This window comes from Pecten maximus, chromosome 5 (assembly GCF_902652985.1).
Source record: "Pecten maximus chromosome 5, xPecMax1.1, whole genome shotgun sequence".
Classification (NCBI taxonomy): Eukaryota; Metazoa; Mollusca; class Bivalvia; order Pectinida; family Pectinidae; genus Pecten; species Pecten maximus.
Window position 1 is genome coordinate 28,819,297 of NC_047019.1, and position 278,726 is coordinate 29,098,022.

General features: G+C 36.6%; 9 protein-coding genes and 1 long non-coding RNA gene across 10 annotated transcripts; 4 read left to right on the plus strand and 6 right to left on the minus strand.

Annotated features, from left to right (window-relative positions):
* Positions 1-18,923: 18,923 nt before the first annotated feature.
* On the minus strand, positions 18,924-19,934 carry LOC117328390 (uncharacterized protein DDB_G0271670-like). The gene has a single exon (XM_033885917.1). The coding sequence runs from the start codon at positions 19,932-19,934 to the stop codon at positions 18,924-18,926; it is 1,011 nt and encodes a 336-aa protein (XP_033741808.1).
* Positions 19,935-20,518: 584 nt separating this feature from the next.
* LOC117328391 (uncharacterized serine-rich protein C215.13-like) lies at positions 20,519-21,451 on the minus strand. Its single transcript, XM_033885918.1, has one exon. The coding sequence runs from the start codon at positions 21,449-21,451 to the stop codon at positions 20,519-20,521; it is 933 nt and encodes a 310-aa protein (XP_033741809.1).
* A 270-nt stretch (positions 21,452-21,721) lies between these two features.
* On the minus strand, positions 21,722-22,576 carry LOC117328392 (uncharacterized serine-rich protein C11G7.01-like). Its single transcript, XM_033885919.1, has one exon. It carries the CDS (start codon positions 22,574-22,576, stop codon positions 21,722-21,724), a length of 855 nt encoding a protein of 284 aa, XP_033741810.1.
* Positions 22,577-51,086: 28,510 nt separating this feature from the next.
* On the plus strand, positions 51,087-77,498 carry LOC117328393. Its single transcript, XM_033885922.1, has 4 exons — positions 51,087-51,380; positions 54,432-54,507; positions 71,520-71,576; positions 77,308-77,498. The coding sequence occupies exons 1-4, from the start codon at positions 51,087-51,089 to the stop codon at positions 77,496-77,498; spliced, it is 618 nt and encodes a 205-aa protein (XP_033741813.1).
* An 888-nt stretch (positions 77,499-78,386) lies between these two features.
* On the plus strand, positions 78,387-152,240 carry LOC117328394 (neuropilin-1-like). Its single transcript, XM_033885923.1, has 5 exons — positions 78,387-78,618; positions 83,594-83,816; positions 104,798-105,033; positions 107,739-107,790; positions 151,835-152,240. Exons 1-5 carry the CDS (start codon positions 78,387-78,389, stop codon positions 152,238-152,240), a joined length of 1,149 nt encoding a protein of 382 aa, XP_033741814.1.
* An 828-nt stretch (positions 152,241-153,068) lies between these two features.
* On the minus strand, positions 153,069-153,836 carry LOC117328395 (zinc finger protein 695-like). The gene has a single exon (XM_033885924.1). The coding sequence runs from the start codon at positions 153,834-153,836 to the stop codon at positions 153,069-153,071; it is 768 nt and encodes a 255-aa protein (XP_033741815.1).
* An 804-nt stretch (positions 153,837-154,640) lies between these two features.
* Positions 154,641-155,468, minus strand: LOC117328396 (DNA-directed RNA polymerase II subunit 1-like). The gene has a single exon (XM_033885925.1). It carries the CDS (start codon positions 155,466-155,468, stop codon positions 154,641-154,643), a length of 828 nt encoding a protein of 275 aa, XP_033741816.1.
* Positions 155,469-195,455: 39,987 nt separating this feature from the next.
* On the minus strand, positions 195,456-197,636 carry LOC117327736. The gene is made up of 3 exons (XR_004532718.1): positions 196,923-197,636; positions 196,732-196,802; positions 195,456-196,163 (listed from the first exon to the last, which is right to left on the minus strand). It is a non-coding gene; the product is annotated as an uncharacterized LOC117327736 (long non-coding RNA).
* Positions 197,637-224,632: 26,996 nt separating this feature from the next.
* LOC117328397 (suppressor of lurcher protein 1-like) lies at positions 224,633-242,421 on the plus strand. Its single transcript, XM_033885926.1, has 7 exons — positions 224,633-224,738; positions 228,038-228,233; positions 235,369-235,565; positions 238,413-238,451; positions 239,004-239,175; positions 239,452-239,657; positions 239,941-242,421. Exons 1-7 carry the CDS (start codon positions 224,633-224,635, stop codon positions 240,072-240,074), a joined length of 1,050 nt encoding a protein of 349 aa, XP_033741817.1. The 3' UTR covers positions 240,075-242,421.
* Positions 242,422-262,453: 20,032 nt separating this feature from the next.
* LOC117327737 (probable U3 small nucleolar RNA-associated protein 11) lies at positions 262,454-270,485 on the plus strand. The gene is given in 9 exon segments (XM_033884860.1): positions 262,454-262,600; positions 262,602-262,622; positions 263,000-263,061; positions 264,169-264,271; positions 265,163-265,279; positions 265,683-265,776; positions 266,740-266,870; positions 268,461-268,571; positions 269,246-270,485. Coding segments are annotated over 9 exon segments (765 nt in total). The 5' UTR covers positions 262,454-262,561; the 3' UTR covers positions 269,333-270,485.
* Positions 270,486-278,726: the final 8,241 nt, after the last annotated feature.

Genomic DNA, 278,726 nt, shown 5'->3' on the forward strand with positions numbered 1-278,726 from the left:
CCAGATGTCCCTACCCTAATTCCAGATGTCCCTACCCTAATTCCAGATCTCCATACACTAATTACAGATGTCCCTACCCTAATTCCAGATCTCCCTACCCTAATTCCAGATGTCCCTACCCTAATTCCAGATCTCCCTACACTAATTACAGATGTCCCTACCTTAATTCCAGATGTCCCTACCCTAATTCCAGATCTCCCTACACTAATTACAGATGTCCCTACCCTAATTCCAGATCTCCCTACCTTAATTCTCAACCCTCATCCTGACCTATGACTGTTTGTAGCTGTAGTAATTTTTTTTTTGTATTGGCCATATCAGAACATCAATCATCAGATCACAAAAAATACCTCTTAATTCCTTTTTAGGTCACCTGACACGAAGTTTCAAATAACCTATTTTAATCACTTTTTTTTTTTAGATCATGCTGCTCTATCCATCACACATTCTTAAACAATTTGTATTTTCGACTTAATTCTTTCTGATAATCAAGAGACCCAGGATCAGGATATTGGGCCAGTATGTAGCATGTTGGGATCAAGGGCTCAAAAGAATGAGTTTGAGCAACTATTAAAGTCACAAATGTCAGATGTGTTAAAATCTTTAAACAATTTCTCAATAACCAAGAAGCCCAGGGATATTGGGACAGTGGCATCATACTGGAATGAATGGCTACCTAGTTTGTTCAAATGAATGACCTTTGGCAAAAGGGTTCAGATATGTTACAATCTTTATACACCTTCTTCTCAATAACAAAGAGGCCAAGGGTAATTATATTGCGCAGAAGGCTTGATTGGAAAAACTGTTACTTAAGTTTGTTTCAATGAATGTCCTTGACCTACTTTCAAGGTCAAACGAGTTCTGATATGCCAACATATTCAAATGCCTTCTTCTCAATAAGCTAGACACCTATATATCTAGAGTCATGACATTTCTTCTAAAGAACAATGCTTCCTACAATGATATTCAGCCTCTAGCTTGTAAATAATGTTGAAGATTTATCTAAATTGTTTGTCTTGACCCAAGTCAGAGGTCACAGGTCATATGTGACCTATAGCTCAGAGTGACAGTGGCATCACGAAAGCAATATACATTGCTTGTTATCTATAGCTAGCCTGTTTGTTAGTTTACTGGCGTGTGCTCTTTGTGTGTCCAAACCCAGACGATTTGAAGAGTTATATTGCATGCCATACAACTATTGGGTTATGGTACATTTAATGTTACACAAGCTTCTGATATACCTGGATCTTCACGCTAAACACTTACTGCTAACATTCCACCATAACTTTCACTAGATATCCAATGATTTCTCACACGAAATGATTCCTGCATGATACAAATTGATTTTTTTAATGCAATTTAGTATTTTCCTGAATTTTGTTTCATTTTGGAAACAACGATAATTGATTTTGCATGCTACAAATTATCTTTATACTGTGACTATAGAAAGTTATCTTACTAGGAGCACTTTAGAATAAAGCTGTTACAGTTTTAAAGTTTGCGTGTTCTCGCTTCAGCTTTTACCAAGTTTTTATGTCTGTGGACCAATGAACATACAAGCGAAGTAACAACCGAGTTAAAATCTAATTTGAATTTACTGTAACAGTTGGAGTAATCACTCCATCAGTCTTAGCTTGGTGATTGGGATTTGGTTTATGCAGGAAATGTAAAAAATCAATTAAGCAATTTTTTTTCTTTTTTAAGTTGATAATATATGTACACTGTAGTGTCATACTGTTAATCTTAGCTTGCGAAACAATACCTAGTAATGATCACCTGATATGTTGGGTGCCTTTAGGCCTTTCTATTAGGGTTGAGGAGGCACGGTCATATAAAGCTCCGAATTATTATTATTGTAATTTTAACCTGTATCAGTGACCACCTGCGATCTAAGATCACCATTGTATATAATCCAGGAGGAGCTGTCGTACAGATCCATATCATATCACTTACCTTATTGTTTTGTTTGATGAGAAAACTTCTTAAATATCAGAAAATACTCTCTGTTACAGTCACGTTAGTGTTGATTCACTTCAATTTTTTAGTGGAAGGAGATAAGTAAAACATATGTTGGCCGATGCATCTCAAAGAAATTTTGTCAAAATAAAGGTACCCAATCCAGTTAATTAACCCATACCAATGTGTTTTTATGTCAAAAATGGTATCTTAATACAACATATTTTTACTTTAAATCTATATCATTTACTAAATGGAAAAGCTTTTTAAAAAAAGATTTGGAGATTTCTGATTTTCTAAGAGATAATTCTGATATATTTCATATGCATAACAACAATATGAGTGACATCATAATCAATTTACTCTGTTTGATATAGAAGAGGATGGGTAAAAGTATTGTCCCTTGTGTATAACTGTTTGATATAGACGAGGATCGGTAAAAGTATTGTCCCTTGTGTATACAAGTTTGATATAGAAGAGGATCGGTAAAAGTATTGTCCCTTGTGTATACAAGTTTGATCACATTGCTTCAAAATATGATTACTTAATAGCTCCTAGAACACATTTCAAACAAATTTCCCTCATACCGCCATGTATTCCAATAAGATCACAGCTTAGATCCAATCGTCCATACTCAGGGCATTGAATTGCATTTTATAAGCATGATTGCCTCTTATCATTTATCCGTTATTTATTTTTAAACCATATAGAGTTTTCATTATTCTGTCCTTGATAAACTCTTGACTAGTAGTAATGTAGCATATTATTCAAGAAGCGACGTACACATCTGTTTTTCTGCCTGTCTGTGGTCACATCAACAAGTATAGTCACATGGTCTGTTTACGTAAAGTCATATGACGTACACATCTGTTTTTCTGCCTGTCTGTGGTCACATCAACAAGTATAGTCACATGGTCTGTTTACGTAAAGTCATGTCTTCTATGATCCAAGCACTCAGCTTCAGTTGTATCATGTTTTAACAATGCTTTGGTAAGAATGACCCACATTGATGTCCACATGCTTTAAATAACAAAATATCAAGGTCATAGTGACCTAATATGTTTCTCATACAAAGTCTTGCCATTAAGAATTTTTGACATTTTGGAGGATCACTCTTGCAAGGTGCAGATCCACAATGCTTTTTGAACTGAAGGTCAAGGGTCAAGGCTCATTGACTTTGGCCTTAAAGGTCAAAGGTTAAGGCATCTGGGACTAAGGTGATATTGATTGAGGTTGTAAAGGTCAAGATAGGAAATATTTAGACATGCAGTTCCCTTGTCGATGTTTCTGAATGTACAATTATTCTTTAATATTATTTATTTTACATCAGTTGTGAAACAAGTTACATCAACTTATCTTGTTTGTCTGAATGGAAGCAAGTGAGGGGTCTAACAGTGGGAGGAAACTGGAGTACCAAGAGGATTACTGTTGTTTGTCCGAATGGAAGCATGTGAGGGTCTAACAGGGGGAGGAAACCGGAGTACCAAGAGGAAACTCATGTGGTCAGGCGGGTACCCCATACCTCTTATGTGCGATTGCGATCGAGGAATAGAACCCTGGCTGACTAGATAAAAGGGGAGTGTGAGAGTTGGCCATGGTTTATATCTAACACACAAGGACAATTCTTTAAATTAAGTGTTTTTTCCAGCATTAACAATGTAATTTGATGTACTCAATGGGCATTTTCATGAAACAGGTATGAATTAAAGTGTACCCATATCCTCGCGAGCCCCAGAGTGATATCAGTTTGTATTGTCTTCATTGTATGTTCTTGCACATAGGAGTGAGCAATGTTACCAGCTTATAAATTACCAAGGCCAGTTTCTTATGTTGACTTTTAAAATGTACTGTAGTCTTGATTAAGTTGTTATACTTTGGAATTTGATACTGAAGTGTGATTCTGATTAGGTCAATTACATTTGGGTTACAATTGCATCATGGACTATTAAAAACCAATGACTACCTCTGATAAGAATTATTTGTAACTCTCCTAAATACCAATAAATGATAATCAATGTGAAAAAAAGCATTGTACCCCACAGCTAGTGGAAAGTGTGAACTTCTTATTACACGTTGGGAGAATTTTGTACTTTGTGTGCATAGTTTGAGTTTGATATATAAATAAGGTATACTGGTACATATATATAGAATCTAAATATACTGCTAGCATGTACTTTATTGTCTCAAGATAGATATTGTCTAGAGTGCCTCTTTATATGTGTTTCTATTGGATACCAGCAAACGCTTAAGGTGCGAGACCCTTATTGATAAACCCACGTCACAACTATAAAACAGCTGCTTGGAGGCTTCAATTAAGATAAGTGAGATGTGCATGATTTGTGAAAATAGAGAAATTCAGTACGTTTTATATATCTTTAATTATGACAACAAAATATAGTTCATTATCATTTGCACTTAAAGGGCCTGTTTCCAGTAATGTTAATTCTCCATAGGAGCCTGCCCCCGTATAATTTCTTATCTAGCTCAACTACAGTTTTTTTCTTTTCTGTAGAATAATTTTACACCTTTCCCTTTGATGAAGAGGTCTAGAGACTATATATCTAATAAGCCTGGACATAGATACTTATTTCAGGAACAGGTCCAGAGATTCTCTAATGAGCATGGACATACACACTATATTTTGATGAAGAACCAGAAATTATCTAATAAGCATGGACATACACACTATATTTTGATGAAGAGATCCAGAAATTATCTAATAAGCATGGACATTATATACACACTATAATTTGATGAAGCGATCCAGAGGATGTTGTGTACATATATCTATGTACTAGAAATGTATCACATTGTTTAAGACCTGGCTACACCATGCACTAAATGTATTTCTTTTATGTAATGTGATATTTTCAAATGCCATTGACATTCTATGTCAAGAACAAACGAAATATTTGAATTGTGTGAACTAATTGATCTTACAAATTGCATGGGCATTGATTCTGTCATTTGTCCAAACCATGCAGATATGTACATTAAAATTGCTACTTCCTGTTCCCTGCCATGATTGAATTTCATGCTACCAATCTGTTGGCCAGGACAGTTCAGTTTGATAAAGCTTTAAAATTCTTGAGTAGTCCCTAAAACCCCAAACAAATGTCAGGAAAGTTTAATCAAATAATTCCTAGATAAGGATTTTATACTTTGATAAAAAAAATTGTTAGACAAGTGTTAGAGCAAGAATTTATCACGGGCTCAGTTGTAGTTGCTCTTGTATTTATATTTTGAACTTTACACATTCCCAAAATTACCCTTGAAATGAAATATAATGGATTGTCAGTTGATTAAGGGATCTTTTTCCAGTTTTATTATAAATAAGTTATACCTCCTATAAAAACTGTAAATCAACATGACACAGATTTATACGCATGATCAAATCCTGAACTTTTCATTCACACCACCATTCATATAGATTTTTAATTACCAGGCTGTTATATAGGAAGTTATTCCGTGTACCACACATAACATTTAAAACATTGTCACTCCACAGTCAATCAATAAAGAAACGTGCCGATTTTACATCATCCCTAATATTTGTTAGTGTTCAATTTTACTCTTTCAGACAGTTTTTTACGTTGTTCATAGCATAATTCTCACGATATTGAAACATATACTGAAGTTTGAATCCAATGTGCCTTCCTGTGAACATTTTAGTACTTCAACAGACTGATCACAGTGGCTGGCAACCATTGGGGATGGATGAATGCAACTTAAATTTGTTTGACACTACCTCATAGAGTTATTGTTGATACAATGATTATTTTACAACTCGCTGTAGATTCTGGTTCAAGAGAGAACTTTAAATCTGCTATCCTCCATTTGATTTAATTGTATAATTACATGTGTTGTGATGTACCTTACAGACTGACTAATTTACCAGAGCTGATTCTATATATATAAGTATAAGGACAGATTTGGACGGGCTACATCCTGTACAGGCTGTATTGTTATTCCATACATAACTTAATAATGACATATTTTGGTGTTATCCCCAATAAAAGCTTGTCAGTAAGCGCTGTATAGAGCCTCTTTAATGACGTAGAACCTACTGGAGCTTTTAGCAGCACCAGGGATTTCTGGTTTATATTCAGGGGTAAGTCTATCATAAGTCAATTCTGGATAATTGCATATTATATTCTGTACATGATCATGACTTATTTGGGTGCAGCACTAATGTGCCTCCATATAGACTGTACTGTGATTATCCTAATAAGCATGCCAATAGTTTTTATTAATATCTGATACTTGGCTATATAAATTCTGACCTGTCTGTACATTTTTAGCTCTTCTCTTTGAAGAAGAGGGAGAGCTAATGTTGTCGCATTGGCATTGGTGTTGGTGCTGGTGTTGTTTCCTAATATTAACTTTTGGTGGAAGTGTTGAAAGGCATTAACACATCACTTTGTAATTGTACTAGGGTACTGATATTTGACATTATGGTCCCTGTGGGGTTACACTATCACATGTTGGAGTTGAACAGAAAGGCTTTTTAGAAAAAAATAACCTACTTTTTGTGCATCAATGTTTTAGACTTTGGCATTCTATTAAGACAAAAACTTTGAAGTTTTTGACTTCAGCATTCTATGTGGACAAAAACTTCAAACTTTGAAGTTTTTGGTGCCAGTGTTGAAAGACATTATTTTTTATATTTGACATTAGGGTCCCTTTAAGGGATTCAAGTTTTCTAACTCAATTAGTGACACAGGATGGTAAGGTTAAAAATGGGGGGGTGCTCTAACTCAATTTGTGAAGGATGGTAAGATTAAAAAAGGGGGGGGGGGGGGGGGGGGGGGAGGGCTCTAACTCAATTTGTAAAGGATGCTAGGTAAGGTTAAAAAGGGGAGGGGGCGGGGGAAGGGCTCTAACTCAATTTGTGAAGGATGCTAGCTGGTAAGGTTAAAAAGGGAAGGAGGGGGGGGGGGGGGGGGGGGGGCTCTAACTCAATTTGTGAAACAGGATGGTGGGGTTAAAAGAGGAGGAAAGGGGGGGGGGGGGGGGGGCTCAATTAGTGACACTATGGTAAGGTTACCAAAAGGGAAACATTATAGCCCATGACAATCGTATATCATTTATCATGTGGACCAGGATAAATGTTAAGGCCCAGGGGCTGCTGGCTTTTCCAAAAGTTTGTGTGTATTGATAGGACAACAGTACATTTATTGGGAAATATACAATACTTAAGTGTGTATTTGTGCGTGAATATCTGCTGCTCCTTCGAGAGGATAAATTGTCAGATAATCTCTGTGTTTTCATTGTCTCTGGACGCTAATAAATGTATGTGTTTCATCTGCGTGATATGAAACACCAACAGTTATTATGGCCTCCGTGAAAATATACTCCGTTGGAAAGACGTGACATTTTACATTCAGAGCTATCAGTTGATTTTAGTGGGAAACTAATTGGTACCAGTATGTGGAAAAATGCTACTTAAAAATTTGAACACAGGAAATCGTTTTGCGATAATATGTTGTGGAAATGATTGACTTGTATGGCGATGACATCTAGATAGCATGGGTGTTTGATGATAACAGTTGAGATTTATGGTCCACTGCACATGACCGAACAATTTGATACAATAACGGATGAGAAGTAAAGTGTTTGCTGCAGACCTGCCATCATGCATGATTCAGTGGTGCGTGAGATTATATTATTACCAAGCACTACGGTTCAATGACTTGCATTGAAAGTAGTGAAGATAGGTAGTGCAATAGAGTCGTAAAAAGCACAGTTTTGACAATTAGGCAAAAATTTACATTTTTCCAATTTTTCTTAGCAATAATTTGTTATTCTACCAAATCAATTCTTTAATTGATAACTCCTCAAATGATATTTGAATATAATGAAAATAAACAGTTCATTTAAGTTTTCAAGCATTAAAAGCCATTTATTTTCTGAATACATGCATTTATTTCTGTTTTGTGTGAATGTGACAGGGACGAAAAAACACTAGTAATTATTGAATATATGATTACAAATTTTGAGATATTGCAACTTGATATCAACCTTTTGTGTTTATTGTTAGTATTGCTATAGTCTGTTTTAATGTTTACAGTTATTGTTAGTGTTAATATAGTCTGTTTTAATGTTTACAGTTATTGTTAGTATAACTATAGTCTGTTTTAATGTTTACAGTTATTGTTAGTGTTACTATAGTCTGTTTTAATGTTTACAGTTATTGTTAATGTTACTATTGTCTGTTTTAATGTTTACAGTTATTGTTAGTGTTACTATAGTCTGTTTTAATGTTTACAGTTATTGTTAGTGTTACTATAGTCTGTTTTAATGTTTACAGTTATTGTTAGTATAACTATAGTCTGTTTTAATGTTTACAGTTAATGTTAGTATAACTATAGTCTGTTTTAATGTTTACAGTTATTGTTAGTGTCACTATAGTCTGTTTTAATGTTTACAGTTATTGTTAGTGTTACTATAGTCTGTTTTAGTGTTTACAGTTATTGTTAGTGTTACTATAGTTTGTTTCAGTATTTCAGTTTTTGTTAGGGTTACTATAGTCTGTTTCAGTGTTTGCAGTTATTGTTAATGTTACTAGTCTGTTTCAGTGTTAAGTTATTTTTAGTGTTACTATAGTCTGTTTTAATGTTTACAGTTATTGTTAGTATAACTATAGTCTGTTTTAGTGTTTACAGTTATTGTTAGTGTTACTATAGTCTGTTTTAATGTTTACATTTATTGTTAATGTTACTATAGTCTGTTTTAATGTTAACAGTTATTGTTAGTATAACTATAGTCTGTTTTAGTGTTTACAGTTATTGTTAGTGTTACTATAGTCTGTTTTAATGTTTACAGTTATTGTTAGTGTTACTATAGTCTGTTTCAGTATTTACAGTTTTTGTTAGTGTTACTATAGTCTGTTTCAGTGTTTACAGTTATTGTTAATGTTACTAGTCTGTTTCAGTTTTAACAGTTATTTTTAGTGTTACTAGTCTGTTTCAGTGTTAACATTTACCTGTACAGTTGAGAAACTGTATGATTGGCTTGTTTTATCCCAGCAGTCAAGGCTGCTCATCAATTAATGAAAGTAAACTAAGGAATTGAAAGCTAATTTCTCAGGTTACTCCATTTAAACTTCCACCTGAATTTAATTAAAGTTTGCCACTTGATTACATAGAACTTAAATCATACATTTGATTAGTCATTGTAATAGAACTGATCATTCAGTTAGGTGTTGTGTAATCGTGGAGTTTAATTCAAATCCTGGCTGCTTCTTTTGCCCTATGGAGATGAGTATGTCAGTGGTCTTAAAGGCATGGTTTTCAGAAAATAAAAAAGAGGGTATAGCTCAGATGATATGGTATATGTCTTTCATAGAGATTGCTTGAGAGTTAAATTGTCAGGAAGGTTCACAACTGGATCAGACGAGGCCTGCACACAATGCAGACATATTCATTCAAGTCTCTTTATTTTATATACAGAACGTAAAGTTTACATACAGATGTAAAGTAATGTTTTTACTTAATAAGCTCTATGTGTACTTCACAAAGGGGAAAAAATAGAAAAAAAAGTATAGTTACAAATTATTGAAAAACAATCAAACAAATGTTTCTTGAAGTTATCATTGATCTTGAAGGAAAGGGTACATACATTGTTACCCTTTTTAACACTAGGTCAGTATATGTTTAGTAGACAAAGGTGAAACCTCCACATGCTGTAAAACCTTATAGCTGACAAGCTGTTTGTGATAGTCTTATCCTCGTGTATCCTATTGCTCCTTTGGAGTGTTGGGAGGAAGAACGATGTCCCCCGTTTATTGGGGCCGTTTTGAAGTCTTTCCACCAATTTGGAAAAGTGTGGCAGTGCAGGAAAAGCGTGGACGGCAGAGTATATGGTAATCGGTGGGACTTATTGATTTCACTGTTACAGTGCACTTGTGTTGTGTAAGCCATCTAGGATTGATGTCTTTCTATCTAGGTATAGTTCAAATACTGAAAGTTATTGGATGTTTTTATGTCTGAAATATGTTTGAAGGGTTATTGAGGTTTTTATGATGGGGGAAATCTATGTCTAAACTTGTGACATTTTTATGTTTGAAATATCTGACAATGTCTGGTTGTATCCTGGTAAAACACTGTTTTGTTAAGTGTTTCTCTTAAGCTGTATTTTCCCATATTTTTATTAACATGCTACAAACTACATTTTAAGAGGCATTTAATTGTGTACTTTTATAACAATTAAACAGTTATCTGTGTACCGTTTATTACTCAAATATTAAAGTCAATGAGACATGTTGGAAGTAATGAGATATGTTTTATCTTGAAAGTAATGAGATGATATTGTTTTATGTTGGAAGTATAATCATAAATTTTGTTCTCAAACTTTTTGCAAGTTATGAATTTTGCTATTATGAAGAATCGATCTAGATCATTTCATATATATCCAGAGACCCCAGGACAGGAAATCTAACCTATGTTACTGTGATTTCCCCTTCTCTGAACATTCTTGTCCACAAAGTCTTTTCCATGTTTTAAATTCTATATTATGACTAACATAATGATGAACCTTTGTCAGCTGAGGAATATGTCACATACTACAGTGTATAGCAATTAGTAATGACAGTGACCTTGACCTTTAGAGTAAGTAAGTACAATTTTAAAAGTAAAATTGTATTAGCAAATAAGATTATAATATATTTAGAATTGAAAACTTGATAAGCATCAGAAGATGTGAGGTTATGGAATTTGTTGTTGAAACTTCACAACATTGTAATACAGGGATGATGAACGTTAAGCCTGCAGACTACCCATAATTCCCCTAGCTTCATAGGGACACTCCAATCAGGCTACCCAACATTCCCCTGCTTCATCGGACAGTCAAACAAAGCTAATAATAATTTACTCATTTCTTGGTGATTGATGCCCAAACCAGGCTACCCATAATTCTCTAGCTTGGTAGGGACCCTCAAACCAGGCTACCCATAATTCTCTAGCCTGGTAGGGACCCTCAAACCAGGCTACCCATAATTCCCTAGCTTGGTGGGGACCCTCAAACCAGGCTACCCATAATTCCCTAGTTTGGTGGGGACCCTCAAACCAGGCTACCCATAATTCCCTAGTTTGGTGGGGACCCTCAAACCAGGCCATAACCCATAATTCTCTAGCTTGGTGGGGATATTCAAACCAGGCTACCCATAATTCTCTAGCTTGGAAGGGACCCTCAAACCAGGCTACCCATAATTCTCTAGCTTGGTGGGGACCCTCAAACCAGGCTACCCATAATTCTCTAGCTTGGTGGGGATATTCAAACCAGGCTACCCATAATTCCCTAGCTTGGTGGGGACACTCAAACCAGGCTACCCATAATTCTCTAGCTTGGTAGGACCCTCAAACCAGGCCATAACCCATAATTCTCTAGCTTGGTAGGACCCTCAAACCAGGCTACCCATAATTCCCTAGCTTGGTGGGGATATTCAAACCAGGCTACCCATAATTCCCTAGCTTGGTGGGGACACTCAAACCAGGCTACCCATAATTCCCTAGCTTGGTGGGGACACTCAAACCAGGCTACCCATAATTCCCTAGCTTGGTGGGGACACTCAAACCAGGCTACCCATAATTATCTTGCTTGGTAGGACCCTCAAACCAGGCTACCCATAATTCCCTAGCTTGGTGGGTACACTCAAACCAGGCTACCCATAATTCTCTAGCTTGGTGGGGACACTCAAACCAGGCTACCCATAATTCCCTAGCTTGGTGGGGACCCTCAAACCAGGCTACCCATAATTCCCTAGCTGGTGGGGGACTCTCAAACCAGGCTACCCATAATTCCCTAGCTTGGTGGGGACCCTCAAACCAGGCTACCCATAATTCCCTAGCTTGGTGGGGACCCTCAAACCAGGCTATAACCCATAATTCTCTAGCTTGGTAGGGACCCTCAAACCAGGCTACCCATAATTCCCTAGCTTGGTGGGGATATTCAAACCAGGCTACCCATAATTCCCTTGCATTGGTGGGGATATTCAAACCAGGCTACCCATAATTCCCTAGCTTGGTAGGGACCCTCAAACCAGGCTACCCATAATTCCCTCGCTTGGTGGGGATACTCAAACCAGACTACCTGTAATTACCTAGCTTGCTGGGGATATTGCCAAATTTGTTGGATAATATGAGCTTATATGAATGTATACAATAAAAAATTTAGAGCTCAATATTGCTCTAGAATTTATGTCTTTCTGGTTTTATTAAATTTTAAAACACATCTAGTAGATAGATGGGTACAGTATTACTGCTATTGTCTGTATTGATTCCTGTTACAATCAACATGTTGTGGTCGGATGCAACACCATCATAACTGGCACATTTGGAGAGCATTTCATGCCGGGATCTGTTCACATTTTCAAATTGAATAACTGTTACTGATGTCTTTGTTTTTTAACCAGCCATGGCAGAAGAATACGGGACATATGTCATCAGCCCGATCACTGTACATTTGTGGATACTGAAGGGCACCAGAGAACCAGACAGAGCCATATTGATCAGGATTCAGGTCAACTGTTTGAGTGTTGATTACACTACAATGTCAAACATCATAGTACTTAACATTTTATATAATAATGAGAAAAAAGACAAATTCCAAAAAAATAAATGGCAATTTGTTTCCCGACATATCACAGCGTGATGTTGATTTGATTACAGTTTGAGGAAGAAACTATAGTATTATGCCCCTATATAATGATATAACTGCTACCAGTATCACCTGATATAAATAGTACACCAATGGGAAAAAATTGATTAAAATAACTTAACACATTGTCATGATTATTAAGAGAATTAATGTATTTGTGTATTGAGTACTTATAGTGTTGGGAGTCTTGTTATCCTCATCAGCTTCATTACACGCTCTGTCTCAGATTTATACTCTTATTAATTCTGAATTCATCTTTCTAGTGTCATTTGTATTATGACTTCAACTTTTACTTTTATTTGTAATATGAGTATTAACTTTTTTCTTTTTATTTGAATTATGATTTATGACTTTTTGTTTTTATTTGCATTATGAGTTCCAAATTTTAGTTTTTTGTTCTTAAATTTTTTTGGGGAAGATATTTTGCTTTGCTTTTCCACCTGGAGTTGGTATTTTTTGGGTATAGCCTGGTTATAAGTGACCCCACCAAGCTAGGGAATTATTGCCTGGTTTGAGGGTCCCCACCAAGCTAAGGAATTATGGGTATAGCCTTGTTTGAGGGTCCCCACCAAGCTAAGGAATTATGGGTATAGCCTGGTTATAAGTGACCCCATCAAGCTAGGGAATTATTGCCTGGTTTGAGGGTCCCCACCAAGCTAGGGAGTTGGTATTCAGGCTCATTTTGAAGAAAGCTAGCAAGTATGTCAAATTATCAAAAGTAGGTTACTGTGACCTATGTTTCTACCTCTGAACTATTTATTTCACTGTTACATGTTGCATATGAAGTCATTTCCCATTTAACAGCTCTAATTATAAATGTCTGATTTGAGAGACAAGACGGATTGGAACAGACTTTATTAAATAAATGTTGACAATTGCCAAGGGAGGGGAAGGACTGTAATATTGTCCATTACTAATTGAGGGATAGGACGGACTGTAATATTGTCCATTACTGATTAAGGGATTGGACGGACTGTAATGTTGTCCATTACTAATTGAGGGATAGGACGGACTGTAATGTTGTCCATTACTGATTAAGGGATAGGACGGACTGTAATGTTGTCCATTACTAATTGAGGGATAGGACGGACTGTAATGTTGTCCATTACTAATTAAGGGATAGGACGGACTGTAATGTTGTCCATTACTAATTGAGGGATAGGACAAACTGTAATGTTGTCCATTACTGATTGAAGGATAGGACGGACTGTAATGTTGTCCATTACTGATTGAGGGATAGGACGGACTGTAATGTTGTCCATTACTGATAAAGGGATAGGACGGACTGTAATGTTGTCCATTACTGATTGAGGGATAGGACGGACTGTAATGTTGTCCATTACTAATTGAGGGATAGGACGGACTGTAATGTTGTCCGTTACTAATTGAGGGATAGGACGGACTGTAATGTTGTCCATTACTGATTAAGGGATAGGACGGACTGTAATGTTGTCCATTACTGATTGAGGGATTGGACGGACTGTAATGTTGTCCATTACTAATTGAGGGATAGGACGGACTGTAATGTTGTCCATTACTGATTGAGGTATAGGACGGACTGTAATGTTGTCCATTACTGATTGAGGGATAGGACGGACTGTAATGTTGTCCATTACTGATTGAGGGATAGGACGGACTGTAATGTTGTCCATTACTGATTAAGGGATAGGATGGACTGTAATGTTGTCCATTACTGATTAAGGGATAGGACGGACTGTAATGTTGTCCATTACTAATTGAGGGATAGGACGGACTGTAATGTTGTCCATTACTGATTGAGGGATAGGACGGACTGTAATGTTATCCATTATTAATTGAGGAAAAGGACGGATTGTAATATTGTCCATTACTGAACAAGGAGGGGACAGACTCTATAACAGGATATACTGTATTCTTGTCCTTTACCAAGTGAATAAGGGACGTGACGAGACACACTGTAATGTTGTCCATGACAGATTGCTCAAGTATTTTCTTTCAAGTGAAAAGTGACACATGTCACTTCTCAACTGGAGAACAGTGCAGTTGTTGAATTCCTTGAATTAATGAAATGCGTTTAACTTGTGTACATTGGCAAAATAATATTGGGATTCAAAATTAATTTCATCTATGTGCATAAATAAGATCCCAACTAATTTGGAAAAGAAAAGAATACAAAACTGTTTACATTTCCAAAACAGAATTGGACTGGCTGGTTATGTGGTATAAGTGATTTGATCAGATAATCCCTGCTTAGATTATTCTGATGTCTATCATACAAGTGGTGTAATGATATATTTACATTAACAGGACATTGAACGGAGAAAATCATAAACATTTGTAAGTTACACTCTGAAGCATAAAATGTTTTTCTCTCTTATACATTTCCTTCTCTAAGAAGTATGCTTTCAGCATTGGGAAAATCAAATTAGGATCTGTATAAAAACTTGTTGAGTTGAAAATAACTCATTTTCTTTCATGTAGTCCTGAAATAACTTGGAGACATCAAAGTCTCCTGTGTAGACAAATATAGACTGAAGTAAAGTGTTCTCAAATGTTTTTCATTTTGAATGAAGGAATCTTCTAAAAAAATGTTCCTGATGAAGTTTTTGTAGCAGGTTTAAAGTTCACGAAACCTAGATTAGATTGTGGAATCCTTAGGGATTTGCTATTTCTATGTGACAGCCGAGAAAGCAGACTGAGAAAGGAAATTAGATTAGGAAATCCAATCAACTAAGATCTCCAGCATTAGATGCTTTTTTTGAGGATGAAAAGTACATTAAAATAGACTGTGCTTAGGTTCTTGTTGATGGAACAGTTACTCTGTAATTACTTCGCTCAATGATACACTAAAATTTGTCCCGTCTTTAGCGTTTATAGAAGGTACGATACACTCTAGCTATAATTACTACTGTTCTCTATATATACAATTGTTATATAATTACTGCCTTTCCTGATAACTAAAATGTGTTTATAGAAGGTACGATACACTCTAGCTATAATTACTACTGTTCTCTATATATACAATTGTTATATGATTACTTCCTTTCCTGATAACTAAAATGTGTTTATAGAAGGTACGATACACTTTAGCTATAATTACTACTGTCCTCAATATACAATTGTGGTATAATTTCTTCCTTTCCTGATAACTAAAATGTGTCCTGGCTTTGGTGTTTATAGAAGGTATGATACATCTAGCTATAATTTCTACTGTTCTCCATGTATACAATTGTTACATAATTACTTCCTTTCCTGGAAACTAAAATGTGTTTATAGAAGGTACGATACACTCTAGCTATAATTACTACTGTCCTCTATATACAATTGTTATATAATTACTTCTTTTCCTGGAAACTAAAATGTGTTTATAGAAGGTACGATACACTCTAGCTATAATAAAGGCCTCACCACAAAAATGTGGGTGCCCTTTAGTAACTCACTGTCCATCCGTCTGTCAGTATGTCTGTCAGCACTTTTATTTCCATGCAATAACTGGAATTTCTTTTGAACTGATCGAACTCAGACTTTGTACAGTGTTTTTAGGTCACCTGAGACAAAGTCTCAGTTGACCTATTGCAATCGCCTTTTGTCCGGCGTCGTCCATCGTGCGTCGTAAACAATTTACATTTTCAACTTCTTCTTAAAAACTGCTGAACCAAATTCAATGAAATTTTACAGGAAGCTTCCATGGCTGAGGGTGAACCAAAATTGTGAATTATATGGTCCCCACTCCCCCAGGGGCCTGAGGGGCGGGGCCAAAAAGGGTCAAATTGACTAAAACTTCAAAAATATTCTTCTCTACTCTCAGATAAGGTGGAATCAAACACTCTTCATAGATGAAAGGGTCTTAAGGTGCTTTACCAAAATTGTGAATTTCATGACCCTGGGGTCTCACGTTTGCCCCTGGGGAGGGGGTAAACTTTGCTATAGTTTATATAGGGAAATCACATTTTTGACTATTATTTGTTGGATTTGTATTGGAATTCATTCTAACTTGTATCAAATTATCAGCATGGGAAGACACTTTGATGGTATGTACATGTTGGCCCTAGTTGACCCCCCAGGGGCTGGTGGGCGGGGCCAAAAAGGGTCAAATTGACAAAAAATTCAAAAATCTTCTTCTCAACTCTCAGATATGGTAGAATCAAATACTCTACATAGATGGAAGGGTCTTAAGGTGCTTTACCAAAATTGTGAATTTCATGACCCTGGGGTCTCACGTTTGCCCCTGGGGAGGGGGTAAACTTTACTATAGTTTATATAGGGAAATCACATTTTTGACTATTATTTGTTGGATTTTTATTGGAATTCATTCTAACTTGGTTCAAATTATCAGCATGAGATGACAGTTTGATGGTATGTACATGTTGGCCCTAGTTGACCCCCAGGGGCTGGTGGGCGGGGCCAAAAAGGGTCAAATTGACTAAAATTTCAAAAATCTTCTTCTCTACTCTCAGATATGGTAGAATCAAATACTCTTCATAGATGGAAGGGTCTTAAGGTGCTTTACCAAAATTGTGAATTTCATGACCCTGGGGTCTCACGTTTGCCCCTGGGGAGGGGGTAAACTTTACTATAGTTTATATAGGGAAATCCCATTTTTGACTATTATTTGTTGGATTTGTATTGGAATTCATTCTAACTTGGTTCAAATTATCAGCATGAGATGACAGTTTGATGGTATGTACATGTTGGCCCTAGTTGACCCCAAGGGGCTGGTGGGCGGGGCCAAAAAGGGTAAAATTTACAAAAATTTCAAAAATCTTCTTCTCTACTCTCAGATATGTTAGAATCAAATACTCTTCATAGATGGAAGGATCTTAAGGTGCTTTACCAAAATTGTGAATTTCATGACCCTGGGGTCTCATGTTTGCCCCTGGGGAGGGGGTAAACTTTACTATAGTTTATATAGGGAAATCACATTTTTGACTATTATTTGTTGAATTTTTATTGGAATTCATTCTAACTTCGTTAACATTATCAGCTTGGGATGACAGTTTGATGGTATGTACATGTTGGCCCTGACTGACCCCCAGGGGCTGATGGGAGGGGCCAAAAAGGGTCAAATTAACAGAAATTTTTAAAAATCTTCTTCTTACAGCCCATTTAAGGTAGAATTAAATACTCTTCACAGATTGAAGGGTCTTAAGGTGCTTTACCATAATTGTGAATTTCCTAGCCCTGGGGTCTCGCGTTTGCCCCATGGGAGGGGATAAACTTTACTATAGTTATAGGGAAATCACATTTTTGACTATCATTTGTTTTATTTGTTTTTAAATTCATTCTTTCATTCAAATTTACTGAAATATTTCAAAAATCAGGTGACCGTTAAGGCCCATGGGTCTCTTGTTTTTTTATTGAAACTACTTGCTTGGTATTGCTTTTTTGTGTCAATGGCCAGTGTCACTGTTGCTTAAGATATAGCAAATCAGTTTCTATGCAATAGCTTGAGTTTACTTTTGACAATCAAAGTGATACTTGATACAATGCTTCTTCCTTAAAGTGCTTGCTTGCCATTGCTTTTCAGCTTTGAAGGTTGAAGGTCAAGGTCACACTTACTTTAGATAGAAATCAAGTGTTCGTGGTTATTAGCTCTGTATTCTACCATTGAAAATGTATTAGTTTTATTTTTCTATTTTTTTTTTGGGGGGAGGGGGGGGGGGGGGGGGGGGCTTTTATGGCAGAGTGTGCATAAGGATTGCCAGTTTCACATGATACTAGGAAATGCTGATGTACATTATGGTTTAAAAAACCTCCTTAAAGTCAAGATCAAGGTGGAACACAGTGATGTCATTGTCTTGTGGGTGTAGGTACTACTGGAACACCATGTCATTGTCTTGTTGGTGTAGGTACTACTGGAACACCATGTCATTGTCTTGTTGGTGTAGGTACTACTGGAACACCATGTCATTGTCTTGTTGGTGGAGGTACTACTGGAACACCATGTCATTGTCTTGTTGGTGGATGTTCTACTGGAACACCATGTCATTGTCTTGTTGGTGTAGGTACTACTGGAACACCATGTCATTGTCTTGTTGTTGTATGTACTACTGGAACACCATTTCATTGTCTTGTTGGTGTAGGTACTACTGGAACATGTCATTGTCTTGTTGGTGTAGGTACTACTGGAACACATGTCATTGTCTTGTATGTGTAGGTACTACTGGAACACCATGTCATTGTCTTGTGGGTGTAGGTACTACTGGAACACCATGTCATTGTGTTGTTGGTGTAGGTACTACTGGAACACCATGTCATTGTCTTGTTGGTGTAGGTACTACTGGAACACCATGTCATTGTCTTGTTGGTGGAGGTACTACTGGAACACCATGTCATTGTCTTGTGGGTGTAGGTACTACTGAACACCATGTCATTGTCTTGTGGGTGTAGGTACTACTGGAACACCATGTCATTGTCTTGTGGGTGTAGGTACTACTGGAACACCATGTCATTGTCTTGTGGGTGGAGGTACTACTGGAACACCATGTCATTGTCTTGTTGGTGTAGGTACTACTGGAACACCATGTCATTGTCTTGTTGGTGTAGGTACTACTGGAACACCATGTCATTGTCTTGTTGGTGGAGGTACTACTGGAACACCATGTCATTGTCTTGTGGGTGTAGGTACTACTGGAACACCATGTTATTGTCTTGTGGGTGGAGGTACTACTGGAACACCATGTCATTGTCTTGTGGGTGGAGGTACTACTGGAATACCATGTCATTGTCTTGTTGGTGTAGATACTACTGGAACACCATGTCATTGTCTTGTGGGTGTAGGTACTACTGGAACACCATGTCATTGTCTTGTTGGTGTAGGTACTACTGGAACACCATGTCATTGTCTTGTTGGTAGAGGTACTACTGCAACACCATGTCATTGTCTTGTGGGTGTAGGTACTACTGAAACACCATGCCATTGTCTTGTCGGTGTAGGTACTACTAGAACACCATGCCATTGTCTTGTTGGTGTAGGTACTACTGGAACACCATGTCATTGTCTTGTTGGTGTAGGTACTATTGGAACACAGTGATGTCATTGTCTTGTTGGTGTAGTTACTACTGGAACACCGTGTCATTGTCTTGTTGGTGTAGGTACTACTGGAACACCATGTCATTGTCTTGTTGGTGAATGTTCTACTGGAACACCATGTCATTGTCTTGTTGGTGTAGGTACTACTGGAACACCATGTCATTGTCTTGTTGGTGGAGGTACTACTGGAACACATTGTCATTGTCTTGTTGGTGTAGGTACTACTGGAACACCATGTCATTGTCTTGTTGGTGTAGGTACTACTGGAACATGTCATTGTCTTGTTGGTGTAGGTACTACTGGAACACATGTCATTGTCTTGTATGTGTAGGTACTACTGGAACACCATGTAATTGTCTTGTGGGTGTAGGTACTACTGGAACACCATGTCATTGTCTTGTTGACATAGGTACTACTGGAACACCATGTCATTGTCTTGTTGGTGTAGGTACTACTGGAACACCATGTCATTGTCTTGTTGGTGGAGGTACTACTGGAACACCATGTCATTGTCTTGTGGGTGTAGGTACTTTTGGAACACCATGTCATTGTCTGTTGGTGGAGGTACTACTGGAACACCATGTCATTGTCTTGTGGGTGGAGGTACTACTGGAACACCATGTCATTGTCTTGTGGGTGTAGGTACTACTGGAACACCATGTCATTGTCTGTTGGTGGAGGTACTACTGGAACACCATGTCATTGTCTTGTTGGTGGAGGTTCTACTGGAACACCATGTCATTGTCTTGTGGGTGTAGGTACTACTGGAACACCATGTCATTGTCTTGTTGGTGTAGGTACTACTGGAACACCATGTCATTGTCTTGTTGGTGTAGGTACTACTGGAACACCATGTCATTGTCTTGTTGGTGGAGGTACTACTGGAACACCATGTCATTGTCTTGTGGGTGTAGGTACTACTGAACACCATGTCATTGTCTTGTGGGTGTAGGTACTACTGGAACACCATGTCATTGTCTTGTGGGTGTAGGTACTACTGGAACACCATGTCATTGTCTTGTGGGTGTAGGTACTACTGGAACACCATGTCATTGTCTTGTTGGTGGAGGTACTACTGGAACACCATGTCATTGTCTTGTTGGTGGAGGTACTACTGGAACACCATGTCATTGTCTTGGTGGAGGTACTACTGGAATACCATGTCATTGTCTTGTTGGTGTAGGTACTACTGGAACATGTCATTGTCTTGTGGGTGTAGGGACTACTGGAACACCATGTCATTGTCTTGTTGGTGTAGGTACTACTTGAACACCATGTCATTGTCTTGTTGGTGTAGATACTACTGGAACACCATGCCATTGTCTTGTGGGTAGAGGTACTACTGGAACACCATGTCATTGTCTTGTTGGTGTAGGTACTGCTGGAACACCATGTCATTGTCTTGTTGGTGGAGGTACTACTGGAACACCATGTCATTGTCTTGTGGGTGTAGGTACTACTGAAACACCATGCCATTGTCTTGTGGGTGTAGGTACTACTAGAACACCATGCCATTGTCTTGTTGGTGTAGGTACTACTGGAACACCATGTCATTGTCTTGTTGGTGTAGTTACTACTGGAACACCATGTCATTGTCTTGTTGGTGTAGGTACTACTGGAACACCATGTCATTGTCTTGTTGGTGGATGTTCTACTGGAACACCATGTCATTGTCTTGTTGGTGTAGGTACTACTGGAACACCATGTCATTGTCTTGTTGTTGTATGTACTACTGGAACACCATGTCATTGTCTTGTTGGTGTAGGTACTACTGGAACACCATGTCATTGTCGTGTTGGTGTAGGTACTACTGGAACACCATGTCATTGTCTTGTGGGTGTAGGTCCTACTGGAACAGTCATGTCATTGTCTTGTTGGTGTAGGTACTACTGGAACACCATGTCATTGTCTTGTTGGTGGAGGTACTACTGGAACACCATGTTATTGTCTTGTTGGTGTAGGTACTACTGGAACACCATGTCATTGTCCTGTTGGTGTATGTACTACTGGAATACCATGTCATTGTCTTGTTGGTGTAGGTACTACTGGAACACCATGTCATTGTCTTGTTGGTGTAGGTACTACTGGAACACCATGTCATTGTGTTGTGGGCGAGGTACTACTGGAACACCATGTCATTGTCTTGTTGGTGTAAGTACTACTGGAACACCATGTCATTGTCTTGTTGGTGTAGGTACTACTGGAGCACCATGTCATTGTCTTGTTGGTGTAGGTACTACTGGAACACCATGTCATTGTCTTGTTGGTGGAGGTACTACTGGAACACCATGTCATTGTCTTGTTGGTGTAGGTACTACTGGAGCACCATGTCATTGTCTTGTTGGTGTAGGTACTACTGGAACACCATGTCATTGTCTTGTGGGTGTAGGTACTACTGGAACACCATGTCATTGTCGTGTTGGTGTAGGTACTACTGGAACACCATGTCATTGTCTTGTGGATGTAGGTACTACTGGAACACCATGTCATTGTCCTGTTGGTGTAGGTACTACTGGAACACCATGTCATTGTCCTGTTGGTGTATGTACTACTGGAACACCATGTCATTGTCTTGTTGGTGTAGGTACTACTGGAACACCATGTCATTGTCTTGTTGGTGGAGGTACTACTGGAACACCATGTCATTGTCTTGTTGGTGTAGGTACTACTGGAACACCATGTCATTGTCTTGTGGGTGTAAGTACTACTGGAACACCATGTCATTGACTTAGTGTAGGTACTACTGGAACACCATGTAATTGTCTTGTGGGTGTAGGTACTACTGGAACACCATGTCATTGTGTTGTTGGTGTAGGTACTACTGGAACACCATGTCATTGTCTTGTGGGTGGAGGTACTACTGGAACACCATGTCATTGACTTAGTGTAGGTACTACTGGAACACCATGTAATTGTCTTGTGGGTGTAGGTACTACTGGAACACCATGTCATTGTGTTGTTGGTGTAGGTACTACTGGAACACCATATCATTGTCTTGTGAACATTGTTATAAGGATACATGCCACTGTATTAAACTTAACAGAAAATTGCTGAAATCTTAAAAAAAACAATTGGCAGTAAAGAATATTTAATGTACAGCCTTCAAATTTACTTTATGATTGTTTGAAGACAATAAAATACATCATCTCTTTAATGAAAAACAGATAAATTAGCCAAAGAAGTTTGAGGACAGATGTAACAGAGTTAATTTAGAACTTCAACAAACTTAACTATGCTTAGGATTTTATGCAGTCAAGGATATTGTTGATTCATTTATATCATTAATTAATGCGTGTGTAAGACATAAAACCTGAACCTGACAATGAGTTATGATGGCGTATTTGATATATAGAGGATCTGTCATGAGTTTCCCTTCATATTAGATTTATGATACGAGTTTTGAATTTTTTATTTTTGCGAGCCTCTGGCGAGCAAAAATAAAAAAATCTAAACGAGTATCATAAATCTAATATGAAGGGAAACGAATGACAGATTCTTTTTATCATATTACGTTTTCTTTCATCGTTCCCCATCAAAAACTGATTTTCTCTTTTGCCTTGAATCGTCACATCTCAACCAAATCACCCGAACCTTCGAAGTAGGTCAATTATACCGACGAGAGAAGAAATAGTTCTAACACAACTGACTCTTGAAAAGGATTCATTTTATTAAATACACGTCTCAAAACAAAATTTCAGCATTTTTTCATTTAATCTATAATAGATAAATTGTCCTTGGTGTTTGAAACAATGAGGAAAATATTTTAGTTTGAAAGTTCATGAGCGACTGTTTTTGATGTGACGAAGCCGTGACGTCACTTGGCGCGATAATGGAGGCTTCGTTGTACAAATGTCTATTCGCTGTCGCTGTCGTACAGAACCATTGTACGGCGCCTTTTCACTGCTTTGTGTTTATCCTCGTCCTCGCGGGAGTTTATGGAGATGTGAAATGTTCCACCGTGAATATTCCCACTGAACATTGTGTTCAGACTGCCGTGAAAAGCGACTTTGGATGCCGATTTGATGGCAGTGTTGTTTGTTTTGACATTACACGTGTTTGTCGACGACAGTGTCAGCATGTTATTCTGAGTAACCGTTGAAGGCAAGTTGTAACAAACTACATTGCCGTTTTTCATGAGGATTTTATTAAATAATGTTATTATTTGTTTATTTGAAAAGAAGCTAGACTAGATATGTCTCATCGGACAACGCAACCGCAATTTTCTATCTGAGTTGAAATATGTTACTAGGGGTCATAAAATAGATGTTTGCCAGGCCTAATTTAACATCTTATAGTATAAATATAATTAAAAAACTTAGGATGTTTACATCTTGGATTTTATCTTTGATTGTACAATATGTTATGTTAATAGACCAATTTGTCGTTCAGTGGATTTTTTTTCAAAGTTTACAAGCACTAGTCGCCATTTTTACGAGTCGTAGTAAAAAGAAGTAGGTCGTTCCCACGCGTATGAATACAGTTCTCACGGAACCAGCCAATCAGCGTAGCGAAAGGTGTTATTACACTAGTGTCATAAAGAAAATTTATGTGATGGGTTTATGACACCGTATATAACGGTAGTCATATGATAAAAGCCAATATTGCAATCTGTGTATTCAGTAAATGGAGTCTGTTTTCTCACTATCAACAACTGGATATCACATTTACATAGTAAAAATTAATATATGACACAGATGCCATAGTAAAAATTAATATATGACACAGATACATTTTTCATACTTCTTTTATCTATCATTCATTTTGTACTCTGGTTTCTATCTAATGTCTTTCCTTGGGGTCACAATTCTGGCAGTATTACTTACTCGTATAACTTCTACATGAGGTCTTTAGATTGCTTTTCCTTAAGCTTCAACATGATTGAATAAGCAAAAAATATCAGTATATGCTATAAATGGCTTGGGTTTCTCCAGCAAAGGAGAGTGAGAATATGTTCTGCAGTAGTTCATAGCTCAGATACGCTGAGGGAAAGTTTATTACCACCGTCACTGGGGTCTACTTAAAAAAGGGATAAAGATCAGATTTAAATGTGTCAATGATGCCACACAACATACATTTGTATGTTACAGAGGTTGGATCTGACCCATTTACTTTTATCTGGTCAACACATTTTTGACTTTGTTCAAATGCTGTAGTTAAAGAGGATGCTATAAGTCAAAATAGACAAGTGCTAGTGCTAGGGATTCATTATCTGTGCATTCTTGGCATATAATTGCTCATTTCATGGGAAACTGTATTTTACCAAAATATCTTAAAGCTGAAGAAAGTGCAAGTTAAAAAGCTGCCAATTGAGATATTTAAAAGAATTTTATAAAGTTCAGTATTCGGAAATCACTTCTGAGATTCCCCACATAATTCTGGTCATCTAAAGAAGTTCAGATATTTTAGTAATAAAACTCTTTCAATGTATAATGCTCAGAGCAACACAATTTTAATTCTTGCACTTATGTATTATCTTAATCTCGAAGTGGATGCTTCTACCACTAGTGTCAGGGTTAAGTTTGTTTTCATTTTGTTGTCGACCATAAGGAACAATTACAGATTACATTCAACTATTTACTGGCTGTGTTGATCTTAAATTTGAGAAATATGCTTAGTTTTAGTATATTCTAATGTTAATTAACTTACTGTGAGAATGTCGTGTCTGAATTTAGGATGGGTTCATTTTATGTGTAGTTACACAGTCGGGTAATATGTATTAATAGTCCTACAATTCCTCAAATCTTTTAAAAGGACTCATTATCAACACTCAACTAGAATTTAATCTATCAATAATGGTCTATAAGACATCAGAAGGACCCTCATCAAAGCCAAGGCCATTCTCACACAACAATCATAAACCTATCCATTTTTATGAAGATCATGCAGGATGCTTGATAACTTGATGAGAAGCTCAATGTCTGAACGATCTTCTCATTTTTTATGACATATTAATGGGCTTGGCAGTAATCTCTGCAGAAAACCACAAATACAATTTGAGAATTTGTCTTGTAATATCATGACAGCCAGTCTCTGTCTTCTAAAGACATAAACGGAAATACAGACTCAGAAACGATAGGAGGGAAGCTTTTCTGTAATCCGTCTCAAAGCTGAATATCCGCTTATAACAATGGGTTATTTTTTCAGTGATGTAGCCTTGAGTATATTGTAAGTCTTCCTACGGTACAGCTGGGGGGGGGGGGGGGGGGGGGGGTCATTATAATTCATGATTTCATGTTGGCTTATCTGTTGGTCACCACTCTTTTGTCTGATTGAAACGTGCAAGCTGCTGAAGGGAATTACTTTAAAACTGTCCATGAATTTTAGGACAGACAAAAGTTGATTTGGAAGTTTAAGTTAGCCTGGTGTGTCAGGCTGAAATAAAATGTGATTTTGTTTATAACCTTATTTTTCTCAAACAATTTTTCAACCACAAATCAGGTGCTCAGAGTTGTGATACGACCATGAAACAACACAAGTTTGCACCAAAATATAGTAATAAGGGACCTCCCCTTATTATGTAATATCAATATCAAAAAAAAAAAAAACAATCAGCCTCTAGAATGTCGGTGCGAATGACATCTGTTGACAAGATGGTCAAAAGCAGGATATATGCCTAATGACAAACAAGGAATAATTTTGAAATACATTTTAGAAGAGAATTAAAGGTAAACAAAAATGCCCTGTGGGTGACAGAATTAAATGTTTAAAAAAAAATTTGATGCTATCTACAATCCATGCAGTCTTTCAAATCCGATGACTGCGATTGATCATTTTGTAATATGGACATGTTGCATAAGTGTCATAATAAAACACTTTTTTTTTCTCTGTGAATATGAGGATTCATCAACCCTCGAAAGACAAACTTCCCTTAGCGTTCAGCCACTGGTGTCAATTTTTCAGTTTGATAAATCATCAAATCACACCTGCAAACAAGTCGATAGCTTTATGATGAACAGTTAGAATTATACATGTAGGTCAGAGTGCTAGTCTGATGAGAACATTTTGTAAAAAGTAATATTTATATCATAAACCTTGAAATTGATGCATTCCCTTCTTTTTTGATCCCCCTTTTTTTTCTGTCTTTAAAAGTCACTGAATTGACCTACTGAATAGTGGTAAAATCGGTAATCTCTCTTCTTAGATTTTAAAGTCTCTTCTAAATTTTAAGGTAGATCTTATACTAATGTGCATTTCATCAATATGTTGTTTTATTGAAAAAAGAACTTGCTGCGGAATGACTTTCCATTCTTTTTTCTGCCTCATGTTCAATTCTTATAGCCAGTCAATACACTGAAGCTTAAATTCATGCCAATTCCATCACTTGAAGTGATTCCTATCAAGTTTGGACTGAAGTCAATCAAATGGAGTGAGTACTTGGTGCCTTTGATAACGGAATAAAATACATTTGACTGTTACTAATATGATTTACATTGCATAGGATTTCCTTTTTACTGAAATGTATGTTTTCTACTTTAAGACAGGGCCCAGACATCTCAACAATAAAAACAAATCCAATTGTCCTTCAATACAAACCATGATCTAAGGAAAGGCTATTTCAGCGAATTGTTATGTAACAATATTCAATTGCTGTCTGCGATTGGCTTGTTGTTCTAAGTAGGGCCTATAAGACATGGAATTTATCAGGCCGCTTATGATAAAAAAAAGTTATGTATTCATGCAGATCAGGTAGAAGTCCCAGGTTGATGGGTATTGTCTTTATCAATCAATATTCTCTGGTATGCGAATTAAATCCTGTGATTCAATTTAATTTATCTCGCCTGTCACAATAGAAATGAAGTGGTTAAATCAAAGAGATATCTAGAGAATACTTTATAGTGTGAGTTAAGAGGGCTCAAGTCCGATGATTAGATATAGCTTTAAAAGCCAATTTGGAAACCTATTTACTGTACATGAATTAATATATGGATTGATTGTATATCGATTATTTTCATGTCCTGTAAACTTGTTCCCTGTTTAAGAATAAAAATGTAACTGTATGAGTTATGTCCCTTTTGTTGGCTTGTGTTGAAACGTTAATCAAATGCTGAATGAAACATGAGGAGAATCTTACATGATAGCTGTAATATCATAGGGTATCATAGAGTTCCGTAGAAGGTGGATACCACATACAGTATTCAATAGAGGGTGGGTACCACCTACAGTGTTCAGTAGAGGGTAGAATACCACCTACAGTGTTCAGTAGAGGGTATCTACCACATACAGTGTTCAGTAGAGGGTAGATACCACCGACAGTGTTCAGTAGAGGGTAGATACCACCTAAAGTGTTCAGTAGAGGGTAGATACCACCGACAGTGTTCAGTAGAGGGTAGATACCACCTAAAGTGTTCAGAAGAGGGTGGATACCACATACAGTGTTCAGTAGAGGGTAGATACCACACTGTACAGTGTTCAGTAGAGGGTAGATACCACCTACAGTGTTCAGTAGAGGTAGAATACCATCTAGTGTTTAGTAGAGGTAGGATACCACCTACAGTGTTCAGTAGAGGGTAGATATCACCTACAGTGTTCAGTAGAGGTAGGATACAACATACAGTGTTCAGTAGAGGTAGGATACAACATACAGTATTCAGTAGAGGGTGGATACCACATACAGTGTTCAGTAGAGGGTAGATACCACATACAGTGTTCAGTAGAGGGTAGATACCACATACAGTATTCAGTAGAGGATATATACCACCTACAGTGTTCAGTAGAGGATGGATACCACCCACAGTGTTCAGTAGAGGGTGGATACCACCCACAGTGTTCAGTAGAGGGTAGATACCACTTACTGTGTTCAGTAGAGGGTGGATACCACCTACAGTGTTCAATAGAGGGTGGATACCACATACAGTGTTCAGTAGAGGGTAGATACCACATACAGTGTTCAGTAGAGGGTGGATACCACCCAATGTTCAGTAGAGGGTAGATACCACCTACAGTGTTCAGTAGAGGGTGGATACTACCCAAAGTGTTCAGTAGAGGGTAGATACCACCTACAGTGTTCAGTAGAGGGTATCTACCACCTACAGTGTTCAATAGAGGGTAGATACCACAAACAGTGTTCACTAGAGGGTAGATACCACATACAGTGTTCAGTAGAGGGTAGATACCACCTACAGTGTTCAGTAGAGGGTAGATACCACATACAGTATTCTGTAGAGGGTGGATACCACCCACAGTGTTCACTAGAGGGTATATACCACCTACAGTGTTCAGTAGAGGGTGGATACCACCCACAGTGTTCAGTAGAGGGTGGATACCACCCACAGTGTTCAGTAGAAGGTGGAAACCACATACAGTATTCAATAGAGGGTGGGTACCACCTACAGTGTTCAGTAGAGGGTAGATACTACCCACTGTGTTCAATAGTGGGTAGATACCACCTACAGTGTTCAGTAGAGGGTGGATACCACCCAATGTTCAGTAGAGGGTAGATACCACCTACAGTGTTCAGTAGAGAGTAGATACCACCTACGGTGTTCAGTAGAGGGTATATACCACCTACAGTGTTCAGTAGAGGGTACATACCACCTACAGTATTCAGTAGAGGGTGGATACCACATACAGTGTTCAGTAAAGGGTAGATACCACACTGTACAGTGTTCAGTAGAGGGTGGATACCACCCACAGTGTTCAGTAGATGGTAGATACCACCTACAGTGTTCAGTAGAGGTTGGATACCACCCACAGTGTTCAGTAGAGGGTGGATACCACCCACAGTGTTCAGTAGAGGGTGGATACCACATACAGTGTTCGGTAGAGGGTAGATATCACCTACAGTGTTCAGTAGAGGGTAGATACCACATACAGTGTTCAGTAGAGGGTAGATACCACATACAGTGTTCAGTAGAGGGTAGATACCACCTACAGTGTTCAGTAGAGGGTAGATACCACCTACAGTGTTCAGTAGAGGTAGAATACCACCTAGTGTTTAGTAGAGGTAGGATACCACCTACAGTGTTCAGTAGAGGGTAGATACCACCTACAGTGTTCAGTAGAGGGTAGATACCACCTACAGTGTTCAGTAGAGGTAGGATACCACATACAATATTCAGTAGAGGGTGGATACCACATACAGTGTTCAGTAGAGGGTAGATACCACATACAGTGTTCAGTAGAGGGTAGATACCACATACAGTGTTCAGTAGAGGGTAGATACCACATACAGTATTCAGTAGAGGGTAGATACCACCTACAGTATTCAGTAGAGGGTGGATACCACATACAGTATTCAGTAGATGGTAGAACCAAAACAACTTCTTATCAATAACAACGAGTCCCAGGGACTAGATATTGGGCCTGTAGTATGCTGAGGTGAAGGGCTGTCAAATTTGTTCAAATGAATTACCTTGACCTACATTCAAGGTCATATGAGTCAAATAGCATGAAATCTTCAAAAAACTTCTCCTCAATAACTAAGAGGCCCATCAGGGACTTGATATTTGGCTTGTAGGATGCTGCGATGAAGGGCTGCCAAGTTTGTTTAAATAAATGACCTTGACCTACATTAAAAGACACAAGGTTCAAATAGGTTTTAATTTTGAAACAATGATTCCTGGATAGCCAAGAGACCTGATATTAGGCCAAGAGAATGCTGGAATGAAGGGCTAGAAAAATTATTGACATGAATAAACCTAGCCTAATCTTATTTGAATAAAGTGGTTATCAGCATAGTATCTACAGAAATGACCTAGATCAACTTCAAAGTTGTCATAGAGCCAGGTGAGCAATACAAGCCCATTTGGCCTCTTGTATATAGTGGTCCTTAGTTCAACTGTCCTTAATTTCTAGCTCGCCTGCCTGAAGGGCAAGTGAGCTTATGCCGTGGCGCGGCGTCTGTCGTCCGGCCGTCATCCGGCCATCCATCCGGCGTCAACATCACAATTTAAACAACTTCTTCTCAACAACCAAGAGACCCAGAGACCTAATATTAGGCCTGTAGCATGCTCGGGTGTAGGGCTACCAAGTTCGTTAAAATGAATGAAGTTGACCTTCATTCAAGGTCACAGGGGTCAAAAAGGCTAAAACCTTTAAACAACTTCTTCTCAATAACCAAGAATCCCAGGGAATTGATATTGGATCTGTAGCATGCTGGGGTGAAGGGCTACCAAGTTTGTTCAAATGAATGACCTTGACCTTCATTCAAGGTCACATGGGTCAAAAAGGCTAAACTCTTTAAAGACTTCTTCTCAATAACCAAAAGTTCCTGGGAGTTTATATTGGGTCCGTAGCATGCTGTTGTAAAGGGCTACTAAGTTTGTTCAAATTAATGTCCTTGACTTTCATTCAAGGTCACAGGGGTTAAAAAGGCTAAAATCTTAAAACGACTTCTTCTCAATAACCGAGAGTCCCAGGCAGTTGATATTGGGTCTGGGTTGAAGGGCTACCAAGTTTTTTAAATGAACTCGCATTCAAGGTCATGTTTGTCAAGTTTGCTTAAATCTTTAAATAGCTTCTATATAGCCAAAGTGCCGAGAGACATTATATTGACCCTGTAGCATGCTTTCAAATAACTGCAGGATCCATGTATGAACAGATCACTGCATTGCAGGTGAGCGATTCGTGCCCATTGGGCCCTTGTATTAAAATTGGATTCAAATCCACAAAATTAACATTTCAATGCACAGGCACTGATTATCTAAAAAAAAATCCATTTTCATCAATTTTTAAATGCTAAATACTGATCAGAATTTTAAAATATGCAAATTATTTATTTAAAAAATGGGTTTGCAATATTCTGCACCTGCATGGTTTCTCGAGATCTCAAGATTGATCTTATAAATGTCACAGTCAATAGAAGTCTTCATTTACTAGGAAAGATTGTCCAGGCTAATAGAGAGGTTTAACATCTTGTTGCTCTAGAAATGAAATTGTACACCATGATGCCCATCTTTCAGCTTTTTAAAAAGGAAAATTGTTCAACACATTCTGTTATGTAAGTGTCAAATTTGAATATTCATGAGGAAGGTAAGACGAGTATTGGTTTCAAAAGTGCAGGCAGACTTGCTGGAAAAGTTCCCTTGTGATTTCATATAACTCCACTGAAAACTGGTAATAGATTGTGACAGCTTCCCCACCTAGAGGGTGGTGCTTAGACACGAACACTTCATTTTACTGAAATAACACAATTTGTCTACATTTTAAAGTGTATTCAGCACGGTATATGTTATATACGGAAATGCATGTTGTCTCTTGCATCCAAATTACTTTGGAATGGTATCTTACTGTATGTCAGATTAATTTTACTGGATTGTGTTGGTATTTTGACGTGACAATTATATTGCTGTATTGAGTAAATAGTTTCTCATCACATTTCTATACTCGTAGCCTGAACATATTCACTGGCGCCACCAAGCCATCACAATACCTAAGAAAATAACCAATAACACTCAAAATGGCAACAATCGGATTTTACATAATGTTGAAAGTCACATGAATTATGTGTTTTGTAGTTCTGTGTGTTTCCATTTCTTAAGTGATTAGGGATTGATGAAATGTATTGATTGAAAACAATTGTAATTTTTTTTCGAGATTACATAGAATGATTTATTATTGATGAAAAGCAGCAGTCTCTCTTTGGTTCAATTTTATCTCCCAATGTAAAAGGGCTGATACACTGGTTGTTCAAAGCATTGAAACCTGTCCTATCTGACACCTTTCAGGATATAACATATGAGCTTGATTAACCTGTCTAATCTGACACCCTGTAGTATACAACATACTGGTAAAAAAAATCTGTCTTTGTGCAAAACAACATATTTGTCAAATTAATTTGTGTAATGCAACACCTTGTAGTAAACATTGTTAAGGTAACCTGTCTAATCTGATACCCTGTGGGACACAGCATATGGTCAGGTTAATCTATCTTATCAACATATTGGTCATTTCATCTGACACCCTGTGAGTCATCTGACACCCCGTGAGTCATCTGACACCCCGTGAGTCATCTGACACCCTGTGAGACACAACATATGACCTCATGTAGGTACAATGTTAAATTAAGACAGAATATTGACATTATTAATGATGTAAAACAAAATTTTGGATCACATGTGTTTGATATATCAGACAGGATACCAGATAGAACAAAATGTTATCATACTCTGGAGTCAGACTATAGACAAGGGACCAGATAGGACAATATGCTATCATACTCGGGGGTCAGACTAGACAGGGGATCAGATAGGACAAGATGTCATCACACTCGGAGGTCAGACTAGACAGGATATCAGATAGGACAAGATGTTATCACACTCGGAGGTCAGACTAGACAGGATATCAGATAGGACAAGATGTTATCACACTCCAGGATCAGACTAGACAGGGGATCAGATAGGACAAGATGCCATCATACTCCGGGGTCAGACTAGACAGGATATCAGATAGGACAAGATGTTATCACACTCGGGGGTCAGACTAGACAGGATATCATATAGGACAAGATGCCATCATACTCCGGGGTCAGACTAGACAGGATATCAGATAGGACAAGATGTTATCACACTCGGGGGTCAGACTAGACAGGATATCATATAGGACAAGATGTTATCATACTCAGGGGTCAGACTAGACAGGATATCATATAGGACAAGATGTTATCACACTCGGAGGTCAGACTAGACAGGATATCAGATAGGACAAGATGTTATCACACTCGGGGGTCAGACTAGACAGGATATCATATAGGACAAGATGCTATCATACTCGGGGGTCAGACTAGACAGGGGATCAGATAGGACAAGATGTTATCACACTCGAGGATCAGACTAGACAGGGGATCAGATAGGACAAGATGCCATCATACTCGGGGGTCAGACTAGACAGGATATCAGATAGGACAAGATGTTATCACACTCGGGGATCAGACTAGACAGGATATCAGATAGGACAAGATGCTATCACACTCGGGGGTCAGACTAGACAGGGTATCAGATAGGACAAGATGTTATCACACTCGGGGGTCAGACTAGACAGGGTATCAGTTAGGACAAGATGCTATCATACTCTGGGATCAGACTAGACAGGATATCAGATAGGACAAGATGTTATCACACTCAGGGGTCAGACTAGACAGGATATCAAATAGGACAAGATGCCATCACACTCAGGGATCAGACTAGACAGGATATCAGATAGGACAAGATGTTATCACACTCGGGGGTCAGACTAGACAGGATATCATATAGGACAAGATGTTATCATACTCGGGGGTCAGACTAGACAGGATATCATATAGGACAAGATGTTATCACACTCGGAGGTCAGACTAGACAGGATATCAGATAGGACAAGATGTTATCACACTCGGGGGTCAGACTAGACAGGATATCAGATAGGACAAGATGTTATCACACTCCAGGATCAGACTAGACAGGATATCAGATAGGACAAGATGCTATCACACTCGGGGTCAGACTAGACAGGGTATCAGATAGGACAAGATGTTATCACACTCGGGGGTCAGACTAGACAGGGTATCAGATAGGACAAGATGCTATCACACTCGGGGGTCAGACTAGACAGGGTATCAGATAGGACAAGATGTTATCACACTCGGGGGTCAGACTAGACAGGATATCAGATAGGACAAGATGCTATCACACTCGGGGATCAGACTAGACAGGGGATCAGATAGGACAAGATGCTATCACACTCGGGGGTCAGACTAGACAGGGGATCAGATAGGACAAGATGCTATCATACTCTGGGATCAGACTAGACAGGGGATCAGATAGGACAAGATGTTATCACACTTGGGGGTCAGACTAGACAGGATAACAGATAGGACAAGATGTTATCACACTCGGGGATCAGACTAGACAGGATATCAGATAGGACAAGATGCTATCACACTCGGGGGTCAGACTAGACAGGGTATCAGATAGGACAAGATGTTATCACACTCGGGGGTCAGACTAGACAGGGGATCAGATAGGACAAGATGTTATCACACTCAGGGGTCAGACTAGACAGGATATCATATAGGACAAAATGCTATCATACTCTGGGATCAGACTAGACAGGGGATCAGATAGGACAAGATGTTATCACACTCGGGGGTCAGACTAGACAGGATATCAGATAGGACAAGATGTTATCACACTCGGGGGTCAGACTAGACAGGATTAACTATATAGAACAGTCGAATGTGTAGACACATTCAAAGTTATCGGACATTTTTCATAGAGGTAATTAACTCCACTATTTCATAAACTGATAAAAATCATTTGAAAGAAATTAATATATATCACAAATGTCCCAGTTATATGCTCAATATTTAGGGCATCAACATCAGATTATCTTTGGGTCGAGTATTCATGGGATTATAAAAATGACATATTTAGCCCTCGTTTAGTTGTGGTTTACTACTCAGCCAAAGACATATCCGTGCATAATGGAAATAAACTTCATTGGCTGGTACTGGGCTTTGATGTTTGAAGGTTTTCCCCTAACATCGAAGGCAATACATCTTATCCAGTTCTGTTTTTGTCCTCGCTACTTCGTCGTTATCGTTAGGTCCCTGATGTGTACTTCCTGTGCGACTGAGTTAGAGGCTACTTTGTGGTTTATGCGTGAGCATCATGCTCTGTTCTCTACTTTTTCTGTGACTGGGTTAAAGGCTATTTGTGTTATCAGTACTAAATTTATGGCTGCTCAATTTGGAAATGTTTTGACAGGGCAAGAGATTTTTTGTGATATTTGTATAAAATGTATTGCTTTCATTCTGTCTGTCTTCTGCGACTCGGCTATCTTCTTGGCTATCTTCTTTGAGCATGCTCACCGTATATTACTTCCTGTGTGGGCTTGAGCTAGTTCAGCGTGAATTAGAGATTACATGTATATGTGCAGTTATCTAAAGCTGCTCCCTGCAGTATTAACTATGTGGCTATGATTCCATATAGAATAAAGTTAAATACAATGATGTGAAGTGATAACATGATAGTGTTGATGTAATTGATAACTTTATAACCCTGTATTGTCCATAAGCAACATTTTTGACTTGGTAGAATTCATATACTTAATTGCTAGGTGTTGACTCCATTAATATTGATTACTTAATTTGATCAGACAAATGATCAGTCTATTCATCATGTCAGGAACTCGGACATATTTGGCCATTCCCCTGACACTCGTACCATTCCCTAGGAGTCGAAGGATATTACAGGGTGTCGAGTGTTTTCTTAATAGACTGGCCAGTCCTCAAGGCAGCTTTATGTCTCATCTATCAAGTTAATCCCAGATAAGCCTTATAAAAACTTTGGGGCATGTTAGGAACTGTCAGTGGATCTAGGAGTGTAATAATCAGCAGTCTGGGTTTATCGGGTATCTTAGACACACTTTTGATGCCCCGGTTAATTATCAGCTGATACATCACATAATTATCTTGTGACTGTTCGAACATGATGACTTTAATTTTACTGCCAATTGTAACGTTTCTTTTACATTGTATGTAATCTTCAAGGAAAATTGTGATATTAAAGAGAAACTTACTTTAAAGGGAATTATGTATCCTTGTTTGTTATTTTCTCCAAAAGTACTGGAGGGATATTTCTAAAACTTTCATGTGTCTGTTCCTGTTGGTCTCTAGTTGTGCCATTTGAATTTAGATTTTTGATCAGAAAAACAAAATGGCAGACAGGCGGCCATCTTGGATTTTTATAATTGAAATTTGTTATTTCTACTTCTCGAAAAGTACTGGAGTGATGTTTCTCAAACTTCATATGTAGGTTCCACATGTTCATGTGATCAGATTAGTAAGAGGAAAAAAGAAAGAAGGGAAAAATAGAGAGAAGATCAGTCTGACATGGAACCAATATTATGTCAAGATCATTCAATATGATGGCACTAAGATCCCCCTGGGATCTCTTGTTGCTTTCCCACCCTGTGTCACCGCCAAAAAAACACCAATAATATTTTAAACCTTTAAAGTAGTCCAATAGAAAAAAAGTAACAATGAAGTTGAAAAAATATGGAAGTAGAAGATTTCACTGTGATGTGTTGGGCAATAGAACACAATTTCAAACGATAGGGTTAAGTGAAATCAGATAAAACGCTGAATACAGATGAAGTAACAAACAAAAAACATGATATATACTGAAATCTGCCATTAAGCTCCATGACATTAAATGGAAGTCAGTGTAGTAAGTTTTCGATCTGTGACAGTTTGTTATGCCAGTCATGCAATGCAGCCACTGGCGTTTAATGTTTGCTGAATACGGCTGTTAATTGCACCCAGGCACACCATATTTATTGCTGTTATTTTCATTACCCGCTTTCCATAAAAAACAATCAAATATCTTGTGTTGTGAGCGGAATATTGGGATTTATGAACCCATAAACTATGATTATACAGCTGTATGTTATTCTATAGATGAACCAAGTGCGGAGTGGAATCTCGTTATCCCATTGTCCTACTTCAAATCCTCCTGTGTTTTTAGGGCAAAAACTGTCCCAGAATTCAGCCAACTCACAATCTATCCACTTCCCATGTTTGAGCTAATAGGGTAAATTATCTTGGTTAATGCTTCAGTTAATTTTTTGCCCGAGGTTAAATGTATGTTGGTTCCAGTGATATGTAACGGTAACAGGGTATAATATTGTGACTAATTGTCATCAATAATTTGTTATAACTGTTGTAGTATATATAAGGACACTTGTGTGTCAAAACAAACTGATATTAATCTGCCTATCCTCTGGTTGATTTCCGTCGTACGTAAGTAAAATACTAAAATTTTAACATATATACTAAAGTACACCTATGACAAATCTGAGCATTTTCATTCAAATGACTTCTTAATAAACATGAGGCCTAGAGCCATGATATATAAGGCCACTAGCTTCCAGGGATAAATTAAGCCTGACAGCTGAGTTTGTGAAAAGAAATTACCTTGACAAATATTCAATGTCACAGTTTTCAAAGTTGCTGGAAACACTTCAATGAAACATTTCTCCTTGTTTATTGAAAAGCCAACATTCTTTGTGAGATGATATCCACTGACACAGTGTAATGCTTAGTCATGACTGACAGTTTCATATACACCAATCCTAGGACGGGAAATTGGCTCTGAACAGATTCTCAAATTAATATGATTCTGAGAATGTTTGGTCAATTGGGTTCATTTCAGTTCTGGCTGAAACTTGTTTGTTTGGCTACATCATGGCCAAAGATTCACCCAACACAAACTGATCATTCTGTAAATTACACCAACAAGGTCATAACTCAAACAAATAGTTTTCAAACAGACAATGTATAACTGAGTGATGGGTCAGGTCTGTTAAACCTACGTGGTCACTTCTATAGACAAATAATAGTGACCATTACCCTGACCGCCAGGAACCACAATCTTGACTCTTATGAATGGACACTGGATTGTGTTAATGGGTTTGTTTGTGTTGATGAAGTCACCGTCAGAAATCTAATGTTTGCTTCCAAAATATGGGGTATTCATCTATTAACTCCTGTTTGAGTTAATACAACAATTGGTGCCTAGGTTCAACAATCGGACAAATTGCTCCTCATCATTTATATATTAGCCTGTCATTGGTCAGTTTGTTAACACATGACAATGTGTCAGGGGTCATCAGAATATTTACATGTCAATCAAACTGTACACCAGTAAATGTTATACCATTTTATATCACAATCTCAAATAAATGTTTTGATCTGTAAAGTTAAGGGGCCGTCCGAATGGTTGTCCAACTATGAATCACTTATCCAGTCATCACTAAATATATTGTCGCATAACCCAGCCTTGTTAATCCAGTCACCACTAATCCAGTGATCTCACAACCCAGTCTTGTTAATCCAGTCACCACTAATCCAGTAGTCCCACAACCCAGCCTTGTTAATCCAGTCACCACTAATCCAGTAGTCCCACAACCCAGTCTTGTTAATCCAGTCACCACTAATCCAATAGTCCCACAACCCAGCCTTGTTAATCCAGTCACCACTAATCCAGTAGTCCCACAACCCAGCCTTGTTAATCCAGTCACCACTAATCCAGTAGTCCCACAACCCAGCCTTGTTAATCCAGTCACCACTAATCCAGTAGTCCCACAACCCAGCCTTGTTAATCCAGTCACCACTAATGCAGGGTGCCACACCCAGCCTTCCAGTAGTCCATCTGGTCACCATCTGGTCGTCTCAATATCCACTGATTTGTCATTGTTTATTGCCCAATCACTCAGTCCTGTTAATCCATCCACCACAAACTCCATTGGTCAGGACTATCGGGTAATTGTCTGTTTTAAGGTATAAATCATTAAATAAATCAAATTATCCATTCCTCTACATTTGAGACATCCCACACCGAAATAAAGTACAAAAAAAGTATGGGAAAAAAGTACTAAAAAAGCATAGAAAAAGTATGCTTTTTTTGACTCAATTTGGAACCGATATTCCAACACGGTTCCAAATTGAGTCAAAAAAAGTACTAAAGTACAAAAAAAGTCTAACAAAAGTATACCTTTAGTACATTTTATTGTTTTCATTAAGTACAGAAAAAGCACAAATATAGTACAGAAAAAGTACATTAAAAGTACAATAATAGTATAAAGTGAACAGGGCCAAATTGATGGTGTACTTTTATTGTGCTTTTATACTTTTTTAGTACTTTTACAGGTAAGTCCATAAAGTACAAAAAAAGTACAAAAGTACAAAAAAAGTATGAAAATGGTACAGAAAAAGCAGGAAATTAGTACTGAAAAAGTAGGAAAAAAGTACCAATAAGGTAGGAAATTAGTACTGAAAAAGTAGTGGAAAAGTAGGAAAAAAAGTACTAGAAAAGTAGGAAAATAGTACTAAAAAAGTAGGAAATTTGTACTGAAAAAGTATCAAAAAAGTAGGAAAATGGTATTGAAAAGAAGGAAATTAGGACTGAAAAAGTAGGAAAAAAGTACCAATAAGGTAGGAAATTAGTACTGAAAAAGTAGTGGAAAAGTAGGAAAAAAGTACTAGAAAAGTAGGAAAATAGTACTAAAAAAGTAGGAAATTTGTACTGAAAAAGTATAAAAAAAAAGTACTGAAAAAGTAGGAAAAAATTACCAAAAAAAGGGACTTAATTTAATGGTGTAGGAAATTAGTTCTGAAAATATAGGAGATGAGCTTAAATGAGAATACTGCATGCTTAAACAATACATACATCAGTCCCATTCCTAAGAGAAATGCACAATTGTATCAAGTGAAAACAAACATTGAAATACAAGATTAGTTATCCAATCACAATTCCACGGAGTATAATTTCATGCCATAGCAAAGTTTTGATCTAATAAGCTCGAAATTTGTTTAAGGGTGAGGTTAAGGATTTACAGATGGACATCTATGTATAAGGGCAATAACTTTTGATAAATTATTCTAATATTTTTTTCAAGCAGGAAAACACAATTTTATATCATGTGTATGTAGGAGATCCAGACAAAAAAAATATACTATTCTAAATAAAAAGGGCAATAACATTTGTAAAAATTGTCGAATCATAATTCCTCTTGAGGAAACACAACAAAAAAATGTAAATAAAAAACAATGCATAAATGCATAAATGCATACTGAATACAATGAAGTATGGTATATGCATAATGTTGCTTGCTTAAACTGGTCAAATCCAAGTAAGTGTGAATTCGAAAAATAAAATGTCTGATTCTCTTCATTCCTTTTTTGCTTTATGCGAATCATTGCCCTCAATTCGGACCACAATGCAATATCTTCAAGCTTTCCGTCACTTCAGAATGTACTGCATAATCTGTTGGAAGAAAGAGAAAATTTTAAAACATTTTTTATATCAAAACTTAGAATAATTGTGAAGATTTGTTCAATATAAAAATGTAGATAATTTTCCTTATATATGCACCTGATCACTTTACTGTCATTTATTACATGCATGTCTGCTTGGAAGTCTTTTTATCAAGAAAAGCTAGCCACAGGTATACAAGTTTAAAGCTACAACATAAAACTTTTAATTATAAGGATGAGTACTTTAATAAAAATCAAGCTACTCCAGAATTCTATGACAGTTAATTATAAATTATGCAACTAACTATCTAAATACTCCAAAACACAGATTTTTTTTATTCACAATCATTTCTTGAGATCATTTTTTTGTGAATTGATCATGATCATGACATACAACAAATTTTCAATGGATTTTATTGACTTCGTTTTTGAATGTATTTTCTTCAAATTCCATATACTATAGTAGACAATTATTAGTTCATTTACCGATATTTTTACATATATTCCCTAAAATAGATATACACATGTTGCCCGAAAGGTGACGTTACTTTCGTTCTTATATTCTAACTTAAAAATGTCATTGCTATTTTTTTTTGAAATTTTATGCAATATCTCTTGAAATCAACTACAAAAAATTCTGTAAATATTATCAGATGAATAAGCAAATAATTCTTTACATGTAAGTGAAATTTCAATAAATTCCATTGAAAAACGAAGTCATAAAAATTAATTGGAAATTTGTCAAAATGCATGAAATATGTAGTAAAGATATTACGAATTTACCGTTATATTACGTGACAAATAAAAATGCAATATAACTACGTCGAAGTTCGTCAATAAAGAAATAAAATTCTTCTTGTTCTCAATATTTGGGTGCTATCAATCAGGATGCTTATAAAATCCCAGGCGTATGGTAGCATAAATCTGTAAATTGAATACTTACGATTGAAACACACGTGGATCTAGCAGTTCTTTGTTAATTAAACTCGGGCCTTGTAAACTGTAATCGGTGATGAATTCATTATGAAAACCCTGAAACACGAAGTAATCAAGTATTAATATTAACATGTGTAGGCCCCTATTCACCTATATAATGTGAAACGATGTAGGAACGTGCAGAAGACGAAATAGATTTAAATAATAAAATTGTAAACTTACCTGGTCGCGATATCTGTGATATTTTCGGGTGAAAATGAGCATTTGTCGCCAAAAACAACAAGAAAGCTGATATTCTTTGGCCACTTACTGACAGATAGTCGATCTTCTTCAGTTAGGCAAGAAAATGAATTTCGTTTTTAGGCTATTCTATATCAAAATCGTGTTTGTTTATGTTTCTTCCGTAGATAAACATCCGGTGAAATTCAAACATGGCTATCAGACTTCCCGCTAAAATCTCGCTGTTTGTTGCATCATGGGATAAAAAAAAAGTTTTGTCGGAGATCTACTGTATCGATTTCATTCTTTTATTACTTGTTTTTTTTATATTCTACTTCCTTAACCTCTATTGTTTCATAATTTTGGTATTACTACTTCAGCATTTAAAGCTTGCACATTGCACAAAATGATCGCACAGCGAACTCGTCAAATCTCGGTAGATTCCGTAAACCGAAGTAAACAAACGAGATCACGGCCCCGAGGTCATAGGTGAACCGATGGTAATCTGACACAGGTATAAGCCTCGTCAGTACCTGTTATGTAATCCGGATGTTTTGTTTAAATGAGGACAGGCACCTGTGATCTGATCGTAGTGAAAGGCAGTCAAGCTTGACAATATAAATTGTTATAATTAACGCCGCGGGCATAAGACTTAGTCTAAGAGGGGCAATATGTGTACAGGTGAGACGGGAGGTACACAGGTAACTCCAATAAACAATAAAGCTAGGTATGATTTCCCATTACAGTCGACTGTCGCTTATATTAATTAACACCACGGGTGAAATTAACTTTCGGTACGACGTTAAGCATATATCATGATCGCTTTGTTAGCTTAACACACAGGTTTCAAGATTTAGTTTAAAACAGTTGAAATATTTTTGATCGATCTTGGTGTAGCAGTTATTCAAGCCGTCTACTATATCAATTAAAATATTTATGATAGATCTTGGTATTGATCTTGATTTTTGTATACAATAGAGTATTTTATTTGTACACACAACACTCCTACGAGATCATTCTACAACAGATTAGAGTACAGCTACATTGTGTCGTTGTCCGACTTATCGTACGATCTTGCTAAATAAATATCAGACAAATTAAAGTTTTCTTTTTGTGTTCACTTTCACCATTTCAATGAATGCGATGTAATTCTGATTTAAATACCGGAATATTGTTCCTTGATCATGCCTGTTTGTTGTCAGTCAAGCCATATCGAGATCATCACAGCGCTTGACTTCAATATACGTTTTACAAAGAAGCGTCCGAGTGACTATATCAGTATTACACATGTTTATATGAGTATATCGGTGAATATTTTGACAGAACACGACGTGATTTCGGGTGCAATTATCAGATGTAATCTTAAAACCACGTATATCCAGCAAGTATATGATATACAGACAAAGAGCAGGTGATTTTAATTTCATTTGAATGAATTAAAAGCGTATTACAGGCACGGGCACGTGTGTTCGTAGAGTGATCCCCGATCTGGTAGAGGTTAACGTTTGGATAAACGAAATGTTTTAAACTCCGTTAAAGAGTTTATAATTAAAGCCAAAATACTGTAACTTCAAAGAACGATCTGGAACAAAATTTTTATAGAGCTAAGTTTTGACGTTCGTCACACGAACGTATAGTAACATTCATCAATGTGAAGTTTATTACTTCTGAGATGCATATGGAAATACAAACGAAAAGTGACAAAGAAATCACCGTTAAAATGTGTGAACCTTACTAACAAAGTACATTGAAGTGAAATACTTATGATAATAATTGTTGAATTTAATTATTTTTAGATAAATTTCTGTGGTACTGATCAAAGTATGAAAAGTATTTTTTAGAACATAAAAAAGACAAAAAAACGAGATCAAAAACATTTAATATTTCCAAATGATAATTTTCTGTATCTTATTTGATAGATATTTGTTGTGGTTAATCCTGGGTATTATTTTTTTAGTCTTAGATTTGTAGTCGACTGAAAAAGTCAGATTTAATTTTGAAAATATTAATATGCTATAACCCCTCGCAATGTCTGAAAATATTCTAAGTCCATAATAAGTACAAAAAAAGCACAATGGCATTAGCTGAAAAATTCTAAGTCCCAAAAAAGTAGGAAAAAAGTACATCCATATTTTCACAATCTTTCAAAAAAATTCTAAGTCAGATTTTAGCACAAAAAAAGTACTCTGAAAAATTTCAGAGTCCAAATAAAGTACAGAAATAGTACCCTGAAAAATTTCTAAGTCCAGAATAAGTACAAAAAAAGTACTCTGAAAAATTTCAGAGTCCAAATAAAGTACAGAAAAAGTACCCTGAAAAGTTTCTAAGTCCAGAAAAGTACAAAAAAAGTACTCTGAGAAATTTCAGAGTCCAAATTTAGTACAGAAAAAGTACTCTGAAAAATTTCTAAGTCCAGAAAAGTACAAAAAAAGTATACTTTTTTGGTACTTTTTCAAAAAAGTAGGAAAAAGTGTATACTTAAAGTAGCATAAAAGTATACTTTAGTGTGCTTTATTTCGGTATGGGATGTTCTTACTTGGAATGGAAATAACTTGATTATAGAATGTCTACTGCAGAAGGTTTATTGGTAAAAAACAAAAAAAAATATGTATATTTACACGTATATAGTTGCATTGATGAAATTTTAAGCTGAAGATTCTCTGTTCTGAGCCTCTTAAGTTTGACCTAAGGGTTTCTTTCAGGGAAATTTTCATGACTTCTGATGAATTTCTCATGATTTTTTGTGGCCAGTCCCGACCAGAAAAAAAAACTATTGTAATTGTATTGATCTCTTGTTGGATCTGCATTTTACTGCAGCAAGTTCACAGGGACTCTTATATTTCCCAGCGGAGATGTGAATCGAGATAATTATTTAAAAATTCATGTCCATGTTTCATCCTTGCCTGCAATTTTATCGTGAAGTCAGTTTCGTGATCATCAAGGTCAATAAGACCTACCGGTTTTTACTGTAAAGTTTTTGTGAAGTCCGACTGTCCAACAATTTACTTTGTTAGTGAAATGAGATAATACTTTAGCATCATTTTATTTCTTCTTTGCCATGAGTACAAAAAGTCAATTGTCTCCGTCAGCTGATAGGAAATACAAATATCATTAATGGCTGCAGTCACGCCTGTGTAAATTATGTAAGCTAGCCAGTATAGGGACATGTTAATGTTTAATGTCCAAGGTTATCTGCATCTAAATCTTAATTAAAGGTTGATTTCTTAATTAAAAGATGTTTTCTTAATTAAAGAATGCATGCTTCTTAAATATAAATCAATTTTTCTTTTGCTTTTTTTTTTCTTTTTAATTTTAGGCCAAATTTTAATTCAAAAGATATGGTGCTGCAATGTTTGATATATATCAAATGCAGTCAAAGTTGTGTTTATCAAAATGTCTTTAAGGACATAACAATATGACTTCTATTATGAGCTTTTGAAAATATGTTTTGTTTTGTCATTATGTGAACAAAAGTGCAAATTAAATTAATTACCTATGGGAGACAATGAGGTAACTCAAAGGTTCTTCTGGACAGGTATTATCTCATTAATAGAGAAAAACAGTCTGGCATTGAGAACCCACTTACAAGAAGAATTACCCGACTTGTGGAGATGTTATAACTAGGCATGTCTATACAGACGACTGATACAAGATTGAAAAGTAACTTTTGTTTTGGACACCAATTACAAACAAGTTTGAAAACTTCATATTTGATAGCCATTTAAAGATCAATAGAAGTGTGAAGGGGTCTCTTGTAGCTAACTGTCGGTACAGTGTCCAGGGTCAGGTGGTTAATTCTGTCCGAGTAATAGAACTAAACTTTGAAATGGGATAGTTTGTTTGTTTTTGTTTGTTTTTTGTTTAACGTCCTATTAACAGCCAGGGTCATTTAAGGACGTGCCAGGTTTGGAGGTGGAGGAAAGCCGGAGTACCCAGAGAAAAACCACCGGCCTACGGTCAGTACCTGGCAACTGCCCCACGTAGGTTTCGAACTCGCAACACAGAGGTGGAGGGCTAGCGTTAAAGTGTCGGGACACCTTAACCACTCGGCCACCGCGGCAAAAAATGGGATAGTGTTACTTATACAAGTAGACTTAAATGACATGTTTGTGTAAGGATTTAAAGTTTGTTTGTGTCTGATTGATAGAATACTGATCTACAGTCCAACTCGATAATTTGGATAAAACATAAAAATCTGGATATACATAAATTTACATTATAGTACATCAAAACAACTACGATGTGAATAGTTATTTATATTGACAAACATTAATTTTTATTTAATAGATATAAAATCCCTTTATGCTTGAGTCGATTCTCATCAAATTTAATCACTTTTATATATCCTTTATCATATCAATACACACATATTTTCATTGGAAATTCTGCTCCAGCTATCGTTTTCCTTTTGGCATGTCAGTTTCATGATGAATGGTGGAAAGAATCTGGTTAACAATGATTTGATTATTAAGCAGTTTGCGTAAACTCTCTTGCTTATAGCCACCAGAGTAAGTGCTATAGACTTGTTCTCCTAAAACAGTTTTCTCAATCTATGTGATTGGTGGATGTGGTTAAGACAGTTAATTTGATTGGTTAGTATGTTTGTGTTGTTTAATTTGATTGGTTGATGTATTTTTATTGGTTCAGTTTGTGGCGTTTAAGATTTTGGTATAGTTGTGATTTCCCAGTTGGTTTGTTTTTACTGCCCCAGTTTGTTTCCCTTGACTATCTAATTATATAGCTGCTATGTTGATTACACAAGTAATTTCTCCATGCTTTTAAGTTGCTTTCCAGGGAAAATTTTATGTGAAATTTTCAAGTAAATAAATTTAACATGAATGCTGCCAACTTTATCAAATTCCATCACCATTTCCAGCTTCTCCATTCCTCCCCATCACTATCATCTTCATTGTCTGCTTTTTTGACAGATAATGGTCTGCTCTGTAGATTTAAAAGTTATGTAATAAAAAATATAATAATATACAACAAATGATCCACTTGTGGATGAAACACATGCCGACAATAACCTTGATGAGGCTATACTATGTAAGTGATGTTGACATGACCATAATAACAGTCCCACAGCTTATTCACAGTCATGAAAAGGGGCGATAACTCTGTTACTGGTATATGTATGTAGTTGTTGAAATAGTAAAATAGAAAGAAGACTTAATTAGTCAATCCAGCTTTATGTTGAATGTAACAATTGTATTCAACTTCATCAAAATAATAAATAATTTGAATATGTGATTAATCAGGCGAGACATTTGGATCCCTTCATTTGTAATGTCTGTGATTAATCAAGTGATACATTTGGATCCCTTCATTTGTAATGTCTGTGATTAATCAAGTGATACATTTGGATCCCTTCATTTTTGGTGTCTTGATTAATCAAGTGAGACATTTGGATCCCTTCATTTCTGGTTGGTGTGTGTGATTAATCAAGTGAGACATTTTGGATCCCTTCATTTCTGGTGTCTGATTAATCAAGCGAGACATTTTGGATACCTTTATATCTGGTGTCTATGATTAATCAAGCGAGACATTTTGGATTCCTTCATATCTGGTGTCTGATTAATCAAGTGAGACATTTGGATCCCTTCATTTCTGGTGTCTGATTAATCAAGCGAGACATTTTGGATTCCTTCATATCTGGTGTTTATGATTAATCAAGCGAGACATTTTGGATTCCTTCATTTCTGGTGTCTGATTAATCAAGTGAGACATTTTGGATTCCTTCATATCTGGTGTCTGATTAATCAAGCGAGACATTTTGGATTCCTTCATATCTGGTGTTTATGATTAATCAAGTGAGACATTTGGTTCCCTTCATTTTTGGTGATTAATTAATCAAGTGAGACATTTGGATCCTTTCATTTCTGGTGTCTGATTAATCAAGTGAGACATTTTGGATCCCTTCATTTTTGGTGATTAATTAATCAAGTGAGACATTTGGATCCCTTCATTTCTGGTGTCTGATTAATCAAGCGAGACATTTTGGATACCTTCATATCTGGTGTCTATGATTAATCAAGCGAGACATTTTGGATTCCTTCATATCTGGTGTCTGATTAATCAAGTGAGACATTTGGATCCCTTCATTTCTGGTGTCTGATTAATCAAGCGAGACATTTTGGATTCCTTCATATCTGGTGTTTATGATTAATCAAGCGAGACATTTTGGATTCCTTCATTTCTCGTGTCTGATTAATCAAGTGAGACATTTTGGATTCCTTCATATCTGGTGTCTGATTAATCAAGCGAGACATTTTGGATTCCTTCATATCTGGTGTTTATGATTAATCAAGTGAGACATTTTGGATCCCTTCATTTAAGGTGTACATTATTTTGGGTCATGCTCTCTCCTAACTCAACAATGGATTCATAGTCTGCTGATATTTTAAAGGTCAAAGGTGAAACATTTCGGTGCCAAGTGTCGCTGTATAATAAAAGCATGTTTTGGGGTCAAGGTCCAATTTAAGTTCAAACAAAGGTCAGCCCTATATGCTGTTACTATGATGATGTTGATGATTGTCTGGCGCTGGGTCAGGTTTTAATGGGTTAGGGAAATTATTCTGCAATCCAGGTCCCATGGGTGCTGTGTCATATCGACACTGATATGGTCCAGTCGTTGAAGTGAGAGAGAGTAATATAAGCATAGATGTAATGGTGACACCAAACGCTGTAATGATCCAGATGAATCTGTCGGTGCCGTAGTGTCGTAGAGGAGCTGGCGTTATGTGCGATCATGAGAAGCCTTCCGCCAGGGGATTTTATCTGAGAAGTTGTCAGACACACTGGCCCTCTAGACTGATGTTGTCATTTAGGATTTATACCATCTTGCTGATAGAGATCTAGCCTTGTATCGGTCACATCGACAAGTGGGCTCAACTGGAAAAGCACGATATTACGTAAAACAACAATACAACCTCGTGTTCATAGAGAAGATCCTTCGTAAACGTGTCTGAGAACCAATGCCTCTGGTGTCGATCACAAACTTCAAGTGTCTATCAGAATGATTACCTCAAAAAAAACCTGACATTATAATTGGTACGTATGTACTTGATGTAAAATGTCAAAACTGGCTGTAAATGTCTGGTCAGATTACAGACCATGCCGTGTGTGCCAGGACATTGTATGTTTCAGACTTGTAAAAAATCAAATGAGATTTCCCTCAATGTATCTATCAAATGCCATACCTTGTAACCTATCTTCGACAGCACCTGAGTGTGGGGGTACCCTGTGATCCACACTGATTGTAAGGGTACCCTGTGATCCACACTGAGTGTAAGGGTACCCTGTGATCCACACTGAGTGTAAGGATACCCTGTGATCCACACTGAGTGTAAGGATACCCTGTGATCCACACTGATTGTAAGGGTACCCTGTGATCCACACTGAGTGTAAGGGTACCCTGTGATCCACACTGAGTGTAAGGATACCCTGTGATCCACACTGAGTGTAAGGGTACCCTGTGATCCACCCTGAATTGACCGCACCTGAGTGTGAGGGTACCCTGTGATCCACCCTGAATTGACAGCACCTGAGTGTGAGGGTACCCTGTGATCCACCCTGAATTGACCGCACCTGAGTGTGAGGGTACCCTGTGATCCACCCTGAATTGATAGCACCTGAGTGTGAGGGTACCCTGTGATCCACCCTGAATTGATAGCACCTGAGTGTAAGGGTACCCTGTGATCCACACTGAGTGTAAGGGTACCCTGTGATCCACACTGAGTGTAAGGGTACCCTGTGATCCACACTGAGTGTAAGGGTACCCTGTGATCCACACTGAGTGTGAGGGTACCCTGTGATCCACCCTGAATTGACAGCACCTGAGTGTAAGGGTACCCTGTGATCCACACTGAGTGTAAGGGTACCCTGTGATCCACACTGAAAGTTAAAGTAGTCTCAGAGTTTATAATCCTGAGTTTAAACATGATTTATTATACAAGTTGTTGATTAGCACAGTTGTTGGGGTGATCAAGTCCTGGCACAGTTTATTAGGGTGATCAGGTGGCAGAGTTAATTGGAATGATCGAGTGGCATAGTTTCTTGGGTTGATCAGGTGGCACAGTTTATTATGGTGAGCAGGTGGCCCAGTTTTTTGGGGTGATCAGATGGCAGAGCTTATTGGGGTGATCGAGTGGCCCAGTTTTTTGGGGTGATCAGATGGCAGAGTTTATTGGGGTGATCGAGTGGCAGAGCTTATTGGGGTGATCGGGTGGCTCAGTTTATTGGGGTGATCGGGTGGCTCAGTTTATTGGGGTGATCGGGTGGCTCAGTTTATTGGGGTGATCGGGTGGCTCAGTTTATTGGGGTGATTGGGTGCCACAGTTTATTGGAGTGGATGGGTAACACATTTTATTGGATTGGCTGGGTGACACATTTATTGGAGTGGCTGGGTGACACAGTTTATTGGAGTGGCTGGGTGACAGTTTATTGGAGTGGCCGGGTGCCACAGTTTATTGGAGTGACTGGGTGCCACAATTTATTGGAGTGGCTGGGTGCCACAGTTTATTGGAGAGGCTGGGTGCCACAGTTTATTTGAGTGGCTGGGCGCCACAGTTTATTGGAGTGGCTGGGTGCCACAGTTTATTGGAGTGGCTGGGTGCCACAGTTTATTGGAGTGGCTGGGTGCCACAGTTTTTTGGAGTGGCTGGGTGACACAGTTTATTGTAGTGGCTGGGTGACACAGGTTATTGGAGTGGCTGGGTGTCACAGGTTATTGGAGTGGCTGGGTGCCACAGTTTACTGGGGTGGCTGGGTGACACATTTATTGGAGTGGCTGGGTGACACAGTTTATTGGAGTGGCTGGGTGAAACAGTTTATTGGAGTGGCTGGGTGACAGTTTATTGGAGTGGCCGGGTGGTACAGTTTATTGGAGTGACTGGGTGCCACAGTTTATTGGAGTGGCTGGGTGCCACAGTTTATTGAAGAGGCTGGGTGCCACAGTTTATTTGAGTGACTGGGCGCCACAGTTTATTGGAGTGGCTGGGTGCCACAGTTTATTGGAGTGGCTTGGTGCCACAGTTTATTGGAGTGGCTGAGTGCCACAGTTTATTGGAGTGGCTGGGTGACACAGTTTATTGTAGTGGCTGGGTGACACAGTTTATTGGATTGGCTGGGTGCCACAGGTTATTGGAGTGGCTGGGTGCCACAGTTTACTGGGGTGGCTGGGTGACACATTTATTGGAGTGGCTGGGTGACAGTTTATTGGAGTGGCTGGGTGCCACAGTTTATTGGAGTGGCTGGGTGCCACAGTTTATTGGAGTTGCCGGGTGACAAAGTTTATTGGAGTGGCTGGGTGCCACAGTTTATTGGAGTGGCTGGGTGACAGTTTATTGGAGTGGCTGGGTGACAAAGTTTATTGGAGTGGCTGGGTGACAAAGTTTATTGGAGTGGCTGGGTGCCACAGTTTATTGGAGTGGCAGGGTGACACAGTTTATTGGAGTGGCTGGGTGACACAGTTTATTGGAGTGGCTGGGTGACACAGTTTATTGGATTGGCTTGGTGACACAGTTTATTGGAGTGGCTGGGTGACACAGTTTATTGGAGTGGCTGGGTGAAACATTTATGGGAGTGGTTGGGTGCCACAGTTTATTGGAGTGGTTGGTTGGCACAGTTTATTGGAGTGGCTGGGTGCCACAGTTTATAGGAGTGGCTGGGTGCCACAGTTTATTGGAGTGGCTGGGTGCCACAGTTTATTGGAGTGGCTGGATGACACAGTTAATTGGAGTGGTTGGTTGGCACAGTTTATTGGAGTGGCTGGGTGCCACAGTTTATTGGAGTGGCTGGGTGCCACAGTTTATTGGAGTGGCTGGGTGCCACAGTTTATTGGAGTGGTTGGTTGCACAGTTTATTGGAGTGGTTGGTTGGCACAGTTTATAGGAGTGGTTGGTTGGCACAGCGGTAAAACTCTTAGGCTTAGGATGTAAAGGCTTATCACCTAGGTGACCTTTTATGGTGCTGCAGGCACCTGCCTGAACACGGCAGACACTCTGGTCCCGCAGTAAGACATATCATACGATTCCATCTGGACTAATATATGTAATATAATTTGTTTTGCAATTGTTTAAGATAAATAGAATTTAAATTTAATAAAAGATGGGGTTTCCAGCAATGTTAATTTCCCATAGGGGTTGGCCTAAATTTGACCTTGAGAAAATTTTGCTTAATTTTGAGTAGGAAATTTTATTAAAAGTCCTAAGTATAAATGTACATATGCACTTCTCAAAAATGATACATATCTAAAACTTTTTAGATAATCAGTCAATTCAAAGTTACGCATCTATAAGACTTTTTGTCTCGCCCTGCAAAAAGCAGGCAAAATATAGGTATCACTATGTTGGCGTCAGTGGGATTGTCCCCACAGAGATTTCCGTGCAGTAACTCAAGTTCCCATGGGCCTATCAAACTCAAACTTCACGCAGGTCTTCCTTATCTCAGGTCCAAAGGTTAAGGTCACTGCCACTAAATATAGAAAATTTATTTTTGTTTGATAAATCAAGTTCCCTTTGGCCAATCAAACTCAAACTTCATGCAGATTTTCTTTACCAAAAGTGCTTGATTACTTTTTAGGTCCGAAGGTCAAAAGTGAAGGCCATTGTTACTAAGAATAAAAAAATAGTTGTTTCTGTGCGATAAATCAGGTTTCCTTCGGTCAATTAAACTCAAAGTTCATGCAGTTTTCCCTTACCACAAGTGCTTTCATGGGGTCGTTTTTGGTTTTTTTTTTACTGGTCCAAAGGTTGTAGGTCAAGGTTGCTGTAACCTTGAATAGAAAATCTGTTACCATGCAATAACTCTTGTAAATCATTCGTCTTTCTGCGCAGGCAACACATCTACTTCAGTGAAATTCTTGTTTAGATAAAGAGTCAATTTAAGTCTTAAGATCGTGGCATGAAAAAACACCACATGGATAACCTACCTATGGGTAAATACAACCCAAGGGAAGATTATCTCTCCCTCATATGCATTTCAAAGTATTTGTCAACTGAATATTTTCTGTGATTTGAAATGCCCTATGATGATTTTGATAGTTGAATGTTTCCTTAAAATGGTGCCTAGGAGAATACACATCCCTCTGTTCTCCTTCACAGATCAATGGTTAGATGTTGATTGTAAGCAAGGTCAGAGATTAGAGCCTATTCATGATCAAACTTACTGGTGAAAAAAAAAGGAAAAACAATCCTTTGATGTCTAGTTTCTCTAATCAAGATCCTGTGGAGGCTGTAGAAGCTGTATGATCCCCCCTGCTGTATCGATAAATCTTCCTATTCCCAGAATGCTCCCAGCAACACACCATGGAGCTCCCTTTTAGCCAATGAGGTCAATTAGCTTTGGGGTTTAGTCATGGCAGTGTGGGATTCTCCTGTAATGGAATATATAAATTTAGCCTGATTGTAAATTTGTGGCACAGACTTGGATCTCTAAACGTAGATCAAGTCTAAATACAATATACTGGCACGATCCCTGCCAGTCGGCTTGTCTCCTGATTGCATCAATTAATTTCAACTGGTCATGCAATTTGGCCGTAGCTAGAATGCCCATGTTGAGGCTTAGAAATTCCCACAGATAACAGGGTATAACATAGATTAGTGTAGACTGGTGGAGGTAGAGAGGGGTGGATAGGTGGGGGGGTACACTGAATTGTGTCGGGAATCACTTTAAAATTCATGATCGATTGTCAAAATTCTTAAATCATCAATGATTGATTATTGATCAATCGGGAATAAAAGGGAAATATCTGCAAAAACGTTCATCAAAATGGAGGAAAATGTTGTGGATGTTTTATGGCATCTAGCTATGTTAAAAATTTGTTTAAGTGCATTTTGATTTAAATTTATGGGCGACTTTGCTCACTTATTAATTTTAATTTTTGAAATAACTTCTGAAAACGGTCACAGCAAATCATGATTGATAACAGGCAGTCATATTCAGAGGTAAAACGATCATTTATTAGATCTCTTAATCAGAACAACACTGACAACACCATAGTCTGGATGGTACAGCTAATCTTCAGGGTCGTTGTAGTTGTGACCATGAGAACATCTTAGATCATCTTTTCTGTTTTGTCCTGAAGTATTATCAAATACTTCTAACTTTCACGTAACTACACGTGTATGAGCTAAAATATCCAGGAGCAAGTTGTTGTTTTTCAGTAATAAACAGGATTAAGTGTACTGTTAATCCACGTACAGTAATCCCATGTCTGGTAATAAACCCACTGTGCTATTGCAGTTCAGTTGAAAAGCTAACAAATATGATATTTCTATGAATTGTACTAAGCTGGGCCACACCTTGACCTCGAGTCATAGTTCATGTTGGTCCATTTGGCCTATTTTGATTTTAAATAAGGCTTTTAATGTTGCCATTATGTGATATTTATAGATTGCCATTATGTGATATTTATAGATTGTCATTATGTGATATTTATAGATTGCCATTATGTGATATTTATAGATTGCCATTATGTGATATTTATAGATTGCCATTATGTGATATTTATAGATTGTCATTATGTGATATTTATAGATTGTCATTATGTGATATTTATAGATTGCCATTATGTGATATTTATAGATTGTCATTATGTGATATTTATAGATTGTCATTATGTGATATTTATAGATTGCCATTATGTGATATTTATAGATTGCCATTATGTGATATTTATAGATTGCCATTATGTGATATTTATAGATTGCCATTATGTGATATTTATAGATTGCCATTATGTGATATTTATAGATTGCCATTATGTGATATTTATAGATTGTCATTATGTGATATTTATAGATTGTCATTATGTGATATTTATAGATTGCCATTATGTGATATTTATAGATTGTCATTGTGTGATATTTATAGATTGTCATTACGTGATATTTATAGATTGTTTTTATTTGTATTTTCCAGATGCGTATTTGTTGGTTCCCAGGAGTTCTAGTATTGATGGTCAACTTTGCTTTAGTTGATGTTGCTATCAACCCTGGTAAGTTTTTATGTAATAATTCTATTGATTTTAGAAGTAATTAATGTAAAAATTATCTACTTCAGGTGGTAATTATACGTACTATAATAAAATCACCCTCTCTGATGTACTTGTCAGTAGTCATGTAAAAACAATTCCCTGCCCATTTTTGTAGAGTATTAAGTCAAAAAGTTCAATATTTATTGTCACCAAGTAGTTTTTGTTTTAAGATGGAGATTTTGACCACTTTTGATACTATATAGATAGGGGACTTTAATTTTGAAAAGATATGTAAATGTTACACGTATGTTGTTCCTCCAGAAACAGATGTAAGTTGTTTGTTGTTATGGGTATAAGGACAACATGGCTAGTCCCTAACATTAAAACGTCTGGAGTTTGAGCGACCAGATCACTAACATTACAGATGTTTTGTGAGTTAAGAGATCATAAGGTGATATTTTTTTTGCATAGCTGCATGATATTGCAGTATAATACATGGGGCAACAAGTCTTAAATTCAAAATTGCTAAATGAATTGGCTGGAACTCTTTGTTTTTGGAGGTACAACATGGTACTGGCTATGTTTTTAATTTTGCTATTGTTAAATGCATTTACTTGAGATAAGAGGTCAAATGACTTATTGAAGATTTGTAGCAGGTTTAGTAGCAGGTTCTGTAAATTTTGTGGGTCATGGATCCACAACTTGGACAAAAGACAGGGGAGACAATTGTACCAAAAACTACATATCTAAAAGTGCTTCTTCTTATGAACTTGTTGGATTATTTAAAAATGTGAAAAATTTAGGGTAAATCCCGGAAGCCTTAGCTCCTAAATATGAAGGATTGACAAGTATCTCTCTAAAGTCATCATCATAACATATTGGCAGTGCTTCTGGAGAGTTCTATATTACTGCTTCAGAATGTCTTAATCATCACATTTGTTGCCTGATGTTTGAGACATAAGCAAGAGTGCGGTTGGGATTTGATCAATGATAGCTGGATCAGAGAAATATTTCAAATGTGGATGTCATACCAACGATTTAGTACCATAGCTCAAAATGATTGGATCAGAGAAATACAGATTTCCTTCTAAAGTCAGACTGTCATACTGTAGACAGCAGAATGTACCTCAGAACAAACTTCTGTTGCCATTTCTCATTTCCTATCCCCTTGGAGTTTGTCTGTAGATGTGTAATATCCCTGTGCTATCTTCTGGGAGATTGTCTATAGATGTGTCATTTCCCTGTGCTATCTCCATGCATGAAGATTGTTTATAGATGTGTCATTTCCCTGTGCTATCTCCAGGGAGATTGTCTATAGATGTGTCATATCCCTGTGCTATCTCCTGGGAGATTCTCTATATATGTGACATTTCCCTGTGCTATCTCCAGGGAGATTGTTTATAGATGTGATATTTCCCTGTGCTAACTTCAGGGAGATTGTCTATAGATGTGATATTTCCCTGTGCTATTTCCTGGGAGATTGTCTATAGACGTGATATTTCCCTGTGCTATCTCCTGGGAGATTGTCTATATAGACGTGATATTTCCCTGTGCTATCTCCAGGGAGATTGTCTATAGATGTGATATTTCCCTGTGCTATCTCCTGGGAGATTGTCTATAGATGTGATATTTCCCTGTGCTATCTCCTGGGAGATTGTCTATAGATGTGATATTTCCCTGTGCTATCTCCTGGGAGATTGTCTATAGACGTGATATTTCCCTGTGCTATCCCCTTGGAGTTTGTCTGTAGATGTGTAATATCCCTGTGCTATCTCCAGGGAGATTGTCTATAGATGTGTCATTTCCCTGTGCTATTGATCTGTTACTTGTCAACATTTTAGTTCAATGTGATATCTTCGAAAATTACACATTTTGAAAGACAAAGTGATTTCCGAATTTGTTTGAAGAATGTGATGACTTGTCAGAGGTCAGAATTCCAGACAAATTTGCAGTTTTCTCATTACCAGTTCCATTGTCCAATATTTACATGGTCATATTTCCTAACCAACACTACTTGGTACATCAACATTATACCCTTCATTTAAAGGAGGGGAACATTGTTTCTGCTTCTTTTCTAAAGCAAAACTGAAAAATTATTATTAAGAAGAATATGTAAAATTTCCTTGTTATTATTTTAACTTTTCTTGAATTCTAGATAATTAAATATACACTTTTAATGTTCCTATTGATTGTGTGTATTTAGGAGAAACTGCCACTGAGTAAAAACAAAACAGTTTGTTATTCTTAAAAAAAGGGGGGGGGGGGGGGGGGCATATTAACTATCTTTTCTACTAGCGTATATAATGGGTGAACTTGTTACTATACATATATATATATCTTGGGTGAACTTGTTACTATACATATATATATATATATATCATGGGTGAACTTGTTACTTTTTATAATGGGTGTAACGATATATACAGGGTAATATTTTTACATATCTACATATCATGGGTGAACTTGTTCCTATATGTAATGGGTGAACTTGTTACTATATGTTATGGGTGAATATGTTACTAAATATAATTGATGAACTTGCTACTGTATATAATGGGTAATCTTGTTAATATATATATTAGGTAATTTTGTCACTATATTTAATCGGTGAAATTGTTGCTGTATGTTATGGTTGAATGTGTTACTTTATATTGTGGTTGAACTTATTTCTATATGTAATGGGTGAACTTGTTACTTTATGCAGTCTGTGAAATTGTTGCTATATGGTGAACTTGTTACTATATGTTATGGGTGAATGTGTTACTATATATTGTGGTTGAACTTGTTACTATATGTAATGGGTGAACTTGTTACTTTATGGTGAACTTGTTATTATATATAATGAGTGGACCTCTTGCTGAAGATGATGTTTTTGTTCCTCAATGATAATTGGGAAAACTTACTGAATTATAATTTCATTGCTTGTTTTTTCCTGTCTATAAGCAGAATCTTTTAAAATCATTTTAAATTGATTTGGTGGTCGATGTATGTGTATTCTATTTCTAATATTTCAGTATCATTCATAATATTATTAACATTTCAGTATTATTCATGAAATATAACGGTGATTTAAAAAAATTCTATATATATAATAAACTTGAAAATTTTTAAAGTTGTGATTTTAAATGTTCAAAAATGATCATCATTGTTTAGAAAGAATGCTGAACTAGCGCCAATTGTTTTATTTTAACTTGTCCTATTGAATATAATTATGGAGCATTCTATTCTAGTGTTTTACTTGAGCAATCTAACCAACCCAAGAGTAACTTGAGGAGATCACTAAAACGTTTGGTCGTCCCATGAATTCACTGTGACTGATGTCAACACTACCAAATTACTCTTGATTAGGAGAATGTTTGCCTCATTTTTCAATAAAGAGCTATAACTATAACAACGTGACTTACTAACAAATTTTGAAGTGCATTTAGAATTTTAAAATCTTGGGAAATCATCAGAATAATTATAATTCATAATATTGATCTTGTAATCTTTAAAGCACTAAATAATTACAATATTGTTATTCAAAATTCATGTTAATGTGTTCACGCAGGAGTCAAGATTAAATTATGTTCCTGGTGATTAATCTCCAGCTGGTTGCCGGTGAAAACCAAAGGAGTGGAAAATGTTTTATGATTTTTGAAGAATGAGAATGCCCTGTGTATAGTTCGAGCACTATCGATGTATTACAGGCGACTGAATTCATTCATGAGACAACCCAAATATGTCTTTACAAATCACCAAAGCACTCACCCATTTGTTTTCTACCTCATTCATAATTTTAGGAAAATTCTTTTCAATGGACAAGTGTGTTGTTGACATTTTTTCACAATTTTCTATAGTCATAATGAGTTTTTGGGAGATTTTGATACCAACCATTTTTTTGAGCTTAATGCTGATATATTTCATTGCTTATAATGTTTTCCAGAGTCTCACTATATTTTGGTTTTATGACAGGAGGCACTACAGGGTTACCCCTGATGTTCCTTTAATGCCTTGATGACACTTTCAGGTTTTGACAGGGGTCAAGGGTGACAGGGGTCAAGGGTGGAGGTAATTTTTATATGAGCTGTATCTATTGTAGATAAAGTTTTGGAGTTTCTAGTTCTGTGTTGCCATTTTGTTTTGCAGTTTTCAAATTAGGTCGCAACTGACCAATATTGACCAATTTTTCGAAATTGAAGGAATTTTTATTGAGGTTCCTGTTTGATATTAAAGCTTCAGTATGTAAAAAACACTTCAGAGTTAAACTAGGAATTCACATTGAGTTTCTTTATGATTCTTCTTGCTTCAGACTATCTCAGATTAAGAGACATTCTTTCAAAAGAAAACCAAAGTAGACAGTAAATATTGGTCCCTCAGGTATCCGTTCTGAGGATCTGATCAACGAGGTCATTCTTCAGTAGTTATCCAGGTCAGCGGTCATCACCATCATTCATCCAAATCGTACAGGGCTATCTACTTAACAATATAATACTGACTTATGGGATACCTAACTGGTTGCTTGCGAGATTGACTATCATAACATTAGATCGTATTTCCATCCTACTCTCTCTGCTTCAGCCCCTATCATATTGATAATCATCAACTGTCCGTTAATGCCAAGCTTCGCTTTATCCTATTGACAGTGTCTCATTGTATTGATATAAAGCTTGTAATTCACTATATCATCCGCTTCTGCAAAGATAATATAGTGAGCTTTTCTGATAAAATTCTAATAATTCCATATCCGCCTGTTTTGATATAGGTTTCAGCCTATGTGCCAGATTTGTCCAGGCATGTGTAAAGTGAAAGGGATTGATATTATGCCTTTATGAACTACAGGTTCCCACTGGTGTTCTATAGGAATTCCTGAATTGGTCAAAATGAGCAAATAAATTAAGTGTTAGTTGATCGTTAATATTCTTGACAATGAAACCCATTTGAATTTGGTCCAAATATATTTATTTAATATGTGAAGGGTAATTTTCCCTTAATTGAGTCACTGATAAAATGTGTATTGCTAGTTCTTAAGAACTGCATTTAACCTAAAGCTAATTTGATATCTTTTGTAAAGAAACTCTGAGGTGAGGAATAATTTACAATGGATATATAATGCTGTGGGATTGTTTTTGTTTTAACGTCCTATTAACAGCCAGGGTCATTTAAGGACGTGCCAGGTTTTGGAGGTGGAGGAAAGCAGGAGTACCCGGAAAGAAAAACCCACCGGACAACCTGGCCTGACAACTAACTGCCCCACGTGGGTTTCGAACTCTCAACCCAGAAGTGGAGGGCTAGTGATAAAGTGTCGGGACACCTTAACCACTCGACCACCGCGGCCCCATATAATGTTGTAAAATCTTTAGAGCTTAGGGAATGATAAAGCTGTGAGGGTGGTTTATAGAGTTACTTTCAAACAGTTAGAATCTGTAAATTCAGCAATATACTGTTCAAATGTCCTTAGCTTTTACTTACTTTTGCCCTAGCATTCAATAATTCAAGCAGCTGAGACCATGGAATTAATATGTAGATGCACTAGTATTCAAACATCTCGGCAGCTGTGAGACCATGAAATAAAATCTAGTAGGCGTACTATATGTAGATGCCCTTGCATTCAAAAATCCAAGCAGCTGAGACCATGAAATAAAATCTGGTAGGGGTTAATGCTACTTAGTGTGTTATTTTAAGATACACACAATGTCATGGTATTATCTGCCAGAACATTGTGGTACCTCGTCCGATTGTTAATGAAATTTTCTTTCTTTTTGTCACAATTTCTGATAAATGGACTGATATTAATTCAAAATAAATTTGAAATTTTCTAAATTTTGCTTAATTATTCTGTAAATCTTTTTAATTGTAATAGTTAACAATTTATCATCATTTAAAAAATATTAATCATTATGAGTGTGTTTCTCTCAGAGAATGAGATTCAAAATTACTTTGTTTGCTTAAACTGGGTGGAAAACAAATAATTTGCTGGGGTTAATACATTTTCTAATTGACAATGCCATGTATATTTCATGTGGAGTGAAAGCCTCTTAAACATTAGATCATCAATTGGAAATTACACTATATGAGAAGTTCTAGTCGTAATCAACGTTGTGAAAGTTAGCATCTGGGCTGAATCTGAGCACACTTTAAAATGCTGTTGTGTAGCTTGGATGAGTTTTGAAGAAATGCAATTTCAGAATATTGAATTTAAAGCCTTCAAACGACACAGACAGGTTCTATAAATAAATATTTATTGCCTGTTTGTTTCTTTCTGGTGATTTGAGACCAAAGTTAAGATCTAAGAGAAATAGTGTCATGACTTACCAAATCCAACTCGGTTCCTTTTTAGTATTTTAGAAGATTCTAGGATAGTATTTATTTTGATAGTTCCACTCTAGGATAGTATTTATAGTTCCACTCTAGGATAATGTTTATAGTTCTCCTCTAGGATAGTATTTATAGTTCTCCTCTAGGATAGTATTTATAGTTCCACTCTAGGATAGTATTTATAGTTCCACTCTAGGATAATGTTTATAGTTCTCCTCTAGGATAGTATTTATAGCTCCACTCTAGGATAGTATTTATAGTCCAGTCTAGGATAGTATTTATAGTTCCACTCTAGGATAGTATTTATAGTTCCACTCTAGGATAGTATTTATAGTTCCACTCTAGGATAGTATTTATAGTTCCACTCAAGGATAGTATTTATAGTTCCACTCTAGGATAGTATTTATAGTTCCACTCTAGGATAGTGTTTATAGTTCCACTCTAGGATAGTATTTATAGTTCCACTCTAGGATAGTATTTATAGTTCCACTCTAGGATAGTATTTATAGTTCCACTCTAGGATAGTATTTATAGTTCCACTCTAGGATAGTATTTATAGTTCCACCCTAGGATAATATTTATAGTTCCACTCTAGGATAGTATTTATAGTTCTCCTCTAGGATAGTATTTATAGTTCCACTCTAGGATAGTATTTATAGTTCCACTCTAGGATAGTATTTATAGTTCCAGTCTAGGATAGTATTTATAGTTCCACTCTAGGATAGTATTTATAGTTCCACTCTAGGATAGTATTTATAGTTCCACTCTAGGATAATATTTATAGTTCTCCTCTAGGATAGTATTTATAGTTCCACTCTAGGATAGTATTTATAGTTCCACTCTAGGATAGTATTTATAGTTCTCCTCTAGGATAGTATTTATAGTTCCACTCTAGGATAATGTTTATAGTTCCAGTTAGGATAATATTTATAGTTCCACTCTAGGATAGTATTTATAGTTCTCCTCTAGGATAGTATTTATAGTTCCACTCTAGGATAGTATTTATAGTTCCAGTCTAGGATAGTATTTATAGTTCCACTCTAGGATAATGTTTATAGTTCCAGTTAGGATAATATTTATAGTTCCACTCTAGGATAGTATTTATAGTTCCAGTCTAGGATAGTATTTATAGTTCCACTCTAGGATAATGTTTATAGTTCCAGTTAGGATAGTATTTATAGTTCCACTCTAGGATAGTATTTATAGTTCCACTCTAGGATAGTATTTATAGTTCCACTCTAGGATAGTATTTATAGTTCCACTCTAGGATAGTATTTATAGTTCCACTCTAGGATAGTATTTATAGTTCTCCTCTAGGATAGTATTTATAGTTCCACTCTAGGATAGTATTTATAGTTCCAGTCTAGGATAGTATTTATAGTTCCACTCTAGGATAGTATTTATAGTTCCACTCTAGGATAGTATTTATAGTTCTCCTCTAGGATAGTATTTATAGTTCCACTCTAGGATAGTATTTATAGTTCCACTCTAGGATAGTATTTATAGTTCCACTCTAGGATAATGTTTATTTTTATAGTTCCACTCTAGGATAGTATTTATAGTTCCACTCTAGGATAGTATTTATAGTTCTCCTCTAGGATAGTATTTATAGTTCCAGTCTAGGATAGTATTTATAGTTCCACTCTAGGATAGTATTTATAGTTCCACTCTAGGATAGTATTTATAGTTCCACTCTAGGATAGTATTTATAGTTCCAGTCTAGGATAGTATTTATAGTTCCACTCTAGGATAGTATTTATAGTTCCACTCTAGGATAGTATTTATAGTTCCACTCTAGGATAGTATTTATAGTTCTCCTCTAGGATAGTATTTATAGTTCCAGTCTAGGATAGTATTTATAGTTCCACTCTAGGATAGTATTTATAGTTCCACTCTAGGATAGTATTTATAGTTCCACTCTAGGATAGTATTTATAGTTCCACTCTAGGATAGTATTTATAGTTCTCCTCTAGGATAGTATTTATAGTTCCAGTCTAGGATAGTATTTATAGTTCCACTCTAGGATAGTATTTATAGTTCCACTCTAGGATAGTATTTATAGTTCCACTCTAGGATAGTATTTATAGTTCCACTCTAGGATAGTATTTATAGTTCTACTCTAGGATAGTATTTATAGTTCCACTCTAGGATAGTATTTATAGTTCCACTCTAGGATAGTATTTATAGTTCCACTCTAGGATAATGTTTATAGCTCCACTCTAGGATAGTATTTCTAGTTCCACTCTAGGAAAGCATTTATTTTTTAGTTCCAAAACAGCTTTAATGTATAGTTTAAGTACCCAAAACTTGGTTCATTTATTGGAATTTTTTTCATGTTGATACATTGTTTGAGTATGATTTTTTTCAATCCTTTTTCAGTTTTATCACATTCCCTAAAAACTACAATTTTCTTTAATGATCCGCTTGGAAAAATGTAAAGAGAAAGTGAAAAATGAAGTGTTTTAGAAGCTAAAAACTCTGAAGAACAGAGGAACACTCTTGTCCAAGAGAACTTTTGTATCACTGTCTTTAGCATTATAGTATTGCAAAAAGTCAATTTATGGTAGATTATAGTTTCACAGTGGCTTTGATATTACAAGCAGTAAAACTCTTCTTCTATATTAAATCATATTACAAGTTTCCTGATGTTCTGGAAGTCCAGATTAGTTTTAACATAAAGAAAATGAAATTAGGAATATTTAAACGTCAGTGTATTACAGTATAACATTGGATCATTTTAACTTTTATAATTCCATCAACTAATGTACGTATATCATGTTTTTATAGTTTCCTTTAAAATGTGTTCAGCTGAAAGTTGATAACTTTGTTCAATTCTTATTCAAATTAAAATGTTTTGTATTTGAAAGAATCAAATATTCTATATCAAAAGAAATATTCAAAATGCAAATAGAATGTGTTGCACATCCATATTGATATTAGTTGGTAAGGAGTCCTACACAATGGGGCTGACAGGTTTTGGAATTTTCTGGCAGATTGCCAGCATATTTTCCTGATGATGGATTACCCAAAGGGCTTAACTAACATCCTTTTGAAATGTATTTGCATGCAGGAGGTGCTGAAATGCTCTGAGGTGCATAGTCTTGCATGGAAATATGGCAGTGTTCGTGTCATTCAAGTATCTTCAGAAAAATCTTATGAAAACCCAACCTCATCAATTATCAGAACATTTTTGAGGACATTATACAAGTTGTTTTTTTTAAAGACTGCTAATGAAGTTTTAAAAATATGACTGGAGAGGAAGAGGGCGAAGTATTATAGAAAATGTCCTTTCTGTTTTATCTTTCTGTCCATCCACATATCCACTGTCCATCCACATATCTAACTGTCCATCCACATATCCAACTGTCCATCCACATATCCAACAGTCCGTCCACATATCTAACTGTCCGTCCACACATCTAACTGTCCATCCACATATCCAACTGTCCATCAACATATCCAACTGTCCATCCACATATCCAACTGTCCATCCACATATCGAACTGTCAATCCACACATCTAACTGTCCATCCACATATCTAACTGTCCATCCATATATCCAACTGTCCATCCACATATCGAACTGTCCATCCACACATCTTACTGTCCATCCACATATCCACTGTCCATCTATATATCTAACTGTCCATCCACATATCCAACTGTCCATCCACATATCCAACTGTCCACACATCTTACTGTCCATCCACATATCCAACTGTCCATCCACATATCCAGCTATCCATCCACATATCAAACTGTCCATCCACATATCCAACAGTCCGACCACATATCTAACTGTCCATTCACATATCCAACTGTCCATCCACATATCCAACTGTCCATCCACATATCCAACTGTCCATCCACACATCTTACTGTCCATCCACACATCTTACTGTCCATCCACATATCCAACTGTCCATCCACACATCTTACTGTCCATCCACATATTCAACTGTCCATCCACACATCTTACTGTCCATCCACATATCCAACTGTCCATCCACATATCCAGCTGTCCATCCACATATCCAACTGTCCATCCACATATCTAACTGTCCATCCACATGTCCAACTGTCCATCCATATATCCAACTGTCCATCCACATATCGAACTGTCCATCCACACATCTAACTGTCCTTCCACATATTCAATTGTCCATCCATATATCCAACTGTCCATCCACATATCCAACTGTCCATCCACATATTCAACTGTCCATACATATATCAAACTAGTTGTCCATCCACATCCAAATCCACATATCCAAATGTCCATCCACATAGCCATACTATCACTATATGCTGTGTTACCCTGGAGGTCCTATAATGTGTAACCCTGGAGGTCCCATATTGTGTAACCCTGGAGGTCCCATATTGTATAACCCTGGAGGTCCTATAATGTGTAACCCTGGAGGTCCCATATTGTGTAACCCTGGAGGTCCCATAATGTGTAACCCTGGAGGTCCTATAATGTGTAACCCTGGAGGTCCTATAATGTGTAACCCTGGAGGTCCTATAATGTGTAACCCTGGAGGTCCCATAATGTGTAACCCTGGAGGTCCCATATTGTGTAACCCTGGAGGTCCCATAATGTGTAACCCTGGAGGTCCCATAATGTGTAACCCTGGAGGTCCCATAATGTGTAACCCTGGTGGTCCCATAATGTGTAACCCTGGAGGTCCTATAATGTGTAACCCTGGAGGTCATATAATGTGTAACCCTGGAGGTCCCATAATGTGTAACCCTTGAAGTCCCATAATGTGTAACCATGGAGGTCCCATAATGTGCAACCCTGGATGTCCTATAATGTGTAACCCCGGTGGTCCTATAATGTGTAACCCTGGATGTCCCATAATGTGTAACCCTGGAGGTCCCATAATGTGTAACCCTGGTGGTCCTATAATGTGTAACCCTGGAGGTCCCATAATGTGGAACCCTGGTGGTCCTATAATGTGTAACCCTGGAGGTCCTATAATGTGTAACCCTGGATGTCCTATAATGTGTAACCCTAGAGGTCCCATAGTGTGTAACCCTGGAGGTCTCCTAGTGTGTAACCCTGGGGGTCCCATAATGTGTAACCCTGGAGGTCCCATAATGTGTAACCCTGGAGGTCCCATAGTGTGTAACCCTGGTGGTCCCATAATGTGTAACCCTAGAGGTCCTATAATGTGTAACCCTGGAGGTTATATAATGTGTAACCCTGGAGGTCCCATAATGTGTAACCCTTGAAGTCCCATAATGGGTAACCCTGGAGGTCCCATATTGTGTAACCCTGGAGGTCCTATAATGTGTAACCCTGGATGTCCCATAATGTGTAACCCTGGAGGTCCTATAATGTGTAACCCTAGAGGTCCTATAATGTGTAACCCTGGAGGTCCTATAATGTGTAACCCTGGAGGTCCTATAATGTGTAACCCTAGAGGTCATATAATGTGTAACCCTGGAGGTCCCATATTGTGTAACCCTGGAGGTTCTATAATGTGTAACCCTGGAGGTCCCATAATGTGTAACCCTGGAGGTCCCATATTGTGTAACCCTGGAGGTCCCATAATGTGTAACCCTGGAGGTCCTATATTGTGTAACCCTGGAGGTCCTATAATGTGTAACCCTAGAGGTCCCATAATGTGTAACCCTGGAGGTCCCATATTGTATAACCCTGGAGGTCCTATATTGTATAACCCTGGAGGTCCTATAATGTGTAACCCTGGAGGTCCTATAATGTGTAACCCTAGAGGTCCTATAATGTGTAACCCCAGAGGTCCTATAATGTGTAACCCTGGATGTCCTATATTGTGTAACCCTGGAGGTCCCATAATGTGTAACCCTGGAGGTCTCCTAGTGTGTAACCCTGGATGTCCCATATTGTGTAACCCTGGAGGTCCCATAATGTGTAACCCTGGAGGTCCCATATTGTGTAACCCTGGAGGTCATATAATGTGTAACCCTGGAGGTCCCATAATGTGTAACCCTGGATGTCCCATAATGTGTAACCCTGGAGGTCCTATAATGTGTAACCCTGGATGTCCTATAATGTGTAACCCTGGTGGTCCAATAATATGTAACCCTGGATGTCCCATATTGTATAACCCTGGATGTCATATAATGTGTAACCCTGGAGGTCCCATAATGTGTAACCCTGGAGGTCATATAATGTGTAACCCTGGAGGTCATATAATGTGTAACCCTGGAGGTCCCATATTGTGTAACCCTGGAGGTCCTATATTGTGTAACCCTGGAGGTCCCATAATGTGTAACCCTGGATGTCCCATAATGTGTAACCCTGGAGGTCCCATAATGTGTAACCCTGGAGGTCCCATAATGTGTAACCCTGGAGGTCCTATATTGTGTAACCCTGGAGGTCCCATAATGTGTAACCCTGGATGTCCCATAATGTGAAACCCTGGAGGTCCTATAATGTGTAACCCTGGATGTCCTATAATGTGTAACCCTGGTGGTCCAATAATATGTAACCCTGGATGTCCCATATTGTATAACCCTGGATGTCCTATAATATGTAACCCTGGATGTCCCTATAATGTGTAATACTGGTGGTCCAATATTGTGTAACCCTGGTGGTCCCATATGGAGAAAATATTAATCAGAATAAATTCATACATTTTATCTCAAATTGTAACAATAAAATGCATTCAACACAAAACATCTTTATAAAGCTTAACATTCAATATACAGAATTCTGCCAGCTATCACAGCTTTGGGTCGTTTAGATGGATCGTATTTATTACTAATGAGGGGATTTATCGTGCATAATTAGCTGCAGCACCACTGCCATGAAGTGGCCATAGAATCAATAACGATGCACAAATGCTCCACAATTCAATTGTGATGGCTATCAATGGGAAGGAAATTTCAATAATTTCACATCACATAGAATCATGATTTCATCAAAAAAATTGATAAAAAGACAACATCATGCACTTTTGCTGTTCAAAAACTTGTCAGTTTAATTAATGTCTGATATTTTATTCGATCCTCAAGGTTTATAAATTTTCCTAATGATTGTGATATTGCCATAATCATTTAGATGAGAACATTTTTGACACTCCGTGGTCGAAATGCCCATGCGTTTATGATGTGTTGTTTGATTGTCTGTCAGTCATTCATTCAGCTGATACTTTGAATAACATCTTCTTCTTAAGAACTGACATACCCGAGTCATTTGACGTGTTGATCATGGTTATGTCCCGTCTGACAGTCTGTCACATGCTATCTATGGAGCTTCACTGGTTTATTGTTGACATGATAAAATCAAGCATAGAGTCCTAATACCAACAGGATAATATTGCTGCTATCATTGTAAGTCACAAGAAAACTCAACTGTTAATTTTTCACACAATCCTGTTGTTCCTTTTGTGGAAAAAAAAGTATTTGCTCAATATATTTGTTCTCTCCTTGACGTACGAGCTCCAGCGAAGGTTGTATTTTGATACAGGAGGGTTTCATTGATTTTGGTGCTAATCAAATGGTTGGAATGTTTCTTTAATTGTGATAAACAGTCTGTACAGCTCTTACAATATGCCTTGAAAAAATGACAGATCATTAGTGACACATTTTAATGAAGATAAATGGTGTTCTATATATGGTTGTGAAACTGTACACTAACAGGTCTCATTTGTCATAGATTATGACTGGCTAATTATAAAAGGGCTACAACACTAGACCGCAATAATTTATTGTCATTCCTGCATTCTCAGGGTCAATATTATCTCTTTTAATTTCTCCAGATGTAACATACACAATATCTGTCCCAGTTTGGTGACAAACGACAAAGACATATGCAGCTTGATTTGATGATAAGTAATTATAGAATGATTGGAGGATAAATCTATTGATCATTACTCCCTACCACCCACAATGTCGTTTATCCGGTCTCACCATTGCATTCTTTGCCATCACTCTGGCAGCTTTGACAGATTTTAATGACACTAAATCAAATGTGTGTTTGCATTGCACATACACTTGACAAGTTTTGATTTGGTCAATGTCTCTGTTACCAAAATGTCCTAACTGTCATCACAAGTTTGGATATAACCTCGCCTGGTAAAATGCCAAGGTCACGTGCCTAAATGTCCTGACTGTCGTAACAAGTTTGGATATAAACTTGGCTGGTAAAATATCAAGGTCACGTAGCAAAGTAGAAATTGCTGTCACATTCATTGTTTAATAATCACACTACCAGATGTTTTTACCAACAAATCCTGATGAAACTTTACTTGCATGTTACATTGAGCGTATACTGTGTACAAGCTCAAATGCGATGTTAACAGTCAAAGGTAAATTGTTACATAAGATAAAATTTCACCGATGTCACAGGTTTGTTTATAACACACCTTATCTGTGCTTAATTTATTATCATGTGATAAAAGTAACAATTCCACAAAGTTACAAACATTACAACCTTTTTAACTCAATGTGTTTATAATTACCTGGAATTTTGATGTGGTGACCTGGATAGATAGTTGTATTTATACCTTTCCTCACTATCTTACGTCCCATCATGATTCCCGTCATTCTTATCTATCAGAGTTACTCCCCTTCACTCTGGTAAAGTGATAGCTTATGGTCGATAGGGGACAGAGAATGGAGTCTCATCGTTGTTAATAGTTTCTGTATAACCATTCAGACCAAGTTGTTTTCGCTGGGCTTCCCTCCCCACCCCTCCCCTCTACAGCCTTGAACCTCACTCACAGTAGACAAACAAAAAGCAAAATAAATGTAAATGTGTACAATAATTGTGAAACAACATATATCAACTTATATTATAATCACACTTGTTGCCCCAGATGGCATGAGGTGTCTTCTTGTCGGAGGAAACCGAAGTAACCTGAGAATACCAATGTGGTCGGGCAAGTTTCAAAAAGAATATTATAAAAGATATGTATCATTCACTAGCAGTAATTCACAAGCCGAAGTATTCATACATGTCTATAAAGTATTTTAATAGTATATTATGTTGTGACTTGATAAGGAAATCTTGGAAATATAGGAAATAGATTCCCTGCACAAATTTTCAGTTTGTTGCATATGAAATTATTTTACCTGAAAAAAAAATGAAATTGAATCAAAGAGAATTGATTACAGAATCATACGTTTTGCCATCTACTGGAAATGTAATAAAGAATTCAAATGGCTTTCAACCATGTATCTTTGTCAATAAAATGGCTGTTAAAATACAGTTTGTCATTAAACATGCGCATTTATGCATGCACGCCTTACAGTAAACATCGTTATAGTGGCAATTATAAAGCCATACATTATTTAACTGAGATATCATGTTAATTGATAAAATATTTCTACTCAGGGGTTTGAGGCCAATGGTTCAATCTAATAAAATCTATCAGCGATCAATTTATTCATAAATAATCAATGGAAAGATTGATTATTCTTTTTTTCACTCTTTCATGGGAAATGAAGTTTGGCTTCATGACAACTGTGATTTCCCAAAGGAAACATTGCTGTTTTTTATTGAAGATTGACTAGCACTGTTAAATGATAAATGATACACCTGCCAATGTTACAACAGAATGAGATATAAACATATAAATGTAACTTATCTAAATACAGTAATGAAATCTAAACTTTGGTAAAATGTAAACACGTTTTTATCAATTATGCATTTTGCTGCTAAGCACTTGTTAAATCAATATATCTAATTACCAACAAATCTATAATCCAATATTTCAATCATCCAACTGTGTTGAGCATTCTGATCCACTCATCAACAAGTATTGAGTTTGCCTAGCCAATCATCTACCAGTATTGTGTTTGCCTAGCCAATCATCTACTAGTATTGTGTTTGCCTAGCCAATCATCTACCAGTATTGAGTTTACCTAGCCAATCATCTACCAGTATTGAGTTTACCTAGCCAATCGTTAACACATATTGAGTTTACCTAGCCAATCATCAACAAGTATTGAGTTTACCTAGTAAATCATCTACCAGTATTGAGCTTACCTAGTCAATCATCTACCAGTATTGAGCTTACCTAGTCAATCATCTACCAGTATTGAGCTTACCTAGCCAATCATCGACAGGTATCGAATTCTGTTAGCCAATCTACAAGTAATGAGTTGTGTAATCCAATCATCTGCAAGTGTTGATTTGTCTTAGCCAATCATCAACAAGCATTGATTTCTCTGATCCAATCATCATAAATGTCTCTTATCCAATAGTAATGTCTCTTATCCAATAGTATAGAAGTGCTAGGTAGAATAGTATAGTGTATCAATGATTAAAATGTTACTTTGTTGTATTTATAAGCAGAATTTTATTAAAAGATGATATAAAATTGTATACAAAGTACTGCCAAACCATTTTCATGTCCCAGTGTTATCCTATTGTAAGATGAAGTGGTAATACTGAATAACTCATTGTATAAGAGCATGTACCTATAGCAGATTAATGGAGAGATATCAACACTGTTACAAGATTATATTCTTACTTATTGGTGTAATAATTACTGGATTAAACTGATATTATCAAAATTAAAATTCAAAGAAACAAGTTGGTGTTAATTTTTCTAATGTATTCTTTGATAATTAAACATAACTAAAACAAACAGATTTTGTCATCTCAATGATCCTGATTTTAGTACAAGTTCATATGACCAGGTGGAAACGATCAGATTATACAGTATATTATTGTGTGCTGTACATGGAGGGGTGTTCATTGTACTATATAATCTCTTTGTTTTTTGTGTCATTTTTTTTAGCCCCAGCTAGAGACAAGTGTTTGTCCTATGAAAGCAAATATGTAACTGAACACAGAGGTAAAGGGAGATAACTGCTGACTGATTTGTAACTCCTCATTAACAATTATATAGTAGTATTTAACTTGGCATAAAATGTTTAAGACCCTCAATGTTGAGTGTTTGGATAATGTGATCAATCAATGTTAACACTAATGCTTGAAAGTATTTAATTTTACTACAACAGAGTTCATAAAGTTTGTAGCCATTAACAGTTCTGCTTTTACTAATAAATACAAAGGTATGTTAATTAAGGTTAAATTATAGTTGGATATAACCAAAGTTCATTCAGTTTTAATTAGGACAGATAAGATGATGCATTGATGTGGTGATAAGTAAGTACAATTGGTCCTTATGTAAGTTGCATGCATTAATCTTACACAAGGAGGAATTGTAATTTGTCAACCATTAACATTCTTTTATTTCAGGTAGCATACTGATTTGGTTTCCATCTAAAGAAAAAATGTTGCAAATTGTGTATGATTGTAGATATCTCGAGATATTAGATTTTGTGTATGTAAACAGATTACTGAATGTTTTAAATTAATGCAGATGTTGAAAACAGATCAATTTCATTAAGGATGTCATAGAGTTAAACTGTTCTTGCTTCATCAAAACAACAAATGCAATTGTGCAAAAGGACAAGATACATTTTGCAGTTTTTGTTGAAGACTGAACACGTGATATTTCAGCATTGAATATAAGGCAGACAGCTCTGGTCCAAATTTAAAAAAGAAAATAAAAATCCCGCACTTATTTGAAGGGTTGAACAGCCTCATATTTCTGTTGTAGCAGCATGTACTTAAGGGGAAACAACTTGTGAAGGAGTAAGTTATTTCTACACGTTTGCTGAATTAAAAGATCTGGTTATAAATAAAGACACTGTCGTCATTTTAATGGAAGGAAATGTCTGTGGTAGTCCTGGTGTTTTGTGTGGTGAGGTCGTTTACATTATTACTGGTAGAGGTTCTATATCTGTTCAATATTCCATCGTCTTACCCTACATCAAATGAAAAACATTTTTGGCTCCAAATGTTTAGTTTTTTAAGGAGTTTAACTTCAACTGACCAAAAAAAAATGTAATGATCAATTTAATGCCATGTTGTCATTTGTTTTACATGTAGTATCTCTGAAAATATTTTTTATTGATTTATATTAAGATGACAATGCTTCTTCTGCTGGGTTCCGACAATGTATCAGCTATGATACATATTGGAAGTCTGACTGTCATTGCCCCTATTGTTTTCTGTGAATAAGGAGAATTTGAACATTAAAGCCGGAATCTAACCCACCCTGGTCCAGTAATACAGTTCTCACAAATCAGTCCCACTTCATATATAGTGTTCATCAGAAATCCTATAGAACATGTTACCATGGAGATTGTCTTTCGATATTTTCTCTCAGAAGCATTAATTTGTCTATCTGGGAATTGTATGAAATGTACTTTTGTATTAAAATCGAGGTACCAACAAGGGAAATCTATTCCCCGAGATTGATTTTTTTTTTATTATTGTTTTATGTTTCTGTTGCTTGTCAAAAAGGAACAATCGAATTGAAACATTTAATTCATAAGTTGTTTTTTTTCCTGTAGATGTATAATTGTTTTATAAAGAACATTATAAGTTAGGAGTTCGATAGTTCTCAAGGTATAGTTTAACTCTTACATGTGGGTCCTCGTTTTTATAAAGCACTAAAAAATCAGGCGATTTAAAGAGTATCTGTGTTCATTGTTTATATAGACAAAATCCTGTAGAAATACAGTATCAATCATATCAAAATATATACAAAAAAAATGGAGGCAGTTATTTAGATTGGATTTCCAGAAGATGTATAGCTTTCTATCAGCAGAGCCTATAAATGTTTTAGAGACTTGGTGTATACTGGTGAATTACTTTGTGTTAAACTTCGCCTGTGTTTGCCTGTTGTGAAACCCATTTTTAAACATTACTTCTGTCAAATATTTAAATTGAAACAAATCCTCTTAAAATGGTTTGAGTATCTGTCTGACTACTGACTTTTTCTATACAACAGTTTTTAGGCTTCAAATCCCAGTGGTTACATTTATCATTGGGAGGAGATTTGAAAGCATGTATCCGCTAAGTTTTAGAATGGAAAATAAATTCAGCTGCTGTTGCAGAAATTTTTATTCTTTGCTATTTTCCTTTAATGAACATCTGTGTTCCTTGTGACAAGACCTTTCAGTTCGTACTACATTTGCAGACATGCTTACTTTGACGATGACCTTTGACCTAGTTTTAAAAACTAATTCTAAATTCCATCCCTCTGGGTGAGCTATGTCGTCTCCAGCTCTAGTTTAAATTAAAACCCATGGTTATTCATTATTTAACCATGTATTATTTCTAGAGGGTATGTTCTAAACTTTAAATATTTAAAAAATAACACAGGAAGTGAAATGCAAGTTATAATTAAAAATCATCCAAATGATGTATGTTTTCGTGACAACCCTTCAATGAAGTGATGGGGCACCACATGAATCACTGTCACCTCTCACCATGTCAATGGATGTTTTATCCCCTATGGGATATAATAGACACATGTACGACCACATGGGTTTTCTCCGAGTTTTCCAGTTTTCTCCCACATTAAGACCACTCATCCTCTTCATCGTCAGAAATACTTAAGTAAGATTTTAGAATTTGCCACAAAAAAAATATGGAGGAATTAACATTCATGCAATTGTATGTAAAAGTATTTAAATATATAAATGCATTAATATGACATAGATATATATATAATTAAATTATACAATTTATACATAATAAACTGGATGTACAATTCAAAATATGGAATTAATGAAATATTATTCAAAGATGTGTTTTGAAAATGAAGAAATTTCGTAAACAAAAATAAGGAACGATATATATTCAACCTTTACATAATCACTAGACTAGATGTGTTTGCCATGTCTAATCTTCATGAACTGAATGTTTGTCATTTAAGGAAAACATTCTGATTTATGAGTAAAGTCCTGTCTGGAGCTGTCTGTTAACTTCTATAAATCAAAAAGACAGAGAACCTCAATCACATGTCTTGATGTACTTTCAAAAAGCAGTAGTGAGGATTTGGTAAATCGATGTCTCTTAGCCAAGTAAATGGTGGCATTAAATAAATGGTCTTGCTTGACCAGTTCTGTGCTAAATGGTGGTTCTAATACCAGCATGATCACCGACTTCCTTCATACAGCTGTTTATTTCCGTTTAGAGTAAAAGCTAAAATGAATTTGAACCAGCTGAACATCGAACAGTCTAATGGCTAAGCGGTCATTTAAGGAAATACCTCCAATCTTTTCATCCCTATCTAATAAGGCAATTTCTCAGATGACCATGGGCATGCAAGCTAATGTCATTAGAGCAACCATTATTGTTGTGTATATTACTTAAAGGTCAAGCTTTCTTGCGATGTAGTTTTGGATTCACCTGGGTAACTTGAAAGCTTGAGATATTGACTGCTGATTGCCATAGTTACTTGTGTAGATGGCATTATTCCCTGTCATTTCGGTGTGGTTGTTGTGTGTTTCTAGCGGACACGCTTGTCAGTTTAAGATTAACCATCACATGTTATATCTCATGTTAACATCCAGTAATCAAGTCCTCTTTGTTTGACTGGGTTATCACTTCACGATCAGCCAGGACATTTTAAGGTGTGGTCTGTAGTAGATGATGGCTACCTCTCTGAACAACAAACAGGAGGCCTGTTTTAGAACTGTTTGATACCTACTTGTATCATGATGCTGATACACATATAAAAAAAAAATTCCCCTTTTTTTATTTTGAGTAACACATTTCCCATGATTCTTTGTTGCATTTGAAGTCGGCCATTACATAGAGTCAAAGTTAATCATCTGTTTATATGATTGATATACAAATGTAGGAATACATTGTTTTAAGTAGAAAAAGGTAGTACTGATTCTATATAAAATTACTAATTCAAAATAAACAACAGGTTCATTTCTTTAATTGAATTGTGTTTGCAATTAGTGTTCAAATATCTGCATTAATTTAAAAGATAAGTACCTCTGGAAAACTTGCATAAATATGAGTTGGAAAATGAGGCTACAATTAGAATCAATAACATGTCTTTTATAATAATAAATATTGTTGTCATTATTATAGAATGTTGCATTAATTTCATAATATACATGTTATAATTATGATACTTTTCAGCTATGGTAAGTATACCTTGCTTGATCTGACTGTGGTGTATGCTAAAGCTGAAGAAACCATATGTTAAACACTCGATCACCATAAAAAATTATTTCCATGGTTACTAAAATTTGTTAAGAGAACATGTGTATTAAGTGGCCTACTGTATTAAAAGGCCACCTGTAATGAGGCCATCCATATTAACTGACCGTTTGTAATCGGTGACCATCTGTAAAGAGACCATCCATATTAACTGACCGTTTGTAGTCAGTGACCACCTGTAATTAGACCACCCATATTAACTGACCGTTTGTAATCGGTGACCATCTGTAAAGAGACCACCCATATTAACTGACCGTTTGTAATCGGTGACCATCTGTAAAGAGACCACCCATATTAACTGACCGTTTGTAATCAGTGACCATCTGTAAAGAGGCTACCTGTGTTAGGAGACTGCCTGTGTAGACTCTCTGTATCAAGAGACCAATTGTTGTAACAGAAAATGTGTATGAAGTACTGGCCACTTGTAGTAAGAGACTACCTGTATGAAGTGGCCACCTGTATTATGGGGCCACTTGTAATAAGAGATCACCTATAGTAAGTGCTACCTGTATGAAGTGGCCACCTGTATTATGGGGCCACTTGTAATAAGAGATCACCTGTAGTAAAGGACTACCTGTATGAAGTGGCCACTTGTATTATGGGGCCACTTGTAATAAGAGATCACCTGTAGTAAAAGACTACCTGTATGAAGTGGCCACCTGTATTATGGGGGCCACTTGTAATAAGAGATCACCTATAGTAAGAGCTACCTGTATGAAGTGGCCACCTGTATTAAGTGGCCACCTGTATTATGGGGCCACTTGTAATAATTAAGAGATCACCTGTAGTAAGAGACTTTACCTGTATGAAGTGGCCACCTGTATTATCGGGGCCACTTGTAATAAGAGATCACCTGTAGTAAAAGACTACCTGTATGAAGTGGCCACTGTTATTATGGGGCCACCTGTATTATTGGGCCACTTGTAATAAGAGATCACCTGTAGTAAGAGACTTTACCTGTATTATGGGGCCACCTGTATTATGGGGCCACTTGTAATAGGAGATCACCTGTAGTAAGAGACTACCTGTATGTCATATTATTATAATAATTATGGTGATAATTAAGTGACTTCCTGCAATAAACGACTTGAAAGTTTATAAGGATGGCCACTGCATACAGGTATGATTATACAATGTTTAGTCACCGTGGTGATCGAGTGTATTGACAGGAGGTATTCTGAGGTAATTCTAAACCCAGTCAGGTCATAGCAATTCCAGAACTTTTTATTCATATTTGTTCGTAAGTTAGAACTTTTAAAAAAAAAAAGGATCTGTACATCTTTCAAAGAAAAATTAATTTTTGTGAAAATTGTTCTGTATAAAACAATTTTAAATGTGTTGTTTACACATTTGTACATTGTCTTAATTTAAATAGCTTTTATAAAAAAAAAAGATGTAAACAACATGTCATTCAACAAATGTGTTCAGTATTTGTCCATCAGCCATCTTTGAATGGGGTAGCTGAGCATTGTTGGTGTGTGTTTCAGCCTGTGACTGTGTTGTCTACCAGAGCTATGGCCTGTCGAGAGGGAACTTCCACTCACCAAACTACCCACAAGTCTACGACAGGGGCATCGAGTGTATCCTCTTCACATTCATTGGTGATGTCGATGAAAGGGTTGAACTCACATTTGTTGAATTTGACCTAAAATGGAAAGAGCCAGGTGCAGAGAAGTGAGTAATTAATAGGTTAAAGTTCACAGGAATGAAATTGTTGAATTATATCACAAGTGAAGGATATCCGTTTTAGGTCAGGGTTCAAAGGTGAAGAAAAATGACATGTTGAATTTGACCTTGAATGGAATTATGACATATTAGTTAATGTTCAAAGGTCAAATAAAACATGTTAAAGTTTACCCCTTTATAAAACAGTTCTAGCTTAGTTATAGATGGCGTTATATAAAACAGTTCTAGCTTAGTTATAGATGGCGTTATATAAAACAGTTCTAGCTTAGTTATAGATGGCGTTATATAAAACAGTTCTGGCTTAGTTATAGATGGCGTTATATAAAACAGTTCTAGCTTAGTTATAGATGGCGTTATATAAAACAGTTCTGGCTTAGTTATAGATGGCGTTATATAAAACAGTTCTAGCTCAGTTATAGATGGCGTTATATAAAACACTTCTAGCTTAGTTATAGATGGCGTTATATAAAACAGTTCTGGCTTAGTTATAGATGGCGTTATATAAAACAGTTCTAGCTTGGTTATAGATGGCGTTATATAAAACAGTTCTAGCTTAGTTATAGATGGCGTTATATAAAACAGTTCTAGCTTAGTTATAGATGGTGTTATATAAAACAGTTCTAGCTTAGTTATAGATTGCATTAGAGCAAAGTAAAGATTTCAGCACAAAAATAAATCAACTGTTTTGATATGTTTTAAGAAAAAAAATTCTTGTGTCCTTTTGATAAACATTCTAGAAGATCTGTGTGGAATGGGCAATTAGTATAGAAAAAAATAACCAAGTCTTACTTTTACCGTTCGCTGTCCATGCATTATAATCCTACCATGGGATGTTTTTAAAATAAGGGTTAACATATAAAACAACAAATTGTATATGAGTATGTATTTTTTCCCTAGATGTAGTGATTATCTTCACCTCTTTCTGAACCTGGAGCGGGGTGAGGTCAACGAAAACAGTGACTACGACATCGAACTCTGTGGCAACATCTCAACCTTAAATCAGAAGACATACTACTCACGGGGTCGCAGTCTCGTCCTCGAGTTCCATTCTGATCCTACGAAAAATTTAACTTTTACAGGATTTAAAGGAATATTCAAATTTTTAGATGCACGTAAGTAAATATTGCCTTTTCTTATTGCCGTGATTATTCCCACCCTGGTTGCCATTGTTATTGAAGGCTTTGCAATATTTTCTTTGTTTTCCGTTTTGTGATTAATAATTACCAAATCATCCAAGAAATTCAAGTAAAAATGATTTACTTCAGAAACTAAAAATATAACTGTCGAAATGGGTTTAATTTCTTTGAAGCTTTGAGTGATACAAGGGAAGTAACTCCTAATAGATTGTGACCAAATGATGAAGAGGAAATATTTAGTTTTAAAGCTAGAAGAATATATCACAATCAATTACATTGTTAAATGTTCTTATTCCATTGTTCAAAATAAATGTTATCACATGGTATTGATACTTTAATTTTGATATTAGGCATTAAATTATTATCAATGTAAGTCATTAAATCATTAATTTAAGGCATTAATTATTATTAATATAAGGCATTAAATTATCATTAATTTAAGGCATTAATTATTATTAATTTAAGGCATAAATTATTATTGATGTAAGGCATTAAATTATTATTATATATATCATTCTCTTTTTTTCAATTTTTTTTTTTATTTCATTTTTTCAGTAAAAAATATCCATTCCAACATACATGTTCTGTTTTTGTTTTTCCTTTGTAGTTTCAGTGAATTTGCCTTTCATAAAGTTACCTCCGGGTGTACTTTTAACTCCCAGATCCACAGGTTAGATATCAGAGAACTTGTTTATTATACTTTACATGGTGTGATATTTAAATTTTTCTAGCAAAACTTTGATATATTTATACACTTGTGCTCTGCTGATTCTCCGTAACCATTACTACTCAGCAGCTCTCTACAACTGTCTTCTAATTATACTAATAACTCTAGAATATATACACCGTTCTCTTTAGTCATCTTCAATTCTACGTCTATTGTATTTAAATTTATCACTTAACTATATATGTGTGATATACTTTTGCACATTTTGCAATCTTTCCCTTTTTTTTCAAGAAAAAACATGATAAACATTTGCCTTTTCTTGAGATTTAACACATGTAAGAAATCTTCATTAGTTCAGTGAATGCAATCTGAAATTTTCTGTATTGTCAATCAGTAAATGTAATTGTTGCTCCACTGTCTTTCAAATTTAAAGGATTTTTTTCATATTTTACTGCAATATCCATTGTAAAATAAACTTTCCCTATTACATCCTTTTTTATATACATGTATACATATTTATTATTAGTTTCTCTTTTATCTTTTTCTGTAGTATTAAATGTTTGATTTTAATTGAACTTTAGTCATTTTGTCAGTTTTATAGTTTTCTAGTACTATAATAAAAACGCTTGGTGCTAAAAATTTTTTTTAAAAAGTGCATTGTAGGGAAGAAATGGAATAGAAGATAAAATATTGGTACATGTGGAAAGTTTATTGTTGATTTCTAACTACTCAAAACAAATTAATTTACAGATGTGTCGAAGTGTAAAGGTTAAAATTACAATGCTAAGGTCACAATTCAAATATAAAAATTGATTGATAAGTATTTGAAGGCTAGTATTAATATATATATGAAATTGATTTTATGCTATTACTGTTGTTTGTTTTGTTGATTTCTTTACCATACATTAATTTGTGTCTCCTGAAGCATTCATTTGTGTCTTTGTGCACCTCTTATTCCTTCCTATGTTGTGACATTAGGTACCATTCTTATCCTGTGTCTAAAAAGATCCAAAGATCCATAAATAAACTGTGCCAATTAAGTTAATGTTAGATTCCTCTGGGTAAATCAGGTGTGACACTAAATACAGTTGATGTAACACGCACATATGGGGGGATGGGGAGGGGGGTATATAGTGTTACTCATGTCCGTCCTGTCCCGTCTCATCCTGTCCCATCCCGTCCTGTCCCGTCCCCTCCTGTCCCATCCCCTGCTGTCCCCTCCCATCCCGATGCAATATAACTAGGTAATCTCATGTGATCCTCACCAAACTGTGTTTGTTTACTTTTTCCAGTTTTAATTTCATGCAAAGAGGTTGCGAATATGCAGTTCAGTATCTAAGTTTGAGGTTGTGAATATCCTGTTCATTTATATTGAAGTTTGAGGTTGTGAATATCCAGTTCATTTTTAAGTCTTAGTTTTGAATTCTGGCCTAGAGGTTGGAATATCTAGTAGATGCATTATTTTAATTTATATCCAACGTAACTTTTTGTCATCTGAGAAAAAGTCTCAAATGACCTCTTCTAATCACCTTTGTCCATCGCTGTCCACCGTTTATGTCTACTGCATAAACAATTTACATTTTTCAACTTCTCAGAAATCCCTGAACCAATTTCAATGAAATTTTGCAGAAATCTTCCATCGCCAAAGATAAATCAGAATTGTGAATTTTATGGTCCCTAGCACTGAAGGATAGGGTCAAAAGGGGTCAAATCTTCTCCTCAAGACCTAAATGTCGAGGTAGAATCGAAAGGTCTCAATCAGAGCGAACCTTCGTATTCACCTCATTGAAACTTGCCGATTTTTTCAATCAAAGCAAAGATAGATAAATTAGTTATTTTGCTGTATTTCTGAAATATTCAGACTAGTTTTTGACAAAATACTCACTTGACGTTAGCTATTCAAGCACAGATTCTCCAATAACAACAGAAAACGCTTAAATTCCGATGGTCAGTCCTTTCAAGATGGCACCATCAAGTTGACATGGAGTAACATCACAAATAGATGACATCATGAATTATGCAACCGATTCATATTTGACACTATTAATGTTTCGATGTTTTTAATTGTTTTTAAATATATAAAATGCAATAAAAAGAAAATTGAATGGTTTCTGTGATATTTCACTCGTATGACAGAATATTTTGATATTTACACTCATGCTTCGCACTCGTGAATATATCGTTATTCTGTCATACTCGTGAAATATATGACATGTGAAACCATTCAATATTCTCTATATATTCTAACATTTTATCACCAATTTTGGTATTTGAAATGATGTTTCTGTGCAGTAATTGAGAACTCCCGGAGGCCGTTTAGATTAAAATTTTTACAGAAATAGAGATTTTATTTTCAGGAACCGTTTTTCTTTAAAGAGAAGAAAATGGTTCCTGCAAAATACTTGTGCATTGAAATAAAGGAACTAAGGTAAATTCACAACTATAATTTCATTGGTGTTTCAGTATAGTTTGCGTTAGTTCAGAATAAATATACTATTACCATCTATATCAAAACAGTCAATACTAATGCCAACCATTTAAATGGACCCTAAATTAAGAACTAAATATTTTTCAGTATATTAATTTCTTGATATTTTTTTTTTTTTTTTTTTCATATTTATATTTTCCTTTTTGTAATCAGATGATGGTCCAGAAAAAAGAGCAAATTTTGATACATTAGTCCATCTGAAGGAGGTACAAATGACTGTTGTAGGATTTTAAATTTGAATTCCTGCAATCGTCCCATGATTTAAAGTCTGAAAAGAATTTCTAATCAATACCAATGTTTTCCATGTCGAAACTAGTTCAAGAGTTAGTTCCCTTTGATCATGTTTTGTGGTGCCCAAGAGTTTTTATTGGCTTTATTACTAGCTGAACTAAGGGAAGAGTTATCCATCTTTGATCATGCTTTGCTTCAAAGTTCCTGTAATTTCTGTGGTATAGTGCAAGAGTTGTCTCCCTTTGATTATGTTTTTAACTTCTAGCTGCCATCAGTGTCGTAATTTTAATCTATTTTGATTTTAATATGATATTCTATGTTACATAATATCTTGACAAAGTGTCCTTTATCATTTTATCTTATGGATAAAATACAAAATGAATTTTTGTTTTAAATGATGTTAGATTGTGCATTATAGACTTAATCAAATGGTACCCAGCTACAATAATGCATGAAGTGTTAGTTTCCTAATTTTGAACATATAAGTATCTTTTTTATGACTAATTTTGAACATATAAGTATTTTTTTAATGACTGATTTTGAACATATAAGTATTTTTTTAATGACTGATTTTTAACATATAAGTATTTTTTTAATGACTAATTTTGAACATATAAGTATTTTTTTAATGACTGATTTTGAACATATAAGTATCTTTTTAATAACTGATTTTGAACATATAAGTATCTTTTTAATGACTAAACATGGTACATAATTTAGAAAATGACTTTATTAATTTACAAGGTTATGTAATACTCTAATATTTCACTTAGAACAAAATATGACCCTTCCATTTGATGAAAAGGAAACATTTAAAGTGGTACCCTGTCTGTGGCGTCTATCATTGTTATCACTCTTCACCTTTAATTTTGATCAAAATATATGCAGATATTTACAGGAGTACCAATGAAAAGTTTCACTTTTCAGGATTCCTAGGCCAAGGTCAAGGTCACTGTTACTTTATACAGAAAATCATCGCCTTTCATTTCATGACAGATTTTGATCAAACTTCATGTTAGGGGATACCATGAATGTGTTCACCTTTTAGGGTTCAGGGGTCAAGGTCACCTTTACCATTTATAGATACAGTGTATATATCTTTTGTTAATGGCTTGTTTAGGAATAGGGATATTCACGATGTCTTAACACCTTAAAGTCTATAAGGATCAATGTATTTCATTTATTTTAATTTTTACTTGATAATTCATATGGAGCATTAATGAAAAAGTCAAAATTGACAAAATTTTTCATCTTTGAATATCAATTATCTTGATAAGCACCAGGTAAGTGTTGCACTGGTCCAGTACGGTGACTGGGCCTTAAAGAGTAAAAGGTCAAATACTTAATTTAAATAATTTTTAAAGATTGCAAAAAATATATTGAACTTGCATTGGTAGTCCAACCTGGAATCTGTTCCCTGGGGAGTTAATCCTCAAAAAACATTGCACACTATTTGGTTTTCAAAAATAGAAAAGGGTGGGGGGAGGGATCTTTATTTTTGAAAATAAAGTTAACTACAGTTGAGCCTGGCTAGGTGTGTTGTATTATTTTGTTTCCTTTTTCAGGTGACTTTGTGAGTTCATGCCAAAAAGAACTAGGAACCCAGTGTTCCTATACCTGCCCTAGTAACCCTGGTAACAGTATAGGCAACAACAAATTTTTTTCGCCACGGTTTCCGCAGAATTACCCGCACTCATCCACATGTCATTATCAGTTCCTAGGACAGGAGGGAGAAAAAGTTCGGATACATTTCCAGACAATACAGCTCTACAACAATGAAAATTTACCGTAAGTATTCATAAATGATACTGTCCTTACTTCATGATGCCTAACTTCCAGGGTATCGTTTCACAAAGCTTCGTAATTTACGAAATTTGCGTAAGTCACATTTACGAATTACTAAGCGTTTCACAAAAACTTCGTAACTTACGAACGTTCGTAAGTTACGCAAAAACCTTGCTTAACTTTACGCCATATCAACCCTGTTGTAACTTACGAAAACAATTTAAAATCGTGTGCAAGCATGCCCTTTTGAACAGAAAATGATGTCGTACTCAAGAGAAAAACTATGCCTTGTGAGCGATTGTTTCGAGGTGGAAACCGGGCTTTGAATGTCGAGGAGTGATGACGGCAAAATACACATTGTCATGAAACTAATTGTACGCATATTCGCAGACTGTGCCAACATATGGTCTTTTAAGAACATTATGTATGTCTATGGGCATTGAGCAAAATCTGTGAAAATTGCGTTGTTACTGTTTGTTTTACCTCATGATAAACAATAAGAATGGGAATTTTATAGAAAAATTGATCTTCTATCAATAATATGATTGTTTTGATAGAACAAAATAAAGTTCATAGTCTGTGTACGTGACCCGGGAATAGGACCGGCGTACAATTTTCACCCCAGAAGTGTCGTCCTTTTTTACCTCCAAGTTAGAGAGTGGTATATTTTTACCGGGAGAACGTACGATTTTGACGTAAGATACGAAAAAAGTTACGAACACCTTTGTGAAACGCACTTACGAACTTCGTAAGTTTTGCGTAAGTTTTTCGTAAATATTTACGAACATTCGTAAGTTACGAAGCTTTGTGAAACGATGCCCAGAACTATACCATAACTATTTCTATGCCATTTAGCATTATATTTCTTCTGTCACCTTCACAGGAAAATTTTCAAATTGTTGTGATATGGGAAATCATAACTGCAAATCACAAGGTTATTGATTTGTGTCTGGAAGAAGTTAGAGAAATCGATGTAATCAGGTTGTCTGTTCTAAAGACAAAAGGTTTATCCAGCTCCCTGATAAAAAATATTCACTTACATGTAGTTATAAAATTGGTGGAGGGAGTAAGTTATAAGAATGGATTCCTCCACCTATTTTACCTGGTTAATCATTCCTGAAGTTCCAGGGAGGGGTAATGTAGGAGGAGGTAGGCTCAGACAATTTTAACATGATCAGGGTAGTTGTGTACTTGTAACATATTTTTCATTTTAATGCTGGTTTTTTGTGCGTTTTTTTTTACTTGGAGTTGTGTCCCTTTAACTGCTTCAGTACATATTTTTTATAATGGAGCTGGGTAAATTTACTCAATTATGAAGGAGCTGAGGGTAATATGTAGGTCATCAGCTTGCTCATCCATCATGAGTATTTGGAGAACTATACATGTATATAGTTTTGCATTGTGTCTGTCGATACCTCTGTACATGTCCTTCTGTCTTTTATTCCATCTGTCTCTCCACACCCTGAAGGGTATCTGTTGACTTGAAATGTCAGATCACCGTGAACAGTGTACAATATACCTGCTGTGTTTGGATTTAATTGTTTGAATATCTTTGCGGAGAAATAAATTTTCTAAAACAGTAACATTTAGTATTGTTTTAAGGGATCAGATATACTTGAAATATTAATTGCCTGGACGGAGTAGTGTTGTGGTCATTTATGTAGCTCGTAGGTGACATAAACAGAACTTGGGACAGTAGCAAGATAATTAAACAAAAGTTACTACAGACTTATTTCACAAAGGAGTGCCATAAAACTCGACTGACAATGTTCTGATTGAAATCTCACCCACTTACACTCATAGGATCTATTCACATAAAAAGTATATCTCCAGTTTTCAGGGAATCTCGAAATGAATCAATGAAATAAAAAATGGCTGACATTCTTTCCGGTTTTACTCTGTTAATCATAATTAAGGAGATATTGAGAATGTTTTCTGCCAACTCATTATTATACTGATCTACTATACATATTTTCATCATGCAACACTTATTTTGTAATATTTGAGGTAAAAGAAATTCTCACATGTCTTTTTATTGCACATTTTATAGTTATATCAATTAAAACACAAAATGTTCTGGTGAAGAAATATAATAGCGCATCATGCTTAATCCACAATGTCCTATTTTGTTGGATGAAACTTTAAAATACAGTTATCACCAACAGGCAAGATGTATGCAGTAATTTCATGACCTTCACCTGAAGGTTAAAGGTCAAATAAGTACAATTTGTTTGTAAAGATCTCTTGTTGAAACATAAACCATAAAGTGATAATAATATCTACAGGGAGACTATGTACTGCTGAATTTAAGTTGCATTCACAGAATTTACCTGAAAGTCAGAGGTGACATTTGTATAAAATATCAATTGCAATCTTTTCACATCTATAATCTTACTGCTAAAGTTAAGATATATTACCCAAACTTGAATCATTTAAATGTTGCTGTGTGTTAGGCTGCAGCTGAAAATCACAGTAAATATTACTGAAAATGCAATTTTAACAATTATTGATAAAAATATTTTGTAATGTCAGCAGTAAAGTTGATAGAAAATCATACAACTATCATATGATTAAAGATTGCCAGATCAAAGGTCAAATGTCAAGTTACTAATAAATCTTCCATTGTGTCATTATGTTACAAAGTCACTCAGAACCAAACAACAGAATCCATTTATAATGAAAAGTCAATGTCACAGTAAAAAGTTATATCCCTTAATCAGTAACAATTTTTGTTATAAATTCAATTTCAAATTCAATTCATTTAAGTGTCTTAGAAATAAAAATATTTAAGATTTTGTGAAGCGGAATGTCAACTTCAAAAACTGTAAAATGAATGTCAGATTTATCTTAAATGAATTATATAATTGCTTGATTCAGACCAGAGGTAAGTACTTGATTCAGACCGGAGATAAGTACTTGATTCAGACCGGAGATAAGTACTTGATTCAGACCGGAGATAAGTACTTGATTCAGACCAGAGATTATAAGTACTTGATTTAGACCGGAGATAAGTACTTGATTCAGACCGGAGATAAGTACTTGATTCAGACCGGAGATAAGTACTTGATTCAGACCAGAGATTATAAGTACTTGATTTAGACCGGAGATAAGTACTTGATTCAGACCGGAGATAAGTACTTGATTCAGACCAGAGATTATAAGTACTTTATTTAGACCGGAGATAAGTACTTTATTTAGACTGGAGATAAGTACTTGATTTAGACCGGAGATAAGTACTTGATTCAGACCGGAGATAAGTACTTGATTCAGACCAGAGATTATAAGTACTTGATTCAGACCAGAGATTATAAGTACTTGATTCAGACCAGAGATAAGTACTTGACTCAGACTGGAGATAAATACTCTATTCAGACCGGAGATAAATACTCTATTCAGACCGGAGATAAGTACTCTATTCAGACCGAAGATAAGTACTCTATTCAGACCGGAGATAAGTACTTGATTCAGACCAGAGATTATAAGTACTTGATTCAGACCAGAGATTATAAGTACTTTATTCAGACCAGAAATAATTACTTGACTCAGACTGGAGATAAATACTCTATTCAGACCGGAGATAAGTACTCTATTCAGACCGAAGATAAGTACTCTATTCAGACCGAAGATAAGTACTTGATTCAGACCGGAGATAAGTACTTGATTCAGACCAGAGATTATAAGTACTTGATTCAGACCAGAGATTATAAGTACTTTATTCAGACCAGAGATAAGTACTTGACTCAGACTGGAGATAAATACTCTATTCAGACCGGAGATAAGTACTCTATTCAGACCGAAGATAAGTACTCTATTCAGACCGAAGATAAGTACTTGATTCAGACCGGAGATAAGTACTTGATTCAGACCGGTATTTAAAGTATGACTCAAGAGATTAATACATTATTAGCTCACCTGCCCGAAGGGCAAGTGAGCTTATGCCGTGGTGCGGCGTCTGTCGTCCGGCCGTCGTCAACTTTTTCATTCAAACAACTTCTTCTCAATAACCAAAAGGCCCAGGGACTTGATATTGGGCATGTAACATGCTGGGGTGAAGGGCTACAAAGTTCGTTCAAATAAATGACCTTGGCCTTCATTCAAGGTCACATGGGTCAAATAGGCTATAATCTTCAAACGACTTCTTCTCAATAACCAAGAGGCCCAGGGACTTGCTATTGGGCCTGTAGCATGCTGGGGTGAAGGGCTACAAAGTTTGTTCAAATAAATGACCTTGACCTTCATTCAAGGTCACATGGGTCAAATAGGCTATAATCTTCAAACGACTTCTTCTCAATAACCAAGAGGCCCAGGGACTTGATATTGGGCCTGTAGCATGCTGGGGTGAAGGGCTACAAAGTTTGTTCAAATAAATGACCTTGACCTTCATTCAAGGTCACATGGGTGAAATCGGCTTAAATCTGTAAACAATAATTTTACGATAGCCAAGAGCCTCCAAGACCTGATATTAGGCCAATAGAATGCTGGAATGAAGGACTAGAAAATTTTCAATATGAATAAAACTAGCTTACAATGATATTTGAATAAAGAGGTAATCAACATAGTATCTTTAGAAATGACCTCAATCAACAAAAAGTTGCTGTAGAGCCAGGTGAGCGATACAGGCCCATTGGGCCTCTTGTTTATAATAAGTCTACATGTATATAGGTTAAGCCATACACTGAAAAAAGAATGTACTCCAAAATAAAATGTTTGTCACCCTCTTGATGTTTAGTAGCTGAAGGTACCAAAAACATTTTTCCTAATATTGTAAAAAGGAATCATAAAAAAGTCGGAGGGGTCCATCTGGTGACAACTTTTCCATTTAAATAGCTTCTTTTCAATCCAGAGCAATGGTATTTGGGGTGTAACAGTTGGAGGATAAAAACTATTTACCAATGGAGTTCTGCAGGTCAGTCTGTCTATTGACTACAAGGTCATAGGTCAATGGAGTTCTACAGGTCAAGGTGTCTATTGACTACAAGGTCACAGGTCAATAGAGTTCTGCAGGTCAAGGTGTCTATTGACTACAAGGTCACAGGTCAATAGAGTTCTGCTAGTCAATATGTCTGTTGACTGCAAGGTCATAGGTCAATGGAGTTCTACAGGTCAAGGTGTCTATTGACTACAAGGTCACAGGTCAATAGAGTTCTGCTAGTCAATGTGTCTGTTGACTGCAAGGTCATAGGTCAATGGAGTTCTACAAGTCAGTGTGTCTATTGACTACAAGGTCATAGGTCAATGGAGTTCTACAAGTCAGTGTGTCTATTGACTACAAGGTCATAGGTCAATGGAGTTCTACAAGTCAGTGTGTCTATTGACTACAAGGTCATAGGTCAATGGAGTTCTACAAGTCAGTGTGTCTATTGACTACAAGGTCATAGGTCAATGGAGTTCTACAAGTCAGTGTGTTTATTGACTACAAGATCATAGGTCAATGGAGATCTGCAAGTCAGTGTGTCTATTGACTACAAGGTCATAGGTCAATGGAGTTCTACAAGTCAGTGTGTCTATTGACTACAAGGTCATAGGTCAATGGAGTTCTACAAGTCAAGGTTTATATTGACTACAAGGTCATAGGTCAATGGAGTTCTACAAGTCAGTGTGTCTATTGACTACAAGGTCATAGGTCAATGGAGTTCTACAAGTCAGTGTGTCTATGACTACAAGGTCATAGGTAAATGGAGATCTGCACGTCTTGCGTTGGTGGATAAAAAACATTTTGCTTGTGCCAGCTGTTGTACTAATAAATCCAATTGGACAACTTCCAAAATATTAACATGGAGGAGGCATTATTGTGCAGCTCTCTTTCTTTAGTTTTGGTGATGAGTTTTTCTCACTTAGAAAAGCAATTGAACAACTTTCAGAACTTTACACAACAGATAACAAACCTTTTACAATTTGTTATAATATAGGAGTGTCAGCTGGCCATACCTCACTTAGGCATGAGATAGAGCAGCTAAAAAACTCTAGACCACAGTTGACTCAATTAGTGTAAGTTATGCATGTGTGCCAAGGCATGGGATAGAGTAGGATAAAAGTGAAGATTGGCTCAGTACTCAATAAACTTGAATTATTTTTATCTTAGGGGACTTGGAGGGGCTAGAATAAGTAACACTTCAGAAGTCAACTTGTACAAGCATTATCTCTAGTTGGAAAGGACATTACACTGCTGTTGCAGATTTATCCGTGTGCTGGCCACTAGATCCCCAAGTCTTCTGGTCCATGGGAAAGCGTCTAGTGAGCTTCAGAAGTTTAGCTTCTGGCAGAACCTAGAATTTCCTTAAGTGGGTAGCTAGTAATATGCTGGACAACTGGTGCCATGTGTTTGTCAGTGTAAAGCAATGTGCCCAAAAAGGTTCAGCCAGTGGCAACCAAGAAGTCAGTGCGGGTGGTGGTTGTGGAGGTGATAGATAGCACAGTTAAAAACTCTGGAATGATGGAGACAACCAACTTAAAAACTGATACAGAGGCTGCTAAGTCACCTGTTATCTAACTGGGCTGAGATTGGTCATTATGAAAAGACCACTTTTTAATGAAGGGTATGTTACAATATAAAGTATAGTGAGAGGGCAGATATGTCTTATCTGGAGGGAGGATAGAAAGGAATTAGAGGGAGGATAGAAGGGAATTAGAGGGAGGATAGAAGGGAATTAGAGGGAGGATAGAAGGGAATTTTAATCTGGGATTCTGTTATTAATCAGACACTAGGAAAGACTCATATAGATGGTGGTTTGTTGCTAGACAGATACATTGCCCTGTGAGGTCTAAGAGGTGATTATAAGACAGTGGAGATGGTACACGTGGACCCCATCAGCTGTAAAAGCTAAGATTAATGTATAACATCTTAAACTTCAATTAAAAAATGAACAGGGAAGCAAAATTGAAAAAAAAAGTGAGATATTCAATCCTGCATGGCAGCATCCTCATAACAAGAGTTCTCATTAAATCTTAAAGAGAGGTGTGATCAGTTGCTGTCAGTTTTGTTAAATTAGTCCTGACCAACTTGTCTCCCTTTTATTTCTGTTAGGCGTGGTTAGTTGATATGGCTGTGTTAATTTGACTTACCTAATAACATACCTCATCCCACTTCATATTTCTGGTATGGTTACTTTAGGTTAAGTTCTGGTCAACCTGGTATGGTTACTTCAGGTTAAGTCCTGGTTAACCTGGTATGGTTACTTCGGGTTAAGTCCTGGTTAACCTGGTATGGTTACTTCAGGTTAAGTCATGGTTGACCTGGTATGGTTACTTCAGGTTAAGTCCTGGTTAACCTGGTATGGTTACTTCGGGTTAAGTCATGGTTAACCTGGTATGGTTACTTCGGGTTAAGTCATGGTTGACCTGGTATGGTTACTTCAGGTTAAGTCCTGGTTAACCAGGTATGGTTACTTCAGGTTAAGTCCTGGTTAACCTGGTATGGTTACTTCGGGTTAAGTCATGGTTGACCTGGTATGGTTACTTCAGGTTAAGTCCTGGTTAACCTGGTATGGTTACTTCGGGTTAAGTCATGGTTAACCTGGTATGGTTACTTCGGGTTAAGTCATGGTTGACCTGGTATGGTTACTTCAGGTTAAGTCCTGGTTAACCTGGTATGGTTACTTCGGGTTAAGTCATGGTTAACCTGGTATGGTTACTTTAGGTTAAGTCATGGTTAACCTGGTGTTGTTACTTTAGGTTTAGTCCTGGTTATAACCATGTTACTTTAACTCACAAAGTTTCTATGATAGTTAAGATAAAGTTGCTGTGGTTACAAGGGTGTGTCCTGACATACAAGATGACCTCATCCTTTCCAGGTTTATATGAAAGTTAAGATTAGGTTGCTATGGTTACCTCATCCCAACTAGGTTTCTGTGGTAGGTAATCTTTGGTAGCTATGGTTACCAGGATGTCTTAGCTCCAGTATGTGTCCCGTTGGTTCAATGCTCCATTAGGTGAGTTTGTGTTGCTATGGTTACCTATCAGGTTGTTTGGACTTACATGTTTCTGTACCTCCAACCAGAAGGTGATTCTAGCTGTTCTTGGCTATGATCAATTGAGTTTTTTTCCACATTAGTTTCATGTCATTGATTTCAGACATCAAGGACACCAATATGATTTGCTTCAGTATAAAGGAACTAGTTTTATTTCATTTTCTTTTTCACTTTAAGATTCAATTTGCATATGTTTCCTCTAAATTAAATTTGAATCAGTATCATATGAATCGGCACTCTATACACAGTAACACATTGATCTTTCCTGCTCCCCGGCAACAGGGAAAATCAATTTTCAAACAAGGTTGGATTTTTTATCACAATTTTTATGCTGCAAATTCAGTTCACTAATGAACACGTTAACAATCCAAAAATCAATCAATACACATTTTTTCCAATATCAACTCCCAAATATTCCATCCATCAAAAAAGATTTTCTCGCATCTGATAACAATTTTCTTTCAAATAATTATACATGTGCTGTCTGAATGAAAAATTATGGAAGTGTGAAGTTTCAATTTTTTTTTAAAATTACCTTTTTTACAGTTGTTAGAGGTTGCTTTTCCTTTATCGAGCTCTCCGAGGATTTAAGCCCATTACTTCTGTGACAGAGTGGGACAGATTTTGATCACAGGCAGTTATAAAACAGAAAAAAAATATTTCTTGGTTCTTGAACTTTAAAACTGATGTCTTGATTTTCTTTAATGTAAAAATTATGTCTTTAGATATCTGAAATTGACTATAGGGTTTTCACTGATCTCAGGAAATATCGTATGTTTGTACTTATCTCCGGTCTGAATCAAGTCTTATCTCCGGTCTGAATCAAGTCTTATCTCCGGTCTGAATCTAGTCTTATCTCCGGTCTGAATCAAGTACTTATCTCCGGTCTGAATCAAGTACTTATCTTCGGTCTGAATCAAGTACTTATCTATGGTCTGAATCAAGTACTTATCTCCGGTCTGAATCAAGTACTTATCTCCGGTCTGAATCAAGTACTTATCTCCGGTCTGAATCAAGTACTTATCTCCGGTCTGAATCAAGTACTTATCTCTGGTCTGAATCAAGTACTTATCTCCGGTCTGAATCAAGTATTTATCTCCGGTCTGAATCAAGTACTTATCTCCGGTCTGAATCAAGTACTTATCTCCAGTCTGAATCAAGTGTTATCTCTGGTCTGAATCAAGTACTTATCTCCAGTCTGAATCAAGTACTTATCTCCGGTCTGAATCAAGTACTTATCTCCAGTCTGAATCAAGTACTTATCTCCGGTCTGAATCAAGTACTTAGCTCCGGTCTGAATCAAGTCTTATCTCTGGTCTGAATCAAGTACTTATCTCTGGTCTGAATCAAGTACTTATCTATGGTCTGAATCAAGTACTTATCTCCAGTCTGAATCAAGTACTTATCTATGGTCTAAATCAAGTACTTATCTCTGGTCTGAATCAAGTACTTAGCTCCAGTCTGAATCAAGTACTTATCTATGGTCTGAATCAAGTACTTATCTCTGGTCTGAATCGAGTATTTATCTCCAGTCTGAATCAAGTACTTATCTCCGGTCTGAATCAAGTACTTATCTCTGGTCTGAATCGAGTATTTATCTCTGGTCTGAATCAAGTACTTATCTCCAGTCTGAATCAAGTACTTATCTATGGTCTGAATCAAGTACTTATCTCTGGTCTGAATCAAGTACTTAGCTCCAGTCTGAATCAAGTACTTATCTCCGGTCTGAATCAAGTACTTATCTCTGGTCTGAATCGAGTATTTATCTCCGGTCTGAATCAAGTACTTATCTATGGTCTGAATCAAGTATTTATCTCCGGTCTGAATCAAGTATTTATCTCCGGTCTGAATCAAGTACTTATCTCCGGTCTGAATCAAGTCTTATCTCCAGTCTGAATCAAGTACTTATCTTCGGTCTGAATCAAATACTTATCTCCGGTCTGAATCAAGTACTTATCTATGGTCTGAATCAAGTACTTATCTCTGGTCTGAATCAAGTACTTATCTCCGGTCTGAATCAAGTAACCATTGAAAGGTATCTGTCATCCATCTGTCCCTTTAAACAACCTCTTATCATTAACAAAGAGATTCATACTGGGATAAAGGGAATCCATTTATAGATAGTTTGGTTTGTTTAAATGACTGGCCTTGACCCACTTTCACGCTGACCATGGTCAAATGTGCTGAAATCTTAAAAATGATTAGTACCCTACCGGTGAAACCATGCCATCTGTTAGTCTGTCTGTCCTTCTGTCAATCAGTCAACTTCAGTCTGAGTAGCTACAGGTAATGTCGAATTTCAGGGCTTTTGGGTCAAGGTCAAGGTCGCTGTTACTATATCCTGTAGGATATTGGGATGGATGCATGGCTACCAAATGAAATTCCATGCTCCCTCAGACTTCCCTATTGTTGACCCTAGTTGCTCCCTCAGACTTCCCTATTGTTGAGCCTAGTTGACAAACTTCCATGCTCCTTCAGACTCCTTTATTGTTGACCCTAGTTGACAAAATTTCATGCTCCTTCAAACTCCACTAATGTTGACCCTAGTTGCTCCCTCAGACTCCCCTATTGTTGACCCTAGTTGCTTCCTCAGACTCCCCTATTGTTGACCCTAGTTGACAAAATTCCATGCTCCCTCAGACTTCCCTATTGTTGACCCTAGTTGACAAAATTCCATGCCTCCTCAGATTTCCCTGTTGTCAACGCTAGTTGACAAAATTACATGCTCCCTCAGACTTCCCTATTGTTGAACCAAGTTGACAAAATTCCATGCTCCCTCAGACTTCCCTATTGTTGACCCTAGTTGACAAAATTCCATGCCTCCTCAGATTTCCCTGTTGTCAACGCTAGTTGACAAAATTACATGCTCCCTCAGACTTCCCTATTGTTGAACCAAGTTGACAAAATTCCATGCTCCCTCAGACTTCCCTATTGTTGACTCTAGTTGACAAACTTCCATGCTCCTTCAAACTCCTCAATTGTTGACCCTAGTTGACAAACTTCCATGCTCCTTCAAACTCCTCAATTGTTGACCCTAGTTGACAAACTTCCATGCTCCTTCAAACTCCTCAATTGTTGACCCTAGTTGACAAAATTCCATGCTCCTTCAGACTCGCCTATTGTTGACCCTAGTTGACAAAATTCCTTGCTCCCTCAGACTCCCCTATTGTTGACCCTAGTTGACAAAATTCCATGCCTCCTCAGATTTCCCTGTTGTCAACACTAGTTGACAAAATTACATGCTCCCTCAGACTTCCCTATTGTTGAACCAAGTTGACAAAATTCCATGCTCCCTCAGACTTCCCTATTGTTGACCCTAGTTGACAAACTTCCATGCTCCTTCAAACTCCTCAATTGTTGACCCTAGTTGACAAAATTCCGTGTTCCCTCAGACTCCCCTGTTATTGACCCTAGTTGCTCCCTCAGACTCCCCTATTGTTGACCCTAGTTGACAAACTTCCATGCTCCTTCAAACTCCTCAATTGTTGACCCTAGTTGACAAAATTCCATGCTCCCTCAGACTCCCCTATTGTTGACCCTAGTTGACAAAATTCCATGCTCCCTCAGACTCCCCTATTGTTGACCCTAGTTGACAAAATTCCATGCCTCCTCAGATTTCCCTGTTGTCAACGCTAGTTGACAAAATTCCATACTCCCTCAGACTCCCCTATTGTTGACCCTAGTTGACAAAATTCCATGCTCCCTCAGACTCCCTTATTGTTGAACCTAGTTGACAAAATTCCATGCTCCCTCAGACTCCCCTATTGTTGACCCTAGTTGACAAAATTCCATGCTCCTTCAAACTCAACTAATGTTGACTCTAGTTGACAAAATTCCATGCCTCCTCAGATTTCCCTATTGTTGACCCTAGTTGAAAAATTCCATGCTCCCTCAGACTTCCCTATTGTTGACCCTAGTTGACAAAATTCCATGCTCCCTCAGACTCCCCTGTTATTGACCCTAGTTGCTCCCTCAGACTCCACTAATGTTGAACCTAGTTGACAAAATTCCATGCTCCCTCAGACTTCCCTATTGCTGACCCTAGTTGACAAAATTCCATGCTCCCTCAGACTCCCCTATTGTTGACCCTAGTTGACAAAATTCCATGCCTCCTCAGATTTCCCTGTTGTCAACGCTAGTTGACAAAATTCCATGCTCCTTCAAACTCCCCTATTGTTGACTCTAGTTGACAAAATTCCATGCTACTTCAAACTCCTCAATTGTTGACCCTAGTTGACAAAATTCCATGCTCCCTCAGATTTCCCTATTGTTGACCCTAGTTGACAAAATTCCATGCTCCTTCAGACTCGCCTATTGTTGACTCTAGTTGACAAAATTCCATGCTCCCTCAGACTCCCCTATTGTTGACCCTAGTTGACAAAATTCCATGCTCCTTCAGACTCCCCTATTGTTGACCCTAGGCGACAAAATTCCATGCTCCCTCAGACTCCCCTGTTATTGACCCTAGTTGCTCCCTCAGACTCCCCTATTGTTGACCCTAGTTGACAAAATTCCATGTTCCCTCAGACTCCCCTATTGTTGAACCTAGTTGCTTCCTCAGACTCCCCTATTGTTGACCCTAGTTGACAAAATTCCATGCTCCCTCAGACTTCCCTATTGCTGACCCTAGTTGACAAAATTCCATGCTCCCTCAGACTTCCTTATTGTTGACGCTAGTTGACAAAATTCCATGCTCCCTCAGACTTCCCTATTGTTGACCCTAGTTGACAAAATTCCATGCTCCCTCAGACTTCCCTATTGTTGACCCTAGTTGACAAAATTCCATGCTCCCTCAGACTTCCCTATTGTTGACCCTAGTTGACAAAATTCCATGCTCCCTCAGACTCCCCTATTGTTGACCCTAGTTGACAAAATTCCATGCTCCCTCAGACTTCCCTATTGTTGACCCTAGTTGACAAAATTCCATGCTCCCTCAGACTTCCCTATTGTTGACCCTAGTTGACAAAATTCCATGCTCCTTCAGACTCCTCTATTGTTGAGCCTAGTTGACAAACTTCCATGCTCCTTCAAACTCCTCAATTGTTGACCCTAGTTGACAAAATTCCATGCTCCCTCAGACTCCCCTTATTGTTGACCCTAGTTGACAAAATTCCATGCTCCCTTAGACTTCCCTATTGTTGAACCTAGTTGACAAAATTCCATGCTCCCTCAGACTCCCCTATTGTTGACCCTAGTTGACAAAATTCCATGCTCCCTCAGACTCCCCTATTGTTGAACCTAGTTGACAAAATTCCATGCTCCCTCAGACTCCCCTATTGTTGAACCTAGTTGACAAAATTCCATGCTCCCTTAGACTTCCCTATTGTTGAACCTAGTTGACAAAATTCCATGCTCCCTCAGACTCCCCTATTGTTGAACCTAGTTGACAAAATTCCATGCTCCCTCAGACTCCCCTATTGTTGACCCTAGTTGACAAAATTCCATGCTCCTTCAGACTCGCCTATTGTTGAACCTAGTTGACAAAATTCCATGCTCCTTCAGACTTCTCCGTCGTTTACCAGATTTGACAAAACTCCATGCTCCCTATGCTTGTAACAATATGGTTGTTTGTTCTACTTTCGCTTCAGATATAATGCTGTCTGCTACAATACCTTGTGATAATAATATAATAAATGTCAACTCAATAACACTGGAGGATTACAATAAACTGGGTTTTTCTCCGCATGCACATGGCGATCTATGTTAAAACTTTGGGGAGGGATCTTTATATAACTTCATCCAAAATGGAAGTCAAAGAAAATATGCAGTACAGAAATAGTTAAAAGGACATTTTGATGATAGATTATATAATATCTGTGTCCTGTTATAATTCTCCACATATCTGTCATTCTTTTAGCCACCATTAAATTACACAGAACCATAGCTTTAGTTACAGCCTGTTTGTAACAATGTCACCAATTACAATCAAAATGCAGTGAAAATTAGAAATTAAGGCAAAGGTATAATGAAAACAGGCAACAGACAACTGAACGATTATGGGAATTTTAAATCTGATTAAAAGCAGAATTGAATTGTCTGTGAAATGGAATAGATCTTTTATTGAGGTTTCTGCTATGTTTGGATGATGAAGTGTTTTAGAATCTATAATCTATCATAAAAAAAAGAGAGAAAATCTGTGTTATGAAATTGATGCCTAGGTTTGGGCCAATGTCACTCAATTGATCACTTTTGGCAGGCTAAACACAGGGTGATAGGCTGTTGTAACCATTCTCTTGAGTGGAAGATTTTTCTCGTGATTTGAAGATTGGGAAAAGCTCTGGTTTGCACATAGCGATTACCAGATTTATTCTAGAAATTGTGTTGATCCTCATATAGATTTAGCAGGTTTTAATATTACCACCAAATACCTTGTAATCTTTAAATCTATCTAAAGAGTAACTGAAACAAAGAGGGCTTTCCTGCATTTATATTACATTGCTAATTAAGCCTTATCTGGTAAAAAGCCCACCATGTCTACTGCTATTTAGCAGTTAGATTTGTAATTATCAAAGGCCCTGATAACATCAGAAATCTGATCGCAGATTACAGAAGGTCCCCGTTTTATAAAAAAAATGAGCAGTTTAAAAGTTACTCTACCCAATTACCCGGATGAAGACCTTTTTATAAATATTATTTTACACTACAAGTTTCCAGTTAAAGTGACCCTCTTTCTAAGGCTTGTTATAACATATCTTGATTAGAAATAACAAAATGGTTCATGTTAATTCTAATCTCTAAAGAGGTTGATGATTGAATTTGTAACAAGTTAGCTTATTAAGGTATATCACCATTGTAATCAGACAAATCAATATATACCCTTCCCTTTTCCTCCTCCCCTTTTCCTCCTCCCCTTTTCCTCCTCCTCTTTTCCCTCCTCCCCTTTTCCTCTCCCCTCCCCTTTTCCCCTCCTTTCCCCTCCCCTATCCCCTTCCTTGTTCCCTAGCTTTCCTCCTTCTCCCTCCCTTTCCCCTTCCTTTTCTCCCTCATCTTCCCTCCCCTTTTCCCCTCCTCTCCCCTCCCCTTTCCCCTTCTCCCTCCCTTTTTCCTCCCCTCTCCCCTCTCCTTTTCCCCCCTTCCCCTTCCCCCTCCTCTTTCTCCTTCCCCCTCCCCTTTTCCCCTCCTCTCCCTCCCCTTTCTCCTTCCCTCTCCCCTTTTCCCCTCCTCTCCCCTCCCCTCCCCTTTTCCCTCCCCTCCCCTCCTCTTTTCTTCTCCTCTCCCTTCCCCTTTTCCCCTCCTCTCCCATCCCCTTCCCTTTCTCCTCCGCTTCATTATCCTCTTCCCCCCCCCTTCTCCCCCTTCCCCCCCCCTCTTCCCCCCCCTTCTCCTTCCCTTCCCCCCCCTTCCCTTCCCCTCCTATTTCCTATAATCAATCAGGATCAGTTACTGTTTAAATACACCTGAAAACTTCAGATATTGAGACAACCTGTACCCTTAATTACTCTAATTAGCAGAGAGAATTAAATGATACTGAATTATAAATCAGTCTGTACTGTGTGTACATCACCACCACAGAGAACATGATCTTCTAACGGAATCTGAACTAAGATCCTGAAATATGACCGTAATGAGCAAGCACTGACTCAGAAACTCTGATCTCCTAACAGGATTTGTGCTAAGATCATCAAATATACACTGGGGAAAGAAAGATCCCCTTAGTTCTTATGTTTAACCTCAATGAACCAGCTCTGACTGAGAATCTCGCCCAAAACTGTATTGACGTCATCCTGTACTACTTCAAGCCAAATTAAGGCAAGCCTAGTATAGCCAAAAGACCTCGTTTGTTATCCATACCCAGATTACAGTTTGATCAAATATTTATTTAACTGTGACAGTGTATGCTGCTGTTTCCTCGTGAATAAAGTCGGGAGTTCTAAGTTGTGCAACATTGAATTAAGCTAGAAACTCTGTGATGTTTCTCAGTGTAAGCTAGCACTGTTTCTAGTCAAGGCAATTTTGCTGTCAAACATAATCCGATTTGCAACTTATCAAGTAGATAGAAGGGGCATTATTTGGTTAAGGAGAAACAGCTAGAGATGTAAATGTACATAACACAGAACCTGATTGTTACGTGAGGCTGAAGTAAACTCATCTGTTTGTTGGTTACAACGATGATGCTCTGCCCTAATTACATCGGAGAACATCCAAACACTGTTTCATCCCACTGTAGTTCTGTCAGCAAAGTGTTAGACATAGGCTTCGTGGGTAACACACTAGACAGAATGACATCATCCATGGTCGCGAGACGGCCTCTTGATTATCACTTGGACAATTAGATTAGCGATCTTTGCATGAACTGGCATCAGATCATAGTTATTTGAGTTGTGAATTACTTTTCGGTAAAACATCAGTAGTTTGTTTTTCTACACATTGAAGTAATTCAATGACTAGGTGACCCATTGTGATCAATATGTTGTGTGTATAGGACAAAGCTTTTACTTCATGATATTATGAAAAATACCAGGAATTATTCTTATGCAAACACCTATATTCTAATTCGGTTGGATAAATACAGGATTTTCAGTTCCAAATTTACTCTGATAATACAATTTTGTATTGTTGTAGATCAAAGTTCCTGTTCTTTAAATAGATGAATTGATCGTGTTTGACTGTATAGAGGCCCATGGACAACTATGGTCATTTAGACTTCTGTCAATCAATTTTGTAAATTAACCTGGTTTTGATAATGTAATTATATTAAAACACAGTGACTTGTGTTAAAGCACATGAAGGGTTTTATAAAATAGATAAAAAAACAAACTACCTGTATATTGTGGAGTATCCTCAATTTAGTACCCAGTTATGCAACCTTGTACACAAAGTGCACTGATGAACAACACACAATTAAGGGACATCTATATAGCTGAATAATGTTGAATTTCAAACACGAATAAATACCTAAAGATTTGCACAAAAAATGTCATGTAATATACCAAAATGTTTGTTTGGACATGTAGCTTCTTACAATCACCAAAATAATAATAATAATAATAATAATAATAGGGATTTATAGGCCTGTAAAATATCAATGTTTTGACTGGATTTGCTGTTTAGATGCCCATTAAGTGAATTTAGGTGAATCCTTTGCAGTGAAATCACCTGGTGTCAGTCTGTCTGTCTACAGTCTACACATCGACTGTCTACATACAGTCTACAGACAGACTGTCTACATACAGTCTACATACAGACTGACTACATACAGTCTACACACAGACTGTTTACATACAGACTGACTACATACAGTCTACATACAGACTGACTACATACAGTCTACACACAGACAGACTACATACAGTCTACACACAGACTGACTACATACAGTCTACACACAGACTGTCTACATACAGTCTACACACAGACTGACTACATACAGTCTACACACAGACTGTCTACATACAGTCTACACACAGACAGTCTACATACAGTCTACACACAGACTGACTACATACAGTCTACACACAGACTGTCTACATACAGTCTACACACAGACTGTCTACAAACAGTCTACACACAGACTGTCTACATACAGTCTACACACAGACTCTACATACAGTCTACACACAGACTCTACATACAGTCTACACAGACTGTCTACATACAGTCTACACACAGACTGTCTACATACAGTCTACACACAGACTGTCTACATACAGTCTACACACAGACTGTCTACATACAGTCTACACACAGACTGTCTACATACAGTCTACACACAGACTGTCTACATACAGTCTACATACAGTCTACACACAGACTGTCTACATACAGTCTACACACAGACTGTCTACATACAGTCTACACACAGACTGTCTACATACAGTCTACATACAGACTGACTACATACAGTCTACACACAGACTGACTACATACAGTCTACATACAGACTGACTACATACAGTCTACATACAGACTGACTACATACAGTTTACACACAGACTGTCTACATACAGTCTACAGTCTGTCTACATACAGTCTACATACAGACTGTCTACATACAGTCTACAGACAGACTGACTACATACAGTTTACACACAGACTGACTACATACAGTCTACAGACAGACTGACTACATACAGTCTACAGTCTGTCTACATACAGTCTACATACAGACTGTCTACATACAGTCTACAGACAGACTGACTACATACAGTCTACATACAGACTGTCTACATACAGTCTACATACAGACTGTCTACATACAGTCTACAGACAGACTGACTACATACAGTCTACATACAGACTGTCTACATACAGTCTACAGACAGACTGACTACATACAGTCTACACACAGACTGACTACATACAGTCTACACACAGACTGTCTACATACAGCCTACAGACAGACTGACTACATACAGTCTACACACAGACTGTCTACAAACAGTATACACACAGACTACATACAGTCTACATACAGACTGACTACATACAGTTTACACACAGCCTGACTAAATACAGTCTACACACAGACTTTCTACATACAGTCTACACACAGACTGACTACATACAGTCTACATACAGACTGACTACATACAGTCTACACACAGACTGTCTACATACAGACTACATACAGACTGTCTACATACAGTCTACACACAGACTGTCTACATACAGTCTACACACAGACTGTCTACACACAGCCTGACTACATACAGTCTACATACAGCCTGACTACATACAGTCTACACACAGCCTGACTACATACAGTCTACACAGCCTGACTAAATACAGTCTACACACAGACTGACTACATACAGACTGACTACATACAGTCTACATACAGCCTGACTAAATACAGTCTACACACAGACTGTCTACACACAGCCTGACTACATACAGTCTACACAGCCTGACTAAATACAGTCTACACACAGACTGACTACATACAGACTGACTACATACAGTCTACATACAGCCTGACTAAATACAGTCTACACACAGACTGACTACATACAGTCTACATACAGCCTGACTAAATACAGTCTACACACAGACTGACTACATACAGACTGACTACATACAGTCTACATACAGCCTGACTAAATACAGTCTACACACAGACTGACTACATACAGTCTACACACAGACTGACTACATACAGTCTACACACAGCCTGACTACATACAGTCTACACAGCCTGACTAAATACAGTCTACACACAGACTGACTACATACAGACTGTCTACATACAGTCTACACAGACTGTCTACATACAGTCTACACACAGACTGTCTACATACAGTCTACATACAGTCTACACACAGACTGACTACATACAGTCTACATACAGTATACACACAGACTGTCTACATACAGTCTACACACAGACTGACTACATACAGTCTACACACAGACTGACTACATACAGTCTACACACAGACTGTCTATATACAGTCTACATACAGACTGACTACATACAGTCTACACACAGACTGACTACATACAGTCTACATACAGACTGACTACATACAGTCTACATACAGACTGACTACATACAGTCTACACACAGACTGACTACATACAGTTTACACACAGACTGTCTACATACAGTCTACATACAGTCTACACACAGACTGTCTACACACAGACTGTCAACATACAGTCTACACACAGACTGTCTACATACAGTCTACATACAGACTGTCTACATACAGTCTACATACAGTCTACAGACAGACTGTCTACATACAGACTGTCTACATACAGTCTACACACAGACTGTCTACACACAGTCTGTCTACATACAGTCTACACACAGACTGTCTACATACAGTCTACACACAGACTCTACATACAGTCTACACACAGACTGTCTACATACAGTCTACACACAGACTGTCTACATACAGTCTACACACAGACTGTCTACATACAGTCTACACAGACTGTCTACATACAGTCTACACACAGACTCTACATACAGTCTACATACAGACTGTCTACATACAGTCTACACACAGACTGTCTACATACAGTCTACATACAGACTGTCTACATACAGTCTACACACAGACTGTCTACATACAGTCTACACACAGACTGTCTACATACAGTCTACACACAGACTGTCTACATACAGTCTACACACAGACTGTCTACATACAGTCTACATACAGACTGACTACATACAGTCTACACACAGACTGTCTACATACAGTCTACACACAGACTGTCTACATACAGACTGTCTACATACAGTCTACACACAGACTGACTACATACAGTCTACATACAGACTGTCTACATACAGACTGTCTACATACAGTCTACACAGACTGTCTACACACAGTCTGTCTACATACAGTCTACACACAGACTGTCTACATACAGACTGTCTACATACAGTCTACACACAGACTGTCTACACACAGTCTGTCTACATACAGTCTACACACAGACTGTCTACATACAGTCTACACACAGACTCTACATACAGTCTACACACAGACTACATACAGTCTACACACAGACTGACTACATACAGTCTACACACATATAGTCTACACACAGACTGTCTACATACAGTCTACACACAGACTCTACATACAGTCTACACACAGACTACATACAGTCTACACACAGACTGACTACATACAGTCTACACACATATAGTCTACACACAGACTGTCTACATACAGTCTACACAGACTGACTACATACAGTCTACACACAGACAGTCTACATACAGTCTACCATCAGACTGACTACATACAGTCTAATACAGTCTACAAACAGATTTTTTTTTTCAGAGAAAAACCCTCTCTTGCAATTTGGTTTAACAGCTTTATTTAGTGACTTGCTCATGTATTTATTGTAAAACGGCACATCTTGTTAATTAGTCTTGATGGAAATTCACTATTCTTGAGATGAAATAGTGAAAATAAACAAATAGAAACAAATTGACAGCAGAACTGTTACACTATTCCCAGCATTCCTTTTAAGGTGTGTTTTAAGAGTTGTATTTTATCAAAAATTTACTAAAAGAAATGAAATTATTAAAACTTTATTTTATTTTCGCAGGTGTGACAAGGCTAAAGATTACATAGAGGTGCATGATGGTCTAGATCGTACACATCCCACGATTCGCCAGTACTGTGGGACGGGAGGAGTTGAGAGTCGCGTAGTCACATCAAAAGGACCATTCATGTTTGTCATCTTCTCATCAAACGACTTCAACCATCAAAAGGGCTTCGTAGCATCGTATGATTTCATCTCCAAACATACCACACTACCATACACAACATCTCCTTATCAAGGTAAGACTTCCTGTTGATATTGTCATCAAGGTAAGACTTCCTGTTGATATTGTCACCATTGTACAGTAAACCTACCACACTACCATACACAACATCTCCTTATCAAGGTAAGACTTCCTGTTGATATTGTCACCATTGTACAGTGAAACCTTGTTATACTGCCATCATTGTACAGTAAACCTTGTTATACTGCCACCATTGTACAGTAAACCTTGTTATACTACCACCATTGTACAGTAAACATTGTTATACTGCCACCATTGTACAGTAAAACCTTGTTATACTGCCATCATTGTACAGTAAATCTTGTTATACTGCCACCATTGTACAGTAAACCTTGTTATACTGCCATCATTGTACAGTAAAATCTTGTTATACTGCCACCATTGTACAGTAAAACCTTGTTATACTGCCACCATTGTACAGTTAAGCCTTGTTATACTGCCACCATTGTACAGTTAAGCCTTGTTATACTGCCACCATTGTACAGTTAAGCCTTGTTATACTGCCACCATTGTACAGTTAAGCCTTGTTATACTGCCACCATTGTACAGTTAAGCCTTGTTATACTGCCACCATTGTACAGTTAAGCCTTGTTATACTGCCATCATTGTACAGTTAAGCCTTGTTATACTGCCACCATTGTACAGTTAAGCCTTGTTATACTGCCACCATTGTACAGTTAAGCCTTGTTATACTGCCATCATTGTACAGTTAAGCCTTGTTATACTGCCACCATTGTACAGTAAAACCTTGTTATACTGCCACCATTGTACAGTAAACCTTGTTATACTGCCACCATTGTACAGTAAACCTTGTTATACTGCCACCATTGTACAGTAAAACCTTGTTATACTGCCACCATTGTACAGTAAAACCTTGTTATACTGCCACCATTGTACAGTAACACATTGTTATACTGCCACCATTGTACAATAAACCTTGTTATACTGCCATCGTTGTACAGTAAACCTTGTTATACTGCCATCATTGTACAGTAAAACCTTGTTATACTGCCACCATTGTACAGTAAACCTTGTTATACTGCCACCATTGTACAGTAAACCTTGTTATACTGCCACCATTGTACAGTAAAACCTTGTTATACTGCCACCATTGTACAGTAAAACCTTGTTATACTGCCACCATTGTACAGTAACACATTGTTATACTGCCACCATTGTACAATAAACCTTGTTATACTGCCATCGTTGTACAGTAAACCTTGTTATACTGCCATCATTGTACAGTAAAACCTTGTTATACTGCCATCATTGTACAGTAAATCTTGTTATACTGCCACCATTGTACAGTAAACCTTGTTATACTGCCATCATTGTACAGTTAAGCCTTGTTATACTGCCACCATTGTACAGTTAAGCCTTGTTATACTGCCACCATTGTACAGTTAAGCCTTGTTATACTGCCATCATTGTACAGTTAAGCCTTGTTATACTGCCACCATTGTACAGTAAAACCTTGTTATACTGCCACCATTGTACAGTAAACCTTGTTATACTGCCACCATTGTACAGTAAACCTTGTTATACTGCCACCATTGTACAGTAAAACCTTGTTATATTGCCACCATTGTACAGTAAAACCTTGTTATACTGCCACCATTGTACAGTAACACATTGTTATACTGCCACCATTGTACAATAAACCTTGTTATACTGCCATCGTTGTACAGTAAACCTTGTTATACTGCCATCATTGTACAGTAAAACCTTGTTATATTGCCACCATTGTACAGTAAAACCTTGTTATACTGCCACCATTGTACAGTAACACATTGTTATACTGCCACCATTGTACAATAAACCTTGTTATACTGCCACCATTGTACAGTTAAGCCTTGTTATACTGACACCATTGTACAGTAAAACCATGTTATACTGAAACCATTGTACAGTAAAACCTTGTAATTTTGACAAATAAGGGTATTCATGTAATTTTGACAAATAAGGGTATTCATGTAATTTTGACAAATAAGGGTATTTATGTCATTTTACAAATAGGGGTATTCATGTAATTTTGACAAATAAGGGTATTATGTAATTTTATCAAATAGGGGTATTCAAGTAATGCAGGCTGGAATATAAGTAAGGTGTTAATGCAGGGTTGCCAACCTGTGAGACTTTTTTACGACGTCACGGCATCACGGCGTTTTATTATTTGATTAAATATTGTAGAAAAAATATCAGACATTAACAGATATTTAAGCCATTTATTTAATATATCTTCTTGCTTTGAAATCTCCTCCTTTGGAGCAAGCTGATAGTCAATAATTTCCTCCTCAAGTGAATCCTTCTATCCTTGGTGACATTATATGTAATCTAGCTGCCAGTTATAGAACTTAAAGAATTAAAGTTTCCAATAGTTTTTGTAAGTTGATTATTAATAGTTTTATTCAATAGTTTTAGGGTTAAGATTATAAAATGTTTCGAAGCAATGGATAACTGTTCTATTTATATCATGTAGGCGTTTGAGTGAGTCCTAAGTATTTGCTGGCGTCGACTTGTTGCAGTGTGTGGTCGTGTAGTTTGTAGTTATATGTTGTTTTGGTGCGCTTGTTTGAGGTGGATATGATGTTGCATTTGTTTGGGTGAAATTTCATGAGCCAGTCTTGTTCCCACTGTCCTGCTGCGTTTATGTCTTGTTGTAATTTGTGTGTGTCGTCTATGTTCTGGATTGTCTTGTAGATGATGCTATCGTCGGCGAAGAGTCTGAGGGTGCTGTGTTTGATGTAGTCTGGTAGGTCGTTGATGTATATGAGGAAAAGTATGGGGCCCAAGCAGGTTCCTTGAGGTACTCCTGAAGGTACTATAATCTGTCAAGAGTTTAATTTTTAGCTGTGGTACTGGTAATTATATAAACCTTTGCCTGTAAAACAAACTCAATGCCAACTGACAAAATGTGGCGTTTTAAATCACATACTGCGCTTGATCTGATCGAAAACTTGGCTTTAAACAACTTGCAATAGGCATGCTACTTTACTTTACGAAAACACGTTTAGAAAACCAATCGTGATTTTTTTCCCTCATGGCGATTCTTTGAACTTGGCGACCTTAGCCTTAGTGGACCAGATATCGATATTTTTCCTTTTAGGCGACGGCATATTTCACAAAATATCAAAGGGATTGTTCAGTTATAAACTGAGAATTTGAATATTACTCACTATTTTTGTAGGCCTAAGCTTAGTTATCGCGTTTAGAAGTCAACTCTCCGAACGTGCTTCCGTCGCTACCGACCGGATGTGAAGCGCGACGCCTGGTGTAATCTTTACAAAAACTGTAAGAGTTATTCCCCTTTGAACAGTCCCAAGCTAAAGTTGCCGATTTCATGGCTTCGCGTGAGGCGACTTGAGAAAACTTAATCAATGTGTGAGATTTGTACCTCACGTTACGTGAGGATTGCTTCAACGTGAGAAGGGACATTTTAGGGACGTTTTTACGTGAGTTTTTCGTCTCACGTGCGTGAGTTGGCAACCCTGTTAATGTGTTATATGTAGCATGTATTAATTCATAAAGTAGAAGTGAAGATTTTCCTTGGGGGAGATAACTCGAAAGCAAACTGAAAAAACAACTTACAAAAGAACAATGAAATAAAACAAATGGTACAACTAGAGTTATGGTGTTTTCAAGCTACGTTCATTTACAGCTAGACATGAACGTTTCTTACCGCCTTGGAAAACATGAGGAAATGTACGTGGTGTATATAGGTAGTCAAGTACGGAAACATATAATCTTGGTTAATTGGATTCTTGTAGCTGTATTAACATTTCTGTGGATACGTTATTCCTTGTTTAGGGATTTACAACTCCCTGGCAATGTCTCCAGGTCTCTTTAAATCAGATGTTCTACGACTATTAGCTTAAAATTGATTCCCATCTAAATCAAAGCCAATACGGAATTACCCCAGTGGGTTTTATGTAAATCTTGACTTGATGAAATACTTTCAAACTAAGTAAATTATCTGTACATTCTGATCCAGTTTGCATAGGTCTTATTAGGAAACTTTAAATCCAGGTCTTTTGAATCCCCAGTGGCCACTCATCATTAGCTGTTTCATTTATTTTTGAATGACAAAATGTTATATCACATTTCTATTTAAGACTTTTTTTCTATCAATTTTTGTGGGTTTTTTTGTTGTTTTTTTCAGCTTTAGTTTAGATTAAACTTATTTTTCTATCAACTGAAACAATCTGTGTTAAGGGAAAAAAAAATATGGATTTTCTTCTAACTCTTTATCTAAGAAAAACAAAAATTCTGATTTACAATGTGAAAGATCTGCTTAACCAATACTAATTACTGTAGTCTGAATACAGGTATACATCTACTCAAAAATCTGGTCTACATTTCAACAACAAATTCCTAAACTTTAAAAAAAAACTCCCATGAGAAAGCAGTTAAGGAATTCCCTTAAGTTGAGATATCATGATGTAAAACTATTAGAAATAAGTGATGTGGAGCCAAGTCTGTATCCTAGCAACGGAGGGATCCTAGAATCCCTACCTTATATAACTCATGTTAATGAATAAATGACTTGCTTTAACACAAAATTCTGTTATAGTATTTCTCTTAATATGGTCTATAATGATGGCTCTTAGAATATTCAAACAAAAGATCCATATAAAGTCACGCTAATGTTCAGGTCTGTCAAAGTTATACCTGTTTGTAAAATAATAAAAAAGGGTCATAGATTGTGTGGCGTCATCCTAACAAAAACCATTTTTAACTTCAAAATAAATAAATAATTTCCCATCAAAACTGGCATAACTCAAAATTCGAACTGTCAAAATATACATTCATTGGTGTACGTCGAAAATTCGTTTTTCAGATTATTGGCTCCCTTTGTGCCCTGAATAACATGCATTATATATATAACCAATAATTTTACTACAAAACAACGCTAAAGTGCATAGCCACCCTCTGCAGTATCATGAAACGACAGCCATATCCCATTATAGGTGTCAAGTCAAGACAGCATAATGCTGATACATATTGTGTAGGGTTTCTTTTTTTTCTTTTATTTTTTACATTTTATTATCATCATTATTATTATGTTATTTTTTTAGTTTCGTAGATTATTAACCACTGTCAGAGTTATGTAATCCGGTTTTTTCTGAAGAACACATTTTCTGATTAAATATTCATGTTTGGGGAATGTTTGACACACGCTTGCCTTTGCCTAAAATTGGTATATAATGTACATATATGGACGTGCATTACCGGTAGCTTGTGTACACTGTAATTACCAAGCCGCATTGCAGGGGATCGAATGTTTGACTGGTAGGGTATTAAAAAAGGTTAGATTATATCAGTCGTATTTATGGTTGAAGAATGTCTATCAATGAAACGAAATCAAATTAGAGAACAATGTGTGGTAGTTTAAAACTATATACACCCCTTGGGGTCCTGTAAGTGTGGAAGGCGTTAGTACATAATGTTAAGTTTCTGTAAAAGTCTTGCTGTAAATTCGTAAGAAGTCCCCTAACAGAACTAAGGACATCACTAAAGGTTTTTGTATTCCATTCATCTGTCAGTCCATCAATCTTAGTTCCCTTGTCTGAAGATAATATCTCCTGTAAAACTGTCACCTACATTTCCTAAATCTGGCATGTGTTAATACTGGAAATGTTAGTACTAGAAATGTTAGTACTAGAAATGTTAGTACTGGAAATGTTACTGAAAATGTTAGTTCTGTGTCTGAGTCCTGTGTTGTTGTAATAATATGTCTCTGGCTCCATGATACACAGAGTTATAGCCCTTGGTAATAATATAATTTAAGTTACATGTTAGTTCTGGGTCCATTATTCTATCATACATGTATATTAGTTACATGTTAGTTCTGGGTCCATTATTCTATCATACATGTATATTAGTTACATGTTAGTTCTGGGTCCATTATTCTATCATACATGTATATTAGTTACATGTTAGTTCTGGGTCCATTATTCTGTCAAACATGTATATTAGTAACATGTTAGTTCTGGGTCCATTATTCTATCATACATGTATATTAGTTACATGTTAGTTCTGGGTCCATTATTCTGTCAAACATGTATATTAGTAACATGTTAGTTCTGGGTCCATTATTCTATCATACATGTATATTAGTTACATGTTAGTTCTGGGTCCATTATTCTGTCAAACATGTATATTAGTAACATGTTAGTTCTGGGTCCATTATTCTATCATACATGTATATTAGTTACATGTTAGTTCTGGGTCCATTATTCTGTCATACATGTATATTAGTTACACGTTAGTTCTGGGTCCATTATTCTATCATACATGTATATTAGTTACATGTTAGTTCTGGGTCCATTATTCTATCATACATGTATATTAGTTACATGTTAGTTCTGGGTCCATTATTCTATCATACATACATGTATATTAGTTACATGTTAGTTCTGGGTCCATTATTCTGTCATACATGTATATTAGTTACATGTTAGTTCTGGGTCCATTATTCTATCATACATGTATATTAGTTACATGTTAGTTCTGGGTCCATTATTTTATCATACATGTATATAAGTTACATGTTAGTTCTGGGCCCATTATTCTATCATACAAACATGTATATTAGTTACATGTTAGTTCTGGGTCCATTATTCTGTCATACATGTATATTAGTTACATGTTAGTTCTGGGTCCATTATTCTATCATACATGTATATTAGTTACATGTTAGTTCTGGGTCCATTATTCTATCATACATGTATATTAGTTACACGTTAGTTCTGGGTCCATTATTCTATCATACATGTATATTAGTTACATGTTAGTTCTGGGTCCATTATTCTATCATACATGTATATTAGTTACATGTTAGTTCTGGGTCCATTATTCTATCATACATGTATATTAGTTACACGTTAGTTCTGGGTCCATTATTCTATCATACATGTATATTAGTTACACGTTAGTTCTGGGTCCATTATTCTGTCATACATGTATATTAGTTACACGTTAGTTCTGGGTCCATTATTCTATCATACATGTATATTAGTTACACGTTAGTTCTGGGTCCATTATTCCATCATACATGTATATTAGTTACATGTCAGTTCTGGGTCCATTATTCTATCATACATACATGTATATAAGTTACACGTTAGTTCTGGGTCCATTATTCTATCATACATGTATATTAGTTACACGTTAGTTCTGGGTCCATTATTCCATCATACATGTATATAAGTTACATGTCAGTTCTGGGTCCATTATTCTATCATACATGTATATTAGTTACATGGTAGTTCTGGGTCCATTATTCTATCATACATACATGTATATAAGTTACATGTCAGTTCTGGGTCCATTATTCTATCATACATGTATATAAGTTACATGTCAGTTCTGGGTCCATTATTCTATCATACATGTATATTAGTTACACGTTAGTTCTGGGTCCATTATTCCATCATACATGTATATAAGTTACATGTCAGTTCTGGGTCCATTATTCTATCATACATGTATATTAGTTACATGGTAGTTCTGGGTCCATTATTCTATCATACATACATGTATATAAGTTACATGTCAGTTCTGGGTCCATTATTCTATCATACATGTATATAAGTTACATGTCAGTTCTGGGTCCATTATTCTGTCATACATGTATATTAGTTACACGTTAGTTCTGGGTCCATTATTCTATCATACATGTATATTAGTTACACGTTAGTTCTGGGTCCATTATTCTATCATACATGTATATTAGTTACATGGTAGTTCTGGGTCCATTATTCTATCATACATGTATATTAGTTACACGTTAGTTCTAGATCTGGGTCCATTATTCTATCATACATGTATATTAGTTACATGTTAGTTCTGGGTCCATTATTCTGTCATATATGTATATTAGTTACACGTTAGTTCTGGGTCCATTATTCTATCATACATGTATATAAGGTACATGTTAGTTCTGGGTCCATTATTCTATCATACATGTATATTAGTTACACGTTAGTTCTGGGTCCATTATTCTATCATACATGTATATTAGTTACACGTTAGTTCTAGATCTGGGTCCATTATTCTATCATACATGTATATTAGTTACATGTTAGTTCTGGGTCCATTATTCTGTCATACATGTATATTAGTTACATGTTAGTTCTGGGTCCATTATTCTTTCATACATGTATATTAGTTACATGTTAGTTCTGGGTCCATTATTCTATCATACATGTATATTAGTTACATGTCAGTTCTGGGTCCATTACTCTATCATACATGTATATTAGTTACATGTTAGTTCTGGGTCCATTATTCTATCATACATGTATATTAGTTACACGTTAGTTCTGGGTCCATTATTCTATCATACATGTATATTAGTTACACGTTAGTTCTGGGTCCATTATTCTATCATACATGTATATTAGTTACATGTTAGTTCTGGGTCCATTATTCTATCATACATGTATATTAGTTACATGTTAGTTCTGGGTCCATTATTCTATCATACATGTATATTAGTTACACGTTAGTTCTGGGTCCATTATTCTATCATACATGTATATTAGTTACATGTTAGTTCTGGGTCCATTATTCTATCATACATGTATATTAGTTACACGTTAGTTCTGGGTCCATTATTCTGTCATACATGTATATTAGTTACATGTTAGTTCTGGATCCATTATTCTATCATACATGTATATTAGTTACATGTCAGTTCTGGGTCCATTATTCTATCATACATATAAGTTACACGTTAGTTCTGGGTCCATTATTCTATCATACATGTATATTAGTTACACGTTAGTTCTGGGTCCATTATTCTATCATACATGTATATTAGTTACACGTTAGTTCTGGGTCCATTATTCTATCATACATGTATATTAGTTACACGTTAGTTCTGGGTCCATTATTCTATCATACATGTATATTAGTTACATGTCAGTTCTTTGTCCAATATCCTTTCACAGAATACTATAAGAAACCATTCTCAATTTCCGTGCAGTTTTAACAATGATTAAATGTAACCATGGATATCAGTTTCTGTAATAGAATGGGTATATTGCCAAATACAACTGGTGATATTGTGTTTGTCTACCATGTATATTTTATTGATCTACAGAAGAAACTGTTAGGTGATTTACATCCCCTTTGTGATAGGGAAAGGTCTTTAAACTGTAAAAAGGCATCAGGTCAGAAGATTGGGTGTACTTATTACGAAGATCTGTACATATATAATACAGGGTAGAGATAAAAGAGCTGTTTTCAGGTTTCATGGGAAAACTAACTTTTTTGTGTCCGCACTAATCCAATTCCTCTGTTGTACCTTTACGACTGTTTTCGTTTTATTAAAGTGTTTTTTTATTTCTTTGAAAAAAATTCTGGAGGTGTTTGAATTGCCTAGAAGAAACTGCAATTCAATCCTTATTTTATAAGTACATATTGTGATTTGCTCAGATGTAATGGAACTTCATACAGAAAAAAAACTAGCTGTGACCTGATCATTACAAAATGGTTCAAGAGGATAGCTTAAGTGACTTGATTTATAACAGTTTCTGCCACTTGAGCACACAGGACCATTATAAGGAAACATCCTTTCAGAAAAATATGTTTACAAATATCGAAGGTCAGAGGTCACAATAGATAGAGAAGTTCTGGTAATTATAGGTAGCTTCGTGGTCAAGGCCTGGCAAGTCAATGTATGATACGGCAGAAACAGTGTGCATGGAATTCTGGTTGTTTTAAGTTAACATATTACGGCCAATATATAAACTAAAACTTTGACTGGCTCATGTTGGTATTTGTGGAGATAATATCCTTATTTTCAGTGATACATTTTTTAATTGTCTGAGTACCTTTATATAGGTTTGACAGGCGATGATGTAACATGACAGTTCAATACTCATACTTCATTTAAGAGACTCTAAAAAGGAGAATTTTTCTTTTTTGATCATTTGGTAGAGCCTTGGTCTTCTGAACAATTGGTCCCTGGTTCAATCCAGTGTCACTGTTAATTATTGGCATAATGACATCATTGATTCCTGGAATCCTTGGTCATTGATCCAAATCTATCACTAACTCCTCACTTACTGTGCTTGCAGGGGATTGTATTTCAGGTCTGAAGGTCAAGGGTCAGGGTCAGTATATAAAAGTTTGGTTTCCTTGAAACTGTCTCTTTATTTCATCCAGCACACATAGAAACCTGATATTTGACCTGCAGCATTCTTCAGGTGCTCGAATGACATTGACCTCAAATTCAAGGTCATGGGAATCAAATCTGCCCAAATATATCAAACTTAGGTGACCGTAAAGGCCCATGGGCCTCTTGTTATATCAAATCTAATGGTTTTTGGTTTTATTGATGAACTTAGGCATCTGATTTAGTAGACCCCTTTATAATTGTACTACAGTACTAATATATGGTTTGAGGGTTGCTGTGGGGGTTAACTATTATTTCCTGGAGTCAATCATGTTTCTGCCATGAAATGTACCTAGCTAATCTCAGGAACTACTCATGTGATTCTGATCACACTAGACTGTGTTTCGGGGGGGGGGGGGGGTCAAGTGGAAGCCTGTGGGGGCATTAATGTCTTTCAGACATTTTCTAGTTAGCTTTCAATATCGCAATATTTCTTTGTGAAAATATTGGTATGTTGCAATATACATTTCAATTGATTAACTCGCCCCCTAATGCTATTGTGAGGTATAGTGGTACAACGTAAGGTGAGCTTTGTATCGATGAAGAACTTACTGAAAAAGCATTTACCATTTGTTTATTTTGGTGTTTTAAACTTGTCTGAGACTCAATTTCTTCCCTTTGAAATTGAGACTTTATAGCCATGAGTTATTATGTGATGTTTATTGAATGGCATATTGATTCAACCATGCATTTGAAGAAGAAAAAAAAATTCATCCCCCCTCAAATTTTGACAGGAGTTTTATTGTACAGCTTCTACATCCATCAGCTAAGAGTAGGAATGGAAGTTCAAATGGGGTCTAACAATTAGGGACAATTATGGATTAAATTTCTAGTAATGATTTCTATTTTTTCTTCTTTTTTTTGTTTTTTTGTTTGTATGTTTATTACCCATTTTGGACTTTACGTTTTTGGGACGATTATTACCAAGTCCAATAACAATAAAATTTAGGATATCAAACAAAAAGTCATTACATAGAGGTATAGTGCTACCTCACTGAAATATACTGTCGAAGGCACCCGGTGGGACACTATACACCCAGTCACATTATACTGACAACAGGGGAACCAGTCACCCCATGCCTCAAAATGCTGAACTTGAAGCCATAACAGAAACTACCGTTGTTATAGATAGTGATCAGCCTGGTCAGTAAGAACCCTAAACATTTCTCACTAGTAAAGATTTCTTATCATTTTGTCTTATTTCTAACTTAACTTTCTGCGTCTTGAATTCTTTATATCTGGTAGGTGTACATTTTAAAGATTTGTGACTTGTGTTCTTGGAAAAAAGTAGTCCATCAAAGCTATATATAGTCTCGAAAAAGATTGTGATACATTCATTATATATGCAGCTTTATCGATGAATCTAATGGGGAATTCGTTGCAAGAGGTGTGTGTTATGGTGGGATTACGTGAAGGACTCGATGTCCCCAAGACTTGTTCCGACTGCGTGGAGACAAACCAAGGGGAAAAAACTACAAAACAGCCAACATAGATACTTGGTTGAGCAGGCTTTCACGTAGATTAGATAGAAGATCAGGTCTACCATGATAGACTGATCTGTCAGGCAAATGTAGATTTTGTAGATAGAGGAAAGTACCGAGTCCTTTCTGTAAACTAAAAAAACAAAAAAAAATAACAACATTAATCACAGACGCACACAAAACAGCTATGTTTGTTCCCGTAAGGGTTACGAACAGATTACTTACTTAGACACCTATACCACTACTTGAGACTACCACTCAGCCACACGTTTCCCGTTCGACAGCTTAACACAACTGAAGAGCTCTTATTGGTCATCATTAAAGAAACATTTCATCTCAAGAAATCTAGTCTCCAGGGATTGATTGGTTTTCCCTCTGCAAATTTTGCACGTTTATTCTCAATAACTTATTCCACGTTTATTCTCAATAACTTATTCCACGTTTATTCTCAATAACTTATTCCACGTTTATTCTCAATAACTTATTCCACATTTATTCTCAATAACTTATTCCACGTTCATGCAAGCATCTACAAAATCTTTAACATTTGGCTCGAATCTGTTTAAAATTTGTTTCCTTCTGACGTTTGAATGAGCTGGGATATTGGGAGAAATATGATTGTTTTTGCACAAGATCCATGTTGATGCCCAAGGGTGCAGTGAAGGTTTTAAGAAAGCGTTCTGTCGAAAAAATGTTTAGAGAACTTATTTTTTTTCAATATCATCGATCATATTCAAGGACAAACTATGCATGCAGGTGTCTGTTTTATCCGAGTCGATTATTCTGGTTCAAAGATGAATGTACCTCTTTGATAGTTGAAGTGCGTCTTTCGGAATGGATATTGTGGTGGAGGAAAGGGTGTTATATATAGTACATAATTCAGTATTACAGCTAATAATGATATTGTGGTGGAGGGAAGGGTGTGAAGTAGTACAATATAATTCAGTATTACAGCTAATATTGATATTGTGATGGAGGGAAGGGTGTGATGTAGTACGATATAATTCAGTATTACAGCTAATATTGATATTGTGGTGGAGGGAAGGGTGTGATGTAGTACGATATAATTCAGTATTACAGCTAATATTGATATTGTGGTGGAGGGAAAGGTATGATATGACATACAGACATCCATCAGAACCAGCATTTTTTTTTTCTTCTGTACTTGCTTGTATGTGTAATACAATGATAACATCATAATCCAATAGACTTAGGGTCAGGAAAACACAAGATATGACTTGTTGTAATGAAGCTTTATGAAGTTGAGGCTGATAAAAGATGGATGAGAAAAGAGACTTGTATATCAAAGTGGAAATATTCAATACTTCACATGCACTGCTCCCTCAGACACACTGTGGATGTCTAGAACAACACTGTAACCAGGCTAACACAACATCAACTGAGCATTTCAAATGAAGTTTAGAGATTTCATGTGAATATTCCTTTCTTTTTTGGTTGCCTGCAAAAAGCAGTTAACATATATGTATCACGATGTCTGCGTCGGCGTCGCCACCGACACTTAGTCCACAAAGAGGTTTCCAAATGATAACTCAAGTTTCCTTGGGCCAATCAAACTCAAATTTCACGATGATCTTTGTTATCAAAAGTGCTTGCTTAAAACTGCTTTTCAGTCCAAAGGTCGAAGGTCAAGATCAGTTACTAAAAATAGTTAAAAAAAATTCTTGTGATCACTTAAGGTTCTTTGGGCCCATCAAATTCAAATTCATGTAGTTTTTAGGTCACCTGAGACAAAGTCTCAAGTGACCTTTTCTAATCCCCTTTTGTCCGTCGCCGTGCCGTGTGCGTCGTCAGTTGTGCGTCCGTAAACAATTTACATATTCAACTTCTTCTCCAAAACCACTGAGCCAAATTCAATGAAATTTGGCAGGGAGCTTCTATGTCTAAATGTCAACTAAAATTGTGAATTATATGGTTCCCATCCCCCAGGGGCCTGATGGGCGGGGCCAAAAAAGGGTCAAATTGACTAAAACTTCAAAAATCTTCTTCTCTACTCTCAGATATGGTAGAATCAAATACTCTTCATAGATGGAAGGGTCTTAAGGTGCTTTACCAAAATTGTGAATTTCATGACCCTGGGGTCTCAAGTTTGCACCTGGGGAGGGGGTAAACTTTACTATAGTTTATAAAGGGAAAACTCATTTTTGACTATTATTTGTTGAATTTCTATTGGAATTCATTCTAACTTGGGTAACATTATCAGCTTGGGATGACATTTTGATGGTATGAACATGTTGGCCCTGACTGACCCCTAGGGGCTGGTGGGCGGGGCCAAAAAGGGTCAAATTAACTGAAATTTTAAAAATCTTCTTACAATTAACCCAAATAAGGTAGAATCAAATACTCTTCATAGATGAAAGGGTCTTAAGGTGCTTTACCATAATTGTGAATTTCCTGGCCGTGGGGTCTCGCATTTGCCCCATGGGAGGGGATAAACTTTACTATAGTTATAGGTAAATCACATTTTTGACTATCATTTGTTTTATTTATTTTGAAATCCATTCTAAATTTGTTAACATTATCAGCATGGGATGACTGTTTAATGGTATGCACATGTTGGCCCTGACTGATCCCTTAGACTGATGGGTCAGGCCAAAAAGTGTCAATTAAATTTTCTGAAATATTTCAAATCTCAGGTGACCGTTAAGGCCCATGGGCCTCTTGTTCCTTGCTGCAAGTGCTGGTATGGGATTATTTACTTACTGGTCAAAAGGTCAAAGGTCAAGGTCATTGTTACTATGAATAGAAAATCTGTTTCCCTTAAATAACCCTCTTAATCACCAAACTTTTTGCACAGGCAAAACATCCTGGCTTTCATAGAATTCTTGTCTTTCTTTCTACTTGCAATATTGACATGGTAAGCTTGTGAAAATGCTGTGTAGTTTCAGATATATATTGATAAAGTTTCAAATTGGTGATAGCATCACAGAGAAAACCAGTGTAAAACTAAAATTATGTCGGAGGGGGGTGGGGGGGGGGGGGGGGGTGCATATTGTGTTACCCATGCCGACCACATCCTGTCCCCATGCAATGTAATAAGCTAATTTCAGAAACTGTTGCTGCGATCCTCAGCAAACTGTGTTTTGGGGTGTCAAGTGGCAGCCGTTTTTCGGCAATATTTTGTTTAAAAATTGTTATTGGATTAAAAATGTAACTTTTGTAGCCATTGCGATATTGCATATATCTATTATAGAAATCATGGTAACACTGAGTGTCAATTTAAACTCGCACCTTTGAACATCTTTCTGCTTAGACCCAAACTCAATTTGACATTTGCTATATTTAGTCCCCCGCGCCCTCTGTGTGACCTTGTGGATACTCTGATTAAAACATCCCTTCTGATTTGATCAGAACGGTAATTGAGATACAATTTCCCCACTGGGCTAAAGTTTTAGCTGAAAATGGAAATGCAACTGATGATAGCTGGGTTCATTAGTGGATATAAAAAAATGACTAGAAAATGTAAATTTTAATTGCATGTCAAGACTTTAAAAAGTAACAATTGAAATGCTCTTTCTTTGAAAAATGAAAATAAGTCAATGTAGGCCATTTCCTGCTGAACTCAATATTGTTTAATTTTTTACAGCATTATTTGTTGATTTTGGGACAATTACTAAAATTTTACACAATTCTGACCTCTGTAATATTACTCTATAATGATTTTATCTGTACAGTATAACTACTGCTGTCCTCTGTAATGTTACTCTATAATGATTTTATCTGTACAGTATAACTACTGCTGTCCTGTGTAATATTACTCTATAATGACTTTATCTGTACAGTATAACTGCTGCTGTCCTCTGTAATGTTACTCTATAATGATTTTATCTGTACAGTATAACTACTGCTGTCCTGTGTAATATTACTCTATAATGATTTTATCTGTACAGTATAACTACTGCTGTCCTGTATAATGTTACTCTATAATGATTTTATCTGTACAGTATAACTACTGCTGTCCTGTGTAATGTTACTCTATAATGACTTTATCTGTACAGTATAACTACTGTTGTCCTCTGTAATGTTACTCTATAATGACTTTTTCTGTACAGTATAACTACTGTTGTCCTCTGTAATGTTACTCTATAATGACTTTATCTGTACAGCATAACTACTGCTGTCCTCTGTAATGTTACTCTATAATGATTTTATCTGTACAGTATAACTACTGCTGTCCTGTATAATGTTACTCTATAATGATTTTATCTGTACAGTATAACTACTGCTGTCCTCTGTAATATTACTCTATAATGACTTTATCTGTAGAGTATAACTACTGCTGTCCTGTATAATGTTACTCTTTGATGACTTTATCTGTACAGTATAACTACTGCTGTCCTCTGTAATATTACTCTATAATGATTTTATCTGTACAGTATAACTACTGATGTCCTATGTTATATTACTCTTTGATGACTTTATCTGTACAGTATAACTACTGATGTCCTCTGTAATGTTACTCTATACTGATTTTATCTGTACAGTATAACTACTGCTGTCCTCTGTAATATTACTCTATAATGACTTTGTCTGTATAGTATAACTACTGCTGTCCTGTGTACTATTACTCTATAATGATTTTATCTGTATACTATAACTACAGCTGTCCTCTGTTATGTTACTCTTTGATGACTTTATCTGTACAGTATAACTACTGCTGTCCTCTGTAATGTTACTCTATAATGATTTTATCTGTATAGTATAACTACCGCTGTCCTGTGTAATATTACTCTATAATGATTTTATCTGTACAGTATAACTACTGCTGTCCTCTGTAATGTACTCTATAATGACTTTATCTGTACAGTATAACTACTGCTGTCCTGTATAATGTTACTCTTTGATGACTTTATCTGTACAGTATAACTACTGCTGTCCTCTGTAATATTACTCTATAATGATTTTATCTGTACAGTATAACTACTGCTGTCCTATGTTATATTACTCTTTGATGACTTTATCTGTACAGTATAACTACTGATGTCCTCTGTAATGTTACTCTATAATGATTTTATCTGTATAGTATAACTACTGCTGTCCTCTGTAATGTAACTATATAATGATTTTATCTGTACAGTATAACTACTGCTGTCCTGTATAATGTTACTCTATAATGATTTTATCTGTACAGTATAACTACTGCTGCCCTCTGTAATATTACTCTATAATGATTTTATCTGTACAGTATAACTACTGATGTCCTCTGTAATATTACTCTATAATGATTTTATCTGTACAGTATAACTACTGCTGTCCTCTGTAATGTTACTCTATAATGATTTTATCTGTACAGTATAACTACTGCTGTCCTCTGTAATATTACTGTATAATGATTTTATCTGTATACTATAACTACAGCTGTCCTCTGTTATGTTACTCTTTGATGACTTTATCTGTACAGTATAACTACTGCTGTCCTCTGTAATGTTACTCTATAATGATTTTATCTGTATAGTATAACTACCGCTGTCCTGTGTAATATTACTCTATAATGATTTTATCTGTACAGTATAACTACTGTCCTGTGTAATGTTACTCTATAATGATTTTATCTGTATAGTATAACTACTGCTGTCCTCTGTAATGTTACTATTTGATGACTTTATCTGTACAGTATAACTACTGCTGTCCTGTGTAATGTTACTCTATAATGACTTTATCTGTATAGTATAACTACTGCTGTCCTCTGTAATGTTACTATTTGATGACTTTATCTGTACAGTATAACTACTGCTGTCCTCTGTAATGTTACTCTATAATGACTTTATCTGTACAGTATAACTACTGCTGTCCTGTATAATGTTACTCTTTGATGACTTTATCTGTACAGTATAACTACTGCTGTCCTGTATAATGTTACTCTTTGATGACTTTATCTGTACAGTATAACTACTGCTGTCCTCTGTAATATTACTCTATAATGATTTTATCTGTACAGTATAACTACTGCTGTCCTATGTTATATTACTCTTTGATGACTTTATCTGTACAGTATAACTACTGATGTCCTCTGTAATGTTACTCTATACTGATTTTATCTGTACAGTATAACTACTGCTGTCCTCTGTAATATTACTCTATAATGACTTTGTCTGTATAGTATAACTACTGCTGTCCTGTGTAATATTACTCTATAATGATTTTATCTGTATACTATAACTACAGCTGTCCTCTGTTATGTTACTCTTTGATGACTTTATCTGTACAGTATAACTACTGCTGTCCTCTGTAATGTTACTCTATAATGATTTTATCTGTATAGTATAACTACCGCTGTCCTGTGTAATATTACTCTATAATGATTTTATCTGTACAGTATAACTACTGCTGTCCTCTGTAATGTTACTCTATAATGATTTTATCTGTATAGTATAACTACTGCTGTCCTCTGTAATGTAACTATATAATGATTTTATCTGTACAGTATAACTACTGCTGTCCTGTATAATATGTTACTCTATAATGATTTTATCTGTACAGTATAACTACTGCTGCCCTCTGTAATATTACTCTATAATGATTTTATCTGTACAGTATAACTACTGATGTCCTCTGTAATATTACTCTATAATGATTTTATCTGTACAGTATAACTACTGCTGTCCTCTGTAATGTTACTCTATAATGATTTTATCTGTACAGTATAACTACTGCTGTCCTCTGTAATATTACTGTATAATGATTTTATCTGTATACTATAACTACAGCTGTCCTCTGTTATGTTACTCTTTGATGACTTTATCTGTACAGTATAACTACTGCTGTCCTCTGTAATGTTACTCTATAATGATTTTATCTGTATAGTATAACTACCGCTGTCCTGTGTAATATTACTCTATAATGATTTTATCTGTACAGTATAACTACTGTCCTGTGTAATGTTACTCTATAATGATTTTATCTGTATAGTATAACTACTGCTGTCCTCTGTAATGTTACTATTTGATGACTTTATCTGTACAGTATAACTACTGCTGTCCTGTGTAATGTTACTCTATAATGACTTTATCTGTATAGTATAACTACTGCTGTCCTCTGTAATGTTACTATTTGATGACTTCATCTGTACAGTATAACTACTGCTGTCCTGTGTAATGTTACTCTATAATGACTTTATCTGTATAGTATAACTACTGCTGTCCTCTGTAATGTTACTCTATAATGACTTTATCTATATAGTATATAACTACTGCTGTAATGTTGCTGTTTTTATCCCTCTTTTCTTACTTCCTTTCAGGCCTGTTACCTGAAGGGGGTACAAGTAAGTATAGTTTGCTTCACTTCATTGTAGCTAGTCTTTTTCAAGTATTAGAATATCACACATCTCAATCATTTGGTTACTTCTTTTATTGGGATACTTTTGACCTTGTAATTAAAATATATAGACATTGTTAGGCTACCTTCCTTGATTTGTTTCTACCCATCAATAAAGACATTGTTAGCTTACCTCCCTTGATCTGTTACTACTCACCTGAAAATTAAAGTAACATTACTTTGTTACTGCCCAATCAATAAAGACATTGTTAGCTTACCTCCCTTGATCTGTTACTACTCACCTGAAAATTAAAGTAACATTACTTTGTTACTTCCCAATCAATAAAGACATTGTTAGCTTACCTCCCTTGATCTGTTACTACTCACCTGAAAATTAAAGTAACATTACTTTGTTACTTCCCAATCAATAAAGACATTGTTAGCTTACCTCCCTTGATCTGTTACTACTCACCTGAAAATTAAAGTAACATTACTTTGTTACTGCCCAATCAATAAAGACATTGTAAGCTTACCTCCCTTGATCTGTTACTACTCACCTGAAAATTAAAGTAACATTACTTTGTTACTGCCCAATCAATAAAGACATTGTTAGCTTACCTCCCTTGATCTGTTACTACTCACCTGAAAATTAAAGTAACATTACTTTGTTACTTCCCAATCAATAAAGACATTGTTAGCTTACCTCCCTTGATCTGTTACTACTCACCTGAAAATTAAAGTAACATTACTTTGTTACTGCCCAATCAATAAAGACATTGTTAGCTTACCTCCCTTGATCTGTTACTACTCACCTGAAAATTAAAGTAACATTACTTTGTTACTGCCCAATCAATAAAGATATTGTTAGCTTACCTCCCTTGATCTGTTACTACTCACCTGAAAATTAAAGTAACATTACTTTGTTACTGCCCAATCAATAAAGACATTGTTAGCTTACCTCCCTTGATCTGTTACTACTCACCTGAAAATTAAAGTAACATTACTTTGTTACTTCCCAATCAATAAAGACATTGTTAGCTTACCTCCCTTGATCTGTTACTACTCACCTGAAAATTAAAGTAACATTACTTTGTTACTGCCCAATCAATAAAGACATTGTTAGCTTACCTCCCTTGATCTGTTACTACTCACCTGAAAATTAAAGTAACATTACTTTGTTACTGCCCAATCAATAAAGACATTGTTAGCTTACCTCCCTTGATCTGTTACTACTCACCTGAAAATTAAAGTAACATTACTTTGTTACTGCCCAATCAATAAAGACATTGTAAGCTTACCTCCCTTGATCTGTTACTACTCACCTGAAAATTAAAGTAACATTACTTTGTTACTGCCCAATCAATAAAGACATTGTAAGCTTACCTCCCTTGATCTGTTACTACTCACCTGAAAATTAAAGTAACATTACTTTGTTACTGCCCAATCAATAAAGACATTGTTAGCTCACCTCCCTTGATCTGTTACTACTCACCTGAAAATTAAAGTAACATTACTTTGTTACTGCCCAATCAATAAAGACATTGTTAGACTGTCCTTGAGATAAGATATACCAAAACTGATTTAGGTGAATCATTATTAAGATTAGTTTTTCTGAAGTTTTATGAAACAGACTATACCTTATAGCAGTCTACCCAAGGCTGTGGAAACGGTAAAATATTCAGTCATAAAAATATTCCAGATGAAGATATCTATTCATTATCATATATTAAGCTTAAACATCACTTGAATATTTCTGTAAACCTGTAAACCATGCCAGCTGATCTTTAGACCAGAGAACGTGTGTTCCACCATTTATGTTCAAATGGAACTCTTTTGTGTTCTATTCATAGACACAGGTGATTTCCCACATCATATCAGACATCGTTTTCTTTGACCTAGTAATTGATTTACAATGTCTTTTACTAGCTCTGTTCTGAACAAAAGTTATTTATCAACAAGAATGAAGTCTTTTACTTAATCTTCAAATAAAGATGGTAAGTTATTATTTGTATGTGTGTTTAGTTTCGGGTGCTCTTTGCACTGACATGTCATCTGTAGGAATAGACAAAATGTGATGAAAATTTGTGTTCCAGTTACTTAATTTCCTGAAGAAAATTGAACACATAAAGTAGCAAAACATTTCACATGAATTATTACTTTTGAACACCATTTTGACACTCAGTCAAAGATTTATTTCCTTGAAAAAAGGTAGGGGCGCCCTTATTAGGTCAAATACAGTCCTTTGGTGTGAAGCCATGGAGTTATTTCCCTTTCATAAAACAACTCGATATTATAGAATCTGGTGGAGTCCAGAAATCGAATATTAAAAAAACACCATTATCTGAAAGCACATATTTTTGTGAAGGATATTCAAACTTCAATAAACATCTTGTGTAAGGGGAGGTAACCTATATATATAGCTAGTTCAATTGGAGTTATTTAATCTGCAGTTTTCATAGGCATTTTACATCTTGATCTACGAGAGATTTCATCTTCTGGACATCCTGTCTGATCTGCAGTTGTAGAAAGAAAAGTATAAATGTTCATCACAGGCTTATAATAAACCTTGAAATCAATTGATTTTACAGAGATTTTCAATACCATGCATAATAATTCAGTATTAAAACTCCCAAGAATGACAGCTCCGCAGTAAAAAAGTGCCTGCTACTCGACTATTACTATGGTTGTTTATGATGAGCCTGTCTCTTATGTCCTTTTTCATAAGGTAATAATAACATATAATCTAGTTTTATTTATTTTTGCCTTGAAATATTGTGTACGGCCCACTGTGTGCTTGCTATAATGTTAAACAGGACTTGAATGTCTGAATCCCGAACAGTTCAGTAAGGAATGTGTACTGAGGTGTCAAATTTGTCCGAAAAATCTTAAATTCCAACCAGTATTATGATGGCAACAATTTCCCTGAGATCAAATTGAAGTAAATATATAGTTACCTAGGTATAATATATAGTTACCTATGTATTTGTCAAATATTTTTTACAATATTTAAACAGTAGGTTCAACTTGAGGGCAGTTATATACACATTATCACTGCTGCCCATCCTACTTCTTCTAAACTCAGGAAAAACAAAAACATTTTTTATTCTCTGGACAATGTCCAAAAAGTTAGTGGTCAGCTTACCAGCTGTATGTAATTGGGGAGACATGTGATTAGTTGATGATTGGTTGATCTGTGGTCATGTGATGGATAGGTCTCCCCAGACAATTGGCCTTGTCAGATTGTACATGACCCTAAGGTCTAACACAGCCATGTATCACCTCCCTATCCAGACTGGAGGGGGTGTTTGCCAAATCCCCAATAGATGGGGAAAGTGTCTGAGGTACTATATGTTATTAATGACTGAACATGGACGACAGGAGAAGTCTTATTAATTAAGTCAGAAAGATCACTCCTAATGGAGGTTTGTGTCCAGAAACAGGGCTTTTTCTCTCTCTGATGGATACTTATCTGGTAAAGCGATCGTGGCCTTGATTTGAGATATTTACTTACAGAATGACTATACCATTGGTTGGAGTTTATGAGTAAATGACTTATTAGTTGGTAAGGATGTTTATCCACAAAACAGTCTATCTTTTGAAGAAAAAAAATGAAAAATATGTTTCTGTTCAATGTATCAAGTATGAACTTTATATCATCAACTGTGGTATACTTTTGTCTGTTAAGATAAATCAACTTGATCAGGGCTCGACAATTACGCTTGTCCGACTTGTCCGTACCAGTACAAATCTCTGTCGGACAAGTACATCAGGATACTCACTTGCCCGCTTTGACAAGTGATTTTTAGCAGAAACTATGTTTTTAGAAATGGCAAAAAAGATTAAAATGTCTTTCTTACAAAATTCAAGAGTTGTTCATTTCGTTTTTCAATTAAATGTGACTTCAAAGAGATCGATTGAACTACGATGGCCACATTCTGGATTCACGGAGGTAAGCTATTGGTAAGTTATGTAAAAACCCAGATGTGTTCCGAATATGATAATCTGAATCGCTGTTGCGTTTGTATCAAAGAGATCGGTGTAAACCCAGATGTGTTCCGAACATGACAATCTGAATCGCTGTTGCGTTTGTATTTAAGAGATCGCCCTATATATAAGCGTTTACATGACAAAGATTGATCTGACTGTTTATATTGGAAACACGCTGACAGGTGTAATATGGATTTGACGAAATTTGGGTTCAGCGTTGCATTATAATGAAAAAATCACTGTAATAATAAATAAAGACAAATGACACAGTTTTAAAGAGTTAACTTAATTTATTTCATTATTATAATATGATTATCATAATGGCAAACATTTTTCTGCAAGTTAGTGGGAAAAGTTTGGACAAGTGCATTTGGCTGTCGGACAAGTAGATTTTAGAATCACTTGCCCAAACGGACAAGTGTGAAAAAATAATATTGTAGAGCCCTGTTGATAAGACTTAACATCAAAGATGTCTGCTTTAGGTTAAAATATGCATTTTTAGCTCACCTTGCCCAAAGGGCCTGGTGAGTGAGCTTATGCCATAACACAGCATCTGTTGTCCGTCAACATCTCCTTTAAATCCCTACTAGTCCTGAACGCCTGAACAGATTTTGATGTAATTTTGTCTGGAGCATTATTGGGCAAATTAGATCTGATGTTGTATAAACAGAGGACGTGGCTCCCCTGGGGATGGAGGGGCAGGGCCCAATAGGAAAAATTGAGGTAAATTATTTAAATCCCTACTAGTCATGAACAACTGAATGAGTTTTGATGAAACTAAGTCTCAAGCACTATTGGGTAAAGAAAATTAAATGTATAAATGAAAGATATCATTCCCTTGTGGCAACAGGGGCTGGGCCCTGAGTAGGGGAAATAGAGGTACATCTTTTAAATCGCTACTTGTCCTGAACAACTGAATATTTTTGATGAAATTTGGTTGGAACATTATTGGACAAATGAGATCTGATGTTGCATAAACAAAGGATGTGGAACTCTTTGGGTGGGAGAATTAAGGGGACCCAATAAGGGAAATATAGCAAAAACAAACACAGTTTTAAATTTCTTTTCTCTTTCAAGAATTACAGAACTCAGACCACCTGTATTTTGAACCATTGTTGGAAGAGGCCATTCAAAAGGAGGAAATTATTTGAAATATAGCTTAAATTTCAGTATTTTGCCATAATTACTTAAATATCCAGGCCCTCTTAGCCTCTTGTTTATTTCAACAAAATTGTTTGGCATTAATATAGATGAAAGACATATTTTGTGCCAAATGTCTTACCTTTTGTAGGGCTTATTGATCTTCTTTCCCAATTACATTGTACTGACCTACTATAATGATGAAGTTTTTAGTTGTTGTTTAACCTTGAGACTCCCACCATGAAAATGAGGGGGGGTGGGGGGGGGGGGGGGGGGGGGGGGGGCATATAGTATGTTACCCATGTCTCGATGCAATGTAACTAGCTAATCTATGGAACTGCTGATGTGATCTTCACCGAACTGTTTCGGGGTGTCAGTGCAGTGGCAGCCAGGGTATTTATGTCTTAGACATTTTCTAGTTTTTATTTGACTAATGTTAATCAATATCGCATGTTTGATAATGAAGAGTTAAAAGAATTCATGCATTGATAGCAAATCAATAATCTGTAAACACAAAAATAACCAACCTTGAAAGGGCAATAACTCTAATGAAAGTCCAAGGAAAGTTATAAGGTAGCATAACCCCTTAACAACATTATAGAAAATATGAGGAATGGAGTACCCAACATCCACATAAGTATTGAAGGAGAGTTATTTGATGCCCAAAATTATGGAAATTCATCGAAGAAAAATTTGAACTTTCTGAACTCTATAAAACAATAACTCAGAAAGATACGTGAGATTTCCTAATAGGATCGACTTTACGTGAGATTTCCTAATAGGATCGACTTTACTATTCAATATTGAGGAGTTGTTGGATGGCATTTATCAACTATAAGCTGTCAAGGCTTTTGTTACTGTCATCTAATATGTCTTAACAAGTTTTAGAATACTAAGTGATTTGTTGTCTATTTGGCCCAAAACATATTGCCTGTACGAGTTATACAATTAGCATATGTCTCGGAATGTGGCAAATATAACGTACCTTCAAAACAATGTTCATGAATTATTAATGTACCTTCACAAACACTGCTCAGGCCAACAAGATTTACCAAAGCCAATTATGAAAGCTGTTGGAGATGGAAATCAGAGTTCACTGAACTCTAGGAGGACGTCTGTTGGTAAGACAGACACTAAACCAATATAGATCATTTGTACAATATTGCTGGACTTCAGGGCATATGAAATTTGTATATATAGGGTTCTGATGATAGCAGCCTAGTAGTTAAATCATGCCTACAATATCTAGACCACAATCAAAAAAGATAACTGCGTCATCAATGTGGTGGTTATTTTCACGTATTATGTTCAACAAATATTTAAGGCTCTCTTACTATTGAATACCATAATTACGGTATTCGTCCACGAACATTACTGCTATATGATTTAGTTCTTTGTATTATTTGAATGATATTTTGTGTTTAATATTAGTATTTTTTAAAATTTCAAATATTTTTCGATCAATTTTAAATATTTTTTAAGAATTTCATTACTGGTCTTTGTAAATACTAGTTAGCTAACAGTTTAAGCTTAGTAGGTTTAGAAAAAACAAACAAATATTGAATTCAATAATATCATAATGAATCCTAACAATTTTTACTTTTAAGTATATTTAAAATACTAGTTAGATGTATCAAAGAATAAACAAATATTTTATTTTTATGAAACTTTGATAGAAAAAAAATTAAAGCATACTTATTTTCCTTGGCACAATTAATAATAAATTTTTCATTTAAGATTTTGCACGTCCTTTACTTTCATTTTTTCTAAGCACTCATTTTGAAGTGCTGAAATAAATTCAGTGTTCAAATTTGTGACACTTGAAATATATATCAATCAATTTTTGTGCAATCAATTCTTTATAAAAAAAAAGTGTTAGGTCCTTAAATATCTTGCTACACAATTGTCTGTAGAAGCAGTGATGGAGAAGCACCTCTATATTATGGAGCATTTATCCTTGAATTATATAAATGTCAAACATTTTAGACTCACGGTGCTTGTATCCTTAATAATGTCTGTACAAGTGAACATGAGGAGGATGTTATTTCTATACTACAAATCAAGCTAATAAGTCCGTGTTCATTTCAGTTTCTGGTCACGTATCAAGATGTCTGTGTTACTAGTTATAGGGTTCGTCACCGAAAATAAATTCACGCATGGTTATTTGTCCATCTATTGATATCAAACCTCGAGGTGTAGCAAAATCTTTATTCAGAAATCTGTAATAAAAAGAAATAAAAAACATGCTAGATTAGTGTCATCGTCTTGTCGATAGTTTTGCCCTCAGGCAGCTGCTCATCATTGTAACCATGGCAACTCTGTTATGTCCCAATCACTCACCAGGATGACAATATCAGAAGAGATAGGGAGGTAAATTGTTAAGACTCCAAAACCTTCCCATCACTGGCAATCGTCCACAACTTTTATCTCGCCGAAACCTTCCCATCACTGGCAATCAACCCCATTTATCTCGCCTTCGACAAAAGCAAGACTAATATCACCCTTATCTAAAGATGTTCGATGTTACAATGATTCCTGTATGTATATTTTTTATCATTAAAAAGTCACATTAAGGACATATGCTACCTTTATATATATTTTACTTTATTTGAGTTTGCTCCCTTGTAAATAAAAAGAATCACCTATTTTTGTGAAATTTTATGTAAGAGATGATGTTACTTAATATTAAAGTGAATTATCCTTAGTTACTGGTTTAACACCTACTTGACTGACCTTAAGAGACATCTCTTTACACATATAGCTGAAGTTAATCATCAAGATATATGGAATATATATTTTAAGCTATCTAATTTTTTTGCCTTTGTCTAGCTGTCATTTCAGTGATTTTTCCGTACCATCATTGGTCTTCATTTGGTCCATAAATTGTTGAAACAGCATAAAGCTCTAAACAGTATTCGAGTTCTCTGTCAAAGTTTGAAGTTTCATGAATTATTTATATTTTGTTTATTTAGAAAGTAAATGAACAAATATAACTTTCTCCAATAAATCATAAAGAGCTCCTGACTCCAAAAGGCATAGAAGCTGGAGTCTAGGTTCTAAAAATGTTTGAAAATTTTGAATTTGGTTTTGACAAACATCAAACAACTTGGTGTACATTTCTATGTATTATTCTCCAAAGGGCAACATTTGTTTTCAAAGCACATGCCTTGAATAAAGGTATGGTTTCAAAAAGACATTTTTCAGATTCCATTTTTACACTAAGGGAGAGGCACTCTATCATGAAAACCTGAATCCATAGGCCCGTATGTTTTGTCTGTGATGAATGGCCATGTGTGTAGTAAGTTATTAAAATGCTGCATGTGCTGTAGCATATCTATAACTAACAAAAGGAAAGGAAAACTTTTTGAGAAATAACAAATCACACATTAGGCCGTTCCTTTTATGTCGGTGGATCTCATTTACTTGAGTCATCAGTCTTTACAGAACATAACAATAGTAATGATGTATATTGTATATATATATATAGAATGTAAAATGTCAAACCATTAGTTTTTTTCTGAAGTTGATAGAGTATGTTATTTTTGGCACTGTAATAGTTTATGTTTGAAAAGTTCCAAATTGAAGCAATTTTAAATAAAAAAAAATTCACATTCTCATCAGAGAACATTTCAGGTAGAAATTAGCTTTAATAATTTATGAAATTATAACTAATTATTTTACCTTTTAATAACAACATTAATGTTCTTCCAAAAGTAACAAATATATGATACGATTAAACACTGTCACATGATGTTTTGGTCAGATGGAGCTTTGAAAGTTTGCCTGAATTTCACTGATTTTAGTAAGTTGTAAAGTCTCCATGGTTATGGCCAAGTCATATCTACCTTATAAGAAGACAATCAATAGTGATTGGGTGATAACAGTTCTTTTAGAACTATAGCAGTACTTTAATGGTCCAAACCAATGAAGTAAACTCAGTCAACTCCAAAAATATCAAAGCCTGGAGCAACAAACTTCCGGCAATGACAGATTATTTCAGACTTGAAGGAAAAAATTTAAAAAAAAACATCCTGCCTGCTCTGGAGCTTGAACTAGGAGCCTCCCTCTCTCCATTTGTCCTAAAGGCAGCCTAAATTGTATACATACTTCTGTCTGTTGTACAGTCATTTGTCCTAAAGGCAGCCAAAATTATACACATACTTTTCTCTGTTGTTCTGTCATTTGTCCTAAAGGCAGCCTAAATTATACACATACTTTTCTCTGTTGTTCAGTCATTTGTCCTAAAGGCAGCCTAAACTGTACACATATTTCTGTCTGTTGATCTGTCATTTGTCCTAAAGGCAGCCTAAATTGTATACATACTTCTGTCTGTTGTACAGTCATTTGTCCTAAAGGCAGCCTAAATTGTACACATACTTCTGTCTGTTGATCTGTCATTTGTCCTAAAGGCAGCCTTAGATTGAACACATATGATAGCAAATCATCCTTTTTAAGACTTAAAATTTCACATACCCCATAAATCAATATCATTTTTTGAAAGAAATACCACGTTTCCTTGGTAACATCTTTTGTTAGGGAATTTCAAATGTTTAGGCAGGTTACATCAAGACTGTGACCTTCCCAGAATGCCTTTTCCCTCTAGATACCTTGTGCTGACATCCCTTTACATTTAGAAGCACATTGTGGCATGAAATACGGAAATAGTGGCGCCAAATTACATAACCGAAGTGACAGGGCCGACTGGTATCGTATTGACAAGATAATTCAACTGGAAGGCTAATGACCAAGCATCTCGAGTCTGTCATCTGATACTACCCCAGAGCCTGGACTGGACAATCATATGGCGGTGTCGTCTGCTCCCTTTATATCATTTGTTGTCTAGTAGTATGATTTGCCGTCTGCTGTGAATAACTACACAGTTTCCTTGGGAAACGATTCTAATGAAAGATAAGACTGACCATTACATTGAACTTTTTTCGGAGAAGAATGTATGAATATGAATTTAGGTTCCAAGTGAAATACTGTGGTGAACAAGTTGTTTGAATGAATGAAACGATCATCTATGTAGAGGGATTTAAATATTTGTAAAATGTAGACAAGTTAAAAAAGCTCAAAAATGAGTATGATTGGTTGATAATCATCTAAACAACATATATCCTGAAATATTCTGCTATCTAGAGGTATCTTTTTTTGCACTCAGAAAAATGTTCATTTAAGCATTGAACTGCTTTCAGTTGGAAGTTATGGGCTGATTCATCAGCCCATAACTTCCAACTAAAAGCAGTTCAATACTTATATTTACATTTGACAACGATGTTTAAAGAGTACGGTAAACCTCCGGTTAGTTCGAACAAAATTAAATAAATATTGACGAACCAGTTCGAATTATTCGAAATTATGCTTCAGAAAATAAGCGTGAGTTCGAACTATTCGAGTCAATATCGGCGAAAATCTCGGTAGAGTGAAATCATTAGACACAAACACATCCATCGTAAATCTGATACGTAACAACGGCGGTCTGAACAATGGCACATTTATAAGTTAGTAAAATGATAGTATTTTATTCAATTCAATGTTAATTGATCGTTTAACGTTCTTCATTTCGCGATAATTATGATGGTTATTGCGCGAAGCCGCTCGGTTAATGCGTAGATACAGTGTAGGCCCCAAAACAGTACTGTACACGTTTCATTTGTGACGCAAAAGTTAAACATTTATACAGTATAATCTTTGCATGGTTATATTTTTTATCTGAATCAGAAACTATCGCTATATTATTGTAATAAATGGTGTCTTTAATACATCAAAAGCAGTCTACATAACCTGTTGCGTTTACGAAAGCACTACTGTAAAAATAGGCGATATAGAACTTCTATGTTGGTAAAATTAGATCAGAACATCAACATGTCTGCTTTTAAATATGCCCAGTCGTATTATCTACCAAACATAGTTAATACCTGCAACATTATCCATCACTAATTGGGACACATGTGGATTGTTTTGACTGGATATGAATGCTCTTCACGTCACTCAGCACGATCGGGCAGCCGATCCTTTCAACTTTACCGCAAGCGACACCTCGCGTGGCCTGCTTACCTAGCGTGAGGTCGCAGGTTTTCAGGTAATACCTTGCTTGGCAATACTTACGAGATGTACAGTCACAATTAAATAATCATAATGCTAAGTTAACACTAGTTATATGTGAAAATACACGGACGATTTTTTTTAGTTTGCCATAGGCCTACAGCGCGAATACAAATATCGCATGTAATTTATACATTGTCGGGGCCTAAATTTGCAATCAGCTGTCTCGTGCGTGGTGTATTTTGGAATATAAAAAAATAATGGATTAACGCTAGACAATATGTGGCATATATTAAATCACAGACGCATTCTGATGATCACGCATACAATCTAATAACCTAACGCTAAACGTGCTTGCTGATCAAATTTTAATCTTGGCATTTTTTCTGGGCCGGTCACCGGGGCCCCGAGTCGTCGCGAGCTTTCAATGGAGTTTACGGGGAAAAAATCTTACTTTACGTTCTTCATTTGACAAGTTCGAACTATCCGAAATGGTGTCAGTTATAAACATCCAGAGTTTCGAACTATTACTAGCTAAAAAATTGCTGTTTTTCTAGAAAAAAAGGCGTGTTCGAACTATCCGCGTGTTCGAATTAATTGGAGGTTTACCGTATATCCAGTAATTTTGCTCCGACGATGAATGAACAAATTATTATCGTCAAAGATGGAACAGCCTTTTCAACAGCCATCTTTCGTTATCGCCGACATGACAATTATGACGTCACTATATTATGACGTCATAATAAAGATTTGGAAGTTATGGACTCATAACTTCCAAGTGAGTTTGGTAAAGATATAGTGGGGCTGCAGTGTAAATGTAAATATTATTCTCTGAAGTGGAATCACTCATCTCTGAAAAGTGTTCATTCATTTCTGAAGTGCATGTTCATTCATCTCTGAAAAATGTTCAAATGTACATGTATAGACCTTCTGAAGTTGTTCATCAGTCTATTAGGAAGTTAATATCTTCATGTATACTGACATAGAATGTTAGCTGGTACTTTCTTGTGTCAATCGATTTAAAGTTTTTGATACACAAAACATATAGTAGTTGGGATATTTAAATTAGATTTCTTGCAATCATTTGTTCTGGTTCTTTATCAACTAATAGGGGGCTGCGATGGTTCAGTCAGTTGGAGTGACGGCCCCTTAACCTCCAGTGAAGATTCGAGGTGCATGCATGGTTTGTTACTCCTTAAAACTAATGATGTCGGTTTGTAGTTTTTTTTGGGAAGCTGAGAAACAGGCCAGTCTGGGCTGTCCTATTATGTCCATGGGCAAGATATTTTTACCCTAATTGCTCTGGATGGCATTCGACAGGCTTCCGTTATGTTGTTCAGTGAGGTAGTCACCAGCTACTACAAGAAGATCCTGCCTCAAAATGACCCTGACTGTTCACGTGGCAATAAACCCTGCAAACAAACAATTATCAGCCACTGAAACAGCAAATGTTTACAAATGAAGACCCTGGAATTAAATGTTTTAAATATTCTTGAGTTTCTAAAGCAAGAAATATGGTCCTTATGTTCTCACAGACTCTTTCGTGGAAAAAAATGTTTCAGCTATATTGTCTATCTAGTGTCCTTCAGCTCCTAAAAAACTGCAATAAAATACCTTGATATATTTCAAGAAATTCTTAATCAGAATGGTGTGTCCACCACTAGCTGTCGATCTACAAAAATTGGTCCGGTTGTACACATTTTTAGCAATCCTGATAATTGTAATTATAATAAAATCATTTTAAACACAGTTACAAGCTCCTAACTCTAATTGACATGTTGCAATCAAGAGAGATTACAATTGATAAAGTTAAGTTGATTAAGTATAAGAGATTTGGCTGAAGAAGAATTTTTGAACAAAACTGAAATACATATATGTATCTTTTTTTTTTTTTTTTATGTTTCCTGGTAAGTGAAATAGGATTCTGATTGGGACGTCTGCTTTTTCTTTGCAAATTGTAAGATATTGATGTGAAGTTAATTGGGTTACGGAATAATGGTAATACTTTTAGTGTGGATATTTCCCGACTCTACCTAAGAAAGTTCTCATCCATTCTCTTCAGAGAACCTATAATAAAATCGCAAGCCTGGCCCACGATCAATTTGTCCAGTCAGATCCTCAATTGATCTGCGTTTGTCTGGATAACAAAAGTCTTATCCTTGTGAGGTAGGGAACCGGTGATTGTTCTTAATCTGAGAGAGGGACACAAGATTGGGGATTGTATTGTTCTCTGTAAACCAGAGCCAAGGTCAAATCCCAAAACAGCTTTTGGAACATAAGCTTGGTCAACTTTAAATCTCAAATTTGTGTAACATATTTACAGTTTAAACTAATTTTGATTGTTATGAAATTGTTTCCATTTTGATTCTAAAAAAAGTCATAAAATTTGCTAAGAAATAAAATATTTGCAGTGTTGCTGGATGAATTATGTTTTGGGTTTGTAAAACCTATTACTCTTTAGAAAATAGGAACTGTAGGTATATGGCATCTTACCAAACTGACACCCATTGTATTGCCATTTGAAAGAAAATCTATTATTTAGAATCTAGAATCGTGGGTTTTGTCCGTGAGTTGAGATATGTTGTAACACAAGGCCAGAGTAATGTGTGGGCTTTTCGCAACAGATTTGTAAACTGACATGAAAATTGAAACTCTTTTGTGTTGCCACAGCAGTCTGGTCTGTCTGACTGTCTTGCAAAGCGAAACTGTATGTAATTATGCAACTTTATTGTGCCAGTAACCAATGAAACCAGAGGGGCCTTGGTATGCTGCCGCCCTGTCTCGAAGCTTCTGGCGCCATCTTGTCAAGATTCCATGTAACATTCAGTGTACTATAAGGTCGCAGGTATCATTTCAAAACTTTTTTGTGTGAAACTTAAAATTTATTGATAGGTACAATGCATGTTAAACATTTGGATAATAAATAATTCACAATGTCTGACTACAGTAAAGCTTTAAAGTGTAATTTCCTTACCGAGAGGATATATATTGTTGACAGGAAATGAATCAAAAACTTTTTTTTGCAAGTTTTATGCTTTGGTAGCTAGTGAGGTTTACATACAACACCAGAATTCACTAATACTAGGGTCATTTGAGGGCCAGTCTTCCACAGTGCTCCAACACTGAAATATCTATTGTGTAAAAGAGTTTATATTAATTCTACAATATTCATCCTGTAATAAACCTTGGAAGTTAACACATCAATTTTGACAACATACATGAGAAGGGAAGGATAGAACAATAGATTTTATGAACCTTAATTCTTACTGAACTCTAATGTACATTTATCAGAACTGACATATTTCTCACCACTTGTACCAGGACTTAAATTATTACAGTATAACATAATTAAGGCATAATTTGGCTTTTGAATTCAAATTTTTATGAGCCATTTCTATATTTACAGTAGAAATTTGAATATTAGATGGTGGGCTATTCAAATCGCCCTGCGTCCGTGGTCCGTCGTCCGTCCGTAAACAATTCTTGTTATCGCTAATCCTCAGAGAGTACTGAAGGGATCTTTCCCAAATTTCATATGTGGGTTCCCCTTGGTGCCTAGTTATGCATATTGCATTTTGAGACCAATCGGAAAACAACATGGCCGACAGGCAGCCATCTTGGATTTTGACAATTGAAGTTTGTTATCGCTATTTCTGAGAAAGTACTGAAGGGATCTTTCTCAAATTTCATATGTAGGCTTCCCTTGGTGCCTAGTTATGCATATTGCATTTTGAGACCAATCGGAAAACAACATGGCCGACAGGCAGCCATCTTGGATTTTGATAATTGAAGTTTGTTATCGCTATTTCTGAGAAAGTACTGAAGGAATCTTTCTCAAATTTCATATGTAGGCTTCCCTTGGTGCTTAATTATGCATATTGCATTTTGAGACCAATCGGAAAACAACATGGCCGACAGGCAGCCATCTTGGATTTTGATAATTGAAGTTTGTTATCGCTATTTCTGAGAAAGTACTGAAGGGATCTTTCTCAAATTTCATATGTAGATTCCCCTTGGTGCCTAGTTATGCATATTGCATTTTGAGACCAATCCGAAAACAACATGGCCGACAGGCAGCCATCTTGGATTTTGACAATTGAAGTTTGTTATCGCTATTTCTGAGAAAGTACTGAAGGGATCTTTCTCAAATTTCATATGTAGATTCCCCTTGGTCCTTAGTTATGCATATTGCATTTTGAGACCAATCGAAAAACAACATGGCCGACAGGCAGCCATCTTGGATTTTGACAATTGAAGTTTGTTATCGCTATTTCTGAGAAAGTACTGAAGGGATCTTTCTCAAATTTCATATGTAGATTCCCCTTGGTGCCTAGTTATGCATATTGCATTTTGAGACCAATCGGAAAACAACATGGCCGACAGGCAGCCATCTTGGATTTTGACAATTGAAGTTTGTTATCGCTATTTCTCAGAAACTTATGAAGGGATCTTTCTGAAATTTCATCTAAAGGTTCCTCTTGGTGCCTAGTTATGCATATTGCGTTTTGAGACCAATTGGAAAACAACATGGCCGACAGGCAGCCATCTTGGATTTTGACAATTGAAGTTTGTTATCGCTATTTCTCAGAAAGTACTGAAGGGATCTTTCTGAAATTTCATATGTAGGTTCCCCTCTGTGCCTAGTTATACATATTGCATTTTGAGACTATTCGGAAAACAACATGGCCGACAGACAGTCATCTTGGATTTTGACAATTGAAGTTTGTTATCGCTATTTCTCAGAAAGTACTGAAGGGATCTTTCTCAAATTTCATATGTAGGTTCCTCTTGGTGCCTAGTTATGCATATTGCATTTTGAGACCAGTCAGAAAACAACCTGGCTGACAGGCAGCCATCTTGGTATTTTGAAAATTGAAGTTTGTTATCGCTATTGTACAGAAGGTACTGAAGGGATCTTTCTCAAATTTCATATGTAGGTTCCCCTTGGTCCCTGGTATTGCATTTTGGGACCAATCGGAAAACAACATGGCCGACAGACAGCCATTATCGCTAAATCTTAAATTTTATATATAGGTTCCCCTTGTTTGAAAAGTACTAGATCTAGAGGGCTGTTTCTGAATTTACACAGATTAGTAAGACTTAGAAGAAGGGAAAAGTAGAGAAAAGATCAATCTGACATGGAACCTATAAAGATCATTCAATGGTGGGCGCCAAGATCCCTCTGGGATCTCTTGTTCTTAGAAAACATCATTGTGTACAGACATTAGCTACTAAACATACATTCCTCAGATTTAGTTAGAATTAAAGATAAATGCCACCTTATACGTTATTTTTATTTTGCTGTAGAGTTGAAAATTCATATGGATGAACTCAATAAACCTGGGGGCATGGGAAAGGTGTCATTTAAAAACAACACTGAACCCACTGCCAAATCTTTTCAATCGGTCTTCGTATACATTGTATAGATCATAAAAAATGATATTCAAATTTGTTGTACCGATACTGACCAAATGATTGTACAAAAGATACCTAAAGGACATCATACAGCTGTTTGGTCCTTCCATTATTCGTCAGTGATGTTCTAGGGACATCATACAGCTGTTTGGTCCTTCTTGGACTTGTCAATGATGTAAGGGACATCTGCATACAGGTGTTTGGTCCTTCTAGGACTTGTCAGTGATGTAAGGGACATCATACAGCTGTTTAGTCCTCCCATGACTGGTCAATGATGTAAGAAACATCATACAGCTGTTTGGTCCTTTTAGGACTTGTCAGTGATGCTAGGGACATCATACAGCTGTTTGGTCCTTTTAGGACTTGTCAGTGATGCTAGGGACATCATACAGCTGTTTGGTCCTTTTAGGACTTGTCAGTGATGCTAGGGACATCATACAGCGGTTTGGTCCTTTTAGGACTTGTCAGTGATGCTAGGGACATCATACAGCTGTTTGGTCCTTTTAGGACTTGGCAGTGATACTAGGGACATCATACAGCTGTTTGGTCCTTTTAGGACTTGTCAGTGCTGCTTGGGACACGTACCATACAGCTGTTTGGTCCTTTTAGGACTTGGCAGTGATGCTAGGGACATCATACAGCTGTTTGGTCCTTTTAGGACTTGTCAGTGATACTAGGGACATCATACAGCTGTTTGGTCCTCCCAATGACTGGTCTGCAATGATGCTAGAAACCCAAGTTTGGAACTCAGAAAGGAAATTGTATCAACCCTTGCGAAGTTTTAATTGTTATTTAAATCTGAGCATCAGAATTGTGATTGGAAAATATTTAAGCTGAATGGGCTTGAGATAACAGAATGAAGTGATAACATAATTATTGCCTTCTTTATATATAGAAGGTAATTTTGTTTCCTTATCAGACGTAATTGCCCTCAATAAGATGATAGGCCTAAAACACCAGTAAAAAAGTCCTCATCATAGTTCTGTCTTATTTTCTGTGATCTGACATTTGTCACCACTTATAATAGGTATATTTAGTAGAGGGGTAGTGAACAGAAGCTCTCAACACTCCCAGAATGTTGCTCAGCAAATTTATCACCAGAATTAGATTTATATTTCTCGTTAATCCCTGTAGAATATAGTTTTATTCCGATGGTATGCACACCGAACAGATTCGATAAAACCTTAACTGGTGATGATTGCTGACAAAGTCCTGAAAGCTTCATGTTTGCTTCATTATGGTGCCAAATTCCATTACACAACACTATTTGATAACCAGTATGTTGTCTACATTTTAGCATGGGAAAATTAAGAGCTAGGGGCACAAATAACAAAACAGTAACTCAGATGTCTTAGAAAATTATTATTGTGAATCAATTTTGCATAATATAATAAAATCTTGTTAGTTTGAAAATATTTTTGTTTTGGAGAACATTATTGATGTTATTTAATCAATTCATATTTAGTTAAAACAAAAGTTGAAAATCTTGTTAATTTTGGTTGAAACATGCTTTTCCCTTATTGGTCATTGAGATTTATGAATTATGCGAGAAATAACTTACAAAGGACATATGCACCTAATATAATATGTGAATAAATGTCAGGATTTATAACAGATTTAGGTTAATTCATTATTTGTGTTAAATTGTAATTAACCGATGGTTAATGGCTGCAAGTTTACCTTCACAATATAGATGGAAATATCAACACACAATTCATCAGAATGGAGGCCCCATACATTATGTTATATGATGGAGGAATTGAACCATGGGTGGTCTTGGTGGAAGACATGCAATATGCAGCCCATTCACCCTTTATACACACCGACTTCTTCCTGAAAATACTGTGGTATCATTGTTCACACTGATTGCAGCATTTTGTACAGACTAAATTGTAATGGCTTATCAATTAGGAAAAATAAATATGTGTAACAACCAAGTTCAGGAATACTGGCTTTGGGCTGATTTGAACTTTCAATAAAAGTTTCACCATAGCCGAGAATGATACAGTAATAATGATCTGTTTTTTTCCATGTTTCATTAATGATTATGATTGTCTTCTGTTTTGTATTTACATTAGATAATATTTGATGAAGGCTTGTGACAATTCCTGACACAAATGTATTCCATTTCCTGTAAAGTCACTTAGTTTCATTTCTCTCTCCCTCACAACTAATCCATTTTCCTTGAAGAAGAAATATTTTTAAGTGAAAAAAAAAATATATTGAAAATGAAACAAATTTAAAAAGTTCTTGTGTAACAAGGGAAAACCGTGGTGATAGAATTTGTAGGCCGTAATTTGGTGCTTGTTAAGCTGTATAGTAAGAAGAAGAAAAAAATTCAATGACAGATTCAGCTGTGGTGATCAAGGACATGTCACAGAAACAGGAGAAAGTCGATGTCGGATACCCACATGTACGAGAAGTCAATAGAGCTCTGGAAGGTTTGCTTTCGTCACACGTTTTTACCTGCCATCTGTGGTCTCGGAGCTGCAGTCAGCGTTATGTTATAGAGTAAGGTGTATATCATTGGACAGATACTGGTGTAGATTCACTTCCAACTTTATGTACACTGTAGGGTCATTATGGTTAATACATACTGTTATAGATTAATTCAAATTGACACTACAGTGCATTCCTAGGTTTTGATGTGACCTCTCTAAGCTGCTGTTTGAGCTTCGAACTGACAAGGAAATTTAAGAATACATGTGTTTTAAGATTTGAGGTAAACCTTAATTTGCAAAAGTAATATACTCAGTTTAAACTGAAGCTTGTACTTTGAGAAAGATAATACTTATTTTATTTAATGTGCCCTCTCGACAGTCATTTAACATTGTTAAAGAAATCAAGATAAGATGTATAAGGTCAACTACAGTTTAAGGTTACATTTTGTTACAGCATAAAAGGTGCTATCTTCTAACTTGATAGCTTACAAACACTTTTCATATAGTACACTAACCTAATTATATAGTCTAGTTTTTAGCCCACCATCTGATGATGGTGGGCTATTCAAATCACCCTGCGTCCGTGGTCCGTGGTCCGTCCGTCCGTCCGTAAACAATTCTTGTTATCGCTATTTCTCAGAAAGTGCTGAAGGGATCTTTCTCAATTTTCATATATAGGTTCCCCTTGGTGCCTAGTTATGCATATTGCATTTTGAGACCGATCGGAAAACAACATGGCAGACAGGCCGAAAGGCATATTTCTCAGAAAGCACCAAAGGGATCTTTCTCAAATTTCACATGTAGGTTCCTCTTGGTGCCTAGTTATGCATATTGCATTTTGATATCGGAAAACAACATGGCCGACAGGCACCCATCTTGGATTTTGACAATTGAAGTTTGTTATCGCAATTTCTCAGAAAGTATTGAAGGGTCTTTCTCAAATTTCACATGTAGGTTCCTCTTGGTGCCTAGTTATGCATATTGCATTTTGATATCGGAAAACAACATGGCCGACAGGCACCCATCTTGGATTTTGACAATTGAAGTTTGTTATCGCAATTTCTCAGAAAGTATTGAAGGGATCTTTCTCAAATTTCATATGTAGGTTCCCCTTGGTGCCTAGTTATGCATATTGCATTTTGAGACCAATCGGAAAACAACATGGCCGATAGGCACCCATCTTGGATTTTGACAATTGAAGTTTGTTATCGCGATTCCTCAGAAAGTACTGAAGGGATCTTTCTCAAATTTCATATGTAGGTTCCCCTTGGTCCCTGGTATTGCATTTTTTGACCAATCTGAAAACAACATGGCCGACAGACAGCCATTATCGCTAAATCTTAAATTTGTTATATAGGTTCCCTTTGTTTGTAAAGTACTAGAGGGCTGTTTCTGAATTTACACAGATTAGTAAGACTTAGAGGAAGGGAAAAGTATAGAAAAGATCAATCTGACATGGAACCTATAAAGATCATCCAATGGTGGGCGCCAAGATCCCTCTGGGATCTCTGGTTTGTTTAATGCATAGTAGAAGTTTTATTATCTATATATTATTACTACAGTTTACCAAGTTGTTCAAATGTACATCACATGATGCAGGAGGTAAACTTGTCAATTACTGGTAAATTCTTTCAGTAGACAGTGACATATATACTCTCTACATGTTACCAACACTGGACACTGGTGAGGGAAGGTTTAGAAATCTATTTTTATGCCCCTGTCATAAAATGGGGGAAGGGGCATATAGTGTTGCTCAATGTGCGTGCCATCTTGTCACGTCACTTCACACCCTGTTCCATGGTACCCGAATTCAATCTAAGCACTTAGCAAGTTAATTCTTTGACAGATTTTGATCAAATTTTATACAAAGATCAAGTTTACTTTGACATTATTGTGTTTCAGGGTTCTGAGGTCAAGGCCCAAGGTCACACTTTTTATTTATAGAAAATCATCAACTGATTCAATTCAAACACTTAACAAGTTAATACTTTCATGGATTTGGTCAAACTTTATACAAAGGTCTCATGTCAGCGGAGGTATTCATGTCTTACAGACATTTTCTTTTTCTTTTCTACTTAATCTGAAATACACAGATAAAGTACTTCGATTTGGAATTGAAAATTAATGTTCTAGTATAAAACATCAGATATATCCTGAAAGTGTTGGTTGGAGATGTATTAAATTATGGTTCTGTTGCCAGCAATTGTCCCTTCCAGCACCATAAACTGTGTTAATCTATAATTTCAGCATTCTTTGTGGAAATTTATCTTCAACCTTTCTATTGTTGTGTTGATCAAAGTTTGAATGTATAAAATAGCTCAAATAGGGATCGCAGTAAAAAATGTTTTATCTGTGGAACGATACATCTATAAAGTGAGTTGTATGTGTCTTATAGTCACCAATCATTTTTTATATATACCATCTATAAAAGCATTATTCATCGGAGGTCTATTAAAGGAAAGTTCTTGAACTCTTGTCTTGGAGATCAAATTGTGGTACAAATTTACAAACCATTGAATTTTTAGTATGGAAATCAAAGCAAGATATTTATGACAGCGAAAATTTTAGGAAATGTCAAAGTTATAGGTGAATATAGCATTCTTTAGCCCTTTCTGATACAACGGATTCATGTCTGTTAGAGTTTATTGCTGTCATATTGAAAATCAAAGAATGAAACAACTTTTTATTATTATTATTTAAATGTCGGCATGGGAAAAATAGTAAAGTTTTAGAATTGGGTTGTACCCTATATTCTTTTTTATTTTTTAATAGTGAGAGATAAAATTGTTTCCACGCCATTTTCTAGGTGAGGATAATTTTGATGAATCTTTCATTAATGGCTGCACAGTAAGTATTACAGTATCCTCCATAGATAGATGTAATAGATTTAGAAGGCTTTCAAAATTTTACTTAAATTTAGAGAAAAAAAAGATGTCTGTGCATTGTGATCTGTTAAATGATAAAAGGGGGCATTGTTCTGCACCAGAAGTGAGATATTGCATAGACACTTTCAGCGGGTAATAGTTGGCACGCTTGTCAGCCTTAGATATGTGGTAGGAGTGCTCCCAGCGGGTACTAGTTGGCACACTTGTCAGCCCCTAGACATCAAGTAGGAGTGCTTGTCACCCTCATATACACTCAGGTGGTAAAAGTTTAACAATATTGATGTTACTGAGTGTGATAGTCAAAGAACTTAAAAGCACCGGAGGACATTTAGTTTGTCTAAACTAGTAGTAGTAAAGCACAAAATGATTCACCATGACCTAGTGAAGGATGCTCACAGTAAAATGTGTATCGTGTTAAAAACTGTAGCTGACAACACAGTTTTCTCTGTAAAATGCTTGTACTCTTAAAATATTTACCAGCATATGGAGGTAGAACTATAACAATGTCATGGAGAAGGCAGAAGACCTTGAAATGATATTTGTGTGAAATGAGATTGAAATGTAAAACAAGTATCATAAAGCTTTTAAGTGTATTGACAAAAACATTTAAAGCATTGTAATGACTGTCATTATGCTCTTGTCAGTTTCTGTGTAAGAGTTGATTTCCCACCGACTTCAGCTTGAGCAATAGGCTGATGCCCTCATAGTTAGGCAATCAATGTGTGTGAGTGCCTTACAGTTATTTATAGCCAATCAGAAGGCATTATGTTACAGCCAATCAGAAGATACTATGTTACTGCCAATCAGAAGGTACTATGTAACAGCCAATCAGAAGTCATAATAAAACAGCCAATCAGCAGCCATTTTACAGACAATCAGAAGCCAATTTTGTTAAAGCCAATCAGAAGCCATAATGTTACAGCCAATCATAAGCCATTAATTTTATAGCCAATCAGGAAGAATTAAATGTTATAACCATGCAATCAGTTAACTTTATGCTATAGAAAATCTTCAGCCATTTTGTTACAGCCCATCAGTAGGATAAATGCTAGCTAGCCAATTACTAGTCACCTCATCATTTCCCGTTGAAATACATATTTATGAATATTCCAGGTGATCTTAGATTATGCACGAGGTTGGATGTTGATATATTACTTCATGTATACATAGATGTTCCATTCAGAAAAATATTTTGTTTTAATCTGTTGATCAAATGATATGGGCCCATGCAGATTCTTTTGTTCGGGCCTTTACCATCTTTATGATTGCACCAAAATAACTGGCAAAGTGAACCAAACTGGAGCCAAAGCAATTTTCTCAGAGACATGCTGTATTAAAGGTATATGTTATGAGGCTCACTTCATTGTGAAAACGTTTAAATATTATCCTGTATGGAAATTTGTGTCTTTCTGTGTGGACTGTCCGTCTGTGACCCAGAATAACGTGGATTTACAGGGAATTACACAACAACATAATGACCTATGGTCTACTACTCTGGTTAATTGTAGAGACAACAATGTAAAATGAGATGGTTCCCAAGCAAATGCATGGGACCAGGTTTCAAAGACATAATCGTAACCCTTGGAATGATTTAAAGTTTTGGGCACTTGCGTTGCTGTGGTGTGTTGATAACAGCGTAAGACATTGTAGTGTGTGCTCATTAAAAAGTGAAGCATCATCACAGGCTTTTTATGATTTTTATTTATTTTCATAATCATTTTGTGGAAATAAGAAATGGTCTCCAGCAATGAACATTACCGTTCATGTTGAGAGACACTTTAAGCTTATAGAAAAGATTGATAGATTTTCTTGTGTTGTGTATAACAGATGACCATTATGAATGGCTCAGTGTCAGCAGTATTTAATATGTTTGATATAACAAATCATCAAGTACAGGTAGGTGATCAGTGGCGTTACTTTATTTAGATACAATTTTTCTTCGTTTGTCCACCACTGAGACAAGAAGGTTCCACAAGTTGAATTACTTGTTAAGAGAACAGTTTATCATCCTGAAGCGTAATTATATTTGTTACAGTATCAAATGATGATTCCGTGGTAGTCAGCAAAATACACTTGTGCCATAATCAGTATCAGAAAGGGACTAAATAGCAAATAAACTGGTCGACTTCCAGAAATTAGGATTAATAGGAATCTCTTATTGTAGGTCAGCATCACAACAAATAGGGAAACAAAGTTCAAGAGGCATAAGTAAAAATGATATCTGAATTTTGAGACTGATTGGTAAACGAAATAGCGAAAAGGCGACCAGTTTGAATTTCGACAATTATAATCAGTTATAGATATTTCCAGAAAATTCTTCATTCCTGAAAATCCTTCTTGAATCATTCTTATTTGAAAGTGGAAAGTTGATTTTTTTTTCCACATGAATCTTTCTCAAATCTCATGAAAAGAAAAAGAAGATGAGAAATGTAGAGGAAACATCAGTCTTACATATAGATCAGATAAAGATCATTCAATGATGGATACCAAGATACTGCTGTGATATCTCATTTGTATCTGCTGTCTCATCATTGACATTTAACAGGTGTACCTGTTCTTTACATTTACAAAAGTTTGTACTCTTAGGTCTATTGGAGCTGACAATACTGAGCTGAGCAAATGACCTGTTCTAGATTGTTTATGAGGAAGTTTATATTTGGTGGAGAGTATGTTTTATAATGTAGGTCAATAGTGCCTGTCATAAACCTTGTCTACATATTATATCAGAACAGACAATATTTGGTTCCAGTGAGATTCATATGTGTATGCCAATCGTATTTCAGTACATTGACTTTCCTTATTGCCATCGGTGATGAGATATATGAAATTGATTTTCATATAGAAAATGAAAATAACCATAAAGATATGTTTTACGGTTAGTGTGAATTCCATAGAAAGGGGGGGGGGGGGGGGGGGGGGGGGGCATAATTTATGATTCCATCTAAACCTCTGAAGGGTCAAGATCATGGATAATTTCGAAAGGTTGTTATAAGGTCCACAATCTATTGATAATAATAGGGTCAAGGTCATGGATAGTTTCCAAAGGTTGTTTTAAGGTCCACAATCTATTGATAGCAATAGGGTCAAGGTCATGGATAGTTTCCAAAGGTTGTTATAAGGTCCACAATCTATTAATAGCAATAGGGTCAAGGTCATGGATAGTTTCCAAAGGTTGTTTTAAGGTCCATAATCTATTGATAGCACTATAAAATGTCTATAAAATGTCTTTAAATGACACAGTTTCATTATCCAAAATAATGGGGTATCTCAGTGAGACGTCTCTCATCAACACATATATGATTGTCTTTTCATCCTTGCTCTGTTACTGCCATTCAAGAAGACATCTAATTTTGCTTCCTCACAAATAATGATGATGGAGCTCGTAGAGGCCACTGATTACCATGTGATCAAAGAGTGCCAACCTTTGTCTCCAGAACTAGGTACATTGTTCTAATGCTAATTTCTATAGCCATTATATAAGGCCCACCAACAGCCAGAGCATGTTGTAGGATATCTTTGAAGGTTAATCATTTCTAATGTTTCCCTCTCTGGGTGTCTATAAAGTAGGTAAATAAAGCCTTCAGAAGGTCAGATTTAACGTTGTTATCTTAAACTGTTAATCAAGGTACAGGGAATTAACACTCCACATTAGCCTTGAAAGGCTGACAAGGATTTTCAATGTTTTTCATGTGTTTTTTATGTAGTTAACAGCTCTTGCTTTGAAATGGCTTTCCATGCTGCCAGTTTTAAACAAGACGATTTAAATGTAACACTGCTAAATGGGGTGCCATTTTGTCACAAATAGTTTGGCTGGATAAATCAAGGCAGTGAGCAGATTAACCACAACACAATTTCCATAGAAATGATAAGATTAACTGGCTTGTCGGTGTAATTATTCCATTTAGAAATGTAATCCTCACATCTTAAGTTCACTTAGCGGAGTCGAAGTTGCACGCTCTGACTAATGGTCACCACAATCTGTTGATTGTGCACAGTGCAGAAACTGCTAATACCATGTGGGGGGGGTTTTGTGGGTTTTTGTGGGGGTTTTTTAAATCTGCAATTATTTTACATGTTCTTTGTTTAAACCATATTTTATTATATATTTGCATCTCATACATAATGTACATGAGTATGGACAGGATATTATAATTTACATATGCTTATTTCCCAATACAGTAAAACTCGAATACAACGAACTCGGTTAGGACGAATTTTCACATATAACGAAATAGAAATTAATCCCGAACTGTAGCACTATATAATATTTGTAAAGTAACCACTTGTACAGCGAAATTTATATAACGAATTTTTGTTAATAATGAACTAATTCTTAGGTCCCTTCATCTCTCTGTCTTAGTAAATAATCACTCACATAACGAATCGCCAATCACCCGTAGATTTACCTGTACAGGGTTTGTTTACACAGCCGTCGAAGGTCACGGCCAGCTTGCCGGGGCTCCCCAAGGAGATTTATTTGTATGTTTACAGGTAAGCTCACATACGGAGGTACATAACAGGTACGTTTTTGCAGGTACACGTTTTACATGTATCATGAAATAAATTGAATGAGTACTAATCAGTGTCCGGTTGTGTATATATATCTTTGACTGTGTCATGTCAGTGTAGATATGGCTTCGCCGTCGAGAAAGCGTAAGACTCTAACGTTGGAGATGAAATTCATGATAGTGACATCTGTAGGAGAAGGGAAAGAATCTAAGAAAGACATCGCAGGTGACTTCGATATCCCTGCAAGTTCTTTAAGTACTATTCTTAAATACAAGGATGATATTATGGTCATCGGCCTCACTAAGTCGAAAACGTGAACAATTGCGACGTTTCGTCGAGGCACAGTCGAATGTCCCTTATAACATTTTTAATGCTATGCACACTGTTCAATCTTTTATTACACTAAGGACTGATGCATGTTTTCATCAAAAGTCCATTTTTGACTTTTTTACGAAAAAGTAGAAACGTATTTGTTCTGTAATTAAGGAACGTTAACTTATTTGTTAACAGTACTAGTCTTACAAATTTGCTAGTTACTGTAGGATTAGCAGGTATAACAAATTTTTGATTAACTTTAATTCCCGTTCGTTTTATTCATACAACGAACTTCTTGTATAACAAATTCAATTTCAAGGTCCCTTGGAGTTCGTTATAAACGAGTTTCACTGTAGTTGAAATTACTCCATAAGTAGAATGAAGAATTGGAAGGAAGATTACCAAAAAACCGTTTAACACCATTGAAGCTATCAATCTGATATCACACGAATATTTAGTGATCTTTTGTTCACACTGATATGTTAGTTTCAGGTGTCAAAAGTTCAAAATAAAAATAAAAATTTTGGAGGTCAAAGGTCACCTTACTGCAATGTGATATGCAATTTGATGAGACTGTGTACATGTATTCTTACAAGTACAAATAGATAGAGGAGGCAATGGTTTCTCAGATGGATATCATCTACGTACTAAGCTGTTGGGCTGAGTGGGGTTGTTTTGGACAACAAGGATAACCAAGAGAAGAATTAAACTGTGTACTAGTCATGTGTAGAATAAAAACCCAGTCTTTTAGGAACTCCAGGGTAAGTGTAAGCAAGTCCTTTACAATGACCAGGTGTTCCCAAATGGTCAGTGTCTTCTGCTCCATTAAAGACAGCCTCTGTATCCATCAGAGTAGTGTAAACAAAGATAAAACATTTCTCCTAAAACTGCTGTATGGTAGTTCTGGCTCCAGTAGGAAGGTCTCCTGTGTACTGGTCTGAATGTCTGGGTCATGCAAATATTTCAGATACCTTTTTTTTTATCCAGACAATATTTCAAAACTTTTTGATGTATATCATTGTGGCATTGTGCTGCTATGACATGTAATTCATATTCTAGTGTAGTGGCTGTTGACAAGATCTGGAACTGAATTATGTAGTGTCAGCATGATGTAAACCTGGAGCCTGAGTGCCTCCCAACTCCTACCTCACCCCCACCCACAAACCCAACCTCACCCCCACCCACACCCCAACCTCACCCCCAACCTCACCCCCACCCACACACCCAACCTCACCCCCACCCACACACCCAACCTCACCCCCAACCTCACCCCCACCCACACACCCAACCTCACCCCCAACCTCACCCCCACCCACACACCCAACCTCACCCCCACCCACACCCCAACCTCACCCCCACCCACACACCCAACCTCACCCCCACCCCCACCTCCAGCCTCACCCCCACCCACACCCCAAACCTCACCCCCACCCACACCCCCAACCTCGCCCCCACCCACACCTCCAACCCACACCTCCAACCCTCCCTCAGGTGTTTTCCTGCCAAGTCCAGTATCACCTCTCCTTTAAGTGATTCCTTCCCAGTACCTGGTTCCCCACTTCAACATCACCGGCCCCCTCCATCAGCTGGTTCCTTCCTATAACCTGGTTCTGCACTTCAATATCTGACCCCCTCCCTCGGTTGGTTCCTTCTCATAACCTGGTTCTCCACTTCAACATCACCAGGTCCCTTAGTCAGTTTCCTTCCTATAGATTCTTTAAATTATCTATGAATATACCCTTTGAGAGGGGGGGGGGGGGGGGGGGGGGGGGGTCCAATTCCCATAAGTTGTACTACATATGATAATCCTATCTAGTTTCATCCTAAACCTTCATTTCTCCAATAACATTCATGACCAAGATTTATGCCTGCAAATTACCCAAAAAACTGGAAAGTAAACCTATTGTTTCAATAAAATGTCATTAAACTGTCAGTCTTGGTCCTCATCAATTCGATCTAAACTTGTGGTACCCCCGAACTTTGACTGTATATGGAGACCAAGTTCTCGGTGTCAGACTTGTTAATCCAATTGTTTGTCAGTATGTATGCAGAAGTTTGAGATCAGCCAGCTCTAGATTTACATATCAACTCCTCGCAAATTCAGTATCTCGGTCCCTTTTGTCACCAAGAGGCTTATAAATATACAGGATACCAACTCCCTAAAGGGAATTAGAAAACAAGAAACACTTCCCCAACAAAATGACTAGCACTTTGATAGACACTATTACTACTCTATGTGTTCAGGGTTGTTAAAATACAGATACATGTATTTTAATTTAGATGATAACAGGATAAGTTATTTACAAGCTTGTTTTTGTGTTAGAAATATAAGTTTTCTGGTATATATGTCTTCCGTTTCAATAATACTCCTCATAAGCAATGTAGATATTTATTGAGAAATTCCTTTTGGACTCTGTTTGTCTTGTGTAGTACCCACGGTGATTTGTGTAGTACCCAGGGTGATCTGTGTAGTACCCAGGGTGATCTGTGTAGTACCCAGGGTGATTTGTATAGTACCCAGGTTGATCTGTGTAGTACCCACGGTGATCTGTGTAGTACCCAGGGTGATCTGTATAGTACCCAGGTTGATCTGTGTAGTACCCACAGTGATTTGTGTAGTACCCACGGTGATTTGTGTAGTACCCAGGGTGATTTGTATAGTACCCAGGTTGATCTGTGTAGTACCCACAGTGATTTGTGTAGTACCCACGGTGATTTGTGTAGTACCCAGGGTGATTTGTGTAGTACCCAGGGTGATTTGTGTAGTACCCAGGGTGATTTGTATAGTACCCACAGTGATTTGTGTAGTACCCACGGTGATTTGTGTAGTACCCAGGGTGATTTGTGTAGTACCCAGGGTGATTTGTGTAGTACCCAGGGTGATTTGTATAGTACCCACGGTGATTTGTGTAGTACCCACAGTGATTTGTGTAGTACCCAGGTTGAGTTGTGTAGTACCCAGGGTGATCTGTGTAGTACCCACGGTGATCTGTGTAGTACCCACGGTGATCTGTGTAGTACCCACGGTGATCTGTGTAGTACCCACGGTGATCTGTGTAGTACCCACGGTGATCTGTGTAGTACCCACGGTGATCTGTGTAGTACCCACGGTGATTAAACACCATCTAAAGAGGTTGCTGTCATTGAAGCTCTACAGAAACTGAAAAGCAAATATTTCTTGAAAACTATGAACACATAGGAATTGAATGGCTTTAGGAACATTCATGCTGGTATGATTGCAAACTATACACCCATATTACATGATGTTCAATTCTCAATTGAAACCTGAGATATATAGATTACCCCTTTAACACTGTAGTAAAGTCCTAGATTTCTTAAAGGATTACCAATTCCCATAAGTTGTACTACATATGATAATCCTATCTAGTTTCATCCTAAACCTTCATTTCTCCAATAACATTCATGACCAAGATTTATGCCTGCAAATTACCCAAAAAACTGGAAAGTAAACCTATTGTTTCAATAAAATGTCATTAAACTGTCAGTCTTGGTCCTCATCAATTCGATCTAAACTTGTGGTACCCCCGAACTTTGACTGTATATGGAGACCAAGTTCTCGGTGTCAGACTTGTTAATCCAATTGTTTGTCAGTATGTATGCAGAAGTTTGAGATCAGCCAGCTCTAGATTTACATATCAACTCCTCGCAAATTCAGTATCTCGGTCCCTTTTGTCACCAAGAGGCTTATAAATATACAGGATACCAACTCCCTAAAGGGAATTAGAAAACAAGAAACACTTCCCCAACAAAATGACTAGCACTTTGATAGACACTATTACTACTCTATGTGTTCAGGGTTGTTAAAATACAGATACATGTATTTTAATTTAGATGATAACAGGATAAGTTATTTACAAGCTTGTTTTTGTGTTAGAAATATAAGTTTTCTGGTATATATGTCTTCCGTTTCAATAATACTCCTCATAAGCAATGTAGATATTTATTGAGAAATTCCTTTTGGACTCTGTTTGTCTTGTGTAGTACCCAGGGTGATCTGTGTAGTACCCAGGGTGATCTGTGTAGTACCCAGGGTGATTTGTATAGTACCCAGGTTGATCTGTGTAGTACCCACGGTGATCTGTGTAGTACCCAGGGTGATCTGTGTAGTACCCAGGTTGATCTGTGTAGTACCCACAGTGATTTGTGTAGTACCCACAGTGATTTGTGTAGTACCCAGGGTGATTTGTGTAGTACCCACGGTGATTTGTATAGTACCCAGGTTGATCTGTGTAGTACCCAGGTTGATCTGTGTAGTACCCAGGTTGATCTGTGTAGTACCCAGGGTGATTTGTATAGTACCCAGGTTGATCTGTGTAGTACCCACAGTGATTTGTGTAGTACCCACGGTGATTTGTGTAGTACCCAGGGTGATTTGTATAGTACCCAGGTTGATCTGTGTAGTACCCACAGTGATTTGTGTAGTACCCACGGTGATTTGTGTAGTACCCAGGGTGATTTGTGTAGTACCCAGGGTGATTTGTGTAGTACCCAGGGTGATTTGTATAGTACCCACGGTGATTTGTGTAGTACCCACAGTGATTTGTGTAGTACCCAGGTTGAGTTGTGTAGTACCCAGGGTGATCTGTGTAGTACCCACGGTGATCTGTGTAGTACCCACGGTGATCTGTGTAGTACCCAGGGTGATTTGTGTAGTACCCACGGTGATCTGTGTAGTACCCACGGTGATCTGTGTAGTACCCACGGTGATCTGTGTAGTACCCACGGTGATTAAACATCATCTAAAGAGGTTGCTGTCATTGAAGCTCTACAGAAACTGAAAAGCAAATATTTCTTGAAAACTATGAACACATAGGAATTGAATGGCTTTAGGAACATTCATGCTGGTATGATTGCAAACTATACACCCATATTACATGATGTTCAATTCTCAATTGAAACCTGAGATATATAGATTACCCCTTTAACACTGTAGTAAAGTCCTAGATTTCTTAAAGGATTACTAGATTATAAATGCCACTCCGACAAAATTTGGTATATCTACATCATGTTTTCAATTTGTTTTATCCTAAAGTATCAGATTCTGTCTGCATGTATCCGATTATGAGTGATGTTTCAAATTAATTTGACTGTAAACAGTAAAATTATCTCTATGGTTTTTCGCCATTGAAGGCAATAATCTTTTCCAATCTACATTTTTTTGTATCTGTTCGGTTATAATTTTGAGATTTAATTTCCCAGACAAGATAATGACTAATAATTTTCCACATTCTTTGAGTTTGTTACAAGTTTAATCAAGTAAATAATATTTAAATAGATTTCCATTTCCATTAAACAGTATTTGATTAATGTAATACTGGGGTCTATTAAATTATGTAATAATAGTTAATATAAAATAATGTTATAGTAGGATATATAAAATAATGTAATAATGAGGTATGTAAAATAATGTTATAATGAGGTATGTAAAATAATGTAATAGTGGGATATATAAAATAATGTAATAATGAGGCATGTAAAATAATGTAATAATGAGGTATGTAAAATAATGTAATAGTGGGATATATAAAATAATGTAATAATGAGGTATGTAAAATAATGTAATAGTGGGATATATAAAATAATGTAATAATGAGGTATGTAAAATAATGTAATGAGGTATGTAAAATAATGTAATGAGGTATGTAAAATAATGTAATGAGGTATGTAAAATAATGTAATGATGAGGTATGTAAAATAATGTAATAATGAGGTATGTAAAATAATGTTATAGTGGGATATATAAAATAATGTAATAATGAGGTATGTAAAATAATGTAATAGTGGGATATATAAAATAATGTTATAGTGGGATATATAAAATAATGTAATAATGAGGTATGTAAAATAATGTAATGAGGTATGTAAAATAATGTAATAGTGGGATATATAAAATAATGTAGTGTGGTATATAAAATGTAATAATGAGGTATGTAAAATAATGTAATAGTGGGATATATATAATAATGTAATAGTGGGATATATAAAATAATGTAATAATGAGGTATGTAAAATAATGTAATGAGGTATGTAAAATAATGTTATAGTGGGATATATAAAATAATGTTACAGTGGGATATATAAAATAATGTTATAGTGGGATATATAAAATAATGTAATAATGAGGTATGTAAAATAATGTTATAGTGGGATATATAAAATAATGTAATAATGAGGTATGTAAAATAATGTTATAGTGGGATATATAAAATAATGTAATAATGAGGTATGTAAAATAATGTTATAGTGGGATATATAAAATAATGTAATAATGAGGTATGTAAAATAATGTAATAGTGGGATATATAAAATAATGTAATAATGAGGTATGTAAAATAATGTAATAGTGGGATATATACCAAGTAAAATAATGTTATAGTGGGATATATACAATAATGTAATAATGAGGTATGTAAAATAATGTTATTGTGGGATATGTAAAATAATGTAATAATGAGGTATGTAAAATAATGTTATAGTGAGGTATATAAAGTAACATAATTTGAGGGTTTATAAAATAGTGGGATATATAAAATAATGTTATAGTGGGGTATAAAAAATAATGTAATAATGAGGTATGTAAAATAATGTTATAGTGAGGTATATAAAGTAACATAATTTGAGGGTTTATAAAATAATGAGTTATGTAAAATAATGTTATAGTGGGATATATAAAATAATGTTATAGTGGGGTATATAAAATAATGTAATAATGAGGTATGTAAAATAATGTTATAGTGGGATATATAAAATAATGTAATAATGAGGTATGTAAAATAATGTAATAGTGGGATATATAAAATAATGTAATAATGAGGTATATAAAATAATGTTATAGTGGGATATATACAATAATGTAATAATGATGTATGTAAAATAATGTAATAGTGGGATATATAAAATAATGTTATAGTGGGGTATATAGAATAATGTAATAATGAGGTATGTAAAATAATGTAAAAGTGGGATATATAAAATAATGTTATAGTGGGATATATAAAATAATGTAAGAATGAGGTATGTGAAATAATGTAAAAGTGGGATATATAAAATAATGTTATAGTGGGGTATATAAAATAATGTAATAATGAGGTATGTAAAATAATGTTATAGTGGGGTATATAAAATAATGTAATAATGAGGTATGTAAAATAATGTAATAGTGGGATATATAAAATAATGTAATAATGAGGTATATATAAAATAATGTAATAATGAGGTATGTAAAATAATGTAAAAGTGGGATATATAAAATAATGTTATAGTGGGATATATAAAATAATGTAAGAATGAGGTATGTAAAATAATGTAAAAGTGGGATATATAAAATAATGTTATAGTGGGGTATATAAAATAATGTAATAATGAGGTATGTAAAATAATGTTATAGTGGGGTATATAAAATAATGTAATAATGAGGTATGTAAAATAATGTAATAGTGGGATATATAAAATAATGTAATAATGAGGTATATATAAAATAATGTAATAATGAGGTATGTAAAATAATGTTATAGTGGGATATATAAAATAATGTAATAATGAGGTATGTAAAATAATGTTATAGTGGGATATATAAAATAATGTTATAGTGGGATATATAAAATAATGTAATAGTGGGATATATAAAATAATGTAATAATGGGATATATAAAATAATATAATAGTGGGATATATAAAATAATGTAATAGTGGGATATATAAAATAATGTAATAATGGGATATATAAAATAATGTAATAATGAGGTATGTAAAATAATGTTATAGTGAGGTATATAAAGTAACATAATTTGAGGGTTTATAAAATAATGGAATATATAAAATAAGGGAATATATAAAATAATGCATTGATGGCACATCATGTATAAAATAATGTAATCAAAATGTATATGAAATTATTATTAAAGGGCATATAAACAATGTAATCATATTTAATGTATTGATAGGGCATATTAAATGTAATCAAATGGTTTATAAATAATGTTTTGATGGGGCATATAAGATAATGTTATCATAGGGCATATAAAATAGAAATGAAGGTATGTAAAATAATGTAATAGTGGGATATATATAATAATGTAATAGTGGGATATATAAAATAATGTAATAATGAGGTATGTAAAATAATGTAATGAGGTATGTAAAATAATGTTATAGTGGGATATATAAAATAATGTAATAATGAGGTATGTAAAATAATGTTATAGTGAGGTATATAAAGTAACATAATTTGAGGGTTTATAAAATAATGAGTTATGTAAAATAATGTTATAGTGGGATATATAAAATAATGTTATAGTGGGGTATATAAAATAATGTAATAATGAGGTATGTAAAATAATGTTATAGTGGGATATATAAAATAATGTAATAATGAGGTATGTAAAATAATGTAATAGTGGGATATATAAAATAATGTAATAATGAGGTATATAAAATAATGTTATAGTGGGATATATACAATAATGTAATAATGATGTATGTAAAATAATGTAATAGTGGGATATATAAAATAATGTTATAGTGGGGTATATAGAATAATGTAATAATGAGGTATGTAAAATAATGTAAAAGTGGGATATATAAAATAATGTTATAGTGGGATATATAAAATAATGTAAGAATGAGGTATGTGAAATAATGTAAAAGTGGGATATATAAAATAATGTTATAGTGGGGTATATAAAATAATGTAATAATGAGGTATGTAAAATAATGTTATAGTGGGGTATATAAAATAATGTAATAATGAGGTATGTAAAATAATGTAATAGTGGGATATATAAAATAATGTAATAATGAGGTATATATAAAATAATGTAATAATGAGGTATGTAAAATAATGTAAAAGTGGGATATATAAAATAATGTTATAGTGGGATATATAAAATAATGTAAGAATGAGGTATGTAAAATAATGTAAAAGTGGGATATATAAAATAATATAATAATGGGATATATAAAATAATGTAATAATGAGGTATGTAAAATAATGTTATAGTGGGATATATAAAATAATGTTATAGTGGGATATATAAAATAATGTAATAGTGGGATATATAAAATAATGTAATAATGGGATATATAAAATAATATAATAGTGGGATATATAAAATAATGTAATAGTGGGATATATAAAATAATGTAATAATGGGATATATAAAATAATGTAATAATGAGGTATGTAAAATAATGTTATAGTGAGGTATATAAAGTAACATAATTTGAGGGTTTATAAAATAATGGAATATATAAAATAATGGAATATATAAAATAATGGAATATATAAAATAATGCATTGATGGCACATCATGTATAAAATAATGTAATCAAAATGTATATGAAATTATTATTAAAGGGCATATAAAACAATGTAATCATATTTAATGTATTGATAGGGCATATTAAATGTAATCAAATGGTTTATAAATAATGTTTTGATGGGGCATATAAGATAATGTTATCATAGGGCATATAAAATAGAAATGAAGGTATATAAAATAATATATTAGTATAGGGTATATAAAATAGCATGAAGCCAGTATATAGTTTCAGAAATTTTGAAGTTTGATATCTATGATGGTGATGACTATGATGATGACAAATAGTTTTCATTGGAAATGTATTATCCTTTTTCTTTATTTCGTCTACATTACTAAATAGAAAATATAGGTCATCAACCTTTTTAGTTTACCTGAGACTCACAGTGATCCGTTGTCATCGCCTACTGTCTGTCGTCATCGCCTATTGTCTGTTGTCATCGCCTATTGTCTGTCGTCATTGCCTATTGTCTGTCCTCATCGCCTATTGTCTGTCCTCATCGCCTATTGTCTGTCGTCTTGCAGCTTCTGCCTTCTGTTATGCATTAACTTTTTCTTGTGAACATGAAAACTCATATAAATATAAACAGATTTCGCTGAAACTTCATATGCAGCCTTTTGTTGATAAGACCTTGGGCAAGTTTATAAATAGAGTCAATTCAATCATAGTTTGCAGTTTGAGTTATTGCCCTTTGAAGTTTTAATTCCGTGGGACCTTGTAAACATAATAACTATAGTTAATATGAACAGATTTTTATGAAAGTTGATGAAAGATTTTACAATCGAACTGATTCAATTGTAACTTATACAGTTACGACCCTTTGTAATTCTATTGGACTTTGTGAGCATAATTTGTGTAACTATGAATGGATTTTGATGAAATTTGGTATGCTGTGTGCTTTATATCAATAAGATCTAGAAAAATTTCCACATTGGGACCAATCTGATCGTAATAGTGATGGCCCTTTGTGACTAGGTCTAGACCAAGTCATGATATTGGGCCGGGTAGCATGCTTGTATGAAGTTAATTCAAATGAATGGCATGGGCCTACTTTCAAGGTCACGGGGGTCAAATATCTTCAATTTCAGTTTAAAAGCAAAAATCATTTATCAGTATACATATCATAACTCAGGTATAAGGCCCCAGGGCCTATTGATTGATAGGTTAAGAACATGAACAATTCATATTGCAATAGAAAGTGCTAACATCAATGTTTAAAACTAGCAGTGCTGCAGTTTTCATTTTGCTAAAGCTAGCACTAAATCCTCCTTGGTTTACATATTATTGTTAATTTAAAAAAAAAAAAAATTTGTATTATAAATTAAGCAGTTTTGAAATCATTAATAAGAATATCAACATTGAAAAGATCCATAATTTCAACTCAAAGCAATAAAATGAGGACAAAAAGGAGAATAAGACCAGGGGTTCAGGAAGAGCAAGTGTCTTCTGCTTCATCAAATACACCCCTAATGCAAATGTAGGTCAAATATAGTTACGTCACCTTCTAATAATGAGACTGGGGTCCGTGTCAGGAAAATATAAAACAATAAGAAATCTCATTGCAGTTAATTTACAACCAGGAGAGCACTTGGAGATCTCTAACTTCATAATTTATATGTATAGATTTAAATTCATTAACTTGGTGCATTGTAGCTTATGTCACTTCTAAGATGGTTGGCAATTCAGCATCATGATCCTACAATGTATGAGAGAGAGTATCAATGATCTCTAGATATTTTTACCGGGGCCTGATGCAGGAACAATGGATGCAGTGAGATATGCGAAATTTTAGGTAATCTTCAAAATATCTCCGAATAGAAATCAGAATACAGATGGAAAACTGTCATACTTGTTTAATAGTAACTTTAATTCTCAGGGTGAGTTACATCTTATCTGGTATGGTTTTACAAGTTTGACCTTCTCCAACAGACATTTGAATTGTACTGTCAGAGGAATCGAAGGAATGAAATTTTGTTTGATACGGATTTGCGTTAGTGTGACGAAGATCAATATGATGAGAATCGATACAGAGGCTGGAAAGTGGCATGGTAAGAGATATCTGAGGGTAGCAGTATAGAGTGAGGGCCCTTCTTTTGCAGGGTTATACTGTACATGACTCTAAGGCCAGAGTAACTGTTAAATGATTCAGTTTTTTACACAGCCAAACATTGATTTCCTGCAAACAGTCAGAAATTAATGGATGGTTCTGCAGTCAGAGGTTACCTCTAGCTGCAGCCTTCTGTAAAGGAGGCTATGTGTAAAGATATAATATAAGCCTATTATGGGAAGGTCTGTAAAGTTCTGATAAGCAAATGATCTAAATATTTTCTGATTTAAAGTACTGAAATCGGTTACATTCCATATAATGTTTCTGAGGTCCTGAGTTTGCATTTCAGTTGTTTTCATTTTCTTCACTCAAGAGCTAAAATTCTGTCTTTACAAATCCTTTTTACACACCTTTGGACTAATTCAAAGGGAAATATAATTGTATGGTGTTTCAGTCCTTCATAACTCATGTTTTTCCTTTAACTCCTCCTTCAGGTTTTATCCAATCTCGCCTTGAAATAAATTCTATTATCATGACTTCAAGTGGTGTTTTCATGAGCACCATTTGGATTCAAAATTTCATTATTGTTTTTTTATTAATATTATTCCCATTATTTTATTTCACATTTTAGATAATCTTGGCTGGAAATCTCCTCACTACATACATCATCAGTATTGGTGGCCTTCAAACAATCAAACATGACATATAGTTGTACTTTTTTAGAAGCGTTTTGATTCAGGATATCCATGTGTAATGATATTTCTTAGCTTTATCACGATATTGACCATGTGGAGAGATCATGTTTTAGAAATCTCTCCTTATGTGTTTATTCAGACACCACCCTCATTCTGTGTTGATCTCTCCTGATGTCTTGAGAGATCCTCTATTATTAAGATATCTCTTGATGTCTTGAGAGATCATCTGTTGTAAAGATCTCTCTTGATGTCTTGAGAGAACATCTGTTTTAAAGATCTCTCTTGATGTCTTTATAGATCATCTGTTGTAAAGATCTCTCTTGATGTCTTTATAGATCATCTGTTGTAAAGATCTCTCTTGATATCTTGAGAGATCATCTGTTGTTAAGATCTCTCTTGATGTCTTGAGAGATCATTTGTTTTAAAGATCTTTCTAGGTGTCTTGAGAGATTTCCTTTTGTCTCCTATTGCCATAATATATCTCCCCTATTGCCTTATACAATATCTTCTATTGTTCTCCCCTTATGTCTTCAGAGATTTCTCCTGATATCCTAAGATATCTGCCTTGTTGTCAAAGAGGTTTCCTTTGTTGCCTGTAGAGATCTCTATTGTCTGAAGACATCTCCGCTGTCATCTCAGATTTCCCAGCCATCCATTTTCATCTCAAGAAATCTCCCCCACTATCTTGATAAGAGGAATCTGTCATCTTAGGAAATCTGCCCTATTGTCTTGAGAGAACTCTTCTGCTGTCTTAAGAGATCTTTCCTTTTGTCTTGAGAGAACTCTCCTGCTGTCTTAAGATATCTCGCCTTTTGTCTTGAAAGAACTCTTCTGCTGTCTTAAGAGATCTTTCCTTTTGTCTTGAAAGAACTCTCCTGCTGTCCTAAGAGATCTCTCCTTTTGTCTTGAGAGAACTATCCTGCTGTCTTAAGAGATCACTCCTTTTGTCTTGAAAGAACTCTCCTGCTGTCTTAAGAGATATCTCCTTTTGTCTTGAGAGAACTCTCCTGCTGTCTTAAGAGATCTCTCCTTTTGTCTTGAGAGAACTCTCCTGCTGTCTTAAGAGATATCTCCTTTTGTCTTGAGAGAACTCTCCTGCTGTCTTAAGAGATCTCTCCTTTTGTCTTGAAAAAACTCTCCTTTTGTCTTGAGAGAACTCTCCTGCTGTCTTAAGAGAGATCTCCTTTAGTCTTGAGAGAACTCTCCTGCTGTCTTAAGAGATCTCTCCTTTTGTCTTGGGAGAACTCTCCTGCTGTCTTAAGAGATCTCTCCTTTTGTCTTGAAAGAACTCTCCTTTTGTCTTGAGAGAACTCTCCTGCTGTCTTAAGAGAGATCTCCTTTTGTCTTGAGAGAACTCTCCTGCTGTCTTAAGAGATCTCTCCTTTTGTCTTGAGAGAACTCTCCTGCTGTCTTAAGAGATCTCTCCTTTTGTCTTGAAAGAACTCTCCTTTTGTCTTGAGAGAACTCTCCTGCTGTCTTAAGAGATCTCTCCTTTTGTCTTGAAAGAACTCTCCTTTTGTCTTGAGAGAACTCTCCTGCTGTCTTAAGATAACTCTCCTGCTGTCTTAAGAGATCTCTCCTTTTGTCTTGAGAGAACTCTCCTGCTGTCTTAAGAGATCTCTCCTTTTGTCTTGAGAGAACTTTCCTGCTGTCTTAAGAGATCTCTCCTTTTGTCTTGAGAGAACTCTCCTACTGTCTTAAGAGATCTCTGCTTTTGTCTTAAGATAACTCTCCTTCTGTCTTTAGAGATCTCTCCTTTTGTCTTGAGAGAACTCTCCTGCTCTTTTTAGATATCTCCTCAGTTGTCTTATCAAGATTTAGATGTCCTTTGTTGTAGGACATTTCTGTTATTATCTAGAGAGATTTATCCTATTGTGTCTTTGAGGAATCTCCCTTTTTTCATATTAGACCATCTATATAGGTCACATCGTCAAGTCCTGAAGGCAAATTCTGCCATCAAATTTTATTGACCCTGTACGTGTTCATTTTAGAATGACCTGTCTGTTAAAATGTAAATCACTATTTTGTCAATTCTTTATAAAAACATTTTTCATCAATAAGATAAACTAACTAGTTCACAAAAATATTCTAAGCTAGAGAATGGTTTCCATTATTCAAAATAATACAGTGTTGCCATGGAAATAAACAACAAATTTTAGAAATCAAATGTTCATTTGAATCTGCACCAAGAACGTTTATGCAGATGAATTCAACTATTTCATGTGAAGTGCCAATAAAATTCTACAGAATAATTTCTGTCACATTTATTCTTCTTCACACTGAATACATCAATCATAAATACCTCACAAATGTCCCATTAATGTATTTCAATTCTTGCTGTCACCAGCTTAGAGTTTAATGACAATCATCGATGGTGCCCATTCTGTTAGCAGGTTCTCCAGAACGGTAACTCAACATCCAGATCGGGAATCACGTGATAGGATGGGGTCGATATCTGCAATCGTTGATTGCTCAGTTTACCAATATAAAATACATGTTTCTACCTCATGATATAATGACTTTGCTTAAAACCATTATAAATGATGATCAGTCATATTTCTAAATCAGCAAATTACAATAATAGGAAATTTGCTGAAACACTTGACTTCAAGTGTATATCATTATCCACTTAATATGAAAGAGATGTAAAGATATAAGTTCCTTACTAACGTTCAAGAGCAGCAATGATTTAGACATTTATAAATATCATAATAGGGAACACAAGAAATGATATGTCACATTTGAAATGTAACCAACATTGTGTTGTAAGTTTTGCTGTCAGCAGGCATATTACCTGTTATGTAAATTATGATATTGGGAACATGCCCTTGAAAACTGAATCCAAAGAGTCATGTTAACACCATAGGTTGGGAAAGCAGGGATGTGGCAACAACAAAAAATGATGGTACCTTTAAAAGGTACACAATTATTGATGACATATATTTAAAAGGTACACAATTATTGATGACACATTTAAAAGGTACACAATTATTGAAGACACCTTTAAAATGTACACAATTATTGATGACATTCATTTAACATACCTGTAATATGTCCGGTTTTTCCATCTATAAGTTTCCTTTCCAGACTATATTTATTGAAAGAAAATTACTGAATGCCACAGTGCCATACATTTCATTACACTAGACAGTGCCCTACCATTCCCACAAGGTCAAGGTCAGCATTAGATCAATGGATTACTTCCTGATGTCGATCATTTACCATTATGATTAGGACTAATGAGGAGACAGCTTGCCGTAGTATTTAGTATGTATTCAATTAACCTTCAACTGACCTTGACCTTCAAGTCTGGGTCCAGAAAGCCTGGTTTCCTCCCAAACTTTTGTTTTAACAATTCTAAGACAAAGATGTTCTGTAGAAGGAAAAAATATGTTGTTGTTAATTTTATCCAAAACTAGATTTTACAAATATTGACTTTGTGATAAGGTCAATTAAGGTATGATTTTCATTTTTACATTCAATTATCAAAATGTCATTAATTCATGCAACACTTGCCTTTGTTTCTGACATGTTGTTCCCTCTAATGTTCACTGTAATGTTCATTTTAGACAGGTGTCACTGTAATGTTCATTTTAGACAGGTGTCGCTGTGATGTTCATTTTAGACAGGTGTCACTGTAATGTTCACTTTAGACAGGTGTCACTGTAATGTTCAATTTAGACAGGTTTCAGTTTAGAGTTCAGTTTTAGGGAGATATTGATTCCGTTCAAATTAAAGACATCAAAATTTGGAAACCTGAGAATGTTTGTTTATCTATTTAGACTGAACCCTGGGAAAAGTACACAGCTTGGACACATTATTAGGGGCTTGTATGCTTATGTGAATTAAATATATCATTTTCAGAATAAAGTCATTTTGATTCTAGAAACAAAAGTTTAGAAGTTCTGTGGCATCAACAGACACCATTGTTATATAAGCTTTATACTGTTACAGACGTTTGATGAGGTTCATATGAAGTTTTATGATCCAGAAAATTCAGTTAGCCTCAAGCTGTTTAGAAATCAAATAAACAGATCACAAATTGGTTTAAGTATATACAAAGTGCTCACCTCGAATAAGTAACTAAATATATATAGTCTTGTTTAGATGTCTACGAAATTTGTAGACTATTCACTTAAGGCTACGACTCTCTTCTGGGTTTTGTCTGTCCAAGAAATTAGTATAAGCAGTTGATAGAAAAAGACAAGTGGAGAATTGTGTTTAACTGCGCCAATAAGATGATATCTGGTTGGGTATTGAAGTGAGTATATTAGATGTCCTAGCGCCACGATACCTAACGTCCTTGTGTAGTGTTGTTGTTAAGGATCCTGTTTTCTATTCCCTCGACAAAAAGCAAATAGCATCTGGTATAGATACCATCTCCACTCATTAATGTTGGGGCAGAAATTACCATGGCTAATCAGGGGTCCGTCAGCACTCCAAATGCTGGTCTCCCTCAACCAGCAATCGGACATGATGTACGGAGAATTAATGCAGGCTTTTCAGTGGTAAAGCAACTTAATAATGTCTCTTAGCCTAGGCATTGTGTTGCAGAATGAAAATGCTATCACTCAGCTAATAATCTGTCTCGATAGCAGTTCTAAGGTATGTTGCTGGCACCGTGAATAAAACTATTCATAGAATGACCGCCGCCTATTGTAATATGCTGGTCAGCAACATAACTTGAGCACTGAAAAAAAGACGGATAATTCCATAAATGGGTTATGGTAAATTTTGTTTATTGAATCATGGTAAGTGATCAAATTACTATATCATCAGCTCTTGAAGATGTCTTGAATGGTTGCAGATGTCAGATAAAGTGAAAATTGATGGAAATTTCACATCATTTTATACTACTTATAGTTTTGTTGGACTAGAGGACAGAATAAAGAAAGGTCATACCCAGAAAGTTCACTTGAGAATCTTAATACATTTTAGCATGTTTTTTTCTCTACATCTGTCCATTACTTAAATTTACCGAATTTCAAAGTCCCTAAACAATTTTGCAAAATACTGTAAATTAGATTAGTATTTGGACACTAGTGATGGGACATCGGTTGAAAATCTGTTTCGATTATCGGATCGCATCGGATAGGACAACCGATGTAGTCAACCGATTAATAATCGGTTAAATCACAAGTGTTTTGTTTCAGTTATTAATCATCATTTTGTTATGTAATGTGTATCAATAATTATCTTTTGTAAGTGTAATTATTCCTATTTCTTAGTTGATGGTGCACATGAATGTATGATTGAATGATTAAGACAGTTACAACTGTACTTTTGGTCAACAGCTATGAGTTAAAAAATAGATATTAATGATCCAAGAAGAATGAAGTCCAGTAAAAGTATCTGGATTTCACAGATTTGTTTATAAAACATGAAATTGTCCATGATTATATACTTTTGTTAATAAATTGACATTTTCATTTTCTACATGGTCTTTGTAACTTTTGTTCGTTGAATTCTAGATGCAAAAGTAGTAGAATACAATATGAGCAGGTACACATATAAAATCAAGTATTACAAAAGAGCAATGATGCGATGCCATAGAGCTTATATCCCATTGAATATGCATTGATGGATATTGCCATTATTTGCATTGGATATTTACATTGTAATTGTACCAGACTACCAGTGTTGTTTTTTTTGTTTTTTTTTATTAATCATGCATGAAAATGCAATTATTAGCGCTTTTAATTTGTCTACCAATGGCCAAATAGTTGGGACTTCCTAAGTTTCAGAAACCTATTTATGAGAAAAAATATTATAACTAGCAAAGTTTTATTCAACAGATTAAGTAACAACTAATTAACAAATCCACTTTCTTTGATTTAACAAAAATATAAATTGGAAACATAACTTATAATTAACAGTTCAGTGAATAAATGTTAATTTCAAATATTGTGGTAAGCCATAAATTTATCTATTAATATTACAGTATGCAATTACAAAATATAAATAAAAATGTGCTTCTTTGTAGAATGTAGATTGTGTATTGCCTATTGCGAGATTATATAAGTATGCAGGGATTGAGCAATGTGGCTGGACTGTTTCCCTTATACCTAGCAGAAACATACCTCATTACTCAGCTAATATATATAAAATATGCTAAAACTTATCATTAAGAAACCAAATGATTCCTCCAGGGCTACTTATTATCGAAAATAATAAACAGATGGAGTCATTTTATAAGTCTTTCACTATCTAATACTATCAAATACCGAAATGTAGCTACTTGTATTTTTGTAACATTTCTTACAAAGGCGGCAAACAGCGACCGTCATGTCAAGGTTTTTTCTAGAAGGACCCCATTCTTTTTTATTTTGCGGAATGCATATATATTCCATACTTTTGACTTTGCCTTTCCAACCCCGGGTGGTCGAATTATAAGCTCTGTATCAGTATCCGTTGTAGTGGCAATTGCAACGGAGTCGTCGACGACGAGGCAGCCGTCCGCCATCTTTATTCTAAGGTTATAACATTAGAGTGACTTCCCTTGATTCGGGCGCGTTCGTTGATCGATTCTTGAAAAACGGAAATCGATGGTCGAAATCGAAGGTGCATTCGATTCGTCAACCGATTATAATCGATGATCGGCGCACCACTATTGGACACATCAAGTTTAAGTTGTGAAATTTTATGTAGTTTTAGACACTTGTCCAGTTCTGTTTTGTTTACATAACACTGCAGGTTTATTTTGGATATTTTAAAGAAATGCACATGCTTTTTAGGTTACAATTATAAAAAAAGAGCCTTGCACATGCTGCCCTATAATTACGCTAGATTTTCATTTATTGCCTGTTAAGCTTTAACATTTTTGCTTTACTCTCAAAAAGTACTGAATCAATTAAAACATTGGCAGGAAGCTTTCATGGCATTAAAGATGGGCCCGCTACCATAAAGGACAAAATGAAATTTTTGTCTCCTTTTCTTAAAGTACTGTCCCCATTTCAACCCAAATTTGGGTCTTATTCTCATAAGGTACTGACCACATTTTAACCTAATTTGTGCCTTCTCATAAAGTACTGACCCTATTTTAACTAAAACTTGTGTCTCCTCATAAAGTACTTACCATATTTTAACCAGATTTGTGTCTTCTCATAAAGTACAGGCCCAATTTTAACCAAATTTGGCAGGAAGTATTGATTGGCTAAATCATGGGATGATTCAAGATAGCTAGATCTCATAGCTAGGCCTGACTGCAACAGGGACAAAAAAGAAATACAAAAAAATGAAAAAAAAAAAAAAAAAAATTAGGACTATTAATGCCAGGTGTTTGCTATTTTGCCTACATGGTGCATTCTGATGAGGATCATTTAATGTTGTAAAAAGTCTGTTGGGTTGTGATGCTATGAATGTGGCCACATCATGTCAGACTTCTTTTATCCCCCACTTTCACCAAAATGGGGGATATTGATTTGGTTTTTGTCAGACTGTCCGTCTGTCACACTTTCTGTTTCTGTACAATAACAGCAACAAATATTATCAGATTTTCTTGAAACTTGGTAACAACATTAAATGCCTAAATGGCTCAGCCAAGTTCGATTGGTAGTTTTTGCGGACGTTATTTGGCTGAGTTATGTCCCCTTGGATTTTTCTGTGCAATTACAGCAACAAATATTATCAGATTACCTCTCACGAAAGGAGGGAAAGCGAGCGATATCAATTCTACAAATTAGCTTGTTTCAAATGGTTTCTCGTCATAAAAATAGAGTTAAATTTTACTTAATATTAGCCACACTTATGCAAAGTCATGTAATTCAATGGAGGAAAAGTGTAGCACTTCTTTAAGAATCTGAATTCTTTAGGGCTTTATATACATTTATGATACATATAGAGATGAAAATTCAAGATTTTACAAATCACATCCATTGTCAGAAATAGTGCCGTGTCTGGGGTCAAAACTCACGCATTGTTGAAAATCGTAACGTAATTAGGCTTTAGTCTTATAAATGCCCCATTAGTCCTGTTGTGATTAAAGAGTCATCAGTCTTTTTATGCCTTTAAGGAAGTCTCTCCCCTTCCTCTTTGTACCTTACACACATTTGGTTATTATCTATCAGAACTTTTTAACCGGTTACTCCAGTAAAGGTTAAGTCTCATTGGACCAATTTAAAACATAGTGCCCCAATGAATGGCAGGAGAGATGACAAAGGTTTTAGCTTTATACCTAGCTGTAAGTCTCTGATAATGTCTGATACGGAAACATATTGGAGAAACCTGAAGATTGGACCATGCTGTATCACATAGCATTTGTATCATAAGAGGTGACTTAGGTTTGTTCCCTGTAGAATCCAGTGTTTTCTCCTGTCTTCTGATTATAGAGTACAAGGCACAAATTGATCAGCAGCTCCTTATTCCTAAAATGCCCTAGCTGGATAGTCATCTTTTCTTGTCTTGACTGTCAAAACTTATGTTTCCTTCAATTTGTGTTTTCTTCAAAGACACCCAACCCTGGCTGTTTTGAGAACACTGGACCCAATAAAAAAATGCTTTATATCCTGTCTAACAGAATGGTTGGGCCTCCTCAGTATGACACCTCAGCATGCACAAAACCAGTACTTATTGTACATTAACGTGAAAAGATATAAACAAAATGCCCTTTTTAATGAAAATATGCTGAAGATCTGTTGCTTGATGCATTTTGATAATGAAGATTTTGATTTAAACAACAACTGGTTTGTATAAGGTTAAGATTTTGATTTAAACAACAACTGGTTTGTACAAGGCTGTGGTTTAGATTTTAAACAACAACTGGTTTGTGCAAGGTTGAGGAATGAAGAATGGCAGATATTAAAACATATTTGACGATATTATTCTCCACAACCATTCCCTATAGTCATATGCAATGGTCATGTCAGAAATGAATTTGGAAATACAGTGTCTATGTAAGTAATGAAGCAGTGGTATTTACTGCCAAAATCTGTGCTCTAAGGCGGCGTCAGGGGAGCATTACAGACGTACTGTTACAGGCCGTAACCAAATAACCCTCTCTCAATGGCAAACTTCATCACAAGACATTCGGGGTAGTTAATCGTATATGGCATGTGGCGGCTGGGTAGAAACATCTCTGTAATGATTGCTCGGCTCTATCTTGAGTGACTTGCATGGCTGAAACATGTTCCTTGCCAGCACATAAACTGAAGAGTGTTAATAACGGTAAAGTGATACCATGACAACATGGCGTTGACTGTAGACAGATATTAAAGTGCTGTTATGTGGGGAATCTGGGATGATAAGAATATTTTTCAAGAAAGACATCACTTTTATGTCTGGCTATTTCGTTACATAACCTGGAATTTATAGCAGGAGTTTGATTTTGCTTACATTGCCTGACTTCCTGTTTTGACCATCTTTATGAGGTGAATTGTATACTTTAATTACATGTATGAACTTCCTTTTTGTCTTTTAGGTCAGATGTCAAATAAAAACAATTATTACTTTCTTATTTTAGATCAGTTGATAATAATAATAAAAAAATTCATGTCTCAAATTAGGTGTGCTGAGCATTTGAAAACACTTTAATTGTTTCTGAATTATCAAGGATAGGTCTAATTTGCAGAAGCTTAAACCATTTTTTAAATGATTGTTTTTGGTCATTTCAAAACTGGATTTTTTGTTTGAAATGTTAAATGACACAACATTGTTTTGCATTCTTTTCAGTAAATACAGGTCCAATTTTAACCAAATTCGGCAGAAAGTATTCATCGGCTAAACCATGGGATGATTTAAGATAGGCCTCGTGAGGCCCAGTAAATTTGAATCTTCACAACTACACAACAGTTGCTTATTTTTCTACTGTTCTGTACTTTTTGAAAACTTCTTCAAAATTATAGGGAATTATACCCCCAGCCAGTATAAGCTTGATAAAAGTATAGCTCGTTGGGGACTGAATTAAGGCTCACTGGATCATCACTGAGGTGTACAATTTCCCTCAGAATGTATGAAAATACTTGTGTACGATTTATCCAGTGTATTGTATAAACTACCGAGCCTATCAACACAGTTCCTTACTATAATTCTACGTGTTGGCTACCAGACTTTGATTCTCATTCATTTCCAGCTTGATTAGATCTTGTTTACAGTGTGTATGGACACAATTCTGTAAGCTTGGTCACAATCTACACATTGTGTTATTTGTACCAGAAATCAATGAATCGAAAGCAACTATTGTGACATCTGATTATGAACTTGGACTGGGACAATTTCAATTAATTTGGGATGATCGAAGTACCACATATGTCAGAACCCGTCCTCTTTGGGAAAAATCAAGAAACAGGCAACCTTGTGATGTTGAGTGAAGCTCACCAGAGAACAGTAGAAGACAGAATCATTACAGTTGGCTAGAAGTTACAAATTGTCATCTGTCACCCAGGAAGAGAATTATGCTCTCTAGAATTCCAAAATCTCTTTTTTTATATAATTGAATTCACTTTAGAGATTATATTAGATTGTATTTAATGTGATCCTGTATATCTTCTGTCGATTGATTGAAATCATATAATTTTGTAAACAAAGCTCAAAGTTTTTGGTACTGCCTACAAAAGAAATATTTAAGTAAAAAAGGTAAAATTTCAAATGTGTTTTATTTTGGTTTCAGCACCAATTCAAGTGATGAATTCTTACACCTCTCCACAATGTCATTTTTGTAGGGTGTCTTAATTATGTCTGTAGGGTGTCTTATGTCTGTATGGTGTCTTATGTCTGTAGGGTGTCTTATGTCTGTATAGGGTGTCTTATGTCTGTAGTAGGGTGTCTTATGTCTGTAGGGTGTCTTATGTCTGTATAGGGTGTCTTATGTCTGTATAGGGTGTCTTATGTCTGTAGGGTGTCTTATGTCTGTATAGGGTGTCTTATGTCTGTATAGGGTGTCTTATGTCTGTAGGGTGTCTTATGTCTGTATAGGGTGTCTTATGTCTGTAGTAGGGTGTCTTATGTCTGTAGGGTGTCTTATGTCTGTATAGGGTGTCTTATGTCTGTAGTAGGGTGTCTTATGTCTGTAGGGTGTCTTATGTCTGTAGGGTGTCTTATGTCTGTATAGGGTGTCTTATGTCTGTATAGGGTGTCTTATGTCTGTATAGGGTGTCTTATGTCTATATGTGGTGTCTTATGTCTGTAGGGTGTCTTATGTCTGTATAGGGTGTCTTATGTCTGTATGGTGTCTTATGTCTGTAGGGTGTCTTATGTCTGTATAGGGTGTCTTATGTCTGTAGGGTGTCTTATGTCTGTAGGGTGTCTTATGTCTGTATAGGGTGTCTTATGCCTCTCCACAATGTCTTTTCTGTAGGGTGTCAAACTTGAGATCACAACAGGTGATTACTGATGTATAATTACTTACATGTTGTACTGTTATAAATATATAGGCGAGGTTAACAATATTGTTACTTCCACATACCTTGATATTCATAAACAGATTGTATTTCAAAACAATTGATATAAATAAATATGTTTATCTTCATCATTTTGCACTATAGAAATATACTATATTTTTCTTGCGCCATTATTTATACCATAGGTTTGAGTGACTGTTATATAGTGGTATATAAATCCTTTGCTCTCACTATACCATAGGTTTGAGTGATTGTTATACAGTGGTATATAAATCGTAGTGCTCTCACTATACCATAGGTTTGAGTGATTGTTATATAGTGGTATATAAATCCTTTGCTCTCACTATACCATAGGTTTGAGTGATTGTTATATATACGTGGTATATAAATCCTTTGCTCTCACTATACCATAGGTTTGAGTGATTGTTATATATACGTGGTATATAAATCGTAGTGCTCTCACTATACCATAGGTTTGAGTGATTGTTATATATACGTGGTATATAAATCGTAGTGCTCTCACTATACCATAGGTTTGAGTGATTGTTATATAGTGGTATATAAATCGTGCTCTCACTATACCATAGGTTTGAGTGATTGTTATACAGTGGTTTATAAATCGTAGTGCTCTCACTATACCATAGGTTTGAGTGATTGTTATACAGTGGTATATAAATCGTGCTCTCACTATACCATAGGTTTGAGTGATTGTTATATAGTGGTATATATGAACTGTAGTGATCTCACTACAACCATTTATTAATTTTAACACTTAATATCCATTCACAATTGTTAAGAGACGGTAATATCCATTCACAATTGTTAAGAGAAGCTTTATGATATTGGAGTTTTCATTGAACCCGTGCTAGCTTCTCTTACCATGCAGGGCCTATCAATAACAGCATCTTGCTGTTTTTCGATTTCTTGATACAGCTTTTGGTCATCTCTTGGATATTGACCAAGACCAAAGTGCAGAATTTGTATGAAGAATGTCATGGAAACAGTCTGACAATTGTAGATCCTCATACATTGAAGGACAGTCCCATTAGGGAAGGTATCGATATGTGTCAGAATTTGACAAATGACTCCAGACTGATCGGTAGATCTCCATTTGATTTATGTGACAGCACAAATGCATGTGAGAAAATTAACCTTTTGAAATTTCATCGTAATGTACATCTGTGTGAGAAGTACAATCAGGAAACGTTGGCTTCGTGTGTGGACGATAGATGATACGTACGCCATCAATTGCACACTGCTGATTTCATCTTAAAGTTTGTAAAGGTCTTACTGGGAAAAACAGTGATGTCAAAACAATCATGCTACATGTTGGAAATATTAATGAAAATTTCAAGTAATGAAAAAGACAAAGAAAAAAAAGTGTATCCTGTCTAATTTCTCAAATCTGGAATTTTATTGAGAGCGAAATGACCTTATGAGCTTAAATATGGGGAGAGAAAAAGTCTTTTGGTAAAACATCCAAACGTTTCTTTCATTCAAGTATCAGATATATATGTGGTTTTTTTTTATCAATTAAGATTATACTTTTTGTGCTAATGTCAAAATTATTTTCATTGAAGCAGTCACAGAAGAAGTAGTAGGTGAGTGATCTTACAGGCCTCATTGGCCTTTTGCTTACATTCACCTGATGTCACTGATAAAACTAGTACAAACCTCATTAGTTCAGGGCAATCAACAGTCTCAGTAATACAAAGCATTTGTCTTATCTCGGGGTATTGTTTACCTGGTAATGATTTATATTCCAAATATGTGGAATTCAAGTCTTTAGACCATTACTAATGAGGTTTCAGGTTTGATGATCACTTCACTTTCAAAACTACTCACCATAATTTTATTACAGAGAACAAGGAAATATATGAGTTAATTAATTGTATTAGCATAACTATAGGATATTGTATCATCCTGGATGTGTTTTGTTCTCAAGTTGTGGAAATTTACAATTTAAGATCTTGGTTAAAATATGCATCATTTGTAAACTTGTAAACAAAATGTAAAAATTAGAATGCTGAGTTATAGAAATCCCCTGACATGTAGTTCACCGATATTCACTCATCTATTTCCACATTTCAATGTCTCACTCAATGTAGAATAATCATATCTCTAAGACCAGTTTGTGACTTGGTTGTGCTTGACAACTTCGATTATGTAAGTTGTAGGTTTTGCCTCTCAGTTTGTGTATCAAGGACTCTGTTTTAAAAAATCACATGTTACCACTTCTTACTGAATCACAGAGATATTGCCCATTGCAAGAGTGTCTTTCGAACTATAGAATATATTTGTCAGAATATTTTACCTGGCTTATCAATCTTACTTTATACTCTGTGTTTTTTACTTTTAAAGAAATATGACATCAGGCTTGAAAAAATAGGCTAAAATGTTTTGATGGGTATCTAACTTTGTTTTGAGTTCCATATTTCTTATGTTTTTACATGTTTGTCAGACTTGATCAATTCCCTCAGATCAAGAGTCGGGGGCATATTTATGGTTAACAGACAATGTCAAGTGTTAAAACTGTAAAATAGCGAGATGACATTTTAGTTATATCACAAAAAAGATAATCTAAGCGAAGCAGATGAAATATATTTACATAAGTTGTAACACAAAGTTGATAAGCTGATGATATATCATAATACGGAAGTTACCTGCGATTGTGCAGTGTATAAGGATGATTTACAATTTTAAATAGATTTAATTGGATGTGGTTTAGTTCAGCTCTTAAGTCCCTTGTGCCAACTAAACTAAAATTACGCCACATCAGAAATGTCACATTTTATGTTAGGGTTTCTCACTGGTGTGTCGATTAAGATCAGATTAACGTCTGAAAGTCTTAATGGAAAATTCACCCTTGAGACTCACGCGTTTGGCAAAAATTATCCCAAGTTTGATGGAAAGGTGAGGATTTTGGGCTCTAGAGCTATAATTTCTATTTAGAACAGTAGAGACAGAAATGAAATTTTACGAGCACAGTTACGTCCTCAAAGACGGAACTTCACCTGACCAGCTTCCATGAAGAGCTCCACCCAGATAAATTTTCCAGGCCCAATAGTGCTATAGAATTCAAGTGAAGCCATTTAATAGGCTTCTCTCATGTATATAAAAGTAAACAAGTTGTTACAGAAGATTCTATACATAGAGCATGCTAGAAAATTCCAATAGACTACAGGCACTTTCTAATACAACACTTAAGGATATTTAGGATATAAAGTATATTGGTTAAGAAGGCATATCTATACTTAAAGCTGAAAGTTCTCATTTTGTATTTCGTTCGGTATATACAGAAAAAAGTTTCAAACATCCGATGTTATCTTTTATACATTGAAGTGCAGTTGTAAGGTTACAGGTGGTCATCACGTCACTTTGGATGTCTGGGTCAGAGATACAACTATAAAGTCTGTGAGATTTCCTTGCTGTAGCTGTACTGGCTCATTAATCTATATTCCATAGGAATGATTCCATTAATGTCCTGAAATTGGTGACAAGGATACCACAAGGACATTATACGTCCCTATTAAAGTTCTATAAAATGTACATGTATTTATTACCATGTGGAATTTTACACAGAAGGAAACTACCTAGTCTTTTATAGGTTTAAGGACATTTACAATTTTGTTTTTGGTGTATTGGCCTTGTTCATTGACTTTGAGGAGGAAATCAGGAAATTTAATTCTGGTACCAAAAGAAGAACTATGGCCTTTCTGTTATTGTATCTTACCGTGGGGGGGGGGAGCCCATGGTCGACAATCAGCTAGTCCCCCCACACACACACACACACACACACTATTTGTCATATTTTCTCTGATAGGCCCATGTTCAGATATAAGCTCACCACGGGGGGGAATCAGTCATACAATAAAGTGAAGATGTTGTGAAAACAATCTATTTTCTGTAATAACGATTGTTTTTTGGATCACCTGAGACAAAGTCTCAAATGACCTGTTCTAATTGCCTTTTGTCTGTCGTTGGTCGTTTGTTTCTTAATTTACATTTTTGACTTCTTCTCAATAACTAGGAGGTCTACATGATATTGGCCCTGTAGTATGCTGGGGTGAAGGGCTGTTCAAATGAATGACTTGACCTTTGTTCAAGGTCACAGGGGTCAAATAGGCTCAAAATTTTTAACAACTTCTCATTAAGCAAGAGGTCCAGAGACCTGATATTGGGCCTAATTTGCATGCTAAAACAAATTTTATTATTGAAATACCCAATATATTAATTTGGTCTGAATATTACACATCTTTATTGGTCCGAATATTACACATCAACCCTGTCCATTTCAAAACAAAGCTACAATGAAAATTAAACAGACAACGGATCGACACTGTATTTCACTTTCCAAGCTTAAGTGTATTACTCTTCATCCAGCAGAAATATGCAAACACGCAAAAGTAATTCATACAATATTTAGTTCAGAAACTCTTTGTTTATAACAAATTTGATGTATAGTAATAATAATCCACACTTTCTCAATCCACTTTAGAAAAAACAAATCATTGTGAACGTAAACATGTCAGCCATGTTTGGAATCTGTTGCTTGATATCCGACCTATTTGTTTTTGGAATAGCCAGTCACAATTCATGTCTAGTGCTTAAGGTAGGTCATGATGTGACAAATAAGTATAACTTCAAACAGCTTGAGCCAGTGATAGCCTATACAGTTCCGTTCTAGTGCCTGTATCCACTTGTATGAAAATAAAACAATGAGAAAATGGTTCATTTATCTTCACAAATGATGCAGTGACTGAGAACAAACCTTTTAAACTATGATTTTAGCTATCATCTGTAATTCATTGTTTGAAGAGCTTAGTGGAATAAACGATGTATTGAATTGTTTTTATGAAATATTTCAGTGATACATCTTTGATGTAGATCAGGCTATCTTCTTCCATATCTTAATACAAGATGGCGGCCAAAACTTTCCCTCTGGTATGGGTTTTAACGAGGATAAGTCCACCCCCACTTTTGCCCATTTTCAGTGCACTAGACCCCTGGACTTATATCCAGTAAAAATATGATGTGTATTAATTGATGCTTGGTTTTTAACCAAGAACCGTCCATCCTAAATTATTCATGCTAGTGCTCTTTCTGAAATTTTATGTGTAGCTATGTATTCATATGTTTTTGGACTGAATTAATTTTGAGAGTTGAACTATTTTTTGGGCTATTTGTCTGACATAACAGAAAGGGGAATCCACATGCTTCTCTCATGGTATGTATACATGTACCACATTTTGGGGCGGCTCGCTTTTCTCATGGTATGTATACATGTACCACATTTTGGGGCGGCTCGCTTTTCTCATGGTATGTATACATGTACCACATTTTGGGGCGGCTCTGAAACCAGGATTGTTGACACCTGGCAGCCATCTTAGATTTTGAGTGAAGTTAATCAACTTATTTTTGTAGATATTTAAACGGGTCTTTAGCTAAAGTGTTCCACATGGTGCCCAGTTATACATAACAATTCCACATATTTCGGCTATCAGGACAGTGTATAATTTGTAATATTCGCTTGAGATTTAATTTCACAGTGGTCATTAAATACAGCAAAAAAAAAATAGATGCAGTTGCATTTGCACCCAGAGTTGTTCCACCAAATCATGATGCTGAATTTGACTGACCTAATGTAACATCTGAATTTGGCACACTGTAGCCTGAAAGGATTTAATGTTCCTATATTTATTACGTCATGTTTATGATAACTTACTGCTCTAAATATTTAAAAGCTCAACCCTTCAGAACTAAAAAACTTGAAATATTAATTTGAAATGAGAATCATAACATCCAATACTCAGCGGAACTTGACTACACATATAAGGAGTGCCGTGTCCTTGAATAAAGACATATTTAGTAATACATTAGCTAAGAAATAATTAGATTTAATGTGAGCATTACAGGGATGACTAATACCCTTGGTAAATAAAATGTCAGTGCAAGCATTTTATCATGTAGACATGACGCTGGCTACCATGTACTTTTAATATAAAAAAAAAAGTTGAATATAATCGGCAAGCAAGGAGCCGTTTACGGTGCTGTTGGTGTGGCTCTTGATACAGTATTAACACTGACAAATTCATAATAAAAACATTTGAACCATGATGGGCAAACTAAGGGTGGTATGAATATTAAGCTGAGAATTTCATAAGATAAAGCAACAATGCAAAATTGTAATTGAATTTTATACTTCAGATGGTTGAGAAATGAGCCCGTGAAATAAAAACCCTAATCCAATATATCACACAGTGGGTACACGTAAAGAAAATTAGATATACTTTACACGTGTAAAAAAGCCTGAAGGCTAGACAAGTAGATTGGTCACGTCCTCCAGCAGTACAAGCTCCTGTATGTGTGATGTCTTCAAGTGAAGAATTACAAACCCTATCCTTGTTATGGATTCCACACAGCCACAGCAATCTAACAGGATGCATATAAATGGGGCTGCGACTTGTACATACCGTCTTGTAAGTAATAGCTAGGTACTGCATCAGGTTTTCTGAATCCGACCTGCCTCCCTGATCGGTACCAAATGTATGACTTTGACACTCAATAACCTATTCTTTCTTCTTCACCATAGACCAACATCCATCTCTGCCGACAGGAATCCTGATCTTGACTAACTCGCTTGTCAACTGACGGACACTTCCTCTTTTACCATCATCCATAAATTCACTGTTAAAGATTCAGACTGGTCTTTATCTGTTGGTTTGTGTTGAGATGTCCATCTGGTAAACAAATCTTTTGAGGGGTTAACATTTTTGTTAAACTGACAAACTAACCTTCTCAACACCCCCTTGTTAACCTTCTCAACACCACCCTGTCAGCCTTCACAACACCACCCTGTCAACCTTCCCAACACCACCCTGTTAACCTTCTCAACACCACCCTGTTAACCTACTCAACACCACCCTGTTAACCTTCTCAACACCACCCTGTCAACCTTCCCAATACCACCCTGTTAACCTTCTCAACACCACCCTGTTAACCTTCTCAACACCAACCTGTTAACCTTCTCAACACCACCCTGTCAACCTTCCCAACACCACCCTGTTAACCTTCTCAACACCACCCTGTTAACCTTCACAACACCACCCTGTCAACCTTCCCAACACCACCCTGTCAACCTTCCCAACACCACCCTGTCAACCTTCCCAATACCACCCTGTTAACCTTCTCAACACCACCCTGTTAACCTTCCCAACACCACCCTGTCAACCTTCCCAACACCACCCTGTTAACCTTCTCAACACCACCCTGTTAACCTTCTCAACACTACCCTGTCAACCTTCTCAACACCACCCTGTTAACCTTCTCAACACCACCCTGTCAACCTTCTCAACACCACCCTGTTAACCTTCTCAACACTACCCTGTTAACCTTCCAAACACCACCCTGTTAACCTTCTCAACACCACCCTGTTAACCTTCTCAACACCACCCTGTCAACCTTCCCAACACCACCCTGTTAACCTTCCCAACACCACACTGTCAACCTTCTCAACACCACCCTGTTAACCTTCTCAACACCACCCTGTTAACCTTCTCAACACCACCCTGTTAACCTTCTCAACACCACCCTGTCAACCTTCTCAACACCACCCTGTTAACCTTCTCAACACCACCCTGTTAACCTTCTCAACACCACCCTGTCAACCTTCTCAACACTACCCTGTCAACCTTCTCAACACCACCCTGTTAACCTTCTCAACACAACCCTGTCAACCTTCTCAACACCACCCTGTCAACCTTCTCAACACAACCCTGTCAACCTTCTCAACACCACCCTGTCAACCTTCTCAACACCACCCTGTCAACCCTCTCAACACCACCCTGTCAACCTTCTCAACACCACCTTGTTAAACTTCTCAACACCACACTGTTAACCTTCTCAACACCACCCTGTCAACTTCACAACACCACCCTGTCAACTTCACAACACCACCCTGTCAACCTTTACAACACCACCCTGTCAACCTTTACAACACCACCCTGTCAACCTTTACAACAACACCCTGTCAACCTTTACAACACCACCCTGTCAACCTTCCCAACACCACCCTGTCAACCTTCCCAACACCACCCTGTTAACCTTCTCAACACCACCCTGTTAACCTTCTCAACACCACCCTGTTAACCTTCTCAACACCACCCTGTCAACCTTCTCAACACTACCCTGTCAACCTTCTCAACACTACCCTGTCAACCTTCCCAACACCACCCTGTCAACCTTCTCAACACCACCCTGTCAACCTTCTCAACACCACCCTGTCAACCTTCCCAACACCACCCTGTCAACCTTCCCAACACCACCCTGTTAACCTTCTCAACACCACCCTGTTAACCTTCTCAACACCACCCTGTCAACCTTCCCAACACCACCCTGTCAACCTTCTCAACACCACCCTGTCAACCTTCCCAACACCACCCTGTCAACCTTCTCAACACCACCCTGTCAACCTTCTCAACACCACCCTGTTAACCTTCTCAACACCACCCTGTCAACCTTCTCAATACCACCCTGTTAACCTTCTCAGCACCACCCTGTCAACCTTCCCAACACCACCCTGTCAACCTTCTCAACACCACCCTGTTAACCTTCTCAGCACCACCCTGTCAACCTTCCCAACACCACCCTGTCAACCTTCTCAACACCACCCTGTTAACCTTCTCAACACCACCCTGTTAACCTTCTCAACACCACCCTGTTAACCTTCTCAACACCACCCTGTTAACCTTCTCAACACCACCCTGTCAACCTTCCCAACACCACCCTGTTAACCTTCCCAACACCACACTGTCAACCTTCTCAACACCACCCTGTTAACCTTCTCAACACCACCCTGTTAACCTTCTCAACACCACCCTGTTAACCTTCTCAACACCACCCTGTCAACCTTTCCCAACACCTGACCCTGTTAAACCTTCCCTCAACACCACCACTGTTCAACCTTCTCAACACCAACCCTTGTTCAACTCTTCTCAACACCACCCTGTTCAACCTTCTCAACACCACCCTTGTTAACCCTATCAACACCACCCTGTCAACCCTTCGTCAACACCACCCTGTTCAACCATTCTCAACACACCCGTTCAACCTTCTCACACCACCCTTGTTCAACCTTCTCAACACCTACCCTGTCAACCTTCTCAACCAACCACCCTTGTCACCTTCATCAACACCACCCATGGTCAACCTTCTCACAACACCACCCTGTCAACCTTCTACAACACACCCTGTCAACCTTCCAACACCACCCTGTCAACCTTCTCCAACACCACCCTGTACTTCAAACCACCTGTCAACCTTACACCACCCTGTCTCTAACAACACCACCCTGTAACTTCCCAAACCACCCTTAACCTTCCAACACCACCTGTTAACCTTCTCAACACCACCCTGTTAACCTTCTCAACACCACCCTGTTAACCTTCTCAACACCACCCTGTCAACCTTCTCAACACTACCCTGTCAACCTTCTCAACACTACCCTGTCAACCTTCCCAACACCACCCTGTCAACCTTCTCAACACCACCCTGTCAACCTTCTCAACACCACCCTGTCAACCTTCCCAACACCACCCTGTCAACCTTCCCAACACCACCCTGTTAACCTTCTCAACACCACCCTGTTAACCTTCTCAACACCACCCTGTCAACCTTCCCAACACCACCCTGTCAACCTTCTCAACACCACCCTGTCAACCTTCCCAACACCACCCTGTCAACCTTCTCAACACCACCCTGTCAACCTTCTTAACACCACCCTGTTAACCTTCTCAACACCACCCTGTCAACCTTCTCAATACCACCCTGTTAACCTTCTCAGCACCACCCTGTCAACCTTCCCAACACCACCCTGTCAACCTTCTCAACACCACCCTGTTAACCTTCTCAGCACCACCCTGTCAACCTTCCCAACACCACCCTGTTAACCTTCCCAACACCACCCTGTTAACCTTCCCAACACTACCCTGTCAACCTTCTCAGCACCACCCTGTTAACCTTCTCAGCACCACCCTGTCAACCTTCTCAATACCACCCTGTTAACCTTCCCAACACCACACTGTTAACCTTCTCAACACTACCCTGTCAACCTTCTCAACACCACCCTGTTAACCTTCTCAGCACCACCCTGTCAACCTTCTCAATACCACCCTGTTAACCTTCCCAACACCACACTGTTAACCTTCTCAACACCACCCTGTCAACCTTCTCAACACCACCCTGTCAACCTTCTCAACACTACCCTGTCAACCTTCCCAACACCACCCTGTCAACCTTCTCAACACCACCCTGTCAACCTTCTCAACACCACCCTGTCAACCTTCTCAACACTACCCTGTCAACCTTCCCAACACCACCCTGTTAACCTTCTCAACACCACCCTGTTAACCTTCCCAACAACACACTCTTAACCTTCTCAACACCACCCTGTTAACCTTCCCAACAACACACTCTTAACCTTCTCAACACTACCCTGTCAACCTTCTCAACACCACACTGTTAACCTTCTCAACACTACCCTGTTAACCTTCCCAACACCACACTGTTAACCTTCTCAACACCACCCTGTTAACCTTCCCCAATACCACCCTGTCAACCTTCCCAACACCACCCCTGTTAACCTTCCCAACACCACCTGTCAACCTTCTCAACACCACCCTGTTAACACCTTCTCAACACCACCCTTCAACCTTCTCAACACCACACCTGTCAACCTTCCAACACCCACCCTGTCAACCTTCTCAAACACCACCTGTCAACCTTCTCAACACCACCATGTTAACCTTCTCACACCACCCTGTTAACCTTCTCAACACCACCCTGTCAACCTTCCCAACACCACCCTGTTAACCTTCCCAACACCACCTGTTAACCTTCCAACACCACCACCTGTCAACCTTCTCAACCCCACCCTGTTAACCTTCTCAACACCACCCTGTTAACCTTCCCAACACCACCCTGTTAACCTTCTCAACACCACCCTGTCAACCTTCCCAACACCACCCTGTTAACCTTCTCAACACCACCCTGTCAACCTTCTCAACACCACCCTGTTAACCTTCTCAACACCACCCTGTCAACCTTCCCAACACCACCCTGTTAACCTTCTCAACACCACCCTGTCAACCTTCCCAACACCACCCTGTTAACCTTCTCAACACCACCCTGTCAACCTTCCCAACACCACCCTGTTAACCTTTCCAACACCACCCTGTCAACCTTCTCAACACCACCCTGTCAACCTTCACAACACCACCCTGTTAACCTTCCTCAACACCACCCTGTTAACCTTCTCAACACCACCCTGTCAACCTTCACAACACCACCCTGTTAACCTTCTCAACACCACCCTGTTAACCTTCTCAACACCACCCTGTTAACCTTCCCAACACCACCCTGTTAACCTTCTCAACACCACCCTGTTAACCTTCTCAACACCACCCTGTCAACCTTCCCAACACCACCCTGTTAACCTTCTCAACACCATCCTGTCAACCTTCTCAACACCATCCTGTCAACCTTCTCAACACCACCCTGTTAACCTTCCCAACACCACCCTGTTAACCTTCCCAACACCATCCTGTTAACCTTCTCAACACCACCCTGTTAACCTTCTCAACACCACCCTGTTAACCTTCTCAACACCACCCTGTCAACCTTCTCAACACCACCCTGTTAACCTTCCCAACACCACCCTGTCAACCTTCCCAACACCACCCTGTCAACCTTCTCAACACCATCCTGTTAACCTTCCCAACACCACCCTGTCAACCTTCTCAACACCACCCTGTTAACCTTCCCAACACCACCCTGTTAACCTTCCCAACACCACCCTGTTAACCTTCCCAACACCTCCCTGTTAACCTTCTCAGCCAAATGTTGGGAAACTTGTCTAAACTTATATTTTACCACACTACATTTAAGTAATATTAAGTACATATGAGTCGGTTTAACCACAATTTCCAGGGTTGTGTCCCTTTTAGGAAAAGTTTTTTTTATAATATTTGCTTATTTAGTAACATCGGAAATAGTGTTTTCATTAGCAAAGATGTATTATTATTCGCCAATGTTTACCTGGTAGGTGTGGGCCTCAGAACATTAATTTCCTATGGGAAATGCTTGAAGCCTTTGTTAATGTACAGAACATTTAAAAGTAAGAGTTGTTTTCTTACCCACGATTTTCGATGTAATTACATACTGGATTATGAAGTTAAGAAAAAACAACAGCCTGCTCAATATGGAATAAGCTGTTCTATTAACCACTGTATCCATCCTGGAGTTTGTCTTGTTTTTTTTTGTAAATGTATCAAACAGGAGTGACATTCATGTTTCTTACATAATACTATGGCTGAGATTTAAATAAGCTGTGTTAAGCCCACTCATTGAGAGATTCTTCGGTAGAATATTGCACACGAGATGTTGATGCTTGACAGTTTAGCTATTCTCATTTAAGTTTTGTAATATCCCTCGTTTTCTACGATATCATCTTTAATTATTCATCATTCAGTGTACAGAGAAATTACCAGGGGGCAACCGATAGTAGGTGTGATAACCAACATTTACAGATTTGTATCAAAAAGCACTGTTTAGTGAGATTAACAATCCTGTGTTATATTTATAGGTCCTTGTTAAGGTTTTGTTTGAAGATGTACTACCACGAATCACAAACTGTCTTCCTTGTAAAGTTGTGATCACTTTTAAATCTGATAAACTGGTCAATGAATGCTTATCTTAATGATTAAAGGGAATTCAACCCCAAAGAGAAGCAGTATGAACACCATTGATGCTTTGCAAATTCTTGATACTCTGATTATAACTTTACTCACCATCTCAAAAAAGGTACGAAAATGATTCATGTCAAAAGACATTACGTAGGTTTTTAATCCAATACCCTTGTTGGTTTTGCTTGGAAGACGTGATGTGACAGTTCATTTATCTCTATTCTGAAGATTAATTTTCTCCACATCCGTATTCTCCATTTTGATGTACCTCTCTTGCGGGATCTGATGTCCGGAAAATCATATTTTACAGACATCAGTCTGAATGAATAATCTGGCTATGACCCAATTATTGGAAAATTTAACAAATGAAACCATACACAGGATGTACAGCTGTTACAATGGCGGGCGTGTGATGTAACTATAATGGACATATATTTGTTCTGCACTTAATATGATGAGATGATTAATTCCTTTACATATTTTTAATAAGGACTTTCACCTGCATTTTTATACCCTCGCAACGAAGTTACGGGGGTAAACTGGAATCAGGTTGTCCGTCCGTCCGTCTGTCTGTAGACACATTTTTGTCCGGACAACTCCTCCTAAACCGATGGGCCGATTCCAATGAAACTTCATACAAATATAGAGGACTATGTGTAGATGTGCATGACACTTTCTTTTTCTCAAAATTATGGTTGCTATGGCAACTGGTCACTATAAACAGGTTTTCCAATAAGAACCATAACTTTAAAATTGTCCGGACAACTACTCCTAAACCGAAGGGCCGATTTCAATGAAACTTCACACAAATATAGAGGACCTTGTCTAGATATGCATGCCACTTTCTCTTTCTCGAAATTATGGTTGCTATGGCAACTGGTCACTATATTACTGGGTTATCTTAGTTAGCCTCTAATTAAGAGTTTCAATTCACCATTGACTCGTGCAGATTGCGGGGGTATTAGTCAGCCATCCTGGCGACAGTTCTAGTATGCAAGGTGATTGATATGTCTGGTAGTGTGCATTCTGTATGTGGAACTGGAATTTGCAACTCATGAATGCCTTGATTTATGCTTCGATAAATATTTCACAAAAGCCTGACCCCTATGTGAACTCCCTTCTGTTATGAAATGACCCCTGATTGAACTCCCTTCTGTTATGAGATGACCCTTGTGTGAACTCCCTTCTGTTATGAAATGACCCCTGTGTGAACTCTATTCTGTTATGAGATGACCCCTGATTGAACTCCCTTCTGTTATGAGATGACCCCTGTGTGAACTCCCTTCTGTTATGAAATGACCCCTGTGTGAACGCTATTCTATTATGAGATCGACCCCAGTGTGAACTCTATTCTGTTATGAGATGACCCCTGTGTGAACTCTATTCTGTTTTGAGATGACCCTGTGTGAACTCTATTCTGTTAATGAGATCGACCCCTGTGTGAATTCTATTCTGTTTTGAGATGACCCTTGTGTGAACCCCTGTCTGTTTAGAGACAATGTAATATTTTTGATTCTCAATTAAGATAGCTTTTATACCTAAATTAAGTGTTGTCTTCACAAATTCCTCTATATTATCAAGGTGAAAAATGTCTTAGAATTTACTTCAATTGGAGGAAATGTACAGGTTATTTTGTTCTTGTGAACTTCAATATCAGATGATTTGTAGTATGAAGCTTGATTTTATGTTGAAATGTTCTCCGCAGCAGCTAATAAAATACAGGCACTATAACTGTCTCCTAGCTTTCCGATTTTATGGAATGTATGTATCCAAGAATCTCGTAATTGCTTAGGCAAACAAGTAGGTGGCCGATCTCATGTGGTTAAAATGGAAGGTGAAATGAGCAATTACGTAAAATAGCTCCCTGAAAACCTCCTTTCATTTCATCGTTTTCTAATTATATCTGAAGTGTGCAGAGGCTCTCTGGATTAAATATTTTAACACAGAGTTATCAATCATGCAGATTGGCCTTGCTTCCAGGGGGTTCCGGATGATATACCAACATGAAGTTATCGATGAGGATTAGAACAGCCTTGATTTTTGTTAACTGGACAAGAATCTTTAGAAGTTATACTACAAGGATGACATGGGTGTCTAGAGTCGTAGAACGCCAATAATTTGAACGAAGAAGATCCTTGCCTAGGACATATTGATGGAGTGAGAACATAAAATGGCTCTAGTCTGCTTATTGATGATGTTTAACCCTGACTGAACACCTTTTCCTCAGAAAAGCTTAGAAGATTCTCTCCTTCTATCAACACTTTGGCATGTTGGGGAAAATTGTCGTGTGGTTACCATAGTCTCGGTGGGAATCAATGGCAAGTCTTGGTGTACAGGCTTCAACACAATGTCTCCACAAAGTGGCCATTCTTGTACAATGTCGTGTAACTTTTACAGTTGTTTGTAAATACATTACCATCTCTGTCTCCAATTTTATGTCCAGTCTGACAGGTGAAGGTCATTGCCAATTCAGTGGTTGTCACAGTGGCTTTTCATGGGAAAAAAGTAAACTTTGACTTAACATAATCATGTTATTGTTTATTTTATCATGTGACCTTTTACGTGATATGCTAATTAAGACATTCCACTTAGTATATGGTTTGTTTGGTTTGCTATTGTTTATTTCCCATTAAATTAACAATGTCAATGTAATTAATTCACTTGTGATAGAGTTATTTCCCTTTGGAATATTTATTTGTGTTGAAGTTGTTACCTTTTAGAATATTTATTTGTGTTTGAATTGTTCCACTTTGGAATATTTATTTGTGTTTGAGTTCCATTATGTCTATCCGTCTGTCTGTCCATACATCAATCCGTCCACATCTTGTCCAGACAACTCCTAATCCAGTTGGCCAATTCCAATCACACCTCACACAAATAGAGATCTCGAGGACCATGTGTAGATGTGCATGCAGCTGTTTAAATACCAAAATTTGGGTTGCCATGGTTACTGGTCACTATTCATAGGTTTTTTTCTTGTCTGGACAACCCCTCCTTAACTTGTGAATTTTCACAAAACTTTACGGGAATGTTAGGGAACATGTACAGATGTGCATGCAGCTGTTTAAATTTCAAGTTTTTGTTGCCACCATAACTGGTCACTATAAACAGATTTATATTGTCTAGAAAACTCTTCCAAAACCATTGGACTGATTTCAACAAGACTTATGACTAAATTCTCTTTATTATGAACAACACATATTCCAGCCATTCTGCAGAATTTCAGAAATAGGGACATGTACAGGTTATCTTAGTTAGCCTCTAAATAACAGTTCCAGTTGTCCATTGGCTCATGCGGATTGTGGGGGATATTAGTCAGCCATCCTGATGACAGGTCCAGTTTGTGTTAAGAGTTATTTCCCTTTTGAATATTTATTTGTACTTAAGATTCCTTTGTTCTTACCTGAACATTTAAAATATCATCAGTGAGACAGTTAAATTATTGAAATCACAAGCTTTGTTTCCATGTTCAACTCTTTTGGAAAGAATTCAAAAATAATAATGATGAATGATATGGGTTACCTTTTACACATTTTTCCTATTTGTATCACGCTTCATAATTAAAAACTGTTTTTGATTAATCACGTCACTGAATACAAGATTTTGTTTCGTTAACTTCAGAATAATCGTTGTTTTCACCTTTAGCAACCAGAAAATAATTTGATTCACATTTATAGATTAAAGCCTGATTCTATATGTAACCAAGTGTATTATAAGGCATTAGATTATCAAAAAGCCTACAAATGGCCAATATTTGCTTGATTTTTATAACAGGAGCGTTTTTGACATTTAGTAAAGACATTAATTTAGTGTTTACTGACATTAAAACTGCTTTAATATTTTATGTTAAAGTCCATATGGACATTGGTTGATGCTGGCACAATGAAATATGAGAAACTCTGGGGAGATAAACTTCCTCTTTACCAAAAGCACATCCATTTGATTCAAGGATAGTGTCTCTGAATCCCATCTGCTATGAAAGAAATCCACCTAATTTTATGTGGGTGTTGCTCTAGTAACCTATCAACATCATCAACAATCAAGGAACATCCCTGACAACATCCCAGATCTCTAGAATACATAGCCATGAAAATTAAAGTTATTAGATCAAATTTATTAAAAGTTAAAAATCAAAATTTCTAATACAGGTATTATGGTAATAAACTCTATACACAGAGTTATACATAAACATTGTCAATCTTTCGTATGTAGAAATCAGATGAGCTTTATGCACTTAAGTGTGTATCATTACAACTTTACATATCGACATAATTCATGGAGGATGCCTGCTATTGCAGTGTATCCCTGAAACAATTTCTTTTGCTGATCTCACATAAAGAGCTATTAAGAAAGTTTGGTTTGGGTATAAGGAGCATTAGAATTTTCCTTTAATTGACATGTATTGGTATGTTACAACTTGAAGGATAATTAATGTAGCAATCAGCTTCTGTACCATGCATTACCGTAATTGACCTGCTCAATCGAGTCCAATCAGTTGGCATATATATGTTATCTGTCACGCACACCAAACTGCGCTTTCGCCTCAGTTAAAGATGATAAAATGAAAAGTCAATTCTTCAGATTTTAAGCATGCTGACATGCCCTAAGAACACTTTAAACTCATTCAAATGTTTAAGGCTCTAAAAGCTAGCATTAGTTTCCCACATTTCAAAACTGTTTAAAAACTAATGCTTGCATTAGTTTACTTTAGATTCATCTATGATTTTGTAGAAAATAACTTTGTTAACACTCTGGAATGGAAACCTCACTGTTAACAGATTAAACACTATTAGTCCACATTGAACATTTTTGTTGTAGAATTATAATCACCAAATCCATTGGAAGTGAAATAATTGTGACATTACTTTTTATTTTTTTGATGATTATAAGCTATTCAGTTTTTACAATGCTAGTACATTTGCACAATAGTCGTTATCTTTTTAATGACAAGAGTCATTATCTTTTTAATGCTGTTACAGATTTGCATTTAACTCTACTGCTGACGTGGAAATATATAGAGATTTTATGTTAAATATATTGTATCATCCTTACAGTTGAATTGAATATAAATGTAAGGATACATTTCAACGGATTTGATTTCTCCATTAGGACCAAACCCTTTTAACAAGATTTAACCATTAATGCCATCGAATTGTTAAAATCTGAAACTTATTGTTATTACACATCACACAGAATTGATAAAACCATAAACTTATTGTCATCACACAGAATTAATAAAAACCATAAAATTATTGTCATCACACAGAATCGATAAAACAATAAACTTATTGTCAACACACAGAATTGATAAAACCATAAACTTATTGTCTTCACACAGAATTGATAAAAACCAAAAAATTATTGTCATCACACAGAATCGATAAAACAATAAACTTATTGTCAACACACAGAATTGATAAAAAGATAAACTTATTGTCATCACACAGAATTGATAAAACCGTAAACTTATTGTCTTCACACAGAATTGATAAAAAAACATAAAATTATTTTCATCACACAAAATTGATCAAACCATAAACTTATTGTCTTCACACAGAATTGATAAAACCATAAACTTTTGTCTTCACACAGAATTGATAAAAAAACAAAATTATTTTCATCACACAAAATCGATCAAACCATAAACTTATTGTCTTCACACATAATTGATAAAACCATAAACTTATTGTCTTCACACAGAATTGATAAAACCATAAACTTATTGTCATCACACAGAATTGATAAAACCATAAACTTATTGTCATCACACAGAATTGATAAAAAAAAACATAAACTTACTTCATCACACATCACAAATGACTTCTGAGCAAGTTTTCTGTCAGTCAATTTATGAATTTCCTTTCAACTACCATAACTATTCTAGAAATCAGGAGGGAGTCATAAATGAAAATCCAAATTTTTGTGTATTTGGATTTTGGATTTTGTTATCCAGCAAAAATACCATGTACAGTAATAAGCCAACTCATTGCTAATTTTATCTGAGAGAAGTCCACAAAAATTGCACCGAGTCAATGGGTAATTGGGCTCAGGGCTTTATTGAGAATGAATACAGGTATTATTAGCTCAGCAGGTCCAAAGGACCGCTGAGTTTATGCCATGGTGTGGCGCCAGTCATCTGTCAACTTTTCCTTTTAATCGCTACTGGTCATAAAGGACTCAATGGATTTCAACTAAATTTGGATAGAAGCATCCTTGATGAAAGGGGAACAAATTTTGCATAAATGTGACATGTATCAGGCCTCAGGGGCCAGAAGGACAGGGTAAAAAGGGGAAATCGAGGCAGTTCCTTGAAATCACTACTTATCATGATTGAGTGAATGGATTTTGACCAAATTTGATTAGAAGCATCCTTTGGAAAATGGAAACAAATTATGCATAAATGTAACTCTGGCCCCTTTTGGGCCAAACGGGTGTGCCCAATAGAGGAAATACAGCAAATTCTTTCTTCTATATAAATCGAGGCGAAAAAGAAAGATAAATGAGAAGAACTCCTACGTTTGCCGAACTTGTTGTGTGTTAATTACTAAGATCAATGTCAAATAGGAAGGTTGAACACTATGGTGTCAAGGTCAGCTAAAAACCAGACACTATACAATTTTGTGTATGTAGCTGTTTTAAGTTGCTTGCTGTTTCAAGGTTGTAGCTGATTATGTCTTTGAGATTGTTATCCACACAAACAAAAGAAAAAGATGCTGATCTGTACAAGTTTTCTTTAACTACAAATATCCAATAATGACCTTGATTCTGGAGAAGGGTTTAATTTTGCCGAGACCACAAGAGGATCTATCTAGATAACACAAGTGTCTTGCTGCAGTTTCTATGTTCTGGCCGTCATTGGTAATTACCCCAATGTGCAAATGGATTTTCACAACAAAATTGAACCCCCTCCAGAAAGGAATGGTTACAAAACTTTCAAAAAAAACTTCTTGACTAATTTTTACTGTTTTTATTGACATGTTTCCTTGCTCAATTGGATTTGCTGGTGATGTGAGATCCCTATTTAAGGGTATATTACTCTTGAATAGCTGAAATATTCATGATGTAATTCTAAGGTAAACACTTTAAAGCTTGTGTAAGTTTGCTACTTCAGAATCAAACGGCACATAAGTTTATCACATGGCACACTTGTGTCCAATAACAAATTAAACTCAGAATAGACTATGGCAGAAACTACAAGGCTAATTTCAAAACCAACAAATGAAAAAAGCTCCTCAGGGCATCGGTTTTGTTCCAGTGTCAGTTCCTCAACTTGGTGAAACGTCTACTGTGGACATTTTTAAATACTGCTATGGCTCAGCTGTAATACTCCTTTAATACTGATATATTGTTTGATGAAGCAAAACCTTAATATTATTACGATTTGATTCTGCAGATATAATTGTCACTTAACGATATTTCAAATGAAAAAAAAAAAATTAAGAATAGAAGTTTCGGCTTATATATATAAATGACACTAGAGTAACGAGACTTGATTGTCTCACTAGGGAGAAGCACTGTGTGGTATGTATACTATAACAATAGAACAAGGGTAGGAGTTCAAGGAAAGCAATGTCGTCACTATATTACTTTATTTCCTCCGTCGTTGAATTTTGTACTTGATGACACTATCAGATAGGGACTTTTTCTGAGTACTGAGAAGGAATTTAAAATGTAATGAATGTTTATTATCTTGACTACATCTAATTGAATTGAGTTTGATTTCTTAAAAGCAACTTTATCCCTGATACCTCTGTACATTCCCTTATGAATTTGCAGCATGATCCCAGCATAGATGCAGTATGAATGCAGCATGGAATTGCAGCATGAATGAAGCATGGTTGCAGCATGGTGCCTAATTTACCTCACTATATATTCTTACTAGTTAAAGCATGATTGCAGCATGTTTCAATTATGCAAATTATGCTGGGATCATGCTGCATTTATGCTTTAAAGAAGCATGGCCGCAGCATGATCCCAGCATGGTCTGTGAAGCATGATCCCAGCATGGTCTGCAGCATGATGCCAGCATGGTTTGCAGCATGATCCCAGCATGGTTTGCAGCATGATCCCAGCATGGTCTGCAGCATGATGCCAGCATGGTTTGCAGCATGATCCCAGCATGGTCTGCAGCATGATCCCAGCATGGTCTGCAGCATGATCCCAGCATGTTTCAATTATGCAAATTATGCTGGGATCATGCTTCAATCATGCTTCATGGCAGCATGGTTTACAAAATCAATGAAAATCATGCAATAAAAACTTGAAGAATACTTCTGTATTACATTTTATTTGGTAATTAACATGGTATAAAACTTTTCATACAGGCTGTTTTTTCTAGTTCAAACATTTAAAACTGATCAATGAAATGAGAATGTGACAAAACAAATTTTAATTCTAATTTACCCATGGTACTTATTTTATTTGCCTCTTATATTCTTTTTCTCAAAACTTCCATCACATACACAACACAGCTATCTTTTTCTAGTACAATTTTCAAATACAACTAATATCAATTCATCCTAGCTAGAAGTGGTTTGTTTCAACAAAAATAGTCAACAAGATATACAAGTTCAATGTCAGTACATACTACAGTATGTATTTATAATTCTGTTTTTTTTTCTAAAATAGTAGGAAAATAGTACAAAATAATATTTTCCAGCAGAGTTAAAGTAGGATATGTATTCATTTTGTCACCGACGCACAAGACTGATTTCAGACAGTATACGTAGTTTCCTCGAAGTAGCCCAGATGTACTGGAAACTGTTTTCATGTGTGTCCGTGAACTTAAAATAAACAAAAACAAGCAACAGTCGAAGACTTCTGTCGAATTTAACATTATTTCTAATAAACTGTGAAAAGATTATCATAATTTTGGAATCAATTCTAAATACCGACTAAATGAAATGTTGATTGACAATTTGAACAATGGTTTGTTGTTTGATGTAGCACGTACTGTAGTGATATATCTCGGTCACTGTCCCCGGGGATTTCAATACAACCAAGCTTGAGACGACTATATTATATTTTTTGCTAGTACAACAAATAACTAACAAGGATTTTTAGATAATATACATGATTTTTTTTTGTATATATATTAATGTTTACACTTTTATTATGAAAGGAAATGTTGTATACCTCGACAGATAACATATCTCGAATAATCTTAATTAATGTGAAACATAAACTTCTTCATTTCTCTTCATTCCTTTCTGCTTTGTGTTAAGTCAATGCCATCAATTTGGACCACAATGCATGCGGTGTCCCTCATTCCAGAATGTACTGCATGCAGACTCAGTCTCTGTTGGAAGAAAGAAAAATTTTTAGAATATTATTTTATTTCAAAATTAGAATAATTGTCAAGTTTTGGAGATAATGTATGTATTTAACTTATGTACTTTTCATGATCACTTTGCTATCATTTACATTATGTTTTCTTTGGAAGCGTTTTCATCAAGAAAATTTAAGCCAGCCACACAAAGCTACAAAATAAAACTTGCCAGGATGACTTAATTATTACTTAAATCAAGCTACTCCCGAATTCGCCATCAGTTCATATCAATGTGAAACTGCAATATACTATACATAAAACAATGTTACTTACTTAACATCTTAATTCATCTCTTTCATTTAATCGTTTCAATTTGATGCAATAATCTGCAAACATCGATCCTCAAAAGAATGTGAAGGTTATAAAGATCTTTCCCGAAAGGTTTCATTATCCAAAACACAAATTTTCCTCACCATTGCTTGTGAATACGTATGTACGTCATATATAATCATAACAAGGGTTGTGTGAGTGGGGAAAAAATGAAATTTAAGTCGGGCCGAAGATCGTTAATAATAAATAAATAAAATTGAAAACTTACGATTGTAACACATGGATCGGTACTGCGTTTCCTTCAGCCGTGTAATCTGTGATAAATTAATCATCAAAACCCTGAAAAATAAATAATTAGATATTATTGATATGAATAGATCTAGATTCTATATCAAATTCATCGTCGTATAATGTGAAACGATGTCAGAACGTGAAGAAGATTATATAATTAAAACTTACCCTGTCTCGTAACGATGTTTGTCGGTAAAAATATGCATCAGTCGTCAAAAACAACGAGAAAGCTGATATGCTTTCGTCGGTAACTTGAAGTAAGCCGATCTTCTTCAGTAAGACGGGAAACAGTCGTGTTTGTTTATACTTTTCTTCTGGAAATAAACATCCGGTGAATTCAAACATGGCTATCAGACTTCCCGCTAAACTCGTGTGTGTTGCATCATGGGATAAATATTTTACTGCCAGAGATTAACACGATTCATTTTTACTTGAGCGTGTTTTTTATTCTAAATCATAAACTTCTATTGTGTCATACTTTTAAGATAAATATTACAGTATTTAATACTTGCATCGTGCACATTTAGATCGCACGAGCTCGAGGAGCACTCTCGTCACATCTCGGGAGCAAGGTAAACAAACGAGGTCATAGGTGAACCGAACGATAAACATGTAATCTGACCAGAGGTTTTGGCCTCGTCTGTCATACGCCTATTGTTTAATATGGATGTATTTTCAGACGAGGAACCGACCAATTCACGTTTTCTTTTTATGTTCACGATTTCAAATAATTCAGATTAAAGTACGGGAATATCGCCTGTTGTTAGTAAACTCATGTCGAGGTCGAGATCATCACAGCGCTTAACTTCAATATACGTTTTACAAGGAAGCGTCCGAGTGACAACATAAGTTCGACACATGTTTATTGGAGTTTATAGCGATGAATGTTGTGTCGGACACGACGTGATTTCGTATGCTATTATCAGATGTAATCTTAACACCGCATATATCCAGAAAGTATGCGATACAAAGACAAAGAGCAGGTGATTTTAATCTTATTTGATTGAATTAAAAGCGATATTCCAAGCACATGTGTAACTGTTGGTAGAGTGACCCCGATTTTGTTTTGGCGAACATGATCAGACTGATGATACCTGTATGGCTACCTGGTAAGCTGGTGCATGGTAAATGGCAACGTCTTGGTTTATGTCAGTGTTTGGATAAAGTGACTGATTCTATCTCCGATCAAAAGTGTATAATCGAAGCAAAAGTAAATATACTGGTTCTTCAAAAAACGATCTAAACTCTGAAAATTTCAATGAAATTTTTATAGGGATGAGTTTTAAGTCGTCACACGAATGTACTAACTTGCAACATTCATCAATGTTTAAGTTAATTTCTTCTGAGATAGAACTACAAGTGAAAGCTGACAAAATATCACATTTAAAAGCTGTGAACCGTTATACTAACAAAGAACATACTTATAAACGAAATACTTAATTAAAATAATTGATATTGAATTTTAAATAAATATGTGTGGTACTGATCAAGTATAAAAAGGAAATTCTGCAACACAAACATGTTTTTAAAAATTATTTTGTTATCACCATTGATACCTGGAAATTTTCTATATTTTATTTAAAATTAAAAAAAAGATACTAAAATATCTAATACCAACTTTTGTTAATTTTCTGTATCTTATTTTATTAATTAATAATTGTTTAGGTTAATCTTGGTACCTGGGAAATTTGGTCCTAGATTTTGGATCCTCGCTTGGACCTACAGTACATTTCACCCACAGAAATTTTGTGATGTCCGAACAAAGGAATTCCCTTTTAAGCTAATACAGAATGGCCAAGCATATACACATTTCAACTTAAATAATTCATGTTAATACATGAAAGAATGGTGCAGTTCATTAAATTAACTAAGTTAATACAGCATAATTGTAGCATGGTACAGTTTGTATCTAAAATGGCAAAGTTAATACAGCATGGTTGCAGCATGGTACAGATCCTATCTAAAATGCCAAAGTTATTGCAGCATGGTTGCAGCATGGTACATATCCTGTCTAAAATGACAAAGTTATTGCAGCATGGTTGCAGCATGATACAATTCATATGATAAATTTACCAAGTCCACACAGCATGATTGCAGCATGATATGATTTGATATCCAAACTGGCAAAGTTATTGCAGCATGGTTGCAGCATGATACAGTGCATATGATAAATTAACTAAGTCGACAAAGCATGATTGCAGCATGATAGAGTTCAGATATTCAATTACCTCAATTTTTAAAGCATGGTTGCAGTACATGCTGTACAGAAGCATGGTACCATGCTGCTATGCAGCACATGCTGCAATCATGCTGTGAAACTAGCAGCATGATGCCAGCATAAAAGCAGCATGATTGCAGCATATGCTGCATTGCAGTCCATGCTGCAAATTGATAAGGGTTCTTATTCATTGAGTACCACCATCATGTACACATAATAGTGCTGAAGTTCCTAGGACTTATATTGACTGTGCTACTTACCCGTCAACTCACTCTGCTCACATTATTGTGAAACTCAAACACTTGTTACATTTCCAATGAGTTCCTGCTGTAAAGGGATTAGAATTCTCTGTGATACCCTTTTTTCTCCTGATCATCCACCTTCTTGGCATTTTGCTTACTTCAGATTTTCTATCTCATTTTTAGGTCATCTGACCCAAAGGGTCAGGATGACCTATAGTCATCGTGCTTCGTCCGTCGTCGTCCGCCGTGCGCCGTCCGTAAACTTTTTCTTTCAAAACGCTACTCCTCCTTAACGCTTGGGTGGATTACTTCCAAATTTGGTTTGAAGCATCATTGGGGGAGGGCAATCATATTTTATATAAATGAGGCTGGTCTGACCCCTGGGGCCAGAAGGGCGGGGCCCCAAAAAGGGAACTTAGGTGAATATTGCTATAAAATCCTACTCCTCCTTTACCCTTGGGTGGATTACTACTAAATTTGGTGTGAAACATCATTGGGGGAGGGCGGTCATATTTTATATAAATGAAGTTGGTGTGACCCCTGGGGCCTGAGGGGCGGGGCCCCAAAAGGGGAACTTTGATGAAATTTTGCTATAAAATTCTACTCCTCCTTAACCCTTTAGTAGATTTCAACCAGATATGTTGTGAAACATCATTTGGGGAGGGCGGTCATATTTTATATAAATGAGGCTGGTGTGACCACTAGGGCCTGAGGGGCGGGGCCCCAAATGGGGAACTTTGATGAAATTTTGCTATAAAATCCTACTCCTCCTTAACCCTTTAGTGGATTTCAACCAGATATGTTGTGAAACATTATTTGGGGAGGGCGGTCATATTTTATATAAACGAGGCTAGTGTGACCCCTGGGGCCTGAGGGGCAGGGCCCCAAAAGGGGAACTTTGGTGAATATTTGCTGTTAAATCCTAATCCTCCCTAACCTTTTGGTGGATTACAACCAAATTTGATGTGAAACATAAGGTGACGGCAATCATATTTTTTAATGAGACAGGTTTGACCCCTGGGGAAAAAAAGATGGGGCAAAAGGAGCGCTTAGGTTAAACATTTCTTAAAAATGCAATTCCTCCTTAATGCCTTAATTGATTACAACCATATTTAGTATGAAACATCATTGGGGAAAGGCAATCCTAATTGATATAAATGAGTCTTGTCTGACCCATTGGGACAGAGGGGCATGCCCCAAAAATGGGAACTTGGCTAAAATTTTGCTTTATGATGCTGCTCTTCCTGGACAAGCTAAATGGATAAAAACCAAATTTGATCTAAAACATAACTGGCTGCGATAAATAAATTATGGTAATAATGCTGGATTGGGGTGTGTGTCCCTGCTGTAAGTGTAAGTGTTTGTCAGATGACCGTTAAGGCCCATGGGCCTCTTGTTATTCTTTCCAACTGTTTCCTACGGAAAACAGGCTGGACTGTGCTGTCATGGTTGTGTCCTTAGGCAAGACACTTTACCCTAATTGCTCTTGACCATATATTGTTCAGTGAGGTAGCCACCAGCTACTACAAGGAGAGCTCGCCTCAAAACTTCCCTTACTGTTCAAGGGGTGATCAACCCAGCAAACAAACAAAAATCTCCTGTACTTATTTTACATTTTCCTCAAAATCTTTATGTTTATCCCATGTGCTCTGGATTCTATTTCTGTTTTAAGTAATGCCCCCACAACAGAGTTTAGTTAATAAAGATGGTTCAGACCAGGTTTGAGGTATAGCAACCCAATGTACATAGCTGATCTTTCTAGAGCTGCACAGTTAAACACTTTTGATGATTGACTCATGTTCATCAGAATCAAACAGGAAGTCAACTGACTCATTGGGTCAAAGGTCAAGCTCATCAAGTAAAAGGTCAAGGTCAATGAACCAAATTTAATCATAGTCAAACTAATAGTAGTCTTGCCAATACTGAAGTCCATGGGCCAAAGTTAATGGCCATATGCAATACTTTTTAACTGCTAAGGATTTTGTTGGTGACATAATGATGCAAACTTGATTGGAGTTGGAGCAGAAGTCATCTAACTAAAGGTCCAGGTTATCAGTTTTTCACCTTTTGTTATAACATAATAAAGAAATCAAACAAAGAAGTCAACTGACCAGTGGTCAAGGTAATTGGGGTTTACGGTTATAGTCAAACTTTATATTTCAGAGCTACTAAACGTTTTGCATGATATGATGATTCAAAATTGGTGAGAATTGAATGACAAATCATATTTTATAATTTTTAAGGTCATCATGTCAAAGTTCAAGGTTTTGACATCTGATTCCATTGCCCAAATCCATGATGGCCATGTGGCTTCTTCTCAATGATTATTAGGGGACATCACATAGGTTTTCTATGCATTATATACCATACCAACCAAACGAACATACATAAAATGTAGCTCTGTGATTGCAAGTATGCTTATTACACAGGATATGTTACTGTGACTGGACCTGACCTTCATTTTATGCTTGATTGATCTTAAGCTTTTTTCCGATACTGTGACTTGCAAAATAGACTCAATTAAGTCCTAATTGTTCCTAAACAGGCGGTCAGTTCCTGGTGTATCCTGTGTTCGGTCACACACCAGTATAGACTCCAGTCCTAATTGTTCCTAAACAGATGGTCAGTTCCTATACAGATGGTCAGTTCCTATACAGATGGTCAGTTCCTGGTGTATCCTGTGTTCGGTCACACACCATTGTCGACTCCAGTCCTAATTGTTCTTATATATACAGATGGTCAGTTCCTATACAGATGGTCAGTTCCTGGTGTATCCTGTGGCCTGTCACACACCAGTGTTGACTACAGTCCTAATTGTTCCTATACAGATGGTCAGTTCCTATACAGATGGTCAGTTCCTGGTGTATCCTGTGACCCGTCACACACCAGTGTTGACTCCAGTCCTAATTGTTCCTATACAGATGGTCAGTTCCTATACAGATGGTCAGTTCCTGGTGTATCCTGTGACCCGTCACACACCATTGTCGACTCCAGTCCTAATTGTTCTTATATATACAGATGGTCAGTTCCTATACAGATGGTCAGTTCCTGGTGTATCCTGTGGCCTGTCACACACCAGTGTTGACTCCAGTCCTAATTGTTCCTATACAGATGGTCAGTTCCTATACAGATGGTCAGTTCCTGGTGTATCCTGTGACCCGTCACACACCAGTGTTGACTCCAGTCCTAATTGTTCCTATACAGATGGTCAGTTCCTATACAGATGGTCAGTTCCTGGTGTATCCTGTGGCCTGTCACACACCAGTGTCGACTCCAGTCCTAATTGTTCCTATACAGATGGTCAGTTCCTGGTGTATCCTGTGACCCGTCACACACCTGGGAGTAGACTCCAGTCCCAATTGTTCCTTTACAGATGTTGGTATACTCTTTGTTGTATGATTTTGTAAATCATTCTGAAGACTCTGCTACAGAGAGATTGATCAAACATAAAGATGTTATAGCTATCTTCCATGTAAGGAAAGCTTTCAGATTCCTTTTGTTGCATGTTTGTTTGACATGATTTTCTCCTACCTTGTCCGATATCGTGTTTCTCAAAGTTGCTTTGACAGTTACATACATCATCTATTAACATTCATGCTACATTACATAACAAGAGATCCAGTCTGCTATCCCAATGTTGCTTATCAGATCCAAGCTGACGTTGGAATAATTCAGCAAGCTTTATATATTTTTATGTTTTGTATTAGCCAGACCTCATCAGGGGACCTATTCCCAACTAAAACGACAATTTTATTAACCTCGCTTGGTTATGTGCGCATGTTTAGTAAATCTATACTCTACAGTTGCTGTAACGTGTCGCTTCGTATTTATGTCAGTTGTTGTGTAAGTTCACCCATTTATCGTGAATTGTATAAATGTTGATGTTCCCCATTTTTTTGGTTCTGCAATATAACCATGCATGTCTGACTGATACCACTAATAGGATACGAAAGCTATTCAAATATCTACATTATTGGGATTTTTTTATCAATTTTAATGAAAAATATACAGCAGAATATTTTGTATAGAAAGTCAGTAGAATGAAACAGGATTTTGATTACATAAAACCACAGTACAAGAATGACAATCATACAGCCCGGTGCCAGTGTAGGCAATGATTTATAGGTAACCATTCCCCGACTCTGGTGCCGGGCATGCTACAACGAGAAAGGTTCTGAGACGATGGGATGAATGGAAATAAAATTAGATAGGAGTCTGCCAGAGATTTACTAAGGTAGTTTGTAAAGGGATAGGGAAATGACTCGCAGCTATGTATGGTCACGGGATAGTCAGAATTTCTGAAGTCTATGCTTATTTAATGTCCATGATACATCTTGTCCGGGATGCTGTTCGATTGCTATCAGGATAAAGAATCTGTGCCACTTTAACTAGAGTTATTGACAATAAGGTACCCATCAAACATCCTAATGTAATTTTTTATCCCTATTTAAGAGAACATTTTGCTAGGAATGATATAAAAAATAGTAATGTCTTGTTACTTTATGGAGTGTTCACCAAAAACAGCTTATCTCACTAGCACAATATTTCTTGTCTTTTTTTCTGTCTGTATGTGCAGTTCTGAGGGTCTTCTAGGTTTGGTGTTCTCTCTGTTTAATTACAGGTCGAAGGCCACTTTAGATTTGGTATTTTCTCTCTGTATCTGCAGGTCCAGGGATGCTGTACGTTAGATATTTTCTCTGTCTGACACTATGTGCATGTTTAGGGATGCTCTACGTTAAGTGTTTTCTCTCTCTGTATGTGCAGGTCTAGGGATGCTGTACGTTAGATATTTTCTCTATCTGTATCTGCAGGTCTAGGGATGCTGTACATTAGATATTTTCTCTGTCTGACACGTATGTGCAGGTATACGAGTGCTCTACGTTAGGTGTTTTCTCTCTCTGAATGTGCATGTCTATAAAGGTGTTCCAATTTTGGTGTTTTCTCTCTCTGTATGTGCAGGTCTAGAGGTGTTCCAATTTTGGTGTTTTCTCTCTCTGTATGTGCAGGTCTAGAGGTGTTCCAATTTTGGTGTTTTCTCTCTCAGTATGTGCAGGTCTAGAGGTGTTCCAATTTTGGTGTTTTCTCTCTCTGTATGTGCAGGTCTAGAGGTGTTCCAATTTTGGTGTTTTCTCTCTCTGTATGTGCAGGTCTAGGGGTGCTCCCGGTTTGGTAACTGTATAGCGTCCACGATGATGGTGGAGGGTCTATAAAGTTGCAGTGTCCACAGTAACACTGAGAGGCCCAAGTGGAGCTGAGCTTGGTTGTGAGCGGTAACACTGCTATTGATTGTGCCCTTTCCTTATACTTAATAAATATGTTGCGATTTCTACTTGGAGAAGAGTGGTGTAAAGCCAGTAGGTTACAGTATTAGCCTCGTCGGCTATCTATAATGTGCTTACTAGTTACTGTACTTGTACTCCAACCAGTATCTCACTGCATCTCCAACAGGGAGTAACGCCGACTACTCACCCTCACAGGGAAGCTTCAGGAGACAGATCACACTGTGATGGCCCTGATACAACTTACTGTCGGGTCTCGGAACTGGAAGATTTAAAACTTCGTGTTCAGTATTAATATTGTATGATGCGAATCTTTAGGTACTTGTGATTGGCTGGGATAAGGAGTGTGGCTTGTTAACATGGAGAAGTTGTCGGCCAGAAGGGGTCTTCGATTCTACATGCTTGTCTTGTCCAGCAGATACAAAAGCAAAGAAAACACATACATCTCATTCTTTTAGGCACTTGACCATTTCCTTCTTATAGACTTTTTCTCAAGAGTTTTAAGGAACTAGGATTGAAAATGGAAACTTTACTTGGAAGGATTTTGTGTTTGTGGTTGCTGTTGTTGGGACATATCCATGGAAGGTCACATCGTATTTATCCCGAAGGTAACCGTAAAATCTAATTGTTACATATTTTAGGTTGTAATTTTAAGGTATTAATTCAAATGTTGCTTTGAAATTTAGAACTATTCTTTTTAAAACTTTAAAGTTTCTTGACACAAAAAATAGTGACTGACATTTCATGATCAAGCTTCATGGGGCAGCATGCAGAATTTTTAACTTGCTCAGAAATAAAATGGAAACTTGAAACTTTTAACTCCACTTGTTAAACTTTATTTTTGTTTAGGTAAAGTTGTATTATGAGATTGGTATGAAGTATTACGTATGTCTTTAGAAGAAATGTAGATGAGACACCAGATACATGTATCTTATGACACGCATTCATCTATGTTTAAAAGACAAAAGTTGAAATCGTTGAGCCTACATATTACTAATCTCTTTTTTTAATCAAAATTTATCACAAAGGAATAAATATTTCAATATTTTGATTACAGTTTAATATTCTTATTTCCCATCAAAATGCATTTTTAGTGTGTTCACATTGCTATAATAGCAAAGGTTTTAACAACACTCTAAATTAAATCTTCAATAATTGACTTTCTTATTCCAAGATCTGTTCATGTAATGTGTTATTTAGAAAATCTATATTTAGTTCTCTGTTGTCATTGTATAATCATTTAAGTAAATAAGAGTTAATGCCCTTTATTTACCGCAGTTAATGCCCTTTATTTACACACAGTTAACGCTCTATTTTTACCATGCCTGACATTGTCCACAGCCTTATTTAGACTTTCATCTATACTTGTTAAATTTTGTATTGCTTGTACCTTTTAGAATAATTAACAGTTAAAGTAAAATGAGATCTTGTTCCAAACATAATACAGAGTTAATTGTCACCTTTGTTAGCTCACCTGGTCCGAAGGATCTAATGCCATACCATGGCATCCATCGTCCATCCATCTGTCCGTCAACAATTCACTTCTTCTTCATAACCGCTGTTTGGAATTAAAAAAAACTTGACTGGAACCATCTCTAGGTGGTTGACATTCAAAATTGTACAAAGGTAGGGTTGACTCCCCAAGAGCCTAGGAGGTGGGGCCAAAAAGGTTCAATTTAGCTATATTAATTGATATAAACAACTTCTCTGAAACTAAGCAATGGATATTGCTCATATTTGAATGGTACCATCCCTTTTAGGGTAAGTGTTCAAAATTATACAAATGGTGGGGCTGACCTCTCAGGGGCTTTAGGGATGGGGTCAAAAGGGGTTAATTTGACTAAATTGATATGTACGATTTCTCTGAAACTAAGCAATGGATATTACTCATATTTGACTGGTAGCAAGGGGCGGGGCCAAAAAGGGTCAATTTCATTTCATGAATCAATGTACTTCTTGGCATGAAAACCTCACATTTTTAGAATTACAACAAAACCAATGTACATGTACACATATAAAATGCTTATGATACATTGGCATAGCAAGACGGGCGACACATATACTTATGTGTCAATCTTGTTTCAAATCTTATGAAACCAGGTGAGCGATACAGGCCCTCTAGGCCTCTTGTTTAACATGCATTGCCTCCATGGCAATGTTATTTAGTATACCCCATACCTAGATACAATGACCATAATTTGTAGGTGAGAAATGTTGGGATTGAAGAATGTTATGTGTGAAGGGCTGTCTTACCACTACAACATGCTCTACTAGCTCAACAGTTCGGAAAATTATTTGTACAACTCTTCCTTAATGTTAAGGTGTTACTCAAAATGGTATTTTTATCATAATGTACAAGGTGGTTATGTACAAATGTACAGTTTTGAGGTCATTTTAGACAAAGTTGCCTTTTGTCTGTCGTTCATTCATTCACATAAATTTACAAATTTGACTTCTTCTCTATGACCAAGAGGCCTAAGATCATAATATTGGGTCAGTTGCATGCTGGGATAAAAATGCTACCAAGTTTGTTCAAAAGAACAGGAATCTATATAATTTTTTATTCAAATCTGTAAATGATTCCTAGGGTAGTGATATTAGGCAATTATCATACTGGGGTGAGGGCTACCAAGTTTGTGCAAATGAATGACCTTGAACTTTTTTCAAGGACAGTGGGCGAGATGTAGTAAATTTTAGTTTAAAAGCAAAACACGTACCATCTATCAGTATACTTCAGAAGTCAGGTGACTGATATAGCCCATGGTCTCTTGTACTGTGTAGTAGTTGACAAATAAGAGACACTCTGTATGTTTATAGTATGCTTCAAGTTAATAAAAAGTCATCAGAATGAGTTGTTACTCTGCTCTGACAAGTCATTATACTGAGGTTTGACTGTATGTCAGGTTATTTAGGAGTAGTGGTATAGTTTTATTGGGATGTCTGGAGTTCTGTCTGTACTGATAAAATTCTCAGCTTTTCAGCAGTTGGTTATACAAAATTACCAGTACTGTTCATAAATTTACTGTGAAACAAACACATGAAATCAGCCCAGGGCATTTCATCGATAATGGCAGAGGTTATAAAAACCATGAGATTCTACTCAGCACCTATATATATCAGATACAATGTGTATTGTCTCTGACAGTCAGAAGATATCAACAGTATATTGGTAATGTCACCAAAATACAATATATCCATTACGTCACAATGTCTACCTAGTAACTGAAACTGAACAGCAAAGGTGTACTTCTGAGCCTAGGAAACTTGTAAATGTCGTCCTGGTGACAGCCATTTAGTGGTCTGCGACATCTAGACCAAAATAAAGAAGAGAACTATTCATGGATGCGAAGCCTTTATTTTAAAATATTATGGTTATCAAAATAAATGGGGTTTTTTTTAGGGGCCGTGGAGGCAGAGTGGTTAAGGTGTCCCGACACTTTATCACCAAGCCTTCCACCTCTGGGTTGCGAGTTGGAAACCCATGTGGGGCAGTTGCCTGGTACTGACAGCAGGTCAGTGGTTTTTCTCTGGGTACTCTGGCTTTCCTCCACCTCCAAAACCTGGCACGTCCTTAAATGACCCTGGCTGTTAATAGGACGTTAAACAAAATAAACCAAACTAAACCAAGGTGTTTTTTTGTTTTGTTTTTTTGGGGATTTTTTAATGAGATTCATTTTCATTTTGATCTCATTCACAGATAGAATATTCTGAAATAATTCTATCCTGCTTTGAAACCAGCATTTTCAGTTGGCCACAATTTATATGATGTCATCCAATGACAGGCACAGAGTTTTGTTACGTCCTTTTGATTGGCTAATGAGTATCACAATTTCTGGAAGGAAAGAGATAGTGAATGGATTAAAGGGGAAATACGATAGATGTAATAGACAATAGATTTAATCAACTACAGTTTACAGTATTTAAGTAGTGGCATACAGAATCCTGCTTCATCTGTAATGGGTTTTATTGATCAAATTGGTTGAATTTGCGTCTGAGTTTTGAACTTTCAAAAATATGCCATTTTCTCTAAAGAGATAGTCTGCACTATCACTGAACTATGAGTTTAGTAAGTATTTATAAAATGATTTTCATTGATATCGGGCCAGATTTACAATGGTAGTGATGGAAGAACTTTGAATAAAGAGTCAATATTGATCGTATAGAAGCACATATTATTGTGAACATTACAGAGAGATTTATATTGAAGTGGTCTCTGAAGGACAAGAATGCCAGCAATACTCAGATTTGATAGGGAAATATACTGTAAACAAATTACATACAGGAGTGTACGTTACGGAGCGGGATCGCAGATCAACATATCATTTTAATCAGATTGTAAAGAAATTGTACCAGGAAGGTTTGGGTTTCTAAAATTGTAGATAATGTCCACATTTATTTTGATATTTTATAGTTAAACATGTACAAATCAGGTTGGAATTTTCTCATTGTGTAAGGTCGTTAGATTCTTCAGAAGCATTAATGTATAAGTAGAGAAGATATAAAATCCAATGTCTCCCAGTATGATGGCAGCCCATGGACTACTGACGTTCTCTGGCTCAGCTGCAATCGTACATTTAGTGTCATTCTAGGTCTGATTTCCACCTCTGTTCTTTTTTTTATTTTCTTCTTCTGAATTCTTTTTTATCCATCTTTAGTCTTATCTTCTTTCTTTGATCTTACAGTTTCTGAAAGTACCTTTTTCTTTCTTCCTTCTTTTATAAGTTCCCTAAAGTTTGAGTTTCATGGTTTTTAGATCAAGGTCACTTACTATTTTTAGTAGGGTCTGGTAGGGGAGATGTATTCCTTTAGCAATATACTCAGCATCCTTATTCCTCTTCATCTCTTACATCTGGTTTTATCTTTCCTTTTCTTTGTTGATCCCTATCGATTCTCTTCTTTTCTGCCCATCTCGTCACTAAATGTACTTTTTATGCTCCTATCATGAGGTCGTTAAAGGCATTTAGGGTTGCCAATTGTCTGTCAATCACCATCTCTTTACCTGATAAATTACAGGTTCTAACAAACAAACATGTTTTTGCACAAACTGCATATTTTTCCTAATTCCTATATTGATAGGGATAAGCCACACCCTATGACCCAAATATGGTAAGCGTCACATCCAGGGTCATAGAGTAAAGGTCATCATTGGTCAATTTTAACTGGGCACCTTAACATTGAGAACAAAATTTCAGAAGGTCGACATTTCGGAGATCAAAATGTTATCCAAGAACTAATGCTGATTTAAAAATTCCAATTAATTATTATATTTCTTTGAATTATTTGTATGAGTAGCATTATTTCACTCAAGGCAAGCGTAAGAAAAATAGTCCTCCAAAATGACAATATATGTAGTTGTATTGTCATTCACCGACTTTGCTGATGTAATGTGTTATTCATACATAGAATTCAAAGAAATGTAATAATTAATTGGAATTTTTCAATTAGTATAATCAACATAAAGAATGTAAATTAGATAAAAGAACTGCGGCCACTTCTAAAAAAAGTTATCCAATTTATCGTACCGCATTTGTCTTTCTGGTTTTTATTTGGAACACAAGATGAGACAATACAGCAAACAGGGTAGCATGGAGATGATATGTAAATTAAATGAATGGGAGGAAGATCAGCACTCAGATGGAAAAGGTCAATCGAACAAGGTACTTTAAAGTGTAATTACAGTTCACTGTTTAGTCTCATTGATAGTGATGCTGAAGTTTTTAAAGAATTTAATTTTGATACCAAATATTGCTGTGCAGTCATTAAGAAAGGTGAGTTAATTTTGTATAATTGGTTGATCTAGGCCTTAGGGATGATTCAGCCAGTACGTCCAAGTTTATTCTGAAGTATCCTTGGGTGAAGGGGAATCAACACAGGTCAAGGCTCCTCAGAGGGACAAGACCTGATTATGGAGATATAACCAAATCTTTAATATACTTTTAAATCTATAGGAATAAAAATATATATGGTCCGAAGTATATTTTGTGGATTGAGACTCAAATGTTGTATAAACTGTCAGTCTGGCTGTCCTGGAGACAGAATAGTGTGGGCCTAGTAGAGGAAATAGAAGACAATTTTTAAATCATTATTCTTATTGGAAAGAGATTTTCTTCAGATGAGATCTAGAGCCTTTATGATGAAGGAGAATAAGTGCTATATAAACGATGGCCCTGTGATGAGTGTAGTCCAGTTGATAAAGATGGGATATTAAAGTACATGTGGAAGCTTTTTAAACTAAATTTGATGAGAATCATCTTTAGAACCAGGAAATCAAGTGTATGTATAAAATTACCATTAATGAAAATATTTGTCATGATTGCTGAGATATAATGGTGCGTGGTACGTACCCTCTAGGCCTCTCGGTTTACTATCCTGGTGCGTGGTACATACCCTCTAGGCCTCTCAGTTTACTATCCTGGTGCGTGGTACGTACCCTCTAGGCCTCTCGGTTTACTATCCTGATGTGTGGTACATACCCTCTAGGCCTCTTGGTTTACTATCCTAGTGTGTGGTACGTACCCTCTAGGCCTCTCGGTTTACTATCCTGGTGTGTGGTACGTACCCTCTAGGCCTCTCGGTTTACTATCCTGGTGTGTGGTACGTACCCTCTAGGCCTCTCGGTTTACTATCCTGGTGCGTGGTACGTACCCTCTAGGCCTCTCGGTTTACTATCCTGGTGCGTGGTACATACCCTCTAGGCCTCTCGGTTTACTATCCTGGTGTGTGGTACGTACCCTCTAGGCCTCTCGGTTTACTATCCTGGTGTGTGGTACATACCCTCTAGGCCTCTCGGTTTACTATCCTGGTGCGCGGTGCGTACCCTCTAGGCCTCTCGGTTTACTGAGATATCCTGGTACGTGGTACGTACCCTCTAGGCCTCTCGGTTTACTATCCTGGTGTGTGGTACGTACCCTCTAGGCCTCTCGGTTTACTATCCTGGTGTGTGGTACGTACCCTCTAGGCCTCTCGGTTTACTATCCTGGTGTGTGGTACGTACCCTCTAGGCCTCTCGGTTTACTATCCTGGTGCGTGGTGCGTACCCTCTAGGCATCTCGGTTTACTATCCTGGTGCGTGGTACATACCCTCTAGGCCTCTCGGTTTACTATCCTGGTGTGTGGTACGTACCCTCTAGGCCTCTCGGTTTACTATCCTGGTGTGTGGTACATACCCTCTAGGCCTCTCGGTTTTCTGAGATATATCCTGGTGTGTGGTACGTACCATCTTGCCCTCTTGGTTTATATATCTTTCTTTTCTCTTGTTCTGTCCTTTTATTTAATTCATTTTTACTGTCCATTTTTAGGTCACCTGAGGCAAAATTGTATTGTGTATTGTAAACAATTTCGCAATGATCTAGGGCCCTAGGGTCATAATATTAATATTATGTTAGTAGTAAGCTGGTATAAATGGCTACCGATCAAGTTATTTTCAAATGGATTACATTGACCTATTTTCAAGGTCACAGGGGTCAAATATATTTAACTCTTTAAAGTACTTTTCCATAACCAAGAGGCCCAGGGTCGTGATGTTGGGACATTGGCATGCTAGGATGATGGACTAATAATTTTGTTTAAATGAATGACGTTGAACTACCATCACAGTTGTTGGGGTCAAGTGTTTAATTCTTAGTTTAAAAACATTAACATTAACTATCAATATGCATTTCAGAACCCAGGTGACTGTTAAGTCGTGCGTGCCTTTTGTTTCTTGTTTTCTTCCTCTTCTCATATTTTTTTTTTTTATTTCAATCTAACTCTTTCGTTTCCATTACAAGGTGTATTAGGTAAATTATCCTGTTGAAAGTTTCTGACAACAAGTGTTTCTGTAATGAATATGATTATCTCTTCAGAAATAATGGTATACCGTTAGGGATGAAGTATAAGGTAATTGACTGGGAAAAAAATTGAAATATTTGGGTTCCTCTCTAAACGGCCTAATCCAATCATTTACTAGTGCAGAACCAAAATATTTGTGATTGTAACGTTGTAAATTCATTCTGAATTACAATTGAACATTATTTCTGTTATCTTGATATATAGAGTACCTATAGATTTTGTCAAACAGCATTTTAAAATGTTTTAGTTTCCCAATTCATGAAAGGTATCTCTTATTATAATTCATAGATACATAGATATTTCGGTGATTAAACATACCTAAGCTACTTTTGAAATATCTCATGAATTTTTCTGTGAGTTTCTGTAAAGTTTTACTTAGTAATCAGGTTAAAACGGAGGGATATTAAGTCGTTCCGTAAATGTCATTTTATTTGTATCCAGACTCTGCTAATAGATAGGATCACTATCATTCAGGATCAATATCCCACAAACCTGTGACCCTCTGTTCAATAATGGAATCTCCCGGGGGAATGGTTCTTGGTCATACTAAATTTTTCAGGGGGATTACATACAATAATTGGATGGTTCTGTTGATGTACACATTGAAAACTGGAAACATGCACCTGAAGCTGTGTAATTGAATTTAGTCAAAGCTAGTTTGTTTGGAATTGGTTTGAAGCCAGTATTTGACATTCAATCAATACATTTGTAATGAAAAATTTCACTTTTTGTTATTTTTTCCTGTATTTCTTTTTCTTGTGTCTTTTTAATCAATGAATTTAAAACTGATTATTTAAGGGATATTTGGAAAACGAGACAATTGTGATATTGTCTGGACATTGCTTATTACCAGTCTGTCTCGCTGGCCAATTGACAACCTTTACATGAACTTTTAAAGATGTGTGTATACATGTATATGTACTCTTCCTTGTCCACCCGTCCTACTCCCCCTGTAGTCTATACTGGTCCTCCCGTCCTACTCCCCCTGTAGTCTATACTGGTCCTCCTGTCCTACTCCCCCTGTAGTCTATACTGGTCCACCCGTCCTACTCCCCCTGTAGTCTATACTGGTCCTCCCGTCCTACTCCCCCTGTAGTCTATACTGGTCCTCCCGTCCTACTCCCCCTGTAGTCTATACTGGTCCTCCTGTCCTACTCCCCTGTAGTCTATACTGGTCCTACTCCCCCTGTAGTCTATACTGGTCCTACTCCCCCTGTAGTCTATACTGGTCCTCCTGTCCTACTCCCCCTGTAGTCTATACTGGTCCTACTCCCCCTGTAGTCTATACTGGTCCTACTCCCCCTGTAGTCTATACTGGTCCTCCTGTCCTACTCCCCCTGTAGTCTATACTGGTCCTCCCGTCCTACTCCCCCTGTAGTCTATACTGGTCCTCCTGTCCTACTCCCCCTGTATTATATACTGGTCCTCCCGTCCTACTCCCCCTGTATTATATACTGGTCCTCCTGTCCTACTCCCCCTGTAGTCTATACTGGTCCTCCCGTCCTACTCCCCCTGTAGTCTATACTGGTCCTCCTGTCCTACTCCCCCTGTATTATATACTGGTCCTCCCGTCCTACTCCCCCTGTATTATATACTGGTCCTCCTGTCCTACTCCCCCTGTATTATATACTGGTCCTCCTGTCCTACTCCCCCTGTAGTCTATACTGGTCCTCCTGTCCTACTCCCCCTGTAGTCTATACTGGTCCTCCTGTCCTACTCCCCCTGTAGTCTATACTGGTCCTCCCGTCCTACTCCCCCTGTTGTCTATCATGGTTCTCCCGTCCTACTCCCCCTGTAGTCTATACTGGTCCTCCTGTCCTACTCCCCCTGTATTATATACTGGTCCTGCTGTCCTACTCCCCCTGTAGTCTATACTGGTCCTCCCGTCCTACTCCCCCTGTAGTCTATACTGGTCCTCCCGTCCTACTCCCCCGCTAGTCTATACTGGTCCTCCTGTCCTACTCCCCCTGTAGTCTATACTGGTCCTCCTGTCCTACTCCCCTGTAGTCTATACTGGTCCTCCTGTCCTACTCCCCCTGTAGTCTATACTGGTCCTCCTGTCCTACTCCCCCTGTAGTCTATACTGGTCCTCCTGTCCTAGTCCCCCTGTAGTCTATACTGGTCCTCCCGTCCTACTCCCCCTGTAGTCTATACTGGTCCTCCTGTCCTACTCCCCCTGTAGTCTATACTGGTCCACCCGTCCTACTCCCCCTGTAGTCTATCATGGTCCTCCTGTCCTACTCCCCCTGTAGTCTATACTGGTCCTCCTGTCCTACTCCCCCTGTAGTCTATACTGGTCCTCCTGTCCTACTCCCCCTGTAGTCTATACTGGTCCTCCTGTCCTACTCCCCCTGTAGTCTATAGTGGTCCTCCTGTCCTACTCCCCCTGTAGTCTATCATGGTCCTCCTGTCCTACTCCCCCTGTAGTCTATACTGATCCTCCCGTCCTACTCCCCCTGTAGTCTATACTGGTCCTCCTGTCCTACTCCCCCTGTAGTCTATACTGGTCCTCCTGTCCTACTCCCCCTGTAGTCTATACTGGTCCTCCTGTCCTACTCCCCCTGTAGTCTATACTGGTCCTGCTGTCCTACTCCCCCTGTATTATATACTGGTCCTCCTGTCCTACTCCCCCTGTAGTCTATACTGGTCCTCCTGTCCTACTCCCCCTGTAGTCTATACTGGTCCTCCTGTCCTACTCCCCCTGTATTATATACTGGTCCTGCTGTCCTACTCCCCCTGTATTATATACTGGTCCTCCTGTCCTACTCCCCCTGTAGTCTATCATGGTCCACCCGTCCTACTCCCCCTGTAGTCTATACTGGTCCTCCTGTCCTACTCCCCCTGTATTATATACTGGTCCTGCTGTCCTACTCCCCCTGTAGTCTATACTGGTCCTCCTGTCCTACTCCCCCTGTAGTCTATACTGGTCCTCCTGTCCTACTCCCCCTGTAGTCTATACTGGTCCTCCTGTCCTACTCCCCCTGTAGTCTATACTGGTCCTCCTGTCCTACTCCCCCTGTATTATATACTGGTCCTCCCGTCCTACTCCCCCTGTAGTCTATACTGGTCCTCCTGTCCTACTCCCCCTGTAGTCTATACTGGTCCTCCTGTCCTACTCCCCCTGTAGTCTATACTGGTCCTCCTGTCCTACTCCCCCTGTAGTCTATACTGGTCCTCCTGTCCTACTCCCCCTGTAGTCTATACTGGTCCTCCTGTCCTACTCCCCCTGTAGTCTATACTGGTCCTCCTGTCCTACTCCCCCTGTAGTCTATATATCGTGGCCCCTCCTAAATGCAAGGATGCCTAACATGGGAAATACTTGTTGAGGTAAGGAAAGATTCTTTTAATCTGGTATCACATGCACTTTTAGCTCACCTGGCCCAAAGGATGAGCAATACAGGCCCCTTTGGCCTCTTGTTTAACAGTAGGTTGGGGTTTCAAAAACCTAACTAATATTGCATTAGACAGACTTTACTTCATAGAATGCACACCATTCACATGGAGAAATTCTGTTCCCTTAATGCAAATTTGAGAATCCAAATATTTGCTTAAATTGACTAGGCAAAAATTCATACTGTATTACTAGGCATTCTGGTCGTTGGCCTTTTGGTATTTGAATATTTTACTGTCAAATGAAAAGACAAGTGAGCATGTATATTAGACATGGCCTCGCAAAGCTGGTACAATTATCTTATAAATAGCTGTATCTAATGTTTCCAAGTTTATGTTGAAACTTTGTTCTCTTGGAAATAAGCCAAAAGTTTACTGAATATTTTAATAACATTAGTTTTGAAATTATAAACATATTGCATTTATTTCAAAAATGAAAAAAGAATCTTTTTATTTTTTTCGGTTTAGTTTATTTTCTTATAGACATGAGTATTTTTGACATTCTCTGATGATCATTTAATCAGATAAACTAATTTTTTAACAAATATTTCAATGTTTGAAATGAAAACATGTAACAGTGAGTTGTAAAATATTTCATGTAAATGTCAAACCTCTCAGTTTAGAAAAAACACTCCTGGTATTTAATCAAAATTAATTTAACTAAAACTAGTTTGTCATTGATGTACAAAGTTCATTATTTGTCTCAAAGACAGCATAAAACTCAAAGCAAAAATTCAGTTCTGAAAGTTAAAATCCTATATAGAATGTTCAGTTCTTACAATTAAAATCCTGTATAAAATATTTAATTGACAGTTAAAATCCTATAATGAAAAATATTTTATGTTCCCTTGCATATTTTTTTCATGACCCAAATGATTTCGAGATTATTAGGTTCTACTGTATAATTCTAAGGTCAAAGTTGTTCACCACACAATGAAGCATAATACAATGTACATATTTTAAGGTAGTTTGTCAAATGCATGGATACCAAATGTTGTAACTTTTATCAAGCTTGATGTTTTGAACATCACAATTTCCCAAAAGAATATCCCTGAAATGCCGGCAAGTTTGCATATGTATTGAAATGAAAGTTAAATATATCACTGAGGACAGTTACAATTGAATATGTCAGAATGCTTAATGTACCAAGAGACAAGAATTTCTTCTACACGCGGAGTTTGTCTGTTGATGGAAGTCTCAAAAGGTCTCCTTCCCTGTTTGTTGTACAAAAGACACTCCAAAATTCAATAGACAAGAAACAAATTGATTTGAAGTAAAAAGGTGAATCGCCTTTCAGGACACATTAATAGAAATAATTGTTAACTGAGGCAGAAAAGCTTATTTAACACGTTACACGAGCCGATACTTTTGAAAACTATTCCATAAAATAGAAACAAAAAACAAGAAAACAATACTTATTTTTGGTATAGACTGGATAAAAACTGGTAGATAATTGTTTTTTGTCCAAACATTAAGAGAAAACTGTTATTTTATTGTTTGGTGCTCGCATGTTGTTAAGAAAACTCCGTGTAGTTTGCTCACTGATGACATTTGTCTGGCTAGTCGCTGGCATCAATTTGTGATCGTATAACACAATTTTGACAAATTTATCACGTTTTTCTACAGCTGCCAAACATGTTATAACACCATTGCTTTGGAATACTACATTAATCATGTAGCCACTTAGCAGTGAGTTGATTCTGTCCAATAAGTTACAGACATAATACAACAAATAAACCATTTTTAATGAGCAAAAACTAAAATTATAAAGACCGTGACAGCAATTATCTTAAAGGCAGGGAACACAGATACATGTGTACTTTCCATTCTTTCTGAGTCCATCCTTGGACATCTGCCCTAATTCAGCTTTTATCAGAACTCTTACACTTCTAACTTCAAATTGCCAGTTCTATAATGTAAAATTACATCATGGGTATATCCAAGTAGAGTCTTGTACCCCAGTACGGCATAAAGAGTTGTGAAAATAAGGGGATTCTCCGACAGGAAGGAAGTCTCCACTATGTACAAGCCACACTGACCCATTCCTTTTGCAGAGTTACAGCCCTTGGTTAAAGTTTTTTATACTAAAGTTTAACTGGTAAGGTACTGGATTCCCAACTTGGCCAATTTAAACTACTTAAGTTGATCATCAAAAGGATCAGGTCACCAGAAAATGTTAGTCGAAAAGTGTGATCTTAAAGATCTAGGAGAAGCACTGAAGTTAGGCAATATATATTTTCAGGGTGCTATGCAGTTCTTCTGAGATAGCAGTGTGTGTTATGGGTAACATCTATTTCCTCGTTAGCAGGGGGTAATGCTGGTGTCATATATCTCCTTCCCAATCAATATTGTTAATTATATTTTTTCTCGTTACCTTCATCTTTTTCTACCTGTAAAGTACACGATATTGACGTCTCCATTTTGTACTCTGTTACGAACAGTTATTCATGAAATTGATCACAGAGTAATGTGGTTTACAGTGGTACAATAGAGACTAGCTGCATTTTAGCAGGTGACTAGGGAATATATTTTGCACTTAAGCACATTTTGTTTATTTGTTTATTGGCTGAAGCCTGTTTAAGCACTTACATCATGGAAAAATAAGTATCATGTTTATTCTTAAACAGGTGAAAATGATAAAATGTAATTAGATTCCATTTTCTTTACCTTAGACAGATGTAGGCACACTTCAAGGTGTGATACATCATACTTGTTTTCACCCCTAAGAGGTTAGAGTATTCCCCAATCAAACTATTCTTCCTTCAACAATGCATTGCAGTTATGTCAGTGTCACAGGTGAAGAGAAAAATAACTGTTTAGAATCCTCCATACACAGGGATGAGACATTCTAGAACCCTCAATCTGGAGGGGATGGTAGATTCTACAGCCATCAATCTGTAGGGATTGGATATTCTAGAACCATCCATTCACAAGGGATGGTAGATTCTAGAACTCACCATTCACAGGGGATGGTAGATTCTAAAACCTTCCATTCACAGAGGATGGTAGATTCTAAAACCTTCCATTCACAGAGGATGGTAGATTCTAGAACCCTCCATTCACAGGGGATGGTAGATTCTAAAACCTTCCATTCACAGGGGATGGTAGATTCTAAAACCTTCCATTCACAGGGGATGGTAGATTCTAAAACCTTCCATTCACAGGGGATGGTAGATTCTAGAACCCTCCATTCACAGGGGATGGTAGATTGTAGAACTCTCCATTCACAGGGGATGGTAGATTCTAAAACCTTCCATTCACAGGGGATGGTAGATTGTAGAACTCTCCATTCACAGGGGATGGTAGATTCTAAAACCTTCCATTCACAGGGGATGGTAGATTCTAGAACTCTCCATTCACAGGGGATGGTAGATTCTAAAACCTTCCATTCACAGGGGATGGTAGATTCTAAAACCATCCATTCACAGGGGATGGTAGATTCTAAAACCTTCCATTCACAGAGGATGGTAGATTCTAGAACCCTCCATTCACAGGGGATGGTAGATTCTAGAACCTTCCATTCACAGGGGATGGTAGATTCTAGAACTCTCCATTCACAGGGGATGGTAGATTCTAGAACCCTCCATTCACAGGGGATGGTAGATTCTAGAACTCCATTCACAGAGGATGGTAGATTCTAGAACTCCATTCACAGGGGATGGTAGATTCTAAAACCATCCATTCACAGGGGATGGTAGATTCTAGAACCATCCATTCACAGGGGGATGACAAATCATTATAAACCTTCCTGTGATCCCAAGGGAATGGCAAATTCTATAACCGGACACCTACTTTAATGTTGGAGATGTTTCCCTAGACACCTACTTGTCAGAGATCTTTCCCTAGACACCTACTTGTCAGAGATCTTGCACTGGACACCTACTTGTCGGAGATGTTTCCCTAGACACCTACTTGTCAGAGATCTTTCCCTAGACACCTACTTGTCAGAGATCTTTCCCTAGACACCTACTTGTCAGAGATCTTTCCCTAGACACCTACTTGTCAGAGATGTTTCCCTAGACACCTACTTGTCAGAGATCTTTCCCTAGACACCTACTTGTCAGAGATGTTTCCCTAGACACCTTCTTGTCTGAGATGTTTCCCTAGACACCTTCTTGTCTGAGATGTTTCCCTAGACACCTTCTTGTCTGAGATGTTTCCCTAGACACCTACTTGTTGGAGATCTTTCCCTAGACACCTACTTGTTGGAGATCTTTCCCTAGACACCTACTTGTCAGAGATCTTTCCCTAGACACCTACTTGTCAGAGATGTTTCCCTAGACACCTACATGTTGGAGATGTTTCCCTAGACACCTACTTGTCAGAGATCTTTCCCTAGACACCTACTTGTCAGAGATCTTTCCCTAGACACCTACTTGTCAGAGATGTTTCCCTAGACACCTACTTGTCAGAGATCTTTCCCTAGACACCTACTTGTTGGAGATGTTTCCCTAGACACCTACTTGTTGGAGATCTTTCCCTAGACACCTACTTGTCAGAGATGTTTCCCTAGACACCTACTTGTCAGAGATCTTTCCCTAGACACCTACTTGTCAGAGATCTTTCCCTAGACACCTACTTGTCAGAGATCTTTCCCTAGACACCTACTTGTCAGAGATCTTTCCCTAGACACCTACTTGTCAGAGATATTTCCTTAGACACCTACTTGTCAGAGATCTTTCCCTAGACACCTACTTGTTGGAGATCTTTCCCTAGACACCTACTTGTTGGAGATCTTTCCCTAGACACCTACTTGTTGGAGATCTTTCCCTAGACACCTACTTGTCAGAGATCTTTCCCTAGACACCTACTTGTCAGAGATCTTTCCCTAGACACCTACTTGTCAGAGATGTTTCCCTAGACACCTACTTGTTGGAGATCTTTCCCTAGACACCTACTTGTCAGAGATGTTTCCCTAGACACCTACTTGTTGGAGATCTTTCCCTAGACACCTACTTGTCAGAGATGTTTCCCTAGACACCTACTTGTTGGAGATCTTTCCCTAGACACCTACTTGTCAGAGATGTTTCCCTAGACACCTACTTGTTGGAGATCTTTCCCTAGACACCTACTTGTCAGAGATCTTTCCCTAGACACCTACTTGTTGGAGATCTTTCCCTAGACACCTACTTGTCAGAGATGTTTCCCTAGACACCTACTTGTTGGAGATCTTTCCCTAGACACCTACTTGTCAGAGATGTTTCCCTAGACACCTACTTGTTGGAGATCTTTCCCTAGACACCTACTTGTCGGAGATGTTTCCCTAGACACCTACTTGTCGGAGATCTTTCCCTAGACACCTACTTGTTGGAGATCTTTCCCTAGACACCTACTTGTCAGAGATCTTTCCCTAGACACCTACTTGTCGGAGATCTTTCCCTAGACACCTACTTTGCCCATTTACAGAATAATATCAGCAATATAGGACTGTCTCAACTAGACACACAAAGCATATCATAAAAATCCATTTCTAATTTGAATGGATTGGTTACAGAAATTCAAGCATCCCCTTTCTTTTAAAGTTGTCACTGATAAGTCACTGAAGGCTTATCAAGTGTACAATTATTTTTCATTATTTTTATGCCCCACCGTCTTACAGACATTTTCTAGTTTTAAAGGTGTTTCATGTTCTCTAAAGATTTTAAACTAATCATGAATAATTTGCTTTTGTAGCATATCATTGAGCCTCCTCTGATTCTGAACCAATCCGACTTATTCTGTTTTTTTGAGATTTATATCACTCCATTTAGCAGTAATTGATAACCTTGAATTCTATGACCTTGAAACACTATGACCTTGAACTTTGAGACCTTTACAGTAATAGATGTGTCTTATCCAATTTACCCAGGTCATCAGCTTCTTCTTCAACCAATAAGACTGTATCCATACCATTTCTAGTCAACATTTCCACAAAAAGACTGTATATTCTGGCATCTTGTCCAGTCTGACAATATCCAATGTCCCAGAGGGTTTCAAATTATACAGAGTTCATGGTGATGAGTTCATTCGGTGCTGTAACTGCAATCTCAAACCCTCATCAGTGTATCAGAAGAGAGCAGGCTAGTGAAGTAGTCAGAGAAGCTAGATGTAACTGTCCATAGTTTGTGGGGGTTCACAAGGAGAAATTATTTTTCAGGGAAGAAACAAGTTCAAACAATTATATTTCGCTTCTTGGCATGTACACTTGCACAATATCGCTTATTGACACATTTTGTGTGGATGGAAACTTTGGTATTTGTGGTCAATGGAACCTACTTATGTAATAGAACCGTGTTATTGTTGACAGCTTTGGTTTGTGTGTACAGTAGAACCTTGTTAGTCTGGACACTTTGGTTTGTGTGTACAGTAGAACCTTGTTAGTCTGGACACTTTGGTTTGTGTGTACAGTAGAACCTTGTTAGTCTGGACACTTTCGTTTGTGTGTACAGTAGAACCTTGTTAGTCTGGACACTTTGGTATGTGTGTACAGTAGAACCTTGTTAGTCTGGACACTTTGGTATGTGTGTACAGTAGAACCTTGTTAGTCTGGACACTTTGGTATGTGTGTACAGTAGAACCTTGTTAGTCTGGACACTTTGGTTTGTGTCTACAGTAGAACCTTGTTAGTCTGGACACTTTGGTTTGTGTCTACAGTAGAACCTTGTTAGTCTGGACACTTTGGTTTGTATGTACAGTAGAACCTTGTTAGTCTGGACACTTTGGTTTGTGTCTACAGTAGAACCTTGTTAGTCTGGACACTTTGGTTTTTGTGTACAAGAGAACCTTGTTAGTCTGGACAATTTGGTTTGTGTGTACAGTAGAACCTTGTCAGTCTGGACACTTTGGTTTGTGTGTACAGTAGAACCTTGTTAGTCTGGACACTTTGGTTTGGGGGACAGTAGAACCTTGTTAGTCTGGACACTTTGGTTTGTGTGTTCATTGGAACCTTGTCAGTCTGGACACTTTGGTTTGTGTCTACAGTAGAACCTTGTTAGTCTGGACACTTTGGTTTGTGTCTACAGTAGAACCTTGTTAGTCTGGACACTTTGGTTTGTGTGTACAGTAGAACCTTGTTAGTCTGGACACTTTGGTCAACTTTAGAACAAGTTCATATTAATGTCACTCTAAAAATGGACATTGTCTAGTCACACCAAGGTCATTATAAAGGTCAATGTTGGGTGATGCCAAGGTGAAGTTTAGGTATAATCAAGGTCATTATGTATGGTTTACTTTGTTGAAAGTCTGTTAAACGATTTCATTACAGGACTTGTCAAGGTCATTTTGTAAAGTTGCGCCAAACGTCATGGCCACATTTTCTCACATTTGAGGTTGTTGATATGGCTTTGTTATGTTGTCAGGTACCTAAACAAGGAAAACCGATGTCAGACTTGACTAGGGTGTGTTAAAGTACAAACCTGTCTGCCTAGGAAGCCTTCATCATTAGCTGACAGACTATACATTTAGGACACACCTTGTCCAATTACAAGTTGTTAAGGTCACTCAGGGATCACATTAGCCAATGTTGTTACAGGGCACTGAAGTACACTTAACACCTTCCAGGAATCTCTTCCATCTAACATGTCCACCCACAACTTAAACACCAGTTAACAACATTATCAGCTTGACAGCTGGTATTTCCCTTTAGTAATTTACTGTAAAAGGCAGGTGGTAGTTATAGACAGGTGGTAGTTATAGACAGGTGGTAGTTATAGACAGGTGGTAGTTATAGACGGTTGGTAGTTATAGACAGGTGGTAGTTATAGACAGGTGGTAGTTATAGACGGTTGGTGGTTATAGACAGGTGGTAGTTATAGACAGGCCTGGTAGTTATAGACAGGTGGTAGTTATAGACAGGTGGTAGTTATAGACAGGTGATAGTTATAGACAGGTGATAGTTATAGACAGGTGGTAGTTATAGACAGGTGGTAGTTATAGACAGGTGGTAGTTATAGACAAGCCTAGTATGTATAGATAATAGGTTGATATATTGACAGTTGATAGTTATAAACAAAAGCTTACTGTAGACAGATAGATAAATTCCATAGGTCACAGCAACGTAAATTTTATTATGTAGGTCACTGTGACCAAAATTTGAGATATTGTTTAATGGATGACTAGTGGAAATGCAAACATTTGTAATGCCCTAGGCTCCGAAATATGGCAGAGACTTGTTCTAAGTAGAAAAATTCAAATAGATGATATTGAAATAAGAATTGTTTTCCATTTAGAATATAATTCTAATTCATCTTTGACAAAAAGAACTTGATTGGGTTGTCATTCTTTTACAACTCGTATAGGAGGTCACAGCCCCATTTCAGCGGAATATTTCTGTCAGCACTGACAACTTTGTAAGTCATGTGTCATTATTTATGTTCTACATCTCTCTTTTGATCAGGTGATGGAATGGAAACTGAAATGAATGGACCATTCTATCTGAATTAGTAGCAGCAGATATCAATTTGGTTGCAATGTTGCGGAGAGATAGAACGTCTAGCTAAATTATATGGTTCATCTTTGGACATTTTGATTAGACTGTCAACATATACTAGGTTTTTTTTTCCAGTAAATGAGATTAGGACTACACTTGACTTTTCATTGGGTGGGGTTAATTTGTTTTTACCCTTGTGACTTGACGTTTCTGACTCTTGGTAATTTCGGCTCTCTGTTTGCCGCACTGCGTAGCTGCCACCCAAATTTTGCACTAGTTTGCGGCTGTTGCTGATTGTGACAGCCTGCTAGCTTGTCAGGCTGAGAGTGATGATTAAGACGTTAGCAACATGCTCATTGACAACAGTATAAAAAGTCAGCACAGGAATGTTGAGGACAACTATAATTAGCAAGATCAACGTTCTCTGAAACGGTAAATCCATCAAAACGTCTGGATGATTAGGATCAACATTGCTCAGTGCTGGTTTCGTTAGAGGCACATTTTTGTTGAGTATGATAAAAGATAACCAAGTGAACACAGATCTCAGGGTCAATGTTTCTGCTCCAAGGGGAGGTGATAAGGAGATGCAGAGAGAAGTCAACACATCGACAAAAAAATGTCAGTTGATTGGAAATGTCGTCAAATGTTGACAATGATATATCAAATTTTAACCTTCATAAGAAACGTCATGTATTGCTTGAGAGAGTGATGTATAAAATGTCATCAAAGATATATACATTTAGAAAGAAGGATATAAACATTGACAAGGAGAAATGATTATAAATTATCATTATTTTGTCAAGGAGACATCTATACATCGACAAAGCAATTTGTGACAAAGAGTTGTACATATCTTGAGATGCCAATACTTTGACATTGACAGCATCAATTACATTATGAAGCAAAATCTTTCAAAATGGAAAGACTTCTGTCCAGTGAGTCTGAGTACACTGTAAAGTGAGTAAAAGACCTCTAGCCAATGAGTTATAGACATTTGTCCAATGAGTCAATGACCTCTGTCCAATGAGTCAAAGACCTCTGTCTGGGGAGTCAAACTTGTCTTTCCAGTGAGTCCATGACCTTTGTCTGGGGAGTCAAACTTGTCTGTCCAGTGAGTCAATGACCACTGTCTGGTGAGTCAATGACCTCTGTCCAGTGAGTCAAAGACATCTGTCCGGTGAGTCAATGACATCTGTCCAGTGAGTCAAAGACATCTGTCTGGTGAGTCAAAGACCTCTGTCTGGTGAGTCAATTACCTTTGTCTGGTGAGTCAAAGACATCTGTCCGGTGAGTCAATGACCTCTGTCCAGTCAGACCTTTGTCTGGGGAGTCAAACTTGTCTGTCCAGTGAGTCAAACTCCTCTGTGCTGTGAGATGCTGTTGTAGCTAATCTGGTAATGGGGACAATTGTTGTTAGGTAATAGTTACACTTACTTCAGTTACAGAGGTACATGTATTATGAAGAACACACAGGCCATTCTGTTTATAATGAAAGTGTAGAGTTTTATAGGAGATGATAAAAAAATAAATTTTGACACAGAAATTTATGTCACTCAGAATGAAAAATTGTGAGCGTTGTTTGTTGTATTAAAACTCTGCCAGATGATTTAACACAAGGTACTATCCTGCTAATGTTTTACACTGGTTATTGGAACTCTTTTGAAATGAAGTATGTATCGGTAAAAGTGTAGCATATATCCTTAAGTTAACTGCCTACAAGATGTACTTCAGTATGCTGTGATCAGATGTTTACAGATAACATAGCAGGCAAAACACAAATAATAACTAAGATCATTTTAAGAGATATCCTTATTAAATATTTGCTGATAAATTTTTAAAGACATTTGTACATGCAGTTCTTCTTTGTACTAAAACATACCCAGAGGTACAACGAAACATTTACCATTAGATTTTCAAACTGATATACAATAAACAATTACAAAATTCCATTGTTTTGAATTTTATGTGCCCTGATATTCCAAATATTTCATTTGGCTAAACTTGTACTTGTATAAGCCCCATTACTTTGTTCAATTAATTTGATTGTTCAGTTATACCCTGACGGCAGCTTTATTTAATGTCCCTGATAATAAAATGTACTCGAGTCCAGAAATAAATTTTCTGTTATTGATACTGCCTAATTCTAGAGTGATAATAGAATTTTTAAAAATACAGAAAAGCTGTAAAAAGATTTCTTTTTCTTTTTCCAGAATGATTTGATTACCACAATTTATTGTAAATATGAATTTTATTAGCTGCAAAACTTGGCTGGATTGTTTACAGATGGAAATTTGAAATTGTTCCGGAGCTTTTAATAGCCCACGAGTGCTTTACACATTTTCAGGAAGTGTCTGTTTTTTCACCACCCTCACAGCCTATTTAGCATTTTTATAGTAATGTGCGGTTGTTAGAATCAATACCACAGCTAATGTGATATTGTGCATTTTCTTATAAAACTCCATTCATCTTGGCCCATATAGAACGCCGAGTTAATCATTCTTGTTATTTCAACACCTAATGTATTTTTTTCTGAGAAAAAACAAAAGTGCAGTATTTCCCTGTTTTCTTCCCTGAAACAACAGTACACAGAGCACAGGCTCTCGTTTACTCTTGGGGTTTGAAGTTTCATATTCCTAACACCTACATTAGTTTAAACATTACCAAATGGGCCGGTGCGCGAACAAGCTTAACTTTCATTATTCATTGCTTGATGGACTCACTCTTAATTCAGTTTGATTTAAATCAATTTTATTGCATATCATAATACAATTGAATGAGACAAAAGTTTTCACAATTTAGGAATGTCCTTTCTGATTACAAGTAATTTTGAATTATAGTAATAATAATTCATCAGTCTAAGTTGGAAATGACTGCGGTAAATATCAAAAATATTTATGAGTCGGATTGAAGAGGAGTTTCAATAAATCAAGGTATTTGATAGCGATCTGATGATCAAGCCATTGTAGTTCTATGATAGACATATCCTCTAAATCTGGTTTACCTTTCAGTTCTAAACCAACATTTTGTACAATTCTGATTTAGAATTTCTATGTCCATAAATTTGATGTTACACTGCCAAAAAAAATCTAGCACACCTGGTTCAGTTAGACATTGAACAATGAGTTTTCTATATTAAACCAGTGTGATATAATAAATACCATTGTGTTTGTAAAGATATATAATAACCAGTCATGCCAATACTACCTATTTAGGAGCAGGACTCCCTACTGTTTTTGATATTATTTTAAGCGAAATTATTAGAAAAAAAAAATTGTTAATCATAATTTTAAACATTTAATTACTCCAAAATAAAGGGCAGCTTAACTGTATATTTCTTCGGATGACGACAATCTCTCCGTAGAAATTCTAACAAGTTGGAAGCCATTTCTCTTTAATGAGAGCTAACGAAATGCCTGACACAATTTTTCTGAAGGTCCTAAAAGCTTCTGAGAAGTATCAGTTGCTCTTGTTGGAATAACATATTTTCAAGCTTAGCCAAATAACCTTGACAATCACCGAAGGTCACACAAGTAAATTAAGTTAAAAATCTTCTGACAAAGGAGAACTTATATTTCACCTTCAGTATTAGTTTTCTGTGGGGATTTTGAATTTGCTGATTATCTTCAGGTACAAAAATAAAATCCTGACAAATATATCCGCCTACAAGACTGCTGTGGTCATATAAAGAGAGTAATTAGGTAGGGTGTGTTTGTATATATGTGTGTATACATGGAAATCAATATTCAGAACAAACTTTAATTAGTTTCTACATTTGGAAGTTAATTTTTGTTCTCTTAGAGACTTAATTGTTAATTGAAGTCATACATGTGCTTTCTGATTTTAAAGTTGGGAATAATTAGAATTTTGCAAATGAATTTATTAAAAATACTTTTCATTTAAAAATGTTCTCTTTCCAGTGGTGAACTGTAACCAGAACATATCCAGCCAGCAGTCCTCTACGGGTATAATAATGAGTTCCAGCTTCCCGAACCGTTACCCCTCAACCACCAGGTGTCACTACATATTTAATGGTACTGCTGAAGAGCGTGTTCAGATCCGATTTACTAACATGGACCTGTTCTACTCTGGTGGAAATAAGGATGATCCAAGAGAGTAAGTATCAAGATCCACAGAAATGATTGGCTCATGAGTCTTGGTACAGTTGATGTCTCTTGGCTCAGGATTCATGGTACAGTTAATGTCTCTTGGTTCATAGAAATGATTGGTTCATGATTCATGGTGCAGTTGTCTCTTGGTTCATAGAAATGATTGGTTCATGATTCACGGTGCAGTTAATGTCTCTTGGTTCATAGAAATGATTGGTTCATGATTCACGGTGCAGTTGTTGTCTCTTGGTTCATAGAAATGATTGGCTCAGGATTCATGGTGCAGTTGTTGTCTCTTGGTTCATAGAAATGATTGGTTCATGATTCACGGTGCAGTTAATGTCTCTTGGTTCATAGAAATGATTGGTTCATGATTCACGGTGCAGTTAATGTCTCTTGGTTCATAGAAATGATTGGCTCATGATTCATGGTGCAGTTAATGTCTCTTGGTTCATAGAAATGATTTGTTCATGATTCACTGTGCAGTTGATGTCTCTTGGTTCATAGAAATGATTGGCTCAGGATTCATGGTACAGTTGATGTCTCTTGGTTCATAGAAATGATTGGCTCAGGATTCATGGTGCAGTTGTATCTTGGTTCATAGAAATGATTGGCTCAGGATTCATAGTGCAGTTGATGTCTCTTGGTTCATAGAAATGATTGGCTCAGGATTCATGGTACAGTTGATGTCTCTTGGTTCATAGAAATGATTGGTTCATGATTCATGGTGCAGTTGATGTCTCTTGGTTCATAGAAATGATTGGCTCAGGATTCATGGTACAGTTGATGTCTCTTGGTTCATAGAAATGATTGGCTCAGGATTCATGGTGCAGTTGATGTCTCTTGGTTCATAGAAATGATTGGCTCAGGATTCATGGTGCAGTTGATGTCTCTTGGTTCATAGAAATGATTGGCTCAGGATTCATGGTACAGTTGATATCTCTTGGTTCATTGAAATGATTGGCTCAGGATTCATGGTGCAGTTGATGTCTCTTGATTCTTAGGAACAATCCACTGAAAGTTCATAGTAATCATTCAAGGAGGTGTTAGATTGGTAGTCTTATAGATCATTGAAAAAATAATATAATGTGTATATGGAAAGTATGGAAAGAACTCAAATTAATGTAAATTTTAATGATGTTGGCCAGGTAGCTCAATGATAAGAGCCTCCATCTAGAGTTTGGAGGTTCTGGGTTCAAATCCTTGTCTCGTCACTGCATTTTTCCTTTCATGTCACACAAACAAGAACCAAAAAATATCATCTATATTGAATGGCATGATCCTTCTTGGAGCTCGTTCAAATATTGGTAGATGTCATAAATTACCATTAAATTATTATGTAAAATTGTTATAGTGGTTGGAGAAGTCTGGAACTTGAAGCATGAAATCATACTGTATCCAGGTAGTTACAGTACTGTACCCACATTTCTTGTCACTATAATGATAGGTACAATAAGCCTGTTGTCGTACAAATGTCTACGTTACACATGTCCTTAACGACAGCCTCATTGTAAAGGTGGTGGGATTAAAACTTACTGCAGTTTGTCATTCTCAGATCATAAATCCACAGGAAAATTGCTTTGTACTATGGTTTAGCATGAAGGAAATTGTCACCAGAGATTTCTTAGACTGAAAATTGGAATGAAATTTTGATGGTAACAGTGTAGAACCTTTGATATTAAAGATATATAACATCTGTGACATTTCATCGACAGTATGTGATAAAAATGATCCTATTAAAGGCGTTTGGACGTAAGATTACAGAAAAAAAAATCAATTTTGTTCGACTTTGTGTGTTTCTACTGTAACACCAGCCTTGAGTTATGTGACAAATGATCTAGTCTAGACAGTTTGGTACTCAGTTTGTCAAATCACAACAGCCTAAGGTGTTAACAAGTCAACTCCCGTATCATTCCGGTTCTTACTCTGTTCTCTTCCAGCCTCCTCTTCGTTTATCTTCCTCATTCCTCTATCAGTTTAAAATCATCTCCTGTTTTCTTCTAAGCCTCTTCCCCTTCCTTTCTGTATCAATTTTTCCAACCCAGGATCTTGACGTCATGGTTACAAGAAAAATGGACATATGATATGAGACTTGTGTCCAGATGATGGGAAATCCTTGATTATCCGACCATTATCCGACCATTATCTTACCATTATCTGTGTTCAGTATAAGAGGTGGAATCATAGTGGTTTGTTTGTTTGCTGGGTTTATTGCCCTCTGAACAGCCAGGGTCAATTTGAGGAGGGGTCACCTTGTAGTAGTTAGTGACTACCTCATTGAACAACATACAGGAAACAACATATGAACAGTCTGTTGAGTTAAGAAGCCGTCTAATTTGCTACCCATTATAGAAGGAAGTTGTTCAGCAAAACTGTACCTCTTCATTAATAAAATACAGATACAGACAGAATAGAAACAGGCTATTTCATCCAAAAGCAACGGTTTCCCACATTAAAAAGAATACAATTTGTAGTAATCCTCTGACTAAAGCAAAACCACAAGGATCTCGATCACTTCATAATAATGACACAATTAAAAAAATAATAGCAAAAAATACATAAAATTTGAAGAAAAAAATCATACACGAAAATCATTGCGAGTTTATAAGTTTTAGTATTAATAATGATTAGTCACGATGAAATAAGTTGCATGTGTTTTATCATAAAAAACAGAGCTAAAATGATGGTTTTAATAAGTTCCTATGCTTTATACCTGTGCAGAAAGTATCAATTATATTATAATTGTTGCGAATCACTTTTATATAATTTCAATGACAACGATCGTATATAAATTATATCTTTCTCAAGCATTTAATCGTCCTTAATCCCTGAGACCATGGCATGTAAAAAAAAAAGGGATAAAATCGGTATATGTACATGTAGAAGTTTGTTGTAGACTTCAACACTGGTATTCATACGGGAGAGATTTAGTCTATTGAAGATCATGATGATTATAATATATCACTTTCTAAATTAAGTGCCCTTCATGACTAGAAGCGGGTTTTTTTTATAGAATATAGACTATATAACGCATGAATTTACTGTACGTGTGTTTGTCTTTTCTCACAAACCAGAGTATCCAGAACTGTTGTATTGTTGGTATGTTTATTTGAATATTAATTTGCGAATGAAATAGCACATTATTTTATTTTAAAATGTTGATACTGTGTTCCTTTCTTTGGTAATGAGTAAGAAATGGTAAACACTTAACTAATATACATTTATTGGTGATCGACCGATTATTACACCAGTCTGTGTTAACCAAGCGGTCATTTTCAGAGTCAATTTCACTATTTATTTTTTTTTTTTAAACTCAAACTTATATTGTTGGATTCCGACTTCTTGTCGGCAATATTCGTCAAATTCAACAACCTCATATCTCATGTCCAGATCGTATTCAGACATGTTTGTGCTGCTTCTGTTCACACTGTCCTCTATGCTACTGGCCACCATAACAGTCACTCCGTTCAACCTGTGACGTCATAGACTGAAGAGTTCCAAATCAGCGTGACTGACCGATACGCTGATTAGCAGTCGACCGACAGGTGCAAATCGCGTACTTCGATGTGCGATATCTCGGCACTCGGCCAACCGATTTTGATGCGGTTTGTGACATTCTTCTTTGGTGGTTACAAAGAATAACATATTTGATTATCGTTTTTCGTTCAGGGTACACTTTAAGAGACATGGTCAATTTTACACCTGCTGTAGTCCTAGCAATTTAACTCTTTAGAAACAATGATTCAATTAACAATAAGAATAAATATAGTGTGTGAGGTCAGTTTTTAACTTTAATATCCAAAGTATGGATCCTCGGACTAATTAGTTGATAGGTACAAATTATTGTCATTCAGCAGTGTGGCTGATTGAATGAGTGCCCTCCAGATGACTCCAAACAGTCACTCAAATTTGTCCCCGAATATATTGATCCAATTCTGACTTGAGGCTGTGTATCATATTATGTCCAGTTACTAGAACCCGAGCCCGAGTCCACCTTATAATGTATATGTGATAGGAATCATTTAGCTGGACATTTTTAAATGTATCCATGTTTTCTAGATGAAGAAGAAGGACCTGTGTGCCATTTTTTACAACAACGAAAATGCTCCATACAGTGAAGACAAGCAATTTAGACCATGGCTTTAAAAGTGCTGATGATGGATACATTGTTAAAACGTGTCCTTTTCAATATAAAACTGTTTCCATAGTTTAATTGTAAAGAATGGGTTGTTACTAGATTTGGCAATGATGGGAGCCTAGCTGTAGAATATAATCTGTTGGCATGACAACACACTGTTTGAATATGTTGATTTTTCAACCAAAAATCAGAAAACTTTCTGTACCATGATATTAATAGATCTAATGTCCCTATAGTATTTGTTAGCTCACCTGCCCGAAGGGCAAGTGAGCTTATGCCGTGGCGCGGCGTCCGTCGTCCGTCCGTCGTCCGTCCGGCCGTCCGGCCGTCCGGCCGGCGTCAACTTTCCATTCAAGCAACTTCTTCTCAATAACCAAAAGGCCTAGAGACCTAATATTGGGCCTGTAGCATGCTGGGGTGAAGGGCTACCAAGTTTGTTCAAATGAATGACCTTGACCTTCATTCAAGGTCACAGGAGTCAAAAAGGCTAAAATCTTCAAACAACTTCTTCTCAACAACCAACAGTCCCAGGGAGTTGATATTGGGTCTGTAGCATGCTGGGGTAAAGGGCTACCAAGTTTGTTCAAATGAATGACCTTGACTTTCATTCAAGGTCACAGGAGTCAAAAAGGCTAAAAAAAAATTAGACGACTTCTTCTAAATAGCCAAAAGACCCAGGGACTTGATATTGGGTCTGTAGCATGCTGGGGTGAAGGGCTACCAAGTTTGTTCAAATGAATGACCTTGACCTTCATTCAAGGTCACAGGAGTCAAAAAGGCTAAAATCTTTAAACGACTTCTTCTCAATAGCCAAGAGTCCCAGGGACTTGATATTGGGTCTGTAGCATGCTGGGGTGAAGGGCTACCAAGTTTGTTCAAATGAATGACCTTGACTTTCATTCAAGGTCACAGGAGTCAAAAAGGCTAAAATCTTTAAACGACTTCTTCTCAATAACCAAGAGTCCCAGGGAGTTGATATTGGGTCTGTAGCATGCTCGGGTGAAGGGCTACCAAGTTTGTTCAAATGAATGACCTTGACTTTCATTCAAGGTCACAGGGGTCAAAAAGGCTAAAATCTTTAAACGACTTCTTCTCAATAACCAAGAGTCCCAGGGAGTTGATATTGGGTCTGTAGCATGCTGGGGTGAAGGGCTACCAAGTTTGTTCAAATGAATGACCTTGACCGTCATTCAAGGTCACAGGAGTCAAAAAGGCTAAAATCTTTAAACGACTTCTTCTCAATAACCAAGAGTCCCAGAGGCCTAATATTTGGCCTGTAGCATGCTGGGGTGAAGGGCTCCCAAGTTTGTTCAAATGAATGACCTCGACTTTCATTCAAGGTCACAGGAGTCAAAAAGGCTAAAATCTTTAAACGACTTCTTCTCAATAACCAAGAGTCCCAGGGAGTTGATATTGGGTCTGTAGCATGCTGCGGTAAAGGGCTACCAATTTTGTTCAAATGAATGGCCTTGACCTTCATTCAAGGTCACAGGGGCCAAAAAGGCTAAAATCTTTAAACGACTTCTTCTCGATAACCAACAGTCCCAGAGACCTAATATTTGGCCTGTAGCATGCTGGGGTAAAGAGCTACCAAGTTTGTTCAAATGAATGACCTTGACTTTCATTCAAGGTCACAGGAGTCAAAAAGGCTAAAATCTTTAAACGACTTCTTCTCAATAACCAAGAGTCCCAGAGACCTAATATTTGGCCTGTAGCATGCTGGGGTGAAGGGCTACCAAGTTTGTTCAAATGAATGACCTTGACTTTCATTCAAGGTCACAGGAGTCAAAAAGGCTAAAATCTTTAAACGACTTCTTCTCAATAACCAAGAGTCCCAGAGAGTTGATATTGGGTCTGTAGCATGCTGGGGTAAAGGGCTACAAAGTTTGTTCAAATGAATGACCTTGACCTTCATTCAAGGTCACAGGGGTCAAAAAGGCTAAAATCTTTAAACAACTTCTTCTCAATAACCAAGAGTCCCAGGGAGTTGATATTGGGTCTGTAGCATGCTGGGGTAAAGGGCTACCAAGTTTGTTCAAATGAATGACCTTGACCTTCATTCAAGGTCACGTCGATCAAGTATGCTTAAATCTTTAAATGACTTTTAGTGAAAAGCCAAAGTGCAGAGAGACATTATATTGGTCCTGTAGCATGCTTTCAAATAACTGCAGGATCCATATATGAAAAGATCACTGCATTGCAGGTGAGCGATTTGGGCCCATTGGGCCACTTTAATATCCAAAGTATGGATCCTCGGACTAATTAGTTGATAGGTACAAATTATTGTCATTCAGCAGTGTGGCTGATTGAATGAGTGCCCTCCAGATGACTCCAAACAGTCACTCAAATTTGTCCCCGAATATATTGATCCAATTCTGACTTGAGGCTGTGTATCATATTATGTCCAGTTACTAGAACCCGAGCCTGAGTCCACCTTATAATGTATATGTGATAGGAATCATTTAGCTGGACATTTTTAAATGTGTCCATGTTTTCTAGATGAAGAAGAAGGACCTGTGTGCCATTTTTTACAACAACGAAAATGCTCCATGCAGTGAAGACAAGCAATTTAGACCATGGCTTTAAAAGTGCTGATGATGGATACATTGTTAAAACGTGTCCTTTTCAATATAAAACTGTTTCCATAGTTTAATTGTAAAGAATGGGTTGTTACTAGATTTGGCAATGATGGGAGCCTAGCTGTAGAATATAATCTGTTGGCATGACAACACACTGTTTGAATATGTTGATTTTTCAACCAAAAATCAGAAAACTTTCTGTACCATGATATTAATAGGTCTAATGTCCCTATAGTATTTGTTTATGGTTAAAATTCCTCTACGGTCCTTTTCAGAGATCAATCAGCCATATTATGTTAGCTCTATAAAATTGTGCATGTTATGTACATAAAAACATACCATGTACTAAATCCTTAATGCAGCCTTTTGCTTTGATGTTTGAAGCACTGAAGTGTAAGATTTCTTTGTTTTTATTCCTGTAACAGTTGCAGCCAAAAGGATTCTATAACAGTGTACGACATTCTTGGAAATGTTGAGACAGAAATTGATGTGTTCTGCGGGGCCAAAGTTCCTCCTCAACTGATGTCTAGTGGCCCCTACCTAAAGATTGTCTTTAATTCCAAAGCCCACATAGATCACGTCCGCTTCTCAGGATTCCGCTTCTTATACAACTTCAGATCAGGTGAGTTAATAATAAAAACAGACAACTTTTGTGTTAGAATCTTTTCATGGAATTCATGGATGTATAAAATATGTTAATTATGCTATGTTTTAGCATATAGAAACATAAGGTAATCAGGAGATAAATTCTGATTCAAACACAAAAGAATTGTGGGTTTGTTTTAAACATACACCAGTACCAGAAATGGTAGTGTCTCTAGGACTAATCAGCCAATCAGCTGCTGTGTCTCTAGGACTAATCAGCCAATCGGCTGCTGTGTCTCTAGGACTAATCAACCAATCGGCTGCTGTGTCTCTAGGACTAATCAGCCAATCGGCTGCTGTGTCTCTAGGACTAATCAACCAATCGGCTGCTGTGTCTATAGGACTAATCAGCCAATCAGCTGCTGTTTCACACAAAGTCCCCAAATAAAATGTGTTTTTGAGATTTGCAGCTATTGAGTAATTAATATTATGGAATAGGTACTTCCTATTGACGAGAATAAAGATTAATGTAATTAAATTTAAAAAAGCAAAAATAAACACTCCTACTGAATTAAGAATGATGAAGGACATGGGAGATCCCTTGTCAACTGTAAATATCAAGATTACCATCTTTCGAGTACCCACATGCTCTTATATGCCATTACATCATTCGTAAGTAGCAAAAACTTCAAACTTTATTTTGATATAAATTTCATATTATTTAAACTTCAAATCAGCGATTGAGAGGATGGAATCACTAGTAATAGCATATAGTAAAATCTTTAGTTGTGGGAGTCCTCTAAAGACAGAAGCTTGACCTTTGTAATACTCCCTACACTAATTTTATGACCAGTACCTAACGTAGTTGTGTGCATTGGATATATTTACATTGATTGAATGATCTTCCTAAAAGTTGTCCACTTGTAATGATCGATATATTCTTATAAAAAAGATCCTATGGTAGCAGGAATATTGAGTTAGACTGTCAGTTTGAATTCTAAAACCTCCTCCTCAACATCTAAGGAAACATGCTGAATAAAGGGCACAGAAATGAGAAGTAGGGCCTTTAAAAGACTACATCACTTAAACCCAATTAAGTATTCAACAGAAGTAAGGCAGGTGAATCAATAACTTAAAGACTAACATGATAATAGTGAGGAAATTCTGATTAAAAGACAAAGTCTGTAATAGTGAAAAGTTGACTTCTATTAAAAAGTCAATTTAATCTTCAAAAGCTTATAAATTTTCAGGGATCTACAAAGAAAATATCACTGTGGGAAATGTAGTGATATTATGGTAAATGAAGTTAAAATAATCTAGGTACAAAGGATCAGGATGTAAACTTACCCTTAACAAGGTTAAGTTAGGAAGTGACATTCTCTTCCTCAATAAATATAAATATTGTTTACATGTATGCCAAGAAATCTGTGAAGATTATCATTGAGGCAAAGTCAAAATGACCAGAGTGGTGTGTTTACTTCAAGCTCTCATTCCATCTATAACAGCCGTGGTGTGTTTGCTTCAAGCTCTCATTCTGTCTAGAACAGCCATGGTGTGTTTGCTTCAAGCTCTCATTCTGTCTAGAACAGCCGTGGTGTGTTTACTTCAAGCTCTCATTCCATCTATAACAGCTGTGGTGTGTTTGCTTCAAGATCTCATTCTGTCTAGAACAGCCGTGGTGTGTTTACTTCAAGCTCTCATTCCATCTATAACAGCTGTGGTGTGTTTGCTTCAAGCTCTCATTCTGTCTAGAACAGCCATGGTGTGTTTGCTTCAAGCTCTCATTCTGTCTAGAACAGCCATGGTGTGTTTGCTTCAAGCTCTCATTCTGTCTACAACAGCCATGGTGTGTTTGCTTCAAGCTCTCATTCTGTCTAGAACAGCCGTGGTGTGTTTGCTTCAAGCTCTCATTCTGTCTACAACAGCTATACAATTGGCAACCCCATTGACTTTGAAACACTGCCAGAACATGTTTATGGTTTTATAAGTGGAGTTATTGACATGACCTTGGATCAAAGGGTAGAACTGCAATACAAAATTGTTTAGGTATTCCTCATATAGCTATCTCCCTTTATATATATATGAGAACATATAGAAAAAAACAAACATGCAGACATGTTATGGTACATGTATCTTCGAAACGGCCAAAACTCTCAACTTAAAACTACATTTTTACATACATATATTGCTATATCGTGTCTTCGAAATGGCCAAAACTCTCAACTTAAAACTACATACAGATATTGCTGTCATATCTTGGAAATGGCAAAATTGGTTTGGTTTGTTTTGGTTTAACGTCCTATTAACAGCCAGGGTCATTTAAGGACGTGCCAGGTTTTGGAGGTGGAAAAGCCGGAGTACCCCGAGAAAAACCACCGGCCTATGGTCAGTACCTCAGGCAACTGCCCCACGTAGGTTTCGAACTCGCAACCCAGAGGTGATAAAAAGTGTCGGGACACCTTAACCACTCAGCCACCGCAGCCCCTAATGGAAAAAACTCTCAACTTAAACCTGAATACTGATATTGCTGTTGTATCTTCTAAATGGCCAAAACTCTCAACCTAAAACTGAATACTGATATTACTGTCATATCATCGAAACAGCCAAAACTTAAAACTTAAAACTTAATACTGATATTGCTGTTGTATCTTGGAAACAGTCAAAACTTTCAACTTAAAACCGAATACTGATATTGCTGTTGTATCTTAGAAACAGCCAAAACTCTCAACATAAAACTTCTAAATGGCCAAAACTCTCAACTTAAAACTGCAAATAGATGTTACTAGGATTGGCCCTGGATCAGGTCCTAAAAACTCCAATACACAGTAAATAAACCTTGAATTATATAAATCTAAATCCTGAATTTGTTTCCTCTTTTCCCTAGATTATGGAATCAGTACAGGAATACAGGAAAGACGAGGAGGTAAGAGTTACTGATGTAAAGTTATCTCCCATTGAAGGGAACTCTTTTGTAACATAGAAAATAATAATGTTAGTTTGTCAAATGTACTCCTATCACCAATAATGTAAGTAGCAAAGTGTAAGTTTTCATAAAAACTGTTTCACTAAGGCCACAATAGATAACATTCATCATTGTTTTACGGTATGCCTAGAGAGTATGCTACTGGGAATTGTGCAAATATTAACTAAATTTCAGAAAGTATGAATGTATTAGATTATTAAATAATATCATAAGAAATGTGACACAAATATGGCATTTAATTCCAATGAATGACAGGGAGGCCGTTAGCTGTGATAGCCAGGAATGTTTATCAGATTATTTTGAGAACATGCAATTATGTTATTGCAAGAGTATTTGATTACAATATTATAAAACCATCAAAAGTATGGAATCAATATTAAAGAATTCTTTGGTATTTTATCATCTGCACTCTCTCTTCAAATGAATCATTTTCCTCCTTCATGCTTTCTATTGATCAATAAAATTAATTATCGGCGGATCATCCTGTTTCAGCTTGTTATTTTAAATATGAAAGCAAACAAAACAAGACTGGAAGATTTGTCTCTCCCAACCATCCAGGACTTTATCCCAAGGCTACAACATGTCATTACATATTCCATGGAGAAGCAGATGAAAAAGTCCGCATTTTGTTCCAGTCATTCGAAGTTCATGGCAAATATCCAAGGTTGGTAAAATACTTGTAGTGTTTAAAAACAAAAGTGATGGCAGTATTTTATTAGATTTCTTTTTAATATTTGAGATATGAATGGAAATTTCTACGTCGGATGTACTTTTGGTTCAAGAATATGAATCATTGATGTGCAATAAACTTTCTGGATTCAATTTTGAGGTTCTTAATCTTTAAAAGAAATTGACATCCAGCCACAAATTACATGAACAACATCAAATCTTATGGCTGCTTGTCCATAGTCTGTCATAAATTCATACTTTTCTGTTATAGATGTCTTACTGAGGTAGGCAGTGATTATGTGTCCTTCTCCAACTTCTACGGAGTAGAGGATCGGGACATGCCTCGATTATGTGGTGTATTAAAACCAGAGTCCACGTTTATTGAATCTGACAATGATTTTCTGACTGTGGTGTTCAAGTCAAATATGCAGCAGGAAAGTTCAGGTTTCGAGGCACATTACACTTTCTTCAAAAAAGGTAGGTTATATTTTTGTCATGTTAATTGTTAACACAACTGCAAAATCCAAGGGTTCCTCGATCTTCCCAAATATGTCTTGACAAAATCAAATGTTCTATTCACTTTCTATATATATGATTTATTAAACAATTCCTTTGTACTGAATATCCCATGTACATTGTATGTAGGTTTTTCTTCTTCAGTCTTCATCTCTTTAGAGAACTGTATTGTGTTTCTACCAACAAGATAAGATTAATGTATGATACAATCATATTAAAAAATGTCCTTTTTAACCTTTTACAGAGATACCTCCAGATCCTTCCAACACTCCCCAGAGGTTTAATGACGCTATTATGTGGTCCAGTAACCTGGCAACTATTGTTCTGTTGCTTATAGTTTTTGTGATAGCAAAACAATCGTTAACGGCAGACTCCTGATCCAGCAAAACACGGTCCTAGGTTTCCAGGGGAACAAATTCTGTGATATCTTCAGTGAAACGCTGCATCAATGACATGTCACTCGGAGAAGGACATGTCACCCCGAGAAGGACATGTCACCCCGAGAAGGACATGTCACCCCGAAGAGGATAAGGATATACATGGCAGTCAAGTTTGATTTTATTAATAACGGAAAAATACTCAAATTCAAAAATGATTCTACGACTAGAAAGGGAAATATCTATTCCACTGACAAATACTCAATAAAAATGTTCTAAAGATAATACAGAAAAGGAGATATTGTTCCGATATTGAAGGAAGATAACTCTATTTCAATGTTAGGAACAGGAAGATGGCAACAGAAATAATACAATAGGACACAGCGTTGTGTGGTCATACCCATTGGTCACAATGGTGATGACCATTCATTTCACGGTTAATGTGTGGTCATACCTAGATGACCATTCATTTCACGGTTAACATTGAGATAGGACTCTACACTGTTGGAATAGCAGTGCACCTGAATAATGCATGTGTTTGGACGGGATTGTGGAACATGTTTGAAATATAGCAATATTTTGAAATACATTCCTGACATATTTAACAAAGCTAACACCCAAAACATACATGTATCTTTGTGTGTGTGAAGTTTCCATTTGTTTGGACAGCCAAAACAACATTATCCAAAATAGATGGAAAAATATTTCCACAAGACAAGTTGTGTTTTTCCAGGATATGGACCAGAGTTGTCACCTAAAGTGACACTGCAATATAAATCAGGATTGTTACCCGATCATTTTCATCATATAACGATATAAAATACTGTCTGTTGCCTTTAATCATAGTTTCAACGTTAACCAATTCATGTCTCTACCTCATGCTCTCAAAAAACCATCTGATCTTTGTATTATATATCATCCGTCACTGCATCGTTTACGTATTGTGAAATCACAATACAACAGTATGCTGTAAGATATGCCATATTCTGTAGTATAAAACAATGTTAATTTTAATTGATAATAATTTGGAATATCCAGTGATAAAATATGTAACCTTATATACAATTTTCCTTACCTGGATGTTTTGCCTCTAAATCTTTATAGCAGTTTGTTTTTCATTAATTTGTTTTTAGGTCACCTCAGACCTAAGAGGCCCAGGTTTATGATATTGGGTCAGTAGCATGCTTTGATAGCACACTGAAAATTTTGTCAAGGTCATAGGGTGAAAAATGTTCAAGGTCATAGAGTCAAATGTGTTCAATTCAAAAACAGCAACTATCAGTATGTATTTCAGAATTCAAATGACAGAAAATACAACTCTCTGAATTCTTTGAAACTTTCCCAATTTTTTTCTGTCGAAAATATGTTGTTAAGGAAATTATCCAGTCAAACCTTTCTTTAGGTTCTTTTTTTCCTTATGAATTGCTTGATTAATATGAAACTGAACAGAGTCAGTCAAAAGCTTCATAAATAGCTGAAGTAATTTTTTGTTAAAAAAAAAAAAGTCACAGATTAAAGTTGTGCCATATTTATATTGTATATACTAAGCTTGTTAGCTAGACATAGTCAGCCTCCGCATATGTGGAATCAGTCTCTTCGTATGTGGAAACTCCTTCATGTGAATTACGCAGATAAGCTTCAAAGTTCACATTTCAACATATGATGTAATGGAAATAATTTTCCCCTGATATTGATAACATAATATTCCGCGAAATATGTATGGTTTTGGGTAGTGTGGCAGTTTTCATTGATGTATGTGTTATGAAGAAGTTGGTGTATAAATGTTTGTTACATATAGAATAATGTTAAATGTTTTATATCATCACATTTCTTACAGCTATATTAATAATGTGTATATCTACTTGCCATACAGTTGAAAGTTTGACATGTACATGTAGTTACAAAAGTTGTGTTTTCTATAGCTACTGTTTAGGAATTTGAGAGAGTTTAATACTATCATCGTTAAAAATGTGTGAGTGTTTCTTCACTGTTTCAATGTTGCGAAAAGTTTGCTACAGTGGTGGCGAATATTTATTTTTTTCAATCATGAACAAAGTGTCCGGTAAATTAGAGCTTTTTTGTTAATTATTGTAAATACATGAAGGTGTGTGTAGTTATTTATATAAAATGTGACACTATTCAGAACTTTGTCAAATAAATGACATTGGAAATAGTGTGATACTGTTTGAATTGTATTTATGGAGGTAGTGTAATATCCCACCACAATAGACCATTGTTATGGAGGTAGTGTAATATCCCACCACAATAGACCATTGTATTTATGGAGGTTGTGTAATATCCCACCACAATAGACCATTGTTATGGAGGTAGTGTAATATCCTGCCACAATAGACCATTGTTATGGAGGTAGTGTAATATCCCACCACAATAGACCATTGTATTTATGGAGGTAGTGTTATATCCCACCACAATAGACCATTGTATTTATGGAGGTTGTGTAATATCCCACCACAATAGACCATTGTTATGGAGGTAGTGTAATATCCCACCACAATAGACCATTGTATTTATGGAGGTAGTGTAATATCCCACCACAATAGACCATTGTATTTATGGAGGTAGTGTAATATCCCACCACAATAGACCATTGTATTTATGGAGGTAGTGTTATATCCCACCACAATAGACCATTGTTATGGAGGTAGTGTAATATCCCGCCACAATAGACCATTGTTATGGAGGTAGTGTAATATCCCACCACAATAGACCATTGTATTTATGGAGGTTGTGTAATATCCCACCACAATAGACCATTGTTATGGAGGTAGTGTAATATCCCACCACAATAGACCATTGTATTTATGGAGGTAGTGTAATATCCCACCACAATAGACCATTGTATTTATGGAGGTTGTGTAATATCCCACCACAATAGACCATTGTTATGGAGGTAGTGTAATATCCCGCCACAATAGACCATTGTTATGGAGGTAGTGTAATATCCCACCACAATAGACCATTGTATTTATGGAGGTAGTGTAATATCCCACCACAATAGACCATTGTTATGGAGGTAGTGTGATATCCCACCACAATAGACCATTGTTATGGAGGTAGTGTGATATCCCACCACAATAGACCATTGTATTTATGGAGGTAGTGTAATATCCCACCACAATAGACCATTGTATTTATGGGGGTAGTGTTATACCCCACCACAATAGACCATTGTATTTATGGAGGTAGTGTAATATCCCACCACAATAGACCATTGTATTTATGGAGGTAGTGTAATATCCCACCACAATAGACCATTGTATTTATGGAGGTAGTGTAATATCCCACCACAATAGACCATTGTATTTATGGAGGTAGTGTAATATCTCGCCACAATAGACCATTGTATTTATGGGGGTAGTGTAATATCCCACCACAATAGACCATTGTTATGGAGATAGTGTAATATCCCACCACAATAGACCATTGTATTTATGGGGGTAGTGTAATATCCCACCACAATAGACCATTGTGTTTATTCATTTGTTGATGTCAAGTTTAATTTCTTTATTGACCCTGAATTCTATAAAAAAGAAAAAAAAGGTTTTTATACCCCGCAACGAAGTTAGGGGGGGTATACTGGAATCAGGTTGTCCGTCCGTCCCTCCGTCCGTCCGTCTGTCTGTAGACACATTTTGTCGATTTCAATGAAACTTCACACAAATATAGAGGACCATGTTTAGATGTGCATGCCACTTTCTTTTTCTCAAAATTATGGTTGCTATGGCAACTGGTCACTATATTACTGGGTTATCTTAGTTAGCCTCTAATTAACATTTCGAATTCACCATTGACTCGTGCAGATTGCGGGGGTATTAGTCAGCCATCCTGGTTACAGTTCTAGTTAGGTGATGTGTTCTTGTAATCCAATTCATGGTAAGGCCCATTACATGTATAAAAGAATAGCAATATAATGATTATGGAGTTTTCATTTACAATAAGGTGTGCTTTGTTCTGTTTCATTTGTCTTTCATTTGTTCCTATGTATGTGAGTGTCTACAATTCACAAAGCTAGCAAGATGGTTTAGATATTCATTAACTAACTTCTTGTCCTTGTATGTGCTTGCTTTGTGGAATTATTAAGTCTCCATACTCACGATAATTTTTCTTTTTATCATTATTTACCATTTTCCTGGTGATTTTTTTATACAGTTGATCCCAATAAGAATTTGTGACGAATATTTAAAGCTGTGAAATAGGAACATTGTTCTTCTTTCACGTTATCTATGCTTATTATATTCGCACTGTCCATTTAATTTTTGTGATAATAGACTATTTATCTACACGGTTACCAGGGTAATTACTCCACTTAGATGATACTGCTAACTAAACTCTCGGATAATTCCTCCACTTAGATACTACCAACTCAACTCACTGATAATTCCTCCACTTAGATACTACAAACTCAACTCACTAATAATTCCTCCACTTAGATACCAACTCAACTCACTGATAATTCCTCCACTTAGATACTACTTACTCAACTCACTAATAATTCCTTCACTTAGATACTACAAACTCAACTCACTGATAATTCCTCCACTTAGATGATACTTACTCAACTCACTAATAATTCCTCCACTTAGATACTACCAACTCAACTCACTGATAATACCTCCACTTAGATACTACCAACTCAACTCACTGATAATTCCTCCACTTAGATACTACAAACTCAACTCACAGATAATTCCTCCACTTAGATACTACAAACTCAACTCACTGATAATACCTCCACTTAGATACTACAAACTCAACTCACTGATAATTACTCCACTTAGATACTACCAACTCAACTCACTGATAATTCCTCCACTTAGATACTACCAACTCAACTCACTGATAATACCTCCACTTAGATACTACAAACTCAACTCGCTGATAATTCCTCCACTTAGATACTACAAACTCAACTCACTAATACTTCCTCCACTTAGATACTACTAACTCAACTCACTAATAATTCCTACACTTAGATACTACTAACTCCACTCACTCCATTGCTTGTATGATATAAGTAAAACAATCAGTCGTATGTGGTATGTTTGAATGTGTACATTCTAGAGTAAAGACAGGCAGGTATGTAAATATAACTGTAGATTCCTAATTTCTCAATTTGTTGTACTGTAGTGATGGCCAAGACCCCAATATCAGCTTATACAGAATGCTTGTTAGAGAGTTCCTGATATCCTGTCAATATTGATGGCCCGTGGTGATCTGTAGGACCAGTTTATACAGAATGCTTGTTAGAGAGTTCCTGATATCCTGTCAATATTGATGGCCCGTGGTGATCTGTAGGACCAGTTTATACAGTATCGTGTCTGGTAGATTGATGTAGTCATTCAATTCTCTCTCACTTTTGCAGTGTAAATAAAACATCTGTCAGTAAAGTGCCGAAATTTATATAAAGTAGTAATTGTATGTCTGTTTTAAACCCGCCCACATCCCTATCGCGTCTTGTTTCTACGCATACATTGTTCCATGGTACAATTCCAACAATCGTTCTCTTCTCTGTTTTCTTCCTTCTGTATATCATTCCAGAATAAAAAAAAAACAAAGCTTCCATTAACGAGATAACTATGAATTACTTCCCTTTGCAATGTCATGGTATAAGAATTACCTGATGATATAAATGTATGCTTGTACAATTTTAGAATATTAATAGATTGAATGTTGCTTATATTGCTAGTCCTTAGCTTTTAGAGCTTTATTATTCAATCAAAAACAACTTGTTACTTTGGTTTTAATGAATTTTCAGGAAAATGTTTCAAAACTATATACAGTATTTACATATACAATGTATATGTTATTAATGAAGAGATGGTAAAACAATTGTCCTGATTCTTGAGTATTTTACTGTCTTGGTATGTCAAGTTCCTGTGTCTATAAAACATGTGTTAAACAATATCATGTTCTGGGTAAGAAAACTCCCCTTGAAACCTGCTTTTGAATGTGCATGTAAGAAGAAAAATTGCATAAATTTTTCATGAAATATAGTCCCACAAATATGTGTTGTCGTTAAATCCATGATTCCAAGTTGTGGTATTTAATAAAAGTAACATTGTGTCGGTTGATATGGGAGGTTTAGAATGTTTGTGATGATAAAAAGTGAGAGATGTACATGTTTTTCATTTTAATCTGCCAAGTTTCATTTTACAATCTTTTATCTATATTTTCCATCCGTCCTTTATTCATAGTTAAGAAAGCATGTATTAATTTAAGGAAGCATGTTATTTTGAGTAAAGCTCGTCACTGTAAATCAATGTTCCTGAGGTATTGCTTTTGTAAGTCAATTCCTTGACAAATTAAAACTCCCCGCAAATATTGATGCCTGTATATATTAATATTCTCAACCAAAAATTAAAGAATCTGTCGGTTAGTCTGGAGACATCACTCAGAAATCCTACAGGTGTGAAGGTAATCCGGAAATCCTACAGGTGTGAAGGTAATCCGGAAATCCTACAGGTGTGAAGGTAATCCGGATGTTTATGATGTTACGATGAACTATTGGTGGGCCCATGTCAGATTTCTTAATGGCCTGTAAATAACCAGAAACCTTCCGATTATTGTAGTATGTGATAACATTATCACGCCATCTAGGTGTGTCATAGACGAAACTTCCATCTTAGTAAAGTGTTATCCTTAAGCTGTAAATCGGCAATAACTTAAGTGTCTGATTTCTTTTCTGGATATCATTTTTGGAGCTACAGAATTAAAAAAAAAAAAAACAATTCAAAAACCTAAACAGTCGGGGTTTCAGTGGTGAAGGAGATAACTGTAAAGTCGTTTCTATCGCTTTATTTACAGTTTATATGACTTGTTTTTATTTCGCTTAGTGGTGCGTAATATCTCTAAGTCACCTCATTCTTGTATGACTGCTAACACTTCTGAAGGTTTCAGCACAACCCGACATAGTGGGCTGGACTATATCCAACCTTTTTCACAATTTTATATAAGCTTTCTTACAAGAATCATGAAAACATTTGATGATCGCCGTTATCACTTAGGTACACATTGTATTTAACCATTGTCATCAGCAACATGTAATAGCATCCAATTCTCAAATCACATTTCGCTTAATTCTTGACAAATATGATCATAGCCAAGCACGTGACTGCAGAAAAATATTGTTAAATTGTGTATGATCTCACTGTACCTTATAAGAATATGTGGAGATGTGTGCTTGTATGAAATTTATCATAACATCATAGATGAATGATTCATATTATAAATATGTAACGTTCATAATCGGATGCAAGGGCAAGATTGACAATAAATCTTTGAATCTCGAAACAAGATATGTGTTGTTTCCTGTTGTTTTATAATGTGATAGACTAGACATAGGTTTGTGTACTTGTCATTCCTACTGGTCGTTCCTGTCTTTGGCAATGCAAGAAACTTAATTCAACGTCAACGTAACCAATATAAAACCAAAGTATAACAGTAATAGGTGTGATCACAGGTAAGCAGTAGTAGGTGTGATCACAGGTAAGCAGTAGTAGGTGTAATCACAGATAAGCAGTAGTAGGTGTGATCACAGGTAAGCAGTAGTAGGTGTGATCACAGGTAAGCAGTAGTAGGTGTGATCACAGGTAAGCAGTAGTAGGTGTGATCACAGGTAAGCAGTAGTAGGTGTGATCACAGATAAGCAGTAGTAGGTGTGATCACAGGTAAGCAGTAGTAGGTGTGATCACAGATAAGCAGTAGTAGGTGTGATCACAGATAAGCAGTATTAGGTATGATCACAGGTAATCAGTATTTTGTGTGATCACAGATAAGCAGTAGTAGGTGTGATCACAGATAAGCAGTAGTAGGTGTGATCACAGGTAAGCAGTAGTAGGTGTGATCACAGGTAAGCAGTAGTAGGTGTGATCACAGATAAGCAGTAGTAGGTGTGATCAGATAAGCAGTAGTAGGTGTGATCACAGGTAAGCAGTAGTAGGTGTGATCAGATAAGCAGTAATAGGTGTGATCACAGGAAAGCAGTAGTAGGTGTGATCACAGGAAAGCAGTAGTAGGTGTGATCACAGATAAGCAGTAGTAGGTGTGATCACAGGTAAGCAGTAGTAGGTGTGATCAGATAAGCAGTAGTAGGTGTGATCAGATAAGCAGTAGTAGGTGTGATCACAGGTAAGCAGTAGTAGGTGTGATCACAGGTAAGCAGTAGTGGGTGTGATCACAGGTAAGCAGTATTTAGGTTTATTTTGTTTATTGTCCTATCAACAGCCAGGGTCAGTCTGGTTTTTGAGGTGGAGGAAAGCTGGAGCACCCAGAGAAAAACCACTGACTGACTGTCAGTATCGGTCAACTGCCCCACATGGGTTTCGCACTTGCAACCCAGAGGTAAAAGGGCTTGTTATAAAGTGTTGGGACACCTGAACCACTCGGCCACCAAGGCCCCTAGGGAAGCAGTTACAGGTGTGATCACATGTAAACATCAGTGATATTAAAATTACATGAGGATTTCAAATAGGAAATTCTCTTGTGTCATTCAAAAGACATAGAGAAACCAAGCACAGATAAAGTCAAATAACGACATAGTGCCAATATAGAAAAGATATAGTAAAATTGATATAGTGTACACTAACGTTGTATGAATTAGATACATGTAGACAGTGTCTTAAAAATACTATAAAGGCTTGGAGAGTTCTATGGCCGCTACAAAGACATTTAATTTTTAAAATGCAGCGGAAAACCTTGAGAGAGACGGTGATTGGGCACTCCATACCTACGAAACTCTGGCCGCGACAAGACAGGGAAAAAGCCAAACCATAGGATTGGTCAATCCCTCCTACTAAACTGTGGTCGCTACAATAAAGCATTATTTTCAATCAGCAATATTGCCCAGAATAAGAATGTAAAAGCGTCTTGGGCAGGCAATAAAGAGCAAAGAAAATGACCATTGCTGACAGATATTGCATTGAAAGATGGGACCATCCCAGGAGTTGACCAGCCTCCTTACCTCACTAGTTTTCAACTTTTCCAACTACATTTTGGAGACTGCTGAACACCAGGGAGTTGACCTCCAAAGGAAAATTACTTTTGCCGAGCTTACATTTAACCTAATGCCTAGCCGCGACACTTCTGCTATCAATTTCTTCGTGAGGTCATACTTCAAAATTTTGACACAGCCAAGGTTATGAATACATCCTGGTGAACCCTTATCTATTAGGTTCTAGCCTAAGCAAAAAATGTAGTTCTTGTCGCCATGGTTTACCTTACACCCCTGTCATATTTGCTCTACGGCTAGGATATGGCGGCTATATATATACACATAATGTATATACATGTATCACTGAAATCAGAGTAGGATACAGCAGCTGTATAATAATTATATTAAATAACTAAAAAATATTCTAAGTTACATTACAAATATTTTCTACCTTTTTTGCTGCATATTTCTGATCATATGTGTTTAAAATCAATTCAGTACTTTATGACTAGTAACAATTTAAAAGACTTACATTTATTTCCCCTTTTGGGCCCTGTCCCTTTTGTCCTAGGGGGTCAGAGTCACCATTTATGCAAAATCTCATTCTCTTAAGAATTATTCTGACCAAATCCATTCATAAATTTATGTCTGTTAGCGATTTAAAGGATTTTTTTCTCTATTTCCCCTATTGGGCCCCACCCTCCTGGCCCCATGGGGGTCAGTCTTACTATCTATGCAAAATCTGTTCCCCTTCCCCAAGGATGTTTCTGACCAAATTTGGTTCTTAATCCTTTCAGTACTTTGTGACAGTAGCGATTTGAAGGATTTGCTTCTATTTCCCATATTGGGCCCCACCCTTCTGTGCCCAGGGGGTCAGAGTCGCAATTAATGCAAAATCTGTTTCCCTTCCCCGAAGGATGTTTCTGACAAAATTGGGTTCAAATCCATAAATAACTTTATGACTAGTAACGATTTAAAGAATTTACCTCTATTTCCCTTATTGGGCCCCACCCTCTGGCCCCTTGGGGGTCAGAATCATAATTAATGCAAAATCTGTTGCCTTCCCCCAAGGATCTTTCTGACCAAACTTGGTTAAAATCCATTCAGCATTTTATAACTAGTAGCGATTAAAGCAAATGTTGACCGACGACAGACTCTGCACCAAGGAATAAGCTCACCGGCCCTTCGGGTCAGGTGAGTAAAAAACCCACGGCTGCCATAAAGACGCCGTATGGCGACCGTACGTCATCACTACAAAAGCCGTACAATGACCACAACAGTATGTGACCATGGGAATGATGCGGCGGCCGTATATATGTGACTGAGTTCTAAATTCTGCCCCCACCAGATTGTCTTTACTGTTTGCTAGTTGATAGAACATCATCCTATTACCCCGCGACTTGTTCCGACACCTATATTATATACTACGATACATCAGATTTCTATCTATATAACACTGGCCTTCTTACAATGAATTACAGTGTATTGGGGAATTTAGATCTGTTCAAATTCTGCTGTAGTAATGAATCACTTATATTAAGACATTTAGTCATGTCGAAGGAAAAGGCATTGACTGCATGGTAACTTATGGACCATCGTCGGATACCCGTGGTCAATTTCACTATGTTACGCTTATAGCGTACAGTACATTCCACAATACTAAAGGTGTACATATGTACTTAAACAATTACATTTAGAAAAACATTTGTAGTTCTATATTTTATTTTGTGATTTATTCTATTCGATTAATTATATCTTTACAACTATTCACAAAGTGACCGAAAATATTTTATAGTACTTTAAGTCAAAAGGAAGAGACACATAACAGTACATGCTATTCCCAAATGGACTATATAGTTTTTATAATTACAAAGTTCGTGCACCTGTCACGTCTGTTCTGTATGGTGATGAGTTTTATTAGCCGTCAGAAGAACAATTACATGTACTATTGTACCTTAATATGACACTGTAATGTGTCGTGTCATATGGTTCAGTAGTACCTGGACACATGACATTTATTTTGTAATCTTGTCACTAAGACAGTCCTTGGAGATATGGACACATCTCGATATCACCCATGACTGACTAGTGTACTGTCTACAGATCGCCGTGTCTCAAGGCTCTGTGTAGAATCAGATTCCATTTAATAATCATATTAGGGATGCGACAAGTCTTGTTAACACGTACTCGGGTGCATTTATTAAAAGAATTGTTATCTTAACGAATGATCAGCCCAAACAATCGGACAATATAGACTAAATAATACTGTACATCTAACAAAAACATCATTCCTTGCACGTTCATCTACACATGTAATTATTCTCGTATACAGGAATTATTCTCTCCATATGTAATTATTCTTCATTCTCATATATAGGAAGTACCCACTCCATATGTAATTATTCTTCATTCTCGTATATAGGAAGTACCCGCTCCATATCTAATTATTCTTTATTGTCGTATAAAGGAAGTACCCACTCCATATGTAATTATTCTCGTAAACAGGAATTATTCTCTCCATATGTAATTATTCTTCATTCTCGTATATAGGAAGTACACACTCCATATGTAATTATTCTCATTCTCGTATATAGGAAGTACCCACTCCATATGTAATTATTCTTTATTCCCGTATATAGGAAGTACCCACTCCATATGTAATTATTCTTTGTTGTCGTATAAAGGAAGTACCCACTCCATATGTAATTATTCTTCATTCTCGTATATAGGAAGTACCCACTCCATATGTAATTATTCTTCATTCTCGTATATAGGAAGTACCCACTCCATATGTAATTATTCTTCATTCTCATATATAGGAAGTACCCACTCCATATGTAATTATTCTTCATTCTCATATATAGGAAGTACCCACTCCATATGTAATTATCCTTCATTCTCATATACAGGAAGTACCCACTCCATATGTAATTATTCTTCATTCTCGTATATATAGGAAGTACCCACTCCATATTGTTAATTATTCTTTATTCTCGTATATATAGGAAGTACCCACTCCATATGTAATTATTCTTCATTCTCGTATATATAGGAAGTACCCACTCCGTATGTAATTATTCTTCATTCTCGTATATATAGGAAGTACCCACTCCATATGTAATTATTCTTCATTCTCATATATAGGAAGTACCCACTCCATATGTAATTATCCTTTATTCTCATATACAGGAAGTACCCACTCCGTATGTAAATATTCTTCATTCTCGTATATAGGAAGTACCCACTCCATATGTAATTATTCTTTATTCTCGTATATAGGAAGTACCCACTCCATATGTAATTATTCTTCATTCTCGTATATATAGGAAGTACCCGCTCCATATGTAATTATCCTTTATTCTCGTATATAGGAAGTACCCACTCCATATGTAATTATTCTTCATTCTCTTATATAGGAAGTACCCACTCCATATGTAATTATTCTTCATTCTCGTATATATAGGAAGTACCCACTCCATATGTAATTATCCTTCATTCTCGTATATAGGAAGTACCCACTCCGTATGTAATTATTCTTCATTCTCGTATATAGGAAGTACCCACTCCATATGTAATTATTCTTCATTCTCGTATATAGGAAGTACCCACTCCAAATGTAATTATTCTTTATTCTCGTATATAGGAAGTACCCACTCCATATGTAATGATTCTTTATTCTCGTATATAGGAAGTACCCACTCCATATGTAATGATTCTTTATTCTCATATATAGGAAGTACCCACACCATATGTAATTATTCTTCATTCTCGTATAAAGGAAGTACCCACTCCATATGTAATTATTCTTCATTCTCGTATATAGGAAGTACCCACTCCATATGTAATTATTCTTCATTCTCGTATATAGGAAGTACCCACTCCATATGTAATTATTCTCATTCTCGTATATAGGAAGTACCCACTCCATATGTAATTATTCTTCATTCTCATATATAGGAAGTACCCACTCCAAATGTAATTATTCTTCATTCTCGTATATAGGAAGTACCCACTCCATATGTAATTATTCTTCATTCTCGTATAAAGGAAGTACCCACTCCATATGTAATTATTCTTCATTCTCGTATATAGGAAGTACCCACTCCATATGTAATTATTCTTCATTCTCGTATATAGGAAGTACCCACTCCATATGTAATTATTCTTCATTCTCATATATAGGAAGTACCCACTCCATATGTAATTATTCTTCATTCTCGTATATAGGAAGTACCCACTCCATATGTAATTATTCTTCATTCTCGTATAAAGGAAGTACCCACTCCATATGTAATTATTCTTCATTCTCGTATATAGGAAGTACCCACTCCATATGTAATTATTCTTCATTCTCGTATATAGGAAGTACCCACTCCATATGTAATTATTCTTCATTCTCGTATAAAGGAAGTACCCACTCCATATGTAATTATCCTTTATTCTCATATATAGGAAGTATCCACTCCATATGTAATTATCCTTTATTCTCATATATAGGAAATACCCACTCCATATGTAATTATTCTTCATTCTCGTATATATAGGAAGTACCCACTCCATATGTAATTATTCTTCATTCTCGTATAAAGGAAGTACCCACTCCATATGTAATTATTCTTTATTCTCGTATATAGGAAGTACCCACTCCATATGTAATGATTCTTTATTCTCATATATAGGAAGTACCCACACCATATGTAATTATTCTTCATTCTCGTATAAAGGAAGTACCCACTCCATATGTAATTATTCTTCATTCTCGTATATAGGAAGTACCCACTCCATATGTAATTATTCTTTATTGTCGTATATAGGAAGTACCCACTCCATATGTAATGATTCTTTATTGTCGTATATAGGAAGTATCCACTCCATATGTAATGATTCTTTATTCTCGTATATAGGAAGTACCCACTCCATATGTAATTATTCTCCATTCTCGTATATAGGAAGTACCCACTCCGTATGTAATTATTCTTCATTCTCATATATAGGAAGTATCCGCTCCGTATGTAATTATTCTTCATTCTCATATATAGGAATACCCACTCCATATGTAATTATTCTTTATTCTCATATATAGGAATACCCACTCCATATGTAATTATTCTTCATTCTCATATATAGGAAGTATCCGCTCCGTATGTAATTATTCTTCATTCTCATATATAGGAATACCCACTCCATATGTAATTATTCTTTATTGTCGTATATAGGAATACCCACTCCAAATGTCTATTAATCGGGACACTCCCTGCTAACATGAGAAACACACTTTCTTTAAGGATTGGTTCGTGGGAAACAGCAGTTGATTGGCTGAATTAGATGTGGGAGTACTTGTGCCTACAATACCAGGTCAGGCGTACTTAGTTGGTACACCCCATCACGATAACAATATTGAGGCAAGTCTTGGCCACAATTCCGACCCTTTGTAGTGATGTGTAGAGTTAAACTGTAACTCTCTTTCAAATTTACCGCCCTTTTCGTAGTTGATACCAACCAGTTTTCCTATATGAGGAAACAAGTAAACTGGCATCTTATCGCCTAGCCAGAAAAGCCTTTACAAAATCTTTTTAAAAAAATTAAAAAAAAAAAAAAAAAAAAAAATATTTTTCGTCCGGTGTGCTAAGGCAGATACTGTATACGTATTGTGTTATATTTGTATTATATAATCATTGATATTCAATTTTCAGTAAATGTGTCTTCAAAACAATACCCGCTGCTTATACCACTGCTCCACATCCACGTTCTCAAAAAAAAAAGTTTTCAATGGCATAGTGATGGTCGACCCGATATCCTGACATGACCATCCATTAAATGATTATACTTGGCGGGAAAATGCAAGTTTACTTTCGATAGTTATTATTTTACATGATTCTTTGGTGATGTGTTCATGGTGTTGGTTTCTCGATAATTCTATTATTACTGAATACATGTTGATGCTTATTGTCCTATCAATGACGTTGTTTACGTGAATACCGTTGAAAATAAGGGTACCCTACGCTGTTTCCTGATTCAAATAAGTAATGTGTCCACCCCTGACATCAGTTGTTACTCTTACTCTCACTAACATTGACCCCATCAAGGTGTTTATTGCTCTTTTAGGGATATAATTCTACTTCTTAATAAGGGCCTGCGTGAGTTGAGCGACGTTATATGGGACGTTGACGCGCTTCCTAACCCTCCTGTCTAGCTTGTCCCACAAATGCGCGATCGGGGACATATCTGGACTGTACGGTGGCCAATCGGTGTTTTGAGCCAGAAAGTCACGACAAACCCTAGCAACATGGGCCTCGCATTGACATGATTCCGATATCTTACCGCTGTGACATTACCATGGATAATTACGAGAGGTGTTTTCACGCCTTGAGATATCCCTGTCCATATAATAACAGTTCTACGTATCCGTCAGGACGTCGATCGACACGTTGTCGTCCACCTGACCTGTAAAGCGAGACTCGTCAGTGAACGAAACCGATTAGGTGCATGTGCAATCAGCCGCTGCATTCGACGTTGACGTCGCCTCTGCGTAAGTGCAAGTGGCGGACCAACACATAGGCTTCGTGGCTTTAAACGTTCTTGGACACACTGACCGACCATGATTGTCGACAACTTGACGAGCCGTCTCCGTCGCCGTCTGAAATCGGTTACGGAAGAGCAAGAGACGTATGCCTCTATCTTGACGTCGTGACGTAATGGGCGGGCGTCCTGGGACGGTCACCACATCACCATGTGGCTCTGAGACGCCAAACTAAACGGGATATTGTTGTCTCATGTACACCATATTGCTGGGCTACATGACGTTGTGAATGTCCCTGCATTATCAGAGCGAAGGCTCTACCCCTATCGACTTCAATAAATCACGGTATTTCGCTGTACAGTCGCTTCGAAAAGATATGTTGTCTAACTGATCTGCACTGCTCCAATGTTTGATTTGTAATGACTTAACAGCACATGTGGTGCACGAGTACCACGAATGCACTCTTTCTTGAAAAACCGAAGAACATTTTCACAGTGCACAGAGGTAGCTCAGTGTCCAATTCAATTGAATTTAGACCACATGTCTAAAAGTTATATTAGAAAAACCGAACTTGCGTTTCTTTTTTCCGCTAGTATACTAAACAGAACGAGGATTCTGCACCACATATTGTCCTTCATCATAGCGGCAACAACGAATGCCAATGCGTTGTAGATCAGTGCAGTACCGACCAGATATATACGCTAGTCGATACCTAATTGTGTGGGAGAATTACCAGTCAAATCAGTTACACGGGTTTTAATGAGTTACTGGACCAATGCGCACCTGTCTGGAAATGATAAAAACAAAGCACCATTGTAACTGTACGCTGTCCCGGGAATTACAAAACTGTTCTGGTAACATTCGACATTTCTAAAAAGGTAATATAATCGGTACATGGCTAGGCGATAGGAATAAGGGAAAGAGAGGATCTGCTGATTTAGTGAATCAATCAAATTGGGGAGGGGGATACCTCTTTTTCTGTGTCACAAAACCACGCCCACTCGCACATTCTCTATATAATCTTACTGCTAACATTTCTATAGTCTATTACAATGTACTTTTGTCTATATTTCCGTTTCGCCAAAAGTCAGACAACGATTTACTGGGCTTAATGTATCACGGAGAAAATAACTCGATGTTGAAAATGAATTCAGAAGCTTAATACAAAACCAGAATACATATTTACTTGGAAAACTCAAATAAAGAATTCCAAATCTTTGAAGTAAGTGTTTTAAATCACCTGTCTGAACGTCTAGTGGGCTTTTGGTGCGCAATCCGCCCTGAGTCGACGTTCTCATTAAACGAGTTCTCAGTTCCCAAAAGACATAGAATCATGATATGTGGCTATGGATGAAGCTCAACAAAAGTCTGCGAAAAAAATAACCTTGAACGATATTCAAGATAAGAGAAGTCGGTTAAAACACTACTTCTTACGATCAAAGGAAAGGCTTCGAATCTTGATATTTTGACTTATAGATTTCTTCTGTAAAATCCGACAAAGCTTGAACAAAAGAAATAGCATTGACCTATAACCATTATCACGTGGGTCAACTTTGTAGGATAATTCATTTACTCACCAACCTATGAAGTAAGACCAGGCTTTCCCGAAATGCAAACGTCTTCATATCCCTAAGGATCACGGTGACAACCATGAAATCCGAGCATGATTTTCATTCACATGTTTACATGTAAACATATCTATTGATTAAATATCAATAACAAATAACGATTTTAGAAATATATTTTAAAATCTGATACTAGAAATAATGATAACACACTAAGACACATTTCTAAATTAAATGAACACTTACTTTTCGGTGATGCTTGGGGCCAAACGTGTGGAAATCTAGAAGTGAAGATACGAAAGAATGTTAAATTGTAGACGTTTAGCTCATGATTGTAATTAAAACGAACAACGAAAGTTTATTGCATAACGGTGAAATCGGCAACACAATGACATAAAGTTTCTCTTCCTTGATTAGATGATCGCCTGTCTTTTGTAGATGTTTTCAGACCGGTTACGTATTGTTAGGAATAAAACCTATTGTTGTAGTAGTTAATGTGGATCACAGAAGGCTGGCAGTTCAGCTTGTTCTTATACGTGGTCCTCTGGGTAATGGACTTTAAGGTAAGGGAAATCACCTTCTTAAAATAATGTAGTAAATTATGTTTCTAAAAACACTTACAGTTACGGCAACTAACTGTTTTCGGGGACTCTGCTGTAGTTAATCATCAAAGAGGTTTGTTTTCTTATACTCCGCATCTACTAACATCGTATACTGTAGTTATACTCCTCGTCTACTAACATCGTATAATGTAGTTATACTCCTCGTCTACTAACATCGTATACTGTAGTTATACTCCTTGTCTACTAACATCGTATAATGTAGTTATACTCCTCGTCTACTAACATCGTATAATGTAGTTATACTCCTCGTCTACTAACATCGTATACTGTAGTTATACTCCTCGTCTACTAACATCGTATACTGTAGTTATACTCCTTGTCTACTAACATCGTATAATGTAGTTATACTCCTCGTCTACTAACATCGTATAATGTAGTTATACTCCTCGTCTACTAACATCGTATACTGTAGTTATACTCCTTGTCTACTAACATCGTATAATGTAGTTATACTCCTCGTCTACTAACATCGTATAATGTAGTTATACTCCTCGTCTACTAACATCGTATACTGTAGTTATACTCCTTGTCTACTAACATCGTATACTGTAGTTATACTCCGCTTCTACTAACATCGTATAATGTAGTTATACTCCTCGTCTACTAACATCGTATAATGTAGTTATACTCCTCGTCTACTAACATCGTATACTGTAGTTATACTCCTTGTCTACTAACATCGTATACTGTAGTTATACTCCGCTTCTACTAACATTGTATACTGTAGTCATACTCCTCATCTACTAACATCGTATACTGTAGTCATACTCCTCATCTACTGACATCGTATACTGTAGTCATACTCCTCATCTACTGACATCGTATACTGTAGTCATACTCCTCATCTACTGACATCGTATACTGTAGTCATACTCCTCATCTACTTACATCGTATACTGTAGTCATACTCCTCATCTACTGACATCGTATACTGTAGTCATACTCCTCATCTACTGACATCGTATACTGTAGTCATACTCCTCATCTACTTACATCGTATACTGTAGTCATACTCCTCATCTACTGACATCGTATACTGTAGTCATACTCCTCATCTACTAACATCGTATACTGTAGTCATACTCCTCATCTACTAACACCGTATACTGTAGTTATACTCCTCATCTACTGACACCGTATACTGTAGTCATACTCCTCATCTACTAACATCGTAAACTGTAGTCATACTCCTCATCTACTAACATTGTATACTGTAGTCATACTCCTCATCTACTAACATCGTATACTGTAGTCATACTCCTCATCTACTAACATTGTATACTGTAGTTATACTCCTCATCTACTAACATCGTATACTGTTGTCATACTCCTCATCCACTAACGTCGTATACTATAGTTTCTGTTGGTAGACATGTTAGATGTTATGATTTTTTTTATTTTGGAAGTAAGCACATTTCACGCTAATGGTGACTACATATTTATGCTAATGTTTTATTTTACATGCATTCAGTCATTTATAAAATTTCATATTTGACTCTGATAGCATCTGTTCATTTCATACTCCTACTAATTGACTTAAGCGACGGGGAAATATAAATCTAGATCTACTTTGATTTAAACATATGTATTGTTTTACTTATAACAAAGGATTAGGTACAAGTTATAACAAACCATCTACGCTTTTTCCCAATATACATGGTTACTAGCCAGGTGCGTAGCTGCCATGTTAGTACATTAGCCCGTGCGTGTACGTCATGAAAAAGATGTATTGAAGTCAAGAAATGTTAACATTTGACGTTTGTTCAGAATACTTTGAATCTTTTGTGTCATTTAACTTACTGACCTCTACGTGTATGCAGTAGCAATGACAGTAGTATTGACAGTAGCAATGACAGTAGCATTGACAGTAGCAATGACAGTAGCATTGACAGTAGCAATGACAGTAGCATTGACAGTAACATTGACAGTAGCATTGACAGTAGCAATGACAGTAGCATTGACAGTAGCAATGACAGTAACATTGACAGTAGCATTGACAGTAACATTGACAGTAGCAATGACAGTAGCATTGACAGTAGCAATGACAGTAGCATTGACAGTATCATTGACAGTAGCATTGACAGTAGCAATGACAGTAGCAATGACAGTAGCAATGACAGTAGCATTGACAGTAGCAATGACAGTAGCATTCACAGTAGCATTGACAGTAGCATTGACAGTAGCAGTGACAGTAGCATTGACAGTAGCAATGACAGTAGCATTGACAGTAGCATTGACAGTAACATTGACAGTAACATTGACAGTAGCATAGACAGTAACATTGACAGTAGCAATGACAGTAACATTGACAGTAGCATTGACAGTAACATTGACAGTAGCAATGACAGTAGCAATGACAGTAGCATTGACAGTAACATTGACACTAACAATGACAGTAGCATTGACAGTAACATTGACAGTAGCATTGACAGTAGCATTGACAGTAGCAATGACAGTAGTATTGACAGTAGCATTGACAGTAGCATTGACTTATCCGAATTTGGTCGTACATGTATCTGGTATTTATATACAGTCCAAATACGACCAAATGGGACAATTTGAAGTTCCAATATCATTTTTTTCGGATGTCCTCTGAGCCCCTAAGAACGCACACATGGTCTGGCTGTCAGGGCTTACACGTCAAGTATTGTCCAGCTACACCCCTTGTTTTGTGAACAAGCAAAATAAGGGGTTTTCTTCTTCTTTTTTAAGCTGTAAAATACATGTACATGTATACAAGTTCAGGTTAATTTGCTTCAGATTTTAACATACTAAACCACGAACTAAGGACACAATATGATATAGCTTCAAAGTATTTTGATGAAAAGTGATCTATTTTGGAAAAGGTTAAAAACAGAGAAAAAAAAACAAGGAAGATGGTTTTTAAGATCTAGATCTATATTTTCCTGTCATAACTCATATAGTAGATCTGCATCTAACCCTGGACCTTAGTTCAAATGTCTTTTATATATGATTGTAGAAGTATGTATGTTTTCGTGGTGCAACCAGCATTGGTGTCATTTGAACTCGTTCTCTGGAACAAGGGAGCTAACCAATATACAAATTACTGCAAATTGAAGTCATTTGCCAGGTTATCACGACAAAACCTTGCTGGTGACGTAATAATGAGATTCTTAACATTGTCTACTCTTATGAGAAACATATCCGGTACCTGTTGGCTTTTTGCAGGTAAACCGATAATTTATTACCGATCGGAAGGAACACGCATTAACCAAAGTTAAACAGAACTTCCCTGATCGTTATTGTCTATAAGGAATTATCTCTGGTTTGTATAATTCTACCAGCAAAATGGGAAGCTATTTTGGATCATCCAGGTATCGGAAATAAGGTTTAATCTACAGTAAATTCTCACTAGAACGAATTTATGTGAATATCTTCTTATACCACTGCTCAGCGTAGCCATTGAGACATCATGGATATATATGTCAAGCGATGTCAGGGAAGCATAGATCTAACGACTTCTAGCTTGGACCAGTTTTTAATCAATACATTAAATACCTAAACTTAAAATTATCCAAAGGAAGGCATTACCGAATTTAAGGTAGGTTCTGTAATGATTTCCTGTATAAAATCTTAAGTTAAGGAATTTCTTTCAAATTAAGTTATGTTGATGAAACCGGGGCATATATAACTTTCATATGCAAATATATAAATGTCAACTAGACGTACTTAAAACGTGAACGCCGACTCGCCAGTTTGCTAACGTCAGTCCGTGGAGTTCGTGGGAAGGATATGATAATGGAGACAATCTACACTAATTCACATATCCCTTATATGTGTGTTAGATGTACAGAAAAATGTCATAATTATTGTTATAGTATAGTGTCTGGTCAGTAATAACGACGGTAAGAAATAAGGGCGCTAGATCGGACTACTTCACACACTGTCATGTCGATGGTACATGAATACAGAGAAACACGTTCATTTTTTAATCGCGCAAGTTTTACTAAGCTCCGCGCGTGTGAGTACTAGAGCTACACAGAGAAGGCAGTCATGTGAAAAGGAAACTCTCTTATCTAACAAAGTGAAATTAGACATATGATATAAGGAAAATAAGTGTACAACTGCAATATATACAAGATAATGTCTAAGCTAAATAGATACATCAGTAATTTATTATAAAACTATGACCTTCTAGCTGCATTGTGGTTATGCATTTCCGCCATGTTTATAATATGTATAGTTCATGTATTTTATTCTTTTTTTAAATGATTTATTTTTGTTTATATATTTGCATTTTCAACATTAGACTAATAAGATACATATGGGAGATTCTTTCTCAACTTTATAAATGACATTCTCAAATAGTTTTCTACACTATCTTAAGTAAAGTATGTATAACTGTTCGTGTGTTCTTCTGCTCTCTGCAATATAAACAAAACAAATAAATCTTTAAAAAGACTGTTAAACATAAATCCAATACATAAGACGTTTTGGACCGTTTTTCGTTTTTGCGGTCCAAACGGTTGAACCAGTACCGGTGTTGTTCGTTTATTAAATAAAGACGGACCTGTTGATTTTACATTGTTTTCAGACGAGCCTTGACAAAGACTTCTATGGCATGTATTAATATCTACAGGACCATCAAAATATATGTAAATGTTTGAAATATTACTTTTAAATACTGACAAACCGGTTTGTCCGCATAAACGAACAGGCCCTAGGTATCAGACTTGCCACTCGAATGCGCCGTAGTGAAACTCTTCAGCGTAGAGGAATGAATGCACAACATCCGGTTGAAAGTCAACACGTGTGGTAAAGAAGCTAAAAGAAAACATATTCTAATATCGAGGTCATTTGTTTGCTAAGATGGCATCATTAAGAAATTTGGAGAAAGCTAGAGCGAGGGAAGCACAGGGAAAGAAGCCAGGTAAGCTGAATCTCTCGGTATTCTGTCGACTGTATAATTTGCATTGGTGGCTACTGCCAATGTTGGTGAGAGAATTCAACAAACATCATTTGTCTGATACACTAGGTAACTGTGTTTGTCAAAATGTCTAATGTCTTAGATTTAGGCTACATAACTCGAAAGGAATGTCTAAATTATATGCATTCTTATTTATATCATTGTTTTGAAATAAGTTACTGGGAAGTTTTGATTTGTCATTAATAGGATATCGGCTTGCATTGACTCTCATTTTTGACATAACATTTACTGAAACAATGTGATTACTGAATAAGACATAAAGTCTGTCTTCATATACATTGTCTTGTGAAAAATCTTTTGTAATTTAATTTGTTTTTAAGCCGGCTGCTAGAGCAAAATTGGGATACCTGGAAAAGAAGAAGGATTATAAGGAAAGAGCAAGGTAAGCCTTCAGCTTATTCAACACTGATGTAAATAGTTTGCTTATGGCAAATAATATACAAATATTATGTGTAAATTTCTACTAGTACTATATATGAATTTGATCTAACAGATATCATCAGCCCATACGTCATGTAAGCTAAGTTCAGTATCCATTATGCTGAGACATGCTGAACCCATTATATAATCAGTCCAAGATTGATTATGACATAATATTATATACCCCATATTATAGTTTAGAGAATTATCTTTGACTAATGAGCATGTCAAACCAATGCTGAAACTAAGATTTATTGACATCTATCTAGCTAATCCAAAGGTTTCTGATGCGACACAAATTGAAAATGACATAGGTTGAAAATTTCATATAATTATCATAAATCATATCTTCAGGTCTTGACACCAAGTTGCAAATATTTCTAACTCACCACCAACTGATACAGGGCTGTTTGCCCTTGAAGTTGCTCATACTTTTCTTTCTTCTCTCTTTTGTGGTGAAAAATATGTAAGACCTGAAAACATAATACACATGTCTCTCCTAACATGCCAGGAAAAATTTAGTTTAGGTTAGTTGGATTTTTTCATTAAAATTAGTTCTTTCTACAGTGTATTAAAGGTTATATAGACATGGAATCTTGATTTTAATAGTGCTTCCATAAAAATGACCAAAAAACTAATGTAAGGGTTGGTACAAAAATATCCAGTTGGGAGGCCTAGGGTTAATGGATACTAATGTAAGGGTAGGTACAAAAATATCCAGTTGGGAGGGTTAATGGAAACTAATGTAAGGGTAGGTACAAAAATATCCAGTTGGGAGGATTAATGGAGACACTGACAGGTATATTTTTAGGTCTAAAGGGACCAAGAGACCTCCATTGATAAACAATAAGAAAAAATGGAGTGTAATCTTAATAAATTTCTTCATTGTTGATTTAGAGAACTGGAACATCCAGATTTTCCTATTATATGTCACAGCAATATCTATACTGTATACATTGTATATAAAATAGTTTAAGGTAATCTTCAATAACCAACTCATCACACTGTCCTCTGGATCTTCTGTTACCGTAATTCCCCAGAATGGCAGATTAATTTGTTTTATGTACAGTGACTACCACAGACAACAAAACACATTAAAAGCTCTGAAGAAGAAAGCACTGAACAGAAATCCAGATGAATTTTACTTCAACATGGTCAGAACCCAGAAGGTGGTAAGTACAAACTTGTGTTTATATTTTCTAAACATATACATGGAACTTATCTTTTGGTTTATAAATCTTTATCTTAGAACAATATATCTGACATAAAGATACAACAAAATAAATACATGACTTATTGTATAATATTAATATTCCATGGTTTCTCTCTTTTTTTTTTCTTTTTTTTTTTTTTTTTTTCTCTATCTTCATGATAATGATTATTCAGAGCCACTATTTCATTTTTCTAACATGATAGACTGCTGTGTGTCACCAGACTCTAACTAGCATGGAAAATGGAATGTCCTCTGATGCAATTCAATGAGAAAATGTTGCAGTTTCATGTTTTGGTTCATTTAAGGTGATCAAAAACATTGGTGAATTTTAATGCTATATCCTCCTTTTTACAAGGCTTTTTCTTTTGGTATATACAGAGGAGCCCACTTATTTGCATATCGGTTATTTGAATATCCCGCTTATTTGCATAAAATTCTCAGGTCCCGATTTTTTTCTTCTTTATCTTTGTATTTTAATCCCGTGTATTTGCATCGACTAAAACACTGACTCCCGCTTATATGCATATAAAAATTCCAAAAAATCGAAAAACTTTTAATTGTATTCGTGAAGTGCTGAACATTTCAACAAATATTATTTTATTTAGGAGGTATCATGTCACAAACTAAGTCCAAAGAAAGTTGGTTTAGAATAATCTTGATTGAATATGATATGACTGGGCTACTTAATCTAAGTTAAGTAAAGAGCTTTGGATTAAATACACAGTGTTAATTTAGGCATGGTTTTTAAGTTTCTTTGAAATACTTTACCAACTCTGAAACACATCTTTCTTCAATCATTTTTCTTACTCTTTTCATCATATAAAGATTTTAGCGTTTGTGTTTCTCTCAGGATGGGGTACACCAAAGAAAGGAAGAGACAGAACCAGAGGTGACAGAGGTTCAAACTAAATTCATGTTTTCTCAGGATCTTCGATACGTCAATATGAAACGGACAGCAGAACTAAAGGTGATATTACAAAGAATAGTTCCGTGACCATTTCTAAATATTATAACCCCAACCCTGCAATAGATCATATTAGTAGGCATAAACTGTATAAATATAAGTCTGCCTGCAGCTTTTATCCAAATTGTATGAAACTCCACAGATGTATGTAGCACATACTACAGCTGTGCACATACTAACAAATGATTGGATCCATCAATTTTCATGCGACTGATATCTCTTTTATGAATAAACATTATGTCATGTTTGCCAGAGCCATTTTTATGACATTATTTTTTATTTACAAAGTTTTTTTTCAGTATTTGAATGATTTCCTGTTTATTTAATTTGTACTGAAAACAATGAAATCAGATTGGTATTAATGTTGTGCATGTATTCATATTTTTTTTTTTATTAATTTTGGCAGAAAATTGAGAAGTTGAAGTCATCTTTGCATCTCCTTGACAGTGAAGACAAACCAAAAAACAAACACACAATTTTTGTTGACACAGAGAAAGATGGTAGTTGCTTTTTGCCTTATTTTGAGATTTAAGCTCCCTTGGCCCTCTGGACCATGGCATCTGTCATCTGTTCGTCTGTCGTCCGGCATCAACTTTTCTATTAAACAACTTCTCAGTAACCAAGATGCCAAAAGTCATGAAATGTGGCTGATAAGCTCCTGGGATGGAGCACCACAAAGTCTGTGTAGAAAAGATATCTTGACCTTTATTAAAGGTCACAGGTCAATTTTGTTAAAACCTTTTAACAATTTCTTCTGGTTAACCGAAAGGCCTAGATTCATGATATTTTGGTGGTAGGTTTCTGGGATGGAGTCTCACAAAATGTGTGAGAAGAACTGACCTGGATCCATATTCAAGGTCACATGGGTCAAAATTGTTGAAACATTCAAAACTTCTCGTAAACCAAAAGGCCAAGAATCATATTTCGCTGGTAGGTTCATAGGATGGAGCCCCTCAAAGTTTGCAAAAAAGAAATTGTCTTGAACAGTATTCAAGGTCATAGAGGTCAAATTTGATAAACCTTATAAAGGACTTCTACTGATTAAACTGAAAGGCCTAGAATCAAGTTCTTTTCATTAAATGAAATGTAGACAATCATCAAACAAGTGACTATATAGCTACTTGGTGAGTGATGCAGGCCTTTAAGGCCTCTTATTTCACATATTTATACTTTGCATTTACTTCATACATGTATATATGATATGATTTCTCCCTATTTAGCAGTCTCCCTATATTTCCAAAAAATATGCATGTGTTCAGACCACCATGAAAAAAAATAGAGTATTTGATCGGTTTGATGACAATTTGTTTACAATATTTGATAAAAAGAGATTCTTTCCTAAGTATGTGAATTATAATTACCACATACGGTAATTGTGAATTACCCCAGTACTAAGATTTTGCTTATATATTTGATGAATGCTAAGGCTCTTAAAAAGGAAACGTGTTGTGCTTTTTATTCAGTCAAGAAGTTTGATGCAGCAAAGCACTTTGACACTCATCCTTCCCTTCTTGGACGAGCCTACAATAGACCCACCACACAAATGTTACAGACAGGGCAGATTCCAGCCCCGGCCGACCAAACGGAACTAGAGGTATGGCTAAATCAGAGTAGATCCCAGTCACCAAGGACCAAACAGAACTAAGGGTATGGCTAAATCAGAGTAGATTCCAGTCGCAAAGGACCAAACAGAACTAGGGGTATGGCTAAATCAGAGTAGATTCCAGTCACCAAGGACCAAACAGAACTAGGGGTATGGCTAAATCAGAGTAGATTCCAGTCATAACTGACCAAACGGAACTAGAGGTATGGCTAAATCAGAGTAGATTCCAGTCACCAAGGACCAAACAGAACTAGGGGTATGGCTAAATCAGAGTAGATTCTAGTCATGACTGACCAAACAGAACTAGACGTATGGTTAAATCAGAGTAGATCCCAGTCACAAAGGACCAAACAGAACTAGAGGTATGGCTAAATCAGGGTAGATCCCAGTCCCAAAGGACCAAACAGAACTAGAGGTATGGTTAAATCAGAGTAGATCCCAGTCACAAAGGACCAAACAGAACTAGAGGTATGGCTAAATCAGAGTAGATTCCGGTCACAAAGGACCAAACAGAACTAGAGGTATGGTTAAATCAGAGTAGATTCCTAGTCACAACTGACCAAACAGAACTAGAGGTATGGCTAAATCAGAGTGGATCCCAGTACACAAATAACCAAACAGAACTAGAGGTATGGCTAAATCAGAGTAGATCCCAGTCACAACTGACTAAACAGAACTAGACGTATGGCTAAATCAGAGTAGATCCCAGTCACCAAGAACCAAACAGAACTAGAGGTATGGCTAAATCAGAGTAGATCCCAGTCACAAAGGACCAAACAGAACTAAAGGTATGGCTAAATCAGAGTAGATTCCAGTCACAAAGGACCAAACAGAACTAGAGGTATGGCTAAATCACAATAGATCCCAGTACACGAATAACCAAACAGAACTAGGGATATGGTTAAATCAGAGTAGATCCCAGTCACAAAGGACCAAACAGAACTAGAGGTATGGTTAAATCAGAGTAGATCCCAGTCACAAAGGACCAAACAGAACTAGAGGTATGGTTAAATCAGAGTAGATCCCAGTCACAAAGGACCAAACAGAACTAGAGGTATGGTTAAATCAGAGTAGATCCCAGTCACAAACGACCAAACAGACCTAGAGGTATGGTTAAATTAGAGTAGGACTAGTTGTTTGTGTTATTTTTTCAAAATGGCTGGACAGTGAAGTAATATAAGATAAGCAACATCAAATAAAGTTATATAAACATCAGACACCATAAAATATAGCATACTCATTGAAATTAGAAGGTTCACCTAGGAGACTGGAATTCTAATCAGATGTACAAAAGTATGGGTTGTCAGATATGTACCTGGTTGTGGAGTCTGGATGAAGACTTTGTGAATTAACATTTTGTGAAGATTTAGCTCTAATTATTAGATTTATGTTTACCGACTTTCAACATTGGTAAACTCTTCCATGAAAACTTGTGTGTATATAAATGTTTAACATGATTACCTCGTACTCTATAAGACCATCCCATAATTCGTACTGTATGTCTGTGATCTGACCTACTCTGATGTAATCGTACTGTATGCCTGTGATCTGACCTAGTTGGATGTTTGTCTATTGTTTCAGGAACTGGCGAAGGAACAGGAGAAAAAATACAAGGAACTCACCAAGCGGATTGAACGTGAAAAAGAACTACGCATTATTGCACAGAAACTGGAAATGAAAAAACATCTAATGGTACAATTACTGCTGATTTACACTTGACAAAACATGTTTTCATAGCACATTTTTGCATACTTATATTTTACCCTACACTGTTTACTTTTTGACGGTTTTGATACCAGTTTTGCAAATATTTTTGCATGATTGTGTTCAGGTCTCAAAATGTCAAAAAAACTGGCATCAAAGAAATATCCTATTTTGTCCAATCCCTACACTATACAGTTATACTGGCCACAAAAAAACAGTCCTATCCACTACACAGTTATACTCTATGGGAGTTATGTCCCTTATACTATGTCTGTAGACAGAATTTTACTGTAGTAACCACACCATGCAGTTGTATACCTGTGTTTATTCTTTATTAGTCCCCTGCTGTTTGAAAAACGGGGGACTTTAGGTTTACCCTCCGTCCGTCTGTCTGTCTGTCCATCTGTCATGCAACAGTAGTCCGTACAACTCCTTCTTAAGTACTACTCCGATCTTAACGAAACTTGGTATACATGATCAGTATAACATGAGCATCCCACATTTTTTTTCTCGAAAAAACATTTTTAAAAAAAATGGGAAATAAATAGGTACACTTCTAGCTCAGGCAGGGGACTTTGTATTGCTGTTGCAATACTATCCATCCTTGTTTAATTAATGTCTTTTATCTTAACATTTTCGATTTTCTTGTTTTCATTTTACAGGCTAAAAAAGAAAAGAAGAAGAAAATAGCTGACGAGACAAAAACATCTGCAGCTCAATACAGATGGTGTACACAAAGGAAAAAATGAACAAGTCACAGATGAAAATATTCATGTTAAAAGAATTGGGCAGAGAAAGTTTGCAGTCTGCAGAATGTGATATGAGTCAAAGATGCCTAGTTGAACTCACCTGTTTTTAGCCTAATGCATTCCAGGAAAATCAGTTTCAACTAGCCCCAACTTTAACACGCTGTTACTAGTCTCATCTTTGTCTCAATGGTCTGCCATCTCACGTTTTGATTACTGGGAAATGTGCAATATTATTGATTCAGACATGTCTACGTGTACAGTATGGTACACGGGAGAGTTTGTCCAGACACGTCTACATGTACATTATGATACACAGGAGAGTTTGTCAGACATGTCTACGTGTACAGTATGATACACGGGAGAGTTTGTCAGACATGTCTACATGTACAGTATGATACAGGAGAGAGTTTGTCAGACACGTCTACATGTACATTATGATACACAGGAGAGTTTGTCAGACATGTCTACGTGTACAGTATGATACACGGGAGAGTTTGTCAGACATGTCTACGTGTACAGTATGATACACGGGAGAGTTTGTCAGACATGTCTACGTGTACAGTATGATACACGGGAGAGTTTGTCCAGACATGTCTACGTGTACAGTATGATACACAGGAGAGTTTGTCAGACACGTCTACATGTACAGTATGATACACATGAGAGTTTGTCCAGACATGCCTTCGTGTACAGTATGATACACGGGAGAGTTTGTCCAGACATGTCTACGTGTACAGTATGATACACAGGAGAGTTTGTCCAGACATGTCTACGTGTACAGTATGATACACGGGAGAGTTTGTCCAGACATGTCTACGTGTACAGTATGATACATGGGAGAGTTTGTCCAGACACGTCTATGTGTACAGTATGATACACGGGAGAGTTTGTCAGACACGTCTACATGTACAGTATGATACACGGGAGAGTTTGTCAGATATGTCTACATGTATAGTATGATACACGGGAGAGTTTGTCCAGACATGTCTATGTGTACAGTATGATACACGGGAGAGTTTGTCAGACATGTCTAAGTGTACAGTATAATACACGGGAGAGTTTGTCAGATATGTCTACGTGTACAGTATGATACACGGGAGAGTTTGTCAGACATGTCTACATGTACAGTATGATACACGTGAGAGTTTATCAGATATGTCTACGTGTACAGTATGAATACACGGGAGAGTTTCTCAGACATGTCTACGTGTACATTAATGATACAGGAGAGAGTTTGTCAAGAACACAGTTCTACAATGTACATTATGATACACATGAGAGTTTGTCAGACAATGTATAGCGTGTACAGTATGATACACGGAGAGTTTGTCAGACATGTTCATACATGTAAAAGTATTGATACAGGGAGAGAGTTTGTCAGACAACGTCTACATGTTACATTATGATACACAGGAGAGTTTGTCAGACATGTCTACGTGGACAGTATGATACACGGGAGAGTTTGTCAGAACATGTCTACGTGGTACAGTATGATACACGGGAGAGTTTGTCAGACATGTCTACGTGTAGCAGTATGGTATCACGGAGAGTTTGTCAGACATGTCTACGTGTACATTATGATACACGGGAGAGTTTGTCCAGACATGTCTACATGTACATTATGATACACGGGAGAGTTTGTCCAGACACGTCTACATGTACAGTATGATACACGGGAGAGTTTGTCAGACATGTCTACATGTACAGTATGATACATGGGAGAGTTTGTCCAGACATGTCTACGTGTACATTATGATACATGGGAGAGTTTGTCCAGACATGTCTACGTATACAGTATGATACATGGGAGAGTTTGTCCAGACATGTCTACATGTACAGTATGATACATGGGAGAGTTTGTCAGACATGTCTACGTGTACAGTATGATACATGGGAGAGTTTGTCAGACATGTCTACGTGTACAGTATGATACACGGGAGAGTTTGTCCAGACATGTCTACGTGTACAGTATAATACACGGGAGAGTTTGTCAGACATGTCTACGTATACAGTATGATACTGTCTCTTTCTCTGTGAAAGTATTAAGTAAGAGGCCAAGGGTCATAGTTTAGACATAGAATATAGAATTAGAATATTGAAGTAAATTGCAATAAAACTTGTCTATATTAATGGCACTGGCATAATTTTAAGGACACAAGAGTTTGACACCACCTTTTGAATAACCAAAGGTACTCAGGTCATGATATTTTGCCAGAAAATATTAACATGTTGGAATTATATTAGTTTCTACGAATGATTGACATACATTCAAATGTAAGGTCATGAATATGAGTCAGTGGGTATGTCTTCTTGATTTTTTTAATTCATGAAAATGACAAATGATACGAATTCCTCTGTCTGAAATGTAACAAGTACAAAAGTTTCATGACAGAAGGATTATAATGATGTTAGAGTGAAGACATTAAAATTTTATTGATACCAACAGAGACCTCATTTTTTATTACAGTTTACATGACTCCTAACATTTACAGTTTGACCTTGGTAGAATGTGTATGTAGGATAAAAAAAATATGAATACTTGAATAGTGAATAAACAAAAATCAACAGTAATACAATATACTTTCAAGAGTGGTTATTAAAGAAGATTTTAAAGCTCGGGGCGAACATGATTCTGACGTGTCGGTGTGCCAGCGACACGGCAGAAAGGCGACAAAATCACTTGATTGTGTCCCGAATATGTGCGTGCAATTTCAGCACGTACCGATTGGCGTAAATTTCTGCTGGTTTGGAAGCACTGGCACACCGGCAAACAAAATGGCGACATGTTCAACCAAAAGATTAGATTAAGTTAGAAGTTAAAGAATTTCAACTTGTTTTGAGCCTGTCAGGCTATTTAAGTCATATATATTGTGAAATAAGCTGATTTTGAATGTTCTGCAGCTTTCGATGTTTACAATGCTTTTGAAATATGTTTATTCATATATAAAGATATAAAATAAATTGTTTTGGTCTATGTCGGCCATATTGCAACTGAATAGACGTGCCAGCGGCAAGCTCAAGACCGGCAAACGGCACAAACGGCAAGCTAGAATCAAGTTCACCCATAATGTTACTATATGCTCAAAGATCAAGATTGATTATGACATTATATTCAGTATATCATATATATTATAATCAATCTTTGATTAATGAGTCTGCTAAAAATTTTGGTCGCTACATGTATACGATCCTCATCACCTCAAGTTATGCAGATACCATTTCCAAGTTCGTACATAAATATTGATTTCAACAGAATCAGGAGCCAATCGTGGAACATAAAGATCTTCAAAATAGACAAAACAAAGTGGGGGAAAATGATCCTGTAAATTGGAACCAGGTACCCCATGGTCAATGAATGAGGTCGCTGGTGGAACTAAAAGGGAACTATTTAATTTGTATCTGCACTAGTGCATACTGTCCAATTCGATTACTGAGAACTGGGGTGATGACAACAAACTGAGAACTGGGGTGATGACAACAAACTGAGAACTGGGGTGGTGACGACAAACTGAGAACTGGGGTGATGACAACAAACTGAGAACTAGGGTGGTGACAACAGTCTGAGAACTGGGGTGGTGACAACAGTCTGAGAGCTGGGGTGGTGACAACAGTCTGAGAACTTGGCGGTGACAACAAACTGAGAACTTGGGTGGTGACAAACTGAGAACTGGGGTGGTGACAACAAACTGAGAACTGGGGTGGTGACAACAGTGAGAACTGGGGTGGTGACAACAAACTGAGAACTGGGGTGGTGACAACAAACTGAGAACTGGGGTGGTGACAACAGTCTCAGAACTGGGGTGGTGACAACAGTCTCAGAACTGGGGTGGTGACAACAAACTGAGAACGGGTGGTGACAATCTGAGAACGGGGGTGGTGACAACAAACTGAGAACTGGGGCGGTGACAACAAACTGAGAACTGGGGTGGTGACAACAGTCTGAGAACTGGGGTGGTGACAACATTCTGAGAACTGGGGTGGTGACAACAAACTGAGAACTGGGGCGGTGACAACAAACTGAGAACTTGGGTGGTGACAACAAACTGAGAACTGGGGTGGTGACAACAATCTGAGAACGGGGGTGGTGACAACAAACTGAGAACTGGGGTGGTGACAACAAACTGAGAACTGGGGCGGTGACAACAGAGCCATCAGGCATATCAACAAGCATCAAACATGTTTAACTTTGTAGCACAAGGAAATGAATATTTCCCAATGAGGTCATGTCAACCAAAAAGATGCCCGAAGGTTTTCATCAACCTGCATCTCTCGAAACCCTGTTTTGTTACAGTATTTTTCGGTCAGTTGTCGTCATCGGTCACGTGACTTGTAATAATGGGAACACGCCCTTGGCTAACTATAGGCTCAACAATGTTGAATGGTCGCCTGTTTTTGGAGCCAACGATTATGGACAGTTTTAGCAGACTCTGTCGATAAGGAGAGCAGGGATGTTAATACCTAACAATGGAAAATAAACAATTGGGAAATAGAAATTAACATACTTACCTGCTGTTTACGTTGTAAGAAAAGATGAGGTATTGGTGATGTTGAAGGGCACAGTGGCATTGATTTCAACTAATGAAACTAATGTTAGCCTTAATGTCAAAGAGTTTCTAAGACAAATGCCAGCACAATTTTCAGTACAGAACCAGTCATCCCAGGGATAAAGGCTACCTTCCACTGAATAAGGACATGAGTAAACAACAACAACAAAACAACAAAAAACGGCATGACAGAGGTGCATTAAGAGCATATAATATATATTAAGAAATGATGAAAAGGGCTTGTTGCGAAAGCACTTCGTAAAACAGAAAACGATATTGCATAGAATACTCGGGTAAACCCAAAACCATTCTGGTTATATATCAACTCGAAACGAAAATTAAAAACATGGGTTTCGGAATTATACAAGATCGAATCACATCAATGTAATGTTTTGGTCCAGTAGTAGTGTGCACCTATAACATATCCGTTTGAAGATGTATTGTGTACAGAATACAAAAGATAATGTAAGTGATGTACTTTCAATACTAGATGGCTATAAACCCCATGGACCATACCAAAGTCACCCCAGGGTTATCAATGACCACTAGACTATTTCGATAAACATGATAAATCTTCATTTCAGCATAACGCAAACTCCGTGTTAAAAAGGTTAAAGGTTACTGTAAGAAAGATCGCATCAAAGCCATGAAACTATCGACCAGTTAGTCTTACCAACAGAAAAAGAATCTATGGAAAAAATGGCACGAAATTGCAACATCAGTAATGTTTTCAGAAGCAAAATCGACGCCATTTAGCTACCGGGAGTCCGTGATGGCGTTTGACAAGCATCCATTGTGAGATAGGAAAACTAAGAAGTTGTGGAATAAGTCTTCCGTGTCAAACTTTAAGGAAACAAAGTATAAAAAAGTAATTCATCTCAAAGTCTGTAAGCACTAAGTAGGGTCTCCCGAGTGATAGGTATCTGTCTAATTTAATGCACTTTGTAATTTATGTAAACAATAAATATAAACAACACACAGAATTACACGGACACCCCAGATTATAATTCACGTGATTGGTCCAACAAATTGCATTACACGGACACCCCAGATTATAATCCACGTGCCTTGTCCAACACACGGCATTACACGGTCACTCCGGATTATAATCCACATGACTGGTCCAACACATGGCATTACACGGACACTCCGGATTATAATCCACATAACTGGTCCAACACATGGCATTACACGGACACTCCGGATTATAATCCACATAACTTGTTATGCACACGATCCACATAACTGGTCCAACACATGTCATTACACGACACTCCGGATTATAATCCACATAACTGGTCCAACACATGGCATTAAACGGACACTCCGGATTATAATCCACATAACTGGTCCAACACATGGCATTACACGGACACTCCGGATTATAATCCACATAACTGGTCCAACACATGGCATTACACGAACACTCCGGATTAAAATCCACATAACTGGTCCGACACATGACAGTACACGGACACTCCGGATTAAAATCCACATAACTGGTCCAACACATGACATTACACGGACCTCCGGATTAAAATCCACATAACTGGTCCAACACATGGCTTTACACGGACACTCCGGATTATAATCCACATAACTGGTCCAACACATGGCATTACACGGACACTCCGGATTATAATCCACATAACTGGTCCAACACATGGTATTACACGGTCACTCCGGATTATAATCCACATAACTGGTCCAACACATGACATTACACGGACACTCCGGATTAAAATCAACATAACTGGTCCAACACATGGCTTTACAAGGACACTCCGGATTATAATCCACATAACTGGTCCAACACATGGCTTTACACGGACACTCCGGATTATAATCCACATAACTGGTCCAACACATGACAGTACACGGACACTCCGGATTATAATCCACATAACTGGTCCAACACATGACATTACACGGACACTCTGGATTATAATCCACATAACTGGTCCAACACATGGCATTAAACAGACACTCCGGATTATAATCCACATAACTGGTCCAACACATGGCTTTACACGGACACTCCGGATTATAATCCACATAACTGGTCCAACACATGACAGTACACGGACACTCCGGATTAAAATCCACATAACTGGTCCAACACATGGCTTTACACGGACACTCCGGATTATAATCCACATAACTGGTCCAACACATAGCTTTACACGGACACTCCGGATTATAATCCACATAACTGGTCCAACACATGACATTACACGGACACTCCGGATTAAAATCCACATAACTGGTCCAACACATGGTATTACACGGTCACTCCGGATTATAATGCACATAACTGGTCCAACACATGGCTTTACACGGACACTCCGGATTATAATCCACATAACTGGTCCAACACATGGCATTACACGGACACTCCGGATTATAATCCACATAACTGGTCCAACACATGGCATTAAACAGACACTCTGGATTATAATCCACATAACAGGTCCAACACATGGCATTAAACGGCCACTCCGGATTATAATCCACATAACCGGTCCAACACATGGTACTACACGGACACTCCGGATTATAATCCACATAACTGGTCCAACACACGGCATTACACGGACACTCCGGATTATAATCCACATAACTGGTCCAACACACGGCATTACACGGACACTCCGGATTATAATCCACATAACTTGTTATGCACACGATCCACATAACTGGTCCAACACATGTCATTACACGGACACTCCGGATTATAATCCACATAACTGGTCCAACAAATGGCATTACACGGACACTCCGGATTATAATCCACATAACTGGTCCAACACATGGCATTACACGGACACTCCGGATTATAATCCACATAACTGGTCCAACGCATGGCATTAAACAGACACTCCGGATTATTATCCACATAACTGGTCCAACACATGGCATTAAACAGACACTCTGGATTATAATCCACATAACTGGTCCAACACATGGCATTAAACGGACACTCCGGATTATAATCCACATAACTGATCCAACACATGGCTTTACACGGACACTCCGGATTATAATCCACATAACTTGTCCAACACACGATCCACATAACTGGTCCAACACATGTCATTACACGGACACTCCGGATTATAATCCACATAACTGGTCCAACACATGGCATTAAACGGACACTCCGGATTATAATCCACATAACTGGATCCAACACATGGCTTTACACGGACATTCCGGATTATAATCCATATGAATGGTCCAACACATGGCTTTCAGTAAAGTTCCACACTTTTAAAGTGTAAAGTACAATTATTGGTTTATTTTGGGTTTATTTTGTTTAACGTTATATTAACAGCCTGGGTTATTTAAAGACATGCCTGGTTTTGGAGGTGGGGGAAAGCCGGAGTACCCGGAGAAAAACCACCGACCTACGATCAGTACCAGGCAACTGCCCCACGTAGGTTTCGAACTCGCGACCCAAAGGTGGTGGGCTAGTGATAAAGTGTCGGGACACCTTAACCACTCGGCCACCGCGACCCCTAAGTACAGTAAGTCTCTCTCTCTCTCTCTCTCTCTCTCTCTCTCTCTCTCTCTCTCTCTCTCTCTCTCTCTCTCTCTCTCTCTCTCTCTCTCTCTCTCTCTCTCTCTCTCTCTCTCTCTCTCTCTCTCTCTATATATATATATATATATATACCAGTTTATCATTGAATATCAAATATCATCGAAGAAATTAACACTTTAAAATACAAAAGCGGGTTATTTAAGTGGATTTTTTTTATATACATTATACATCTATTTTAATATTGGAAATGTAAATGTTTATAGTGTCCCGGAAGTCGGATAAGGCTGTACATTTTAATGTATGTGATTGATTTATTTAAAATGTGTGACACTTAGATAAAATACACTTTATCTTAGAAAATCATTTTCAATACTCAAGATCAAAAGGCAGGATAAATCTGGTATTTCTATAAAACTTCTTTACCAGAATGAGAGGAAAATTAAGTCAAAATATTGAGATTAATTTTTATGTGATGGCCCCATGCGCTTCCGTATGAGAGAGAATTCTTAGAAACTGAAATAAATATATATATACATGTAACCAACCAACCGAACATTTGCATTTTTTGCTTTGTTTAAACATTTAAATATACTCCCTCCCTATAAGGCACTGTTTTACTCTTTATTCACTAACTTAAAAACATTCCTTAACTCCGAAACTCTTTCTGCTCACTCTGTCCCTCAGCACTATTACCACTGCAGAAGCAGACACGGCCAGATTCATCATGCACGTCTAAGAATGAATTGCAGCTCATTGAATACTCATCTGTTCGCTCGAAACTTAGTTGATAGCCCTATGTGTTCGTGCACTTCCTCCTCCATTGTGCCAATTACCGGCAGCTTAGACTTCAATGTTTTAATCGCCTTCCTCCTAACTATAATGTTAACCTTTTACTCCATGGTAGTCCAGAATTCCCTGTTCAGTTCAACGAAGTTATTTTTGATTGTGTTCAAAGTTTCATCATTCAATCTAAACGTTTCTGAAATTACCATTGTCTTTATGCTAGAAATCCTATTTATCGTCGCGATACTTATATATATACACTTTGTATGGCGCAGATTTCATTAAGATTTTGTGTTTGTATTGTTTTACTATATATTAATAGTACATATTTACAGAAATACATGTACAGTCCCAATAGGTATAGTGTAAGTACATATTTGTTATGAACTCTGATGATAAATAACCAGTGTTTGTTCCATTCTTGCATTTTTGATGCCAACCCCGATGCCACCAAGTAATCCCCAACCCGACCCCTGCACCCGTTCTTTTTCTCTTCCCTGCACATTTTATATATATATATAAATAA

Excerpts from the sequence above, each read along its gene's own strand:
- LOC117328391 (XM_033885918.1), bottom strand. The coding sequence starts at position 21,451 with ATGACATGGTGTTCCAGTAGTACCTACACCAACACGACAATGACATGG.
- LOC117328390 (XM_033885917.1), bottom strand. The coding sequence starts at position 19,934 with ATGTGTTCCAGTAGTACCTACACCAACAAGACAATGACATGTTCCAGT.
- LOC117328394 (XM_033885923.1), top strand. The coding sequence starts at position 78,387 with ATGTATTTTTTCCCTAGATGTAGTGATTATCTTCACCTCTTTCTGAAC. Across the intron at positions 83,817-104,797 it reads TACAACAATGAAAATTTACC|GTGTGACAAGGCTAAAGATT; the intron begins GTAAGTATTCAT and ends TTATTTTCGCAG. Across the intron at positions 105,034-107,738 it reads CACAACATCTCCTTATCAAG|ATGATGCTATCGTCGGCGAA; the intron begins GTAAGACTTCCT and ends ATTGTCTTGTAG.
- LOC117328397 (XM_033885926.1), top strand. The coding sequence starts at position 224,633 with ATGATAAAAGATAACCAAGTGAACACAGATCTCAGGGTCAATGTTTCT. Across the intron at positions 228,234-235,368 it reads AATAAGGATGATCCAAGAGA|TTGCAGCCAAAAGGATTCTA; the intron begins GTAAGTATCAAG and ends TTCCTGTAACAG. Across the intron at positions 235,566-238,412 it reads CTTATACAACTTCAGATCAG|ATTATGGAATCAGTACAGGA; the intron begins GTGAGTTAATAA and ends TCTTTTCCCTAG.
- LOC117328395 (XM_033885924.1), bottom strand. The coding sequence starts at position 153,836 with ATGGTGTTTAATCACCGTGGGTACTACACAGATCACCGTGGGTACTAC.
- LOC117328393 (XM_033885922.1), top strand. The coding sequence starts at position 51,087 with ATGGGAGTGGTTGGGTGCCACAGTTTATTGGAGTGGTTGGTTGGCACA. Across the intron at positions 54,508-71,519 it reads TGATGTTGCTATCAACCCTG|CCCCAGCTAGAGACAAGTGT; the intron begins GTAAGTTTTTAT and ends CATTTTTTTTAG. Across the intron at positions 71,577-77,307 it reads ATATGTAACTGAACACAGAG|CCTGTGACTGTGTTGTCTAC; the intron begins GTAAAGGGAGAT and ends TGTGTGTTTCAG.
- LOC117328392 (XM_033885919.1), bottom strand. The coding sequence starts at position 22,576 with ATGACATGGTGTTCCAGTAGTACCTACACCCACAAGACAATTACATGG.
- LOC117328396 (XM_033885925.1), bottom strand. The coding sequence starts at position 155,468 with ATGTTTAATCACCGTGGGTACTACACAGATCACCGTGGGTACTACACA.